We start from the raw sequence: 288358 nt of genomic DNA, 5'->3' as shown, positions 1-288358 counted from the left end.
CCTGTACTTCCCGGTAATCAACTTATTGATTTTCAGGAAAAACAACAACAAAATCTGATGCACATTTGGAACTATACTGTACAGCAAAAGGCGAGGGAAGGTGTTATCGGGACATCACACTTTGACAAGATGTAAACGTCTGTGGGCTTCAGGGAGGCGCAAAATTGTGAGATGTTTACAGGTGATATCTCATAGCAGCTTCGCCCCGTTTTTGCCCAGCCACCGAGGCAATCCAGCTTTACAAATAACTATAAATGTTGTACACAAGACAGTCTCCTGTGCCAGAGTTAGAAGGAATCAGTAAAGAGGGTTTTGTCTTGTACAAGGCCCTGACACAGACCTCCAGCTGAGTGAGTTGTGATTGTAATCTGTTCATTTGTTTTCTCACCCGCCCAACGAGGCACTTGCCAAATATGTTAATCTGCCCACATATGCCAACTTATTCTACAGAGCTTGGGTGTGATTTTCTCTCGTTAAGACCCCCAACTTAGTCCTAGATACTTGTGGTATGAAAAGAAAAGCACCTTCCTATACAAACATAGATACATATCACTGTCATGCATGCACAAACATACATGCCTAATCCTCGTGCACACATGTAAAGTCCCACATACGTCAAGGCATATACAGTACATGCGTGCACACATGGAGTGAAACCTTTCCGCAGGGGCGAGCTATGGGAGCAGCTGTTTTTGTGCATCTCCGGGTTGCCTGTGTGAATTAGAGAGAAGGCTGCTCTGCCTCCTTTAAATGTTTCATGATGTTTACCAGGCTGTTTGTTCTGAGAGCAGATCAAGGACGGACCACTCCCACTGGCACCCACCAAAGGGGAGGGAAGGGTGAGGGGCGGGGGTTGGGGGGTGGCGGGGGCAAAGGAGGCAAGGGAAGGAAACCGAGGTGGATGAATGAGTTTCTATAAAGCTGGCCTGATGTTGGAATAGATGGATGGATTCAGTGATGGATGCTCAGAGGGATGGATACAGACATGCATTACCCCAGGATCACACCTAATCTGTAATGCATATGTGTTTGCTGCCTTTTAGAGTATGGCAGGAAAGCTACTCTGAGATCTTGTGGCTTGAGCAAAATGAAATAGCATTCATTAGATTTGGTTATCGATCGCATGTTTTAGACTATGAAAAACATCACTGACAGGTGGCTTCATACAGGGCCAAACAATATTGAGGATGTGCATGCATTATCGGTGCATACGCTAAGAATTATCAGACTGCACAGCGGTGAATTCAAACAGTGCATCAGACATCACGGCTGACAGGCACTGCTGGTGAAAGTGCTCTGTCAGAGGCCATGAATAGTAATCCCTGATGGATAGTTTATAGATGAAAGATGAATGGATGGTTGGTAGGATTCAGGAGTACATACAACATCTGCCTACTGCTAAGGAGGGTAAACCTACCCAAGAGCTAAATAAATCTGACTATATGGGGAAGTAGATTTTAACCATGTAGTTTTTGTCTTAACAAAACCAACTGTTACTGTCTGACAATGTTAGTAGCAGTACAAAGGTCATAATACTGTGTCATAATATGTTAACTCTTTGAGAGTTAGTTTTATTTTGAAAGTTCGATGAAGAATGTAACCTACACTGTAATATTCTTAACCTAACCTTGCTGTGAAAGGTGGCTGTGAACTCGAATTATCAGTCTCAATCCTCATTTCCACTGTTAAACAGATGTGCTGCAAGCGAGTTTGAGACATTGTCCAACCACTGGACAAAGAGTCTGGTAGCATATTGACATGGTTAGTTGCTAAAACCAAAGTAAAACATACATTAATGCTATTTCCTGATCATCCAGTCTATATTGAACCAATCAAGTCCCAGACTGAAGTTTGAAACACTGTGAACACTGTGCGTTTAAATGCATGACTGTGATGAGACCCATACTCCATGTGGAATCTGATGCACAGCATGTCTACTGACCACCCTGACCTTCACACTCTTAGCTTCACTCCTGCTACATAAAGTACCAGTACAACACTTCCAGCATCGGCACTTAATGCAGGCATAGGATTAGACTCGCATTGTGGCGAATCGTCCAGATTGGATATAATTCCTACTGGGTTGCGAGCAGACCACATGTTACACCCCTCCACCTCGGCCTCATTTCACCTCCACTGTGCCATGAATTGTGCAAAGGGAACAAGATGATGGGACATTAAGTGAAGTGGCACAGGGAATACAGCAAGCCTTCCTCTCTGGCCTTCTATCTCATATCAAACAATGAAGAGGAACCCATTAGTATTCTAGCCTGCAGCCTTATCTTTTGTACACTTCCTCCCCTTTTTCTTAAGCTGTGACGTTGGGCAAATATTTCCACCCTAACTCGCCATTCTCCATCGTTCCAACCACCCGAAACCCCCCCTCCTCTTGCTCCTCAGATGGCGTTTAAGACGATAATTGACATTCTCAGACAAGATCAGTGCTGACCTGGAAGCGAGCAGGGAGGCGTTTAGGCGATGGCGAAGCCCACAATGCCTCCGCTGTTCTGCCGGTAATTACACCCGGGGCACGGAGATGGGCTGCTGCTTATTGAATTCATATCAAATGAAACTTCGGAGAGAGCGCTGGCTGACGGCAGCGTGTGGCAATCCCTCCATCCAACCACCCTCCACACCATAACCCGTCTGTCCTTCCTCCCTCCCTTCCTCCCTCGTCCACAGCCTGGTTTCTGCTAATTCACTTATTTTGTCATATCTGCTCCCTTTCTCTTACTTGCCAACTCTTTTCTACCACCCTCACTTTGTGCTCATTGGAAGTCTGGCTGCTCTCTCTCTCTCTCTCTCTCTCTCTCTCTCTCATACACACACACACACGCATACACACACACACACACACACACACACGCATACACACACACACACACACAGTTTCCCCTCATCCTTTTCTTTTCACTTGGTCAAACCTCTGGAGTTCTGTTTCAATGTCTTTATCGGATTCTCTGGCTGCTTTACTTTCTTGAGAGCTGTGGTCCACGTTTCCAACACCGCTCTGCTTTTGTCCTCACCTGGCCTCTCGCTCTGCCACTGGCTGTTTTGCTCACATGACTTTTCTCTACCTCCTTCTGTAATCGTCTGTCTGCATGCAACAGCTTTTATCAACTCTTCGCAGGTATTTGTATTCCTTTCAAAAGGTCATGATCGATGCCAGGGAGGATACAGATTACACCGTAGTGCTCTGCCAACATAATAGGATGTTATTTCAGGCATGCTTGCATTTTTGCTCACTCTATCTCCAGCACCTCAAGACTACATGCTGTTATTTTGTCTGTTGCACTGCCGCAGTTTGTCCCTGCTCCAAGAGTTCTGCTACCTGCCACTTGGGGGCGACATGGCCATATGCTTCCATTTATGAACTGATCTGCTACTGCAGGTCCACAGCTCCTGCTGCGCCTTATACACAGTCCTCAGTCTCTGGGTAGATGCACCATCCCATGGGCTCCCTCCTCCTCCTCCTTCTCCTTCTCTCCATCCCTCCTTTCATCCCTCCATTACCCCCTCACACTCCCTCGCACTTCTTAAATCAGCTGCGATAAAAACAGATGCCGGATTGAAATGTCACAAGTGTATCTCAAACTGCCAGAACATTAACCTGTTCACCCTTAGGTGCCTTGCTTTGCTCAGAGCGGGGTGGAGGGTAGTGGGGTTAGAATGGGAGGGGGACATGGCGAAAAGGAGGTAGGATGAGAGAGGGAGGCAGACTGAACTGCCTTTTTATTAAGAACCCTCATGGATTACGAAAAGCAGGCAGATATACAGGCAGGCTGTAGGGGGAAAACAGACGGCGTAAGCAAAGTAGACAGAAAATACTCCAGTGGCTTGGGGGACAGGAGGGATGGAGTGGAGGAGAAGAGAGGTGGGGGGGTGAGAGCAATAAAGCAGAGAAACAAGAATGAGCTGGAGAAAAAGAGAGGCAAGAGGGGTCGACTGAGCAAGAGACACAAAGTCAAAGAGACGAGGAGGAAGACGAGGGGAACGATGGGAGGCGGGTAAATACTAAAGCAGAGGTAAAAGGTAAGGTTGGGGAAGTCAGGTTATGTATGGTGATGGCAGCAGGGCTGAGCATTGATCTGGAAAGAGAGTGAGTGAGGATGCAGAACAGAGAGAGCACAGAACAGAGTAGATGCGTGCTACATCTCAGTGGGGGCGATTTGGTTGATAATAGGCTGATAAAAGCACCGCCTGCTCTCAATGCCTGTCATAAATCTTTCATTGTTACGCTCGTATCCTCCATCTCCCCTCTTTTTTCATTTCACTCGTATTGCCACCTCATCGGCCCTCAGCCGTACAATACAACTGCCACGGTTGAAACAGGCCAGTGATGCATTTTAAAATAAGCACCCTGGGGGGCAACTGTGAAAACAATGGGTGAACCTTCGTCTTCCTGGCGGCGATGGCGGAGCCCCACTTGTCTCCGAGAGTCAAAGTGGATACGACTCTGAAATGAGAAATGTGAAGCCTTGAGGATTCTTCACAAATAGTTTGAGAGGGATAAAAATGAAAAAAGGAAGTGAGGAGAAATCCTTGACTTTGACATGCAGAGCTAGTATTAATATTGTCTAACCCGAGGATTTGTTGAGCCACGTCCCGACTTGGATGTCTCATACTTCTCTGTGCCCCTTGTGCTTCACCTGTCCTCTTAGAAAATCCTCTTCTTCATTTCCACCTATTGCACAAGGCTCACCTCTATTCCCCCCCTCCTTTCTAACTCTCTTATCCCCCGCCTCATGCCTATCCCTTCCTTGTTTCCATGTCTCCTCTCCCTTGACACGACTATAAATCACACGGACTGAGAGGGTCTTGTTTGCGTTGGGGGGTAATTATATGTACCGTATGTAAGCTCTCAGGCCATGATGAATTAGCTGCCTTAAATAGGCCAGTCCTGACTGACACAGATGTTGGCACCAGCACCAGCCACCACTAGACTGGCTGCAACATATCGGGACAGGTAAATAGGTAAGAGGGAGATGAGAAAATAAATTGAAAATGGGAATGCAGCGAGTAGAGAGGCAGATGTGGTTGAAATGTGGCTAGTACCCACGCAGTCCTGGAGTTGCAGCCTGAAATCCTCTTCACATGGGATAAATTTAAAGTCCTACAGAACATTTCAGAGATTTGGGTTTGAGTCTGAGTACGTGCCTAGAGAACCAAACAGGCAAGTTGGTGGCTAGTTGGCTAACGTTTAGCAGCTGAAAACTTGGATATTTTTGTGAGGCTCAGTGAAGACAACAGCAGAGATGAAGGACTGTGAATGTTGGACTTACATTAGTCAGGTTGCCACATGACTACAACATGCCACATGTCCCATTTTCAGCTTGGGACACTGGGTGTATCTTTGCTGCACATGCGTTTGGTTTTATAACACCAACTTGTTTAACTGCTTGATACACAGTGCCGCGACGTGACAGCTTAGCCCACCAGAGAACTTAAATGAATGAGAGTTCAGTGTCTAATCTTTAAATAACCTCACCTTTCTTGGTAATCCTGTGTGTTCCGGTGATATCCTCCTCTTCCACGCTCATTAGAAGTCCGTCTGCAGCCGCACCGAATTGGTGGGAACTGCTGTGAATCCAAACTGCGTGCTCCCATCTATGGCTGTGATAAAGGACCGGATTGGCTTCTGGGGGTCTCGTCTATAATGTCTTTGGAAAAACACAGGTGTAAGTCTCACAATCAACGGTTATAATATATAATTTTGCTGTTACTGTTTCAAGATCCTGATAATGTCGTATTGTTATAGATTACATGCAAATTTGACCACAATAGAACCACCATGTTACTAGAAGTCTGTTAAGCAACTTTAAATACGGGGGAAAGGCAAAAATGGACCATGCAACAAGGGCATTCTGTTCTAGAAGTGGGTTAATGTTACATAATTAAGACACTTTCTAAAGCAGCAAATCTATGAAGTTAGCAAATGATGCAAATATGATTAAAGATGATGTTTTTATTGAGCAACCTTCAGTCGTGGACTGCACATTCAAGTGAGAAAAAGAGAAAAAAGCCTTGTCTGAAAAAATAGAAGCCTCGTCATTTCTTTTAGTCATGAAAAAATGATCAGAACATCTGAAATTGTTCTTTTAATAACCAATTTACTCGCTGGTAATTGAGGATCAGAACCCTCATTGAAACCATTCTTACAGAGATGAAAATAAAGTTGAATATGCCTGAATAGATTGGACATATCCAAGGAACACATGGACACATCACAGTGCAAGTGCAAACCTTGGGTCAATTTCTGTCTCTAAACCTACAGTCTACATGCTTGTACTATCTAGGGCTAAACATTGGACCTCAGGGTAACTATCTGTACCTTTTGAGTACCAAAAAGGTACAAATTATTTTCAAGCAGCAAAAGTTACACATATGTACCAATATTTCTAAATGTAACCCTTTTTAATTGACAGAGGTCAGACAAGGGTAAAAATAAGTACCCAAGATTCTGGGTACAACAGATGTGCCTTTGAGGGTACTGCCCTGGTAACAAGCCGATGTACCTCAAAGGTGCTAATCTAAATCTTCTTTTCTGACAATGTAGGAACCATATAAGCTGTCAAACTGATGCATGGCCATCTTTAGGAACATTGGGAATAATCTTGCAAAATTCCGAGAAATGTATTACGCACCATGTTAAAGAGTTCATACGAGGGAGGCATTCAGGATCAGTTTATGCTTCATTATTATTCTTAGAACTGCTACTACTTCTTCTTTCCCTGCAAAAGAAAATTCACAAGTTGCTGTTTTCCTTGCACGTACAAGTAATTGATGTAAGTAGCTTTTCTAAGAGGCTTTGGAAGTTTTTATTGCCAAACAATATTGGATGCATTTGATGCTTTTTAATAGCAGAGACTTTAGTGAAATTAGCATCTCTGGCCTCTTGCACAAAAACATTTTGAACACAGAGTGAGGCACTCATTGACTTCCAGCCAAGAAAAGAAGACTCCAGTCTGCCTATAATGGGATTTAAACAAAGACGGAAGTGGGTTGAGGAGAGAACGTCTAGCATTGCCGGCGTACACTCCGCTGCTTGCCAGCCATTGTCGTCCCTCAGCTGACAAGTGATGTTCAGTGTGTTCCAAACACCATGACAGAATGCTCTATCGTTTCGTGTCAGCCGGCCAGACAGCGGCGAGGAGGAGAGAGGGAGCAGGAATAATGTGGCTGGACTGAGGAATACGAAATGAGGTAAGAGGGAGAGATGGAAGAGGGGCTGAAAGTGAGGGCAGGGAATGAGGCAAGTAGAGAAAATACATTTATCTTCTGGCATATGAATAATCTTTTTTACCATCCCTTTACCTCCAATACCCCCCCCCAAAAAAAATCCAACCATGCATAATGTTTTTTCTTCATGACTTGCAAAGGTGCCTGTGAAAATCTGTGCAAGATGCAAAGAAATGGACGAGAGAAAACGCCTTTCGGATGTAGATGGCAGCCTCAATATGTCTAGGAGATACAGCACACACACACACACACGCACACACACATACATCTGGACATCCCCTAATGCGGCAGATCAAGATCAGAGTTGTATTTATGGCTCTTCTGATGGTCACCATGACAATATGACACATGGTGAAGATTTCTCTCCCTCGACGCTGGCCACCTACACACACATACACACAAATCCACACAATTTGTCACACATGCATGCACACACACAAACCATCTGACATTGAGGTCAGGATAATATATTTGTGAGTGCAATTACATGTGTGTTCCCTTGCAAAGTGTGTTGGGTTGGGGGGGGCTCGCTGGCGTTGGTGACTTTGTCTGTGTCATTCTCACGGTGTTAAATCCGTTTCATCTTACCTTGAGGATGGATCTCTCCTCACCCCCTCGTGTCTCCTTGGCTGTGGCACCTTGGTCTCTCATTGTCTTTTGCCTTCCTCCCCCCTTGTCTCACTTTCTCTCTCCCCCCCTTGTCTCATTGGCACAGGCCTCGTCTCTCAGTGGAGGTGTGTGCACATCCAGCTGGTGTGTGTCATGCTCTGCTGCTTGGTGCTGCTCAGTAATGGCCGCAGTGGCCAAGAGAGCAGCTGGACACACACACATGCTCAGACATACACACACACAGAGACAAGAGGAAAGTCTTCCCAGAGACTCACTATTCATTCTGCTTATTACCATATTGCTAGTCTCTCAGAGAAAACAGTGCCGGCTGAGGGCTGGGGGGGGGTATGTGCTGTTGTTCCACCCTGGAGTGCCATCCAAGCGCCTTGGAATAGCTTTCACTGTGATGACCAGTGGCACGTTTCCATTTCCATCAAACCAGAAAATGCCACGGGACTTCAGGTTTAAGCCTGAACTTACAATTGCTGGATTGACGCCTAAACTGACAATTTTAACAAAGCAGTGCCAATCACAAGCGCTCTGTAAACAAATCCATCTCAGTTACATGTCTCCCGGTTTTTTTTCTTTCCGCAAGCTGATAACCAGTCCATACAAGATATCTCATGTCAGTCAGGTCGAGGGGTGCTAAAAGGAAAGCAGTTCAGCGAAGCCATATACATTTCAGCGTGTAGGCCAGTGGATAAACATAGAAATTCCAGCTCCTCTGTGGTGTTTACACAGTTTCATATTTTAAGATTTCTTACATCTAAATTGCATCATAAATCTGACTCCAGTGATTCTGAAACCCTACAGTATTTCTCCTCTGGCTCCATTTCCTCCCTTTCCACAGTCGTGGGTGTTCTGGTATGGCAGTGCAGTAATGGTACCTTTTAGCTAATGTTGTGGAAGGCAGCATTTTAAGAGCCATTTCATTGGGGTTTCACACACTGTGTAGGCACTGATGCCTACACAGATTGAGATTTCATGCAGCAACAGCTGGGTCCATCTCGGCCTCCTGTTGAATCTGTGGGTCAGACTGGGAGAAAAAAAGTGACAATTTGGGGTAATCCAACATCACCGATTACACCATTACCTCTATCTCTATCTGTTCAACCAAGCACAAAGTGATATTGGGGTGCTGGTGTTAGAACATCATATGTAATGCTCATGGACCATAGTTAAAAGTGACAACATTTTGTAAAGTTTTTATCTTAAAACAACAGATTCAAATTAATTTTCATGGTAGCATCTTGCAATAGGGCGACTGGTGTCTGAATTTGCATAAAATACCAATTTCTACATAGAGTTGCTTTAGTAAAAAGAGAAAAACTGTAAAGACACGGAAGAACTTGCTACTTATCTGCTACTTGTCTGCTAGATCCAGATTTTTGTTTGGATCGGCATCATATTGTTCTCATTTTGCCACCAAAAAATATGCCAGACTTTTTTCATCAACCAAAAAAAGATCCATGCATTATTCCCTAAGAAATTAATCTAAATGTTGAAAAACACCCACAATGTTAAAGACAGTGAGACCAAACTGCCCCCCATGTTTTGTAGATATTCATTCAGTAGTTTTTCATGTAATTCGGCTGACGAACCAACAAACCAACCAACCAACTGACAGTTATATCCGCACTGTTTCTTAGGTTCAAATGAAGTTCTAGAAGCAGCACTAACACGGCGGTATCAGGTACATTGTTCAGCCAACTAAATGATCTGTAACTGTACCTGGAATGGGCTGGGTGAGAACCAGAAGCCTCTGAATTGAGCTTCAGGTCAATGTTTTTGATCACATGAATAAGAGAACTATGAACTAACCCTAACCCGTGAACTTAAATGATTAAACTTCAGTCAGCTACCCAATGAGGCTTTTCCTTCAGGTAATACTTGCACTTGTACGAAGTAAATTACCTCAACACAGTTTTCATATGCAGAAAATTGTGCTCATACAAGTAACTGGATAAGGAGAACGACACATGCTGGGTATGTAGAAATCCACCACTCTCTACAGTAGGAGCCTAATTAAATTCAGTAATGTGTTAAGGATGTTGTTTGGGTTTAATTGGTCCTCTTGAATTCAATCAAACTTTGCCACACACCAAGAATTTTGATAAAGTGCATGTGGACTGTAACGTTTGCTGCAGGTTCATGTCGGGTAAAGTCCTTTGTTTTTCAAGTGCTCCCGTCCGCACCGACACAGACTTTGTTCCACATCAAAGCAGCCACAGATTTGTCAAGGATCATTTCATATTCTAGTCTGTGTACCGGTTGTGCCTAGACGGCTTGTATCCATCAATGTCAGTCCTCCTCTATCTTTCTGTTACTTCAGTATTTCCCAACCATGCGATCTTGCTTATTTGAGTGATAATTCGAAGCCCAGTGAAATATATTTAACCTTCTTTTCCTTAAAGGGAGAGGCAGGTGCAGTCAGAGGAAAGGCTTTTCATTCAGAGGACAGACTAGATTTCACTTGGGGGGGTTGGGGGGATTACAGGTAGGCATTATTTTAAAATGAAAACCTGTGGCTGCGCTGCTAGCTTAACAGAACAGCTCCACACAGCTTACCATAAGAGCTTTTCCCATTTTTCTATCACTTGACTTCATCCTTCACAATCTCAATCTGATTTTTTTAATACAATGTAGTAGTGCGAGTCCCCCGTCATTTAGAATTCTGTTACGGAAACTTCAGCCTGGTGATTATTAGCACTAAGCTGCTTGGCCCTGACACTCACCTCTGTGGTGCTGGCCTGCGTGGCTTCTACTGATGGATCCACATGTTTTTTTTTGGTTCTCCCACTTGTCTGATTAACTGCACCACCAGCACAGCTAACACCAACTTCCCTCATGTAATCCAACGCGAAAAAGAAGTCTCATTAGAAAAAAAAATACAGTAATTTACTTGATTGACAGGTGTCAGCACCTAATCCACTGAGATTTCCGCTTGCTCGTCAGACACCAGCGAGCAAAGATACAGATTCTTTTTTTCTACCATCAATGTCTGCCCTGTATGGGAAATGATCATATACTAGGCTTTAGTGTCTCATACGTCCCTAGCATAGCATCCTTGTGTTTTGCACATATCTGTGATTAATTATTGATAATGACAGACTTTATAAAATGGATTTTATCTATCTTCAGTCTTTAACGATGGCCCTTTCAGTGTCTGTTTCAACATTAAATAGAAGGAGAGAACACTAAACAAAATCATGGAGAGAAAAAGGCATGAAACAACTTCGGTGTAACAAACATCAAAAACATCTGACTTGGTGAATGATTTATGAACCCCGGATCAAGACCAGATTTTATAGGGAAAGGTTCATAGACACACACGCACACACCCATGCATCAATATGAGCATTTGAAAAGCCTCAATTACAGCCATAGCTACAAGGTTCAGCCGGGTTTGAAAAGAACAGTAAAAATCAAACGAGAAACAAAGGGAAAAGGAAAAGGAATTAACTTTTAAAAAACGGTAAAGAAGACAAGAAATATATACAGTAAAACAACTCAAAAGTAAGGTGATGCATGGTGATGCATTAATAGAGCTCATTTTCAGGTATATTATTTCATTTTTGGTTATTACAAGAATATTTTGTAGTACATGGTTTCAGTTTCAGTTTCCTCAGACCAGGACCGGTGTGGGACTCATTTTCAGCCCTGGAGTTTCATGCCTCAGACCGGCCCACTTTAGATCACAACTTTTTATATCAGAATAATGTAATTAAAACTTTACATGTTAAGCCTACAATAGCGCACTGTTCTCTAAAGGTCTATTCAGACCAGCCCACTGGGAATTGTCCCGGTCCTCTCGATTAGCCACTCCAGGCCTACCCCAGACTGTCCACTTCTGCAGCTCTGTATGTTTTAACCCCCTTTCTCCTCACAAATACACAGTCTTCTCTGATTGGTCAGCTCACACATGCCTGACCCAGCACTGTTAACGACAACACAGCAGCTGTGCTAAATCAATTCTTATAGCCACTAGGCACAAATTATGCAAATGTGTGAAATGGTGAGATAGTGCGATGTTCCAAAGTCCAGGAATTACGTCGGGACGACTGACGAGGCGTTTCAGAAGCAGTGTTGTCTGTGGGAGAGAGGAGCTTCTGTTGGTGGCGGAAAGAATGGAGTTGGGGAAGACGCAGTGGATTAATTGAGTATTAACAGATTATAAAAAAAAAAAAAAAAGATTTATGTTATTTATTTCTCTCTCTGTAACACTCTTACTCAGAGAGCAACTGTCACTCACACTGACTCTGAGTGAGGGATGATTCCACTTTTCCCTTTCACTGTAAAACTCACTTTGCAGACACTGCCTCTGTCTTCCAAAATCCAATTTCTTCAGTCTATCTTATTACAATACTCACATGCCACATGTGCGGTGGCAGGTCGCTGTAATCACTCTTCCTCTCTGTACTGGCAATGAAGCGATTCCTGCATACAGTACGATGACGAAGCAAAGTTTGCTCCTATTCATCTTCTATTCAGGCATTGTGAGATTCCAAGAGTTGTGGAAATGATGAAGTGAGGGGGTAGAAGTTAAAACAGCAAAAACATTAAACTATGCAAATGAAGGCAGACTTCACAAGCAGCAGTTTGTCGTGAAAGACAACAAAAAGGTGATGCAGTGCTGGCTAATTCATAACCTTTAGATACAAATCTGAAGATTTATGTTCATTTCTGGAATCCAGTTTTTATACATCCAGTACCTCCCAGAAAACAGATTCAAACAGAAATGTTACAGGAGTGGCACAAAGACGTGCACATTTCTGCCAAAGGTCACGGGTTGGTTATCTAGTCAGTATACACAAATCAGCAGGCTTTTCTAGGATACATTGTTGACACTTAACAGTTGTGTAAACCACTGATATGTTCATATTTGCATGTGTAAGATAATAAAACCTGTCACATGAAATTCACTTTTTGCGTTTATGACCTGACTTTCATTTCTGGAGATGGAGGGGACAGTGGCGGAGTTACAGACGACAAGCCAGTGACCAAAGTTCAACCTCAGCGTTTTAGCTTTTGTGTCACACTGTGTTTAGGGTTAAAAAAAAAGGATGTTTCTCTGACCAAGAGTGAGGTCTTTTTTGTTCTTTTAATGAGACCTCCAGATATCACCAGCCTGTTTGTGGCGACCAAAACTGCGTATCAAAAATATGAGTTCCTTACAAACTGTTTTTTTTTTGTGTCTGAACCTAACCAGAGCAGAAGTGCAGCCTTGTCACAACATAGGGCTGAAAATAGAATCTGAAGAAACTTTACATTAACAGTACATACATTCATAGCTTAGGCTCGAAAGGCTCTATAAGCAAGGAAACAGACATAGACCACTTTCACACGATACCTCTATTTATCGAGAGAGTTTTGTCTCTCACTGTGATATACCTATTTCATCTGGACAAGTTTTAACAGGCATAATTCAAAGTTGCTTGCAGTGATGACTGCATGGCTACATTGCTGGATCCAGTCAATGGGTATTTCTTCCACAACTGCATCCAGTGATACATGAGGTCGCTCCCTTTCAGCTGATTAAATCTCTGTAGACATTATACGGCAGCAGCCCTGATGTGTGTGTTCCATCTGCAGACTGTGATTTGAGGGATGTACTGCACATTCCTAAAATGCTGCTCAATCAGGCAAACTTTAAAACAAGTGTGTATAATTGTATTACACTACATCATTTAAATAGCATTGAACTCAGGAAAAAGCTGTCGTGGCCTTCTGTGCTCTCAGACTGGTAGGCTGTTGGCAGCAGATTCTTGTGTGGGGGATGTCTAATAGATGCATATGGAGCTCCGAGACTTCACCAGAGACAACACGCTGTCACACACAAGATCATTACCTCTTCTTCTTAATTTGTTTTTCCTGTCCTGTGATCAAACTTGTTTTTTTGAACAAATCAAGTTTGTCGAGATATCTTGCCAGCTTGCAAACAAACAAACTGGAGAATAAAAACACAAAAAAACATGACCTCACCAACTCTGGAGGGGAAGGCAGAATTACCCTTTAACTGAATGTTAACCCTTAGAAAATCCCTCTTTTAGTCTGATGCTTGTGCCCCCATGGCCATGTGCACTAAACGTGAATAGAAATGAATGGATGTATTGAACCATCACCTTAGCACTAGCGCTGGTAGCTGCATGCACTTGACAGTGACATCAAACAACCTTGAAAAAGAGCTGCTAACTCTAAATCATCATTAACACTGATGGAATCAGGAGCTTTTAGTAGTGGAGCTCCCCTGAGTGATAACTGAGAGTGCCATCGTCAGCAGTGGAAAATGTATGCCGCAGTGCATCACTTACAACAAGTTCATTACAAGTTTCACTAAAGCCACATAAACAGTCATGGTTTGGTAACTGTTGTTAAACATATAGGCTGCCAAGATGCTAACACCCAGTGCTCTTATAGTGTACCTCTGTACTGAAGTGAGGGTGTCACCTGTGACCATGAAACAACTCAACAGCCTGGTGCTATGAAAGGTGGCGCTCTGTGTTGCTTTGCACTTAAGTGCCTTTGAAGGATGTGGTACTCCTTAGCTTGGGGACTAAAGTGAATGGACAACATAGTTACTGTGACTCTCTTAAACTTCACACACCCTCCAACTCTGGAGGAGATTCCTAATATAGACCTACCGGAGGGTAATGCTAGCAAACAGGCTAACAAAACACACACAACATAATACGAGTGAAAATTCCAGGAGCAGCAGTAGTTTTTTATTAGTTAGGAGCTCAGTGTTGCCAGATGTATTATAATTTGTCCATTTATGTTATAATTTTGCACCCACAATGTATGATTTAAGGCTAAAAGTGCCATAATGTATGATATTCTGACCATTTTGTGACACTTGATCAGGACTTCTCGCAAATGATTGGATAAGGAGGCCTGCAAAAGGTAATATAATCAATTGTGATGCTAACTCTTGATTCCATTTCTGTGCAGGCATGGCCAGATTTGTGGCTATTGGCAACTTCAATGCCATTACTGTAAGTTCCTGCTATGGCACAAGGCAGTTGAGGTTTGTATATGATAGCCTTTCCTTTACCATATAGTATTTCTTTCTAAATGAGATTATTGTTTTCTGGCTTAAGTCAGCCTGTAAATCAATGAACCTGTTTGGAAGTGTTTATATTTCTTTCACCTGCTTTTTCCACTAGCACTGTGTGTGTGTGTGTGCTTGGCTGTTGCTGTGCTTGTAGATCTTTTTCTTAGGAGCCTCTTTGCGTCAGGACCACTAACTTCACCATCGATCCAGGTGTCTACCCAGCCCCTTTTCAGAGAGCAGCAATGCCTTTGCTTTCCTACTCACTAAATACCATAACTTTAAAGTCTTAAAATCAAGCCAGATATTGTGATCTTTCCATTTGCCCACGTGCTTCATTGTTAAACCAACAGGCAGGTTGCTCATGCTGCTGTCAACACATAACCTCCATCTCCCCAAAAGGAGTGACTTGGTGGGAGAGTAGCCTCCAAGTTGCCTGCACATGTGGTAGTAGCTGTAGAGGCACCAGCATTAGTGCTCGGTGTCTGCACTAAATTTTACTTATGTATGTTATGTTACTTATGTTTATGGTTTTTGCTAATCCAGTGAACTTTGCTTTGTCTTTGACATGTATTCCTAAATTATCATCTGGAGTCTGGCGTGATGACGCAACAGTGCAGCCAATGGAAGAAAGCCTTCCCAGAAACAAACACTGCAAACTACAAACTCAGCATTGCACCTATGTATGCATCTATGGAGATATAGACAGAGCGCTGAGGCTGATGCTCTGCTAATGTGCTGCTCATGACATGCCTCAAGTGCAAGACTGCTGACTCAGAAATGATCAAAGTAACAGAGCAGTAGCAGCATTAATGACTGTGATTCAATAACTGCATTTCAAATTCCACTCCCTTGCAATATTTGTCGCTGAAAAAAGTAATCACATTACTGTCCGTTGTTACAAGTTACACCTCCCTGCCCGACACTGCAGATTTGCATATTTATGGCGTGCCATGATGCAACTCTGTGAAGTACATGCAGTACATCAGGGATGACAGGATAATTACAACAGTCCAGGTCAGACCATCCACACTGAGGGTCCTCTTCTGGACCTGCGCTCGGTGAGGCCCTATTTAATTCACCATTACCATAGTCACAGCACAGCTCACCTCGCATGTCACACTCCCATTGTTGTCGCAAGACCTTATCTGGATGCCAATACCTCATCAAAGAGCTCGATGCTGACGAACAATAGCTGAATAACCCCTCCATTTCCAAGTCAATCAGTGAAATACCTCTTGTAATACAGTGCTAAGGATGGAGGGGACTTAAAATAAGCAAGTAAGATAGATTGAGGTTCTTAATATATTGTTGGGCAATATAAGAGGCCATTAACTTTGAAGGCTCAACTGAATAGATTGAAGAGGGTGCAATTCATTTTAACCCCCAATTATTTCTTGCGTTTCTGCTCTCCATCTCAACAGCTCTGTATTTACTAAGTCACAACTGCTCTCTGTCTGCTTTTACTCCACCTCCAATTCGCTACCAAAAAGGTCTCTCTGCTTCTTAGTAATCCTCGGCCATGCATAGGAAATAAATTGACTTGTCAGTGGACCATTGCTTACGTCTGGTTTGCCATCCCCTTCCTTCCCTCTCGTCTTTCCACTGTCTACCACCCTTCTTCCTTTCCCACAGAAAGAACGTTCTTTTCTCATTGCTCCTCTCTACTTATTTATTTCCCCCCCCCTATCATTTTGGTTATCATTTTCTTTCCCGAACGTGTTCTTTGCTTCTCTATTACCTCCCCTCCCTCGGCTTCTTTCTCTCTTTAGCCTCTCCTCCTCTCTCCCTGGCTGTAGGGTGATGTATGGTCCCTGTCAGCGCTGGAATCAATGGGACGCCGGTTGTTTTAATTTAGCCTGGGAGCCCAGCGGATCCAGATCCTCAGCGTCATGGAAGAGCGATGGCAGTGGCCTTTCTCTCCTCTGTTTGTACTCCCCTCCCTCTGTCCTCCCTCGCTCGCTCGCTGCATTGATCAACACTTACCTCCCGTTGGACAAAGCTCTGTGGAGGCCCTCACCATCTTAGAGGGCCTTAGAGAACAAGTGAGCTCACCTCTTGTCTGTTAACACCCTCTGGATTCACATCAGCAGCAATCGATCAGGTGCCTCCCAGTCTGAGATGCCCACAGCTAAAGCATGTTAGCGTTCGAGTGTGGTGAAATGCAAGTGGATGGATGGGTGAGAGCTGCTCCAGCACAGACACGCTGTAGGCCAACAAATTCAAAGTCAAACAGCACGCATATTTTAGCCATCTCTCGAAAAAACACAAATTATTCTCCACTCAATATTTCAGGTTAACCCCCAGCATATGCACAAAGACACGGCAGAGCAGCTTCGAAGATGTGGCTCAAGCATGCAAAACTCATCCTGATGGACAGATAAACAATTGATAATAGGCTGCGAGGTAAAAGGTTGGACGAGCTTCATTTGAGCCATGATCTGGGGCTCATCAGCCACATTTCTCCTGACAGCTCCTCCTCTCCTTCTGTCTCATATCATTTTCCTCCCTTTCGTCATCTCCACTCCGTCGCCACCCATCATTAATACAAATCATCTCTCCCCATATTCCCCAATGGCAGGCTTGAGCGAAAGCCGTCACGCAAAGCTCACATCACGGGGCTAAAGTAATTAAAGTGGCTGCTTTGAAACAAAGCTGAATAGGGGAGAGCTTTGGAGAAAAAGAGAGAAATGTGCACAGAAAGAAGGGGAAGCAATCAGAGAGGTGGGTTCCACCACAATGGCTCTGTTGATGAGAAATGTGGCGTACACACGGGTCATGTATTATTGGGTTTTTACAGATGTATGCATGACGTGACACAAAAGGTTGGAGGGGTTTATTTTTTGTTTGAGCAGCACATTTGTATTCAGGAAATCCAGGAAAATTAGAACAGTTTATTTAATAGAGAAGACTATTGTGACCGATTCAGTTTATTTCTCTGGATCTTTTATTCTCCAGCCAAACTCACATAATTTACTGAAAAACTTTTGTTACTATTTTCATTAGTTAAAGCAAAACAAATTATACATAAACAAGGGTACAAAAGACATCCTTTTGGAAACTGTAGCTGTATAAGTTCGGGACAGACTGTTATGGTTTGTAGCACCTAATTTTTAGGACCCAAAAGCTGATGCCAAGACAGGGAGATAGTGTCAGGGAAATGTATTATAAATGCTCAGGCAGCTGGTAGCGGAAGGAGGCTCAGGCTCCGGCAGAGTTGGAGACTCGCAATGGCGCAATGGATCCACAGCAGTGAACGCTGGTGGCAGAGGTGCATTAGACTGTGTCATAGTGTGAATAAGGAGATAAGGAGCAAGGTTAAACACAATGCTATTTCAATAACACAAGCTCTAGTTGAGAAGTGTGCAATCTTGAGACCATGTACCGCATTTAGACAAAAGAATCTGGCAGCGAGCAGAGTGAAGACCAGAGTATTTTAACTGGCGCATATGATCGAACACGCTGTAGGTGAGTTAAAGGCAGCAGCTCCGGCGACACTGAAGCCACGCCCAGCCTCTCCAGAGCACCTCTGCAGAACACACATGCACAACATGAGCGCACAAATCGCACAAAGGCCAGAAGTCCAAAACATGATTGTTATGAGACATTCTACAGGTAAACATGGGGCGGATGGGCTCAGGAGGCAGAGTGGTCGTCCACCAATCAGATGGTCATGGTTCATAGTTCTGCAGTCTATATATTGAAGTGTCATTTGACAAAATACTGAACCCCAAATTAATTCTGGTGGATGTATGTGTGCATATGAATGGTTATTCGTGACGAGGCAATATAATTTTGAATGATGAAAGTCCAGTAGTCATTTATCTTAAGGGATATAATAAGGAAGTCTTAGACCACTACAGACCAGGGTTCAAGCCACGAGTCCCACATGTGGTTAGATTTTTTTCTAACAAAAAATAAATCAAACCTTTGTTTGTATGAATATGTCAACAGATCATGTTTGTCTCCCAGGTTACATTAGTTTTTTCAATAATTTAACATAACCCTAAGAAAGTTGAATCATGCCTCATTTCCTACAAGCCTATACAGTTCCGGTAGAGGGACACTGAAAAGAGATCACAGTAATTACATTATACTTCTTTTTTGCAGCTTTGCAAGTATAAGGCAAAACAAACAAAAAACTAAACTTGTAATTTAACATTAGTTAACTGAAGATGTTCATCATCACAAACGTGGACACAGAACTCATCCTGGCAAACCCTTTCACCCACCACCAGAAGGCTTCTGAGAGATACCAATCAGGAAACATGAGAAAAAAAAAAAAACACAAGTCATCCACGTCAGTGCAGAGAGGTGACAGTGAAGAAGGCGACAGGTGCCATCGGCTGGAAATTAACATGGTGGAACCTGACGGAGTGAAAAGAGGAGGGTTGGTGCGACGTACTGCAGCCTTCATAGCTGTAGGATAGGGGCTTTGAGGTGAAGTCAGTGTGGTGTCAAAGAGCACCTGTGCTGCTCCCTGGTCTGCGGTACACTCCATTTAACATTACAGCACTGTGAATTTGTCAGAGGGAACCAGGCAGAAGAGCTGTTAACTGTTATTTCAAGCTGTCAGCTTGGATCTGTGTCACACAATGCCTCATAGGGCTCCTCCATTTATGACAGAAGAATAGAAGAGTGTAGGCGGCATATAAGGAGGTAGAGACATACAGGCAGACATATCCAGCATTGTTATGACTCAGAAAGATGCTTTACACTTGTCAGCTTTGGCAAAAACAATAGATGATAATGTTCATGAGAGAATTAAACAGTTTACAGAGTTTAAAAGTACGCAATCATCACAGCATGTAAACGCAAATAAAACAAAGTGCATACCGGTGGTATCGCGAGCTAGAGTACCTGATCTTAATTGTAACTGTCTTTTGAAATTCTTAAATAAAATGTCTGAGAAGAACTGAAAAGAAAAAGCAGACTTTGAAAGATGCCGGTTCTTCCTTGTTCTGTTGCAGAAGTGCAAAGACACTCTGCCTCCTCCCTGCAGCCACCATATGCGACACAAATGGCACAATCTTTAAAGTACAAGGAGACAGTTAGCAAAATGTCAGGAGCTATGGTGCCAGACAGTGTGCCCTTAAAATATGCTACGATATGAAAAAAACAAACAAAAAAAAACAAAAAAACAAAACAACAACAACCCCCCCAAAAAAAATGATATGCTAAAATCCTCCAAAAGATCTGTAGTCTAAAAATGTTACTGAATTCTCATTTAGATGTCACTGCCTTTAACTGATGTCAGTGACATCAATTAAAGAAAGTTTGATTAGTAGAAAAATAATGAATTGCAAATCGTTAATTTTAATGAAAACATATACATATTACTAAAAGATAAAGAATAAAGGGCTTCATACTCTTCAAATCATCTAGTTTGTATGGAGTCTCAGCTGAACATTTGTAAAGGCAGATTGTCTGAATATTGACATCTTGATTTTTTTCAGACTTGTGTTTCTCTTAGTTGCTGTTCACAGTTTTGTGAGGAATAGCACGCAGCTTTTAGCCAGATTGTCATTCTGTGCTGCGTCTTCGGCTGCAGTCTCTGATGGTTTGAGTCATCATCTATGATTTGTGATGCGTACGTCTGCGTCATTCCCCCAGTTGTAATATTCAGAGTTCTTGTCCTGGCTTGAATGTCCAGACGTCTTGTCAGCTGAAGTGGCAACATTAGGGCTAAGACGAATGTCTTACTTCTCTTTTGGATAACGTAATTCAATTAATGTTCAACTCTGTTGAAGGAGACCTAGTAGGCTTTTTAGACAGATGGGAATGCAGTGCTGCTGCATTCTTTTGAACAATTCAGCATGTGAACCTGAAAATGAGCATAATATGTCTCCTTTAATTAAAATTAGCCTCTTCACTGGGATTAGACTGATGAAAACATTTGATTCTGTGGGAGAGGCAGGTGGGAGTGATAATGCAAGATCACCTAAAGTCCACTGTGATGGTCAGTTTGCTTCACAATACCAAACAGTCCAAGCAAATCAAAATCAGTTTCATGGCTAAGACGTTGGCATGGGATTTTGTGGCTGATTGCATTAGACGAATACGTGCCACACACAGTTGCTCACATGTTTATGGGTGTACTTCCATTTCACATGTTTAGCTGGGGAGCCAAATGTTCTGGTTGAGCGATTGATTTTTTTCCTTTAAATTGAAGACGGCCCCGCTGCAAGCATGATGTGGAGAATCAGTCTTAAAGAACAAAGTCAAGCCTGCACTGTATGCAGAGCGAGAACGTCACAGCTGAGAGCACAGATCAGTACTGCAGCCAGTACAGCAAAGAACACATGTCGATACAAATAAGCCAAGGAAATCTGATGAAGGACAATTGTAAAGAAATTCAAAATCAACACCAAACTGAGGCAGGCTAACTTTTAGCATAGCAACTGCAAATGAGACTGTAAATGTCTCTAGGTTAGCTGAAATATTTTACTCAAAAATAAATCTCCAGCAAACTCTCAAATGAGAAACTTTGTTGTTAAATGCTTTCTTGCATTAAACCTGGGTTGATGGACACTGGCAACACCTAAACTGATGCTATACACTGTGTTGAAAAGACATATCAAACACAGGCTTTGACAAGCTGTCATGAAGTGATGAAAAAAAAAAAAAAACACAGCAAGAAAAGGGACAAAACCAAAAGAGAGCAGAGCCAAGAGAAAATACTGGATCTCTACAACGGTGGTACCTGACTTTCCACTCTGCCGTTACCTTGGAGACAGGACATAAGATCGCACAGACACACAGATGTGTGCTAACATACATGCTCGCTCAGTGGCATAAGAGAAAGTGCACCAGCAGTAGAAAGGGAAGGCTTAGGAGGGGGGTAGATCTGGCAGTCTGACATTTCAAGTTGAGTTCATGCTACAGTTCGGAAATGTCAAATTATTCGGCCAGACACATCTATCAAAGTCAGGAAGAGTTTCCTAACAGCGGACAGTAAAAGAATTATCACCTCATTACATCACCCTTTGAGTCTGGCTCACTCCACAGCTACCATTTCCTTTCCTCTCACTCTTAAGACACCTTCACATACGTAAATTGATATACACTGTGTTTGCACGCCATTTTGAGTTTTTGAATCATTTGACCAATGAAAGTCAGCTTTACTAAGGTGGGTCGTCATGGCAAGCACTTTGTTATCTCCCTCTTTGCCAGTGCATTTGGTGGATGGAGTTCCCTTGTGAAACATATAAAACCCATTTAAGAGCCCTTAAAGAGTCCCTAGTACTTCTGTAAAAACATTGCTGTCTGGGGAGAAGAAGAAGTGGAACAAGATGGAAAAGCAGTGGGTGCTAGATAGCAGTCAGATGCACACAAACTCACAGTACGGCAGACACACGCGCACACACACACACACACACACACACACACACACACACACACACACACACACACAAACACATATATTTGCCCTCTAGCTAGTCAGAAATGTCAAGAAACACATCACACTGTCCGTCAGCGTCTCAAAATGGGAACGGTATGGTGTGGAACGAGAGCTGTTTCCCAGCAAGATGTACCACCACAGGACACAGCATCCAGAGCACAGCGGTGCCCCTACGGCTAGCAAACAGTTGTCACAAATGGGGGCTGCAAGATGCGAGCACTCCTCCTACAGCCACCACCACCCATCCCCGAGCCACATCCCCCCCTCCCAGCCGTCATTATGTACGGGTTAGTTGCTGAAAGGCCACACGCTCCATTTGGAAGGGACAAAAGTGCTTGTTTGGACGCAATGCAGAAATATTGCAGATGAAATGTTGCGCTTGCTGCTTCAACCATAGGCACGGATGTGTTTGTCTGCAGTGTAGCGGACCACCTAGAGCAGTGCAGAGGAGAGGGAGAGGAAAAGAAGACAAAGAATCTGCTGAAAGTATATAGCAGTGTATAATGACTCAGTTCAAGGAAATACTATGTAGACGAGTCATTTGCTCGAGTGTGTGCAGAGGCAGCACCTTTTCAAATAGTGCCCATTTTGTCTTTTTTGTCATTCTTCTGATAATACGTGGTGCAATTTGACAAAAAAACAACATCAAAATTAAACATCTCAGAGTACAAAATGTGTCCTTCCCAGGCCAACATAATCAGAGTGACGCACACATTGTCCTTCCTCAGGCATAAGAGTAAAAGTATTTTATCGCTGTGTTGTCGAAGTTTTGCCAACCATCTTACTACAAGTTTAATGTAGCGCATTCCTGTTTGGACCAAATTTGACCCGCTGTGTCCATTAGAAGAAACTGCTGGAAAAAAAAAGTGACAACAGGGAAATGCAGCTATACAAGGTGTGATTTCAATTATGATCTGTACTCTCATTGGACTTAATATCACACTTTTTTATTAGCCTCGACAAGAACGGTATAGGTAGTACTTAAATATGGTGGAAGTCTTGTCAGCAGAAGAAACCAAATGACTTTAGTTATCTGAAGACATTTCCCTTTTTTTGTTTAACAGTGAAATGTCTTGAGAACCTGTGAATGGAGTGCCTTGAAACTAGGTACAGATCTCTTCTATCCTGCCCAGAAATGAATCCTAATGAGCTCTGTCACACTGCCTCGTTTCCTCTTGGGCCACCATGTCAAGCTTTTCACTTCTTTTTGCAAAAATTTCTTCAGACAAGGTTCCCAGATGATAAAGCCAATTGACCTTGGTCATGGGCGTAACCACGCATTCTTTCGGGGGGAGGAGTCATGTCCCCCCCAATATCAAGAAAATATGTTAAATATGTACTCTGTCAACAGATCTGTCTTGTTATTTCTCATTCATTTATTTCCGTTTTTAAAGAAAACATAAGTGTTTTAACCACCCCTCCCAATTGTACACTTGGTTGCGCCCATCCTGAGGCATTAAACCGTTTGCCCGCCCTCGCGGTGTGCCAGCATACTGAAATGGAGCGCTGAGTAACTCCTCTTTACGTGAAAACCCATTGGTCAAGTTAGAGTGATTGACAGCCATCAAGCCAATCACAACCGTTTGACCAAACCCAGTAGTCCCGGCCGCCCGAGAAAGTAAACAATCACATGCTAACACGGAGCTGCGCCAGACAGGAACAGACGCTGCATGAAAAGTGGGATTTTCATCTCCTTAAACACCCGTAAATCTCCCTAATTTTCGGCAGTTAACGACAATTTACAGCCTATGAACGTCACGTTCGACTGTGCCATATATGACGTATGTGGAGCTCCCGGAGGTGCTAATTGCTCTAATTTGCTTATGAATAGCACCGAAAACATGCCTAGCAAGACAACGTGTGGCCTGGCTTGAATGTCCTCACTCAGTATTGGACCAAAACACTACTTTTAAACAAGCAAAATCACTCATCAGTGATGATCATCTAGATTTTTAACCCTTAGCCTATGGTTTTTACCACAGTTTAGTTTTCTGGTGTAACCCTGTTAAAAAGTTAAGCGAATAAATAATGGATTTAAAAAAGTATTTCATTTTATTTTTATTTTTTTGTTTTTGTCTTCTCTATAATAAGTGTGTAAGAGTGTAATATTTAAAAGTGAAAATATACAGTAGTTTGTTTTACTTACTTGAGAGAGCAAGGTGAGAGGTCGGCGGATGCAGGGAGGAGAGAAACAAGCGAGGAGCAGCATGGCGGAGCGGAGCTACAGCCGGTTAAGGACGGTGCATGAGATAATGGGACAGAGAGTCTCCTTGTGACTGCTCAATGAAGTTAACCTCTTGTCGAGTTGAAATGAGGCGGACCCTGGAGAAAAATGCTCCACCAGGATTACAGTTAAAGTTAGCATAGCTCATGTTAGCTTGCCTGAAGTCCTTCATGAAGGAGCGGCTACCTCAGCACTCCCATAGGTGAAGCCAATGTACGCCTGCTGTGTGAAATACCTGCTGGAGAGAGGGGCGCGGACTGTCCCGCTCCCTCAGTCAAAATGTAGTGTTTTCATTTTTTTCACATTGTTTTCAGTCTGTGTTCAAAACAGCCCAAACTCGGAAGAAACTCCAATGAATTGTTAAAACCACAATGAACAGTTTTGGAAATTTAAATTCCGAGTTTCCAGTGGTCCTTGAATCCATCACGCACCTTAACGTTATCCCGTAAGCCCAAAAACTACACCGTCTGCGTCCCTGCAGCCTGGCAGCAGCAACAGGAGTACCGGAGGAGCCCAGGAGCACCTTCCGAGGCCACATTAGGAGAAGGAGCAGCGCAGCAGGGAGGAGAGCGAACTGCCCGCCGGCCCGCCGGCGCCCACAGCCTCTGAGTCGGGCTCACCGGGAGCGGAGAGCCCATAATCGCACTCGCAGCAGCAGGTGGTTTACCGGAGGACCTCGGAGTTGATAAGCCAGTTCAAGTTCGTCTCAAAGCAGTGCACAGGCCAGGGCGAAGAGAAAGTGACTTGGAGTCAACTTGGTGCAAAGGAGTAAGTGGTGTTCATTGCCATGCCAGCGGTAATGGCTGCGTTCAAACACGCACTGACATTCGGGGCATCAACTGCTGTGTGCGAAAACTCATTCTCCACGTTGAAGAAGTTATTTACCGAGCACAGACGAAGCGTGTTGCATAGACAGAAAGCCCATCTCATCCAGCTGGCACCTGAGACCTCAGTCGGAAATTTAAAGACGAATGGAAGGAGATGCTGTTAAGAAGGTTCCACTCGTCAGGAAAGAGGAGACTGCACCTCTACTCAAGAGCTGGTTATATTATTATCTGTATTGTTGCTGCGGTTTGTGTTTGTTACTAATGTGGTTATTGATCACACGCTGTTTGGACATCACATGTTAGATCAGCGCCGTCTGGTCTGTGCAGTCTGTTTTTATGTTGCTCTGGGTCACCTGGTTTGTTTCTTGCTTCTGATTGGCTAGTGCGGTTGATCAGGGTTTCACCTGTATCTTAATGGTCGGGTTAGAATGAACATTGTGTCAGTAAAGCAGGTGTATTTACTTGTGGCAGTGTGTTGTTGTAACTTGTGTCTTATCACGTTTCTATGTGGCATCCTCACCTTCCACTTGATGTACTTGATGTTGAGCTAATCAGAAAAAATTCAGCACGCTATCATTTTATACTTAAATGTTGAGTGTGGTAAACATGCTAGCATTGCTATTATGAATGTGACAAACTGTTGCCTGTCTCATCATTTCCTGGCTCCCGTCAAGGGTCAAAAACATTTTGGTAAAGTAACAAAGTCAGGATGCCACTGCCACCACGGCATTTGCGAGCTTAGCCTTATGTGGATGTTGTAGGTTTTTTTTTTTTAATATGTTGTTAGCATGATGCTAGTGTCATACAGGCTGGTTTATCTGCAAACCTATCTGCAACTGCTGGTGCAGATATCATTACTGTGTGGGCGGCTGTGGCTCAGGGGTAGAGCCAGCATCTTATTATCGGAAAGTCGCTGGTTCGATTCCCCTGGTCTGCATGTCCAAGTGTCCTTGGGCAAGATACTGAAGCCCAAGTTGCTCCTGGTGTGCTGTTCAGAACCTTTCATGGCAGCCTGCATGAATTAATGAATTACTGTAAATTGTTCTGGACAAAAGCATCTGCTAAATGTGAATTATGTGACCTGACTCTGTGAAGAGAACTCTTTTATGGACAGTGTAACACATGTGCTGTAGTCTGTTGCCTGTTTTATCATTTACATGTTCTTTACAGAACAGAGTTGGAGTTATGCTACAAGGCTCTTGCCAGGGGTTGGTTACATGAGAATGTTAGCATGTTGATGAAAGCTGCGCCTCAGTGCACCCTCACAGAGCTGCTAACGTGGCTGGAGACGCCTACTTTTTTTAATAAAACAGATTTTTTGCTCTCTACTTACAGTGTTTCGTGCTTCCTCTGGCTCTGTCAGTGGCTCCTCATTATGCAGTCATTCCTTCCTTCCTTGCTGAAAGTGTTGTGAATAACTAAAACATTTTCACAGTTTTACAGGAGTTCTGAGTTGCATGATGAAAAAGTTCCAAGGGTTTTTGTATCAGCTGCAGAAAATCAAAGAATATCTGGAGAGAAAAAGGTACAATATGGATAATGCAGTGCGACAGAGAGAATCTTAAGTGTTCATGCTGTTAGTATGCACACACAAGGACGTAACAAGTTTCAATATGTTCACTTGAGTTTGCTGAAAGTGAGAAATACTCAAAAACCATTATTTGAAGAACAACTGGATTTCACAGGATTACAGAAAGTGGGTACAAAAGGAGATCTGACAGTACTCACAATGACCCTTGGCATGCAGTGTGAGAGCATCTGAAGGTGGATCTTGCCTGGAAGGGGTTTGGTGAAGGACAGTTGCACAGCCACCTGCCTGTACAGCAGGTCGGGAGTCTAAATCCCAGATAAATTCATAACTTGTCTGGAGATGGCCTTGGCAGTGTAATCCCTATCGCCGGCAGCTTGGCGCTGTGGCTTAAACATGGTTGAGAAGACTCTCCCCAGCTGGCCATAAATCTATGACTTCAGCCTTCGGAGAGAGCCAACAGCAGCCTCTCTCTGCCTTGTTATCTTTATGTCCCCCATTGTGAAAGCGCTGATTAAAAAGGTGCTTGATTTAAAGTGGCTCTCCCTCTCCTCATTTTGCATTTTTCTGCCGCTCGTTCTCATTCAGTTTTCTTTTTTTTCCCCCCGTATAATTCTCTTCACTCTCTGTGTAACGCTTCGTTTCCTTAAGAGCATCCAATCATGGCCTTGCACGGTCATGCACAACTGAGCCATACACACACAGACACACTCACAACGTATAGGCGAGGGAGAAGAGTGAGCTGCCTGCTATTCATATGGGACCACTCTAATTATAGAGGCAGTTTTGGGGGAATTCATCTGCCTGTTGCTGCTTGAAAAAAGGACGACAGGACTTTCATGTGAGAAAAATTGCATTCATTTAATTCCCTTTCATTCTATTTCTTTTTTAAATCATGATTATGGAACCGTATGGTTATTGTCATCATTATTATTATTTAGATAGCTGGACATATAGAGAGGCAGAATGGGGGTTGGGTAAAGAAAATAAATATTACATCAGTCATGGCACAATATGAGCACCAAGCAATAAGTGTGTGATATTGATTCTACCTCATGCGTATTAATAACATCAAGACACTGTTTAATTTCAGGAGAAACGCTTGAGAATCACATTACCCGGCCCCAATAATCCATTTCAGGCCCTACAGAACCGGGGTCATGATTCCAAATTAGTTTGGACTTTCGGCCATGACAGGCTGGGCTCAGCGGCAGTCACAGCAGCACCTTTGCTGTCGAGTTGACACCGTGGCATCTATGGAGAGTCGGAAGGAGGAGGACGGACGAACAGCGAGGGAGTCATGATACTTCATTAAAGTGATACACTCGACTGATTTCTCTCTCCCCTCCCCGGACCTCTCCCCCATTCCTTCACCTCCGTTACCCTTTGCTTCTCATCTTGATGTGTCCTCCCTCACTTAATCCTTCCTTTAATCCCCCTCCTGTCCCCTTTTCTTCTCTCCATCTACTCTGTCCACTTTGTTATATCATACAGTATATGAAGTGAAACATCTTTACTTAGAATATGTCAGAATGTATGGAGCCCTGGAGGTGACATGAATGTTTTTTTTTTGGTATTATCGTACTATCTCTCGAAATAGTAATTCATGTGGCTTTTGACGTAATTAAACAGTGCAGTCGGTTAAATGCAGGCTTATTATCATGGCTCCAGACCATCTCATAATTTTAATTGATGAATTAATTAATAAAAGTTAAGTGCCTTATTATTGTTATTGTGTAACATAAGAGGTACATGTAATAGGTATTTTGATGCTCCACAATGAGTGTCCAAGTGTGGGTTTTATTAGCTGTTATGCTAGCCATGATGATGGAGGAGTTGTCAAGGTAATAGTAGTATGGTTATAATTAATTTATGAAATGACGTTGCAGCAGTAATTGTCAATTAGGACAAACGATTAACAATGACAAGATGCAGGTGCATATAAAATCATATTCACATGACAGAAAAACTAAATTTACTAAAATACCATTTTACAAAACATTCGCACACAGACCACATTCTCTCGGCTTTCACAGTGACACTAAACACTTTGTTGTGTTCTGTTCTTATATACAACGGATATACTATTGCTCTTTATACCACAAGGGGGCACTGTTGTATAAGAAAGGTTGCAGTTAAAGGCAGGAACACACTGGCCCAACCGTTGGACGTTTCGCGGACGTTGTCTGAGCCGACTGAACATGTGAAGTCTGAGGAGGTTGGCTGTCGGACGTCTGAGCCATTGGATACTCTGATTGGTGGTGTGCTAGCAAATCAACGCGGTCTGTGGGAGGGGCAGAATACTGTGTGCACTTTGTTTTTCTCTGTACTCCGTCATTTACTGTTTTCATGTTTTGGAGTACTGGCATGAGACTAGCCGTTATGTCTGTTCAGGACGAATTAATCTGTGTTCGTTTGGTAATGCCTCGCTGCATGTTTAGTATGCAGCTGTTTTTGTCTGAAATAGTTCAGTTTTGTTTTGATTGAAAGTAAATAGAGTTGCATACATAAACCTCTCGTCCAGTGTCTTTTTTATACACTAGCGCCACCCGCTTACTGCATCTCGAGCAAGCGCAGAATGTACACGCTACTGTGGAGCTGGCAGCATGTCGAAGCGGTGTGTTCAATGCAACTTTTCTGCCAAACGGATCAGACAAGAAAAAAAGGCAATTGGCTGTTGGTTTGAGTCTGGGCGGTGTGTGGGGGCCTTAACACGCTGTAGATGGCAACTATGTACGATACGACGCTGCTACTGAGAACTATGTTACAATAAGTGTTGAAGTAAACGGAACTTGTTCATGATTCCAGCGTCCCATCATTGTTGAGTGAACACCACAACGTTCACTTCATTCAATAATCTGAGCCAGAGTACCACTGCACGTCTCGTGAGCGTGAGTTATTATTTTGCACGTGCGACTCATTTGCGAGTGTGACTTAAGTCGCACATGCGTGATAGTAAGTTGCGCTTGCGAGATGAAAAAAACATGTATAAATACTTCATTTCAAGCAGTAACAGATTACTAGACATAGTCACTGTGATAATATTACCCCAGATCCTGTTAGAAGGAAACATGTTACATTACTCTGTTACTGCTTCAGGTAACATATTACTGTAATGCAGTACCTCTTTTGCAAGCAAAGATGTTTATTGCTGCTGAATGCAAGAATTTAATTCATGATGGCACATTCCAGCAAACATGGCACAAATTAACATATGTGTACATACAATGATTGTGAGCATGCTGCTTTTCTCCATGGTGGACTCTACAAATGAGTGTATAGAGAGATAACTTAGTGTAAACACATACACTAAATAAATAAATAATAATAAATAAATGTCATACATAACATTAAAGTCAGGTGACTATGATAAAACAAGGATTGCAATTTTAACTATATAGTTTTGTTCTCAAACATAATCAAAGCTGAACCATAGCGGAAATAGATAATTTAAAAAATGTCCAGTGGTTTTGAATATCACATAAACATATCGTGCATCATATAATTATATATTTCTATGCAATGCGTAACGTTCCTGAAAAGCCTCAACAGTGCACAGAGTCAGTATGAATGACACCCAGTACATAAGCACCTGAGTGTCAAATGTAATTTTGAAGCCTGAAATGGGCTTTTGTGCAGGACCCATCTGGCTTCCTACAGTCCATTGTGTACAGCTTCTCTCCCTCTCGTTTTTTTTTCTTTTTTTCCTTTTTAATATTTGTTTGCCATCAACTCTGCCACCGTTTCTGCCCTCTATCCATCTCTTTGTCTTGGTTCCGTCCCTTCCGTGACTCCAGCTTGGCCCAGGGAGTGGGGCTGCCTCGCCTGGCCAAAGATAGTTCTCCTTTTTCTCACTGTCTGCCTGGCTTGCTCCGCTCTAGACCCCAGGGCTCTCTCCAGTGCAACTGGCTGGGCATTGCTCCACATGACATGTCCATTTGCGAGAAGTGCCCTTCCCCTACTTGTGAAAACATCAGCCCCCCAACCACAGAGCGCATTGGCAGATACCACAAAGACAAGGAGGGGGAGAGTTTTCTAGCAGGGGGAGTGGTGAGGAGAGGCATATTGTGAGATAGAATGCAGAAATGAGGAGGTTGCTGACGAGGTGATAAAAGAAAAACAGGGTTGAAAAGAGGATGCAAAAAGATATATTTGGATTGGATGGTGAATAACTTCCCCCCAAAAAAAACAAGTCTCCCCACAGATCAAATCCAAATCCATTGGCCTTTCCAGGGTTTATGGCTGAACCGCCTCATAACATGCATGAGTGTTTACAGCTCTCTGACCTGAGGGACAACTTAAGCATTAATATGCCACTGGAGAGGCGCGAGATATATCTGCAACATATTCCCTGCTCTGCTCGCAACAAGACCATCCACTAAACCACCTAGTACACCATGCCAGTGTCAGGAGAGAGCTTAATGGGGAAGGAGAGGAGAGAATGGGTTGTCAAGGTAACGAACACAAAGCTGGACCAATTAACAACCAGTGACACAGAAGCCGGAAAGACAGAGGAGTTAAATGTGATATTCAATTTCACAGCATTGTGGAGTCTGTGGTTCAGAGATGTGCCGTCATTATGTTGTCCACTAGTTTCCCACTCGGACAAATCACTGTGTCATTCACCTGTCATTGAACATGTTATAAAAAGAAGCACCATTTAACGGTGGTCTCTGAAGCGTTTCATTACTTCTTATGACCTACATCTGGCCCCACAGAGCCCTGATATATATCACACATCATGAGGGTCTGGAGGACAGCCAGGTCGCATGTGCCTGTCGCCATCGTAAACGTAACAGTAAAGGGCAAAATGAGAATTTCTATTTGCAATCCACGTGATACATTGTAACTGAGCAGAATGGAATGATTTTAGTTGTGTTATCATTTTATTCCCTATCAGTCCAGTTTTTTCCTCTTCTTCCTTTCAGACAGACACAAACTGCAATTTAGGTCACTGAAATCTGATCTATGGAAAACTCCTTCTGGGACCAAGATTCTTCAGAAGCTGCTGTTTTCAGTCTTCACCCACATTTACTTCCTTGTTGGGTCTCAGCAGAGCCAAATTTGAGTTTGAACTATAAAATTAAAACATTAACAATACAGTGTTGGAAACGAGAGACTCAATTGGCTGTTAACAATGTTTTCAACAGGAGATCCCTTTATGCTTTTTCAGGTTTTTCCTTTCCTTCAGTGTTTTTTATTGGCTCTTGAGTATTTGACATTTCTGTGAAAGTTAAAAATCCCAAAAGGAGCTCACAGAAACACTGTCCCTGAAACGCCTCAGTAGCCCCACCTTAAATTCCGTGACATCAAACTATGTCACCATGTCACACTTTTGATAATTCATGCCCATATCTACAGATAGAACTGACTGAAGATGTTGCTGGTTCGGGTGTGTGTGAGCTGACCAATCATAGTAGACTTTGACTTTGACTTTGAAGTATTCTCTATAATTAGTTAGTTAATTTATCAGCCAATCAGAGAGTAGACAAGGATATGCAGGCCCAGTGCATATAACAGTAGCATGGCCAGCAATACTAACATGAGGAGTGCAGGATTCAATGCAAAAAGTCACATGTAGATTGACCTTAACAGATTGTACTCTTTATATTAAAATTAAACTGTTACTTAGAGTATTCAGTGACTGTTTTGCCATTGTTTTACACATTGTATCAATGGCAGGCTACAGGTTTTATTAAGTGCTGCCTAACGGATTGGACTCTTCACATTACGTTGCAGAAAAATGGAATTACTTCTCGAAAGATAACATTTTTTGCGACATGTAGTTTCAAATTATAGATCTGGATTGTCAGGACAGCAGTTTTCTCTGCATGCTGTTTAAGGTGCCAATTTTAAAAACAATGGGTGCTTATGACATCAGGGAGATGGGGCAAATCTCCAGCAGGTGCAATAGCTGACAGTTGGAGCTGCACGCTGTGAAAAGTAAATAGGTGATTTCAGATATCTAGTGGGCATTATTGACGATGTAAAAGAAAAATAACTGGTGACGGGGCTTAACTTGATTCAGTGAGCGTCTTTCTGTGGTATAGTTTGTGACACCTTAATATTACATTTTTATTCTCTGGCATTGTGTGATTTGGCGTCAGTGTTGATTTGCCCTTTCATGCAAACCACATTTTGAAGAATCCTCCTTGGAAGCAATTACCTTTTTTTTTCTAATCAGGCAGTGCATCTAATATAACTTTGCTATCTGGATAATCATATTTATAGGCACCTTAATTTAAGAGGATTATGTCTTACAAATCTGCTCGTTAAAACAAATGAGAGTAAAGATTTTCACAACATGAACATGAACAGCTGAAAAAAAAAAAGCTTTAAAGAAAGCTGTTCAATAAACACACAATTGGTGTTGCTGTGTGAATTTGATGAAATTCCTCCTACCTACCAATATGTTTTTCTGCTTTGCGGCAGGTTCATTTTGATGTCATGCAGACGCAATTTGATGAATTGTAATTTGTATAAAAATACTGAAGACAAAGCGGTGGTGCGATATTACTTTGGCCTTTTTGGTTTGGAAATGCACAAGCCCAAGTGAGTTGATTCAAGAGGAGGAAAAAAAACAGTGGAATGTGCTGTCCATTTGAATAAACTTTAATACACCTCATAATGACTGCCTTGAGAAACACATCCAGTTATTCTCCACATAGCACAGCATAAGAAACACACACCACTTAGTTTTTTCAGCCTGAACAAATGTGTGTAGGAGTGTCCTTCGTATTTGGAGGGAAGCGAAAGGATGTTAAGCAGTTTTAAAAGATGTTCTATTTGGTCTTATATAAAACAGCACATGGGTATAATTCGAACAGTTGTTTGAAAAATTGTTACAGCAATGGGCCTGTCTCAGAGTTACATCACCAGATCAGGATGTTGAGTGCTGTTGAATTTCTAGTCCACGAGGCACCAATTATGCTGACTAAGAGTTCCACATAAAAATTTAAGTAGACAGTGTTATTTTGGAACTTCCTGCTGAACATGAGCACTAAAATAATGGTTTTCATCAAATATGGCTCAAGGACAATGGCAGAATCAGATATGGAACAGGGCGGCTTCTCTTTTATATATCTTTTCATTTGTAGCAATTCATTTCCTGACACGACATCAGGGGTTTTGGCGAGCTAAAGCAAACTGTGGCGTTATAAGTGGTCGGCTAAATGAGCTAATCTGAGTCGCAGGAGTTCTGTAACAGTCTATTGTACATGAAAACTCTACAGACCTGCTGGGAGCCCAAATGTTACATCACCCCGCTGGGCTCGATCTCATAGAGAAGTGCTTAATTGGTACCTCTAGTGCAATTTCTGTGCATGAAGAGCGGGACACTCCTCTCTGGTTTTGTCTTTCAAAAGAACCTAATGATCACCCTTGTGTTGCAGAGGAAGGATGACGTCCCTGCTGACTTTGGCAGGGAAAGCATGAACAGCTGGCTGGTGTGCAGTGCTAGGCTGGATAAAATATTATTAAGTGCCTGAATACTGAATGTGTCATCGTAATGGTGCAATCCTCAAAAAAAAGTAATGTATTAATGTCACATTTGTTGGCCACTCCATGCTCCTTACTGCTTGCCATTCTTCTTTAATTAGTTATATACTGGCTAGTTGCCATAATGTTGTAACTGCTATGTCCATGCACAAACACTCATCACATGGGAATGGCAATGTATTTGAAGGAACTCATCAGGGCAAATCTCAGCTCAGTCACCAGAATAACATTGGCATTATATGTTTCAGCCATCCACAGATATGTTAAAACCATATATTCCAATTCCATGTCGTGACAACGCTGTGCTTATGGTCTCATTTAGCTTTAGGCACCAGTCCACTCTGTTAAGATTGGGAAAGATGATGACCTGGTTCTGTCAGCACTAACACAGCTGGAAAATGTCCTGGTGTCGTGTTAAATATGACCAGTGGTTTCACACTTACAAATCTGAAAATGCTGTCTTGAACAGTGGTCTCCGGCTTCACAGCTGTGTCCCCTAGCTGTATTGCAGGACTTAGTCCCAAACTGTTCTAACTCCAACATGCCAACTTTCAGACTGATCAATTCATGACTGGTGTGTACGGTATAGTGTAGTCGGTGGCGGTGATGATGAAGTCATGCGACTTCATCTTGCATTAACTCTTGCCCTACGGCAACTCTGAGGGGACAGGCCACTTAATTGTGCTCTCTGGTGGGCCTTTTAAATCACGATGTTGCTCAGGGATTAGAAGTCCATGGGTGTCAGCAATCGGCGATGGATGATGGTATTGTTCATTGGCCTAACCCTGTGGGCATTTTGACGCACAAAAAGAAATTTGAATAAAATAATGCATCCACTGCTTCTTTCATGATGTAAGCTTATGGGAGAGTGTTTTCGGGCCCAAGTGCATCATGTGAGGTTGTTATTACATATTTTGGTTACTACGAACAAGGCTGGCCCTGTTCCTAGGAACTCTGTAGCCTACATGTACTGTGAACATGATGTGACACGAATTATTGACATAAAATAAAAAGTACTGATGAATAATATCTTACACACAGGTGTCCAACTGAGTAGATAAATAAAGAATAACATGTGAAACATGTGTATGGTACTCCATCCCATTGGAGGACAGTATTCGAATGCCCCTTTCAGTAAGGTTGACATCCACCAGTAATGTCTGTGAACTCTAGACCACACATTGGCAGCACCAACCAAAGCCCTTCAGCAAAATAATACTGACAATAGATGGCTGTGGTGCGCATGATAACCCTGAGGCTCAGGCAGACTCAGAGGCAGGTGCAGCAGCAGCAGCAGCAGCAGCATTAAGCCTACAGAGGAGAACACATTAATTGAAATTGATCAAGGTTGATATTGTCTCTTTGCTATAGCAGGGGAACAGACTGCAGGCCCCTGAGCGTACACAGTTCGACAGGCACTGGATTACATTTCAAGGTGTAAGTTTAGTATAGTGTAGTAAGTAAACCTCCTCTTTTTGAATTTTTCATTAATGCCACTTTATACTCAAGATATTGGAAGAAAAACAAACTCTTGACTCTTAAACCTGCATTCTTTTCATACTCAACACAACCTAAATGCATTATAGACTTTCAGCCTTGCACGTATAGCTGTGCACATTCCAGTGTGACAAGTATTGCTGTTCTGATACGGCATGAAAGAATATGGTTGCTGTCTCCAACGGGGTTCACATTAATCCTTCGCCCTTTTACAGAATGACTTCACCAACGCACACTATTTCATCTAAATGGAACTTGACCCTGCAAGCAATAAGTTTAGCCATAGCAAGCACAGGCTGTATTAGAATTATTTTACTATCTTCTATTCTAGTTGTAGAATAGAGGGATGTTTTTATTGAAGGTTGAGCAGTCTGTTGTGTTCCCTTAATAAACTAATTTTAAGCACCAATTTCTGTTTCAGCAGAGGTGCTGATGAAGCAGGACCACCACCAGCTGCTGCAGGACAGAGCCAAGTGCAGGGGTGGGACATTGGCTGATCGACATTTTAGCTATTGTGGCCATTAAAGAGGCAGACTGACCGATGAATGTATTGAGCTCGAAAATCTGTGAATGTTAAAAAAAAAAATACTTTAAAGTTGTCCAGAAATTGCAGTGCAAGGTTAGCGCTCCCCTTCTCCAAACTCTGATGATGAATGAATGAGTGAGTGAGTGAGTGAATGAGTCCAAAAACCTGGACGTAAGTTATCATGTTCCCAGTTCCCTCATCTTGAAGTCAGTGGGTTTTTTGAATAGCTTCATGGTACAGTGGCAGGAAGCCTCTGTAGTTAATACGAGCTTAAAACATTTATTCAGGATTTGTTGTACGACATACAATTACCACTATTTTACACTATTCTGTATTCACAGCCAGACTTTGGTGGGTTTATAATGAAGTGTGTATTATATGGTTTAGTAAGATGCTAAATGTTGGTGACGTTGAAGTCGTGTAGCATCTTTAGTTAGTAGCATTAACTCATGTGCGAAAGAGCCAAAAATCTAATTTAAAAAAATCTTGTTGAATTTTTTATTACGCGGGAGACCCGGGGCAGTGCTAACTTTAGGGTTAGCCGCTCTATCTGAGGCCAAAAATCAGAGGCACTGGATGAAAGCCAGGAAGTGGTTGAGTGCTTATATTATCCCAGCAGTCGAGCTTCCCATCCTGAGCATGGAGTCAGATGAAAATGTCACACCAGAACCACTTCAGCATTACAGGCTTGTCACTGGGCCTCTCCCTGATAAATCTAATGAATATTTCAAATGAAAATGTGTTTACTTTGTGTTATTTGCAACATGTATGGCAAGGTGAACGCAGAGTACATGAATGTATTCCACAATATTAAAACCCCCTTGTTGCTTGGTTGATAATATATCCTCACTTCAGATCCATTAAGTAGCTGCTGTGGAGCTTTCATCTGTCTCACTTTAACCTTGAAGTAAATGTACATGAGGGGTCCTTCTGTAGAGTATGTATGCACAAGTTCCATGGCAACTGAGCAAACCCAGTCTGAGGAAGAGGACTGTGTGATGTGGTTCAAAGCTCAAGAACAGGTTACTTAACGGACCTTGAAGTCGAGGATCAATTACGAGCTACAGAAAGTGGGTCTGATATATTTGGTAGATGTCTGTGGGTCAAACTTTGCTGTCTACGTATTCCCTTATAGGGTTTAGACTTCAGCTGGGGAGATGCATTGATGCAGCAGCGTATCTGGTATGTACTCACATCTTTTAGCTTGCTCATTGATCCAGTGACAGCGTTTCCATTAAAATATCGCTGTCTTCATTAACACATCGGGGCAAGAAGTGAAAGCTGCTTCCACTTTCCATAGCATCTGGTGGTCAGTGAAGAAAAAACAGAAAAAGAGGTTTTGACAGGTTATTGTAGGAAACTAATTAAAAGGCAGTTTAAATGCATCAGCTAATTGCTTTATGAGGTGCCACATACATGAAATGCTGACATTTAGAGTAATGCATAGTTGAGAAGTCTTGTGTGTTAATTTAAGGGCTCCTGTATAATACAGGAGACATGTTAGAAATGTGTGAAAATGACTGGTAACACCTGCTATTTTAGTTTTTTTATTATGATTTGATGACAAACTAGGAACTTCCCAACCTTTCTGTCAGTGTAAGCGTGGCAACCGTGCATAAAAACAAATCAGCCGTAGCATCATGGGATGATAACATTGCTGTGTGACTGCTTGATGTGTAAGTGGGCAATTATTTGCTAATTGTTCACCAAATCAACTATCTGTTGTTGTCTGTTTTTGGAGGCTTTTGCCCCCTCATGACCAAAAATCCATTAACACAGCTTTAAGATTTCCCCTCAATCCCTGGTAGACGATGCTGTCAGCAGCATCCGTTTACTATTTAAAAGGAAATCTAGCTTCTTTTTTTTCCAGTGCATTTTAGCACAGTCTGAGAGGACAATGCAAAATCTGCTTTTATTGGACTGTAGTGAAATGTTCACATTGCTCAATTATAGTCTTAACTAGGAGAACGCTTCTCGATTTATGTGTTTTGAAAAAGGCTGCGTTACATTAATGAACTCGACACATTACAGAAAATTCTAAACCTGCAAAATTGATCAATGCAACCGCTTGAACAAATGAATGATGTTGGAGGTAATTTGGCTGTGATGTTTGTTAATTATTGGTACACCAGACTCTGTGAGGGAAAGCTTCCTTTCTCCTCTTTTCAGCGCAATTATTAAAACTTCAACAGGCTGCGCTTTTCTCAACTCTTTAAAGATTAATGAGGTCCTTGGTACAAGTTTCTTTTGGTGAGGGAGCAGAATCTAATAAGAACAGATCCTGTGCATTAATCACAGCATTAATCACTTCTGTACAAATGAATGTCAGCACAGGTGCTGTTTTACATTTGCTGAAATTACCACATCTCTCTGAGTTGGAATAAAAAGATATGTTTCCTTTTCATGTCATGAAAACGTGTCACGAAACTACTAGACTAAAACTGGCAGACTGCATCTGTTTTAACATGATGTTCAGGGTCACTTTTAAAAGAAGAGACTTTTTAGACACCGCTAATGCATCTTTTTCTTCGGCAGCTTGCAGTGACTCATCTGTTGTACTACACAAAGGGTGAGGAAAGAGTGTATTTTGAATCTTAATAGCGCGGCGGAACATGGAACTGCTCTTCTGTGAGGGCAAATGGGAATACTGAGATGCTGCTGAAAATGGCAGACACCTCACTCAGTCACCTCACTGTTAGAGAAGTGTTGGGGGAGAAACTGGCAACCAATTTGCTGATGGCTCAGGCGGCTGGGGTAAAATAACCTGTATCAGCTGATATTGTCATATAGCACTCAGCATTCACAGTGAAGACACATTTGGATGTAAAGCCAACCATTTGTTGGGGCAAAATAAAGAATGGAGGCACTGGGCCTGATGTTGTGCTCTTAATAGAATAATGTCAAACGTAACTGTTGTGTAGATATAATGTAGATGTAGTGAATGTATCTAATTAAATGCACTCACTTCACTTCAATATTACCATCTTATGCTGATTTATGCTTCTACTTAGTTATATCTCAGAGGCATATATTTCACTTTTTATTCCACTTCTACCACCACTATTTGTCTTACAGCTTTAGTTACTAGTTACTTTGCAGGTTACGTTTTCCTGTGCAGTCAGATCCTGAGAAACCACACAAAATCAATGTTTCCCACATGTTGACAATTTACTTGTTGTAGGTGGTGTGGCTTGTGATGGGTGGGTTTAGTAATAAACTGACCAAAAAAAAAAAACTACATGTCAACACAACGAACCTTGAAAAGGGCAATATGTAAGACTTTTAATTGAAACAGAGTCAAAACTTGTTGAGAGTCAAGTAAAATGATATAAATAATGTGCATCGATAACAGACTTCGTGTTATGACGTTTGTGCAGCAGATATATCTAGTTACAGTTAGCAGTCTCCCGGGTGATGTGTTGCACCCTGTTTGTTTCAGTATGCATTTGACAGATGCCATTTCTCACATATTGCCCCTTATGAGAAATATGAGACAAAATATATTTTCCATTTTCAAAATATATTAAGCAACAACAAAGGTTTGACTGACTTTATGAACAGTTTCTTCATGTTGGGAATAATACATGGAATGGAAATAAAAGACTGTATCACTAAATATGCCATAGTTGACCATTTGGCTGCCTGATTTTATTGCTTGTCATACCTATCTGATGTGTCTCACACTGACCAAAAAGTAATGAAATTTTCTTTGACTGTGTTTGTTTTTTATAGGGTTTTATACTTTCATTTGGAGTATGTATATACATTTAAAATGTTTTAAATATTTTTTTAAAAGTGCAGAAAGACTGATAACAGACCTTTTACAGAAAGAAAGGCTCAAGTCTCAGGCGCTGTACGCTGAGATTGTTGGGCTTAGCCAACAGCTGAAGGAAACGCAAAGTCATTTGGATGAACAGATGAAGAAGGCGTGGGACACAGAGAGAATGATTAACAATCTCACTGCTTCATACAAAAAAATCATACAATCAGCTTAACACGGCATACAATGAGATCTGTGAGTCACACAAGATCCAGGAACAACAGTTGGCTGCACAGAAGAAACTGGATGAGTCGTTGGTACTTAAGCTGAAGGAAAGTGAGAGAGAGCTCCAGGAGCTCACTGCTTCACACAGCAATCTCCAGCAAAGGTATGACACCGACATCAAGGCAGAAAAACAGATGAATGCAACCCTTCAGAAGAAGGTCGAGATGCATCTAGAAACTTGAGGACTACACATTCTTGAAATAATCTCTTTACATCAACCTGTAGTATGATTACAGTGACCTGAAATCAAACTCCGTGAGCAAACCATAAACATTCTGAGCTTGGCATGGAGCTCAAGGCTGAGGAAGAGGCAGCACATGTCTGACTCATCCAAGAGCTGAAGGACCAAGTGTGCCAGCAGGAGGAGGTGTCCTCTGCTGTTTCACAGGATCCAGAACTTGTGGAAGAGGAGTTCCTCTGTGTCTTACAGGACCAGAACCTATGGCAGTGGTCTTCCTCTATGCTGTGCATAATCCAGAACTTTTGGAGAGGACCTCTGTGCTGCCCATGATCCCGAACATACAGAATAGAATAGAATAGACTTTTATTTATCCCACTTATCGGGTAAATTCACTTGTGACTGTAGCAGGTACGGAGGAGATCTTCTATGTTGTACAGGAGCCACAATGTGTGAAAGAGGCTGAAGTCTCTTAGGAGAAGGCTGTGGAGAAAAAAAGAAAGAAGCAAACAGGAGTCAAAGTCCATCGGTGACACCTGGATAGACTTCATTCTGATCGGCTGTAACAGGCCACGGGACCCTTTTTTTCAGCAATACTTTTAGCACCCAGTTAGCACCCTTTCCTAAACCTGACCAGGGGGCAGCTGAAAACTGAAAACACCATCTTACTCTACACCTGCTGTGTGACACCATTTAGCTCAGACAGACAGACAAACCAAACTTTACTTTCTAGCCACGTCTGCAGCTTGACTCTTTACTCGAAGAGATGATTTCTTATTATCAACAGAAAACAGGAGGTGGAAGATGCATATATGAATACTGTATATATGAGCATCATGTATGAATATCTCACTGAAGCATGCATATTGTTTTCTTGGGCATTTTCAACAAGCTACTTGTGGTGCAGTGCCTTCACATGATTTTCCAAGAATCCATTATCAAGTTTGATTTGGAATAAGAAAATAACAGTTTTAGTGGTCATTCTTGTCAAAAATGTATCAGAGAAGTTTCTTTCAGTCTGTAAACTATACTGTATGTGAGATCCAGTAGTAAACATAACAATAGGACTGTGAAAATCCTACAAAAAGAGAACATTCTTTTCATGAAGTCTGATAAGATTCCTTATTTTTTTAATCTAAACAATTTTATTGGAAGAATATATTTATATTCAGTAGAACTTTGAAAATCTATCTACCTTAGCAACGTTGGCTAGCTTGCTGCAGATTTTGTTACTTCACTCATTGTTTTGATTGCAAATGTCCATCTAAATACAAATACAATAAATGTAAAAAAATGTGTGTTCATTAAAACAATTGTCCAGTTATGGCTGCATAGCGAAGCATCTGTAACCGCCCTGTGAATAAAAAAAAAAGACACATTTACACATAATGCCAAAGATTAAGATCTAACCACAAAGAAATTCTCAGGTACTCAGGTGTTGTTTTTGAAAGAATGCTACATATAGGCCTCAATAGAAATAATGACATCATACCCCACACAGATACACAAACACATCAATGTATTCAGACGTGTTCATGTCCGTGGCATGTCGACTGTGAGAGATGTCATACTGACACTGTGGTTAATCAAAACCAATTTTCCCAGTTGGGATGGTTCACTGAGGGAAATGACAGATAGGCAGGCAGGGAAAGAGATGGAGGAATCTATTCCTGTGTTGTCGTGGGTAGGCTTGACTTGGCACAGACAGGCTCTTTGAGTGGGATCAAATAATATTTCCACTCCCTCGGGGGTGAGACCGGGTCTCTGAACGCATCCGGCTTTTATCTCAGGCCACTCTCCGCCTTATCTGAGAGAATGGAGGGATGAAACGAAGGTGAGGTGAGATTGAAGCAGCCGACGTATGTTGTCTGTATGTTGTTGAAAGTGGGGAATGTGCTTCCCAACAGTTTTGTTCACAGGTTATGAAGAGGGCCATATGTGCTCAGTTATGTAAACATGAATGCACAGAGAGGAGAGAGAAACCTAATAGGATATGCTGGTAGATATCTTGAGCGTGCATGATTGTGGTGTGAAATTACATGCAGTACCTCACCACATACACACACTGTAATATAAAAAGAAGCTATTCACTTGCTGCATACAAATCCTTCTCAGAAACACCTTTCCAAGTCCCGGAGGGAGTGCTTCCCAAAAAAACAGTAAGCCTGTCTTTTACAGTCCCATAATAACCAGGTATTTACCTGGTAAATTCATGGTAACACAGAAGTGTTACTAGGTAATTACCAATGGTAATAAGAAAGTAAATACAATACCAAGTGACACCTTCTTATTACTAGAGCAGTAATTACCCAATAACACACTATAATTTACCATATCGTTACCAGGTAAATACCCAGTATTTTGGCCTTAGTTTCATTGTATTTACTGTCTTATTACCATTGGTAGTTACTTAGTAACACCTCTATGTTACCATGAATTTACCAGGTAAATACCTGGTTATTAGGGGACTGTAAAAGAAGGGCTTACCAAAAAAAACAACAAAACAAAAAAACAACACACATATTTTGTTTTCAGTTTCTTTCATATGAAAGCCCCCGGCACGTCAACTTGTTGAAAGGCTTAATCTCCAGCATTAGTGCTCTTGCTCAATATCCCGTGCTGTTTTTGACCTCTAACAGCAGTATGGTGCAAATTATTAATGAGTGATACCACATTTTGTTTGTACACATGCAAGTAAGTACACAGATTATGCATGAAATCTCCCCAAAACGGGGATGGATGCTCACACAGCAGAAATAGTTCAAGTAGTTTAACTTTTCTGCGCAACAGAAACGTTGTTGTGTTACCTGACGCCTGAAGATAAACTGTGAAGCCACAGGGAATGTGCAGTTATTGTTGGTGTGTGTGTGTGTGTGTGTGCGTGTGCGTGTGCCTATGTTTTTTTTGTAAAATCAGTAACATTTTGAAAAAATCGGTGAGTGATGTCATCATTGCAGCACACATATCAAGTAGTCCAAATTCAACTAATTAAAATGATGAAGGGGCACTATGTAGTTCTGGGAAAGAAAATTCAAACTCAGAATTTTAATATTCACAGTATTAATGAGGTGATTATACACATAGAAATATTCATTTTTTTTCTATAAGTGAATAAACAAGCTGTTGTCAGAGGAAAATAAGGTCCCCAGAACATTGTTTGAAGCTAGACAGGTGGCAGGGTCCGCCACATATAAGCAGAGTAAAACAGTATGACACTGTGTCGTCATTTAAGATCAGTTTGTTATTTATTTTATTCAGTTATGAAAGAAATAGTGTGTTTGTTAGTTAGTTGTTAAGTTAAAATAATCAGGCAATAAAGTTCTTTCTTTTCTGAGAAAGAAACTTTTTGTGTTTCACACACTTAAAGGAGACAACATGACACAGTTTGACACTGTGATGCAGTGTGATGTCACAAAGTCATGCAATTAAAAGCGGGCCTACTGACGCGGCCTGTCAGGAGCAGGGTTTTCTGTAGGAGCTTCTGTTGGTTCGGACTTTGATCTTTTTGACATTCAAGATCTTTTACTTGGACAATAACATACCTAAAACACTGAAGAACAGGGGGAAAAAATAGAGCGTAATACAGTACTGATTTTGTCAAGCAGGGACACCAGTTACAGAAAAAAAAAAAAAAAAAAGACAACATGGCTAGGATCCTCAAATGTGGTGCATGTCTGCAAGAAAACAGCAGCAAAAGTAACTCCACACCGTCTAAATGAGACAGCTCAAGTTGTGAGTCGACAATTTGCAACTTTAGATGTTGTTAACGCGTCCTTGCTGTATCTTTGTTTTTGAAATGAAAATCGGTAAATCAATTCCTCTGTTTTCCTCTGAGGTAGAATCTTAAGCTAAAATGTTCTCCTTCAAGAAACTCCCACTTGGCTCTCTCAATCCAGCTAAAATAGATGTCAGGATATGTAGCCAGCAGAGCATCGACCTCACACACACACACACACACACACACACACACACACTGCTATCGGACACTTGGAGTTGGCTGTCTCATTACCCTGCAACCAGACACGTGTGGAGGCACATGGCGACTCCTCACCTCCCCGTCCCTGTCAGCATCATCTCCTCCACCCTGTCCTGTGACGAACAGCCTGGAGGTAGAAAGCCGCCTGCGCCGCTTCATCTTGTGTTCTTCTCTTGGTTTTCTCGCTTTCCCGTAGGATACGACGAGGCTAAATAGCTGTTAAACATCTAGCAAGTCCCAGGCGCTGCATTTCTCTGCACGCCAGAGAGGCTGTGGTAGACTGCATTAGCCTAAGCCTACCTCTAAATTATGCCAGTGTTTCAAGAAGCCCTTGGCAGTGTGGAGAGGCAATTCATTCTTACTAAATGTAGGTTGCCATGATATGTGTAGAGTGCTCTGTGGAGAGAGCTCGGTGGAGCCAAAAGAAGCTTCAATGAGTCCTTTACCTCAGCGCTGAATAAATCACCCTCAACGTGTCAAAGACCACTTGTGTTTCATCCCGGTCTGTATGATGGGGACTTAGACACTCAATGGATAAGCAGGGACTGAATTTGGATGAGGAACAGCAAGGGCATTTCATATGGACAGCCTTCTAATGCCATTGTGGAAAGGCATTCTCAAAGGAGCAGTCTGGCTGTGCCATCAGCACCAAAGAACTGGGCCAAATTTGGATGTTGGCATTGCAGAGCATTCAGGGATCTGATCCATAACAGCACAGATGACAGGAAGCTTTGTGAAAACATCAGAAAAATGAGATGTCCATGACACTGTCCAAGAGACTAATTAGAGAAAAGAAGTCTTAGATTGAATGTTGATCGTCCACCCTGCATTACATCCTTAAGCAAAACTTCTCAGAACCAGTCTAGGCATGTAGTGTTTGCTTTTCCTTAGCTCTGCCATCCACTATGGCCTCGTCCTCTCCATCCTCCTTTCTAAATCCTTCAGTCTGCTCCATTCTCAGTGTCTTCTCCGAGCAGCATGGCACCGGAGCCTATGGGACAGAACCATCTGCCAACCACCGAGGGAGGGACCGCTAGACATGCTCCAACCGAGAAATAGTTTTTTTTTTTTTTTACATTTCCCCGTCTCAGGACTAAAACCCTCCTCCTTGCATGTCCTGAACGCTTCCACTTTATTGTGGTGTCAAAGTGAAACATGTCATTCCACTCACAAGTTGTCTTATATTCCCTGTGGTGCGACACACTGTCACTTTGCCAAGATTCCTCAATGTTCCTGATTTTGTTTATCCTCCCTCTAGTATTTGTTTTGCTTGTTTTTTGACTTTTCTTGTCAATCTCGGTACTTCTCACTCCGTCTCCCCAAGCTCTCACCTGATATGTGCTCTTTTTTGTTTTTTTCCAGATTTCTTACATGTAAACAGCGATATTAAAATAAAGAACAAATAGTAGCTAATGGTTCTGTACCAGAACAGAGCAGAAACCATATATTACTAAATCTATACCTTAGCTATATTTAGTTAAAGGTCTAATAGCTAATAGCTAGCAAACATTGATGTAAAAAAAAAAAAATCAGATGTTCAGTCAACTTGGCTAATTTCTTCATGATGTCTGGTTAGCACAACAACTTCAATATGAACAAAAATGTGCGTGTGTATAATCAAACTTTACAGGGCACCTTTACTTATAATTAGTTAAAAGGTGCCCTGTAAAGTTTGATTATGCACACGCAAATTCTTGTTTAAACATTATTTTTTTTACGTTAATGTTTGGTAGCTATCAGGGAGCTCGTCCTCTTCGACAAAGCAACCAGATATTCAACTATGAAGGCATCTTAATACAAGTCATTCTTACGTTTCTGGTCAGGTGGCAACCTCGAGTGGCTGTGGTTGTTACGGAGTCGTTTTCTTGCCTAACTCTAACCAGCCTTGGAGCGCAATACAACGGTTCCTAGGTCATGTTGTTTTCAGAAACACTGGCAATTGACATTTTTAGTCGTTTAGGTATGACGACGTGTTGCTATTAGTTCTCATCACCCACTTTGTTTTATTTAACCTATTGTTCACTCCTTTGCACACCACCACCCCATAGCCCCATACATGCACCAGGTTGCATCATTTTGAATAAGGCCAATCATGTTACGATCTTTTATGTAATCTGACGTTCATCCCTGACTCTAGCCTTTAAAGCAGTGACTCATCCCTGCAACATATGTACGCTGGTAAAATGCCACCATGCCCAGAGAAGCTCTGTCTTAGAGACAAACTTGGAGAACAAGTTGAATTTTTCTTACTGTTGTTCCATACTCTTTGAGCTTTGTGGGGGATATGAAAAACTAGTCGCTAGCTAATTAGCTAAATTGGGCAACACAACTACAAATATAAATGCAAATGCACAAATGCATTATATGCTAAATTTCTGTATTAAAATCTTTTAAAATGACTGGACCTTTGTTGAGTTGTGTACTTACTTCATCCCAAATGTTTCCAACAATCGTCAATCAATATGCGTGATTCATTTGGTCACCTGTCGCTGAAACTTTGGGGTGAAGGCAATATTGTATCAACACATTTGTGTTTTGAACTCTCTTTTCTCTGCAGCACAGACATGTTTGCAAGCTTCTTGTGCAGAGATCCCTGTGAATATCAAGACAAAACTCCACAGTAAGAACAGCTTGTGACAAAAGGTTTATCCAAAACACACACTGAAGAACAAAAAAAAGGGTCTTCTGGATTAAGGATTTGACTGTGCATGAAAAACACAGATGCTTCCTGTTGCTGCCGTGTGCTGCTGAAGAGCCGTGGTGGAACTCCTCGCTCTGCTCTTTTGTTTAACTCAGCTGTATTAAACTTTTAGGACTCGCTGTTCTGAGCACTAAAAACACGCTCATCTCCCAGTGCTGTCAGGATCACCCAATAGCATGTCCCCTTTTGTCCTCTTTATTGTAAATATCACACAAAAGGCAGCAGCGACAAGAGGTTCCTGGTGGACACAGCCTCCGTCAAGATGAAATTTGTTCTCTCTTCCTCCAGCTCATGTCCGCCCGCTCTTCACTTTGTTTCACTGTATTATTCGTCAGCAGGGTCTCTCCTCAGGTCACACATGACACATCAGCACCGCAACTTAATTACTCAGAAACCTCTGGGAAAAATAACCAAGAGGCACTCCAACCACTGTGACTCCACTGCCGGTGGTAATGTTAAAACGTCTTCCTTGCTTTCGCTGTGTCACCATGCATCTCATCCTTGGGGCTGGATTCTCTATTTTCTCCCCCTCTGACCTCTCTTGGCCCCTCTCACTCCCTTGAGAAAGCCTCCAGTTGGTGGCCTTTCTCCAGGGCGAGTGATGGCAGCTCCATGGACAGACTCATCCACACTTAATTACCCACAAGCCCCTTGGAAGGCAAGCGTAGAGCAACTGAGGCACACGCACTGTCATCCCCTGTGCGTTCCTTCATTCCAGCGCTGCTGACTGGACTTTTAAAGCTCGTCCACAGAGACTATTTTCATCATGTTACATAACAAAACCATTTTTGGCGAAATTCCACTTTAGAAGAGGATCATTATTAGCATAAATATCGCTCAAAGTTGATACATTTTTAATGAAATAATCACTTTGAGTTGACATTTACCCCTTTGGTTATTCCAATGCAACAACTTCAAACCCACAGAACTATTCCTGTTACATTTTCAGACAGACCAGCAGCGCCTCTGATTGGTCACAGTTAAGCTTCAATGCTTCTGGGTGACAGTTTGTCATGCCCCACACTCCGAGTGATGTTATGAAAATATGGGATTGGAGAGTTGGGTGTAAGCTGCAAATCAAGACCGAGCCCAGTTGTTTCTCATCCACAGATGCCCTTGAAGTGGCGCGTATACACATATGAGACAGGGAGATCAATTTGAAAATTTATTTTCATATAAAAAAGACACTATGAAAACATTAGAGGACTACTTTGTACAATCTTATGTATAAAAAGAACAAAAATGAGGGACTAAAGGAAAGGGAGGGGTTTTTCAGTAATAAATCAACTGGAATGTTGGATGGTTATAGCAGTCGGTTAACACCCAAGCATCGAAAAGCTGAAGGTGGAGGGTGGAGGTGACCACAGTAGGTTATGGGTGTTAAGTTGCAGATTGGCTTGCCTGTGTTTCATATCTCTTTATGGGCTGTTGAGTTTGGCAGGCTTTCAACACACAAAGCAAAACAAGATGACACACTGACATATTCTGACCGCCATCTTCACGCGTCAGCATTTGCATCATACCAGAAAAGAAAAGTGTAAACGTTTGCAAGAGGATCCTTTGTTGTGGTGGCACATTCAAGTGACCGGTCAAAACGGCTCAATCTCAATCAGCTCAAGCAGGATCTCACTTACCGTTCCATGTTGGTGAAAACTTAAAAGAATCCAGAAACCTGTCATACTGTTCATGTGCAATGAGCGAAGGACTCAGGAAAAAAGAACAAAACATCAAACATTTACAATTCTTTCTCTCAGAGTCCATCTATAGGTTACCATGGGAACAAGGCTTTTTTTAGGGAATCCATTTTGAACTTTCTCTCTAAAATAACCTGTACAAAAAAAGAAACTAATTTGTCTGCGTAAAGGTCAAATCTGTGTCCCCTGAGACCGATGTTTTCTTCTGCTACACAGCAACACCCACTGTCTGAGACTGTGGGGGCGACGGTATGCTGCTTTTCTTCTGTTCGGACTCGCCGTGGAGCAGATCTGGATCCTGAGCCCGGCAGAAGGTCAGGTGAATGTGACCTTAGGCGGGCAACGAGGGGCTCGACGTTCACCTCTCCTCTGAGGCGGAGTGGGCTGTAGGTTTTCTTATCAGCTGATTAGCTTGAAAGGTTATAGGGCCCTCACTCTTGTCTCACCATCTGCGCTGCGCTGCACTACTACCGCATTAGGGATCTTTAAACAGATGGTTTGAGGGCTCCATTGGAAAATGTCAGGACAAATCGCCTTCCCCGGATAATTACTGTTTTGAGCGCTCCCCCCACTTCTTCATCTGCGTCTCTGCCTGCCTCTAGCTTCCTTGCTATATATTTTTGGTTCTTCTTCCTTGGTTACCATTTCTTCTCCGACAAATTTTCACTCATCTCTTTCTCAGACTGTTAGATTAATGGGAGCTGCTTTGGACATCGACATGTAAGTTATCAAGCCATCTGTTGAATTCATCCTGCACTCTGACACTCTGTCTCTTTATGTCTATGCGCAGAGGACTGATGTGCTAATGTAGCAACAGCAAGAAACTGGTTTTCCTCTTGTAGCCACTGAAGAACAGATGTAGAATGTCAAATAGGGATCCCCACTGGCGTTTTTTTTTTTTTTTTTTTTTTGCCGTCTCCTCTTCAGTCGGCTAACTTGTAGCATTTTAACCTCTATGGTGCCATCCCCGCCTTTGTATTTTACTCTCTTTCTGAGGCTACTGTGCTCGCAAGTGCAGAATACAATCACACGGATGGGGATCCATGAGGATTTATACATCTGGCTTCTCTGCGAACACGAGGATGTCATGCCTCCTGGCAGCATGACACTGGGTGGGCAGAAACAGAGAAGGAGGAAGGTGGCAGACAAAAGCAAAGGGAGGCATGTTTATCTTAAAGTCTATTATGGGGTTATTGGAAAAATAAGAAAATCTGGCTCAGGTGGTGTTTAGTTTCACATATTATCAGCTTGGAAAACCTCTTCAGGTCACATGTAGCTTCTAATAATTCCACGTTGACTAAACTGATCGATACTTCAATCAAAGTGGCATAATGTGAGATGCTAAACAGAGCTGGCGTGGATTCCATTTGGGCTGAAAATGACTTGAGATACTCTCTTTTCCTGGCATTAGTGTGATTGGTGATGGCTGAAATGGATTCAGATGCTGCAATCTTTAGAGGCTTTTATCTCCAAGCAGCGGGAGGAGGGGAGAAGGAGAAATGTGAGAATCTGCATGTGATTGCTATCCTTCTTTTGCCTCATGGGTGGATAACATGCGGGGCACATTACCTCAGAAGGCAAAGCTCTCATTTATGTGCCGTGTGTGTGTCCTAAATTGTCTTGTTTTTTTGTTTTTTTTTAAGTTCCACATGGGTTAATTCTTACAAGAAAGAAAAAAAGAAAAAAAAAGAAAAAGAGAAGAAGGAAAAAGGCAGCACAAGCACAAACCAAACCAGTCTTAAAATAAATCAGTTCTTCTTGAACAGTTAGACCATAGAACACAACTCAGTTATTTGTTTCAATCGTATTATTTTTTCATTAAAAGTTTCAAACCATATGGGAGGACATTTTTTTTTTTTTAACTAAACCATAGAAAATACAGAAAAGAGGGGATACGATGTTGACACAGGATGCGAGAGGAATGGATGGATGGGACTGCTGAACTGGAACCTGAAAAAAGCAGACAGGATGGCACATATCAATGAGCAGTGTCTTCCCCTGTCCCTCATCCCCTCTCCATCCAAAAAGAAACAGATGAAATAAAAAAAAGTAAAGACTGAGACAGAATGCTGTCGTCATCCGTTAGAAGGGAAAAGGAAATGAATGAAATCAGGGGGCCTAAGGGGGCTACCAGTGTGAGAAACCTCGGTGAGATTTTACTTCCCCTTGCTATAAAAAAAATGGAACGGTGCAGAAATATTCTTCTTTTTACTCTTTTCCCCCCCAAATCATCAAACATTTGAAAGAGATTTTCTTTTTTTTTCTCCAGAATAAAATCAAGACATTTTTTCTCAGAAATAAGTTTCTCATAGTGTTTTTAAGTTCATTTAAAAAATGTTGTCAGTCCCAGACGTGTCAAGCCCCTGTTCTTTTTCAGTAGTCTTTGTGAAAAATATAGAGTAGAACAGTCTTCTTTTCATGTCTGTCCTCTTCAGCAGTAAACAAATACAATATGGGATCCAACAGAGCACATTGCAGGAGACGGGGAGCAGTGTGTGTGAGATCTTTGCGGAAAATCACTTATGTATAACTTTGCAGAGGTTCAGTATCTCTGTGTGCCTCTGTGTCTCGACATGAGCATGTTTGTATTTGAGTGAGTGACGTCTGCGTCTTCACACTTCAGTCTGGAAGTCTCCCTCAGACGAGTCAGGTGTGTTAGCGGAGGACGAGTCCCAGTTCTTATTGTGCAGCTCCATCCGGTCCTTCTGCTCCCCAGGTACAATAGACAGCTCCGGGGTCATGGTCTTGAAGCTGTCCCAGGAGCTCTGGTCCTCTGGAGTGGACTTGTCCTGATGGAGAAGGAGGACAAGGAAAAGGCAATCTAAGGACAAATACACTGCAAAGAAGGCACTTCGTAGGTGTAAAAAAAAAAAAAAAAAAAAAGATACAAGGGGAAATGAGTCTTATTATTACGATTTCAACACCATTTTTAATATGCACCATGTAAACCCAAGGGTGAGGGAATTCTGCTGGAATTTGTACCTTTACCATACTATATTTAGCATCTTAAGAGTGCGCTCCCCCGATTTAGCATTATATTCTTACGTAAGACTGTCAGGCTCGCAACAGTGTGAATAAAAGGGATCCGAACGATGCAGCACAACCAGAGGTACTGTATTATTTACTCTACACAATCTTTTTTCCTTGTACAACCCCCCCCCCCCCCCCGCCTCGATTACCCACAATGCAACTTGGCGGCCTTTGGTTCAGTCCAAGTGTAAACCTACCATGATGTCACCCACTGGTTTGTGGACTAAGCCTCGAGGTTGACATTACAGCCACTGCCGTCTTGACTGTTTTGGAGCCAGAAGTGACTTTATTTTGGACGAGATAGTGGAGCTGCGGAGGACACTGATTGGATCTGACTCAGAACCTGAGGACATGTCGTGGTAGCAACGTGTCAATCGCAACGTAGCCACGCCCCACTCGGATTTACTCTTCATGACTATAATTTACATAACGAACATCTCGCTCTATAGAAAAAAAGACATGAAGCTAAAGATTGGGAGGTGCTGAGGTAATGCTTCAAGTGAGAAGTTGGGTCATTTTCTCAGAAGCTTACATACAATCAGACTTTTTGAAACCAGTGGAATTTCCCCCTGCAGGCCACGAGAAAACAATTTTACCTCCAGTTCATGCTCGCCCCGGGGCTCACTGTTGAGTTTATAAGGCCCCGTTTTCCTGCCTTAATTCTGACCTGCTGTACCTCCTGAAGAATTGGATGCACTCATTTCTGGTTTTGTCTCATAATAAAGTGGATTATATAATCTCTAAAACGTCACGCTTGTTTCAAAGAATGCTGATCATCTGCCTGTATGCACTTCTAACAGTGTCGGACAAAAGCTAGCGTGTATCGTGTTATCATGATAGATAGGTCAACGCTATATTTAATAAAATACTTGGAAATCATAGCCATTTGACCACACGTTTACAGTTGGATACACTTAAATTTGCACTCACAGTAGTTTAAATTTGTCTTTAACCTTTAGAAATATCCACATACACTCAGAGGCCAACAACTCTGGTCCATTTCTGAGACTTCACAAATACTCAAAAGCAGGCCTATACATACCTGTAGTTCAAAGCGCCCTTCTGTCTTTCTATCATAAAAGTTACCACTGTTCTCTTATTTACACATCTGAAACCTGTCCTTCATCTCCCACCTCTCCCATTCAGTAATTTTTCAGAAGCATGAAACCTTCTAGGCTCAGGTTCTGTGATCACTGCATGAGGTCCGCAGACGTTCCCACAAAGCATGTAAAATACATGTTGGGGGATTAGCTGAAAAAACGGCATTAGAGGTAGCATTATGCATAAGATAAGGGCCGTTATTCACATCACACTCAGTATCTCAGAGATAAAGAAAGGAGCTGGGACAGACATAAGGGATCTCTATCCCAGATGACTCCTGGTGGAGCCAAACACACATAGACAAAAAAATATGAATAGATAAATAACAAGACGGACTGCTTGTGGGGTTCTTCAGAGACACAGTTGACTCAGCTGCAGCAGAGCTCTTTGGACTGCATGGAGCTGAATATGATCACTCACAAAACAGGTCTTGCTGGATAACGTATGCTTCCCCCTTGTAGTCCTGTAAGAATCTACATCTACATCAAATCCATTGGAGCACCAGTGTGTCTGCAACTCAGCTACCATTCAGTTCTCTGGATTCTTGTGCCACAATCCCACCTCCCTTCACTGCACCAACACTTACAGAGTGGAATTCACATGGAATTCACTTTGAGCTATTCACGCCCTCATTCCCTGTCTATCTCTTCATCCGACACACATGCACGCACTCACACATACACACACACACACAACTCATTGATCTGCAGTAGCACAGCACTCCCTTCCCCCTCTTGCAGTGTGATGATCGTCAGCGGAGCGCTAGGGGGCAATATCTGCCTGATTATCATTCTCCCTGCGTCACAGCCTGACAGTTGGTAAAATGAATACAAAAGGCATAATCTGGGAGCCAATTTGCATGCTAAATGCTGGCGAAGGAACATTTTGTAATGCAGGAGTGTGGGTAATGCTGCAGTTAAGCCCAACTTTATCCCTGGGAGACTAGGCTAACGCGATTGTGCTGCCACTGCGTGTCTATCCGTTCCCTTTTCGCCATCTCTGCCTGCCTCCGTCCCCCCATCCTTGCCCCAGAGCCCCCCATCTCATCCCTCTCTCTTTCTCTCTATCTGCCAGAAAGCCCCTCTACTTACACTCGACGAGTTCTTTTCACCTCCGGCAGACGAAATGCTCCATCGCTTTTCCCTCTGTGGTGATGAAATGGGAGGGAGCAGACAAGGAGGGAGTGACGAGAGGGAGACAGAGAGGTGGGTGGGGGGGTCGGGGGGGATAGAAGAGGGGGAGGGGGGTGAAGGGGGGTCACAGTCACTGACAACTCTGCCCTGAAACAATAGCATTGTTCCCACACCTTCAGCAGGTGAGTGGGGCAGTTGTTGCTTGGTGCTTACACCCCCCCCCCCCCCGCCCCCCCCTCTCTCTCTCTCTCACCCTGAACTCCAACAGGCTCACGACATTCACACATGAACAGAAACAATGATCGCAATAACACGACTTCTGCATGGGTGTACAGGCATAATCATAGTGTGCTGGAACAGACAGTATTTTTAACATCCTGTGCTGTCGGAGATAAGAGGAAAAAACTGGCAAAACAAGGACGGAGTGACTGAGAGATTCTACATGCTACGCACCACTAATAGCAACTACGACTACTACAAAGAAGATGAGAGAAAAGGCGGCATGTGGGCGTAAAGGAATCTGATTCTAAAAGCCGTAACACTGAGTCTGCCGTGCAGCGCTAGAGGCTCTGGAGCTCATGTATTCTAAATAATGTTGAAAGGGGATAGCTAATCTGGTTATTAGTGCATGGAATTGCTATCTACACTATCTGCATTATTGATTTGATGCTGTATGTGTTAACACAAGACATAAAATAGTTAAAGCCAGCCTATAAAATGGACATTGCTGACTGTGTATGTTCCGCCTCTGGCTTAAACACATAAACTTCCACTGCTGTACCTCTGCAGTGTTATCTATTGTTTTTTTTTATGGCTTTTTTTTTTTTTTTTTTTTGGTAAGCAAACTGCTGCTTGCGGCGGCGTGCCTCTGTTTGGGTGGGCTGTTGTTGTTTTGTCCAACATGCACAGGTGTTCTGAAGTTACGAGAGTTTTCCGAGTTGGCCGGACAGATTGTGAGCCGGTGATGAGTCCAGCACGCTTTGTGAAATCCCAGTGTGCCTCGAGTCTGGGCCCAAATTGATTCCCCACAGCGGCTCTAACAACTTGGCTAATATCGACTGGAGATTGTTTCTGGATAGAAGCATTTCAGGATATAGTGAAAAAGTTTCCACAACACACAAGGGTAAGTTTGTGTTTTTTATATAATTTTGTTTTTTAATCGGTAAAAAAGCAGCAGATGGAGGAAATCACTGTGTCTGGGAGAGATGTTTATGTAAGTGTTCTGGGGTGTGTCTTAATGAGTGAGTGTGTTTTTAGATAAACTTCTTGGTCCTTGTATGTGAAAATGGCTCGAATTATGTCAGACTTATAAATCTATTGTTACTTTACATTTCCAGTGAATACATAACAGTTTGATGCTTCAAGATGATATATTGTCAGTGGCATCAGTGGTTGAACGGTACAGCACAGTACTTGGGTTAGAACATTATCCATTATCTCTAACCACTTCTCCGTCACCATGGGTGGCTGGAGCTGATCCCAGCTAACGTTGGGCAAGTGGCCATGTACGCCACAGCCACCACTTCATCTAAGCGGTAATTCCCTGGTTGTCAGCATTTGACACCCTGGGAATGAGACTAGACCAGGCATGTCCAAACTATTCCACAAAGGGCCGTGTGGCTGCAGGTTTTTGTTCCAACCAGTCAAGAGCACACGGTTTGACCAATGAGCTTTCTGAAGACTGAGACCAGTTGATTAAATGAGTCAGGTCTGGTGTGCTCTTGACTGGTTGGAACAAAAACCTGCAGCCACACGGCCCTTTGTGGAATAGTTTGGACATGCCTGGACTAGACAATAAACTCCCTTCCTCCAGAATCACTATGAAGTTACAAAGTGTTGCTTTAAGGGACTTTGTCTTTACTTGAGTATTGAGTACCTTGTTACATTGATAAGCATTTTTCATTATCATATGCTCAGTTTATACAATATGATGCATTATTATAGCTTGAACTACCCATCATTATATAAAGTAGTAGCAGCTCCACTCATCTGCTACTTGCATATTAATGCAAAATTACCCTCTTTTAGTTGCTTTTGACCACCATGTGCAAATATGCAGTATTTGCTTATAAGCCTATGATGTCATGGGTAATAGGATGAACACGATCTGTGCTAAGCTGCATTTATGACTGGCAAACCTTTTTTTCTGGTCTTTTTTTTTTTTTTTTTCACCACAGTAGCTGCCTTTACATTTCTGACTCAAAGCATCAATCGTGATTCAGTGATTAACATCTAGAAACACAGTGTGCGCACCAGCAGTCTTTGCAAAGGACCTTGCGATATGAGTTTTCACTCAATAATTGTGTACCTTAACAAGGTCAAGTGTTTTATTGACTCACCTACAGACTGGCTTTCAATGGGTCATCACGGAGGTACAGTAAAGTAGTTTCCATTATGTTTTTGCATGGCACAGCAGGGCTAAGTGCCGCTAATGTGGCTACAAGGGCAGAGTGTCTATGAACAATCTAAAAGTGTTTGTCTAATCGCTCAATTCTAGATGTTTCAGGCAAACTACGCAATTTTCTGAGAGAAAATGCTGCAGTCTGCAAGCATGACTAAGTGAAGAAAATGTTTGTAGGGATGGCACATACTAGAAAAAAGATGCTACAGCAAAAACATCTAAAGCCATCTTGAGAAGCCTCGGTGTTGGTGGATGAGGCCCACTCTCTGCCACTCAGTCCCCCTCATTTGGACCGTGGAATGGAAAATCGTGTCTAGATGTGGGTGAGCAATGTAGCGGGTTGTCTTTGGGAGATGATGGGGGAGGACATGTGGTCGTGCGTAAGCGGGTTAACTTTACCTTTGTTGACTTGGATGCCCATGGTTCTGCTGACTGTCTGGCTACATTCAAACTGGGACATGATAACAAGCATGCAACACAAGGCCCAGTCAGCCAACAAAGGACATAAAACAGGAAAACAAAAAAGCAGAAATCAATAAAATGTGACAGTAAGGTGAAGAAAAGACACTGAGAGTGAGAGCTCACATGAACACAACTCAAATCACATTTATACATGATACAAATGAGAGTAACATCAAGAGCAGACTGAGAAGATACCAGAACATGACTGCTGTCTCATAGCTGTCAGTGGGCTTTGGGTCATGGAGCCAGAACGGTAATATTTCAAGGTTTCTATGTGTGTTGATTTCATTATATCAAGACAGAATTCAGACTGCCTGTTCAGCAACAGCATAATTTATTAGAGGGCACTAAAATAGACTAACTGGGCATAACACTCTTTAGCACCATTTACCCCTTAGCTGGGAAGGAATCTGTGTCACAAGTAATAAGGCCCTTCAAAGGAGCCAAATCTGGAGAATGTAGGGCAAATAAATTCTATTAGTACAACACATTGGGAACAAACGAGCAATCAGACACACAGGCTTGGTTCCCCACCACCGGTGCAATGCAGCGCAATTCAATCCAAGGCCAGTACTCCTATAGGGGAAAAAAAAAAAAAAATAGTTCCAGCTTGAGATTCGGCCCCTTTCACCTCCCTTTAATTGGCCCAAGGACACTAAATGAGCTAAATTAGTATTGTGCCTGTTGGTGCACGAAGCCAGTGTTAGGCTTGTTCCGCCTGGGCTAACCGTCCCCTCATTAGGAGCCACTGATAGAGCCAGTGTGCTAAAGCTACACTCCACCAGTCCTCAGTTTTCATGGGCAATTTGTGTGGAAGGTTGAAAACAGCTGATGAGTTTATACTCGGCACAGAGAAGGGGGCAAGGAAATAATTAAAAACAAGCTAATGAGAGGAATTAATTATTCAATTAATGCCTCAAACGTGCCACCAAGGGCAGAGTTTAGAGGGAGAAATGGGAAAATGAGGGCAGCGGCGAGAGAGAAAATGTCAAGCCGTGAGGATGAATAGAGGGGGAGAATGAGATATGAAGAGGAAGAAGAGGGGAGGACTTGGTTTATTGCTGGAATGTGAAATTGAAGCCCCTTAGCCTAATGCCAGCAAATTGACTATCGAGACCAGCGGGGGTGTGCAAGCGCAGGCAAAGTGCCCCCCACTGAATCAACAAAAATGGAGTCTTTTGTCATTTAGAATTATACATCTTCATTTTACAAGAGACATCCTCAAAGCATTCGTATTACCTTGGCCAAACTTGCCTTTAGTGGACTAAAAAAAACAGCTGGAATATCAGTAAAAGCCACTAATGTTAACTGTGGATGCATAAAGAGAGCACCCCAGGTCTCACCTCTCCTTAATGGGGCAGGATAAAACCTTCTTACAATATATTCCCATATGTAGCCTAACAGATGAAAAGATTTCATCATAGAATTCAAATGCACGCCTACAGCCACTTGCACTGAATTGCCAAATACATCTTTCGCTATTGGAAATTTGCTCGCTGTCCCGCTCTCATCTGGTGTGAGTGAAATCACAACAACGTAAGAGCACTTGTTCCCTTTGTCTTTCTCTCCATCCCACTGTGTTCTGCACAACTCCTCACTGTCGATCTGGAGAGGGAAGCCAAGCACGCTTCATTTCATCAAGAACGCAGCAGACGACGGGATGGAAATATATCCCATTTGAGAGCTAAAAAATGTATCAGCCGGGCCATTACGCAGTGCGAACTCTCTCTCTCTGTCTCTCTCTTTCTCTCTCTCTCTCTCTCTCTCTCTCTCTCTCTCTCTCACACACATACACACTGTTCATCCTGCAAACACACACTAGAGAGGCAGAACACTGCATCATTGGGCACCGCATGCAAATGCATGTTACGACCTTCTGAACCCCGCAGAGAGGATAGAAAACGACAAGCTAACTCCGCAGTGACGGAGGCCAAGGAGCACTTCTATATCTAAACATTAGCGCAGGCAGTAATGCTGATACATACTGTGTTATGTCCACACAACAATCCACTCTGTCTTTCTGTAACCCCACTGACTCCATTTGTACCCTGACTCCATTAGGGGAGACACGCTGAAAATGGACTCAATCCGCCTGCTGGCCATATGGCCCCTGCCAGAGCATCCACTGTACTTAAAACAGATTTGAATTTGTTTAGTATCATTAGCATTAATGTGAAGCCCACTTTCTGTCCACTTCAGCAGAGTATGATACAAGTGCAACAGATATTATTCTCTTATGGGGCCAGACGACGGTGTAGTTAACCAAAAAACTTGATTCCAGGTCAGGTGCTGCTGTTGTGATGACAACAAAGGAAAATAAAAGCTAACAATCAATCCACACAAACTGGCAGCAACCCCTGTGACTCTTGAAGCCACTTTTCCAGGATGCTAAAAATTGCTACGTATCTTCATACATTAAGAATGCAGATAGATGTCCAAAACCAGCGGGAGAATTATACATCTGTGTCACAGCCTGCAACTGACCTTTGTTAGCCACAGTTTAGCAGTAAGCCGTTTTGCCGAGCAGCATTTAAAAGGTCATGTATAACTACAGGATAAGTAACAGAGGACGACATGAGCATCTAAATTTAGCTAACGGCAAAATAGAAGAAGACAGACAAGGTGATTATGGGAAGCCTTGTGATATAATGTCTGCCACCCCTTTCATCCAGTCAGGTTTTTCTCCTTTGATAACTTCTATTGAGTGTAACACTGAGTCACCACTTGACAGCCAGCAGCTAAATGTCTGTTAAGTATAGGAATCAGCAGTTACTGGACAGCAACAAGTTAACAACAGTATGAGCAGGTGGTATGGAGAGACCAGGAAAGACAAGAAAAGCAGGAATCAAGTGACTGGAGCGTGTGTATTCTATCTGTGAAAGCACACGTAATGCCCAAGACCACTTTAAGCCTACTGCTCTTACACAGAAAATTGGATAAGATGTGAATGTAGTGTGTGAAGGTGTCTGTGTGTGCGTGCCAGCTTCTGATATCCACTCATCTCCTCAACACAGCCAACACAAAGACCTTACCTTTCCAGAGACGTAAAATGGATCAGGTCTCCTCTGACCCCATAATCCTTTGTGTTTTTTTTGACTAGCACCCATACAAAGTGCATCGTGTTTGGCCCGTTTTAGTGCCAATGAGCTAGTTTATGAGCAGAATATCGTGGTTTATGAGGTGATTATAAATCGGTTTGGATGGGTCATTGTCTTTATGAACTGATTTATCACTTGGTTATGGTGTTTAGATCGTATTGTTTATTTCAGGCACTGAAATGGGCACAATGACTTTATGGATTGTAACACCACACACTATGGTCCCACAGCAAATGAGAACACAACAAACAAAACAGCAAAACAACAACAAAAAAAGCCCTTCTATGTTGTGTTTTATCATGGGAGATAAATCCAGTCCTGCATCAGACCACCTTACAAATCCATCTCAGGTTGCAGTGAGTCCAGGTTGTGTATTTCAATGTGGATTTGTATCGGACTTGATGGAGGAAAGGGAATCAGCATTCATTATATGAATGCAAAATCACAGGGGGGTAAAAGCTGTGATGCAATGAACTATTACACCACCACACCACTTGCGGACCATCTAATATTAAGGCATATCAAATACGTTCACCTCACGAAGAGACAGGTAGTAGATGAGCAGCTACATGGAGTGAGTTCATAGTTTGATGCTGTCTGTGTGACTGTTGCTGCAAATAATTACAGTCTTGAAATAGTAGGCTCCTCAGTGTCACGTGTAGTCGAGCACGTAATGCTGTAAGAGCCGTACTTGAAATGACAGTTCCCTAAACCCCAACCCCTTAATTAATACTGTTGCTCCTGTCAAGCTTTAAATACACATATGCAGCTTATGATTATAATGATGGAAGATTTACCATCAAAATGCCTAGTAGTTTTTGAACAAGTTGCTCCTTGATTTTGGACAGAGGTAGATACAAGTCTCTCCTTTTTTAGCTGGCAACTGTTGATTTTGCTGTCCAAAATGATCTGCCTTAGCTAGCTAACTAATTAAACTAGTGTTAAACTTTAGCAGTACAGAACTGCTAAAGTTAGCCTAAACTCCGATGTTGCATCCAGGACCACCTTCCACGGTGGGAAAATGCAGCACAGTGGATGAACAGGGCATATAATACAACTTGTAGCCACACAAACTGAGGATATGCTCCTTTGCCTTAAGTAATGCTTAGTTACTTAATGTAGTAAGCAAGTTAGCGAGATATGCTCCCAATTGCAGCTTACATGGGAGCAGATGAACACATTGTTTGATCACTTCCTGACACTTACGAAAAGGCTAGAAACCAACCTCATGAATGCTGATTCTCTCGTAGTACAGCCACATGCCCGCAGCTTCAGCATGTGGAGAAATCCAAATCTTGACAGGCCTGCCATGCCTACTTATAATGCTAAGCTATGATCAGACAATCACTTATTGAGGGGGAGGCTTAGCCAACAGTCAATTTCTGCAGCACAGAAACACAGACATGGCAAACTTTGAGATACAGTAGCATGTAGTGCATCAACTCATTGGGCTTAGAGTGAGTTAGAGGGGCTCTACTGCACGAGGTTTATGAGGGGTTTAGTATGTCTTACGTTGGCTTTCTTTGTAAACGAGGGACGCTCTGCGCACTAGTAACGGCTCGGTGTTGTGCCTCGGAGGTGGGCGAGGGGGGACCTGTGTTGGGTGAACACCGGCCGTATTGGTTAGTGGGGGGGTTACAGGTTGTTTAGGGTATGGGTTAAAACACTGTTTAGGCACTTTAAAGGAGAGAGAGGCCTGTGGAAGTCAAGGTGGTTAATGAGTTTTAGAGGTAATGTTGCTTGAGGTAGAGGCCTTGTTGTTAGACTAAGGGGGAGTGAGGGGTTTCCTTCTACTAGTTTTATTTTACCTGGACCTGGTTTGCCTCTCTCATCATTAAAAGGTAAAATGGTCAACAGGGCCAGTCCTTAAGCTACAAAATCACGTGGCTGATGATCAACCTTCACAGTCCTCTTGGTGTCCATCTGTGAGGACATATCCTGGTGAAATGCAGTAATGTTTGCTATTAAATTATAGCGCTCATGTAGCATATATGAATATCTCTGTCAGTGTTTGTCATATGGCCTAGAAAGGAGGTTATCAAAGTTATTATAAAACGATTATATCATTACTCATGCAGTAATTGTTTCCTAAACACAGTTTATGTGCTTCAAACACGGGCAGTGCAACACACTCATCTCAAACATGAAACAGACAAAGGAACAGGAGGACACAGGCACACGCATACACAATCATGCCACACACATAGGCACTCTGATAATGCAAGTGTGTGGACATGCACACACACACACACACACACACACACCCCTCTCATCTCCATAATTACTGTATAGTCAGCATGTCCATGTCTGGGGGTGACTCTCAAAGTGAGATGTTGACAACAGCAGAGCTGAACTCAAGCTGGGTCCTGTCAAAGGCCTGACACTGATAGCATTATCTGTGTAATTATTCACAGTTAAGTGAACTGCCTACTTACTTTTAACATAATGGACTTGGATGATTAAGCCATATCTGTGCTGCCTTTTCATTTTGTAACTTCAGTGACGTCACTAACTCAGAGGAAATAAATAATAATACAGTTCATTTTTAGATAGAGAACAATTTGTCTTAATAAGTTTAAATACAGCCTGTCATTATTTGTGGCCAGGCTTTCATTTCTGTTACATTTGGGCATAATCTCAAGGCGCACCTGAGCTCCCTCTGAGGCACATTAGCATGCTACAGCGCAACTGTTAAGAGCCACAGACTTCTAATATATGGCTCACGCCTCTGCAAGCAGCCTGCCATTTTTCTTCTCTTCCATGAAATATTTGCTCGGCATTAATGAATGGGGAGCTGGCCAGCGCTTCTGAAAATCTTGATCAAGACATTGAGCAAATGAGGAGTGAAGGGAAAGGCCGCCAGTCTGGCACTGGGAAATGGCGGTGCTTGCATGTGTGTGTGTGTGTGTGTGTGTGTGTGTATGTGCAAGTGTGTGTGTGTGTGTGTGTGTGTGTGTGTGTGTGTGTGTGTGTGTGTGTGTGTGTGGCTTCATGGCATGGGGAATGTGAGAGATGTCAGGCTGGCCTCTGTTCCTCTGCAGACGGTGTAAATTAGATGTGAACCAGAATGCTGCCGATGCCAAGGGAAAGTACACCTATCAAGGTTGACTAACTCATCATGGCTCTACGCTCCAAAGCGCTGCCGATGAGAGGCGTGCGAGCACGTGCGTGCGCGTGTAAATCTTAATGAAACCAGCCTCTGAAGGTCAGCACAGAGCGAGCAGGGATTCTTTCCTCTGTTGCTAATGGTGTATTAATGATTCAAAAAAGTCTCATGCTCACAGGTGCCCACCCAAGCACCCTGCTGACACACACCCACCTCACCACCCGCACAGACACATGAAAAAACACTGTACAGTACATTGACAGATAATCTTATTAAAAAGTGGGACACAGGCATAGACAAAGCACTTGTGTGTGTGGAGGCACATGTGATTGAGGTGGTTTTGGAAAGAGCGAAAATTGTTTCACAGGTCCAAAACTGCAGAATTTGGATTTCGTTAACCAGCTGTGATTGATTGTTTCCTGGCTAATGGCTCATGTGATCAGCTGTTTTGACAAGTATTTAATAAGGCACCAACTGCAGGTGAACTAAGTTCAGGCCAATTAAAGCAGGTACAAAAAGATATTTCTTGAAAAAAAAGCTGGAATAAATTGTGCTTCCAAAGTTTTATTCATGAGGTAGTTATTGTTTGATTCTCCACAGATGTGTCACTAGTAGTGATTGGATCAATTGGGCATTTCTTCACATTACGTTAGTAGATCTCTTGTTCGAGCAAACAATTCTGTCACATTTGTAAGACAGCAATTTGGTTGGAAAAACAACATAATTAATATACATTTTTCAAAAGTACCTTCTGTTGGTATATGACTGGATTTTTACTGGACTATAATCACCTGCTAGCTGCATTTACAAATAAATGTAATGTCACTCGGTGCACTTTTAATTTGTGCCGGGGTCAGCGTTTTGCTTTCTGGTGTCAGTTCCTTAGTGTTAAAGGGGGGGGTGGGGTCTTAGGGTTGTGACAAAGTGTGGGAGGGGGTGGAGATGCATGGGTAGAGCGGGTTCCCATCCCGCCCTTGAGGGCAATGGTCTTACCTTGAATGTGGACATGGCTGGGTCCCTGCTATACCTGTCTATGGTGTGGAACTTGGACGAGTGGTTGAGCTCATGGTACAGCTCAGAATGTCTTTTGCGAGTGTGCATCACTTTCTGGAAGGGAAGAAAGGAAGGGACAGCAAAAATGAACCAAAGAGAAACAAAAAAAAGCAAAAAGGAAGAGGGGCCAGTATATGGGCAGGCAGGGGAACAGGAATGGGTAAAAGGCTGAGGGACTGCAGTGATACCAGCCATGAAAGGGGGGTTAGAGAGGGACGCCGACAGATCGATCGATTGCTGGCTCATGCTCATACATCATCCACTTCCTTTAGTCTTTCAGAATTTGGCAACTGGGAGTGCTGCAGAGGAGTTCCTTCATGTGAAAATTTGGTGAAAATGACTGACAGAAATGCCATTGTCGCAGACTGCTGCCTGCGCTGGCCATTTAACTCAGGATTTTATCTAACTCATTAAATGTCTAACAGACGGACTGAAATTTAACCCGTGCCCTGGCAAATGGATACTGACACAAACCGCCTCCCCTGTTCTGAATATGCCTTTCTTGAAGGCAGCTACATGTGAGTCTTTAATTTTCTGACAGCAAACTGCATTTGTCAGTGCCACTGCTGTTGTCTCTCTGTGCTAATGGGCAGTGCTGGAGCTGCTCGGCAGTAGCTAATCGTCAAAGCAGCTTGCGAGGTTGAAAGTGACACAGGGGCAAGATGCCAGCACTCACACCCGCACACTTACCGGCCAGGACTGGCGCTTAGCAATGGCACCAATTACTTCAGAGTGGGCAATCTCATTTCTGCTCGGTTCACAAAGTGCTGCTTGTTCCTTGCTTTCTATCTTTTTGCTGCTATGTATTTAGTTATCTTTTTTGACACATCCTTGTCTGACTCATATTATTTTAAAGTTCAGTGAAATCTGTATCAGTTATGATCTACTGTAAGTAAAGATCATAACCTTTAAATTAAAAGAAAAAAAACAAAGAAACACTAATTTAAAGGGAAACTCCAATGATTTAACACTTTAAGTTCAGTTTACTTGTCACAAGGAGCACTACCCACTACAAAAAGACTAGTACAATGTCTGGATGAGATTCCCCATCTTTGGAAAAAAAAGAACTCTGATGATGTCATCAGGTTGGGCTAGGGACACGCACAACAGAAACTTTGTGTGCTTAAGGTGTGTCGTTGAAAATAAATGGGACTTTAGGAGGTGTGGGGTCATAATTAAAGACACTTTTGAGTTTCTTTAAGGGAAACATAGGATTCATCATTGTGGCATCTTCACCTATACCACAAACATGTTCTCAGTACCCACTCGTCAGATAGGGAGGCTTTTTCTAGTGGCCCTAAGCTTCAAACTGTGATGCTGCAGGTAGCCCTCTAGCATTACTTTTGCAAGTCAGCAATAATGAATATGCAACGTCCAGTTAGACTTCTAAAAAAAAAGGTTGTGGTTGTGACAAATGTTGCACATATTAAACTTATAACATAAAGTTGCAGAACGGTCAGTTTGATTAGTCTGAGGCATTAAAACTACTGGTTTGAGTTGAAATACTACTCATGTTACTCACGTAACTCATCATCTTAGTGAGAAACAAGTCAGTTTTCGCTTTTGCTTACACATGGGACTCAAACTCCTGTGTGAAATTCTTGTGCTTAACCCCCCACCAGCCCAACCCTCTTCTGGAGGGGACTTTCATCACTCTTAATATAGTTACACGAGGGGGCTGGCTCCAGAAATTACACTACGGGGACACCTTCAGTGTAACGGATTTAAGGTGGGCCACTGACCAAGCTGCCATTTTTGACTTGATGTGAGTGACAATGACAAAATTGTACCAGATACCCTTAATAAACCTTGAACAAACAAGAACTGGCCCAAATCTGGGGCACAGTTCATTATTTTTTTGTGGGCTGGCACAAGGTCTGTGTCTCTTAGTTTTCCAAGTTTTCCAACTTTAAGTGCAACACTAAATCACTGGAGTACTACATCTGATGGGCAAACTCAAAAATAAAAACATGGATAACAATAGGTTTACCTTCCATTAAATCATGGAAGTGTACACTTCCTTATCCTAGAGGTTCTTCTGTGTCAAGCACTTTCTCACAGGTCAATCGTTGAGAAAAGACTTGATTTCCATGACAGCCAATCTCCTTGCACTAAATTCATGCAGGTGGCCACAAATGACTTCAGTAAATTTGCCAGATAATTGAAACAATCAGCCATATTGTCACTGTTAGTCACCACACATACCCTCAATATATCTCCGTGGTGGAGGGTGAATGTCCAGTCTTTACAACAGTCTAAATGAGACAGAATTCTCACCCATAGTGTGAGGGAGCTACTGTATTTTATTTTCAAAGGAATACTCTCTAGAGACTGGAGATTCACAGGACACCCAGGTCACTCTGACACAAACATACTTACACACTGCCAAACCATGTCGTTCCAACAGATATAACCAGCCAATCAACTACAACGACATACGTTTTGACCCAGAACTGAGTTACTTCTATTCATTCAGACACAAGAAGCACTCTACTTTGCTGTTTCTTCAACCAGGACCCCCACAGCAACATGACAACATTGTTTGATAGACTTGTACATGACAATGGAACATTTTGGTTTCCATGATGCTATGATTAATTGACACATAAGTTCATTAATTTAAACAGGAAGTAGGTAGGGATAGGTTTAAGGTCTTTGTTGGAGAAACAGCACATTATGTACGGTAGGTCTGAAACAGTTCATAATTCTAAATGCAAGGGAGAAACAGGTGCGGAGGGAGGGGTTTAGCAATGCTTTTTGCTCCTCTATGCGTTACTCAAGTCCTGGCAGAAGCACAAGAAAGCAGAGACAGGCTGATGACAGGGGTGACAGGTCCGAGATCTTACCTCGAAGTCCAGCTCAGAGTACCGTACTCTTTTCCTCTGGAAGAGGAGGGGGCAGGGGGAGAGAAGAAAGCATCAATGACCAGCCCTCGACCATTACAGAACTTAAGACCTCTCTATCTCAGACGTATCTGTGGATCTCTCGGCGCCATTGTTCAGTGACAAGAGGAGGGCTAATAATGCACTGGCTGCCCAACATGATACAGACATTCTTACAAATGTCAAGGCAAAAAGCAAATTATTCAGTCTATTTCAACGTAATGAGATTAGTGCAGTGGAACAGCCCAGAATTAGAATGAAATAATAATTTCTCGGCTCACATACTCTCAAATACATTCATTACAACCCTGGCATAAATCACCCTCTCTGCTATTTTTGGAGAATTTGTTGGAGACATTCCAATTAAAAAAGAGCTGCAACAAACATATGAGAGATGCTTTTCATCCTCTAATCTTGTTTGGACCCCACCACTCTCTTCTTAAGTGCCTCCATCGCTGCAGCAAGTGCCTCCGTAGCTGTAGCGAGTGGCACACAAGCTGCCAATTTAACAGCTGCAGACATTTCCAACTCATCTGGCCCTGACACTGCGTTGCATTACATTCCATCTCCGACTTCCTATCTGGCGCTCAGTGTCTGCCAGATTTGCATTTGGCAGCGAGAAGGAGCCTCTCTCCACAGTTATTTAAAAGCTGCATTCATTCCTTGAAAGGGCAGAGTTGCTGATCTGATGCTACGGCAGCCAAGGTTTTTAAAAGGTAAAGAAATGCAAACAGATAGAGAGGCAAGAGAACCTCACTCCCTCTGAAAGACAGTCCAATTACCATCCTCCTATAGAGAAATCCTTACCTTCAACAGAGAAATTCCGTGATAGTTTGCTTTGTAACATGGCAGACATGCAACATGCATATACATGTTGAGTATATTGCATGTTTTGGTGGGAACGCACATAAAGCAGTCATTAACTCACTCATACAAAATTCATAAGGAATACGTTGCCCCTGTCATGATGGCATGATGGTCCAGCCAGAGTCTCACACTAGCTTCTCATTTGTCTGCATGTATTCAGTGTTGTAAATCTTACGATAATCTGACCTTTATAGCCAGCAGTTTTTTGTAAAGAGATGCTCATTTATATTCCAATACTTCTCCCCATTGCTTTTCTATTGTACATTGTTATAGTATTACACCTTTGGAACCTTTCTTACACCTCGATTAGATCATTTAGAGTATTAATTTACAAGCTTCTAACTAAAAATCAACAGCAAAATGAACACGGAGTACATTTGCGTGATCCCTCCATTAAGCATCACCATGTTTAAACTGGGGAGTAAAACACTGCTGTGATTTAATCTTAAGAAGTTCGCGCTGATATCCATCTTCAAATCAAGCATATTCAACCAGGGTGAAATGATAGCTGTAAATTACATCCCGCAGGTTTCTCTGCTCATTTTTTAATTTTTTTTTTTTTTTGTCGGTATTCATGAGTGCACTCGCGGCTCTTCTGATAGTGATTTTTAATGACTCGTCCTTAACGTCCTCAGCCCTAAATGAAGCATCTGCACTTTTCGTCGAAAGTGTCGTTTCCATCTCTTTAATCAACCTTGTGAATCAGCGAGACGCCATTGGGGGGAAAATTCAAAGTGCGTGTATATGTGCACGTGTTTATGTGTCCATGTTATCTGGTTCTTGTTTTTGTGTGTATGTTGATCAGTGTGTGTGTGTAAATATGTGTAGAATTATGGTGGGCTGATAGACATTCGCCAGGGGTATTTCCTCTGATCCTGTCTGTCTCAGTCCATCTGCTACACCACCTTGTACGGTTCGGAGGGGGTATCACACACGCATTACACACACACACACACACACACACACACACACACACACACACACACACACACACACACACATAGTTAACGAAGAAAAAGCTGTCTGTCATTAGTAGGGTAACTCATTTCAATGCTCATTGTCTCAGTCAGCAGCAGTAAATACTACTCAGCTGAAAATAATAGCTGTTGTTATAGAACGCTTCTACTGAGGCACAGCACTGTGTGCAGGACTCAGTGAGACTGTGTATCACAGTCAATATATGTTATTGCCTAAACTTGTGCAGTTGTATGAATATCAGCTACACAGACCGACTTCTCTTTTCCACATTCTGGACTAGCCGACTTTTGTGCCCTTCTCCATGTAGATGCATGAAAATACTGGGTTTAGAGAGTGGAGGAGAGGAGGAATGAGGGAGAAAGGAGAGGAGTGTCTGCTCTCATAGGCTACAGCTCGGTTCCTGGCTCCCTGACCCGTCTGCAAACTGTCGGCGAGCTCGTGGATTGTATCTTTGAATAGTTCACACATGACAAGGGAGTGAGCAATAATTTGCCTCGGATCTGGGAATTGTTCCATTCGATCTCCGTCAGACGCCTCAAAATCGGAGCTAAAACCTTGTGCTTAAAATAGCTGTTTAAATTCCTTGCATACCCACTCACCTTAAATGAATAGATTTTCATAATTCCTGCTTTGTTTGTCACTCCACCTCTACAACTTCACTTCTATAGCCACCCGACTGGCACATCAACAACTCTAAACCAGTGTTAAAAGTGTGTACTTGAGTAAAATATGGACATAGTGGAGAGGATGAACCACCACTGGGAACCCCTCCTTCATCCCTCATCCCTCAACCTCTTACCCACCTCTAGGGATCCTGCTGAGAGGCTGGTGTTGGCATTGGTGCTGCCAAGGTTGCGTGGCAGGGTCCTGGTTCTCTCCACTGTGGTTCCCCCGGTCAGAATCTGTCTGACCGACGGCCTCTGGCCTGGCTTCAGCTGGAGTGAATGCCCATGGGCGTGCAGGTGTCCTCCGTGGGAGTGTACAAGACCACCCTGAGCCATCATGTGGCTGTGCCCGTGGGGCATGGTTTTGATCGTCCCATAGGAGCGGTTGAGGTTCATGGTGATGTTCATGTCGCCCACACTGGACGGCACAAAATCCGCCGGGTAGGCCTCACTCTCAGCCGGGTGGAGGGTCAGGGGAGAGGGAGGCGGGGGGAATGGGGGATCATCCACCGCGATGTTGAGAGGCTTATCCTCACCCCCTAGTCCCAGGCCTCCTCCTTGGGAGGAGGGCCCTGGAGGTTTGAGACTGACCGTCCTACGAGGTAAAACCATGTAGTCTCCCTCCCCACCTCCACTACTTCCTCCTCCCCCTCCTCCTCCACTTCCACCACTTCCGGCACTTCCGTCCTGGGAGGTGTTGGAGGAAGTGGGCGGTCGAGCCCATCCCAGGCCACTATCGGTGCACAGGTAGATTGGAGCGCCACTGCGTTGCTGCCCCTGCTGCCTCTGCTGGTCCACATTCACCTCCTTCTTCAGGGGCGTCTCGCTCAGCTCATTGAGGCCGCCGAGGGGTGGAACCTTGTGGAAATAACAGGAACGTGTTAGTTATATCAGTGTTCCCTTGAAACAAGATAATCTTATATTACTTTATCTTCACTCACATCCTGTGGCTGGAAATAATTTGTTTGCGAGGCTGCTAAGCTTTGTAAGATATCCTTCTGATTTAACTATTTTTTAAACTTTACAGCCACTTTGTGTACAATTTTATATTCCTACTGATGGTAACTAAGTTCTATCTGGTTCTTTTTCTTCAGTTTATGGTCAGAGAAGTTGGTAGTCATCCAGTCTCTCAGTATACTTCAAGCCCATACCTGTACAATGAGGTTTGGCGGTGGGATGTTCCCTGGGAGGGAGCTGAAGTTGACCCCAACTCCTCCCTCCTGATGGGCTGCAAGCTTGGGATCATCCTCGTCATCCAGGGAGATGCGGGATAGGGTCCCAGTTATGGTGGCCGGGTTACAAGTGTTTACTTCCTTGAATATGACTGGAAACAGATGCGGGGAAGCAAAGGAAGCAGCGGAGACAGCAAGAAAGTGGAAGACGGGCAAGAGTTGGGGTAGTTGGTGAGAGCAAGAAATAGAAGAAGAGGTAGAGGAACATTTAGAGGGAGAAAGATTAATGGATACTGAATTGAAATGAATTCATACAATTTATTGCAAAAATAAGAGAGAGGCAGGCAAAACAAAAAAGAGAAAAACATAAATGAAATAGTGTTGAAAGTTTGCTTGCAGCATTCAAGTTTCACTTTTCATCTTGCACCTATATGGTTTACAGCATGATGTTTTGTTTTGTCTCTGACACTGTGACCTTAAGTCTCGCTCCATCTAAAGATTTGCCAGTGAGCCAAGGTTTTTATTAGCGTGGAGAAACAGCCACAGTGCAAAATCCTGTATGCTCCAAATGAAATGGACCCAAATTCCCTCCTGTGCAATAGTTTGCTCCCCAGCTTATGTTATTTCATGAAAAAAAAAACAAAAAAAAACAGAACATGAAACTACTACTAGACGCTCTGGGTTAGCTTCCATGCATGTTGTTGAGGGAAAAAAACGAGTACTAGACATTTCTAGAATAGCTACTCCCAAACTGACTACGACATGCTGATGAGGGACAATGTTTAATCACAACCGACATCAATCTATCATCACAGTCAAACACAACTCAAACCATCTGGAAGTGCATGCTAGATATCATGCTCATCATTCTGTCATCATCAGAGGAAAGGCCATTTACTCTGTGGCTCAAAAATCCAAATCAAAACCAAAGCATGAAGTTTCATGTTAACTGCATTGAATGTGAGAAAATGTCAAGCTCCACATTTGATCAACAACTGGGGCTGGATCCTGCTGATTCTGAGCAGATTAGCAAAGAAATGAGGCTGAGAACAGAATCTAGCATTTTCTCTGCTTCAGTGTCCTGTTGGTGCTGATGTGATGTGACAGGACAGATTTTTGGGACGTCTGCCCAATCTGATCCCTTCACATCTGCAACCAACAGCGAAGACCGAGAGAATGATCTAAGGATGAATCCGGTGCTCTCAAGCAATACCGCCATTACTGGAGTGGCACATTTACACTGCCAGCGAAAATTAGAGATGATTGTGTTAGTCACTGTTGGCAATCACCGCTTTAAATAGATGAAGGTACTCTGTGAGAATGTGAACGTTATTCAGTCTGAAACACAAGTCTGAAATTAATTATTACACAGCCTTTGAGGGAAAAAAAACTAACAAACTGCTCCCATCCGTCTTCTGGAGTGTGGATGTCAAAGTGCTGTGTGGGATAACCCAGGAGGAATTATTTGCCAGCTTTCAATTTGAATCATCAAACTTGATGATGATTTCTTGTATTTCAGTCAGTGGATATTATTTATTTCATAAAAGACTTAGAATCACTGGATCCTGTACAAGCAGAACACTTGTGAGAGTTCTAGTTAGCAAGAGATATGGAGGTGTGGCGGGCTCATCGTCGGCCTATGTAGGCAGATCTCTTGGTCTTAAGCGGTCCCTAGTCACTCAAGTTGTGATGAAAAGACTTATAAAAGCAAAATTTATCAGACTGAGTTTTTGCTTTAGGCTTTTGTTTTTCAAGAGCGCTTACAAGATATTATACCACCACTTGTTAAAACTGGACTTAATTTTACTTACAAGTACAATTTTGTTGTGAAATCCTTTATGTACGTTACAGTTTGGTGCCACTGCAGTAATGGCAGCTCGTTTACTTCCAGCTACAACCCGGATTCATCTGTAGGAATTACTCAAGTTCAGGGATCGACCAGGCAGTGTTAAGAAGGTCACTTGGGTGCAAAACTTACATGGGTGTCCTCTCTCTGCAAGGGGTGGAGGGGGAAAGTGACTATGTTAATATTTCAGAGCATGACACAAAAAACAGATTGTGGTACATCTGCAGCACACCCAGACACGCACAAGACCACTGTCACCAGCGAGTGAAACAGGTCTGAGCACACTGAGGAGTGTTATCATCATGCACAATTAAACACAGTCTCATCAAACATATGCTTGCTGAACACTTATTGGGCAGTGTGATTGATAAGGCATAATAATTTGCGCACAACGGCGTCGGGATGTAGCACATCATCTCCCGTTGTTTCGTCGATATGCACGGCAGGGGAGCTGAGAGAGCTACAGCTCTCCGCTGCCTCGCCACAGAACTAATCCTGTGTTGGACAAAGGAGGAGACAAAGGCAGAAAGAGGAAGAGAAATCAGGTGGAAGGGAGCACTCACCTGTTTGACATGCCAAGTCCACATCCTTCTCAAAATCCGTCTGAGAGAGGGAGGCAGGGTGGGAAGAGAGGAAAGACAGTGAGTCCGTACAAGTCACTACAGTTACCACATGTGTAAAGTCCTGATGAGTGACTGGATCTGAATGGTTATGCTGGACTCAATGACTCTCATGCTAATTTAAATCTACAGAAAAGGATATGATCTGTTGCCACACACGACAGCCTAGTTGTTTAATAAAGCCCTCTATGAGCAAAAAACAAAACACGAAGCATCAAGTCATACCCAAAATACTCAGTTTGATTTCTTTATGGTGAATTTGTCCAAAACCTTTTCAAACCAAAACCAACAAAACGAAAACAAATGAGCAAATTCCTTGTATGTAAAAAAACCTGTTTCTGATTCTGAACAGAGAAAATAGAGAAAAGTCTGTGTGATGGGAAGCACAGTTGCTACTTTGTTCATAATGTGGATCGGTTCACAGCAGCATATCCAAATACAGTCTTTGAGCACTACGGGGAGAACACTGTGGAGTTTTGCCAGGTATGTAATGCTAATGTGTGCCTCATCAGTCACCTCAGCTGTCGAGTGAGTGGAAAACCAGGACAGAAATTTACACAGAAGTAAAACTATTATCTGCTGCGCCAGCCGAGGCAAAACGTTACCACCGTCTCGCTGAGGCGGAAACACTGACGAGACTGAAAAAAGTGGAATGCAGGAATACAAATGCTTTTCACGCTGGTGACCAAAACACAAACATCTACTTCAGCCTGCACCCACCATTCAGATTTGTTTTGGGAAGGACATTTGCTTTGATCCAGATTTCACTTGAGGAATTTAGGGTGGCACGACTCCCTGCGGTAAAGAAACACTCACAGACCCAAACGGCGGTGGGTTGAATGAGGAAAAGTGTTTTCAAAATGGCCACCGCTCAAGTTTCCTAAACTTTTTGCGAAAGTGAAGCTCATTGCTATGCAGTCGTGGTCCTCCCTTCTCCCACGATCGAGCCTCCTCCTGTCCTCGGTGGGATTCACTTACAAAAGCCTTTGTTTGGATAATAAACTACACATTTTAGACAGTTTGAGCACGCCACACAGGCAAAAAAGAAGAGGAAGGAGGGGGGTATGATAAACTGAAAGAGACAAGGAGAGAATGTGTAAAGGTCTCAGAGGAGCAGGAAAGCTCTTAGTACGCAAATCACCCGCAGCACCATAAATGGGTCTCTACTTAATGGACGCGTGCTGATATGAAAGAAATCTCTCTCTCTCTCTCTCTCTCTCTGGTCTCTCTCTCTTCTCAGTCGATATGGAGGAAAACAAAACATCTTTATTTTAACTATAACACTCTCTCTCTGCAACAGCCTCACAGGTTAAGTACAGTGAGTCATCAACGTCAACTGTTGGTGGAGAAAAAAAAAAAAAAAAAAAACATCACGAGGAAGCACGGTCCTATTCATGAGGAAACATCCTGCAGCATTGTGGGTGAAGATACTGCTGGAAAATAAATACATCTCAATCAATGAAAAATGACCACAGTCATAAATAAAAACATTGTTTTTCTCCCCTACCTTGCTACGGTAAAAGTCCTAGTTAGTATTCATAAATCACAGCTATTTGCACTTGGATTAAAAAGGTGCAACATGTAATCAAAACAAACTTAACTTTGATGATTATTCATTCTGTTGAATATTTACTGATTTGACAGTCTGAGAAAGATTTGGTTTCTTAGATGTGAAGATTGATGCAGCACTCATGGTTGTATGGTAAGTAGGAAGATACCACCAGCAGAGGGTTAGCTTGGTGTAGCTCATCATGAAGACTAGAAACAGTGGAAAACAGCTAGCCTGGCTCTGTCCAGTGCTCCTCTAACCTCAGTGAGAATATCTTTTGTTTAATCCACATAAAACCCAAAGCGAATGCATAACATATTGTGCTTTTACAGGGGATTATGCAGACCACTTGTCAGAATTAAATGTTGACATTGTATGTTTCTGCAAAACACTGATGTTCATATTTGCATGTGTCATACATAATGACATTTCTACAATATCATATCAAGCTCAGATTACATGTCTATGACATAAAGTTTCATATCAGTGGTTTGCAGAAACATATTTATTCTGGTGCGAGTATTTCTTGGCAGAGTGAAGTGACCCTACTCTAAGATTTCAAAAAGTCACTACAGCCGGCTAAGAAATAGTCCACAGTCCTCTGTATAAACACAATGTGACACAGTTCAACCCTGTTTTTTTTGTACACATTAAACAAACTAACAAGCGAGCTGTATGCAGCCTCGTCCTGCATAATGACAAGTAAATATTGAATAACATGTTAATCACAGAGCGTAAGAGCTGTTCTTAATCTTTAAGCTACACTGCTGAAGCTAACAAGCTGCTGGCTGTAGCTTCACATTTAGTGTACAGATATGAGAGTGGTATCAATCTCAACCAAGCAAAAAAGTAGATCTCTCAAATTGTCCAACCACTCTTTTAATATCTGTTATTTTACACATCGCACCTTTTCTGCATCTACGGACCTGACTATTCACACTGACTACCGGCTGTGTCTCGTCTACAGGGGACATACTGGTAGGCTGCCGATGTGGTTGTGGACGTGGTTATGGTTATGAGCATGGTTGTGGGCGTTGCTGAGGATGTGGTTATGCTCATGCATGTGGCTGAGGGCATGGCTGTGCTCAAGCCCGGGGTTGTGGTTGCTGCGGGGCAGACTGTGGTAATGGCCCTGCTGGCATGCCTGGAGGCACGTCCGTGGGAACGTCTGCGGGTGGCCGCCAGTCAGGCACGGGGACGTGCCATAATGCAGGGAGCCAGGCTGCTGCCCGCACTGGCTCACATCTGGACAATTCTGATGGTATAAAAGAGTAATGGAAAAGGAAATGTTGTAGTGGAAATAAATAAAGAGGGAGGGAAAGAAAGTATATGTGTATATGTATTTTTTAGAAGAAGAGAGCACTGAGTTCCAATCAAATGATTTTTTCTAAAGGTGGGTTTTATCCAACGTGTCATTATAGGTCTCCATCTTTATGACATCTCTAACATTCTAATTAGACTTCCTGCATGATATAGCAAGCACACCTGAGAGGTTGAAGTCACTGTAATTATGATGCTGATATAACTGGTGGCTGCTTCACCAAATTATCCATCACAATTAGTGCTCCCAAGGGTATCTGTTCTTCCGTACAGCCACTCTCCACGCATATGTGCTGTCTGAGAAGATCTCTTCAAAGTCATGCACACTAAGTCTGAAAAACTGGAGAAAACTTCAAGGTTCACCAGCTGTCATCTTTAATAGAGCAATAGTTGGCATAGCAACCCGCCCGACTGCCAGCTGTGTGTATGATAACAATACATTTAAAGAAAAATTTAAGAAGCACAGTTAGACTGTGAATGGTCCTCTCGGTTATGAAAAGAGAGACGCAGAATGTGTCATAATGGTTTCCCTGAGCAGAATGATGGCTCCGAAGTTTAATCATGATAACCTCAGAGGGGCGTTCAGAAGCCCATAATCGTTACCGCAAACAGGTCTGAGGGAGAAATAAAGAGAACGGAGCTGCGAGAGTCACTTGTGCTCCTGTCGTAGCGGTGTGACCGTGCTGACATTGGCAAGGCAGTTCAAGTCTGTATGATTTATCACACTATTAGCCACATTTGGAACACATACAATAACCTTTATTGGAGCTCTGCGCTCCTCAAATAAAGATGAAGAAGTTTAGGTCAAAAGTAAATAAAAGTGCTGAATTGTCTGTTTTGGTTATACATGCAATGCTGTAGGCAACATACATCATTTGGGCTTAAATAAGTACTGACAAGGACAATGTCAAAAGTGCACTGATGTTAGCTTCAGCAGGATTTCAGAAATGAGTTTTTGCCTTTTATGTCAATGTAGGAAGTTAGTTTGAAGGCTGGGAGTGGAATTAAATTTCTTGGAATGAAATCAAACATTTTATGGGAAATAAAATATGAAAATGCCTGATGTAAGAATAATAATGAATTACTGTCCAGGAAAACAAAAAATGGCTAATGCTTCTCACTATTGCTGAAAGTTGAAGTCTGGTTAATGTTGCAATGTGGGATGAAATGGAATGCTATTCACCATGATCTGCACCTGTCCATTCTTGCAGGAGTCTGGTGAGTTCTCGCTGTCGTCTTTACATCCCCCCATCCGACAGCGCACCGCATCCTGCACCTGAAGACGGGGAATAAGGGACGGGGGGCAGGAGGTGTAGAGGAGGGAACATGGGAAGGGAAGAGGAGGAACAATGCAGAGGAAATAAGTTAGTGGAGGAACTTTTTTACTTGAGTTAGTTTGGCAAATGTTGGAGCATGGGGAACTCACTCCTCAGACATTTTATATTCTTCATCTTTGTCACTGCAATGACAGATGTTCAGTGAATACTAAATTACATGGCAAACGGAAACAGCTATATTCCTCAGAAAGTAGCTCAGCTCATGGCTTACGTAACAGTCAGCCGAGCGGCACTGAAAATGCACAGCAGTTCTTCAAAGTGGCCTATTTGAGCCTAATTAACAACCAACAGCAGCGACGTATAGATACTCTAACACCTCGGCCTCCTCCAGTGTCATACTGTTTTTCTTTATCCTCCCACATCCTCAGCAAACACACCATGAGCTCGCTGTCAAAGAACTGGTACTTGGAACACGGCACAAATCAGATGGATCCCTGTGTATTATGTTTCACAGTCAACCCCCGAGACCCCCCCCCACATAAGGCTCTGTATTGTAGATAGCCTGGTTCCCGGCTGAGGAGCAACATCATTTCTCAATGTTGCTGCTGTCAAATCCCATAAGAATCTCATGGGTGGATACAAGAATGCTTTTGTATGAAGCGGTGCAGGAGCGAACGGGAGCATCTTCACTCTTGCCGGGTGGTCTTATCTGTGTGTGTGTGTGTGTGTGTGTGTGTGTGTGTGTGTGTGTGTGTGTGTGTGTGTGTGTGTGTGTGAGAGAGAGTGCAGCTACAAATGGAGTGAATTGGAGTAGCATCCATGTCTGATTAATACTGCATGGGTCAGGGTATTGCCTACATTGTTTCCTTCCTTCCGTCCGTCTCTTCCTTTTATGTCCATACTCATCTTCACTGGCATTTGTTCCAGATTTGCTGTTAGTGTGAGTTTGTGTGTGTGTGAGTGTGTGTGTGTGTGTCAGCACCCAATGCTGCTCGTGCTGACTTCAAAGTGAAGAGCCCCTCTATGGGTCCATACCTACCTCTCCACCTTCCTCTCTACTTCCTCCTCCCCTACTATCATCCCCTGCTTCGCTCTTGAATCATGTCCCCCCCAACTGATCTCTGCATGCATTTTTTTTTTCTTCCTCCTTCTCTACTCGCATAACTAAGTCCCTTCCGTCACCCCTTTTCTTGCAATACACCTTTCCCTCGCGTCTCTCCCTTGCTTTCCTCTGCAGCAGCCTCCTAATCACGCCACCTCTAACATTGTTCATCTGCTCTCCTCTGAGCGACTGATCTCAGCAGGTCGCTCGCGCCGCCAGCGTCCTTTCATTCTCTGCCGCACGGCTCAGGCTGCTGGCGCTGTCTCTGAGCGCTACACCGGGCTGGGCTTGCCGGTGCGTTTTGTGTCTGCAGTTTACCTCACTTAATATCACACTTTGTACTGCCTTCTCTCTTGTTTTGCACTGTAATGCTTTTTCTATTGTTGCTCTCTTCTCTCCCTCCCTCCCCCCTCCTTTTGGTGTGACACTCCCCTCTCCCTATTGTTCTGCAGCTACGAAGGGATTTATACTCGCGGGGGATTTTCATACATTTAAAATAAATAATTCCTGGATTTACTGTACCCTGATCCCTGCAGCTTTTGTGATATTGATTTAAAAGAGCTCAGCATTCCAAGCATTTACAAATTCACTTACACCACGCAGTTCATTCAATATCATAATGATCTGTTGGATATGGACAAAGCTGTGTGTGGAGACATTTACAGTCATGGAAAACTGATGACATTGTACATCCATTAATTGAGAGCTGGCTGACACCAAACTGAATGTGTGTGTTGGTGTGCGCGTAAATGTCTGTCTCAAGGGCATGAATACATGTGTGTACACAATGAGTTTAAATTCAGCCTCCCTGGGGGGACACAGCAAAGCCTGTGGCAAATAAGCACTAGGGGGTATTAGTTGGGGACTTATCATCTAATTCCACACAGAATCTTGGTAAGCTCCTTAAAGCAGCCTTGGATCAGACGGACAATACCGCACTATCATACTGCATTATGAAGAAGCAGCGCTGCAACATAGAACATAAATACCATGCTAATCCTCCTCACGTCTGATCCGCTTGTGTTCCAGCCATGACTTCTAACTGACCCGGAAACTAACGTGACATTTGCGAACACGAATCCCACCTGTCGCAGGGAGTGACTGTCGCTGAGGTCACCGCGTGGTGCTGAATTAGAAATGCATCTACTCAAAGTGTTCAGCAAGAGAAGACTCACCTCTCGGCGCATCGCACAGTGGACGGTGATGATGACAAAACCTTGGACGGAGTCAAAGACGGCAAAGAGGACCTGTAGGAGACAGGAAACGTGTTTGTTAATCACTGAACAGGTTCACAAACCTTGAATTCAAAGGCACCCCTTCGTTTACGCAACACACCCCTGCAGACGCACAAAAATACAAGTCAGCTCTTTAATGTTGTTGTGGAGATTTGAGGAATACTGAACTGGAACCTCAGAACAGATAATAAGTGGCTTTAAATGTTTTTTTCTTCTGTTCTCTTTGAAAGTGAAATTAAATTACACTTTAAAGGACAAGTTCTCCCAAAAATGAAAGTTCTGAGATTACAGAAAATGTTATTCACACATCCACCATCCTGGTTGTGCACTACTACTTTAAGTCTAGCAGCTACAATGAAGATTTCATCTTAAGGAAAGATGAAAATATATATTTTTTTCAAATCAATTTGGGATCTCTAGGCTTTTTGGAGACTTGGATTGCACCAGACGTCTCCATGGACTTCAGTTGTTTAGGAGAACGATGCAACACTGTTTTTTTTTTTTTTTTGTCCACTACAAAAGCTCGACATCTGCATGAGGAGTAGCTGATGACTGAATTTTTCAGTTTTGATTGAACTCATCCTTTAAGTTTCCAAGGACAAAAATATGCACATATGGATGATTGGGTTCATTCTGTTTGTTTATTTCGCCTGCTCCTTTCTAAACTATGCAAGTTCATCTCAAGATCCTCTTAAGATCTTTATGGAGCTTACTTGGCACAATTTGACAGTTTTTCCCAGCATCAGAGGCAGATTGGTGTGGCACAGCTAACCTCTTCTTGCAACAGAAAAAAAAAAAAAAAAAAGCTGTAAGCTTACGGCTTCTGACATCACTACACACTGATTCTAGTTCTTTTGGCCGGAAGGTTCAGTTGTCTAAAACTGTGTCGAGGGTTGAGATGTGTCAACATCTCTTTGAGCTCTGTTTACAGTGTCACATCTTTCTGTCACTGCTCTGGCAGTCGCTATTTCTGACTTCTGTGCACCTTGAAACACTCAGGAGCCAGAAAACATCTTATGCTACCATGACAACCAGTGACAGTGAGCTGTAATCACCATTCTTAGCTGCGGTATAAAGGTAATTGTAAGCATTAAGCATTTAACTTGATATGATGATGTTGGTGTTCATAGGTTTGATTGTTTTGACACATTCGAAAACTTTCAAATAAAAATGCAGCTAATATGAAAGTTTCCTTGTTTTCATGGATAAAAAAGGTTAGTAAAAAATAACATATCACAAAATTATAATTATAATTATAATAAAATCTTGCGACACACACAGCTGTCTGTAAGGCATCCCATGAAGAGACATCCCACCCACTTTGGAAGCCTCAGTGTTATAATGTGGTGTATTACAGTAATACTCTGGTGAAATGACTCAGTGATCATTAGAGAAACTGATATGGGAATGAAATGAGTCAGCCAAGTCATGTTTATTCATAATAAATCATCGCAGTCGCTCATAATTTCCCTCAGACAGCGTTTCCACTCATGATCCTGACACAGTGGGAATTGTGTAATGTTCTTATTTGAATACTTTTTAATGTTCATTCTACTTACTTTGGCCGATTCCCTATTTAAACATGCTACAGCCTGACTTAATCTTTTCTCTTATAGCCAAATACGTTAAATGTCTAGAGACTCCCTGAGAAGTCAGACCTAACCTCAGAGGTCACAGGTTTGAGACTGAGTGACTGAAACTTTAACATATAAAAGACAAAATACCCAAACCAACTGGTTGCATTTTGCTTCAGGATGTGTTGTGATATTTTCCCAACAGCAACAAGCATTCTATCTGCCATGCATCATTTTAAAACTGCTTTTCCACAGCCATCGCAGGTGCATGTGTTTGAGTTACACTATGTGAGCATGTGCTGGCGTTGTGATATACATCACCTGGAAGAGTGTGGAGCGGCGGTCAGTGATGGCCAGCACTGCTGACATCCAGGTCAGTGCTAACAGAGGAAGAACCACGCAGGAACTCCACAGAGAGGCCCTGTCAGACAGAGAGAGAGGGAGGCAGGGAGGCAGGGAGGGGAGGAGAGGAGAAGGAACAAGGGGTTCAGTCTCAAACCAGACCAGCCAGCTCTGGTGAGTCACATAACTCCACTTCTCTCTCTCAGACACACACACACACAGATCTGTCATAGGTTCGGTGGTGGGTAATCTGAAGCTGATTGGCACACTGAGGTTGCTATCAGACTTAATATTCTCACTGGAAGATGAGGTGTAATCATGTAGATAGTTATGAGACTGACGATTGCTCGCAATTACATGGTTGATGCACACTAAGTGTTACGCTGGTGGACTGCGAGACAATATAGGCAGAGGGTGGACGACAGGCCATTGACAGGTCCTGACAAGGGGGCCTCCGAGGAGTAAGTGTGTGTGTGTGTGTGTGTGTGTGTGTGTGTGTGTGTGTGTATGTGTGTGTGTGCAACTCAATGGAATCAGACACCAATTTAAAATGTTCATGCTGTTTGAGTTCATATCCATGGTTTTATGAACGTCAGCCTTGCAGGTGGACAGCTCTGTCTAGCTACACAGAGAAAAATGCACGTCCCTTCCAAGCTGCATGGCCAAAGGCGAGGAATAAAAGAGAATATAGAGCAATAAAGGCCAAAGCTATGCTCTGCTTGTCAAGGTGTGAAGTTTTTCAGCTGTACTGGACTGTGGTTTTAATCTCACAATATGTGTCAGTGCAGTGACAACCTACAATCTGTGTGAAAAGACACACTCTAACACTGCAAGTGTACCTCGTCATTACATAATAAGTGTTTTTTAATAAGCTGTTATATTTCAAAGTGCTGCAGAGTCATTTGGGAGAAAAGAAATGCGTGGAAAGCTTGGAACTGCTTTGTGACAATTTTTAAATGTCTCATTATCATTGGGAAATAAATTCCCAAGTCTCTAAAGCTTTATCAGGACACAAATAGACCAGGCTCACTATATCATACTGCTACAGAGAATGGAGTAATACTAGCAACATGTTCTACCTCAGTAAATATATAGAAATTATACAGCACAGACTGTTTGATTATGGCTTTCCACTAAGGATTTCTAAGAAGATAAGAAGATTATTTGAAGGACCTTCCCAGAAAATAGTATTCTGCGCACAGCAAGAAAGAGAGCAGTAATGTAATATAAATGGCCACATCTAATAATAGAGTCTATATGAGTTCAGCAGAGTTGGAGATCAGCAAAGCTGTGTGAAAAGAAGTCAATAATGACCCCGTGTGTTCCCAGTGACAACAAGAAAACTGATACAAACTTGTTACTGCAAACAGGCAATCTCATTCCATTAGCATCCAATCATGGCATCCAATCATGCGACGACACAACTAAGAGCAGAGCCGCCGCTTTAAACAGAGTGCTCTTTCTAAAATAAACACAGAGCCATGATGGATGATTTGCACAAGGATGCTGTTAAATATACACAGGGTTGTTTGGAACAGTAAGATGGGAGGAGGGTCTTTCATTAACAGACCGGCTGCACTGAACGTGAAACCATGACAACGCACCTCTCACTCCGAGAGCAAACATCCACTCTTAAAAAAGAAACTGGTCTTTGGTCTCGTTCTTGCTACACTCTCTAAAATGTCAGCACTCAGTGGGAGACACAGGTGGGGAGTATGTCAGATGCTAAGATCAGAGACTAACGTGTGACATACAGAAAATGGTGGTGGAAATACACAGAACTGCCATACATCTAATGCTTCCTAGTTGTAGGGACACCTACCGTGATCCTAAATTAAATCTAACGAGGCTTTTGTTGCATGATTTGACTATTGTTTGCTGAAAAGAAAGAAATGTGGAAGATATAAGTAAATTTGTTTTGTGTATGCATACAGTTGAGAAATTTGCAAGAAGCAGAATAAAAACAAGAATGACACAAATGGGCCAAGCTTTTTTCCTGACTTTTAGTCCGTACTGCGTGACTAAAAGTTCCAAAAACACTGAATGAATTGCATTTCCCAGAATGCAACTCATTGAATTTGTATCCGCCAAGCTTGAGTCGAGATACAATGTCACCGTAATCATTTTCTCACACTTGATCCAGAGCTGCAAAGGACATTATAAAACTATTTTCACAGAATGTTGAGCAATAAGGAAATGCATTTCTTCGTTGGAACTCATACTAAAAATGTTTGAAACAGAGAAAATTTATATATCTGCAGTTTCAGGTGGTGGAACCAAGATGATAGCTCACCTTGTAAGATGAAATAATGAGAGTGAGAACGTTTAGGCAATTACAGTAAGGTATTCCTGACACTACACTGCTCTGATGTGTTAAGCCTCCGCAATACTGCACTACAAACAAGGTAAAAACAAACTCAACAAAATGATGCACAAATACTGTTTGACACAGGTCAGGTTTGTTCTGTGTGACCGGAGGAAAATACGCTTTGGATCAAAACATGTTCTCATTAAATAGTGGCGGCTTGCAGTGTAGGTGTTTTTTTTTTTTTTTCCTTTCATTAGTTTGTTTTTGTATCCAGACGAGTCAGAGTGTCGTCCTGCATCATTACCGACAGCCAGAGATTAAAAGGATGGAGGAGTGAGAGAGAGAGAGAGAGAGACAGAAAGGACGATGGAGAGAGGATGCTGGAGAGTAAAAGACAGAAAGAGAGAGACAGAAAGATGAAGATGGACTAACATGGCGCTGCTGGCAGTTGCGCTGGACATAGCGGTGCTCGAGATCACGCCACACTTGGAGCATTTCAGGAGCAGTCGGCTACGCGCCTCCGCTGGGACACTTTAGGACACGTGAACACACACACACAGACACAGATATACACACAACCATGTGGGGAGGAGGACGGGGGAGTGGGGTGGAGGGGTGGAAACACATGTTCCAGTGATGGCGACAGGTGAGTGTGCAGGTGTCACAGTTGCAAAAAAAAGAACCAAAGGAAAAGAAAAAAGAAAAGAAAAAAGTGGACACAACAAAGAGAGGGAGGGGAAAAGAAAAAAAGGGGTGGGGGAGGGGGGAGAAAAGAAAGAAAGGCAAATTAAAACCAGATCTTAAAAAGTAGCAGCAATGAATAACAGTCAGAATACAAAGATTGATCCAGAGCAAGTAGAGAGAACGTGAGAGACGGACATTGTAATGTTACAGCAGAGTCATGTGGATTAACAGATCACAGGGACACACACAGAAAATACAAAAAACAACTTAATGCACTGCAAGTGTAGTGGAGGTGTGTGTGTGTGTGTGTGTGTGTGTGTGTGTGTGTGTGTGTTATTTCTGTGTCCATGTGACTGTGCACAATGAAGCTTTATGGGAGTGTAAAGGAAAAAAAAGACTCCTTCGGTTGTTCACTTACAGTTGACTACTCACATGGAGAGAAACAGCGTGCAAGTGTGTGTGTGCATATATATATATATATATATATATATATATATATATATATATATATATATATATATATATATATATATATATATATATATATATATTTATATATTTATTTTTATATATATTTGTGTGTGTGTGTGTATATGATGGGGCCATGCGCGGGATATGCTACATTAGCGTCCCATCACAGCTCATTGCCAGCCACATCCCCACGGCTTCATAAGGAAATACTTTATGCTAATGACAGCCTGTCCTGTTAGCAACACTACCGACTGCTGTGTGCAGGAGTGCTCGGATGCATGTGTGTGCTTTCGAAACACTTCTGAGAATCTGGCTGGAAATGTGCTTAATTCTCAGAGAAGACTAAGAGCTTTGGCCGTAACAAAGAAGGGTAAATCTGTTTGCGTGTATGTGTGGGAGTGTTTGCACACATCAGCTGATTTAATCTCAGTTGCATCACCAGGTAACAAAAGCTAATCGCCCCCCCGGAGAGACAATCTCTGCCTGTGTTAACCCTTGCAGCGATACACAAGTGATCAATTTCTATTCGCGCGGGAGGTAGATGTCTGAGGAAATGAAATGAGCGTGAGACAGAAGAGTGTCAGAGAGGAAGAGAGAGAAAACAGTGGAATCAATAGGTATGGAAATGGAAAACATGGATTTGGCTTCAAGAGCTGAGGAAACCTCCACGCGCAGGATTAGTAAAGATGATGAACAACCGCCAATAACTGTGTTAACAGAAGTAATGGTGTCGGCGGATACATATGCATGCACGTCTGTTATGTATGCATACTATATATCGTGTGTGCATGTTTGTCTGAGGGAACAAGGGATAAAAATCTAATAGGATTTCGATAGTGCATAAGATTCCATCCTCATAATCCTGGTGTACACAGTATGTAATTACGATTCCATCTGCCATTGATTTTCACATCTACCGTATCCATCTATGTCACATAAAACTGAGGTAAATAGACGGAAATTGGAACTGAAGTGCGGATAGATTTCACAAAGCAACGTAACAGATGTCTTGTCATTTTGTTGCTAAAATTGAATTGTATTTTTTGGATCATTGTTTTCCGGAGGCGCAGGTGCACAAGTAGGTGTGTGTTCAGAGACCCCTGAAAGCGGCTCGAGTTAGTTGCCGTGAGAATGTTGTCTCCCCGAGTTTGTGTCTGACAGAGGGTAAAATGTATCTAATGCAGCAAATTTGTCATCGGTTTCCACCAAGAATAGAGTGGATGGTTGAGTAAGGTGTGTGTGTTCTGTGGGAGTGTGTGTGTGTGTGTGTGTTAATGTATTTTTGTGTGAGTTTTAACTTACCCCGCTCGCTGCTTTTTAGACTTGTCTGAGATGCCGTCTCGAGACATGAGCTTGTTAAACACGACGATTCCAATGAGCATATTCACCTGAGAGAGACGGAGAGGAGAGTTTGATCAGGATTGTCACAGCTGATAGGTTGCCTGCAGGGATTTAATTCATGCATTTTGTAACAGTTTTTCTATATTTCAGTTTCTTAATGCTTCGGTTGATTGAGGATGACTCTTTAATTGTCTCGGAGACTCACGACTGAAAGTGACAGTGATTTTGCTTCCAGGGCTCCCAGGCAGAGGAGTTTTCAGCTTATCTCAATCACATTATACACAAAGTACACACAGATTTCCTGGCAGGCAGTTATTACTTGCAGTTTTTAAAAATGTTCAAAATGACACTCACGATAATGTGGAGGAGGAAGTGAAACATACTTTTGAAACCTTTTACACGACAGCATTCCAGCTTTGCACACATATTTGCGATGCCATAATCTTTGGTTGTGATTACAATTGGTGACAATAGAGGCACTTTGAAAATGTGTTTTTTTTAATACATATAAATACAGCTTCTGTTATTCAAGTGATACACATGTAACTTTACATTTCACCAGTTCATCCAAGGTTTCAGGATTGAGAAGTGTTTTTTTCTTCTCAGATTCCTCTGATTGTGGCAGAATTGCCTCCGGCCACTAGCGGCAGTTCTGAGCGCAGTGACGTGGAGAGAAACTGGGCCAATTATAAAAATGCTCTGTGAAGTTTGCTTATAAACAAACAAAGTCACTTTTACATCCGCACCAATTCATACTGTGTGTATCCTTGAGGTCTAACAAACATGTTGAATGCATTGCTTTCCTCATAAAACACTTAGAAACATTGTAGTTATACATCCATTATCAGTCTTCTTCTTCACTGCTACTGCTGAAACAATGCTGTTTGTAGCCAACTGTCCATCAAAGTTTCTGGATCCGGCAGCTGAGGCTGTAGTAACATCCAGTTAAATTTACATATATTGACATTGTCACCAATTGTACCAAATCTATGACCAGTTCTTAAAAATCTTAAGATCATTGATATGAAAGTCACCATACAGTTCTCATTGTTTTACTATGTATGGTCACTGCCTTAAAAATAAGAAAAAAAAAACACCAGTTGCTTTTTATCTTGGCTTCTCTTACTAATGAGAAGCCCATAGCTAAGCCTGCCAAACATCTGGCTATAGTGTTCCAGTGACACACACACACACACACACACACACACATGCACACACAGATCTGAGCCAAGGCTTGCCACATGACGACCTTCCATTCTGAATTCCTGCCCATATGGGAGATTTTCTATTCTGGCGACAGGTTCCTTCTAATCCTGCTTTCCGACATTCATCCGTACTCTTTCTTCCAACCTCTGTGGGCTTCTCTGCACAGCCTCTGTGTTTTTAATCATCTTCCTGCGTTCTGATGTCAGCGAAGAAGTGCAACAAACAACATTCATGCTCTAATACATACCTACATTATCTACCTTATCACCTGCACTGAATGTCTGCCAGGACCCTTTCCTTTTTTCTGTCACCAAGAGCTGCTTATTTTTAGGCAGAAGAATGTGATAAATTCAATGCACGGATACTAAAAAATCTCAAGGAAAGGGCTGAGTGGTTGTGGAGTTTAAGTCTGACTTTCATGGGGTCAGTTGAATTCCCTGATTTTGCAAAAGTCAGATTTGTACCTTTGCTCCACCTACGGTGCATTTGGCAGCTTTTGCAATTTACTCTCCCTCTCTGATCTCCTTTGCCCTCAATAGTGTGTTGCTGCTGACAACTGCCCAGGATGTGCCAGACTGTGAAAGCACCATTGTCATGCCAGTCATGCCTGGCCCCAGCTCTGTGAGTCAGCATCATCCTGTTCTGCTATTTGCCCAAGGCCAGGTTCATTAATTAGAGAAGAGTCCTGTGGGAAGGTCTCTGTTTCTCTGCCCGACGTCCCACTCTCATTACAGCTGTTTGTTAGAGTGGGGCCTCGGCAACAACACCAGGGGGCCGGGGACCATTACACAGCAGCTGGGGTGTGGAGTCTACATCGACATTGTGGGGGCAGAAAGGGTGGAGATTTGGAAACTGTCCAAGAAACACCAGGCAGACACTGACACACATCCTTTGAGGATAACTGTCCTTTGATTTCACATGATGGATCTGATCTCCGAGACCCAAAACGCCTCACCTCTCTTTTCTCCTAACGTATGAATCGTATCATTATGCATTTATGGAGATGAAGCGACAACCTCAGTGTTTTCTAAGTAAGTACCGGAAGCAACCACATTATCACAGTAATGAATATTCAGCACTCTGTAACCCCGTGTTGACTCGCATCCCAAACCGCAGCTTGAAGAAACTGTCAAACTGCCACTCTGTTGCCATGAATTAACTTAAAAAACATGCCTATCACTCCACACACCTGTGACGCTGTCTGATCCATGCCTCCGTTCTGACACTTAATACAAGGTAAGTGTGCAAAGCAACAGGACGAGCAAATATCCCAGACAAATACAACAACAGCAGCCGCAGCCACAGCAATTACCGAACCGAAGTTAAGTCCCCCATCCAGACTTATTAAGCTTAGTGGTGGAAATATCCACCCAGGGATTCATTTAGGAGGGAATAAACCAACTCTAGAAACAGCCACATTCAGCCAGCGCCAAACAACAGATGATTAAAACACCACTGAGATGAAATCAATGCACTCAATTTGCAGAGATGCGGTGCGACGATCTAAAGCTGTATCTGTTGTTGTTTTGTAGCAATTTGCAAACAAAAACAAAGGAAGTGTCATTACGGCGGGTTGCGCAGCGTTACACACATTTATATCTGAAAGGAAGCCCTTCCTAAAAAAGAAAAGCATAATTCAGTGACTCATACTGTGAAAGTAAACATAAGAGTGAGATTTTTAGCTGCATGGCTAAAATTCAATCCAGACATTTGTTTGTTCTTGTCTGCTGGAATATATTTGAGTTTTTTTTCTGGGCTGACATTTTAAACTCAAGGATCAACGTGCTCGTCTCATCATTTTGACACGGACACCCCGGATGTGAATGCTCACAAGTGCATGAAGGGAGTGAAAGGAAGAGGGAAATCCTCAGAGAGCAGCTGCTTTAAAGCCCTTAGCTCAGAGGCCAATGTAGCAAAATATTTGTAGAGTGATGCAATGTGACCGGTGAGGGAGGGGGACCTCGACGAGGGAGAGAGTGTGTTGGACGGACTCACCAATACGATGACAGCGGCGGGCCCAACGAAGGCGTAAAGCAGACCGCCCTCCAAGGACAACCAGCAACTGCAGGAAAATAAGAAGAGAGAAGTGTTTTCAGCTCAAAATCACAGAGCTACGGGTGTTGTAAAATATCACCTCATCACATTCAGGTCTCACATTTCCCTCACTGTGAGGGCAAAGTACTTATCCACACCAAGTACACAACCAATTAAGGATCACATTTACTTGCATTTGTGAGGATGCAGCAGTAATTTCGTTGGGTGTTTAAGTGCCCATTTTTTTGTATATTGCCCTCAGTGTTGAGGCAGTTTATTGTGTACATTACCTAAAAAACATATCCTCAAACTGTAAATGGTCTTGTGAAATTTCATTTGGCGTGAAAGCTATTGAGCCTTAATGACATTAAATGTGTCCTCCGGTGATGTCATCAGTGCGCACTCCAACCCGTCTGTCGTCTTAATTGCAGCTCAATAAAAAGGAAGCTGAGGAACACACGGCCTGAAAAGCTCACATGCAGTCCTCCTATTAATGAGAGGGTAATTAAAGTAAGAGGGAACACATTTGTAAATATGGTTTAAAATGTGTTTTCATTGAATCAATTAAACCATTGACCGGGTAACGGAGCCCAACAGTAATTGTCAATAGTGCTGTTTAAATGTTGTGCTCAGTGCAAACATAACAAGCTTTACACATCCCACACGGCTGTTGAAATGTCCTGATGTGATGTCGGACTCAACATAAATATTACTCACAACATTTGATTGCCCACAAACCTGTTGCTTCTCATCTGTGTAGATACACACTTGCTCATGATGCCTTTAAAAAAAACATGTGAGGACTCAAAAAATGTTGTTTTAAAGGGTCCTAAAAACTCAACCCCGTACCAGCTCCTCACTTCATCCTTAAACTAAGTCCAACATAAATGAGACATTTTCTGTTCAAAACAGAAAAGTTAATCTCACATGAGAGATGCAAGATTTTGTCTTTGTTGCTCATTTAGTGATGAATATTTAAAGTTAGAGAGAAATACTTTTTGAAACTCAACATCAACAACATCAACAACAATGTCTTGTGCCAATTAAACAAACCATCCAGATGTGAATGTAACTGAGTACATCTACCAAAGTAATGTACTTGAGTATAAATTCTATAAAATTGTGCTTTAGTTTTTTGTTTGAAGTTTATACTTCTCCCTCGCTTACTTAGTAGTCATTATGTTGTCCAGTGAGAAGCATTTATCTCCAAGTTTGGCATCTTTTTGAGATTCTTTTGAGTTTCTGATAAATTAAAAGGATGAAGTCCTTCTGTTATGGTGGGGAAAATGTTCCTATTCTTCAAAAACCCTTTTGTAAATATCTTACTTTTTCTATTTAACTTTGTGCGTATTTGCCTCACTCTCTCCTGTTGTTGTTGCATCTTGAGCTGTTGTAACAAGTGAATTTCCCCGTTGTGGGATAAATAAAGTCTATCTAATCTAATCAGATCTAATTAGCTCACAAAAATCATCCCTTAGTGCCCCTTCAAGTTCATGAAAAGTTAACTTAGTGTAGAGATACATGGTTCTGATACAACATCTCACTGCTGAGAGACAACTTGACTTTTAATCATTTGAGTAAATTCTGCTAAATTCAAAGCAGAACTTGGGAGTATGTTCACAGTGTTTTAATTTAATTTCAGTAAATAATCTGAACACTTCCTCCACCTCTGCTGAGGTGTATTCTGCATTTCATTAAATGCATGCTGGGACAGCCTCCAGTGCCCCTGTGACACTGAATATGGATGAATATTTTTAGATATTGGCTGGATAGGTGGGCGTGTGGGAAACGGACTGTTTCGTTCAGACAAATAATGTGAAAAATAGATTCAGAGCTTATTCGGCTGTTTATAGCAGAGCCTCCTCTGGATGAATCGATGGGCACCACTGGCAACTTATAAAATAAAGTTGTATAAAAATACACTTTTGTGAAATAGACGTAAGCTTAGAAACCTTCGGGACAAAAGGGAAGATAGACTATTTGAAAAGGTGAAGGGAAAACTTGCTTTGAATGGTAAGCAGCAAGGGCAATAGATGACGCTGTGCCTCAAGCCCGTCCAAACACAAAACAGACGGGAAAAAAAAAAAAAAAAGGTTATATGCAAAGGGAGACATGATTTGTGCAAGGGACAGTTTGGAAAGTGTTACTCACTAGCTGGCTGTGCCGTAACCTCTGGCTCTTGTGAAACCCACTGACACCGCTACAACTAGGGCTGGAAGACCTGCGGACAAGCACAGAGAGAAGGATCAAAAGGGTGAGACACAGGATAAAAGGAAGTCGTGGTGGTGATGATGAAGCATGTCGGCCCAGCAGGATCCTCCAGTGTGAACAACTCCATATGTCTCTTCCCATTTAAATGCAAAACAGCTATGCAATATCATGTAACATATGCATGTGTGATTGAAACTGACTGTCGTGCTCTGTAGGTAAACCCCAGTGTTCCCCGACACAAAGCCTAGCTTCAGGCATTAACACTGGGCTTCGATTCCAGTGGAAGCTCTGATTTAGCATTTAAGGACATTTTTTTCACCCTCTGCGCATTATGTGATCCACCCATGCAGCATGCCTTCACGTGTGGGTGTGGGTGAGTTTATAGAAATGTGAAGTATGGCACGAGGCGGTCACTAAGTCATGCATTAATTAGCTAAATCGACTGTTTTGCGTGTGTCTGCGTGCGCGTGTGTGTAAGCGAGAAGGAAAGAGACTGAGAGCAAGTGTCGCAGAGCGCGTGCCAGAAAAAGAAGGAAATATGCTGCCCCGTAATGAGCTTGGCGCTGAAATATTCATGTAATTAACAAAGCTGTGATTATGGCTGCAAATGAAAAGCAATTAGAAAAAGTCACATTAACATTAACAAATAAGATGGTGGGAAGCCAGGCCCGTCCACTAACCAGCAGACTTTCAATTAGACAATGACAACATCAATCTGACATCTACCCATATAGGGTACAGTAAACGGGAACCTTTACATTAAGCGTGGACACTTGTGCTGCTATTCTAACACGGATCCAGTCGCACCCCCAATCTCTTGTTTCCATGGCAACTGATTTCAATCACATAATTTGGGGAGAAAATTGTGAAATGGACCCGGGGAGGAAAAGCTGTTTGATCCCCTCCACTCTGCTTCACTGTTTTCATGCATTACATGTGCAGTGGGAAGTGTATCAGATAATTCTATACTGTCCAGTATGTACCGACCACACACACACACACACACACACACACACACACACACACACACACAGAGTCGGTATCTCTCTCTCAATCCGTGTGACTATACTACAATCTTTACATTCTCCCTGCTCTGTATCAGGTAAGGGCATCAGTGACTTTGCAGATTAGACTGGTGGGATCAATACCAAGTGAAACGAACAGATGGGGTGTGTGTGTGTGTGTGTGTGTGTGTGTGTGTGTGTGTGTGTGTGTGTGTGTGTGTGTGTGTGGTCGGGGGGTGTGATGGTGGTGGGGGCTGTGGCTGTAATTTCTAGGGCTATCTACAAGCATCTTGCCAGTGTTATGTTGATGTAATCGCATGTTTTGATGATGCTCAAACACCTCTGGTGCCTGTTGCATCTGGTTCACATTGAGAGAGACAGAGTGACACAGAAGATGGATGCCGTACAGCTGGATGGCACAAAGGAGTGATATCACCTTTACTCTTGTCGTACACTGTGACACCCTTTGTGAGTGTAATGCATGTCTTTCCAGACCTTGAAGCAGCAAATAATAGCACACCACAAAGAAAAACAGGGCACAAATGATAGGGGAGCAAATGGTTATTAGGATATTAGACGTTATGTAGCCTACAATTTCAGCACTGTGACATAATAATCTGTTACATTCGCATGTAAAAAAAAAAAAAAAAAAAAATCACCAATTTGTGTCGCAGCTGATGCACACGCCTGTATTTGCTAGGCTGAAAATCCTCTGGCACAAAGAGACAGTTTATATTTCAGGTAGCAGCCACAGAAGACATGCACATTAGCAGCTAAGCGTTATAGTGAATGCTGCTACGATACTGAATTGTCTCTTCCAACATGTAGTAAGTACGGAAATAAAAAGCCCTTAACACACAATGTGCTGGCATAAATTATTTACCGACATATAATCTTTGGGAAATAACCTCAGCAATGTCCCCTTCCAAGCACTGAGCAGTAGATGATGCTTATGAAGGCTGTTGCCAGACAGTAATAAATGAAGTCACTGTGTGTGTGTGTGTGTGTGTGCGCAGGAAGACATGTGGTGTGAATCTTTGGTGTGAAGCTACTGTGCCAGAAATTGTGTAGATATTTATATTTTTTTATGATTGAAACGGGACTGAGACTACATACAAGAAAAATATGACTCCATTCAATAATGTGAAAGATTGAAAAAAGGGACAACTAATGTAATCAGTGTTGCTGTTGCTATCATGACTTGGTGAAGCAGTATCATCCCCCACTCAAAATGATCTTTTCTGTAATGTAATGCCTCTGCTAGCATTTTTGGCTAACACTGAAGCTAACAAGTAATGAAGGGAACATTACTTCATGGACTAAATGTATCCACAGTCCCACAAAATTTGACAAGAAGCAGCAAAAAAACAGCTGGATATGAACCATTTTTAAAAAAGATAAGCTGTTTAAGCATATCATTTGTGTGTTCTGGGTGTAATGCTGACCTCACTTTCAGTTAGCATCTTCTTCTGTCAACCGTCTAAATCTTCTCCTACATGTTAGCTAAAATCATTTTGTGTTAATGCTATCATGTTTTGGCTGCTCATCTCCAGCTAAATTCAGATAGCATTTTAGTGAGCGAGAGAGTGCAGCTTCAGCTCCGCAGCAGAGAGCACGGGCGGTTGCAATAATGTCGAGCGAGCGAAAACACTGCAGAGTGACCAGCTCTGCTCAAACGGCCCAAATTGTAGAAGGACAACTGTAATTGTGGAGAAGAGTGGGTCATTTTTATCTCCACTGATGGGCTCTGTGTGGACCTGGTCACAGCATAAACGCAGCTCAAAGTTAAAGCTGCTGTAATTCATATATATATATATATATATATATTATAGTGTATAGAGTGTTTGGTCAGTAACCCATGCCTCTGCAAAAGACAGTGAGCACGTCTACATGACCACAATATTCCCATAACTAGGAATAATCAGATTATGATGATAATATGATCTAACGTGTTTACATGCACTTTAGTGCCAGTAATACTAAACATGGTTTACATGTTTCAGTCAATTGGTTGGATTTCTTTCCAAGTACATGACATAAAACTGTGTTTTCTTTTTTCTTTTTTGTTAAACATCCTGTCAACATGAATTGGCTCATCATGGTGTCAGCGCTGGTCGGGTCTGTCCTTACGTGGGTTTTCTATAAAACCCACATAAAATAAATGAATAAATAAATAATGCTTTATGCATATGAGCTGATAACGCATCCGCTTGTGTTTTAACAACATCCAGTTTCTTTTCCTGTTTTACACATGTACAGATGTAAAAGAACAAAATTAATGGATTAACAGTATAAAAGCACTGAACAAATAGGAATGTTGGGAAAACTAAGTGTGTTTATAGGATTTCTCAATATGGCCTATCATGTCCCTGCAGACTAGTGTGTTAGCAGTATAGCAGCAAGCTATCTAGTTACAGTATGCTAGGTCAACAACTAGCCATGTGAGAAGTCTAACTCGAGCCTCCAGAACCAACTCTTTCACAATGACACTCAGAATTTTGTTTTCAGGTGCGACCAGCTTTTTTTAAAACCTAAACTACATGAAAAAACCAGATGCAAAATCACACGGCAGCCCTGTGTGTGGTCATGTGTGTTGTTATAGACGCTCACCCCAGCCGAGGCACAGAAAACGCTTGCGGATGAGTCGTGACCTCATTTTGCCAATGACGGCCAGGTAGGACTGCCACGCCTCTGTCAGCACCCAGCAGAAGGACGCCAAGAAGAAGAAATGCAGGAAGGCAGCAGTCACAGTGCAGAGGCCCTACAGAGGGAAGAAAAACACGGAGATGGAGAGAGATAAAACCATTGGAGATGATTTACAAGGAGGTTGTTTTGTGCGGTGTCATAATGAATCATCTCTTAGGACGATGCTCCAGAGGATAATGAAACCTCTGCAAAATAGAGAGGACAAAAGAGGTAAAAGGGAGTCCGATGAAGCACGCGGAGTTTAGAAGAGAGAGTGCTCAACCTGTATCTGATGTATTTCTCATTTTGATCGATTCTGACCATCACACACTGCAGTCTTGCTTAGTACACAGAGTGCTTTGTGCCAAAGATGTCTGCCTGCCACTTTCAGAACTCCACTGCGTGAGCCTTGCCTACCATTGACCTCTGAGCTTACTTCTTATGGTTTTGTTTCTAGGCATCATAAAAGGCTTGGTCAAGAGCACTATTACTAGGATCATAAATGTATCGACTGGGTTTACTTTGGAAATCCAGGTGCTGTGTGTGTGTGGATAGAAAATGTTGCTGTGTTTCTCTGTGCACAGCGGCTCACCTTGCTAAGCGTTTGAGATTGTCCCACCAAAATCAATAAATTGGAGGCCAAGATGGAGAGGCAAAAATTCACCAAGATGATGGATCGCTCCGAGCGTATATACCTGCAGAGCAGAGAAAGAGAGAGTGACAAACTTGTGAGATAAATATAAATGACGGATTGATGGACCGAACAGAATCTTTTTGGACACTGCACAATCATTAGGCTGATTTTGCCATCTGTCATGTGTGTTACCAGAATCTAACCACCACCCCCTGCTGTACTGGAACCATTTGTTCCTTATCAGGCCTCGGTGTAGTTTTGGCACAGCACATGGCAAACACAAAAATGCACTTAATGTGTTGGTAGGGAACCTGAGCAGTGATACAGATCACCACTGCACAGCTGAAGTGTGAGTGTAGAGTCAGGCACGTACCTCCAGAAGGCAGCATAGATTAGCAGCAGGATGAGCAGAGCGGTGCAGGAGACCCCGCAGCCCACCATGAGGGGCACAGAGGGCATGCTGGCAGGACCCATGTCCTGAAAGAGAGTGGAACAGAAGGAAGGGAGGAAGAAGAAGGGCAGAGAGGAGAATATGAGGGTTAATAATTACAGCAAGGAATCATCCTGCAGTTGCGTGACAGAATCTAATGTTTCAATAATGCTAAAAGGTTTCCTATTATATTATGACCAGAAGACTGCATAGAGTATCTAACGTCACTGTGAAATCAGCTTCTGTCATGTGATTTTTAGATCCCACCATCAGAGAAACCTCCCCTTTCACACTATATTGTCCATACTGCTCACCATATTAAACTCTCTAAGGATAACACCTAATAATCTATTTGTAACAAACATATTTGAAGCTATATGTCGGCCAAAAACATGTAAAAAGCATTAAACAGTAGTCATTTTGATCATTTTGATCCTCATATGGTTCAGACAATCCTTGCCTTTGCCATGAGAAGGAGGAAAGCACGCTTTTATACAGCAACTATAATGCTGTTATATAACTACCAATTACGGACCTCTGACACTCCTCTTTTTCTTCGCTTGATTGGCAAAATTGCTTGGTAACCATGGAAATGAAAAATTCCTAAAGCATGACTCGACTAAGCGACTACACCGTTAAACTTCCCAAACAAAACAAAACAAAAAAATACCACTGCTATCAAACTGTGAGTAATGGGTTCGAAGCGAGTTCCAGACAGGTTTCAAACAAGCAAGCTCAGAGCTACATACTTAAAATGAAAATAGAGAGAATGACAGCTGACTGGAATACATCCTGTTAGATTTGTTGCCTGTGCAGATCAAAGTCATTGTTGGCACATTTCCTGCTCTGCACTTACAGTATCTATTAACTCTTGCACTTCCTCAGTCGTAATCCCTGCGGTAGCTCCTTTTAATTACAGCTTGCTAATTACATATAATTACCTTTAATTAAAATTACAAAAGTCTGCTAGATGGAGCTGGATAATAACACATAATTGCACTGTTCGGAACGTTGTAGTGCTCCAAGTGTGTTGACCGCTGTGACGTCACTCCTCCAGCATCACCTGCAGTCTTTGAATTTTAGTTTGAAAATACTGTTATGTACAAAGTCTTATCCAGGCAACCAACCGTCAAGGTAGTGCATGCACACTGGGGGAGCACATGTGCACCCATTTACCCTCATAATATAATTTCACATGTACAAGGGTAAAAGCACTAGACCGTAGCACATAATTAAACGATTTAGGGCAGGATGTACAGCCCACTGTTGCTTTGCCTCTCTCTCGAGGTGAAGGATGAAGAACAGACAAATGAAGCTGCATGGAGAGCGTGCACCCCGCCGTGTCCCAAATGGGCTTAATGTTTGGCCTGCTTTTAAGTCCTCAATCACACAATTTACCTCAATTTACCTCCTAGAGTGGTCGGCCTTTTCCCTTTCATCCCAAAGATTCATCGCGCGCTGCACATGCTGTCTTTTTTTTAACTGCGAGTAAAGTACATGCTGGCACACTGAGGCACGTCCGGGCAGATGTGCCAAGTGATTGAAAGTCAGCACTTTAAGCCGCGTGAATGTGCGTGTTGTCTATTCAAGATGATCTGAGAGGCAGAGGAGGAAAGCAAGAGAGAAGACTTCAGAAAGTGAGAGAGAATGCAAACTGAAAAGGAAGGAGTAGGACAGCAAGTCAGAGAGAGAGAGAGATGCAGTGGGAAGAGTTAAGGAAGAAAAAGCAAAGAGTAGGAGGAAGGAGAAAGACAGGCAGAGAAGAAAACGAGTGAGAGTCAAAGCTTCCCTTTTAGTGGTTTTCCCTAGCCCATCAAAGGATGCCAATTTCTTCAGAGGAAAGCGGAATAGGCTGGAATACCAATACGAGCGAACACACACACACACACACACACACACACACACACACACACACACACACACACACACTGAGAGGAGAGCGGAGGTGAAACATAATCAAAACCGCCTCATAAGAAAAGAGAGACCCAAAGAGAAAGAGGTGATATGGCAAGCATCTGCTTCAGAAAAGAAAAAAAAAAACAAAAAAAAACATAGGGCCCAGGAGGAGCGTGAGAGATGTGACAGACTCTGTGTGTTTGATAATGTATAGAGAGGAAGGTCAAAGGATACAGAGGCATTTGTGTCTTTGCGAGATCCGACAGATCAAACATGGAGGTCGCACTGGGAACGACAAGCGCACCCTCCCGCACACAAACTCACACGAGCTGATTGAATTTCCTCCCGTCTCTTTTACTTTGTCTTAAATTAGTCCCCACCAGACAAGTGATGGAATAAATTACACTCTTACTTGTAATTTACTCAATATACATCCACAAATTGTCCCTCAGCTCTTCATTGTGTCAATTTGTCTAACAGTGTTTTCTTAATTGCCACGTTTAGGTTATGCGCTCATGATGAGATTAAGCGTCTAATTTCATAACGTGGAAGGATGCTACGGAGGAGGAAATGAAAAAAAAAAAAAAAAAAAAAAGGAAACGCCCACACAAACACTGGCACACACACACACACACACGCAACACATTAGGCCTGAGGCCACAGTGTCACATATATGCCCTGCTCTAAATAGATAGAGTGATATTATGATCCAGTTGGAGGGGGTGTGTGCTCGTGTTCAGTATGTGTGTGAGGAGAGAGAAAAGCACAGATTAGAAAGAGTGTGCCGAGGCTCTGCTGTATACGGCCGGGCTCCCCTGGGCAGCTTGGCTACCATGTGATGGAGAAGATAGCTATTTTCAGCTCAGGAAGTTTAACCTACTTATCTACTCTCACCGACACTCCTCCTCCTTCCACTCCCACCTATCCGGCTACCTCCCTCCTTTTTCCTCCCACTCTGTGTCTCCCGTTCCTTTCCCCGCTTCCTCCCTACCTTTACTGCTTACTCATCCCTCAGCAGTGGGTCTCTCTCATCCTCCTCTTTCACCCCCTTTCCCTTTCCATTCCCCCACATATTCTAGGGCTTTCCATCCAGTGTGATTTAATGTGCGTCCATTGATTGATGAGGACTCCACTCGTGTATTGTGGTGTATTTTCAGCGTGGTCGCCAGATGTAGACCAATTATCGTATTTGCACAACAATTTTGTGTTCTGTACAGTGTACAAACATAATGACAAAATTGCCTTAATTTAGTATAATTTGACCATTTTATGATGCTAACATTAGTTGTTGTTTTTAGTCCACATTTCAGTTCATTTCCTGGCAAGATCAGGATAGCAAAATCCTGTGTCTCAAGCAAACTCTTTCTTTTTTCTGATCTATCGACGGTGTGTGAGAAATACCGTTTTTCAGCAAAATAACACACACATTATATGCTATAACAATGCTATGTCTCCTGTGACATCCTGCAAAGAAGTACTGTGTATACCATTTACAGCAAAAGAACTGATTTGTATTGTCAGAAGGTTTGATTGATCAACTTGGGCCACTTTGTTATAAGGGAAAGGATTGTGGCCATTGTTATAACGGTGTACCTCCATGCTAGCAGCACCGTGAGGCTGAGGTTAAGCATATCGGTGGTTTAAGCTAAATCCTAATATATGCATGGCAGCATGGTCACAGTGACATTGTCAGAACATTCAGATGTTGAACAGGTCTAATGCATCTTAGTTTGGCATGTCTGCCTGCTAACATTAATGCTAATCAATATTGTATACTAACGTTTGGTCATTTGACCACATGCATGTCAAAGGATTTCCTGGACAAACACTACACTGGGCAGCCTAATTATCAGTCCTCTCAGACGGTTCGTTGCACCCAATTATTGCATTTTTGTGACCCACAGCTTTACTGTTTTGGTTCGCTCTCACTGCTCTCAGCTCTGCTGTTTATGGACACAGCAAGCAGCTCTGAAAAGAACTCAGTATGACACCTGTGCAGCACTGAATAGCAGACAGAGTAGGTTAACAAGTAGCTACTGGAGATAGATTTGGTTGGTGTAGACCAAAGCTAAAAGAAAGGTGACAATTAGACCTACACACATCAGCTGTAAGGTGAATAAAAACTAATGTCGCTCTATATCCACTAAAAGCGTAAATTATCAAATGTAAACTGACACATCTGCTGCGTCAAGTGTTGTGTTTGCAGCTGGAACGCGAAAAAGCCTGTCAAAGTTGCATGATTGTGATGCATCCATCCATATCAACCTCTTCCCTTAGACGTTTTGTGCAAAGTGTGTGTCTAATAACGTCAGGTTACTTCTGCTTTTGCTATCGAAAGAGAACACTCACAAACTGCACAGCTGTGTGTATTTTGTCCTTGTATTTACAGTAATTAATCATCACTCATGTAGTATGGCATTATTTTCCAGTGTGAATCTCATCGTCAGATGTAGGCTGTAAAGATGCCATGCACCTAATGAAATGCTGGATAATTCTTGTGCACACCGGTACACACAAGCCGACTATGCCAGTGCACAGATGTAAAACTCTGTATCTTGCTAATCCAGCATTCCTGCTATTCAGTTGCCTGTTTTGCTGTCACGGCACTAGGTAAATATTGCCTACAATGTGTTTCAACTGAATCAATCCAGCAGAGCCCTGAGGGTTCAACTTGACAGACTCCAATGTCACCACAAACCATAAGTCTCCTGTCGGTGTGTTGCAACCTAGGAGGGCTGACACAGTGACTTAAAATGTAAAGCCATCATATCAAGTGCTCGCCTTGTAGCCTGTTATTTTTTTTTTTACTTACTATATATATACAAGAAAGCTACTACAACTACAATGGATCAAGGTGCATCAAGGTACACTACAGTTTTATAGCTAATTAGTCAGTAACGCTGTCCTCACTACACCCACTCTCAGTCATTATGCATCTTGAGGCATAGAAGCTAAATCACGACACCTGTTTACTCTCTCATCATCTCCCTTGTCACTAACTCACCTTCAATTAATGCGACAACGGGCTCAAGGATTCTAATGCAATTCCATGCAGAGTCCATCATAAATTATAGCAAGGCCCATCTTTTAATTACGGTTGACAAGTGCACGATATTTGCATACTGTAACCTTGTAGTCCCGCTTCATCTCGGGCTGGCCTTGTTTGCTTTCTCAACATCGTCTCCGGTTGAGTTGCAATAAGTTAAAATGCGAGCTGCCTTCGTCTCCACCGTCCTTCCATGGGCATTTTAGCCATTAACAGTCTAAATAATAGACTCGGCTGTGAAATGTTTCCGTTCTGATTAGATACCTGTGAGTCATTAATGATTGCAAAGGGAACACTCAGTTCTTCTCAATTAGATCCAGTCATATCATGAGAACAATCAGGCCACAAGCAGGTAAAAGAGACATCCTTCACAGAAGAAGTGAGATCACTTTGCATATTTTTCTTCTGAGAAAATTGCGCTGATACAATAATTGGCTTATAAATGAGTTACAGGAACACAGAATGCAATCCCCCTCTCCTCCGTGCCGGCTAGCGGTTGTGTGTGTGCTGTTTGTGTACTCATCCACACTGACTGGATCAAGGTCTCAGGTGTTGCTTGAACCACTGACCTTTTCGCCCTCGCGCTCCTGGTTACCTGCTTAGGCGAGCGCGAGCTGTGAATCCAATTGTAGCAATGAAAAACAAGTTTGGGAGAGGAACTTAAACTGCAATCAATTTCCGTGTCAACTCGGAGAGCAACCTTATGTGCTGACAAAACTGCAGCAGAGAGGTATAACTCACTTGATTAACTTGAGGCGCAAAATGTTAAACTGACTTTTATAAAGCCAATACCTCCTTCAGCTCCAAATCCCATGATCCCACTGTGAAGGCAATGAGTCCAGACATATCTGAAGGGGGTTGGTATTCCCACTGCAGTCATTCTGGGAATTAAGTGGCTTGGTTTATTGTATGGCTTCATGACCTCACTCAATCAACTCCCTCTCTCTCCTCTGTTTCTCCAAAGCGGCAACCTCTGTCTTGTGTCTGATAGGGAAGGGCTCTCTGTAGATACAAAGACACTCACTCACACACACACACACACACACACACAAACACACACACACACACACACCCACACACACCCACACACACACACACACACACGCATGCACACACACAGCGGTATACTCACCCATACACACACGGAAATCTCAGAGGCTATAGAAAGTAAACAGGATTAACTGGCTATCCCTCGCTCCACTGTAAACGGCCTGTAATGGCAGCACTGCTTCTAAATCCCTCCATCTATTCCCCCCCTTCCCTCCCTCCCTCCCTTTTCTATTAAACATGGAGGTTAATCCTCAACCCCCCCTTGTCCCTAGCGCCGTGGCCCAGGATAAGCTGTCAGAGCTGGGCTGCTGATACTCAGCTCTGCTCCAACAGCCACACAGCCTGGACACAGTGTATGAATGTGTGTACGCGTGTCTACGTGTGCATTTTTGTGTGCGCTTACTTGTGTGTGTGAGGGCACATAAAAGCGTGATACCTAGCTGTCTGTGTTTGCATGTCTGGGTTTGTGTGAGTTAGTTTTTTTCACGTGTTGCCAAATTCAATTTGCGCCCCCCCCCGCGCCTCCTTCTATACAATCCAATCTCCACTGGAATAAAAAGCTAACTCTGGAGGGCCCTGAAGCGACAAAGTGCACTCAGCACCAGCCACAACAGCTCCTGACTGAGAGCACATGGACACAAATACACTGACCCATACCTTCCGGTCCTAAGCACCAGGTTTAATGGTGGTACCAGGGGCTGAGTGATGAATCACTAATGACTAACACACCCTTCACAGATATAACAAACGTCACTAAAGTCAATGCCTTTTCCCTCCTAGTCCTCTTTCACTCAACTCGGCCGACCTGCCTGCCGTGGCGAGGGAAAAGTCGATAGTGTTCAGTTGGGAGAGGAGTCACAGGAAGCAGAAACACTGCAGCGGCTGGAATGACCCATTGAGCTTCCAGGTCACAGCCACAGTGATTTTCCATATAATGGGAATTAATGTTTGCCCGGATCCTGTAATAGGTTTCAGACCTCTGTGAAGTAATTCAAAATGTGGGGGGACAAAATAATGAAGAACTGCAGTTACTCACCTGAAGGCCATTGCTTCATTTTGACCCTCTTTACACAGAAAGAAGGAGAGGGGGGTGTAACTCATACCATGCAAGCACACTGAATATTTGAGGTTTCAGAAGCAAAGTGCGACATTTCCAAGTTTGGATTGCTTAAATAACTGGATGGATCCAAGTGTAGGATCAAGGCAGTTACTTGGCTGATGACCTGATGTGATTCCATTTTTTTTTTCATTCAGTTTAATTCAGTACAGCACATCTTTGCTCTGTGTTCAGTGCCATCAGGTTCAAGTCCTTTCTTTTTCACAAGGACTCAGACACTGTAAAATGTTCCCCTTTAAAAACGTGATTCTTCAAAGGTTTTTTTTTTCAGCATTTTAAGCTCAATTTTTGAGACCTGAGCTGTCCTCTAATTTTCATCCAAGCATGCCTTTGAAAAAATTATCTGCATAAAATCCTGAAGGATGTCTCTAGGATGTTGTAAGGGAAACACCTTAAAAGTCTTAGCTACTTAGAGGTCCTTAATAACCATTTTCCTCTGAAAACATCAGAGGACCCAAACAGGTGTCTTGAAAGTGAAATAATCTGTGGAGCAGAGGCCAATGACTAAATGTACGGTGATGGAGGAGGAGCAGGAGAAACCAAGACCCATTTTTAAAGGCAGGGGCATCCCACAGAAGGCTAAACGCGATGTGATGTGAAACTTGTTGGAGAGCAGACAAGCCAAACGTCAATGTAACTCTGAATGTTAGCCACGTTGTTTTATTGAACAGCTTCTGTCAACTCCTGTCGACATCTTCATCACATCAGATATGATTTGGTTCACGGAAAAATGTCTCTGCATTGATTTTGCAAGCCAGCCCTCATCACATCTTCTGTTTGTGTGTATTGTTCATGGCTGGGATTAAATTTACTTTGGATACTTCGACCATCTTAGAGGAGAAGCAACATTCTTGTCTTCTGTCCTTTTTTGTCTTCCCCCTTTCTGTTTTATTCTCTTTGTTGAAACTGAGGCTGTTAGTAACTTTAAAGAATGATCATGTGAATGAAGCATAACCTTTGTTACCTGAAGTGTAAATGTACTGTATCATGACAGTTCAAACACTTAGGAGACAACCTAACAGGTACTATCCAAATCTTCGCTGAGCTCAGGCAAATTTTGCAAAAGGGACAAACTTAAGTTTGAAACTTAAGGTTGTTTATGTAAAGGACATGCAGGATTTACATGTGGATACTCATGCGCTGTGCACACTGACTGTTCAAGTACTTCCAAACCAATCAAAAGGAAATGATACTAAGAGAGAACAAGCCCATGAAGAAAGACTGGCTCGTGTGAAGTTAGTGGAGCTATTTCTGGTGCCCTTGTTTTTAAAACTGGAACTCATTCATTCTCTAATCTGGATTTTGTGTGCGATGGGAATGTGTAAGCTCTGCATTTACACCGGGTCAGCCGACCTTGCAGTAGACCTGGGATTTTTTCACCTCGGCTCTGCTTAGATTTTTCGCAGGCTGACCTGTTTTTAACAAAGCGGTGTAGACCCGCTAATTTTGGTGGAAAAAGCGGTATCAGTTGGTGCATCTCCATGGATGGATCAGAATGAAAGTCTTCCAGAAAGAGAACTAACTTTGTTAAAAATGGTTGGTACTTCGTTGAAAGGTACAAGCCGATATACGTACAAACATAAATATGACTCCTAAACTGAAAAACATAATTGTTGAAGGAAACTGATAAAACCATCTGCATCTTCAGCAGGTTCACTTTGGAAATCTGAACAAAATTGTGATGCCATGATTTGTTACTAGTTGCCAAATGGAAACATTTTTAATTTGTTATAGCTCTAGTTTATCATGACTGACTTGTTCTCCATAGCAATGGCAGCTGAGGCTCGTGGTTATTGTAGTTGGTTTTAGAAAAGGACACCCACATATGATTTGCACTACCTGTTCCACAAGTAAGGAGGCTTTATACGTTTTAACACAAGACATCTTATTCAACCTATGGAATATTTAATTGTATTTGCTCACTAGTGCAGGGAGTGAGGACCATTCGTCAACAGTAATGTGTTCTGAAACAGCAACGTGTAAAATGCTCAGTAGCAGTGAGTGCTATATGGAGGGAATATCTCACAATGAAAAGGTTACACAGGGATAGATGTCCAAATAAGACCTGGAGCTCTTTATCTCAGCAACACTGGTTACTAATGCATTATTACTTAGAGCAGACAACATCTCCTCTCCATCGCTCTGTCTCTCTTACTCTCCCTCTCTGTTAGTTATGCCTGCCAGCTGAGACCAGACTGCCTTTTTCTGTTTCGTTGAACATTTCCTTCCCAAAGTCCTCCATTCGTCACAATCACTTTCCATTTCTGAAACACCTGGACATCCCCCCTAAGTGCTTACTAAGGATCTGCTTTGTTGCCTCAATGTTCTAACCCTCGCCACTAAAAGAGAGAAAAGTCTCTGTGTTAGAGCAAATGTAACTGAACTCAGTCTCATTTTCACTCCCTGATTATCTAATGTAGCCCCTATCCTTGTGGGCATTAGGGGCAAGCAAGCATGGAGCCAAAGCTAAAGGGAACATTTTGTGACAAAGAGCTGTTGCATAAAGTGAGAACAGCAAGTGACAGTGTCAACAAGGTAAAAAGGAGGGTGACTAAAGTCAGGTAGGGTCAGAGGGAAGGTGGGACATAAATGGGGTGGCGATGTGGGATAAGTTGCAATTAAAAAAATGGATGAAGAGGAGGCTGAACTAACAGCTGTCTGGTCTTTGGATTGTCCGTTAGCACAGTACAGTATGGGAGTATGGGTCAATGCACCGGAAGAGACGTTACCCTGAACCGCGCCAAAGCCTTTGTTAATCATGTCAAACACACACTTGAAGCCATATGTACTATTTATAGAAGCGCAGGTTACATGCTGCAGGCAAAATCACACACAGACACAACAAAAATCTTCCTCTCGACGGCTCCTCTCTCTCCCAGTAGCTCGCTGAACAACATGACCTTTTTGCCAGGTTTTAGCCAAACTCAAGCAGGCAGTGACAGCCAGGGAACATATAATTAAACATATAACTGATCATGACATGGTAGAAAATTGCTCATTCTGCACCCCCTCTCGTCTTAACAATAGCTTCATCTATCCACATATTTATATAAAGACAAGTCATTACAGCTTTAACAGCCCAAAGTCTTTTCCAGTAACATCCAACTGAACAGGGACGCCATCAGAATTCATACTACGGTTGCTCATCACTGACCTGGCCCCTGGTAGTAGTTTCCTCGTTAGCCCCCCCAAAGTCCCACAGAGTGCATTAGTGACTCACCGGGTCTTTAGCTTGCTGCGCTAACACGGCGTAGGTGGATATCCTGCTGCACAGGCATTTGGTGTGGACAGTGGTTGACGCGAGCGTTTGGCAGCCTTCTGTGCCCCAGTTTTCGGCGCCAGCTTCCCTGGAGGTGGGGAGAAGCACAGGGGACACAAGCAGTGACTGTGAGACAAACAGACACCAGAAAACCAGTCACATGACTAAACATGCCTATAGGAAGTTCCAACTCAAAGAGGAGGGGAGTTTAGGGAGGGACAGAAAGTTTCAAAGGGGAGACTTTCTCCACTGAAGGGTTCACCAAGTTCAACCATTCACTCCATAGGTTTAATATGCAGTGATCACCACTCACACACACTGACAGGCTCTTTTACCCCGCTGGCATTAGAAGCCAATGTCACCCCACTTATTCTGGAGTCCGTGTTTAGCAACCCTAAACACTTTCTTTCTAATCTTTGTTCTTTCTTTTCTTCTTTGTGTTCCATCACTCTTTTCTTGGAAGAATACCCTAAGAGACCTGAGGCCTCGAGGACAAACGAAAAGGGTTGCATCAGCTAACAGTTCACAAAGACCAGTGCGGCTTAAACGGTGGATGGGGATTATTCAGCACTAAATGGTCATTGGCTTTGATGCTCCACACGTTACTAGAGATGGGAGTGCCCAGAATCTCATACAATAGAGATTACACACTTTATTGCCCTACATCTTTCTCTGCTCCCCCTCTGCACTTTCCTTTAAATGCCCTCAATAGAAGGTTGAGCGTGGCCGTCGATCAATGAGACTCTAACTGAGCTAATTACCCTGGCAGCTCACACTACACATTAACCTCATGTTTAACCCTGAATATACCTCAATTCTAGCCACCACAGACAAGGGGAAACATTATAGATGACATGAGAGCGGCCGCAGAGATCTCCTGATGGGGTCCAGAAGGTCAACTTCATGAGTGATGGGTACAGAGGCAGCAGGAAAACATAAAAATATGATTCTCAAAAAGCTTTACAATTAAAAATGAAGGTTTTCAGTTTGAGATATTTCAATTTTTTATTTATTTTTTTATTTCTCAACTTAAAGACATGACATTCAGGAAAAGCTGTTGTCACATACTACTATGAGCAAATCAGGAATTTAGCAACATTTAAATGGAAACAAGATGATATTTATAGGTTGTTTTGTAACAGTTTAAATCGGACCAAACCAAACCCACACTGCCCCGATAAAGCAGAGTAAGTGGAAACTCTTCAGCTCTATTGTTCAATACCTGATGTGTTTTTTATGAAATACTTGATACATGAAGTGATGTTTTCAGGTCTCTTTTTTGCAATAAAAACATGGTTTAGAAGGTCTGAATAGAGCTCATATGACAAATATATAACCTTTTCAGTCCGAAAAAATGTGACTTTTGACAGGAATGAGGCATTTCAACGTGACCATCAGAGGCCTCTGGTTTGATTTCAGTCCAGTGCCCTTAGTCCAAATGAATGGAAGAGGAACGATTCACGGCACTATTGCTGCATAACTGCATTAGCTGCTGCCGTTTGTACATGTCGAAATGGGAATCTCCAGGTAAAAAAACTTTGCTTTAAGGTGATGAAAACCTGAGGTGACTGTGGTGTGTGCAGAAGGAGAACCACGGTAGACTAGAACCTTCTTGTGTCATAAAATGAGTGGCAATAATCAAGAATACACCATCATCATTAGTTTATCTTGTTCTTTCCTAAAAAAAAAAAAAAAAAACTGAAGCAGAAAGATGAAATGTAATCACTGGACAGGACAGTGTGCCATTACTGCTTTAGTAGAGAACGTAATTACCTCCTCTCCAGCTAACAGCAATGACTACTGTCAATAGAGGATGGAGAGAAAGTTTAATAAAGAGTCAGTTATATACAGGATTCACCATATGAGGATTTGCATAAGACTTGCAATAAATCACTCAATAAACTTAAAATATATGGACTTTGACTGGCAATATTGTAAATCTGAACATCCTGTACATCTCGAGGGAAGGCTTTGGTGGCAGTTTCACTTTATGAGAAGAGATAAGCTTGCTTGTTGCTTGTTGTATTTATCTTAAGGGACATTTTGGATGTTACCTTTTCCTAAGAGAAATAACAGACGGTTTAACGTCTAAAAGGATGAATTCCGAGATACCCGTCTTCTATGTATAACCTAAATGTAATAAAAAACTTCTTGAGATGATCGATGTTAGGGGCACTCAGTCGTCTCACTATTATGTGCACCTGTAATATGGGGAGACCATACAGCTAAAAAATATCATTATCATAATTATCATGCATATGCTCAACAAGTAAAAAAATACAGTAGAGACCTTTCTTTCCTTTTTTTTCAGAGTGTAATTCATGATTGGTACTGTGCAAATATATCATGCTCATCTAATGTTGGGTCAATATAGCACAGATTCAACACGTTCAACTGAATGAACATCATATATGTTGAAGCATATTGGCATCTTAACTGAACATTTAGATACATAAAAAAGCTGCTGCATTGTCTTGTCCGCTGTCAATTCAATTAAGCACAGAAAAGCTTAATAATGCACAAACCACCCATCAATGACAACATGTAAACCACGGCACAGCACAACACATCACTCAAGACTAAATATACTTCTGCTGTGACAGGCCCCTCAAACATGATCACCGTGACACTAAATGACAACAAAATATCACCGTCAGCCCTGAAACGTATGTATCTGAAAGTATGCACATATTTACACACACACACACACACACACAAATTCCACTTAATTCATAATGTCAGTAATGAGATGTGAGTACAATTCCCCGATGATCATCATCTGCACAGTGACAAAGACTTCAAAGACTGAAGATCGGAAAACGAGTCACAGCGGTGAAGCCGAGAGACAGCTTGACAGGTAGCAACATGGTGCGCAGCTTTGTGTGTTCCTGTGTGTGTGTGTGTGTCAGAGGGGGAACAACTGTGAGAAAGAAAAAAGTAAATGAGTATATGTGCACTTGTTAGCTTTCATGAGGAAAGTATCACAAGCGTGCACGCTGTGTGATGTGGTGTATGGGTTCCATTTACATTTTTTATCTCTAAAAATAAAGAACATGTACGTGTGGAATCCGCCAAGTTCACAGTGATTTATCTGGTGCTTTATGCATCCATGAATAGAAACCATCTGAGTTTTTTTTTTTTTTTTTCTGTGTGAATCCCCAAGAGATGTTAAGTAAAGTATTAACAAATGGTTTCATTCACACAAGGAAAACACAGCCATATGGACTTTGACCACACATGCATTAATTATTGTGTGTTAAGGAGGGAAATGTTGCGTACTGATTTATGCATTAATTATAATATGGTAGATGCACGTTAAAGCATGCATGTCATGTATTTACTGACACATTGGTCTAGCCACATACAACACGCGGACACACACACATACACACACCATGCACACACACACGCAAACTCTCTGTATTAAGTATTCTGGCAGGAAAAGAGGAAGTTGAGGTAATGAGGAACTGTCTGACAGCTCACAGCGGGGGGTCACTAAACAGCACACCAACACACAGGAACGATGCACATCATCAGTGACCTCTTTGTTTTGGCTGCTGAGTTTCGATCCGAATTGACTGCTGACCCTCATCTACTTTGGCTCGATTTGATTGCTGGTATTGATGCCTTTCAGCAAAAAAAGCCAGCTTAGACTTCCGATTGGTTTTATTTTATTTTTTTTCACCCACAAACTTGCAACCAAGCCCGATTTTTGTTAATGCAGATCCACTAAAGTTGTGGATACACACTGCTGCTGCGGGCCCCACTGAAGTGTTTTTGTGATTATCAGCTGGCTAGATAAAATTGAAAGGACATGGCTTTTGTTTCACTTTTGTTAGAGCACTCAAATTTGCTGTCGCCTCTTATCATGGAAAACAGGTACCAGATGCACAAACAGCTGTGCATATCAGCATAGTTGGTTTATAGGCTATGGATCCCAAATGTATACAATGAAGATATCAACCTGGCAGAATGCAAACAAATGCTAAGATGTGTAAATATACAGATCACCATCCAGTTTTCTAGCAGTGGCATAATCAATACATCTGTTGTTTGGTTTTGACTTTAACAAAGAATCAAGTTCTATTTAATGGATGTTAGAGTTGGCTTGATTCTGACAGGTAGATATCTCTTTGTGTACACAGGGACTGCACAGTTCCCTGTGATGGACTTCAGCCAAAACCATATATTCAGTACACTCAAGCTCACCAAGAGTCTGCAGAGGCACCAGTGGCTCTGTGAGTTCTGCACTGCTAGGTACTTACTTAGGTACTTTGAGCTAAATGCCATCATGCTAACATGCTCACAATGCTAACACACTGATGTTTAGCAGGTGTTATGTTTACCATGTCCGTGTTTGTCATGTTAGCGTGTCAAAATTAGCTACTGAGTACAAACACACAAAGTACAGCTAGGGCTGATGGGAACTTTTGGCAGCAGTTTGGTCAAAAAAACAACAGTTGTTGTGGAGATTTATTGCTTGCAAATGTCAACACCATCTGGAAACCATGAACGCCTCTGCCAAATTTCTGTGCCAGTCCGCAATGTACAGTAGATTTTGAAAAACTGCTAGTGAGCCTTCATATAAAAAAGTCAGGGGATCACACAAGACAGTGAGATAAATCCTCTGGGGACCATGAAAAGATTAAAATCACACTAAATCTGCTCTTATTGACATCTGCAGTTATCTGAAAGGGTAGTGTGAAAGTTTTGTGAACAAGTTAATACACAGGAACAGCTTGACAATGTGGCTGTTCAACGAGACAGTGTCACTAACAACTGTTGGTTGTGTAGTCTTTATAATTATGTATTTCCAGTTTTAGATATCGTTACTCACTTTATGATAAACTGTGACTTTATTGATTTGAAAAAAAAAAAAACTTTCAAAAGCACAAACATATGTGTGATCCATGAAACAATTCAAATTGGTCTGCAAAATGATTTGTTTTTCTCCATTCACCACTATACAAACCACTTTTTAAATAAGGTCCCATCTGACAAACTGGGAGAGGCATGACTTTGGTTCCATTCAGCACTTTGGTTCCACAGCATTGTCTCTCAACACTCAGTTACCACTGCATAACAGCAGTATTTCAATATTTTCCAATTTGTCCCCTAATTGATTGCAGAATAATGTTGCAGCTGTTGGAAAAAAAAGAAAAAAACTTCCTGAACAACAGCATGACCTTTTACGTCTACTGGGAATAAATTGGCACCAACCCTTGACTGAAAGGGCAGTGCTATGAAAGCCAATTGCACCCTGTTAAGAAACAAAAAAGGTTAAACATGCTTTGAATTCTCAAAACTGAAGGGGTTTGATGCAGCTGATGCGAGCAAAGTCACTGCAAAAGCAACCCCTCCCTCTGCTTAGCACTTTGAATAGTGACAGGTTGCAAATTTCTTTCATCCATAGCAACCTCTCATCTTCAGCAAGGGAAATATGACATAATGATGGTACAGGCGCAGCTAATACAGACTGAGACGCACATTAAGCCCTACTGTATGATACTGAAGCGCTAACGTACTGTCTGCAGGCAACATTTGATATCGAGTCACTGCTGAGCATTTAAACCAGTTTTACATGGGAAAATATTGTCCTACATAGCTGTCATTGATGTAATGAGGATTAACTTTATCAGCTAATTTTAGCTGCTGGCGAAACATTGTCAAAACTGATTTATGAGATGACTGGAGCCCCCAAAAAATATAGTATAGCAGTAAAAAAAGATCACACGCCCTGTGTCCATTGCTTTTGTTCGCATCGCTCACTTCGGGCAAAAATGTGCCACCAAATGTGTGTCATCCATGGTCAGAGGCACAGACAAGCAAGGCAATTACACAGAAGAGGGGATGAGAGCAAATAGCGATAAATGCAAAGAGATGAAGGAAGCATTGAGGAATGACAAAAGAATTTCACACACAGATGGAAATCAAAAGCATGCAAATCCCCAAAAGTTGTATTCTCATTACAAAGAGAAGACTTTCAAGTCAGATTGCTCATATGACTTGATAGTGGGGGAGAGGTTTAATAATCTGCACATGGTATTGCAGCTGCATTGGAATAAATCACCACAGGTAACTGTACAACCTGAGATTTTAACAGAGTGAGGGTTGGTGATACACATTGCAACCAGAGAGCTAATGAGTCATGCACAGGAGGACTAGTGGAAACGAGAGTGCTTGATGTAGTGGAGAGGGATTTTAAGGCTGGTGGAGGTTAAGTGGTCTCAAGTGGACGCTGATACCAGTGGGTTAAAAGTGGCTGCTATTCATCCGCATGAATGACGCTGAAAGGACAGAATCACAACCAGCATGTTCGATCAAGCATGTGTATTTTCATTTTCACATCTTTACGTTGATTCTTCTCTCCATGTTTTATTCAGTGCACCATGTTCGATCTCTACCTAAGGCATTTCTGTCATAGCTGCAGCCTCGAAGTTTATGCATCATTTCATGCCTTTCCCTTCTTGTTGGTACGCGGGGTCTGGGGACTGCAGGGGCTGCCTTTTTCACGGCATACATTTTGACATGTCACCTTAAAAGCCCAGGTGTGAATAATCAAATTAATGATGGCTGAATTCCATCGAGCTGCTTCAGTTGAAAGGTTCCTGGTGTCATGCAAACTATCAGTGTCACGCTGTCATTACTTCATAGAAAACTTGAATGGAGTGGAGCCATTGTTAAAGCTCTCTGTGCTTTTCCTACTGTGGCAAGACAAAACGTGTGTTGCAGGGAGAAATCTGGTAAAATAACCGTAAAATCCTGACAAGGGACAAATCATCTGTTTCATTTCTCCCCCAATATGGTGAAACATCTAGAAGGTGCCCGAATCACTGCAACAAGCTTCTCTGCTGACTGTACAGGAGACTCAACGAGGTCTGGACTGGTGGACACAAATCCATAAAAGATCATGGACAGTATTGTCTTCAATATTTCTTGCTATTTGTGATTATTTTCATGTTATTTACAGGATAACACAGGTTAAGCCCAGGCTGCACAGCTGTAACAAGTAAAATGCTCTTTTTTTATTCATTTATTTATTTTTTTTAACATTTCCTTCTCATTTTAGTGGCAGCTAGAAAGCGCAACAAAGAGGAGGGTCAGAGAGAGGACATGACATGCATTGAACCCTTGTGCGTGCAGTAAAGACTTGCATGGCACGCACTCTACCTGGTGAGCTAACATCATGGGTTTTAAGCCTCATGTGTTTCTCCCTATAACAACTTAAGCTTTATGTTATAGATGTGTAATTAATAAAATACATAATTCTGAATGACATGTTATCAGTCCTTAGCTAATTGCTGGACAGTTTCTAGACATTTATTTCCCATATATGTGTGAAAATGCTCTGTACAATAATCTCTTTGTGATGCCCAGAGTTCAGCTTCATGATTGAAGCCACAGACAAAAACAGGGAACCAAAGTGCAAAAAAGGACATATATTCTGGCTGATGGCATTCCTTCTGGTAAACATTACCTCCCTGACCTCCAGGGAGCCAAAACACACATTCACCAGAGGCAGCGCATATTGGCCTTTCACTCTCAATACAGCTGGAAATCACTGAAGCAAATCTTCACATGACACAAATCATCTGCACTTACTCGACCCTTCACAGCACCTATTATGCTGACCTGCACAAAGTCACATCACAGTGTTCGTTTCTGCATTTCAGTGCATTTGTGTGTATGTGTATGTGTGTGAATGTCTGAGTGCATGAATGTATTTGACCCAGATATTAACTCTGTAGCAACTAAGCTTTCCTCTCTTCCACGGACGGATGTAAAGACGGCTCTTAGAAGCGCAAGAACATGCTGCAAGATTATCTGAGGCGTGCTGTCATGTTCGTGTGCGAGACCGCACAGCTCGCGTTTCTAAATGTTAGCACGGTTGTGGTTACTTAAACATGACATTATCAGGGATGTGAATCCCATGTGTTACACATTTAAACAATTGGATGCAAAGAAATATTTGCATAGGATAGTACACAGGTTATTCCTCCAGTACAAATGAGATTCATTGTCTAATAATTGACATCCATTTATAAAAAACCTTAATGGATCTCTAATAAAGACAAATGCACAACTTGTTTAATCCTGCCTGTCCTCCATGAGTCTTGTTATCATGTGAGTTTGTCACACAAAATCCAACATCCCCACTTCGCTGCTGACTCTCGTGTGAGGTGGATGCTATGTCACTGACCTCCACTGCCCCAATCTGCTCTCTGGCATGGACACGGGCTAATTTATAAGCCTCTTTCCGCGGGATTATCTTTCTTCCTGGTGTGCGAGCTAGTCGGTGAACAGCAAAAGCAGAGATACAGGTTTCGGCTACAGCCATTAGTGGCTTGCTGCCCCGACTGTGTTAACACTGCTCCGAAGAAAGTGGCTTCAGCAGAAATTGGATTATTATTACTGATTCTGAAATATGTATGAAAGAGAGGGTTTTTTTTTTCTTTTAGGAGAGAGTATTTTTGCAACCCATTTTCAGATGTTATATTTCATTGAAAATGTAGAGGGATTCTTTGAAAACTGGACACTTTCTGAGTGTGTTGCCAAGGGTTGTCAAAGAGGACTATTCAAGCCCAAGGGACAACTAATAGAGAGTCTCATAAAGCACTAACTCAGTGTCCTCTCAGCCTACTGCCAGCAGCACAAGAGTAGAGAGGATAATATGCGAGTCAACAAGATAAGCATAAGGCAAATACTGCTACTGACCTGAGGTTACATATTAGAACCAAGCACAACAGCAACAAAATAACCTAGAATAGATGTTAAGGGCATATAAATGTTACTTACCCAGTGCCTCCAAACTCTACAACTCCAGCAGGGAGGAAGCAATGTATTCCAAGTGACAGCAGAGAGCAGGTCCCTCTTTTTTTCTTGGCCTGGCAATCTAAACTTTGAACACTAATCACTACAAATGTCTAACATCCTCTTTTGCTCTCCCCGAGGGAAACAACATCAGTTCCAAAAGCGATCCCTGCCAGTTTGGTAAGAAACAGAGCTCCATTCCACACCCACTGATCACATGATGGCGCAATCAATAAGAATAATGCACAGAGTAAAAAAAAAAAAAAAAGAAAAAGATGAAAAGATCAACGGCACAATAAACAGTCCTAAGCTGATTTACATAACGTCATCACTAAAAATAAAAAAGCAGCACACATGTATCCATTAGGTCCAGTAGCCAAGTCTAAAGTTCAGAATTTTCCGTACGGACACTCAGAAGTGATCTCAACATGTGACAGCTACTCAAATCCATCAAACGTACCCTGAAGCTGACTGTCCCCAACAAGAACCAAGCCATTATGCCCCGAGAGTCAAAGCTATCGTGTTGACGCGCTCTCTAAGGACTGTTGTGATGGCAGGGGGAAATGAGCTAAGAGCCTGTCCGTGTCCATAACGCCCAATGGAGGCATAGCCCATATAAGCCCTACTGGCCGACTCCCTCTTGCCACGCTGACTCGCTGTTTGACACAGTCTAGTCTTGATCCCTTCTGCCCTGTCAGATGGAAAAGTGGAGCAAGCCCTATCAGCTCTCCATCCCCTCCTCCTCCTGGTGGCTACACTGTTAAGTGTCTTAGCGTGAGTGTGTGTATGTGTGTGTGTGTGTGTGCGTCGAGCGTTTCCGACAAGGGGGAGAGATAAGCGTGTGTGCACAAGTGGAAATGTTGTAAAGTGGTATATGAATGGAGGGCTTTTCAATCTCAGATGGGGAGAAAAAAATGCCATTCAATTATCTTTTTGCAACTTCACAAACACATCCGTTGTGTTTCTCACTGAGGTTCAGGAGTTTCCCTAAAACAGGCCTTAAAAGAAGCAGAATACGACAGATCACCTGTATAATGTACCTGTGACAGACACTGAATTATCTGCTACATACTGCAATCTATTCAGTTATCACCTTGCACAGATGTTAGCAAATGGAGGACTATTCTAAGACTGAGCTTAATGCAGTCTCGAGGGATAACACTGTCTGCACTGAATTAATTGAAACCTTTTTGTATACCCACTTAACCTGTTCAGGGACAAAGTGAGCTAATGCATACATCAAGGTGCATTTGACCCATGAGAGGTGGATATCGTCTGTCACAGAGCTAAAATGCATGTAGAAAAACACACATCATGTTAATTAGATTATCAATGCGCACTTGCTGAGTACCATAATGTAATGCAATGTAATGCTGTAACATACAGTATTAACTGATGAATACAATTATCAAGAGATAGCCGCATCTGATAGACTGATGGCACTGCAGTCCCATGAGCTGGCATCATTTGACCACAAGTTTGAGAATGAAACATATAGGTTAGTGTCTCAACCCGTCTACATCTAACTCACACTGAAGTGTGGCTGGTCAAGTTGCATTATTGTACATGCAAGTGTTCGACAGAGAAGAAGAATGCATGTATTAGTTACAGTGTTATCCAAGTGAATTGCTCGGTCAAGTGCAGTGATCTTTTAATGTAATTTGGACGCGTTGTCTCCAAGAGACAAACAGCTTTTATGTGCTTGTTTCCTTGTACAGCAGTGTGGAAGATGGTGTATAGAGGGCAATAAGACTGCCAGTATCACAATCAAAAAAAGTGTCATGCACTTGGCTGAGGTCAGACATTGCCACTATGCCTTTTTGTAAAAATAAATGTCATTACATTTTGGCCACATTTGTGTCCAGCTAGGTTTTGGCAGAGTGGCAGAATCTGCCTTTGACTTTCTCACTTCATTTAAGGTTGAAACCTGCCGGTGCCAAAAGCTGATAGCGGTGCCAGATCAGTCTGAGCCCAAAGCAAGCCTCAATCTACCGTGTCAGATTGAGGATGTTAGAGCGACTTGTGCTGCACACCAGGCCATTATTACACTATGACATTGATGTGCAGTGGGGGTGGGATTGGGGGTGCCTGGGTCTTTAACCACTGATCCCTGATCAAACTGAAGACCACTGAGGATTAGAAATGGGATTAAGTGACCCTCAACCCTTCACAAGCTTACGACCATCCATCCATCTAAAGTGTATATTACATTTATCTCTAACTACTGGATCATATTTTCTAAGCACGCTTTAAAATGAGATTGCTCAGTTGCCGGCTTCTAATGCAAAGCTATATGAGCTTTTTTCCACTTGTTTGACAGTGTGTTCCATCTCTGCTTGCTGGAAATGAAATATGAAACGTACGATTGATGCATGAATTTATTTTTTTAGTAGTGCAATGTATATTCCATAGTTGCCAGCAAAGAGGTGGTTTGTTTTGATTGAATAATCAGTGTATTACATCTGGGAGTGGCACATGTACAATCTAACACAGCCATGGTAATTTATTACACACCAGACCCAAGACACGTGCTCAAATGTAGAGCGAGTTCATGTATGTCAGTGGGGGCTCAGCCAGATATCCCATACTGGGGCAGAGTGAGGGTCAAAGCACAGAGATGCCAGAGGGAAGGTCAGCAACCGCATAGTGAAGAGAAGCTGAGCAGCCATCAGCATTCCTCACAGAGGGGAGATTTAGTGAGAGAACAGAAAAATGGAACATAGTGAAGAATCAAGGTAGACGGAAATGTAAACCTGAAGACCTCACTTTCAGACAAACACGGTCAAATAAGTGTACATTTTTCACTCTTCTTCTTCTTCTGTTTTTGAACCTCATAAACTTTTCTGTGAGCTAAAGATGACTGTATCTAGCCGAGCCAGCGTGGCGAATGAACGCGAGTAGGTTGAGGAGACGGGCACATGGGGGAAGACAGGGAGGGATGGTGAGCGCCGGCGATTTGGGTTGGCAGATGGTGCCGACATATGGGCCTGTTAGGGGCAAAATAAATAAATAAACACTCACACATAAATACTGAGATGAACTGTGAGTGCCACAAACTGTTGGCCAACTCAGCCAGCTGAGAGAGAGAGTGTAAATGGGCGAAAGCTACGGCTGAAATTGCCTGCAGATTTCTAACTAGACCACCACCGCTGAAAATCATGTGCGCAGACATTTGTGACGGGGATGACAGTAGGCTTTAGGGATTTGATCTGTAATCTCCAAGTAAGTTTGCATCACCCATGTGCATATTATAACAATTAACTGGGAGAGAGCCACATACCGTACATGATTTGTCTTTTGAATGTGGGTGCATCTGTGGGCACTAAATATAGTCTCCATATAAAGGTCATACATAGACCGGAAAAGTTGTGTTTTCCTCCGTCTCTGAGCTGAACTTCTTTTCTCCCGCTGTCTGCTTCAGCTGCTGCCGTGTTTGCCTTCCCTCCACGTCGCTATCTATACATTCTCCACCTCTTGTCTCCCTCCCGCTCAGCCTCAAAGCTCGTGGCTCAGTCGGAAAGACAGCCAGGTTGAGAGAGGTGATATCTGCCAGCAAACAACAACTGCTTTGTACAACATGTTCTCTGCCCATATCAACTGCACGCCGCCCGCCCAGCTCCAGTCAAGATCTACTGCCCGGAACAGACGAGTGAAGGGAGCAGGAGTGAAATACCAAATCTGTACAGTCAGTGTGTATATAGACACTTCTTTGTACCATGTACAGGTATCCTTATGTATGTGTCATGTATTTAACACATAGATCAGAACTAATTATAAAACTGAATCAAAACACACCAGTTGGCTGGGCTTCACAGCCTCGCACCATCTCCCAACAGCATCTGTGCACCCAAATAGCATGTTGTGATGACTTCAGGCTGTTTACACAAAAAATGGTCAAGTCTGTGCATTAGCTCAAGATGTGAACAACCCACGGAGATCATGAATAGCTTCTTCCTGTGTAATTTAAGAGAGCAGAAAATAGCTGAGCATCACAAATAGTCAAATCGTTCACTCAGTTATGCTCCCTGCTGCTTCAGTTATTAGAACTGGAACAATCGGGTTTTGTCGCTCATGTTCTCTCAAAGGATATATGATTTAACACCCAGTCCTGCATTTCAGTGTACATCACATCAAGTCCTGGTTCACTCCCATCTGTGTGTGTGTGTGTGCAAACATATTACTGAAATCCCTGGTAAACATGTTCAGATGTTTTCCACATCCTTTCCAGTTTGATTTTGTTTGGCTGATAGACATTTCTGCCACCTTGCCACTTTATATTCTGTTTGGCTCTGTGCCCTCGTAACGTCTGCAAATTTAATTTGATTGCAGCTGTAATCTGCCGGCTAGTTAATTGACTTTGCCAAGCTCTGTTCCTTCGTACCTTGATGAGAGGGCCAGTTTGATAAGTTACAATCTTATCCTCTCCATGTGAACCTGCACTCCCATTGTGCTCTTCGGTCACTGGAGAGTACTCCTTTAGGACTGGATAGACTAATGCGATCTCGTGGGGGGAAGCTGAGCTGGCCAGATTTTTTCTGTCATCCATCTTTTTGCCATAGTAGACAGTGAGGGCCAGCAGTGATTGCCCCATGACAAATTTGAGGCTTCTGAAAGCCATTTGCTTTGTCGAAGATTCATCTGTCAAACATGTCTCTTGAAATGTATGTTTATATATGACTAATCTGTATTCGTGGACACAATTTGTAGGAAATAAATGCATGCTCGCCGAGCAATCTTCATCTGCTAATGATGTTCATGCGATATGCGCAAAAGCTCCAGAACTAGTGAGTAAGTAGATCCTGTAAGGGGATTGTGTCATCAACTGCTGTTTTCATGGTGTAATATGTACGAATCGACAGGAGCTGCAATCTCTGACTCTCACCCCTGCAATTATAACAACGGGCGACAAAATGAAACACATCTGACCAAAATGATGTATTTCACTTGGTTTGAACACTGCTGGAACTATTTGTGATAATGTAAGCACACAGCCCAATGAAACTTGTTGTATATAGACAGTATAATGAGTCAATATTTGTAATATGTAATTGAGCTATTGCCACAAATAAATAAAAACCTGTACATGTACAAAGCTACCTCCAGTGAACCACATTCAGGCAGAAATAAGAGTCACTCTGAATGTATCTGTATGTTACTGTATTCTGTAGATGTGGTCACACAGGCACCAGTAGAGGATGTGGGCCATTCAATGATAGTGGCTGTTGACAAAGAGCCTGGAACCAGATCCTGGTTTAATGGTTCTGAACAAATTTGATTCTGTTATTGACAAATAGAGTAATCACTATGTGGGTTAATGGTTAAAACAGCATGATCAATTGTGCTGGTTTACATTATGTGGTTCACTTGATGGTCCACTTTACACAGACAACAGTGTCAGAGAGTCAGTGGCCTACATAGACAAATGAGAGAGAGCCCATTAGGTAGACATTAAGGCTCCAGGTCACTCAGGGTATTACATTGGATTCTTCAAGTTGAACTAAACATCCACAGTAAGTGGAACACAGAACTGCAAATTAAAAGGCTAGCGTGGTGTGAATGCAGGTAAACGGGTGAAAAGATGACCGTAACCAAGGAGAAGTTGCTCCGCCGAGGCGTTCTGAGTGATGTTGCTTTTGAATTCTTAGCAACACAGAGAGAATGGTGTTTGTTCTCAATGACTAATTTAATTAACGCCAACACGGGGAACTTCATTAGGTTCTTTTCAGTTCATTAATGAAATTAATCTGACTGGGCATGGGCACACACACGATAAACATCAACACACGCACGCACGCACACACACACTCACAGATGTGCACTGTACACACTTTTATGATGCTCATGCTCACTTGAGTGTCAGAATCATTTAGAGTAACTTACGGGTTGCCATAGTCCCAGACAACGCACTGAGGATCCGATGTACCCTGCAAGATACAGGGGAGGGGGAGAGGAGGGGGGAGAAGATAAGCTGTTATTGCCAGTCGAGAGGATGAGTGAGAGAAGACAGAATAGCTCGTTGCCAGAGGAGAAAGAGCGATGCCGCATGGGCGATGGAGGGAGGTAAACAGACAATGAAAGAGAGGGATTGAGACAGACGTCGGGAGGGAGAGATGGAGAAAGAGTCATTGTCAGAGGACGGAGCAGCAAATAGATGCTGCAGCTGCAAAAAAAAAAAAAAAAAAAAAGACGTGTGTGTGAGAGAGAGAGCAATGAATTGAGAGAGTTAAGACACAAAGAAAAGGAAAGCCATTTCATGGACAATAATACACAGCAAGTTGGGATCATAAACACCCAGTAGTGGAAAAGCATTCAAATTCTTTACTTAAATACAAACACAGTGTGATGTAATAAAGTAAAAGTAAATAACTAAGAAGCAGTAAAATGTAAAGCAAGGATTGCTCCTTTCACAGTGTGTAAAGGCTCACTGAAGTCAAATAATTTATAGATTCTGTTCCCTTACCTCTAATCATCCTCATATGTTTTATAGGAACTGATTGAAAACTGCAAAAAACTAAGCCACACAACCCCTCAGGACAGTCTAAACGCTGGAGATTTGCTATCAGCTCACTCTTAATCCATTGACTCACTGGAGCCAAAAGCCAATCGTTGGGGGGCGAAAGGCAGGTGAATCATCTGGTAATCAAAGCTCAGTCACGCGCAGCGGCGAAGGAAGAGTCCCTATGACTCAATCAGTGAATCAATCGGGGGATCAACATCTTTAACTGACTCATCACAACTTGTTCCACCCGTGATCTTCAGCGATCTGTGCATTGATTACTTTTTAGAGAATCGGCCGTGCCCTTTCAACCTGCGTGCCTCATTTGCTAAGGATTGGATTGTGATTGTTTTTTTGTTTTTTTTTCTGTGAACTTTTTGCGGCTGTCTGGTTTGCATTCATTCCCACATCAAAAACATTAGGAAGTCTGCTGTTCTCTGAGCTCAAAGTACAACCCGAGTCTGAGAGAAACAACCGGCCAATACACCTCGGAGGAGACTGATCAGGTCTGTTGTGTGAGGTACCCAGAGCGGAAAAGTCATTGTCCCTTCGGGCTGATGCAGAGGAACACGGATCTCTCTCTGTACCAGTCTATTGGTTCTTCCTGAGTCCTGCAATGAGCACTTTGCCTTTGAGCTCCCCCTCATGGTGAAGGGGATTATAGCAGTAATTCAACAGCCTTCCACAGACTGTTACAAAAAACAAGATGATGTCCACTGTAGGTAGACTCACTACATCCTGAGAAAAAAAAAATACTGAAGAATTCTCCTTGAGTAAAGAGCAAACTGAATGTTTTCTGAATATCAACAGTTTTCAAGGACCAGGAAGGGAGAGAAGGTGATTCACATTTAAGTTTGCACTATGAGGAGGCACTTCTCTGAAGACAAGGTCGTGCCTCTTTCTCTGAACAGCTCGTAACTGATCTCCAATCCTGGGGGTCTCCGCATGGCTGGTTTTTGGGAGGGCTGGATGATGCAACGTTCATGAACACAGAATCAGAAGCGAGGTGACACATATTGATGGATGACGCCGCTTTGCTCTGCCTCACACGCAGGCTGCTGCCGTCACCAGCATTAGATGTCCCTTGGTGTGCATTAGCGTGGTGGGCTCTCTTATCATCCAACTATCAATCAGCCGGCATCGTGTCTGACTGTGCGCTACAGCGGGAGTGACATCCGCGTACTCCCACAATGTCTGCCTCCTCTTTAGCGCGGATACATGGCATAATGACAGCGTCTGCTCAACTGATGCCTCTCAAAGGGAGAGCAACGTGTCTCTGGTTCTAACAGATGCATTCATGGGGAGTTATAATGGCGTCCACCTCAACAGCTCTGTCTTCTTTTCTTTTTTTTTTTTTCTCTCAAAAGGAATAGCCATTTTCCTCAAGGTATTCACAAAAACACACATGGCCGCCATTTGGTGGTGAATTGCTTAAGCTAATCAGATGAAATGAGCCTCTGTAACAGAACAAGAGCTCACTGGTTCAGGGACTCTTAAAAGCTTTCCACTTGTATCAAAGATTATAGATTTAGAAAATGAAATGGAGCAACCTGGATGAGGCTTTTTGACTGATGAAAGTAAACTAGATTAGAGAGAAATTACCAGAAAGGCCTATGGCTGATGTTCGTAAAGCTAACCAGTGCTGCCTTTCTTATAATTGAAAGCTGAAGGATGGCTGGATGGGGGCAGTAACACTTGGCTTCTGGTCTACTGTATGGATACACAGTTTCTGGCTTCCCACTGCTCCCTCACCATTAAAGACACGCACACACTTTGACACCAAGGAAAAATATAGAGAGTCAGACAAGAGCAGATGTCTGCTCAGTGAAGTCACGACCCTGCACGGAGACCCCTACAGTATGCTTCCCTTCGAGAGTGCAGCCAGAGGCAGCTGCCAGGGCGCCGCGTCCGCAGCTCAGTGTTTCTATACTTGCCGAGGTCGACGCTAATGCAGCCGAAGACCGTAGCCCCTTGACAGAGACTGTTCGAGACGGGAATATCGGCTGGTATTCAGCATAAAATGTATGCAGGATAGCACACAGAGCTGTTACTTGAAAATCTCACACCTAGACAGAGAAATAAGTTCAATTGGATCTTGTCATTGCACTGTGTAATCATGTAATCCCACTCTTGTTTTCCTGTAGTGTGTGATCGTATTTTTCGTTTGGTGTAACCATTCTGCTGTTGTGCTGCCGTCTTGGCCAGGTCACTCTTGGAAAAGAGGTTTTAAATCTAAAATTTAAGAGTTGTTTTCATCTGGTTAAATAAAGGAGATTGATTGATTGATTGATTGATTGATTGATTGATCAAAGCCAGAATAATGAAAGGTCTTCTTTAAGGCAGTGCTGCAGGGTCTCTGTTTCAGAAGGGACAGGAGACTCTGCTCTTCCTTTTCTTTCCCAGTAGGTCAGCATTTTCTGACAAGTTAAATATTCACCAGTGCCTTCTGTAATCAGATGACAAAGAATTATCTGTCTCTCTACAGTACAGTAGTTTGGTTATGTCTCAGCAAAATGAAAAACTTCAATAGTGTTTAAAAGCAATCACTTTACACTTTCAAGAAATAAGCTTATTTATTTTCTCCCCTAGAGTTAGAAAAAAAAGATCAATAACTCTCAGATCTGTAAATAACAAACTGCAGTACAGCAAGCAGCCGCTTAGCAATAAGAATTTTTTACAAAAATATTGTAATCAACTTTAATATTATTGGTCTTTCAGTGCAGTGCTACAAATACAATTGTTTGGTATAACATTATTATTTTTGCCTTTGGCATAAACACAAGTTTTTCCGTCTCTGATTTTGCTTTTAGTTGTTTAAAATCCCCAAATTAATCTCAAGCAACAATTCTGGATATGTGTGGCCATGACTAAGACCATGAGCACTGTTTGCATTTCAATGATATGAATGATTCAACAAGGAATTTTATGTTAAACGCTTGTATCATCTACATTAGCTGTATTTGTTGTTAAATGGCAGAGATATATTATCTAATTCAGATTTAATTCATTTTAACATCATTTTCGTCACATTAGCAATTCTCTTGAGGGTAATTATACTGTAAGTGAACTTCTTCCTTGGACATACACACTGGGAGCTTGATTTTAAAAGTCATGGGCAGGGAAGGTCTACTGAAAGACACTAATTAGTTCCTTTATGGAAAATACAGGATTTCGTGTCTCTGGTTCTATACACAGGGAGTAAAGTCAGGATATCTCATCCTATGCTGTATCAATTTTAACAATCCTTTTTTTTTTATATTTTTATTTTCTGTGAATCTCCAAAATGTTGCCACATTTAAAACTAATTAGCAGGAGGACCCCTTCAGACAAGATAAAAATGGCCTCACAAACACTGGCCTGAGGTATGCATACTTGAATCTGCCCCCACAAATGTGGTCAGGTAAGAAGTGCCTGTCCTCAGCAGGAGCCTGAGCAGCATGCTGCGATCAGCATTAACACGTCATCCTCTAGACAGAGATTGTGCAACCTGTAATACCTCTGCTCTGCCAAAAGTGGTAAAAAGCAGAATAATAGGAAGATAAAAGATACAGGCACATAAAGGAAATGCCAAACCTAAGTAATGAATCAGTGGTTTAAAGCAGGGAGATGGAGTGGCGGGGGTTAGAGAATGAATACAAGATCTCTATGAAGACACACACTGTGTAATAATTTTGAACCTCAGGTCCTGGGTGACACAGCAAGGGACTGATTTCATTGAAGACTATAGTTAGTGCACACATATACTGTACGTGTGTGTGTGTGTGTGTGTATGTGTGTGTGTGTGTTTGTTTGTGCTGTCTAGAGAGAACCATTAAATATTCAACATTATTTTCAAATCTGTGCCCACCTTTACACAGAAGAATGGCTAATGAAGCCCACATCTTATTGAGGTCGTGAAGAGTGCCTCTCATTAAGCTTGCACTTAGGCCTTTCCACCGAAAGACACCCCACGAGTCATTTATAATAACACACTCCACTGTAATATAAACCAAATAGGTACCAGGAGACGCTTCGATATAAGGAAGTCAAAAAGGTTCCGCATTTATTCAGGCAATTCGCCGGCCACTGCGGCGCTTTATAGCATGCAGCACTTTCTCTTTCATCTGAACTCAGGAATCATGGGTCAGCTGGGAGGAAAGAAATCCTTTAAAGCCGTAAACAAATGTATTTTCTTGGATGAAACTCGCTCAAACGTATGTAATAAAAAAATGCATACCCTCGCATTTGAAAGTGTCTCACATGGAATAATTTAGCTTGTTGTTGCATAACACACTTTGATATTACTAATAACATAAGTGGTTTTCTGGTAGTTTTAAGTTACACACCCATATTGACAAAACCCAAGAATGGGAAAGTTTAGATGATGAAAATGATCCATAAGACAGTGTTCTGTATTGGATGAAAACAGATTAAAAAACAAACAAACAAACAAACAAACAAACAAAAAACAGTGCGGGTACAATTTCTTTTTCAAACTTACATTGATAAACGGTGACAGCTCCACCACCACCATGGGCTCACTGGGTTGCGGTTCCGGCCGTACTGTCACTGTCAGGATCTTAGAGTTAATCACCGCAGGGGGACTGCAGAGACACGCACAATCACACAAAAAGAGTGTTATTTTCTACGAACTGGAATGCACACTCGAGTTAGGCTTGATTTTTTTCTCTGGGATTTTGTGAAATGATGAGGAAAAATAAGAGGAATATGCCGCAAAGCTGCTGTCTTTTGATATTCGTCACACACATCTACACTTGGGATGTATGATAATATCAGCACACCAGTGATATTAGCCTGAAATAAACCTTTCTGGCCAACAGATGACTCTTTAATTATTTCCATGCAACCAGACAAGTTTTCTCTAATTATGCCCAGTGAATCTGTGCATATGAGCAGGCATAATCATATCTTAATTCCACCATCGGAGGGACTTTATTTCTCTGCAATTACATGAATAAAATATCTACATACTGCACATCATCAGTGTTGGAATTGGCAATCAGCCAAAATGAGCTGAAAACTATTGGCATATTTGGTATGGGGCAAAAGAATTCAATACCCTGTGTGCCGAAAGCAAACACACTCGGTAACAGAAACCCACAGCCAGCACCTCGCCATGCTTTTGATGGTTTCTTGAGTGTGTTTGCAAAAAAACCCCACAAATAAATAAACATAAAAATAAAAACCTAATGAGAATGGAGAGAGCCGGAGCCAGCGCCTAAGTTAAAACAGAACACGGCACCCATTAGCATTCAGCAGAGCTACAGGGAGAAAAGGGGCTTCAACAGATCCAGCTCATCCACAACCAAGAGCACTGACCTGAATAAAAGGGCCCAGGGCCAGCACAAACACCATATCACAGTGGCCTTTTGACAACCTCCTGATTTTTGCTAACTTCTATTTCTGCAAGTTCTGTATACAAGTTTCAGGACCCATTAGGCCTGCACCCAATCGAAGCCCACTGCACAATTACAAACATACATGACAATGCAAAAGAAAGAGAGAAACATCTAGGGAAATGTACTTTTTTGGGAGATCCAAGACATTTGTCTGATAACTAGGTAGACACAAAGAGTGTGTGGGGGGGTAGTAATAGAGACACTATAAGAGAGAAGACAGATTGAGAATTGCAGGTTGGAATTAGAAAGAGAAGGGGAGCAAAAGAAGAAAGAGCACAGAAATAGAAAGGTAGTGAGTCAAAGAAATGAAGCAAATAAATAAAAGAAAATGTAAGAGAAATGGAAACTTGTCAGAGAAAGTACTGAAAGATGCAGAAAGAAGATAAAGAAAAAAAAGACATGGGAAGGAATAGAAGGTGAAATATAGTTTGAAACCTTAGTAACTGGAGAGTAGATATCACCAGGTGTACTCACATTGGCGCAGGTAAGATGACGCCCAGTGTCCTGTACAAGATGGCTCCGATCACATAATACATGGTGGCCTCCGAGTCCAACTCCGTCTCTGTAACACAGACAATTTTGCAACTGATCAACCCAGACAGACACCTTCAAAAATCAAATAACAATCCATCTATCATCAAGTGATTAATTTTGAATACCTCTTGTTATCCTTTGTGATTGTTTGGACTAATATCTGCCAGACTCCATACAGTCATACGCATGTAAAAAATGTGTCAAATTCATATTTAAGATATCAACAAGAATTTAGCACATTAATCTAAATGTTGGTTGGGAAGATAGAGAAAAGCCAAAACAAACATATATATATATATATATATATATATATATATATATAAGCTGGTGAAGCAAACAAGCCCAGACTTCAGCTGTCTCATCAACTTACACTCCCAGCTTTATTTACATTGACTCTTAAGCTGTTGCTAGCAAATTATGTGACTACATCAAAATAAGAAATGTTGGTTAATTGCAGCGCCTTCCAGCAGCCTGACATGACAGCTGCGTATCCCATAATCAGGCCTATTATGCCTTTGACTTGACAACTTATCACTAATTCAGTCCGAAGATGCTGGTTTCACACTGCTTTTACCAATGTGTGCGACCTTATGCTGCTGGACGCTCAGCTTCTGCACAGCTAGAGGACGTATTAATAAAACAAAGTCCAATGCTCTAACATGCAGTGGACTTGATTAAAATGTTGTCAGTAAAGTCCAAGCGTCCACACTCTCTTTACTCAATGTCCTTATCGTCAGCATTCTTTCTTTTACCTTTGTTTAAGCCCCCCTTCCTCCCTTCTCTTCCTCCCCTATTGTGGCTGTCATTCTCAAGCCCACTTTTCAACTTTGTCATCCTTTTCAACAGTTCCCCTTTACAACCCTTTGCCTTTCCACCACTCCCTTCAGTGCTCTTTCACCAAAAAGAGCACGGGCTCCCACGGAGACGTACTGTCCCTTTGTAAATGTCACTTTGTCTCAAGTGAGGGAGGCGGAAGGAAGCAGAGAGAGGAAGAGTAAGAGGCGAAGAGTTCATGTTGAGAGATGCCACTCCCTCCTTTGCCCTTTTAGGCAGAGAGAAGCGACGAAAAAGCATCGGAACAGAGAGGGGGAGAGGAGGAGACAGAGGGAGTTGATGGTATCAGACATACTGGGTGACTCATCCAGAATCTGTCTGCCTGCTGCCTAAGAGGTAATACTCAGGAAGAGAGATAGCTATGCAAGACAGAAGAGGAGGGAAAGAAGAAGAGACAAAAACTCGACAGCGGGGGGAACAAGCAATTCTGAGACTGTGAGGAGGCAAAAAACCAGATCAAAGTCTGTATGAGAAAGCTTGTGAGTGTGATGGATCCTAATTGGACAGTGTCTGCAAAGGCATGCAAATGAGAAAGTCAGAGTATTGTGGGTAAATGGTGAATCAGTGTGTGAGGGGGTGGCTCTCCTACACTCTAGGATGATTAATACCACAAAAGCACTCAATCACAAAACTCTAATTTCCCATTAACAGACTTTTTGTCACTCTTTCGCCTGCTGAACATCTGAATGATTGGTGGTCAGCTGCAATCCAACAAAATGGCAAACCACCAGTCACCAGCTGTGAACTTTAATACGCCATTTGTCAGGAAAAGATATGCTTGGAGTTGATGCGGGGCCATAACTTATGGTTTTAATCAGAGATCGAAAGCTCCATCGAGACTGTGTGAGTTACTCTTTTCATTCCTCCCTGGTTTCTTTCCTCAGCACGCTTGCTTTTTTTTTTTTTGTACACGGCACAAGACATTTTGGGGAATCAAAGGACTGTGGAATAGCATTCCTTTTGTCCAGTACAGGACAACAGGGTAATGAAAATTTAATTCATTGCAGAGCCACCTTTTTTAGGGGATTTACACGCAACACGTTCTTGGTGAATAAAAGCAGGGAGCAGTGGATTTCTAAAGACTTGTCTTGTTACCATTGTGTGGTAATTCAGTCTGTGTATGGAAAAAAGAAAATGGAAATTATGTTAATGCGTAATTAGCCAGATGTACGCTGAACTTTAGAGAGAGCCAGACTAGCTGTTGCATTAGCTCACCCTGCCTGAAAATGTTTTAAGCCTCTTGGTTGCAACTCTGTTCTTCATGTGGAAACAGACTTCCAGGAGATTTCGTGCCCAGTTGCAAACAAAAATAGCGGAGTCAAAGCGAGGTTTATAGGTGACCAATCTCAGCACCAGTGGTGTCATTAAACTGGAGCTATTACACTGTGCAATCAGCACCGACTTCATAATGATACGTTCAAGCAAAAACCCGTCTATTGCCAGTTTAATATAGACTTGTGCTATCATTCTTCTCAGTTGGGCTTTATACTGAAATGTTGGACTATTCCTGCTAAGCATGCACAACTTTTATTTCAGCACCAACTACCTACTCCAAATCATCAAATTTCCCCATTTGAAACTAAACATAGTGACGATTAAAACTGCAAATAAGGAAGTCAGACTTTAACACATAATTTGAGAGTAGAGCTTCTTGAGTGTTTGTGCTCTTGCTTGAGTAATACTTCAAAGTTAATGGTGCATAAGTGTATGCATGTACCAGCGATGGCGTATTTGAAATATGAAGTCATTGCTGGCGTGCATGTTTGGATGTATGTGTGTGTGCAGCATGAGTGCTTGTGTGTGTGTTTGTGAGCGAGAGAGAGACACAGCGGAGGGAGCGAGGGAGTTTGTCACCTCGAAAATCAGTGAAGAACAGTCCAGGCCTCTGCCCAGTGGAGCGATTCATGAACCTATCAATCGGCGGCGTGTGTGCGCACGTGCACGCACAAAGGTGCCGACGGGCCTTTATGAGCATGTTTAAGCTGTCCATCTGAGATTGGCTTTCATTATGGGGTAAATGAACCAATCAAACTGATAGCAATCAACTGAATTCGTCAACTCGCGGACTTCCAGTGGGAAGAGGCAGAGTTCTAACACGGGGCAAGGAGTACTTGCTACTCATAAGGCTATATACAGTTTGGATGGAACGATTTACCAAAGAGCAGATGCTTAATGACAGTAACATGTGAGTAAATGTAATGCAGCAGTTTACTTTTTATCACACCAAAAGCACAAAACATTCTGTTATGAACTATAAGGATAAAACCGAAAGGCAGGGTGGATGGAGGATAAGACAGAAAACAACATCACAATGCTGCAGCATTAAACAAGGTCTAGCTAACGACTCCAGCTGCAGCCTAACGTTCATCCTTTGAGATATCCGAGTTTGCTTGTTTCATAATATCTGGAAAAACAACTCGAACAAAACAACTCACGGGCAAATACTAAAAAGGTTCCTTTTACATGAGAGCAGCGTGGATGGTTCAGAACAAGCACATTACACCATGTCTAATAAAGAGAGAGAAGGTGAGCTGAGGTGAAGAGCCCTGAGGTCAGCATACAGGATGTCTTGAGCGCCAATCAAAGAGGGTTTGTGTCATCAGAGGTCAGAGACAGCTCTGCTCTTTCGACTTGGAGCCTCTCTGAACTTTAATTTGGTCGTGGGGACGGAGTGCCAGACAGGAAGTTTGCCAGTGTAATTTCCTGTGGGAGGTGACCTTTGCCTTCGTTGGTAGAGGATTGCATCTGCCACAGTAATTCTTTAATCCAATTTAAACCCTTTTCTTCTCCACTTTTAAGTCCCCTTCTTTCCCCTTTACGGCTCTACCTCCTATGCCTCCTTGTGTCTTGTTTCTCTTCCACCCTCCATATTAATTTCTTAGTGTGTTTTTGGACCATCACTTTGCATATTTCTTGGCTTTACTTGAAACCTTGCGGAAAATAAAGATTTGCAGCCGTCGCAACAAATGGCAGTCAACTTTCTTGTGCTGCTGAAAGCAAACAAACGTCTTTTAAAACCGCACGAGGACTTGGTGCTCTCGAGGGGATGCAGCGCACTTCTTCATCGATGAAAGACCTGCATCTTCTAGAAAAGCCCTCCAGGGCCTCTTTACAGTCCAAAGCCTTCTCAACATTGCAGTACCCACCACTGTCCTTAAAAAATCCTTGCATCTCCTCTCCCTGAGACACATCTGCAAGCTGTGTGAATCCACACAGGGATAACTTCTTGGATTGACCTTGGCTGAAGCCTCATACGTCTAGGATTCAACACTGAGATTGAAGATGACAGCTAAAAGAGATCCAAATCTTGGTTTTGAGTCGAGCGCTCAAACCTGATGCAAGACAGACCTCTGGAAGCGCTGTCAGCTCTAAAAATAACATCATCAGCCTCATTTTGATGCCGAGGGTGAGATCTGTTTGTTGCATCTCGATTTTTCCATTCAAAGGAAAAGAAACCTTGAAAGAAGCACCAAGGCGGGTTCAGACCTTTGCAGTGTGTAGCAATAGCCTCAGAACTTGAACCGCAGTATACCTGCTTGCAGGTTAATTGATAGTTGCTTGTAGAAAAATCCCTTAATAAATACAACTACAACTGCAAATTCAATGTGCGTTTATGTACAGTACATATGATGACCTTCAGACTGACTTATGGAATAGCTTGGTACCACAAATCCCTGAGTCTGGACAAACCCATGAAAGTTAGGACCTGTCTTCACTGTCAGCTCGCAACTTACCCTCAGTCGGGTTGGTGAAGACCTCTTTAGGGATGTAGAGCTTATCCTCTGCAGTTCTGGCCCAGTCCTTCATCCCTCGCCGGCCCTTCATGGGGAAGTTGATATCGCTGGAAACTGCAGATACAGGCTCTCGCTGGATGGTTATCACTGGACAAATATGATACAAAAAACATTTTTTTTCAAAATATACTGCAGTCAATTGTGGGTTGGGGTTACAATGCTCATCTTGAAAACCCAAAAAGTTCATGTTAAAATGTATAAATGAGGTAAGGCATTTTTGCAGTGGATTTGATATGGATTAGCTCAACTGAAGATAAAGAATGCTACAAATTCCCACCTGAATTCCTTAATTTTGTGCAATATCTACACAAAGGAATGTCTTTAGGATGGAGATTGATGTGAAATAGCCTGTTACTGCATGTGTGCCACACGTACTCAGGTTGTTGGTCACCACGAGGAAGCTCTGGAAAGGCTTCTGGGCTTCGCCGATCAGGTGAATGAAATCCTCTAATATCCTCATCAGCAAAGCGGCGCCAGGAGCGACCTGTCGATGGAGGGACAAAGAAGAGAGGTGAGTGGCATCGTAATTATTATCCATGACTAAACCAAAATGAGACATGTCTCACCCGTTCACACATTTTTATTCTTTGCATTATCCAGACCACTGAATGTGCTCCACAGCAGTAAAATGTAACTACGTGGGATATGATATCACATTTGGTTGATTGTTTATTGTGTCCAGATGGAAAGCAAACACACCTCCACTCAAGGGCATCAAGCTGGCACACACACACACACACACACACACACACACACACACACACACACACACACACACACACACAGCTAGTGTAATTATTTGGTGGCCATTGTCTTCAGCAGACAGGTGTGTTTGTTTTATGAGTCGAATGAAAAGTTAATGGGGGATGTGGTCACACCCACCTTTACACACAAATTTACATATGAACATTAACACATTAAGGTCCTAAATGTGGAATTGAGCCCCACTAGCAGTTGCAGTTTAGCACCAACGTTACAAAGCGGTACGTCGTTCCCCTTTCCTCCCCTTTCCCCTCCTAAGTCAGCGGTTTTCCTGGTACTTTTGATTTGTTGAAGGTTAGCTAGACCTGTTTTCCCCAAAATCGGTATAGGTCAGAGCACACACATGCACACAACCCTGCTCGCGTTCCAACGGTTCAAAAGGAAGAGGTCACACATGCAACGTGATCGGGCAGCCAGACCGGCTATCCAAAACAAAAGCCAGCGAGGCTCAATACTGATAATGATATCAACACAAAGAGAGAGAGTGAGACGTCACTCTCTACTCAAGATGTCTTTACTCCATTATATCTTTACATAGAAAACACTTGTTTCCTGACATCTAGTGAGGCTGAATGTTGAATATTTGACCTTTAAAGGTGCACTTTGTATTTTTGGCGAAGACATTTTAATGATTGATTTTTCATGCTTATACAAACTACACAATCAACTTCTCTTCATTTGAACAAAATGAACTAACAAACTGATCCAAACTGACTGTGTCCACACAATTTCACAGTGTTTTACTTTGTTTATATGTGGCGGACCCTGCCACCTTTTTAGCCCCAAACAGCATTCTTGGGACTTTATTTTCCTCTGAGAACAGCTTGTTTATTCAGTTATGGAGAAAAAAAAAATAAAAAGATAAATAGCTTGCATGATTAGATGGTTAATATGTTTAGTATATATAAAATTCAAATACACAGTGCCCTTTTAAGAAACTTTGTGCAGCAGTTGTTATAGAGGCACACATACAGCAACAGGCATGCATACAGAGAGAGAGATAAGTCTTTACCTGATGAGCGTCCTCCCATTTCTCTAAATTCTCCATGTCCAACATGAGGCTGACTATCTGGAAGAATTTCTAGACACAAGATGAAGACAAACTCAGTTGTTAATGCAGAACGGCCATTAGATTTTTTCACTTGTATGTAAGTGTTGTCAGTTGTCTCCTGTTAGGTAGCTAGGATGCACCCACCGACCATCAGCACTGCAGCAGTACTGCAGTTTATTCTCTGCCAAGTCTAGTTCAGTAGTCATCTGTACGCAGGCTTATTGTAGAACATAAAGTAATGTCAGTCAAATGACTGACTGAGACAGGTGCATTTTGCTCTCTTACAGGAGGTGAAAAGGGAAAAACTCTGCTGAGGATAAATCCCCTTTGAGGCCATAGCAACTGTGTCGCTGTAGTTCATTGCTATTCACACCCCGTGCAGTAGAAAGTAGAGCTTCTACACTGAATACATTTACAGGCATTACAAGTGTGTGAAAGAGTGTGTCTATGACCACATGTTTCGTATGGTGCGTGGCGTAAGAGGGCTTTAACAGAAGGCCCTGCTCACCTGCACGTCGTCGGGAGCTGGGATGTAGGTTGCTCTTTTGAAGGTGTCCGTCACATTTCGCAGAATCTCCGTGGAAAAGAGAAGGTCGCCACTGTAGTAGCTCCTCCTCTGCAAGAGCTCCAGGAGACTTCTTACGATCTGAGACATGCCCTCCCCAGCCAGGGTCCTCTGACCCTTCGCGAGATGCTCTCGTAACTGCAGTGTAGAAAAGAGACAGAAATTAAGAACATTCGATGGTTGTACATCTGCTGGTTACAGTTAAGATTATGAAATGCAGGCCTATTGGCACTTACTGTTGCTTTTATTCAAAATATGAAGGTGGTAAAAATGTTACAAACAGCGTGACCAAAGGAACCAAAGATCATGTTTTTTTTGTTTGTTTGTTTTTTTCCCTTCAGAAATCACAGGAATGTTTTGGATTTGAGTTGAGGGGGATGTTCACGATGGAAGTATACACAAGAGGCCTAGCAGCATTCTCAGGGAGAATTTGGGTCTCATCACTTCAGAGGCACAGAGCAAGTGTCTGTCTACATAAAATGCAAAGAGAGAGGCAGAGCGGTAGTGGGAGAGGCTGGGAGAACAGAAGATAATAGCAATCACAGAAAATTAATTATTGACTCCTGGTGTTAATGAAAGGTTGCAACAGAAGCTAACAGTGCAATCAGCTTTGTCACGCACAATCCCCGACCCCCATCTCCTCCTGCCATCATCGAGGAGATGGAAAAGGTTGAAGTTCACAGAGCAGGAAAACAGCCTGGCTGATGAACACATTCATTAGCTATGTTCATTAATTGATAAGTGTGAGCACAAAGCTCTGGAAAAGCTAATTAGAGATACCAGCGAGCCTGGAGTAAAGACACTCCTGTATTTTGTAAACTTTTTGAAGAATAAAGTTGAACAAAGGTACATGACGGGTGAAAAGAGGGAAAGAAAAGCAGAGAGAAACTTTGAAAAAAAAAACAGATGGAGCCTTCACTCTCTCAAAAGTTCACTAATGAGACAAACAAGTTAGATGAAGGCGAGCTGTTAGCTGAAATGAAACAATTTGGAACACAATACACATCTTTTATATTCTTGCCAAAGATTATAAAAAAAAGAAATGTAGAAATAGTTCCCGAGTTTGGGGGGGTGACTGATCTATTGTAAGGGAACTTACAGATAAATGTAAATATCTATATTCAAGTGAGATGCATCTGGCGAAGCTCGGAGGACCCCAGAAAGCAACTCCATTATTGTCCAGCATGCAACGACGACTAGCAGATCCTAGAAAGAGGGAGACAAGAGAGAGACACTTTATGGGAAATTGGTCAGAATTGGAAATGAAACCTGCCCAAAGAGCACATAATCAATGACCGTTAATATGGTGTCAGGTCATGGTGAAAACAATCTGATGTTGCCAAAGTATCACATAGTTTATAACAAAAAATGGAGTAAGATAAATATATACATATGAAAACACATACATATGTTGCTTCTTGGTATTTATCACAGCATTCAAAACAAAGTTAATACATTGTTTGTCAGCTTGATGATGATTTTAATACACAGAGGAAAAACACAGCAAATTTATTGCCACCTTTGGAAAAAATAAGGACATAGATAACGTTTTTGAATTTATTGGCCTTTTCTCGCAGTAAAATACATTACTGAGAATAGTTAGAACTACCGAGTATTTTATTTGTAGCAGTTCTACAGTGTTTGGCAGCTCGTACCTGCTGGCTGTTCAAACCTGGCAGCCGGCAGATAAACCGGCGAAGGCTGCCAAAATACTTTATGAAGACAAAGCCATTTCCCTAGCCAAATAAATATGCACTTACTGAACCCTAGCTCCGCCTTTTTTATGAGCAATTGATGGACATGAGTAAACTGTAAAGGTTTTTGGTTAATCTAATTTAACACATTGATTTATCTTTCAATGTAATGTTTTGTAAGTTATTACATTTTACTAGCTGGCAACCTGATCCAGGCATGTTTTGATGTGGGAGCCGGTGCCATAGCTTGAAAGATGTCAAAACATGCTTATATTAGAGGGATTCTGAACCACATCTGCTCTTGGCTTCAATTCTGAAGAAGAAAAGTGTCTGAAAAAAAAAAAAAAAAATCCCCATTTTGCTCTTGTTTTCTGCTCGCGGGAGTTGAAAGAAAAGGTCTGGCAGTTGGCCATTTAAGAACTCTGCAGTTTATTACTGTGATAAGTAAAACATAAAGGTTGAGCTGCATTCAAGCAGAGCATGGCTGCTGTTCTAATTAAAGATAGATGTCGGATAACGCAAGCCAAAACCATGACATAGCAACGGTATTTAGGGACAGCAATTTTGACGAGCCAGGGATTTGAGCACTTACATCAATCCGAAAGCTTATTTGTTCCAAATGCAAGCAGTGAATCATTTAGAATATCTTCGTTATAATTTGACCTGCTGTACAGTGATTTCTTTGGCTCCACTTATTCCACTGCCGTGCTATTGTTGCACTCAATTACTTAGAGGTCACTTGAATGTCAAACATAAATACGAGTAAATCGATACTAGAGTGCCGGAATTTTACAAATATGTAAACGATGATGATATTCAAGCTCTTGCCAGGCGAGTTCGATTAATACTGCTTGAGACTGGAAGGAAAAGCACAGGTGGAATGTGTGACATTAATGATGGCTGCATTCCATTTAGGTGAGCCAGTTAAAAGCCTTTGGTTATTTATGCATGCTCAGTCACTGCCATAGCTTACAGGGACAAATGATTGAACTGCTACTTTTGCCCTCTATAGCTGTTGGTTTTACCAACTACCTTGTGCTAACTTTCATCAGACCTGTTGGAATTTATTTTACCTGTTGGACACTTTCTAATTTTATATTGTTAGGTCTTCTGTTGATTGAGTATATGTTTTATGAGCTTATTCCTTCTCATAGCTAGCACTGCACATGATAACCACTGGGTGCTAACCTAGGCTACATTCGTGGGGTTAACAATCTAACCCTGGCCTTGTTGACATTCCTTTTTTTTTTTTTTTTTTCTTACTAATAAGTATGAGTTTCTGTGGGTCCTGTGTTTTCTCTCTGCAGGTGCTGGTTTTTATAACTACTATAACTTTGCCCTACATTTGCAGGGCAAATAAACTAATATCCTATAGGCCATGTTCAAAATCTTCTTCCTTTGGATTACCTGTTATTCTCTTTAGCTTCTGCTCATGATAGTAACAGGGTGCTAACGTACGTCCCTGGGGGCTAACACACTATTGGAAATTGTCTTTTGGCTGTTGACGCATCTTGTGCAAGTTTCTTGTATGAACTCACTACAATTTGAGTCACCAGTTTAATGGGTATTGATTAACTAAATCATTCTTAAATAAATAAATAAATAAATAAAGAACTCCCGTCCGAACTGAATCACAAAGAAAATACTCACACGAGCTGTGTGACAGCTGTATTGACAGTGAACAGATATTGGCTAAAGCATCATGCGACTGACCAGTGGCGTTAGTCGGACACTTGTTGTAGACAGTTTCTCCAGCTGAGGCTCTCTTCCACGCCATAGAGAGAAGGTGCTCGTCTTTACATATCTCGTGAGGAGCTGTGGATGTAGGTGAGAAATACACAGAAAAAAGTGAAATGAAGTGCAGTCTAGCAGGCACAGAGAAAAAGAAAAATCACCACGCACACACTCCCACAGACACATACATAGCCAGCGAAAAAAGGGAGCAGAAAAGCACAAAAAACAAGATACAAATCAATGTTCTCCTGCAGCAGCAGCTCCCAATCTTATTCCCTTGTACATTGCTCAGTGCTCTCTGTCAGTGTCACTGCCTCAGTACAGTATCTCATTCCCTCTTCATCTTACTCCCTCTCTTTATTCATCTGTTTCCCCCCCTCCCTCTCTTTCATAACCCTGATGAAAAAACGGGGGAGAGTGCTCTGAAGATATTCCGAGGGGGCAGCTGAGTGCTGGCAGAGGCGACGCAGAGAGATGAAGAGGGACGGAGAGCGAGGAGAGAGCGGGACTCAGAAAGACAGAAAATATGATCTGATGTTCCCCTGCAATGCCAACAGACAAGATCCTCGCCTTGTGTAAAAAAAAGAGGCTTGAGAGCTACTCAAAACAAAGGGGTCACGGTGAAGGCTGCACTCTAAAGTTCATCATTTGTAGCCTGTCAAAGCTGGATGCAAGCCCTGTGCACATGTGGCATTCAGGCTTGTGTGGAAGAAACACAAGACGCGCTCATTAAACCTCTCTGTATCGTTCGATGGCCGATATTCTGACACTGAACATGGCGGAGAGACACAGAGAGAGTCGTAGCAAGCAAGTGAGATTAGCATGATAAAAACAATGCTAAAGAGGAGCGCAACATTGAGTAACTTTCAGGTAAGTAGAGGATGAAGAGACAGCGCAAGGCAGGGACGTGAAAAATCAATGCAGAGGTGAAGATGGATGGGTATGTGAATCGACAGGAGGACCAACAAGAGACAGATAAAGATGAGACGGGTGCAGTTCTAAAATTGCAATAGAAGCCTTTGGCTCTGGTGCGAACCACTGGGAATCATTTCCAATCTGCCTGACAAATACTGTGCATATGCAGATTGGTCGCACACACAGATACACACACTCTTTTGTCTCTGTCAGGGATCCACGCGGAGAGGCGTGCAGAGATATGCAGCCACACAGAAGAAAAAAAAAAAAAAAACGTCCAAGGCAGAAAGTGTTTATACAGTCTTTTCAAGCATGAATAATACATTAAAAAAAGCACAGTTTCTGTCTTTTCTACCGTTTCTCCTTTTTCTCAGCTCACACACATCCCCAGAGTGACTGACCTGGGCATTTCTTCTCGTTACAGGACCGGACTTCCTCTCCAGAGCCATCGCAGGGATAGCCCGTTACTCCGGTGCCCTCGCACATCCTGAAGCGACGCTGCCAACCGGAGTCACATGTCTTACTGCAGAGACTCCAGTGGTTCCAGCTGCCCCAGTTACCTCCACCTAGAACAGGAGCAAAGCACCACCGGTGAAGATTAGGGAGCTGGGAGGCAAGTGTGGGAGGGAACGAAAACAGCATGTAAGGTGAAGAGAAAGGAAAATTGATAAGCTCTTTCTATTTTTTAGTGTGGTACGCACAACCAGCCAATAGGAGCCCGTTCTGGGGCCCAGGTTCATTAAAACGCTAGTATGTTCGTCCTGCGGGGCCCAAAACAAACTGACACGCCAAACCATGTCCCAACCCACAAACTGCGGTGATGTGAAGCGAAGACTTTCAAGTAATGCATGTTTCCATGTTTGCATGATGGCCTTTGAGAGCATGTGTGTGAATACTAAGCATTCATTTGTGCGCCGTACCGCTGCAGGAAGGGTTGGCGCAATCCCTGCTCTCCTGATGGGGGCCTTTACATTCAGCCCAGCCGTGCACCGAAGAACTGCAGCGCCTCTGTCTCTGCTGGGTCCCTGTGTTGCACGTCACGCTGCATCTCGACCACGGCCCCCACTCCAACCACTGGCCCTCCACTGGAGAGACGGCGGCAGATATGAATAGACAGGGAAATGGATGGAGGTGGAGGGAGGAGGGTTTAGAGAGACACGGGCAAATTCAGATGAATTGATCCCGATTTTGGAAGGACACGATAAGGAGATGTAAGGGGAATAGAGAAATGCAGAAGGAGTGAAGACACCAGAGTACAGAGCGTAAGTAAGCTACAAGTAAACAGGATACAGGCCGAGTTAAGACGGTGAACAAATAAACTGCACAGGGCTGTTTGGTTTTCCATAAATCCATAAATAGCAACAAACAAACATAAAACACTGCATGTGTCTGTGGACATTTTAAATATTTCAATCTGTTATGGAATAACTGATTACAATTCCTTTCTTGCTTTGTTTTAAAGAGTTCACACAGAGTACAGTCAGTTGAATTTTCACTCAGTGTTATTAGAAAGGCCACACATCTCAACTCTTGACTGTTGTTTGTGCAGAAATAGATAGAAAAAATAAATAAATCTGTACAGTCTCGTACTGCTTGTCAGATGATGCATGAATATCAAATAGCTTATTTTGAATTGCACAGGTGTAGTCAAAGCCCCCGCCAGTCCCCTCCAATACAGGAGTGTTGCTGGATTAATTGAGCTGTCAAATAACATAACCCAAAATGCAAAATGCAAAAAATACAAAAAAAAAAAAAAATACAAAAAAAATCTAAATGATGATGATGATCACAAACAGGCAGATTAAACATTTATAGCGTTTTGTTCAAAGAGTTTTGGTATGTCATCAACTTCAAAGGCAGTATTTGTTAAGTCAGTTTTGACGATGTGTGTTTTACTGTGGAAACACTGAATAAAGATGTGTGACAAATGAACTGTCAGTGAATACTCATTGCTTCTCTGTTTTTCAATACACATTTTTGATTAGAATTCTTTGTAAACAAATCTTGGCAGAGGAACCAATTACAGACCTGCGACCCCGTCCACTTATATTTCAAAATACGGCTGAATGAAGTGCCTCTCTTGTTGCATTTGTTTTTGCTTTGTTTCCAACAGCCGCCAACATCTCGTCGACACAAATGCTACCCTTTGACAGCTCGCACAACATACCAACAAAAAGCACACAAAGGTCAACAATCCCTTTCTTAATGCTTCTGTATCGTTGGACTGGACCATTGCCCATGATGTCTAAATATTTTACTTTAACTATTAAAAAGCCATTCTGCGCCTGTGGTTTTCATTTAATGACCAATTACATGAGTGCTCACTTGTTATTCTCAAATAAATAGTTTGTTCTTTCTCCACTGCTGTTGCACAAAAACACATTGCTAAAAGTAGTGATTTAAATTGAGTAAACAAAACAGTTGTGTTGGCTGCAATGTCACTTTTGTTTAAAAGAACAAATACAGGACACAGCGTCTCGGTACCTCCAGTTATGTCGCTGATGTGAACTCGATCCTGTTTGTTTTTGAAGAGTAACTGTTCTGTAACAATCAATAAATCTTCCAGCAAAGTGTACTTCAATGTTCAAGCAGCCCTTTAAAAACATGTCCGCAAGCAGTGGATGTTAACCCATCCAGCAGATAACATTAGGATCTATTTGGAGTTGTGGTTTTAGCAATCTAATGAAAGACCCTCTATTATTCACTTTGCTCCAAAGTGTTCACTAGCTACTTGCTAATTTGTCTTGCTGCTGTTATGGTCTGGACAAAAACAGGTGCCTGCTGCTTCAGGTAAGAGACTTGATGAAAACAGTAAAGATGCAGGTTGTGGAACCAAAAGAAAGAGCTAAAGGACAGTCACTCCATAGAGCTGAAGAGAGCGCACGACACTTCACTACGTGCAACGTCTTCACATTACAAAATAACCTGTAGTGCAGATTTAAACTTTGATTACAAGTAATAGAGTTTAAAACTGATTATTATTCAGTCACTTCAGTGTAACCTTAGTGAAGCTGAGCGCATGTACGAGTCAAATTTTCCTGTGTAGTGATTAATCTGTGCCGAAAAGAAATGCATTATGTATGCTTTCATAGTTGCAGCGACAAAGTATTTATGAATTTGATTAATTAAGTTAGGGCAATGCTAACATTTAATCACATAAATTATAATGGGATACAGCTATACATTAAAGAGAGGAGACCTGCCTGTACAGTGGATTGTGTATGTTGTGCACAGTGGACTGTACAGCAGCCTGTATATTTGCCTCTTTATTAACAATAGCAATTCAAAGCATGAACCCTTCTTGTTCTGGCTCAGAATGATATATTGAGGCACATATACTGTACACAGGGGCTTTAAGAGAAAGTGAAGTCCAGTGCAGTAAATGTATTTGTCTGCTTCTCCCAAGTGGGAAAGCATTGCCAACTCTCTTTGGTAATGTGGTCAATCACGCTGTGTGCGACTCGGACAGTGTTCCAGCTAGCTGCTGTAGGGCTGACAAACGCAGAACGAGCCGTGGACTGGAATTTAAGTGTGGACGTGACATTACTCCGGTCTAATGCCGAGTCATTAAACTGACAAGTCTAAAACAGTTTCCAAAGGAAGAACAAACCAGAAAAACACTCTTGACTCTTGACACTTTCCTCATCACTGTGAAAACCAAGGACACACATACTATTGCACCAAAGTTGCTAAAGGACGGAGTGGGCAGCGGGGAGCTTGTGTCAAATTAGAAAGATTTTATAGCAAAGTTTGCACAAGAGGAACAAAATCACATGGACGAAGTATCACTCATCAGCAGGGGGAACTGTATCATATAAGGTGAGCTCGACATATGCGCAGACTTTATGCAGCAGAAAAAAAAAAAAAGCACCATGCCAACAAACAAACACGATAAAAGCATATTTACGTAGGGACACAGCGTTGCAGCTCTGTGCTGGTAAGCTGTTTACTTGCCAAAGCCACAAACTTTTAATTTGCCTGTAATTAAGACCATTAATCCCTGTGTATGCTTGGCTCGCAACTGACTGTTTATGTTGCGAGGAAAAAAAAAAAAAAGTGGGCGAACGTAAAAGGCATTTTCCAGCCGGCTCTCTGCCTACACGCGAGTGCCATTTAGCTCTTGACATAAGCTCTGGATGCGATAAAATTATTATTATTATTTTTTTATGTATTACTGTAGATTGTCTTTTTTTATGCGATCGTATTAACATGTTGCGGCTCTGCCCACACATGCGTGCGTTCGTCTTATATGTTCTGGCAAGCACGTGTCTACAAAGAGATGTATGAGATACGCTACGGCAAAGAGAGGTCGTTAAATAATAGCACAAGGGTTCAATTTGATTAACTTCAAAACTACATTGATTCAACACACGGTGGTATACACAGGATAGGGTATGCAGTACAGCATAGTATATGGTGAGTTTATGGCTTGAACTGAGGCATGCGTCTGTATCACACACACACACACACACACACACACACACACACACACACACACACACACACACACAAGAGATCCATTAAAAGCTCTATTCTCTGTGCAGGGACGTTTGTGCCAAAAGGCCTTTGCTGGTATTCAACATTTCAAAGCACCGTTGCCTTTGAACTCCCAAAAGCACGCTGAATCTGTTGTGATAGATTCACAGATGCATATATAAACACATAAAGCAAATGAAGACACGCATACACGTATTTCCTCAAGGCCCTTGAAAGGACGAGCGCACCCATTCTCCCAAACCCTCTTCTTTCCTTTGCCCGTTCCCCAAACAGCATGGCAAAACATCCCGGAGGCCATACTTTAGATTACGACGTCTCCCTATTCCTCCTTCAACTTTTTCGCAGCCTCTTCGTCTGGCAATGGGGACAGTTTTGTTTTATTTAAATATTAACCTCACACAACCCGACTTTGAAAGAGATGAAAACAAAAAAAAGCAAACAAACAAATGAATAAATAAATAGAAGAATATCAGGCAGTAGGGAGGGTGAGGACGCATGAAGGCTCCAGACCAGACCAGCTCCAGCAGCAGCCACATAATAATGTATCATTTAATATGGACAATGATACAGGATTCTTTGCCTTAGTGATAATAAAAGAAAATCACTTACCCCCTGTGATAATTGTTGAGCCTGTGAGTGATTACATATCATCCAAGCATACACACTTTCACTTGGACTGAAATCAATCCAGGGATAAAAAATGTTATTATTCAGAAAGCAGCCACCAATGTTGCTTCAAACCATCTTTTGTTTTAGTGTCTCTATTTATATTCTGCCAACGTGGTAAGCACAGATGGAATTAAAACACTGATGAATATTGAATATTAACAATGAATATTCCTTTTTTAATGTCAATGCTTTCGAAGTTTTATAGAGACGAGCTAAGTACACAATCAAAATTGCTCATGCCTTGAAGTAGGCTTTAAGTTTTGAAATGTCGAAAGCTTTTCCTCTCTCAGCAGAGTCTGCTCCATTGAGATGTTATTTCAATTGGTCGCTCTTTTTCCACTCCAGTGGCAGTCTGACGAAGATGTTTCAGCTGGACAGTCTGAGCAAGAATGGAATAAAGTCCTGAGGTACCTTCAACACCAGAACTAGATGGGGCTGCACCACTGACTTATTGCTATCCTTGACAAGGTAAAAGCCAACAGGTAATCTCAGAGACAATAGCAGAAGAGCTCCACTGAAGGACTTCTCAGTAATCTAAACCAAGCCAACCATGGAAGAGGCATAGAGGTCCCAACTAAAGGCTTTGCTCGGCTGTGAGCCTTCAGGATGTCTGAGGGAGAGTTTGAAAAGTGGGCATGTGTTCTACGGCTGATCACGGACGAATATGGAGCTGAAAACTCTGTTGAGGAGTTGAAGTAGTGAGCATGAGCAGACAGGAAAGACAGGAGCTATGCTGCATTCACGCCATGTCAGCAGAACAGGAAGACCGCTATACAGTACCAGTAGTCCGAACTGTAAGTGTTCATGGATCATTATTAAAGATTCTTAAATGAACATTAGGCCTAAGTTAGAGAGTTGCATTGTGCTACATTTGTTTGAGTAATGGAAATATATATTTTTTGTTTAATATCAGTCAAGAGGAAGCCAGTCAACTACTTTACTCTTAGTGTGATGAACACAAAGTTAATTTCAGCAGTAAGTCACCAAATACAGAGGCTGTTCAGAGACCTGGAAGATGCTTGAGAAACTGTTTTTACTTTACTCAACCTGGATACCTGGACTAAAATGTAGAAATTCAAAAAGAGGATTAATAACAAACGATCGAGGGCAGCAATAAGTTTATGCAGCTTGTAGAATGCCTGATCCAAATAAGAACTTTTCTCAGTTCACTTTTCAAAAAATTAATGTTGACACAGCTTTTAAATTCATTGCACCTTGCACAATCCTCTAGCCATACTCCAAATACTTGGATTGGATAAAAGTCCTTTTAAGTTTGGCCCCTCAGAGCAACATCTTTTGATGATTCTTTGTATGTGTATTCTGAACTTCGCCAATCGCTTATTTTTTAAACCAGATTTGGTTGGAATCTGTCCTGAATAACCGAGAGACTTTAAGGAAGCGAGGTAACAAATCTTCATTCAAATAGTTGTTGCTGAATGGTTACAGTAATCAAACCAATAACTGGAAGTCATTTTTTACTAAGGTAATATAACATTTTTAAATGTTCAGCTCTGAAGTTATATTTAATAAGTAGTCTGTAGTTGTCACCAAATAACATCTATATGTGTACTTTTACACTACACAGAACCAAAACATGGTTGCAATAAAGTGAAAAGGAATTTTTGACAATGACAAATTCTTTGTTCAGGTAAATTACAGTAATGATTCAGCAACAAACACTAAAATGAATACATGTTGCCAAAGTGCCTCGGGATCTCTTGGATGTTCAGGGGAAATAAATAATAAAACAAATAATCTTAAAAGCTATTTGGAGTATAGCTAGAAATGGGATTTTGCAAGGTGCCATGGTTTTAAAGGAAGCCCTTGGTGAGTTGACATGGAATGACCCTTTAACGTAACTCTAAAGACGCTATCACAGTGACAATGCTAATATGCTGACCATCAGCAGGCCAGTGTTTACTATATTTATCATCCAAGTTTAGCTTGTCAGCATGGTAATATTTGCTAAATAACCACACTTAACAGAAATAACATCTGATGTTGACGGCAACAAAATGTATTTGGTGGTAAAAGAAAGGACTTGAACATCTGGCAACCGCATGGTGTCGCCTGAGGAAAAGCTACAGGAACATTTCAATCTTTAGGCTCCATCCTTGGGCATCATGAATTGTAAATGTTGTTGAGGTGTTTCAGACTGGACTGCTACTCTAACTCTTCCTGGAGAAAGAACGATGGCTGTTGAGTCTTGTAACTGGTTGGTCAAATATTGATGCTTTGGTTTCAACCAGAGCTGCCGTTGTTGTCAATAATGAATTTTGTTTCAGCAAAGTACGTTGACACATTGTTGTTCCTACCGAGTGGAAGATAACATGCCTATAAGAATTTACCAATATCCTATACTAGAATTTTAGAAGGCTGACATTCTGCTTTTTTTCCCTGTCAGTCCGAGTGATTTGACATGAATGCAGCCTCAGTCCACATTTCTTTTGCCAGAGGACAGACACGTTTGGTTTGTAGAAGAGCTATAATGGAAGAACACAGAATACGAATGCTTATGTATGTAAATTTGAGAGCTGTGAAAGTAAGTTTTGTGATTAGGGGGAAGAAGAAAAAGAAAGTCATGCTTGAATAGGCAGAGAGGCAAAGAGAGAGAGAGAGAGAGATCGGGTGTATCATGTAAATGGGGATGGTACTAACCAGGGCACACTGCTATGTTGCAGAGTTTGGTCTGAATCTCGGGCTGTCCGCAAGCCATGACCCCGGCTCCGTTCACACAGCTCCTGGTTCTGGTTCTGGAGCCCCGCCCACAGGTCACAGAGCACAGACTCCATGATGACCACTCCTCCCACAGCCCATGCACTGCAAACACCCACAAACACACGCACAAACACAACATGGGGATGAGGAATGAGGGAGGGAGGGAGAGAGGGAGGGGAGGGGAGGGGAGCATCCCATCGCAGGCAGGAGGGTTAGAGAATGAGAGAAACATGACATTAAATGAGTCTGAGCACATTCCTTAAAAAAAACACGAGGGAGGTTCTGACCTCCACAGAAACATTCCAGTAACAAAGGAAAATAAATGGCAATAATGAATCTGTACCCACGTTATGAAATAGAAATGGAGGTCAGGAATGGACACAGTGACATCTGAAGTCATGCGGTTATGCAGTTTGACTCATGACAAGGAAGTTAATATGGTAGGTCTGCCTCTGAAAGAGCTTTCAGTTACTATAAACAGTGAACTAAAGGATCCGAAGGCTTCAAACACTTCAAACACTTCACACACTAATTAAAGTATTAAAAATGTTTCTCCTCTCTCTTTTTTCCTCTTTATTGCACGTCTCATCCCATTTTTAGCAACAGATGGAAGCTGAACTAATTCAAAATAGAATAAATGAGCAGCAGAGTTGCACAAAAACTTTGCAGATAATGAACTTGACTTCCAGACTGCATCTCTCAGCGCTACTTCTGTCAGGGACACGTCGACTTCATCCGTGTTTTAACTCTGTGACACTGGCAGACTGTGCAATGTGGGATGCACACACATGCACAAAAATAATTGCTGAAATCATTTGGAGATGTCTGACCTGTGACTAGAGGGAATAATGATGGTAGACGGATATTAGTATGTTAAAGACATGTTCAATAGGAGACTCCAAAGGAGGAGAAAATGAGTGACAGGTTTGGTTAATGAGTGTCAAGACGGGAGAGAATAGAAACCGAACATGACAAAAAGAGGAGATTATGAGCAAATTCTGGAAAAAAAAAAAAAAAAAATACAAAAAGATTTGATCACGAAAAGTTTGAAGGACTGACGCTGAGAAAGGCGAGGAGGTTATTTTCAAAACACAGAAATGTTCGCCGAGAGACCAGCGAAGATTAGGCCACATTAAAGGAGATGGAAGAAAGAGAGAGGAGCGGATTTTGGAGAGACGCTGGAAGAAAGATAGAAGGCAAGATATACTGAGGGGGAGGACGGAGGGGGGGAGGGAGGGAGAGAAAGTTAGAGACTGCAGGATGGAGATTGCTGGTCTTGTGTTGAGCAAAGCTAAATAAATCATGGCGATAAATAATTAAGTCTACTCTGTGAAGGAAGGCTCAGAGGAGCAGGAGTAGAAGGCTGAAAGAGAGCGAGAAGACGGTGGTAATAAGAAGTACCCAGACATGTACAGCTGGTAAATAGATAGATCAGCAACACATGGTATCAATGAGTCTTTGAGCTGCTGCACAAAGCGGCTATACTGTATGTTGTCAGAGAGGCAAGGAGGGAAAAAAAGCATGAAGACTGTATACACTGATATTCATTTGAGATGCTTTTTCATAGACTACTATGCTGTTTAATGAAATGCCTTTTCAAGCAAGCTCATTTGTGGGCCTCACTGAACTGGAGGCAGATGGCAGCTGTTCTTATGTAAAAACGTAGCCTGGTTATAACATACGTGTTTACTCAGTAGAGACATATACACAACTCATTATAAAGCGTTCAACCATGTTAAAAAGTTTTTACGTTAGGTTTAGAATAACTGACCCACCTAACCCACCTGACAAAGCTAACATTATCTCGCTGGTATTAATTTTGGTCCAGATATCTGGGTGGATATTTGATAAATTGACTAATTGATCTTGAATTACACTCCCAAAAATGATCTAGTTGATCACAAGTTATATCAATAATGAAGATGAAAAAAGCACTGGCTAGTTTAGCAAAATCACATTTTGAGTCTGCCGTTTGTTCTTAATGGCTTCAACGCTGCCAAAACACAGATGATGTCTTTTGGTTGGATGCACTATCAACGGCCTGTTTGCGTGCCACCTTGTCCCACATTATTAAAGTCATAACTAGAAAAGAGCTTTCTGAAGTTTTAATAGTGCAACCAAATCTGAGTCGGTAATAAGGCCGAAAAAAGAAGTTGTCGTTACTGATTTGACAGGCAGTATTTTCATGCAGCTGGTGGCTGATGTGTTGGGCTGAAGTATGTCAGCCGAAATATTTCATCAAACGTGAAACAAGATTTCAGATATTCAATTGAATAAATCATGACGATGATAATAAAATATATCTGGCGTAGATACATAGATCATGGTAGATAAGCCAATTTCTTGGGGGTATCTAATTTAAAAACTGCAAATCCTTCTCAGGAAGCAATTACAAGCAGAGAAAAGCTAAACAAATGCAATTCAGCAAGGGTTTCTGTTATTTTGCATCTTTTTTTTTTTTCACTACAACGCTATAGGCCTGTGAGACATTACTTATTCATCCAAATCGAATATCCATCTCTCAAACCCAGTACAAGTGTATCTGCAGTCTGACTGCTGAAAGCCAATCAATTTGTCCATAAAATCTAGCTAGAAGCAGCTTTTGGCCTAAGACTCATCAAAAGCAGAAAATATCAGCTGGAGACGGAAACAGGAGACGGAAGAATGTGGAGGCAGATAAGCAAATTAAAGATGAAACAAATTACAAACATGTCCTGATACTGGGATTAGGATTGTATTACACCACTTAAAACCAAAATAATCCCCATCAAGTGATAGTTCCTGCCTTAATAAAGCAGGATGGTAACTATCTCAATTATGCTATTTTTCCTGATTCCATAAAGCGCATTACATAAAACGGCTCATCTTGTAGTTCAGTTGTGCACATTAAAAGGGATTTTTATTGCCATCAGGGTTGCAGTCACAGAGGGAGTTGGAGAAGAGCGTGTTTACAGCAGCAAGTGCAGATAAAAAAGAATGATATAACAAACTGATCAGCGCTGATCAAACCACAAAGCGACAGATCTGTATAACACCCGGTCACAGAATCAAGTTCATGAACTCCAGAAAATTCCACTTTGTGAGGGGTAGATGAAAAATATGTGCAAATGATGAAGTGCATAGACTCACTTACACTGGCCCGGGTTTCTGATGCAAATACAAGCAAGTCAGGAGAAGAGATATAAAAAAAAAAAAAGTCCCCCCCTGTTTTATTCAAACACATGCATGCACACGCACACTCATCAGAGCACGGATCCCAAGCACCATGGAGAATAGGGTTGTGTGTAATGAGGATGCATGACTTCTAAACATGCCTTTAAAATCTAATAAATATACGACCATATAATGATGCATGCTGTATGAAGATATCAGTTTTACATTTATTTGTAGTTGTCGAAGCAGACAGTAATAAGACTTGCACAACATATTGATCCCCGGGATTAACATCATTACCCGTGGTTTTATCCGGGGTCACAGCACGGCACGTTGCGTTATTTAAAGCTCCGTCTGAGGATGTGCGCGTGTGCAACTTTGTGTGTCTCCCCATCTGCATGAGTCTGCCCTGACTTCATGACTGCAGCCTTGCATGCACCCTCAGTCTCTCTGCTTGAATGATTACTGGAAGTGTGATGTTGCAGCGTTTGACAACGCATTGACCCAGACATACTGTATTCATAATGCACCATTGTTCCGCTCTGTGTTTTAAATGTCACTGAATCTCTGGCAAATGAGCAGTGGCTAAATAGAAGAGAAGCAGGGGTACTACTTCATTTTGCACGCTCTGGGGCATGAAAGCCATATACTTGAGCGCATATTCAAAAAAAAAAAAAAAAATTAAAAAAGTTAATTTGCCGGACCAATTACTGCCTAGTTTGCTTTGTCAAGAGCCAGACCATTACTTAAAATTGATTATCTGTATCACCTTAATTTAGGAGCTCTGCCCATGAAAAAAAAACGAGGAGAGAAAAAATGTCTATTTTCACTTCATTGGCTTTCTGTCCAAGCTACTTTTCTTTGATGTCCTCTAACCCGTGCAGACACACATACAGTACAAGCCTGCACAGCCCTGCGCCCAGGGACATATCCACTCACACTCATAGCACACCCGACCTAAGTCCTAACTTGTGCAAAAGCACAAATGAATGGTAAAAAGTCGAATAGAAAATTCTGGCAAATCCACGTAATGGATTAAGTATGCAGACTGCACTGTCCACACCTCAGGATACTTAAGGAGAAACTGTGCGAGAGTGTGTTCACTTATGCCTGCGTGCCGTGAATATTTGTGGTTGTGAGTAAATGCATACGAATCGGGATACAGGACGTTGGCTGAAACCATTTCCCTTGCAGATCCTTTGTACAAATCAAGATATTGGCACAATTGGCCGTCGTGTTCTGAACAGCAGGTTTGAAAGGCATAGCTCACACATTCAAGCATGAGCTAAACGTAGATGTACACACAATGTTCTCTCAAAACTGAAAGAGGAGCTGTTCAATTCTTGAAACGTTTAATTTCACAGCAAGCCTCACATGTTAAGTGCAGTGTTTATACTATTTGAAGTATAAAACTGTGGTTCAGTTGAAAGCCCAAACTGCTGCAGTCTTAATGAGTTTGTATGCACTTGTGTTTGCCTCTATCTACTTTGCTAAATGTTTGTTTAAGAGTCCCTATTGGAAGATAGACAGGGCTTGATCCAGCAGCAAAGAGATTAACAAATCAAGCAAGCATGTAGACTGTGCCCCAATTAGATGCAAAGCTCAAAAATTACCCCCCAAAAATTCTCAAAAAAAATTATGTAAAAAATTCAGTCACATCAAGTTAAACATTAAACACTTTCATGTCACTTCGCTACCACTCTCACATTCCCAGTCTACTTGAATTTGGTGTGATCCCATCCGGGCGATCCCTGGAGTGCCCCTGCACCCCTCCAGGACCACGTCAGGAAACATCAGAGGAGTGGGGAAGAAAATTAAATAATAAACGGAACATAACACAGCAACCGATATTCCATCAAAGGAACGGCTGAGGATATTAATATCGACACTGAATGGAAAATGAGGCACTTAGACATACAAATCGCATTGGCACATTTGCATAAAAACAAGATTAGCATATGCACCGACAGGGAAGGAAAATGTTCCCTCTCGCTTCTCTCGTTTTTTTTCCCTTGCATCAGTAAACACCGAGTGACTCACATGTGAAAGCATGCGAGTGCTCGAAATCAAAGACCTTGTCTTAAAAACTGTGCTCTACAGACTTAGCAGCTAGTCCAATGGCTACACCCCATGCTGTGACAATGACATTTAGACAGTAGTGGCCTCACTTTTGCTCTGTGTTATCTGTCCGCACAGAAGTTATGGGCAACGATCTTTCATTTAATACATCCTCAAACACATCACTGTGATTTTTAGAATTCCTGTGTGTGAGGGTGCCATGTTTCTGTCTGTCTGTTTTCTCTCTCCTAGGTAGCATTGATTCAGAGAAGTTATAAACTAGAGACTATCTCACTGTCCTTCAACATGAATAGAGGGCCATGTTTTGTTCTGCCCTGGCAGTGAAGAAAATACAGGCTTTTTTGATATTTCCTGAGAGAGGACACAGTCTGCTGCGTAGTCTGGGCATCAGTGATCACTGCCTTTGTCATATTCTGGATTGATATTCCAAATAGATTCTCTCGTTACAGTGGAGCACCAAAAAAGATCGATTTTGTCTCGACAGTGATCAAACGAAACATTTCGGATTTCGCTTGGCCCATGTTGGTAAAAACATCGGTGATGAGGATGATGTTAGAAGTCCTGCTGCTAGAAAGACTGCACCAGGAAGAATATCCAGGGCAAGATTTTAAACAAATTCAATGTTGTCATCCATCTGGACAAGCAGAAGTGAAGCTGGCGGATCCCTCGGCTGTATCCCTTCAGGCCAAGAATAATGCTACAGCCTTAACTTTGAAGGAATACCGCGTCGATCTAGCTTGCACTCCAATGACACTGGGACTCATTACCCATAATGCAACTAAAGTGACAAAGGGCCGATGCATATACCAACACTAGGAAGTCAAAAAAAAAAAAAAAAAAAAAAAAAGCATATATTTCTCAGTATCCATATTTTTGCAATGTAATCCCTTAAATGTGGTTATCAAACACTTACGACAAGGATGTGTAATTGAGGTCGAACATTTTACAAATGAACTAAAATTTAAAGCAGTGCACTTAAACAGTAAACCTCACTGGAAATTAAAAATTTTTAAATCACTCCAAGCATCTTTTTTCTGCATTGTGTTTTTTTTTAAACCCAAACATTTCCACATCAGCGCAACCAGTTTACCAGTCTGCTCTACAGAGCAGGACTACATTCTTTGTGGACAGAGCATTAGAAGTGGATTAGGGAAGGGACAAATACCAGGTAGGAGTGAGCCAATGCCATACAGCATTTCACTTCAATTGCAATCAGGGCAATCAAACCGGTGCAGGATAGGCGGTGCTTCACAATTTCATCAGTCTCTTGTAACGACCTACAGCGGCAATCAAACCGGAGCAGCACTCACGTTGTTCAGGATGAGTCGTACACAAGATCCATCAGTGACTTGATCTGGCTTGATTGGTTTGTGTGTTGCCGAGGAAAAAATGGATGAGGAGCTCCTCATTGTCGCTCCTGCCATTTTTGTAGCAAGCAGGCAGGCTTGAATACACTCCCCCTGTTTGGCAGAGCGTAACATTTTTTTTTTTTAGCTGATTGGTTAAATATATTTTGGAGCTGCCATGGCGTCTAAAATGAAAAACCAATTTGCTGGAAGCCAAGCCAAAAGAGCAACTGCAGTTATCATTCTGAATGTTTTCTGTGACTGTAACTGTCATGTGAGAAGACACTGAATTTACATTTAACAATTTTTGTCTTCATGAATGCGACATCTTAGTCTTCATTGTGCATCGTATTGTACCGTTGATGTTCTTCCATACTGCAGTATATCTACAGACGTGAGTCGATGTTGATATAGATATAGACGAGACGAGAGGAATGAGAACGGAGCTGGATTAAAAAGTGGAAGAGCAGAGGAGAGCTAAAGATAGAGATGCCAGGAAGTATGAATTTCTGAGCTGTGGCAGCTCTAATAGACTTGCTGACATGGAGCTCAGGTGTCATGTCTGTCTCTCTGTCTGTCTCTCTCTCTCTCTCTCTCACTCTCAGCCGGCCAGTAGTGTGAATTGAAGTGACAAAATGACATTCTCATTCTCTAGCTTTTTTTTTTTTTTTTTTTTTTCTCCTACACCATGGCTAGATAATGTTTTGGCTGAGCAGAGCCCATGTGGTGTGTTTGATTGTGCGTGTGTGTGTGTGTGTGTACCGCCTACCTTCCTCAAAAGTGACAGAGTCTCACACTGTCATTATTTTCTTCAGCTTTCTTAACACGTTGTAGAATGACAAATAAATGCTGCACGCTCGAGTGAGGTGCTAAACAGAAAGCCTATTGTTTAAAGCTGCATTTTGTCATATTTTACATTTACGAAACAAAACAGTAAAAGAAGAAAGAGGCTCACATTCGAACTGCAATGCACTGTGTGTTTGGTCATCATTTTGCAACACTGCTGAAGCTTGCATGTTTATTTTCATGACCTTTTAATGCCTATTTAGGGTCACAATGGCTGGGGGCATATCCCAGCATGCACTGTGGGGAGGCAGACACCCTGGAAAGTGTCAGTCATCAGTCAGCTATGCAAACTACAGTGAATTCAGGTAGTGCTGATAGATCAGTCCATAGAGGGTGTAATACAGATAGATACCTGAGCCTGTGATCCCAGGGTCACCTGGGCAGGAAGCGGTGTTGTTGCACATGCGTGTTTCCCGCAGGGCGCCGCTGCACAGCGTCCCGTAGGGAGAAGAAACGCATGATCGCGTCCTCACTTGCCAGCCTTGCCCACAGGTAAGAGAACACACACTCCACTGCGACCACTCCTCGGCAGCGGGGTCACCTGGAGAGAGACACAGGAGTGTGCAGAGAAAGGTTAAGTCACAAAACAGTAAAGATTATTATTATTATTAATAATAATAATAAACTTTATCTTTATCAGAACCCGACCAATACATTGGCTGTTATATCCATATTGGCGTACATGTTGTCTAATATGCACAAATGTGAAAATCCCTTTTTTTTTTTTTTGTTTTCGTTATGATGCAGAAACATATACTTGGGTGATTTTTCTATTAAAATTCATTATCAAATTCCCAGTAAAGTTTATTGTTTCAGTGAAAAATCCACAAGAAGTTGCACTTTTACAGTAAAGGTAACATATGTGTGAGAAACCAGTATAATGATGAGGTACTATAGTGCCACAGAGACGCCATGGTCTACAGATCTGCTCTCCAGGTGTATGATTCATGTTTTTAATACCTTGTTTCATTGAAAATAAAAACTATGACACAAAAATGATTATTCCCACTGAACGGGAATCATATCACAACCTCAAAATCTGCTAAAATGACCACAATATTGTTTTTGACCATATCCTGCAGCCTGATATGTATCTCTGATACATATCTGTGCAAGTGTTTGATAACCGCATTTGAGTAATCATTTCAAAATAAAATGTGTTTATATCAGCCGCTACCAGAATTTTTAAATCCTTAATATCGGTAACCAGCCCAAAATTTGAGTGTCAGCCTCCACAGCCTGGAGGGAGATGCGACAGGAGACACAACACATCTTGTTTCTGTGCGCTCATAGGCAAAGCAGACAACCACAGGGCTCATTTGCAATTGTTATGTTATCACAAAACACACATCGCTATATCATAGCAGGCACTCAGTGAAAAGTCATTGCAAAGAAGGTACAGGTGCTGTTGTTAGTGGAGACGCATGTCAAGGAACATATTGGCTTCATTGATTCCTGTAAGCACTTTTTAGTTTCACTTTCTGTTGACTGAAATAAAATGAATATTCCCCTGGAGGACTGTGACACCGATGCTGTGTTATCACAACGCAAAAAGAAAAACAACATCACAATCTATACATTTGTCAGAAAAAAAAACAAAAAACCTGCAACTCTGTTGCTCTGAAAGAGAAATGACAGCTCTAGTTCATCGTTTGTTATACAGTAGAGCTTTGCTTCTATTGTTTTATGACAGATTTGCATAATATCCACATGGCCTCACCTGTGATGCTTTATTATTAACAGATATATGATATTCCAGCACACTAAGTATGGGCAGTAAATGATTTGTAGATATTATTAATTGACTTAAGCCCTTAATAAGAATGAACCTTTGTTGAATAAACATAAGGATGTGTTAAGAGATGTGTTTTAAGGCAATATTATTAGAAATGGAATTATGGTAAAACATACACAGCTTTAAGCTAAAAAGAACAGCTTCATATGTTAATAAATTCCGCAGACTGGGTGTTTTGGCAGATGATCTTGAGTTCTCCAGGCAGCTGTGGAGACCGTCCCATTGTTCCCCCTGAGTTACGCCCTTGAAAACAGAAACTACGAGTCAAGTCATCCCTCTTTTCTCCCCCCCTGCTCTCTATAAATTGTTTATGAGCGCCGTGTCCTTTGATGGAGGCGTCATCACATGGCAAAGAAGGAAATCAAATTAATTGCATGTCCGTTAATCGCATTACATCTTCATTAACATGCCGTGAGTCAGAGCTTAAGCTCATCACACATGCCTGGAGGAATGGAAGAACGGGGAGAAGCGAGGAGGGGGAAGAACAGAGGAGAAGGACAAGACAGAGCCAGGGGTTTCCCTCGTGGCAGGGACTCCCTCCTGTGTGTGTGTGTGTGTGTGTGTGTGTGTGTGTGTGTGTGTGTGTTTGTGTGTGTGTGCATGCTCAAATTAGCGTACAACCTGTTCTTGGGTGGGTAAAGCAGCCAACATGTAATGTCATGTATAAGGCAGATTCGTCACACATACATGACATTCGTTTCTTAATATGTTTAATGCATCGTGACATGAATAATTCATCAATCTTTCCTTCCAGTCCTGTTAATTATGTACGATTTTGAAGACACACATAAATTCTCATTTTGAAATACTCACATGTGAATGGTCAACCCCAGCAGCTGCCCTGGGGTTTGGCCACGCTTTAAATGTATATATTCATATGGTACTCTTTATCTTCAGTTACACAAACAGTATGTAAAGGTCAAGCTGGCTGCTTTCGCTCCAAGCTGTAAACACACATACACACCCACTACTAACTCACCTGTTTGTGCCTGAAACACACCTGGCTGGTCAGCTGATCGTGGTCTTTGGGTCTTCACCTTCAGGTCATCGTCATACGTGTCTGGAAAAGACAAGGATTTGCATTAGGATTAAACAAATACAGGCGAATGGATGCCGGGTCTGTGTCGAGGCACACTGAGGGCAGAATTTAAAGGTAATAGGTGCCCATCAGCACCCACTGCTATTTTGTTCATCCAGAGAAGTCATAAAAGGCAAGTTTTTTAGTACATCCAAAACACGACTTTGGCTAAATAAAAATATAAACGCCTACATTTGCTTGGCTCGCTCCTCATAGCTGAATATTTAAAGAACACGCTGAGACACTTCAGCTCACATCGTGCTGAAGACGATGAGGCCAATCTATCCACAGAAAATCAGGAGGAAGTCAATTCTGACCAGCTTGTTGGCTCAGAGGGAAAACATGGGATGTCAATGAAATAAACATACATTGAACACAACATGATGATATTCACAATTTAGCGTGTATATATGAGAGATGATTTTAACTGGAACACCTCATTCAAAGAGCATTTGTGGAAGGACTGCCTAGAAAGAGAGTTTGGAGAAAGCGAAATCATGCAACATATCTAAGTCAGTTTTATCTCAAGTGATACAAACATACGGAGGCTTGAGTGCAGACTGTTCCGATCTGTGCAAATGGATTTGTAGGCTTAGTTTCAGCAACACAAGACTTAATCAACTCCCTCGGCTGAGGGAACAATCTTTGATTTAGCAGATCTTTTTCAGTTCTTGTCCATGGGATCCTTTGTAGCAGCTGCATTTACGCAAAGAAACTGAGACACATGGTTTGTCTGCGACGCATCATCCACAGGCAACGTGACTGTGTGTGTATATACAAGTTCACGGAGTGCAACAATGGTTGACGCTGAAATGTTCCACACCTTAGCCTCTATCAAAGGAGATGACCCGAGAAAGAATAAAAAACACCTGCATGCTCAGCACATCCTCCCCTGCCTCGGAATACACATACGTGCGTACGAATACCTGGAAAGTTTGCTGTGGGTCTGTCATGATTTGTAAATTGCCCATCGGTAGCGATGTTCTGATTTGTTTTTTTTATGTATTTATTTATTTATTTTAATCCTCTAGCTCTTGCTCTCACTCATACTGTCTTCATCCTATTCCCTTGTTTTGTACGTTGTTCTCAGCAGGACCACTTGTGCTCCAAGGCCAGAGTATAATATTTTTAACCACAGGAGCAATATCATAATTGTTTCGGTGTGCTGTCGAAAAGATATCAGCAGCTGGCTACATCCCTGGGTGAAAGGAATAGCTACCGTGTGCTTGTGTGTGGGGTGCTAATTTCACTTTGTTTTCCTCGCAAACAGAAATTAGCAAGTGCAGCAACGGCGCTGTGAAAATATTTTTGAAAGCAATACAAAGATTCTAATTTCGCCTCATCTCATTGCCGAAAAAAAGATTCAATATTGTTGCAGCTAATGTGACAATCAAACCAAGAGCTGAGCTGAACACGCCAACAGCCTTAGGACCTACAAGTCTTCATTAGCCACAGTCAGGGCAGCGCACGTACTAACGCCCACTTGCTTAGCTGCAGGTTTCACAGTAACAGTTTACATGAAAAACAGGATATATGTGCCCCTAGATTTTACAATGCTACTCATCCTTCTAACAGATCAATATTCATCTGCTGAAGATGCAACTGGAAATAAAAAACTTGGGTTTAACTTATGCAAAAAGTGAACTTTTCACCTACCAGAATACTTTTCCTCTCTAGCTCCTTTATAATTCTCTCTCTCCAGATGATTGTATGTGAAACACTTCCCAGAACAGCAATTGCCCAGCCATAGCTTAGCAACAGTTACTAGGCTCAGAGGCCCAGTCAAGCTTTAATGGCTACAGTTTATTAAGGGTGAGTTCTGGTACCTTAAAAGCCAAAGATACAGCAGCAGAACTGTATGGAGCATGTATTGAATGATGTTTTCTTTTCACATGAGGTGCCAACAATGGCATGTCCAGCTAACAAACTTACCCAAACAGCAACGCTGCATTATTTCCAAAGCCAAGGTGTACACCACTCAAAATTATTCAGGGACATTGGGATGTTCTGAAGTTTCATGTGATTGTTTATTGTAACATATCTGATTTATTATTATCTTATTTTTTGTGAAATAGTGCCACACATTTCATTTCAATTTTATTGCATATGCATGCACACGCACACATATATGCACCCATTTCCCAATATCCCTAACTAATTTTGCTCAGCCATTACACAATTCTTTTCACATCTATTCTATTTTTTTTTTTACCACCTCTAAACTCTTAGCTGAGTGTGTGGTTGAGTTAGAAAAAGAGATGGGGGAGAAAAGAGATGGCGAATGTGAGCAGAGTAGGCGACAAACAGATTAACAGTTAGGGCAGTAATGTACAGTATAGGTCACAGTGTGCCAGTTAATAAATGCATCAGCAAAAATAAGTTTCCTGTGTTTCCTGATTGCTGGAAAAGAGAATGGGTTCCCCTCTGCACTGTCCTGCCACGGGTTATGTACAGGTTAAAAGTGTATTACACTGAAAGTGCTTTGGTGGGAAGATAGGTTAAATGTGACAGTTTGTTTTCAAACCAAATGTTTAATGAAAGTAATTGGGCACATATTCATTGCATTCATATGTAATCATTTCTAAAGGTGCCACATTAACTAGTACAGCTTATAAAATCTGGTTGTAAGAGTAATCGTTTCAGCCAGCGAATGCCACAGTCGCTGGCTGAAATAAGAAGCCCGCTTTTGTCTAATTCTGTGTGAAATCTAAGACCCTCCCCATCCTCATCCTTTTCAAATACCTCCTGCTGTTCATGTCTGCAAACAGGTGGCGCAAAGCTAGTGATGCAGACCATGTGATCCCAGGAAAATATGTGCTGCTAATATTACCTCCCCACTGATCCACTTAAGTTAGTTTGGTAGGCTTAAGGTCTGACTGCCGGCCGAGAGGATTCACGAGTTGCATAATTAATCGAATGAAACAATGAGATACCACCAGCCAACAGTGACTTTTAAACTTTTCAGACAATGTATTGACTCATTTCTAGAGGGCACAGGGGAAGTGCCGGTCCCAATCTGTGGGTTTGAGAATCATTTTCTGGCAGAATCCAGCCCAAATAAAGCCCTCTGTGTGGGTGTATGGTCTACACATCTGTGCTGCAGAGACACAGAGGTCAGTGAAGCAGGACAGAGGAGTAATGTCTCACATAAAATGGCCAGTGAGGACCTGCTATCTCTTCATTTCTCTCTATCGCTGCCTCTTTTTGTCTCTGTCTCTCTCTTTGTTTAGTCTCAGGCACGTATGGTTTAGACGGACACTGGCGTCGAGTCCGGCACAATTCAAAGGAAAGATCAATATGGATAAACCCCCTTGAGAGTACTGACCTTTACAAACCTCAACTATATTGTTTAATGTTCTGGACTGCACTTTAATGGATACACCATCACACACTTCATCAAATCATCTTGCCCTCTCTCATCCTCACTTCTTTTTTCCACCCTTTTCAGCTGTTTTTCATCTCCAGGGGAATCTACTTTCCATCTATAGCTGGCAGTATCACTTCCAATCATGAGAAGGGTCGATAATCCAGTGATTGGCCGGGAGCAGAGGTGGAGATTTGAAATTTCAGAAACCGGTTTTGTGTCATCTGATAGAAGTGTCAGTGGAGTGAAAATGCATCTGAGGGACGCCCCTTGACAAATGAAGAGATCGCCAGTGTGACAGGTGCATCAAGAGTAAAGAATATATAGGTCGGCCTCAGTATATAATCAGGACGTGAGAGCACTTGAGTCACAAGTCAAGGTGTGCTCAAAGTGAACTTCATACAGCTGATGTGGAAGGAAGAGAAATAAATGTTGGAGGCAGATTGATCGTCCTTGTATGTGTCAACCTGTTTCAGCGGACTCACGTGAATAATTACCTGCGTGAAGGTGATGAACGTTTCACCCAGGTCCATATTTGTTTAGTCGGATTGTCAGCAGGGTTACACAAAACATACTGGACAGATTTCTGGATGGAGGACTGGTCACGGCCCAGAATAGACCTCATTAACTAAACTGGTGTGGATCTAGATACAGGGACATATCAAGGATTTTTTCTCACTAATCTGTGACATTGCGAGATGGGGTGTTTTTGATATTTTCAGTAATTTCGTAATGTATGGATCTTGATGAAGAAAACCAGTCATACTTAGCTGGCTGCCATCTATGTTTGAGTATATGTTTGATATTGGTAGGCTGTTGGGAACATCTGTGCATTCTCCTGAGTGAGGTTCCAGTTTAGTAATTTTGCAGTCCCGGAATTTTTTCCTGAGACAAATTTTTGCATCTGAGGCTTTTGCCAAGGTTGCAGGTCCCCCGATGTAGCAAGCGGATATTCAGATATCCGATATCCGGAGCCAAGACTTCCTCTCCCGTGTGCCAGCTGTTTACATTCCTTGATAGTCCAATTAGTAACTTCAGATCTATAATTTATCTGTATATGAAAATGCAAAATTGCCATCAGATGATCGATGGTGGATTCTGAGGTGTTGGTCAATGTGTGCTACATCTTTAGCTCTCCACACGCACTGCTTAGCCAAGACTGTAGGTCGTGATTGGTCCTTACCACTCAGACTGCAAATAGAAACCATAGAGATGTGGTTGGCTGTGTGTGAACTTTGATATTCTACATATAGGTGAACAATAACTAGTTAAACAAATGGAAGAGCTACCACTTCACTAGCTATTTTTTTGGAAAGTGCAGTGCAGAAACAGCTTATTCAAAAAAAAAGGTCAGGGTTTGCTTGTTATTTGTGGATAACCACTTGTTGATAAGACTTTCTTTGCTTAGTCAGAACCCAACTGCGGAGAATAAAGCAACCAGTCCCCCCCCCCCTTTTGCTAGGGGCTATTTTCTCTCCTTCTTCCCGACAAACAAACAGTTGATAAAGTAGCATGTAGAAGGACAAAGTCCCATTCACAGCCTGCTGAGCGCTATCACTCAGCAGGCAGGGGCTTCTGTCAGACTCCTCTACTCGATGCAATGAGCAGTGTGATACCCTCAATGAACACACACTAGCTCGAGAACATGAACACAGCTTATTCAACAAACAAATACACACATTAGCAAGGACACCAAAGCTCAAATATACCTTGATGTGGCACTAGCACACACACCCTGAGACCCTTACACACCTCCACACAATAGGAAGTAAATATAGCTGATAAATAAACGTCATGCAGTAAAGCGGTTTTGAGCCCGTACAAAGCAGCAGGCTGGGGAAGGGGATTGGGGCAGAGCCAGTTAGAGCCACAGGCTCCTTTGTCAGACTGAGCCGGGATTTAAGCTGGGAAGATTGTATGTGTGTGTGTGTGTGTTTGTGTGTATGTGTTTGTGTGTGCGTGGCAGGAGAGCACATATGGTAATATGGTAAAACAACTGTGCTAAGTAAACGGTACGTAGGAAAACAGTGGCACTGAAAAAATTGCGGTGACTACTGTCAGCTCTTTCAGTGCCGCACATATGACTGAATGCACTTTTCTGAACAGGCACTTGCAAACACACACACACACAAACACTCTCTCTCACACACACAAACACTCTCACGCACATACACAGAGCTATTTCTCAGCCGTATATCAAATCTGAGCTTATAGCTCTCTGGTGATGTCCATTTACTCCAGGGTCCATCTGGGAGAGCCCAAACTGATAGAGGCACACTATAATGGACTTTTTATAAGCTACTGGACAGACAGACGCACTCCATCTCTCTCTCTCTCCCGCTTTCTCCCTCTCTCTGACTTGTCTCTCACCCCCTTCTCACTCAGCAGCAGATAATAATCAGGTTGGTACAGGACACTGTCTGACTGTGGGGGCCTGAAGGTCATTTGTGTGCCTTCAAAATGGATTCAAAATCTCGTTTTCTCAGCCCCACAGACTGGCTGTTGTTTTGCCTTGCACACACACACTCATCTAAACACACAGATCAACATGAGCCTCGCTGTACATCCAAACTGCCAAATTGCCTTTGTTTCGTTTCACTTTCATTCTCAAGCTCAAATTGCCCTTTTTCCCCCGTTTTTCTTTCTCTGATTAGATATTTTCAAATCTTCCAACTCCCACAACGCAGTCATTTGGTGTACCGTTCTGCCCTCCACCCCCTCACCCTCTGTCTTCTACCGCAGCCTTTCTTTCACTCCGTTCCATAACAAGATGAGAATTTAGATGGATTTACAGTCCGGTGGACTCGCAAAGCGTAGAAATACGGAGCTACAATCAAAGAGCAATCAATGCAGGAATGGCCAGAACAATTAATTCAAAGTAGGGTAAGCAAGATCACTGCACTGCACTGGCCGGATCAATTACAGACAATTACACCCATGGTTTAGCATGTTTGTGTAGGAACCTCTGTATAGTGCACTTACAAAGGCAAGTGTAGCAGTGTTTACAATCATGGCTAGAAGTATGTTAAATGGATCGATGTGAGTTAAGCTTGAGCCCCCAGTGAACTTGTTGCAAAGACAGTGACGGTGCACTTTGTATCTCTGCCTCAGTCTGATGCTCAGTGTTAAAAGACATCACAGTTTTCTGGGTGAAGACCTTGTGTCCAGATTTAGACATCATAATGTCTGAACTGACGTCAGTGTCATTTATGGAACTACAGCAGATAAGAAAGCAGATGCTGTTAAAGAAGCTCAAGAGTTTTACTAGCAACTCTGAGATGCTGTACTTCCTGGTGCTGTGAGGTAAATGCTAATGTATAAAGCATGATAACACGATCACAGTGACAATGCCAGCATGCTGGTATAATTAGTACCATCTGAACCATCTTAGTTGTTTGCTTAGGTATTTGTTCATAAACCAAAGTATTAGACAAATTAAACATTTGACACAATGAAGGAACTGGATGGAAAGGTAAGGGATCACAAGTTTGTTACAGTTTATCCGGAGGGTGATATGAATGCCTGTGCAGAAATCTCCCTAATTTTCGGCAGTTAACAACAATTTACAGCCTGCAAACGCCACATTCGTCTGTGCCACATACTGACGGAAACGAACCATGACGTATGTGGAGCTCCTGAAGCTTGTCAATTACTGCAGTCCATATGAAACATCTTTTGGGCCCCATGGATATTTGAACCAATGTTTATAGCAACGCATTCAACTGTTGTTCAGACACCTTTGTGTGGTGGAGTGTTGCAAGACTGAGACAAATCCAATACTTTGAAGGTTTGAGACCAAGTCAAGACCAAGACCAGTGTAAATCCCACAATATATGTTACACAATAAAAGGTTTTGAGACCTAGAAGATTTTATATAACGAAATAAATTTTAGAGAGAGCTTCCTCTGAAAGGTTCATTAAGCCCAGTGTTAGAATCTTGCCACCCCATGGAGAAGCTTATAGACCTTAACGTGACTGAAGACAAAAGAGCTAAATCATGAACTCTGAGCACTGACAGTGTAGCCTGTGATCTGTGGTCACATTTCTTCTTCCTCCTCCTGCTTTCATCTCTCCCCTGCTGCCTGGATCTACCAGAAACAGCACCTAAATATATCTGCTAAGCAAAACTTGGCATGTTACCGTCAGGCTTTTCGCATGACAACGGCGACATATGTGTACTTGACACAGCCACACAAAAAAAGATCGATTACTGCTCACATTTGCCTCTGCAGTGGTCATAGTTGCCATAGCAACACCGTCATGCTGATGCCGTAAAGACAGAGAGGGGATGCGGGTGGGGGGGCTTGCAGAGGGACGGACGGAGGGAGGTGGATTATAAATCAGTGTCCGCACTCGGCCACCGGTCCTGTGTCTGACGGAGAGGTGAATGGAGTCGCCATCAGCTGTGGTGGAGGGCAGCTGCCGTGCTGTTGCTATGACTCAAGTATTCTGTTTCTTTATGCTGTTTAGTCATTTTCTTTCCTCTTTTGCAGTCCATAATTTATTAGTATTTCCTGTATTTTTTCCATTAATCTCAATTATATTTCTTACATTTATCAGTTGTTTCCTGCTTTTTCTCTCATAGCACCAACCGAGTTCTGTCCACATGTATTTATTGCCTTTATGTGAGTGTCTGCAGTGTCTGCATCTCGTGTATAAGAGCACATGTTAATGCTGGCCATGTTGGTTCATTCAAGCACGGCATTGATTCCTCCCTCTGGCAATCAACGATGAAAGCAGTCGGAGCACCCTGCTAAGAAGAGATCTATGTGCAATTTATGACTGCTGAGAAAAAAATCAGCCACATCTGCCTCCACACTGAAACGCAGTCGTGCAAGTGGTGCTTCATGAACACACACACACACACAAACTGCATTTGCATCAGGCACTTAGCTCGCAGGCCAAAGCAACCCGGAGCACACTCTGGCAGGTGGTTTTCATGGATCATAACAGGGTGGCGTGAGAAGAGTTGGACCTCGGGTCCTCACTTGGTCGTGGGGGCAGAAGAAATGATACTCAGATGCTCACTTTCACCCTCAGCCTCTCTCCTGAGAACACAAACCCTCACACACCTCTTAGCTCTACTCTGCGAACCTCCCATCAGAGGGAAGGGTCAGCGCAACAGGACAGGGGAGGGCAATCTTTGGGGCCAGACACGCTCACTGCACACAGACATGCACCCCAACACTCGTTGACGTACTGAGTTTGGCGAGGCAGTGGCGCGGCGCGGCGCTGCTCTGCTCCGGTCTACGGCCACTTTTTTTTGTTTTGTTTTGTTTTTTTTGTTTTTCTTTTTTTTCTTTTAAGCTGGAAGGATGAACCCATGTGAGAAAAAGTGATAAGAGAGCAGAAAATAGAGGTGAAACCCTAAAGTTAAAAAAAAAAGAAAAAGAAAAAAAAAAACTGAGCAGCTGTACGAGTCAGTGACAGCCAGATAACTCTCCCTTGAATCATGAAAATGAGACGATGGCCTAGATTCATACTCGTCTTTTCAGCTGTTATAAGTTGAAAACTGGAAAATACAACATGCATATTGTCATGGTATCATTGCCGCAGCGCTGTTTTTTTTTTTTTTTTATGAATGATTGTTTCCTTTGAGTATTTTTTTTTTCTTTATTATGTGCTTCTCTGCGACTATGATATGCTTTGGTACAGTCTGATACAGCACTGTGTTCAGTTCAGGTTTAATATCTGCTCCATTTATTGTCCACTTTTTAGTTAAAGTACAGTGTGTTTTCCTTGAACTTCCCGATTACCGAAAATGGTCTTTCACTTGAGCTCTATTTCCATAATATTACTGTATGAGCATGTTATTTCCTAACATGACTGTAATATTGCAATTAGAACAATGCACTCTGCAAAACAATACACATCAATAAGCTTTGTGTTCCAATTCACACAACTACTCAACCATGACTTCATGCACTCGTAAGAGGCATATCATCCTTTCATCCACCCACCCGTTATCCACTGAAAACGGAGGAGAGTGGCCTTGATGGTTTGTGCATTGGAATCAAATATGGTTGGTGTATAGATGCCGACTTACGTACCAGTAGTGCATCTCCTCGGAGTGGCAGGAAGCCATGAAGCAGAAGAAAATGGCCATGTGAATAAACTCAGTAACATATTGAAAGCTCTCACAGCATCAGAGGTGCATTTAGAAGAAAGTGTTCAATGTTACAGCTTTAAAGATCAGCATTAGGACAGCAAAGAACATGATGGGCTTATTTCACATAACAATCACTGGCTCATTCAGACTCTTACTCGTAATAGCCAGGCATATTACTGAGCACTTTTCCCACCTCCACAGTACCAACCTCCTCCCTGTGTGAACAAACATTGTTGATTTATGTTCAGTTCAATGTTTGCGTAGCTGCATGTTACAGGTACAAGTTTAAGGGTAAGTAAGTTATAATTACCAAGGAAGATTTTTGAAACTTATTTGAAATTCTAACAGGCTGCTGATAAATAATGAACAATTAATAAAACAGGTAATTTCTTGAATATATTATTTTCTGGGAAACTTCCAATCGGCTCCTGCTTAAAGTATGCAGGTCATGCCATCTTAATTATACATTTTTCATTATTTACCTCTAACCAATCTTTAAATTTGTGTCAACACGGTGGATGTGTGGATGTTGATGTTCGATTACAAGTGGATTTTAGTTTGAAAGAACAGATATTGTAGGGGGGGAAACAACATTGAATATTGCTAATGACGAAATGTATGTTTTTGCACATTAGTAAGTATATAAACAACATTTCTCAGTGACAGGATTGAAAGTCTAACTGTACTGTAAATCTGTTCTAAATGGCCATTTCATTGAAAATAGTGTCTCCGAGTGACTGAACTTCCTCTAGGCAGACAGCTCGCTTGGATCAGTATTTGGAACTCCGTATCCAAGGGACTTAAATAGATCACAGTGAGGATAATTTCAAACTCAAGTTGAGAGTTCTTTTGAAAATTTCATGAAACGTTAAATCCATATCACTCGGCAGGAGTTTTGACTCATGTCGCTACATCGTTCTTCTTAAAACCATCATCTGAGTTGTTTCAGAAGAGTGATCGGGCGTTTAGTCACGGGTGATCAAGGTCACTTTCATCAGGATTTATTGACTACTTATCTACTTAGACCCAGATCTATGAAACATTGTACCATTGTAGATAAATCATCAGTATATTTCTGCATTCAGCACAAAGTCCTGCTGTTATTCCATCTACCAAAAACATTTTTTTGCTTTGGGTGCACTTTGGGCCCCTTGTGCATTATCATCTGGGATATGCCTGCTGGGTAAAGTCGAAGTTGTGCTGTGATGTGAAGCATTAATCACAGAGGTCCTCATTCTTAATAACTGTTTTTTTGGCATGGATGATTAATATTTGGCATTATCAAATGACTCTTGCCAGTTTTTTCCCCCGGGGTGACAGAAAGAAGAATTTCACAACACCTGAGCAGGATCACATTCTGTAAAACTGTGATTACACTTTATTGGTGGTAAAAAAGAGGGGATGGCTAGCGATATAGTGGTATCCCAGACACAACAACCAGAGGGAAGAGACAGTGAGAAAGACAGAAGAGAGTCATGGACTCATCCTGCTTGATAGATCCTGCATAGATCCAGGGATACACACTGAACTTCAACACTTTTTTGACACTGACCTAAATGTGTCCGTCTCAAAGAGGATTGAAAACTGTCGAACACTTAAACTTGCCATCACCCGTATCACACAGATTCTTGACCGTGTTTACTTTCACAGCCAACCCTTTTGGGTGCAGCTCAAACCAATTCGACTGCCTGTTTTGGTCTGGTTTGTTTGCAGTGGTATAAAAGCTGTCAAACTCTGTTGCAGACTCAACAAGCACTGGTAAAGGCAAAGCACCATTTTCAGGCACGAGTCTTGGCAGCTTCCTTGAGAACTCTGGCGTGGTGTGTATCCATTGGGAAAGCCACAACACATTGGTCGAGCAACAAAGTTGTTCTTTATGTGAGAAGGGTTGGTGGAGTTTTAGCTTCTTTACACTGTTTCCTTTCTACCTGCACATTAGAAATAAGCCAAGTTATGCCATGAATCCCTTCTCTGCTTCTAGAGCACTGCTGTATTAAACTGCATTTATTTGACCCAAGAATCTGGACATGGAGTATTTACAGTTGTAATAAACCGGCATAAACATCAATATTTTTTTCACTTGCCACAAAGAACTAAACTACAGATGTAAACACATCTGTATTCTTAGATTACATACTGTAGCTCCTGACTGAACGCTAACAGTTATTTGGCAGGTACCCTGTGTTAAGTAGAAGGTAGTACAAGGAAAAGGAGTGTTTTAGAATCATGAACAGAACTCATATATTGCATTTGCATTAAAAATCTTTCCTATCATCTCCATAATCCTTCTCTCCCCTTTCCTACATCCTGCAACCCAGTCTCCCGTTTTATTAACCTCTCTCTGATTTTTTTTATAGGTAAAAGCAGGTAGAAGGTAGAAGCATGGCCTTGACCTACAGCAAAATACTTTTTCACTCTGCCTTAATGTGCAGTTTTCTGCACGCACACACACACACACACACACACACACACACACACACACCTATATATATACACCATATGGCCCACGGTGAGAACAACATTCCCTTTCCGAGGGCTCAAGGACTGTCAGGTCCTCATCAGCTCTCGATATGGTGCCTCCAGACTCGTTCGCTCCTTCTCCTCTGCTACAGAATGTTCCAGGCAATTTAGTCCAAGGAGAGAAAAGGTGTTCGGGAGCTGGATAAATAACTGAGAGCAGTCACGCCACAAGGCTAATCGAGGGAGCAGTGCTGTTGCAAAGCATTGAGGGAGCTCCATGCTAAAGAGTTAATTTCAGTCATGGAGGTCAGGGCTGCTAATCAGAGTTTTTTCCCAAGGAGAAACGCTGTGTTATACACACCAGCAAGTAGGCTGCTGTGGGAATTTTAACACCCCTAATTTTGAGAACATCACGCTTTGCTAAATGATCATGCCTTGAATCATCAAAATAAGACTCTGCCCTAGATTTCTGTACGGTTACTCGAGCCGAAGCAAAGTCTGTGTGGGCATATGCGTGTATGCGTGCGCATGTGATTTGAGTCTGCGTGTGTGCGTCTTACTCTGAACAAATATCACTCAGCAGTATGTGACAAGGAGCATTTTATTCTCAGGGGAAATGTTAGGGAGCCTTAATCAAAATTAAATCAAATAAATGTTAGAACAATATTTCCTTTAAAAAGTGTGTTCCTCCATGTCCTCGTTTGCCTTCCCTGGCATCGTTTGTGCGCATTTGTTCTGACTTTAATGAAGAGAACAAACTTGTTAGAGATTATTATTATTATTTTTTTTTTTTTTATCAGATATTTGTATGATTTACCATCTGCCATTGTGAAAGCTGTGTTTTTTTTTTTTAACTTCCCTGGAAGAACAACGCTTTCCTTCCGTTCTTTTTTTTTAATATTAATGTTTTCACTTTCTCCAAAAGCGATTAACACTAAATCTTGGTTCTGTCTGATGTGAAAAGGTTGCTAAACTGCCAAATCCCGCTGAGGATCAATCTGCTAGTCTACAGCGGGTTTAGGTTAAATAGATTTCATAGGGTTCAGTGCCAACAACTTTCACCTATAGAAAACCGTGGGCAGCTGCTTAGACACGCGCTCACAGAGCTGTGCATCTTCTCAGAGCTAATTCTGTGCTATCTCCCCTTTGCAAGTAGCAGAGCGATGTGGTAAATGAGTGCTGGCTGAAGAAAGCCAAATATCCAGAAAGACACAGAGAAGATAGAAAAATCAAGCATATAAAGGCATTCTGAACCTGCATGTGGTTTAAGAAAAATACTGTCCAGGTTATTCTGTTTCTACAGTGAGACTTTGAATGTGTGAATACAAAACATATCTGTTGCTATCAGTTGATTTCAGAGTCTATCATGAAGCAGTCCAACAGATTCTTTGAAAAATCTAACCTAGCAGTCTGCAAAGATGAAAAATTTATAAAGATACTTAAAAGGTCCGGTGTGGAGAATTTTGTTGCATCTCGCAGTTTGGTTGCAGACTACAAACAACTGAATACGGCTCGGCTCCCCTTCCTGAAAACGTGGTTCTGACACTATAGCTGGTGCTTGTTTTTGTCCATTCTGGCCTGTTGTAGAAACATGGTGGTGCAACATGGCAGACTCTGGACTCATTCTAATGTAACAAAAAATTAATTATACACTGACAAAAACATCATTTTATGTTCCCATATATATTTCTGCCAATAGGTTCTGCTCAATCCTACCCACTGGACCTTTAACATGTATGATGCAGTAGGAGCCGGGGACATGATTTACCTCCTCTAGCTTTGTTACAACATTATTTAACAACAAGTATATGTGTACAGTGTATGTTTTGCAGCACAGTTTGATACAAATTGCTTTCCGATATACAGCAACAAAATAGACATTTTTAGGGTTTCACTGTTCCGGTGGGAATGAGAGTTGTAGCACACTACTATAGCATCCTACTGACATACAGCACAGGATCCAGAAATTGATAGTGTTTTTCTTTCCCTTAGTATGCCTCACGGCACCATAAGACATTTTCAGCACGTACCCGTGGGAGGCAAAGCCCTAACCTCTTCAGCATGAGAGCCAGCTCACTGAGCTGCTTGAGCATGAGCTATTTTTTCTTTTGGAACAGATTTTTTTGTTTGTTTGTTTTTTGTACATATATTTGTGTTTATTTTAGATTCTGTATTAAGCAACAGAAGAACAGTTACATTATTTTCCCTCTATCTTATTTTGAGTCTGCATTAACTTAAGATTTCCTTTATCAGATAAACTGTACATGGATATTGAATAAATGAAAACAAAGAATTCTTCAGTAAATCAGCCACAGCATTTTGTTGACATGGTTATTATTATTGTGTAGTTTATTTTTGTGTGCCATTAACCACAAGATGGGTAGAGATTTTACATGCTGTTAACAAGCCCCTGGTACTTCTGTTTCCATAGCAGATAAATCCATCTGTTTTAACAGGAAGGTCTACCTTCCTTCCTTCTCCTTCATGGCTTCTCTTAAAAAAGTAGAACAAAAAATAAACCATCAGCCATCACACTCATGTCCCCTCTAGACGTGATGGTGCCACCGCAACCACAGTATCTATCTGGCACTATCAGTCACACTTGCACCTGCTCACTGCACATCCAGCGCTTCCTGTTGCCATCATGGCTTTCTCACTTTTATGACTAGAACTGGCTCCTGGCCCCCATCAGCCCCCTTGACCCTCTCCTCGTCATCTTCACCCCGTCCACTCTCAATCAGTCTCCTCTTCTCCTGCCACCTCTTCGGCAGTCATACCTCGGGATGAAAGTGAGAATGCTAGGTGCCACCGAGTGAAATTATCACTCCCTCACCTCCTTCATCTCTGCCTCCACTTGCAGCCTCCTTGCTGTGTCCCACTTCCAAAACTTGGTACAATGAACTTCACAGACATTGTCATGAGCCTGTAGATTAGACATGTTTGGTACATAGCACAAATAAAGGCACAGCCTTACATGTCTTTATTCGTTTGGCTCAATCTAAGTGGAAACTGCAACGAATGGTATCACAGTGAATCACAAAAAAAACTATCCAATTTAAACAAGAGGTTTTTTTTTTTTTTTTTTTAAGTTTTATTTTAGACAATACAAAGAGCATGGCAAGCTGCCTGAGACCCTTTCAAGTCTGAACAGAAAAACCTGGATGGCTTCTGTGAAATGTGTGATTGTGTAGAAAGGCTTGCCTCTTTCTGCAGGACAAATAAGTGAGATACCAGGGAATATATAAACCAAGAAATGAGAGGGAGAACCATACAGCAGGCAACTCTGACACAATGCTGTGAGTCTACAGTCTGTCACAAGATTGAGCTCTGCCTCGCAGTCCTCATTTGACAGATTTCATCATTCCTAATGTAAACATAGTAAGGTCAAATTATGAGGTGAAAAATCTGAGTTTGGAGCAGTATTTTCATGCGTTACATATTACACCGCTCCAGGAAGAGATTTCTTTAAAAACAACATTTCAGAAAGATGGTGCGGAATGAAGGAGAGATACATCCCATTGAACCTGCCGTCAACACGTTGCATCATCTCATGGAAATTCACACGAGTAGCACAAGAAAATAAGACTCTGACTCTGACCTGTCGCACCGCATTTCACTCTGCGGCCTATTCTCTCTCCTGCTTCCACATCCATCTTTTACTCGTGATTGATGGATGAGTGTCGGGAGCCTTGGTAGACTGAGAATGAGGACCAAGAAAACGGAATCTCACATGGAAATCTCTGCTGAGGGGTCGTTCTAAATGTCATATTGATTAGACCTCCTCGTTTTCTCCTCGTTCATGTATTTGTTCTCTCATTTCTTTTTTTTTTTTTTTTTTTTTTTTTTTGCTCTGGGCGATGCAATTATTTCCTTGTTTGAGAACAATCATCCATACATTCTCACCTTTATGCAACAGAACTATATTTTCCAAGCATGTAGATCTAATAGATTTGCATTCTGTTAAAAAAAAAAAAATATATATATATATATATATATATATATATATATATATATATATATATATATATATATATATATATATATATATATATATATATATATATATATATATATATATAATTTCAGTTAATTTAACAGGGTTATGATAATCACTGTGTAATAACTGCCAAAGGCTTGTGCTTGAAATTAGTTTGAGCTCCATCATTTGTATCAAATTATTTAATAATATTTAATAACATATTACTGGATGTAAAATATATATAGGTATCAATGGATCATCACTCATAGTTTTTGTTGTATTGTAAAAATATTTATGTCTTTTTTCGAAATATATATATTTATAATCTATCTGAGAAACAAATGCAAATATATGTTTCAAGTAATATATATATTAGGATATAAAACCAATGTATTATCAAAGTGTACATTCATTGTATTTTATAAAATGTCCATGAAGCAAAACGATAATATACTGGCATGCATTTTCACTACTTTAATTCATGAAAATCTGTAAATTGCATTACATTTTTCAGTATGTGTCGATACATGCTTGTTCGGTTGGGGAAATTACGTTTATAGTGGATTTATTTGTGGGTTCTGGTTTTCTCCCAAGTCCATGGTTTTTCTCGTTATACCCCCCTCCCTCTCTATTTTCCCTCTCTTTCAGTATCCATAAGTCTTCCTCCAGAATTCCCTGCATCAGCTGGATGTCATGCTGATTAATCACTTGATTACTTCTAGCCAATAGTCACATTGATTAACTTTGCCACATGATGGCTTTCTGGTCGACTCCCCGGAGAGCAAGGACTCTCTTTTTTGCAGACTTCTGATGGGAAGCAAGTCATGGCCAGAGGACATCTGTGCAGGGCTCTGCAGCGGAAGGTCGTCCATGTCCGTGATATCTTGGAGAGATCACACATCACTGAACGACAAAGAACATTGAGCTCTCTTTGCCACAAAGAAAGAGAGAAATCCTTCTGTTCAGACAGCTACAGAATCCCTTTAGGGGGGTTGCAGAGACGTTAGAGAGGAATGAAACATCTTAAAGCCATACACATCTTGAAAGTGACTAGGGTTTTTTTTCCCATATTTGCCCTCTTTGAACCTGAGCTGTTTCAAGCTATCGTTACAAGAAAAAAGAGAATGTGATGCAACATTTATACTATCATGCTTGTGTTCGTGGGCATCAAAAAGAAACAGTTCAACTTACCTTGAAAAGCTCTTAGGCTGCAGCGTGCTGCCACATCCACACAAACAATCGTGGGCCACTGTTGCCTTGTATCATTGTCTCACTCAACCCCAGCAGCCACAACCTCACTTGAATGCTTCAAACAGAACTCATATCACAAACACAGACAGGCACACACGAGTCAACACAGGCAATATAATGGCAGGTCTATCTCTGGCTCCATAGGTGGCACCTGGAGCAGGAGCTCATAAGTGAAATGAAAACACAGAGACAAATGGAGAGGAAGATGAGCTGGAAGATGAGACAAGCCATGCTTTTAACGCCTCCTCTTTTTTCCCCTCAGGCGAACTGCCTCGGTGTGTGTGTGTTTGTGGCTGCGTGTGTGTAGATGGCTAATATGACTTCAGTGAGGACCAACAGATTCCCAGGAGTGCATGATGGAAAACACTGAGAGAACGACAGAAGAAACGGGAGGGAAAGAGAGGGGATGGAGGGAAGTGCACTCTTAGCTGAGCTCACCTAAAGCAGTGATTAAATGCTGGAGGTGGAGGGTGTAGAGAGCTCAAATGGTTGCACTTGAAACAGTGAATGTGATGTAATGACACTTGCATGATAAAAAAACAAAAAAAAAAACCCAAAAACACAAGCAGAGTCTGAAATCATCAAGCGCAATTAACATGGCCGTCTCAGTGCACCTGAGAGTTTTTCATTTGTGCTATTATCAATGGAAACACAATGATTATTGTGTTGACATCAACTTCAAAAGGCTTCACTTTCTGCAGTGTTGGGGGTGGTCCAAGCACCATTACCGTGGTAACGACCCCTTAAGCCACGAGGTTGATAAGGGACGGGACAGCTGTCCGAGCAAACCATCGCAAAGTACCATCCAGCTCTGTTACACTCCATCAAAGCCAACAGCTGCGTGCGTGCGACTGCTTCCTCTAGTCTGTACGCGTTCAAAAAAACGTGTGTGCTTGCATCTGTGTGCGCGGGTGTGCCCAGGGAAAGGGTAATGAGGACCGCTGGGGCTCGTTTAAACAACCAGGGTTCAGTAGCAGAGAAGCGAGCTAGAGCTTCAACCCTCCACAGAGCGGGGAGGGGAGGCAGGGGAAGCAGAGCAGCTCATAATCTCCAGCTCACATCATCGCATCAGGACTCAGCTGCACGACTCGGGGAAAACCTGGCAACCCCACCATTCACAGCAGTCCAAGGAATGAAGGGTATGGAGGCGGGAAAAGTCTAAGGTCCTCAGACTTAAGGTCCATGCTGTTACGACGTCTGGATTCACGTTTTTCTCTGCTGCATCTACAGTAGGCTTCAGTAAGGTGAAGGTACAACAAAGCTATAACAGCTGAATGGATTCAATTCATCAATGACTCCTCAGTGCTAAGTCTTCTCTATTTGAGTATTTTCCTCAGTCTAAATGAAGGTTATGCACAATGACACACAGGAGTGCAGGTACACATAGCAACACACTGACAAACAGACACACACACACACACACACACACACAGTAGCCTCATCACCTTACATTGATTTCCCGCTGGCCAACCAACTGCTTAGCCATCTTTGTGGTGACAGGTTGACCCATGAGGCCTGTTAGATGCCCGCACATACACTCACACACTCACACACACACACACACACACACACACACATGCACAGAGGGAGCTATCCTGCAGCCTTTAGGGAACTCCCTGAAGCATTTATTGACCACAGAGAGAAAGTGGCTATTAATCTGACAAAGGCTTAAAAGCCTGTCACCGTCTGTTTGTGTGCGCACGTGTGTGTGTGTGTGCGCCTGTATGACATATGAGTACATGCGTCTGGGCAAGTGTCCCTCGCCTGTGATTCTCTGCACTCAAGGATGCAATGCCTGCCTGTGCTCAAACATGCATTAATTCGTATATTTCAGTTTATTTGCATTCATAAATGAGAGTAATATTCCCATGTAACATCTAATTAAGACATCCAGTGAGGAAAAAAGAAAAAGAAAATCTCCTCTACGTGTGTTAGATAATTAATCGTGGTGTCAAAGGTCTGCGGTTTGGCCCCCCATGACACCTTTTAAAAAGGCAAGGTGAGCCTGTCTAAACTTCCATTCCAGCAAATTACCATCATACTGTTACTACTGCCAGATCGACACCCCAAAGGCAAACCTACAGGCCTGGCAGAGCAACAAGATAATGAGAGGACTGAGAGGGAAAGAGAGACGGAGAGGAGGGGAACGAGAGAATGAAGGACATACAATGACTTGTAGCATGGCTCTGTGACGGCATGCACTTTTTGCCTCCATTTATCAATTAAAGTCTTATGAGCCTTCACTTTTCATCTTGGCAACAAAGAAACAACTTATTTGTTGAGCATTAAAAAATCCATGCTGTGGTAACAAAGGGGTGCTGCGAGGTCAGAGATGGCGAGGGAGAGGAATGATCTGTCTTGTGTCGCTGTGTTTCTCTGCCAAGAACATCAACTTAGAGGAATGTTGTCTCCGGAGCCTTGTTATTGTCGACTCAATGTTCGAGGCCACTGTGCTCTGATGTGTCACTAACAGAGACGCACAAACACATGGACTCATGTGCATGGATTCAATCTGCTCAAATACGCATGAGCTGCTTCCAGCATAAAAAAAAGTGGCCTGACATGTTGCACAAGTCCTTTTTCTGTGTATGCGTGCGCGCCTGTTCCCGCAGTGTGCGTGCCTTTGCCGTGTCCTTTGTGAATGATGGCTTTGCTAAAGTGCTGTGAAGAGAAACATTGGTTTGCTACGCCTTTGATTCATTGCTGGTGTGAGAGAAATTTGCATAGCAGGCAGACTCGGGGCAGATCTGGGCTCTCGTTAGACGGGTGGCTAGATACTTCATCATTATCATCAGGGCCTGCGCTTTGGTTCCAGCCACTCTGCCCCTGCTCATAATCTTCAAGCAGGCTTTGCAGGGGAGACAAAAGAAAAAAAGAAGAAGAAGAAAAAACAGTAGATTCTTGAACAAATTAGGATGCTTTGCCTTGTGGAGATGCAGCATGGGTAAAGACACTTGCGGCTACCTCTGAATGATATTCCCCACGCGTCACTGTTTGCTGGCTGATCGCTGGTCACTCGGCTTCACCTGTCAGACTGTTTTTCTGTTTACACAGGTATACACCACAGTTTCCCTGTCTCTCTCTCCTGCTATTTTCCTGTTGTCTCCCTCCCCAACGGGCTTGCTGCGGCGCTTTCGGGGACAGTGCTTGTTATAGAGGACATGCTGACGAGTGTCGATCGATACTGACTCCCAAACCGCAGCATCCGTCTGGGAGCTGTGTGTATGTGTGGGTGTGTACACGTTGTGTGTATAGGCATCTGTGTGTGCATATCTGTTAGTGTATGAGCAAGATGTTTGGCACTCAGGACAGACACAAGCGGGTGCTGCTGTCATTCAATTCATTGTGCCCTTGAGGGTGTCACCTCTCATTGCACGGGTATGCGGGTGCGTTTGTGAGTGCACGTGTATGTGTGCGCATGATGGATTTAGCTATCAGTTTATGGGGGATTATATGGACAGCTTCCGCAGCTATTTTTCTCTATGAATATTTTACCATCATATAAACAAAACGCAATTTCAAGGCAGCTGTGTGCACGGGACAGACAGCGGGCCAGAGAGGAGCTGTGGCTCCATGCCAACTGTGTTGCCATCAACCAAAATTATAGGTCGGGATTAGAGAGGCCGGCACAGATGTAGATGCGCCTATTGAAGATGTTTAATGAAATTTGTGTCGCAAAATGCCCATCCAGTTCCACTTGACCACATTTGAGTGAGCATCGGCTGCAGTGGCATGAAACTACTTGCAGCAGGGGGCAAAGAAAAGGAAAACGAGACTGAGATGGAGACTAAGAGTGTTTCTACTTCCCCGAGTCTTAAATCCGCCATGGGTAACTGCTGTAGTGTGACAGTAGGCTTATAACAGCCAGTGTGTCGATAAATCCCAAGTGCATTTATTTCCTGCAAGACCAAGGAAGCATACCTCGCTTTATGTCCCCTGCAGAACAGAAAGGCAAGGTGATTTCTTTTCCTATTCACTTATTTGTCCCGTTATTTATATATTAATGGCTTCACATGCATCACAAACCTTTACAGTATTCATAGTCAGCGCCCGGGCAGAGCGTGTGCATTATATATGAATTGTTTGCAGCCTCTTAACTTTCAATCCCCTTTCTGAATATTTCTCCCTTTGTTGTGTATTTATGAGATGAAAGTTCTCCTCATTTGCATGATGGGATGCAGACTGGCTCACCGAAAACATTAGGTCGAATTGTTAGTGATTAAGTTCGCTCCTCCGAACATCACATTAGATATGCAGATTACTGTATTGTCCCAAAAAAAGATCGAAAAAAAAAAAAAAAAAGAGGGGGCAATGCAGCGCTAATGGTCGGCTCGTGATAATTAAAAAAAAGCCTAATGGGATCATTATTCAGTGTTGCTCTGACAATTAAGCATAACATGTTTATCTGAAGTGCAAAACGAGTCACAGAAACCTCTGAATCAACTCCCTAATGGAAAATTCCTTGATGGGACCGTGCAGACCCCTCACGGTTCTTGCTTTTGTTCTATTGTTCTTTGTTTTCAGATTACAGCAAAATATGTTGAATGAATATATAAATGTAATTATACATAATATATAGTGCTTCATGCTAGATTCCGATACTGTGACAAGTCACTAATCCCACTAATCCTAAACACACACATAGACATATAAAACCTTGCCAAACACATGCACACACACACACACACACACCGCCCAGTCAAGGACACTAGTTAAAAAAAAAAAAATTATGCAAACCCATTCAAGTTCTTCTTGAACCCCCCTCTTACATCCACTTTTGAGCTCTGTCACACACACCAAATTTATAGTTGACCATGGCGTCTCCCCACTGCTCCATTAGACTCCCATGCAGATGATATCATCTCTAGTCAGCATGCTGGGTAGGAGGCTGAGATGGAGGGAGGGAGGGGAGGATTCAAGGCGCTGTTGGAGACTGTCGGAGGAGGACAGTTATCTTGGAAGCAAGGAGCCATGGATGAGTGGAACAGAATGACGAATAGTGCAGGTAAGGAGCACAGAAAAAGCACCTACCAAAACACACACACAGACATGCACGCACGCACACGCACTCACGTACACACAGAAAGCTTCCCATGTGTTTTTGCTAAACTCGTGGGACAAGATTTCCTTGTCTTGTAATGATTTCTAAATAGGGCCTCATTGCCCAGGGATATATTTAATTGCCACACACCGGCTGGTGATGCTAATGCGCGCTGACAAAAAGAGAGCGAGAGGCAGAGGGGGAGGAGAGGGAGCGAGAGAGAGAGAGAGAGAGAGAGAGAGAGAGAGAGAGAGAGAGAGGCTCGTCACACTTGTTTTGAGGTAACTTTGACTTAGCAAGGGCGCGAGTGACGGTCGCTCAGTGGTCAGGGCTACGCGTCCCTTTGCTTATGACGTTTTATCCTCGCTACTGGAAGCGTCCACAGTCACGTGGCTGCTTCTTCACCCTCAACATTCTCCCCCTCTCTCTCTCTATCTCTTCTCTCTCATTTATTTACACACACACACACACACACACACACACACACACACACAAACTCGTGTCCACCTCCATGCCAAGCTATTGTGTTCTTCCTGCACTGTGTTGCCAGATTCCCTTGCAGTAAACATTATGTCTCCCTCTCTGGTGCGAGCTTGTGTGTGGTGTTTTTGTCTACTTGGGGGTGTGTATTCATTACTATGTGTGTGTGTGTGTGTGTGTGTGTGTGTGTGTGTGTGTGTGTGTGTGTGTGTGTGTGTGTGTGTTTGCGTGTGTAAGAGTGTGTGTGTGAGAGTGTGTGCATGCCCAGTGTGTGTTTGTTTGTATGTTAATGTAGTATTTCACTGGGTGTCATCACTACCCAGTGAGACCCAGGCTCGGGAGGAGGACCACAGTGCTTTCTCTCCCTCTTACTGTCACCTCACACAATGGATGATGCATTGTTAACAAACACACACATACAGGGCACAGAGGGGCACAAACTGGCACACACGGTCTTGGTTGTGTGTTTGCGTGGGCGTTTGTATTACGCACAAGCTGTTTTAAAATGAATGCGCGAGAGCTGCAGTGAACACACAGGGAGAAACAGCAGGGAACAAAACATCTTCATACTTTGTGACCGGAGGTGATTTCATAATAAAAGTAAAAATAGCGTATTGTGGTGGCTTGCATGAGTGAGCAAATCTCTGAATGTGTGTGTGTGCATACGTTGAAATGTTTGCTCATGTGTGTTTGCATTTGGGAAGCCTCCCTTCCTGTATTAGGATAAATAGCCTTGTCGATCATGTAGGCTGTGTCTGGCAAACAGATTCCCCTCACGTCAAGCCAGATGAACACAAATGAGTTCCCCAGAGGAGACATTTCAGGAGGGAAGAGTGTCCCTGTGACACTTATCGTGAAGGACATCTTACGGCTAAAGAGGAGGTGTGGGTGACAGCCAGGAAGTAAGCATGGCTAAGCCATGCATCAACCTCATATTCAAACATGTAGCCCGCTCAGGACGACAAAGACACACAAGCCTGTATGTTTAACTCTGACGCGCGCTGCAGCAACAGCATGGAGATGAATCTTGATAGTGTGATGTGAAAAAAAATACATTTACATAATGGCAGGCTATCTGTCATACCCCTCGCTGCGCAGTATCAATAACCCTTGTCTGTCTCAGTATGTCTCTCCTGGTGACAATACCATCAGCTCACTCCTGGAAATGGATGGTAGCTGCACCTATAGCGCTTTCAGAATAGCATTAGATAACCACCGCTATGGTGCTCTCAGTATCATTCCACCTCACAGGTGACAGGTCCCACACACGCTAAATCACTATACTGTACCAAGAGGTAATTATACTGCTGCTGTAAATCTTCTCAATGGCGCGGCAAGTTAGATCATCTTCTCAGATGCCTGCGTGCGCACATACGGTCAGGGATGCACACATGCTTTATGATGTGCATGCTCACACGGAGGCTTGTGCACACGGCGCGGAGGGCTCAGGTGGCCAGTTGTTTGCCACGTGGGTCTTACTGCTGCACTTTCCATGCACAATTGCACCATAAGTGGAGCACATGCACTCAGAACCATCGTAGATAGCATGCTACTCGCCATGTTTACAAGTTTTTAGAACATGTATTATCGCTGTCTTTCTATCTGAGAGGACGAGCTCACACACTTTCTCCACATCATTTAGACGATCACAGTGCACCAAAGCTCTAATACCTCAAAGATTAGCAGCTCTTCAAAGGGGGCCAGAAGCCATTTACACAAGGAGCCATTTACTTCGGAGTGACTCAGTGGACGTTTGTAACAAGATGTAACAAACCGATCGATAGATATAGCGGTAAATTAAAAGCTGGGTGCATTATGGGCTCAGCTAAGTGACTTCAATGAAACAGAATGGAACTGGCATAATTAAACATTATTTAAGCTTCTTTCCAGCTTCGGATCCCTTCCATCAGTCCACAGACAATTTTGGCTAGCTGCATATGACAAGAAAACCATAAACCAGGAATAAAAATCAACTGAGATGAAGTCAGATAAATTAAATGCATTAAATTACTGGATTTTTAAAAGGTATTCTTTAGACTTCACGACCACAAATTTAGTTTGTATCTTCACAGAACTTGGACAGATTTGCAGAAATGTTCTTGCTGGCAACAAAAATCAAACTGGAGCTGGAACACAACCAAGATGAGTTGGTCTTACAAGAGCTTTAGACCTCAGGGATACACACGGCTCTCCATAAGTGAGTGGGAGCATCACTGTGTGTTCACAACAATGTCCTTGGTAGCTTTTACAAGGAGTCTGCAGAGCTAGTGTGCAACCTACAACTGATTTCAAAGGCCTTCAGATGTGTGATGTCTCTTCAAAAGCCACATTTGTTGATGCCATGAATGATAATGAAGCAGAAATATGATACGGGCACCTGTTTTGGTAAGTCCATTGTCCACGATGCCTGTTGTTGCCGCCTACAGACTGTTCAGCCTCCACAAAGCAGTGGAATAAAAAGATCTTGTCATGCAGGTGAACCATCACTCACTTCTCACAAATAGTTAGAAATTCAAATGCTTTGCTCCAAGCTTGATGTCAACGAGTTGTTCATTGTCACCAAAACAACAACAGCACAGAGGTTTGTGTTTTAAAATCAGGGTCACGCAAACATATTGTATCATAAAAGCACAATGACTCTTCGTCACACGAGTGTCAAACCTGACACAGAGTGGCTGAAGTTGGAAATTGGAATACTTAAATTATAAATTATCATGCAACTGGAACTTTACCAAGCAGATGTATGCTCACATGCTGACACAGGAACGCGCACAGACACACATGAAAACGCAGGCCTGCAGGGATTCTATCACATGACTGTGGGGCACAGCTGCACTATGGATGCCCATGTATTTTCTGCAGTTAATCGATCACATTTGGCCACTGGAGCTTGACTAGGAGTCACTGGGCCAGAGAGTGATATAGACTGAATGAGTGTGTATCCGTGTGTGTGTGTGTGTGTGTGTGTGTGTGTGTGTGTGTGTGTGTGTGTGTGTGTGGTGCGGTAATACATCTCTGTACTCCATTATCATCGAATTGCTCTACGACCACTCTAGAGCTGCCTGAGCCTTCTGAGACAGTCTGTAGCTCTGAGGCTTTTTGTCATCCATTCATTCGCACACACACACACACACACACACACACACACACACACACACACACACACACTTGTCATGTGCACGCACACTCTCTCTGCTGCACACACACAAACGCACACCATCTCCCACGGCGGGTAGTCAACGGGGGTTCTCTAGAGGTTAGCTAATTTGGCCCACTGGTGCCTTAACCACATCTCCCTCGCTTCACTTCTTCTCCTCCCGCTCTCATGTCTCTCCAAACTCGCTCTCTCCTTCTAAAATATCCCGCTCACAAATCTACTCTGCCTCTGCGGCCGCTCTCCTCTTTATATCATACAACTTTTATTAGGTGCAGACAGAGTGATGGGCCTAATTCAAAGGCAACCTTTGGCCCTCATCCTCTCCCCTGTGCCAGTTAAATCCCCTAAGATCTGAGAAGAGCAGGGAATGGATACTACACTCTGCTCTACATGGTACTATATAGAGTATATTATAGTATTCTCCTCAACTACTGAACATGGAGGACTGGTTTGAAAACAAAACAATATCAGAATTGATTTGAAAGGACTTCTGCATGAGCCTGTGCACCAGATTCAGGCAGGGGTCACGCTCACACTTTTAGCTTAGTGGCTACAGTGAATATTTTGGCTTGAAGAAAGAGAGTGATTAAAGGTGCAATATGTTAGGACTGGCCACCTGTTGTATTTCATAATCAACAAATAGTGAGCAGCATGTGATCAGAGTAAGGTCTGGGATGGAGCTAGCTGGGTAGCATGCTAAATGCACTTTGACACCAAATACATATACTTTGTGATGTCAAAACTGCTCCTTCACTTTCATTAATGATGTTAGTTGTTTGGTTTTTAATGTTTTCAACCACAACTATAACATGTTGCACCTATAACTTTGTGGATTACGCCAGACGAGCTGTATGGAGTCATTTAATGTTTATTTGGGCTGTTTAAAGCAAGACCTCATCCACATTAGTTGTTGACAATGCTGCAGTGCTGTTTGGCTGAGAAGCTCTAGAAAAACAACAACAACAAAAAAGTCACCATCACTTTTGGTGAACTTATCTTTTAAATGTATTCTTATATTCTTCTTATATTGACAAGATAAATGTTGCTTTTATTCTCTTATAAAGTCACACAACAGATTTAAGACACCTCTCTGATGAAGGAGAGATACCTGAAAAACATATTTTTTAGTGTTGTTGTGGATATTTAATTCCTGTATAATACAAAGATAATATAGTCCAAGACTTATATAATCAATAAAACTTCAATTTAAGCGAATGCCATAAATATCTTAAGTTATTTTGTTTAATCTAAAATATTACACCTTTAATTGAAACACACTCAGACTGAATCTTGTATTTGTTTGCAGTTTTGTCCTAGAAGCTGAAGGTATGCAGGATGATCCTCTGCTGCTTGTGCAGATGGTTTCCTGTGGGAGTAGTTGGGGACACAGTCACACTAATACATGTGGTGCAGTTGTACGTTCAAGTGTGAGCTGCAAACGTAACATCAGTTTCCTTGTGAGGTGTTGCCAGTGCGCCATGCAACAGGACAAAGAGGTCTGTTAACTGGAAGGTACACACTATCATTTCTCCTATAGATTTGATTTATGACAGTTTTAATAGCAGTAACAGGAAGTTGGCCCGTGTTGTGTTGCTGCTGAAATACGGCCAAGGCCAGACAGCGTACTGTGTCCATACTGATCCTGCAGAGATCTGTTGAGAAAACGGGAACGGATATAAATGACAAGGTGTGTATGTCTGTGAATGTGTGTGTGTGTGTGTGTGTGTGTGTGTGTGTGTGTGTGTGTGTGTGTGTGTAGGGGCCTTTGCGAGAGCATAAAGGGGCTCAGTGCTCCGAGAGAGAGAGCCATGGCTCACGAGCACAGAATACTAATCCTGTTGCCACAGTCACCCCGAGCAGACAGTCCTTCACACACACGCAGTTTTGCTTCATTCATTTCAGGGAGAAAAAAAAATCTAGCAATTATTCTTTGTCATCTACAGTGACATGCTTCCCCTTCTTCACTGTGTGTGCATGTGTTGGTGGAGCTGAGGGTTATTAAAACACCTGTATGTACTGTGAGCCAGCACAGTGTGAAAATAAACACCTCTTTCACCCATGCTGCTAGAGACCCACACAAGCAAACACACACATTTCTCTCTGCTCTAATTACCAGGAAGCAGATAGTATTCCATGAGGAAGGGATGAGCTGTCTCTGCGTATGTGTGTGTGTGTGTGTGTGTGTGTGTGTGTGTGTGCGTGCAAGTGATGGACCACTGGCTCCTGCTCAATGCGAGGGTGATCTGGTCCCGAGAGTCCAAGCCAAATCCCAGTCCTCTCCCCAGGCTTCTCTATCCCCCCTCTCCATCTTTGTCGCGCTTTATGCCTTCCTCCTTTCACACATAAAATACAATCTTCATCTGTGCTCAGGAGACTTACCAGTGACTGCTGTGTGCATGTGTGTGTGTGTGTGTGTGTGTGTGTGTGTGTGTGTGTGCATGGAGCATGCCACAGGGAGGTGTAAGTGTCTAGGGACTGGGGCAGGTGTCTGGCTACAAGACCTACTTGTGGGGTGATTTCGTTATTGACCGTATATCTAAATCAAGACAAGGCCAGGAACAGAAAATCACATTCATGTTGATTTAGATGGCAATATTTTACTTAAGCTGACTTGAAGTGAGTTATTTATAGCTGCAGTAAGACATATAGGTGGGGATGTAATCCAGCGTAGACTGAGTAAACTTAATTCAATAAAAATTGTATTTTTGTTCCCACATTTTATAGAAGTTAATTATTTTATTGTGTTTTTTTGGAATTAAGATTTATTCCCAAAACCTGGAGTTGGGCTGTTATGAAAATTAAAACAATTTGAGCCCTTTCTAGGTGATGAATGGCCTCCTGTCACTTACTGTAAGTCAGTAAACAGAATTTAAAGAACAAGAAAGAAAAACACTGCAGTAACGAGTTTGGCGGCCCGTGCACCACTGCATCACAAACACTGCTGGTGGACATTACAACCGTGACCTGAATGAGTCGTGACAGCGCCGAGCCAGACTGCAAATGTGTTGAGGCGGTGGACGTGGCTTTCAGCCGCTCGACCACAAACTCTTTAGGATGCACCTTGCATGGCTGGTTTGTTGTTTTTCTAAAAACAGGTCACCTCACAGTATTAGCATGCTTATATCCTTCTTGCAGCTTGTTCACCTGTGAGTTTAAACTAAAATAGTTGCTTGTGTTGTTTAAGTGCACAGAATAATAATAGAGCTAGTGCAGCGATTTAACGGTCGACTACATCTTCTAATCGTTTGGATGTGATTGTAAAAGACACCTACCACTTAATAATCTGTATTTCCTGAAGACGCAGGGGAGAGATTGTGTTCAGAATCTGTCCAAAAGCACAGCAAAACTGTCTGAAGCTAGCTTGTGTTTAAGCTTAACGTGCTTCCTCATAATTTAAAGGTGAAGTGTGTAGGAGTTGGGAGGAATTACTGGCAAGACGGAATATAATATTCAGTAGGTGATTATTCGTTTTTAACAGTGGCGATGGACCTGGTTTGTTTCATTAACTGGTGGTTGGGGTCATAGGTTCTCATTTGCACAAACCTCAGTCTGATAAAAGATTAATGAATCAGGCAGACTAGACTAACTCCTCCATCTCTGCACTCTGTGCTGCCAGGCAGTCGGGGGGGGGCAGGTTAACAAGAGGGTTGCATTTTTGTCATTTTGTTGACAAGAGGGATGGCATCCCCCTCTAATTTGTCCTATGTTTTTTTTTTTGTTAGTGTATCATCCATAAGAATCGCTCTGATGTTTCTTTACTTTACAGGGCCTTTGAGATCTACGGAGGGAGCGGGTCCTCTTCCACACAGTCCGCCATGTTGTACTGCCATGTTCTATCATAATTTGTGACATTTGGTCCAATGAAAATTGGAAAGAGCACACACGTGTCCATGACTGTGTAAGAACACACAGAGTTTGAAAGCCAACCAACTCCTCTCCAGTTAGAAATGAAGAGGCCTCCTAGATGAGAGGTGACATCTTCAAGAAAGTTAAACAAGACTAGTTGACGATGACATTTTTTTTTAGTGGCTATCATAGGGCACAGTGTAATATAAAGTAGTTAACTATTCGTGATATGCAACCTTACCAAAATGCATATAACCATATACCATGAGTCTTGTACTGGTCAGATGTTCACTTTTTTATTAAAAACTACAGATTACATTATTATGGGCAAAAGCTCTGGATGTGAAAATAGTACAGTTCCTCTGACAAACTGAAAAAGAAGCTTCCACTCTCAGACACAAGTTAATGTGTGCAAGCCAACTAATTAAAGTAAAGGACAGCAATGGTGGCTACTGCAGCATGATGGATGAGCCAACACAGAGAGGATGGTGTAATTTCCCCATGAATGATTGAGAACAATGGTGTTACCTCAGCGCTCTATGTAAAGATATTCCTTGCACAAATGAGACGTCTATATGTCTTCATAAGAACAGCTGTTGGCATTAAGAGGCCTATATTAGCACAATAAGAAAAAAAAAAAAAAAAAAAAAAAACGTGATCTGAGTGGAATTTGTTCACATTAGTTAAGGAGCTGTTGGTGAACAGGCTCAGGTGACATAACAGGGAGCTCCATACATTCCTCCAGATCACAGCTCCAATCCCTCATGCCCTGTAGCTCTCAATCATTGGGAGAAAGAGGGCTGGGAGATCATCCATCATGCTGGAGTATAAACTATGATGCTAACGGTAGTAGTGGCACACATTCACATGAGCACGAATGCTTGAACCTTCTTATAACATTCATGATGTAAAACTGCATGCCAGTATATGACTCACTTATATCACAAAGATCAAACTAAGTAAAGATAAAGAAAAAAAATCAGATGATGACATATTGGAGTCACATTTGATAAAAGATCAAACCTGGTTTCTTCAGCGTCGCATTGTGCACTCCTTCTGATGTTTTAATGTATGTATAAAGAAAAGAGAGCAGTCTTTGACAGCGCTGACAACACTGTCATACTGTCCTACTTACTTCTCGCTGGAAATTGTCCAATTAGAAGTGATCATCCGTCTCTCTGATCTGGTCATATCCTTCTGAAATTGGCAGTTTGACTCAGCGAGCATTTGTCATTCAGTACCTGTAGCCCTACTATATATATATATATATATATATATATATACTGTACTCCTATCACTGTGCCATTGCTCCAGTATGTAGTGATGAGATGACTCATAATTTAGAATTGGCTCAGATCACATAGTCAGCTCTGCTTTGATCGTCTGTGTCGTAACATAACAACATGCACTCGACAGAATCATTATCTCGTGCTTTTCACGACATAAAGGGAACACTCTACAGTCATGCTAGTGACTTGGTGACGCTGTGGGCCAAAGTGGTGGATAGATACCAACATTATCACCCCTGGAGCCATGAAAGGGTTAAAACTGTGGCTCCAATACGCTACACTGAAATCCTAATTGCAGCAAGAGTACTTTCCACCTTACCGTCACTTTAGTTGAACCTTTTAAACGGCATCTTGAAACCCTTTTTTTAATCTTGTTCTTCTGTGGCATTGTACCTTTTTTTTTTTTTTTTTAAGTATTTTTTTGGCCTTTTTCGGCTTTATTGACAGTACAGCTGAAGAGTTTGGACAGGGTAAGAGACGGGGAGTGACACGCAGCAAAGGGACCCGGGCCGGGAGTCGAACCCGGGTCCGCTGCAGAGCCTCGGCACATGGGTCGCGCGCGCTACCGACTGAGCTATGCGGCGCCCCGGCATTGTACCTTTTGGGTGTTTAAGGAGGTTGTCTATGTTTTTTTATATTTCACAACTTCCTTTTACCTGTCCTGTATATAGCACCCTGGTTTTTCTGCACTCACAAATAGAGAGACACTTTCAGACATAAATACACAGCAAATGCGCCTCCGATTTGTCTTTTCACAGACGGAAGGGATTCACCGCTGTGCATCTAATCTGAGACCGTACACCGTTTAGCTGCAAGTGCATTTCTGTCCTCATTTACAACACGAATATCTTTTTGGCCATGTACCTTCTGTGTTGTTTCTGAAACTGGCAACATAAAGCTGATCAGCACGGATAAGTCGTGAGCACCCACAGCAACAGAAGTACGAATGCGAGCAATGTGGACAAAATAATCTGCGTAGTGCTTGGAGCTCAGCCCAAACTTTGATGTCCATCTGCCAATGTGCAAAGCGGACTTGACTGCCAGAATTTCAGGAAAGTTATAGAATTTCTGAAGAAGCTGCTTATCCAGCTGTCTGAAAGGGGTCAGAGATGGCTTTAAGACCGACTATGATGTCTGGTGGCACTTATTTGAATAAACTCGGTAAAACACTCTCACACATTTTCAATTCTAAACACCAGCTGCATGCGTTAAAACAGCACGGCAGAAGAAAGAGTTGGTAGAAAATCTACAAGCAGCTGAATCTCCTGTTGCTGGATTCTTTTGTTGACCAAAAGAAAAGCAAGGTTTTGTTCTTTTTTTTTTGTTTTTTTTTAAGCAGTCGGGAAGGAAAGGTAACGCAGAGATCAATACAATGAAAATGTTACCACGATGAGGGGAAGAAAAATTAGAGACAATGAAAAGGTGTTACACAGGTGTCTGTTTCATTCAGTGCTGGTTATGAAGTGCATCCGTTTCATAAGGCTGTTCACCTGGGAGTGTTTGATTGACAGGATAGCCAGGGGATCAGAGTTTTTTCTGTCTTTTTTTTTCTTTTAGAAGACCCTGACATTCAATCCCACAATGCACAACAGGAGCTCAAATACTGTGTATGTGAGAGTGTGTGATTATGTTTGGTTTCTAAGACTTGCATCATGAGCAGGGAAGTTAGAAAAATGTGAAGAATTTGATCTTGTGCAGGAGTGTGCTGCATGTTGTTGAGCAATATATTTATGGCTAAACATTCATGTGAAAGCGCTACGCTTCAAATTAATAAGACTCTTCTCGGACACAGTTGTACCTGAGTTAAAGCCTAAAATTAAATGTGGAAAGAAAACTGCAGCGAGGCATCATTTTCTGGTACCTCTTAATGTTATTTAGAATCTTGGATAAGCAGCTTCTTCTCAATTTTTGTAACTTTTCCTGAACTGAAAATCTGGCAGTTAAGACTACTTCGCTAATTGACCAGATGCTCAACATAACAAACTGACAGTATGTAGCATGAGATAAGCAGCTTGTCCGATACAAAAAGAGTTAGACCATCTTTGGTGCTTTCAAGTGGTGTTGTAAAGATGATTCATGTGTACAAACATGAGGATGTGATGCCTTATCATGCTAAATAAAGGGATGGATACCTGCACTACGTGAAAAAGTAGGAAAGATATAACAAACTTATTTTATATAGCATAATTCAGCTTGTACTGCCCCATAATACCCAATTTATATGGAAATGAGATAGTATTTAACTGTTTTACATAGATATGTGGTTCAAATCGCCCCTGTGTCCTGAAGTTATACATCCCCAGACTCTTAGAAAATACATATTGATTGAAACTATAATGTCACACTACCAACTCAACAGAGTAAATCTTCATTATGATACATACTTGTTTTTTTTTTTGTTTTTTTTTTAAAAACTTCTTCTGCACCTAATAACCTTAATTATTGACGGACTCCACTGGCACAGAGAAGTGAATCCTTTCATGTCACCTCATGCCACGTAAGTTATAATTTGGGCATTGTACCTGTCAAATCCATAATAAAGATACAGTATCTGCTGAAAAACCCATCCTCAGCTTCAGGCAGGCAGACCTGCTGAGGGTTTTGTAGATACAGAAGTAATAAAATCAGCTTAGTGAAGGTCAGCTGCTATGAAAAACCTTTATCCATCAGAGGCACAATCACAAACGGAGGATAAAAACTGCGAGAGTGATATCTGATTTCACATTTCATCCAGTTTTCGGGCAAAACACATTCCAGATAAAATCAAAGTTAATTATTTGCTAATCACTATTTGAACAAAGTAATTATGAATAATGAAAATCTTCAGAAAACAAAAGAATACTTTGCAATGAGGGTTATTGGCAGAGAATAAAGGAATAGGATGATAGACACCCATGACGCTCAGGCTGTTAGTGACGCTGAGTCATCAATAATCCTCTCCACACAGTACAGGCACTGTAATTTAAAGGCTCAAAACATTATTGTGATTGGTATCTTTACCATTTCTTTTGAGGTTTTGGTATATTTCCAACTTATTTGCAGGATCAAATGTAAAAAAAAAGAAAAAAAATAGTTTAATATTTGTATTGAGCAAAATGTTGTGTTTCCACTCAAGGAAAAAGAGTGAAGTGCTGTGAATCTGTGAATCAATGCATGAAAAAAGATGATAATCATGAGGAAAAAAAAAAGATAGAAAGGGAGAAGGGGGGACAGAACGACGAGAGAGGAGAAAGCAAGCAGATCAGCTTCATCTCTGTCACTGACTCAGCAAAGGCGTTGGTGTTTGTCTTCCATTGGATGGAGAGAGAGGACAGGAGAGAAACAGGATGGAGGCAAGATTCTGGCGCTCGCTCTGATAGAGTGTTGTTGGGTTTACAGTAATTCTGATATTTTAGGGTAATTAGGACATAGGGGAATTGTTTGGACGAAAACAGTCTTCCACACACAAAGCCTCGCTTACACTTCTTTAGGCCATCTTCTCTTCAAGGGCTCTACGCAGTTCACAGTAGTCTTTATGAGTGATGTGAGATCCCCCATACAGCGGCAAGCCACTACCCAACAAGTATGCAATGGCAGTGTCTTTGAGGCGAGATGCAGAAAAGCTAACAGAGCTTCCAGGCAACTGGCATAAGTTTAGTATCACCCTGACACTTGGCATCAATTTACAGAGCATTTGGCTTATGTTTGAAAGAAACAGCGCATCAGTCTAAGTCAAACTGGTAAAAGACTCTCCGTTCCTCCTACGCCATGCTTCTTCCTCTGTCACTCACTTTTCCCTCTCTGACTATATTAGATGATAAAATCCCCCCATGCTGATTGAATCCAGAGAACGATAACCTTCCCGTCAGCAAGGTATGGCTCTCCCTAGAGCTCCCAGTATGTGTGTTAGTGTGTTGTTGAAGGCAGGCCAAGAATAACTGAGTTCTAATTAGTGCTGCTCACTCTGCAAACATGTCTATAATCCACCCAAAGGAAAATTATTGTGCAATTCAGTGAACTATAGGCTTTTTATCCAATTTATATCCAATTTATCCAATCCAATTTATATTGAACATGAATGGTCCACAAAGCCTTAGCACAAGCACATGTCCATCTCTTATTGCATTACACATGTATTTATGTCTCTTACAGGCACATGCACACACACACACACAAACACACACACACACACACACACACACACACACACACAGATTCATGGAAATGCACACATGCATTCATATCCCCATGTGTAACTGTGCAAAGGGATGTCTGCTTCATGCTAAATTCATCGGTGTATAAATGACCATATGCACATACGAGGGCATCGGTGTCAGATCTGATCTTGTCCTGACATCGTCACCAGATGGTTTTGCACACACACATATACGCACACACACACACACACACACACACACACACACACACACACACACACACACACACACACACACACACACACACACAATAACGTGCAGCATGGAAACTGAAGTCCTAGGAGCCACACCTCGTGGCCACATGGGGGAATCTCTAAAATATAGATCAGAAGGCTGAATTTCTGACAGCCATTTACAAATCTTTTGATGGAAGGTTTAAAGGGCCCCCTTTGATGTGCTTCGTTTTTTAATTAAAGGCCAACAAACCAAATTCAAATAATAAATTCTCTATCAAGCAGAGGCATGCGACCTCCCTGAGGTGGTATCAAAAGCCTGGATAACAAGACAAACTTGTTGTTTCTGGTCTACTTGTTATTGCAAGCTTGGTACACAAGTAAACAATGCTTTGAATGTGCTTGGATTCTACAATGGTTTATATAATGTATGGGCAACCACCCAAAAATAACACGTGCCTTGGCAATTTGTCTTATGGCCTGCAGTGTTTCAGCACATGAATAATTAACTTGATGCAGAGAAGTGTGTAACATAGTCCTACCTTGTCGGACATCTCGGGGTGCTATGGCGATTGCGTCATTGGAATGCAGCTCGGTGACGCAGCAGTCATCAGGAACCTGCGAGCCATTGCTGAAACTGTGGGGTGTCTCCGGGAGCAGCGGAATAGGCGGTGCCATGATGTTGTGGTTCGGACAGATACATCCTGTCTGAGTCATCCCGCAACCATCTCCGTCAGAAACCTCCTGGCCTCCATTGTGACCTGTGCGTAAACACTCCTCGAACCATCTGCATAGCACGCCACAGGTAAACTGACTGGAGTTCTCGTTGTTAATGAGTAACACCTCCACCAGTCTCAGTTCCAGCAATTCCTTAGTTACCTGAGGCTCATCTGCAGGTGGGTGTCTCGTGAGACATAGTTGGACAAAGTTCTTATCAAACTGTAGGAAGGAGTATGGTCCATCTGAGTTGGATTGGCTGCCACAAAGATCGATGACTTCCTGATCCCTGGCAGCGACTGTCTGTAATTGAAGGGGACAGCTTTGATTGGCCAGGTGGTGGTCAAGGGAAAGGAGCATGGGGGAGTGTGTCCGGCAGATGATAGGGTGGCGGGTGAAGCGGAGGTAGAGGGAGTACTTGGTGGGATCGGGGTTTTCCAGGGACCATGAACAGCCCGGCGCCCTGGAGGGAAACAGCTCCCTTAGGGAGAAAGAGCCATAGAGCACCCCAGCTACAAGGCTGGAGCATGATGAGGAGATGGGCGAGGGGGCCCCTTCTGCCCCGGTGCTGGGGACGCCATCGGCAGCCCCATAGGCAGCCTCAGCCAGGGCAGAGAGAGGAGCTAGAGCGAGGGCAGACACAGCAGCCAGGGCCCCAGCCACAGCCAGGAGAGAGGACAGCACAGACAGACACACCCCACCAGCAGTGTTCATCCTATGACATTCGTCCTGCAGGGGAAGACAGAAGAGAGGAGGGTGGGGGGGAGAGGAGAGGAGGTACATTAGACTCATCAGGAGATATCTTCAGAGACAACCTGACAAAAAGCAACATGACACGGACGAAAAAAGAACTCATTAAGATTCCTGTCAAGACCGAAGAATTGTGCCTCGTTGGACAGATTTCTGGACGGATTTCTGCTGTGCCCATAACAAAACACAACCAAGTTTATGGCAGCAGTACTCATGAAGTTCTTCTTCAAACATGCAAACACACACATTGCACTGTCAAAAACACAAACACGTCCCTGCTGGGCTGGATTAAAAGGGTTGATGACTTGGCTGTTGAGACATACACTGTGGGGTCTGCTCTACCCTTTCCTGCTGATATATGCACACAAACACACAGGGGCACACACAGTAACGCACACACCATCGCCTGCTGAGCAGCTCCCCCAAGGCTCTGGCAAACTATTACCATCACCGACACAGTGAGGGTCCGCCAACAGCTTGATTTTGAGTCACACAATACACACACGCTGCTGAAAAAAAAAAAAAAAAAAAACGTACAGCCCATAGTGTTTTAGAAACTACTTCAATACCGACTGTATTTTTGTGTGTCTGCTCCATCACCTGAGAATTTCAAGTGGTTCGGCATAAATGCAGTTTGAGGAGGATGAGTGGGAGACGGGAAATGTTCACACCACTCTACCAGTAGCCATGCAGCATGATACCCAGACAGTTATGTCTAAAATATCCATACGCCGCGGTTATTCAAGCCTCCCTTCAACGCATAATTTCAACAAGGGGGTACAACTTCATACTGTAATTACTTTAAGTGGCAGAACTTTGCACAGCTAGTGTATGCTACCACAGAAGAATAAGTCGGTCGGAATAACAAATGCAATTTGCACTTCCTTTTTTGAATAAACTGACTAAAGTGGATATATAGCTATGATGAATTTGTGTTTTTGACTGGCAGGGGCCACTCACTATAAAGGCCGCTCAATCATCTTCGGTGAGTTTTCACGGTACTCTTAAATACAGCCTATGTATTAAGTCTAATCAAGTTATTGCAACTATCAGTGTAATACTAACATATCCTGGTATGACCTGATTAATGTCATAGAGACAGAAATGCATAAAGGTCTTTGCGATATGCTGTGCATCAAGGGTTTCATTCATTTCATCCAATTTGTGCCACATGTTAAAACAAGACTGCAAAGTGACCCTATGCAAGAACAACGGCACTCATATAGTTGTTTTTTGCTCATTATATCTGAGCTAATTGGCTTACAGGTTTTTTTGTTTGTTTGTTTTGTTTTTAAATGTGGTTTAACTTTTGTTGTGAAAAGGCTAGAAATAGGTTACACACACAAAAAAAAATCTTTTTTTTAGTGTAGCTTATCATTAGCATTGTGCGCATACCAGGCTAATGATGCAGGCGTCTTAACTTTTGTAGAATAATGTGTGAGTGCTCAGTTAGCGCTTTCATAGTCTTCCCATTGTACTGGCAATTAGGAGATAATATACACATTATTGTGGAACTAACTGTAGAGAAACAATGATAGAAGTGACCAGTATTTTACAGTTACTTACCTCGCTATATTAGGTCGGCAGCGCCTTAGCTAAAAATGCTACAAAAAAAAAAAAAAAAAAAAGGTAACTCCTCTTCTTACACCAGCAAGCTTCTTTTGAGTATACTACGAGACTCAGGTTTAAAACATTTAGCTTCCATCATTTCTCTTATTAATATATGGCTCAACGTTTGCATGAGAAGGCTAGAAACAGTTTGCAAAGTAAAACTTAAGCTATTTGGGCAAGTTGTTCATTGGCACTGTGCGACTGACGGGCTAGCGATGTTGGTAACCACCAACTGCTCGGTTAGCGCTTCCGGTTCTTCCTGCTTCCTCTGCTGGTAGTGGATGGATGTGAATGTGGCAAACATTTCATGTGTAATGAAACTAACTGCAGAGAAACTAACAGCAGAGCTGACTCTTTTTTTTTTTTTTTTTTTTTTTTTTTACAGTTACCTTGCTAAATTAGAATGCCAGCTAATTAGCTTAAATGTTACAAAAACGTCAGCTAGCTACTCTTCCGACACTAATGCTTCCGAGTAGAATAAAAGGCTGAGGTTTTTAGACAAGACATGCAGTTGTTTACTCCATTAACCACGACCAGGCAGCGGATGTAACAAGCAGTCCATTTTTCCTCATAATAATTACCTCCACTTCACCAGACCACACCATGTTGTCCTTTTCTTGCCTTTCTGTCTATAATGGAACTGAAAAAAAAAATCCTCTGTATGAAGCACCTGTGTGTGGGGAAGTACTCCACTTCCCTAAGACCCAGGTTAATAAAACACAGCAACAGCCAGCAATTCACAGGATTTATGTAAGTCCACCAGGGCTCTTCAACATTGGCCACATGGTCCGCAGGGCTTGGCTAAGAGGCAAGAAACTGTCCTTACTTCGCCATGTCAAGAGGTGACCCACACAGTGGCATGACATTAAGAGGCACTTGGGTTTACAGGAGGCAGCTGTTAATGAGAACCTGACACATGTTAGGGCAGACTGATGATTATGTCGGGGGTACACAACAGGAGAGATGGAGGAAGGGGTGTCGGAAGGTGCATGGCTTCAGAATGACTCTAATTAACGGCAGCGAGAAATTATGTTCAAAATTTGAACTGAAATTAGTTTTCTTTCTCTAGATGTATAATTTTTTTCACTCAGATTTACATATGAATCTTTTGTCTCACTCAGTGTCACACATCATTATTTATTTTCTCCTGGATAAGAAAGAAGAATGAAAAGCTATAACATGTTTTCACAGATGGAAAAAATAAATACAAAATACTTGGATTATCTTGGAAAAAAACATTTTAAAATCAGACTTATTTATTATTACAACTAAATTTTTCACTTGCCCTTCAGGGCTTCCACACTTTTTTAACTTTTTTTTTTTTTTTTCCTGAATGGGAGGAGAGTGATTTTCACAGACATAAGATCACAGAAAGATCTCCGTTACCACTAGATCCCCCTGCTGTGCAGAGTAAATACTAGAGTAGATTTCAAAGGAGTGGAATATTTTACAGAAGCAGCGGCTGGAAAACTGAGCAAAAAGTTGCTCAAAGCGGGATATGTTTCACTAGTGTCTATATGTTTCACAATAGACACTAGATGTATGCATATCATTCACACAGAAGATACTCTGTACTACTGTACATTATCCCCCGGCAGAACACAGTTTATTAGCAAGTGTTCTTTGAGACTGGCAGTAGTGTCAAGACAAGTTACCATAGCAACAATGTCCCGACCTGAAATGTGTTTTTTCTTTTTTTTTTTCCTTCCTCTGGTTACTGATATTTCCACCTGCTTTCTGTTATCTCCCTCCTCTGTCAACATTCTGTTCCGATGGGGTTTTCCTACGCTGGATTGTCTGCAATTTTTCACACGGAACATGTGACGTGAAGGGTTTTTTAAACATCGCCGGCTCCGGCTACGCTGACACTTTGACAAATGTGTCGCACAGTTGGGCTGGAGGAAGGCTAATGTAGCATGTTGTGAAATATGCTCAAGGACATCATGCCGTCTGGCATATATGATGGGGTTATAGACTCTGTCGCTTGAACACGCTCTCATACTTTCAAACAAATATGCTGTGATATAACATCTACAGACCGCACCACTTCCTGTGACACATGTCCCGCTGAAAATGTGTCACTGAATCATTGAGTCCAGAGGCAGGAAGTGGAACATTCAGTCAAATAGAATATGACAAATAGCATGTATGGTTTTCCAGTCTATATTAGTTGTAAACAAATATGACACTTTTTAATCTTATGAATAAACATTCATCCTGTCACTGGCCGATCAAATGTGAAGACAGATTGCATTATAGGCCAAACCATGCATAGGTAAAACCTTTGCGCGCATTTTGCGGATGAAGAGAAGTCAAAAGCGTTAAGCAAATTGTTTTTGGGACAATGAACAATGAATATTCATACGCTCACAGCCTGTGCAGGAGTAGACCCTAAAGTGCCATCTTCATGAGGCCATTCTGTCCCACTTCAGTCTAAAACAGCACTTTACTGTGGGCGCCCATAAATATTCATTATCTTTGATGTCTTCCTTCCCTCTTCCACCTTGACATTAATGTTATCACCAAGGATGGCAAAATATGTATATCCCTCACTGCTTGTCTCTCTCGCCCTCTCCCTCTCCTCACGGCTCCCTCTTCATTATTTAATGCAGCGAAGTGAAAATATGACTCATCCGCGTTTTGTCTTCACCGTAAAACTGTGCAGAAGATAGACGGGCTGGGACACTCTGGTTTTAAGTTAATATCACAGCTCTGAGGGTATCAGAGATAAGAGATTATTTCACCAAATATTAATGGTAGGATACTGTTGCATCAAGTTTAAACGCCTGCTTATGTTGTATGTGTTATAGTTCCACAGGTACAGAGGAAACACTGCAAAACTTTGCTGAAAGACAAAACACAAACACAGATTTTGCACAACAGAAATGTGACCTCACTCTGCTCTACATTTATTCCACATTTCAAATAGACTGGGACACAGAGAAATGTTTGTTACTCCCACACAGTGGGACACTGTCTCCTCTCCTTAGTGGAGAAAACAAATGGGAACCATCACCAATTATATTATTCTCCATATGCCTGTCTGCGGAAGCCCCACAGTCTCGGTACAGATGCTGAAACAGCTTCAGTTCGCGCTGCACAGAAAAACGCCACTGTAACGTGCCAGGAAACCACAAAGAGACACACTCGGAATAACAAAACACCCGCAGACGTTGTTTAAGGATCTCATCTGTCGGAGGAAATAAATGCACTGCTGAACTTGTGGTGTTGGTATTCGAAGCGTGAGTCCACATTAGCCACCAGTACCTGTGTGTGGCTTGTAATGTACAATCATAATTTATCCCCAGTGGATGATTCTTGTTTTGCGATACTTCATCCGTTTTGTTTGTGCCGACAATTATAGAGGTATTACTGCTTCAGTCATTAAAAGGTTGGACAAAAAAACTGGTGCAGGAGAGTCTTTTAAAATAACATTAGACATGTTTAAAAATGGAAAAGAAAAGTGTCATATTAACACAAACTATACCACTGAGAGTTTACTTTGAACATCTTTAGAAATCAGACTTGTCCTTCTTAGACCTGCCTTGTTTCATTGTAGAAGCGCCATGTGACAGCCATTATCACATCCCTCAGTATAAAGCAGCCATTTCTGCTGGCCAATTATACATAATAAAACCAGATGCACAATAAACAAGATAATCATTGCAGGTTGTAAACTGTTTATCTAGTCTAAGGCTTTGTCCAGACCGACATTAGCAGCCGCCACGGTCACATTGATGAGACCAGTGCAGTGGAACAGTCACAATCCTGATTCTGGTGAGAGCTCCCACAAAAACCGAGGGTTTTAAGGAGCTAACCACAAACCACAAATTCATTCTCTCCCCTCTTTTTCTGGTTGCCTTCTAATCAGGCAATTGTGGCTCGGGCGGGCAATGTGGGTTTTCCATTCATCACAAGGTGTCAGTTCGATCCCCAGCTCCTCTTGGCCGCATGTAAAAGTGTCCTTGAGCAACACACTGACCTGCAATTGCTCCTTATATGACATCTTTTACCATCAATTGTGAACATTTCTTTTTAAGAATGAGTTCACTCAAAAATGTAAATTCAATCATTATCAACTCACCTTCATGCCGATGGAAAAGTTTTTGAAGCTTCACTGCCCAACATTGTTGCTACATTGTCCGAACAACTGAAGTAGATTTGGACTTATTTTGAAAGATAAAGAAAAGGAATCATAAGAAATAAAATGTAAAATTGCACCATACAGCTTATCTGGTGCAACCAAAGTCTTTGGATGGTTTCAGTTTAGCACATGGAGACACTGGAGATTTTTGGCTTGTAAATGTAAATAATGTCTTTTTCAATCAGTTTGGGGTCTCTGGGCTTCTGGAGACATGAATTATGCAAGTCAAGCCTTAGCTTTGGCTTTTTAGGCAAAAAAAAAGAAATAAAACAAGTCCCTATCTACCTGGTTTGTTTAGATGACACTACTGCAACATGCTTTGAGGCTCCAGAAATGTTTTGTGGAGACAAAATTCCAGCTGACTTTGCATTGGCAAGCAGACTTTGTCTCTGGGTGAACTTTTTAAGACAAGAATAAAATGTGTCTGACACCGACGTTGTAATGCAACTAATGCATGTCGACTTTGGCGGGGAGTCTTGCTACAGATTCCATTGCTGCAGCGATCACTTTCTAGAGCTACTGAATGCCATAACATAGTAATCTGCTGGTCAATATGTTGGTGTCTGATAGCACTCAGATTCATGGATCTGTTACTTAAGCCGGCCTTCCTGATTGCATAAACAACCAGTTGGAACTGAACAGATGCACATTTTTCGCTGGCTATCTTGTAGACTAATGCAGGCCCGCTGGTCTTTTTGGCTGAATGAAATGCAGGTATCATTGAACATCGGCAAACATCATGTATTTCATTCAGAGTAACAATCACATTTCAAATGTGTAAGCTGAACAGCCATTCATGCACTCTTCCAGAAAACCTTCTTGTTCTGGTGGAATAGCTTCTGGGCACCAGACTTAATAATATCCCTCAGCAGGGTGCTTCTGTTTTGGGAAATACATTTCGGGAGGGTCTGCACCAGAGAATCATATCACCCCTTCTCATCTTCTTCTCTCTCCTCCTCCTGCATCCACAATAATCTCCCATTTGTAGTGCAGACTTGTAAGTGCGCTGTGGTAGAGAATGCTATTGTCTGATTTATTGATGGGAAGTATTTCTCTCATTTGCTGCCCTCACTGGAGATCAACATGTGGTCTTTGTGAAAGCTCACGCATACCAATGACCGAACAATGCACACTAACTCATCCATGTGCCTGCCACACACAGGCACACATGCCACACCCGCTCCATGTTATCAAAAATTCAAGACTCGATCGTGAGGCAAAGCGTTTGGACTCTCTCTCCGCTGCTGATTAACAAGTCATGAAACGTTCCTCTTTCTCTCTCTCTCTCTCTCTCTCCTTTCCTGTATCAAATCCTCAACCCTGAACCTTTCTCATCTTTCGCTTCGTAGCCTGGGAAATGTCAGCCTTCCTCAAAGTCAAACAAACATCTACACACGTCCATGTCGGCTTCTTTTTAAGTCGTTTATCTCAATCAAATCTATTGGCTGTAAACCAAAATGAAAAACCAATGTTGTTTGAGTGATTTAGCCCGGCTGACATTTTAGAAGTCAGTATTCTGTTTGTCCTTTTATCAAGCTCACTCCAGCACACCATTAAGTCAGTGCTTTTCACTTTGCCTTATCAGTTATTAACAAATGGCAGGCAAGCTGAGAGGATCTCATGCTGTGAAAAGAGACAGCGCTACTAAACCCCTCAATCACAGCAAAGGGCATTTTGTCTTCCAGCTATAGCATGCTCCACACACACCACAAACACACACTCATGAATATTCATGCATCCATGTCAGCTTGACATGTCACTGCTGATGGGAGATCAAGGCATACATCATAAGTGTGTGGTAAAGCTGAGAAGGGTGTAATTATGCCTTATTAAATGAGGAAGAGGAGTCATGATGACATCGATGATGAAATGGAAGACACAGTGTGACTCAGTTGTTTGACAGTTTGTGACAACAGGTTGCGACATTGGTGCACTGTTGTGGAGTGGAGTAAGTATCACACTGCTTCATTATACAAAACACTATAATGTCTTTCAACCTGACTGACTGTTTAAATTACAGACAGAGTTTCCAAGTCTGAAAACTGAAGCCAATGTGAAAGTGTCTTGAACCTGCATTCTTTCGAGTGGCCAGCAAGTGGGCGATTGCACTGGTTTCAGAAAATAACTACTTTTCAATTGATTTATTACCTCAGTAAAAAGGTTTTGTAGTGAGTTTATGGGTGTTTTCACACCTGCCTCGGTTGAATCGAACCCTGGAGTGTTTACCCCCTTGGTGCAGTTCATTTGGGAAGGTGTGAATACATCAATCGCACTCGGGCGCGTCCAAAACAACCAGACCAAGACGTTGATGAAGAGGTGGACTCAGTCAGGTGCCAAACAAACTCTGGCACGGTTTGTTTGTTGTGAGAACATGATCCAACCTTGTTCCGACCCAACTAAAGCATCAGCGTTTAACCCGCCGTTTTGCTCCGTCAACCGTTAACCCCCGCCAGTTGTGTTTTGAGTCCGACATGGCGCAGTACGGTAGACAGCTTGTGTCACGAGGCCGATGAGTTCCCGCGATAATCACATGATCATGCTCAACCGCAGTTATAGGTATGTGTTCATTTTGTATTGAATAGTCTCATTTGGAGTAAAATAGATCAGTATAGTATTTTGCCAATAGGTCATGTGCCATCATGCAGGAACAAATGTTAACGAAGTGGCGCACCAAACTCCATCACAGGAAAAGTGCAAAACAAGCTTGCAAATCAACAAGGTTTCATCTCAATATCCATGTGCCTGAATTGAGTGGCCAGCGGTGCGAATGACATTTCCCCACTGATAAACCGTGTAAATTACACATTAATTTCATTATTATCGGGTAGAGGACCAAATGTGTTTTAAAATTAACACTGCTGCATTCTGCTTTTGTGTCTGGCAGACAGTGACCTTCAACCAGACAATTTTAAGTAAGTTCAACTGCCACTTATTTGGTACATTGCAATTCAGTGGACTGCAGACACAAGTGAATGGTTTGGCACACGATGCACTGGAGTAAAAAACCTGAAACTACTGCCCCTTCTGAATGGAATCTTGAATCAGTGATTGATCCAATTATGATAGTCAAAGATCAACAACCCTACTTTCCCTACAGCTACACAAACACAGCTGATCCTTGTAAAAATATAACAGAGGAAAGATGAGAGAGAAGAAAAAGGGTAGTCAGGTGATCTGACCCAAGTGAGGTAAATTACCACACTCCATCTCAAAAATGACACTTGAAATTAAAACTTGATGTTGCTTTATTAATTCCTTTAATAGCCTGGGTTCTTTAATGCACTTAATTGAAAAACAAGTTGTTGAGAAAGGGTCAAGTAAGTGAATAGGAAAGACAGAAAGTGATGCAAGAACAAGCCGTAGACTCGAGCCAAGGAATGCAATGAAAGAGCCCTCGAGAAAGTGGCCTTCAAAGAAGTGTGACATGACTGACACACACAAAGATAAAATACACTTACTCCGGCAGTGACAGAAAGTGATTTTCAAGTCTAATTACTGACTTGATAACTGCAATTTTCTGCCATATGAAATCCATAACATCTGTAATCAGCAGCAAAACAGAAGCAGACAGTGGAAGCTATGAATATGCGCACTGATTAAACAGAGCAGAAATGACCACCACCGCTGCCAACGCTATCAGGAGGCTATTTTCCTGGAGATTATAAAACCCAGAAGCAACTGGTGCGTATCATTTTCCTTATCAGTTGTGTACTGTGCTCTGCGGTTTTTGTGACATTATCCATACACACTAAACAAACAGAAGAAATGACAATGCCATTAGTCATGTGATACTGTGGGAAAAAAAAAACACTGACATGTCATCTCACAAAGCTCTGAGATTAATCACACCTCGTTTGTCATATTCAACACTAATATATTTACACTTAGAGCATTAACACACTGTCCAATACGCTCAATGGGAAAACATTTAAGCTAATCATCAGATGGTCTTACAGCCCTTTAAAAAACAATTTGCTCCCGTGCAACATTTATTCAATATGTTCCAAACCTGAATTTCAATATTGATCGGTGTTGCATTCTCAGGGAGATATTGATAATGACGGCCATTAATTTTGCATGAGTGGATAAACGATTGCTGGAGATGAGGATAAGCAAATGGATGACTTGGGCTTACAGGGCATGACTGTGTTAAGCAGGGTTTCTACACTTGTGGGTAACTGGCTATTGTCATAACAACTGGAACTAGCTAGAATAGTGTTTTGCACATTAAAATGTTATTTTAAGAACACTATATCAATAAATCAATGTCACTTAACAACTTCATATACTAACATTTATTTAAAGTTTGAAACCTGGCTACATCTCACTGTATATATTTATCACAGCCTGTTTATATGGATTAATATGCATTAGGACTTAGCTATACACCTCACAGTAAAAACATTAGACCTGCTTAGAAATACTAATTTAAAAAAAACAAAAAAAAAAAAAAGATTCAGTGTTAGACCTGTACCGCCAAAAATCTTAATCCAGGTAAAACCTGTGAACAGGCTAATGTCAGTGTTATACTGAGCAACTCTGTTCAACTTACACATACTGTTCAACTCACTTTCATAAAGACAAAAGGTACATTTATAACTGATTTAAATAGACCCTGAGGTCATGTGGAAAGTTACAAAGGTAATATGAGATTCATAGACAGCTGATGTGGCTAAGTGCTGCAGTCTCATGCCGCCTATCACTACAGTCTGAACATGAACTGGTTCACATATACACATATTTGTTATAGCAGACTAAAGACAGGCAGTCACGTTCTTCTTGCAGCTCATCTCTTTTGATTTACAGAAATACAAAACTAAATACAATTGTGTCTATGTTGTGCCAGTTAACTGATGGAGAGACACTGTGGTACAGATGCAGAAGCATGTGTCAGGCTCGACCCCGTTAACCCCCGACACACTCGCTCAGGCATCTTCACACCCTTAACCTTGTTGTCATGGTGGTGGAAAAAAAACTAAATGTCACCATCTGTTGAGTGTTTGGACAGAATCTGATGTGACACACATGCGCACACAGTCTTATTCCCTTGATCTGCAAGTGAAGCAGGCCATCTCTTTGTGTGCAGAATACACTGGCATGTGTATGCATGTATATATCTGCATAAATATGTGTGCATTTGTACATATGTGTGTGTGTGTGTGTGTGTGTGTGTGTGTGTGTGTGTGTGTGTGTGTGTGTGAGTGAGAGGTGTTGGCAGGATGTCCAATAGGAAGCTGGAAAAGGGCCTTGTAGTATTGTGGTGGGCCTGGGGGAATTTGGGATTCATTGTGAAACAGAGAATCATGGGCTGAGGCAGAGGGGTGATCGGCTTTCCTCTGCAGCATATCCCTGCCAACAGATCAGCTTACACCAGCTTTTTCGTTTCGTTTTTTTCGCCTCAAGACAACATAGATATACGGTATGCTATGGAGGGTAGATAGAGACACAGACAGGAAACTTGGTTCTCAGCTAAGTGCTCTTCTATGTATTGTGTTACATAATGTTTGGGAAGCTTAATGTAGAAGGGGAAAAAACTAAGTACTCGAAATTACAGCTCAGTTGAAGTGGAATTATCAGCCATATTAAATATCAAATCTTTTTCAATGGGGTAATTTGCCAGAAAGAGGAGCTACAAATCCTGTTTTGATTGGAAATATTGGCCCAGAAAACAGTTTTACCTTGTTGGTCTGAAATGCATGTATAATTGCGATCCTGCTCATTGTTCTTGGAGATTCTAACGGAGTAAACTCATGATCTACAAAAGCAAACCAAGTGTACCAGAGGAGATAAAAACACACTGGGCATTTGCGTCTTGTAACACGGTGTTACAGGACGCCTGTCACTGTCCAATGTGCAGCTTTGAGACTCTTTGAGTCTCTTTGTCTTCTGCACCGGACTGTCAAACAAAAATTTGCTAAGCTTGTGGTCAAGACTGTGACGGGGCAGACCAGCGAGACAAAACTGGAGTAAGTGCCCTTTCATACGACCATCAGCCAGCGCTTTTGCTGTTGGTAGGCGAGAGAGACAGAAGATCAGTGAGGCACCAGGCCGTGTTGGAGTCTCACCCTTCTGTCTGAAAGTCTGTGCTGACCAGCTGCTCCTCCACTAGGATTAAATGACTACAGGCCCTTGGTCCTGACATCCGTGGTCATGAAATTTCTTCAAGAGACTGGTCTTGACCTACCTGAAGGACACATTCGCCCCCTGCAGTTTGCCTGCTGGGCACATAGGTCAGTGAATGATGCAGGCAACATGGTAGTGCAACAGTCCCCAAGCACACACAAAATCTTTCACTTTTCACTCAGCCAGTTCTCTTTTGCCAGCCTTCACCTGTCAGAGGATTACAAACTTCCTGACAGACCGGAGACAGCAGTTGAGGTTGGGTAAAAGCAGATCAAGCAACTGGGCAATCACCCCTGGCACCCTGCATGGATGTTGGCTCTGCATATTTCCCTCTACACTGATGACAGCAGCTCAACAGAACAGTCTGATACACTCCTGAAGTGTTGAAGATGGCACAGCAGTCATCTGCCTCACATGGGATGGTGAGAAGTCTGCATACAGATGGTCGACGGGACAATGCTGACCCTCTGGTGTGGTCAGAACAACCTAAACCTGAACATCAAAAGCTCAAAAGTCTGGAGATGACAAAAAAGCCCCGGAATCACCATACTGACAGCACCTCTGCCTCTGCTTTGGAAAAATACAGGGGTCTGGGATCCCAAGTCTCCCGTGACCCAACCCCTTCATCAGAAAGGCGCAGCAGGGGGTGTACTTCCTGTACAAGCCCAGGAAAAGGAAGCACATCTTTCAGGAGCTGCTGATTGAGTTCTACTTTGCAATCATCCAGTCTGTTCTCAGACGCACTACAACGAACAGTCAGGACTGCAGAGAAAATGAACAGTACCATCCTACCCCTCATTGAGGACTTCTGTATCTCCAGAGTCAGGAAATAATAGAGAACAACACTGCACAACCACCACTGCCTTGACACAGCCTGTTCCAGCTTCTCCCTACAGAGCACACCAAAACAGCCACAGAAAAGAAGAGTTTCTACCTCTGATGAATGGTTACATCAGTGTCAGTAACCCTGCCGCACCACAACATCCATTTTTGCACAAATACATTTGAGATATTTTTTAAGATATATTCATGCAGTGCTCTAAGATGTCCGTATCATCTATCTGTAAGTCCTCCAACCACTGAGGTGCTGAAATAGAATAAGGAAGAGGAAGAACACTGTTTCCATCAACTTCCAAGAAAATATTTGATAGAATATCAGTCTCTATCCATAAACTTTTTAAGTTACAAAGTTTCACACAATCATTATTTTATAGATTTACCTTTTTTATTGTATTCTATGAATATATCGAATGAAGAATATTTTAGCACCTCCCTGGTCAGGCTCCTTTTTCCGGTTGTGCCACCTCCCTATGAGTCTGTTCACACCTTGACATCCTCTGGTGTAGTCTGAGTACAGCTTCCGCTATCTGGACAAAAAACGATGTCAAGGTGTCTGCAGCGGCCCCAGCCTGAGGATTTCAGTGTTCTCTATTAAATCTCTTCATTAACACTCACTTTTATCTAAAAATGTTTTTTCTTAATTGACGGTATCTAATCGTGTGAATCATTATCTAGTCTTGTTTTATGTCTTTTGGATTTTATCAAATTTTGCTATTTTGTTGCGTATAATTGAAAAGCTATTATGACTATTATTATGATCGTTGGATGAGGACGCAGCTAAGAAAAACAAGAAACACCCAGAGAGAGTTAAAATAAAAATTAGTAATGAAACTCACAGTGATGCTCTTTATTTCAGATGCAGTAAAGAGGCATCTATTTTGTGTCATCGGAATAAATAATAAGAAAGGAATTGATCGCAGAGCACGTACATGCAACAAAGCCACCAGAATTGCATTTTCATTTCCTCTGCGACAGCCTTGGAGGGAAATCTTGCGAGCAAATGATTAGTTTTCAGAGTAAAATATGTGCGGCAATTGATTCCCGCCAATGTAAATAGGGACAGCTGCGCACCACTGCTCTGATTTCCCTGCTGCAGACCTGATCCTGAATTTGATTAGGGCCTTAAATATTGAAGTAGCCGTACACCACTTTAGATGAAAAGCCAAGTCATCTGAATGGGATATGGAGGGCATTAAAGAAGCTTTTAAGTTTCAAAAGTCATTGATTGAGCAGCAAGTGGGCTGTGTGTAGAGACATTCATTAAAAAAGACAATGTGTCACACAAAGCAATAGTGTACTTAATGTAATTGTGGTCTCAGGAAAAGGGATGAAAACCAGCCAAAGCGAAATGCATGTCAGTGTCAATAGAAATGTGTTACGGTTAAAGGGAAAAACAGAGTGAAAGTGGAGGGATGAAGCAGGCGTGTGTGTCTTTGAGGTTATGAATACTGCTCACAACCACATGAATTTGTCGGTGTGTATTCCCGACTGTGTGCATGTATTATGATGTGTGATCTGATGGAAAAACCATCCATCAGGCGGACATTTTCCCTTCAAAATATCTCTGAATAAAGGACACCTGTTTATTCCAACATATACTGTGCGTTTGCATGTTGTGTATGTGTTTGTAGGATTGTGTATTATATGTAATGCTTATGTGGGCAGAGTGAGGACAGTGTTTCAGACAACTATATTCACACGCCACCACACACACACACACACACACACACACACACAATGGCACACATCATGGTCCCGTGGACATTGGGGAATATTTTAAAACGGGCATATCTTCTGTCCGCCTGCATGCACATATTACATGAATACATGAATAATAAATGCAATGACATGAGAGCATAATGCGAGAGAGAGCCTAGGCTTGTTCAACAGCAGAAATAAACGTGAATCACGGTTTGCTCAGCTTTGACAGCTTTTTCATTCACAGTGCAGGGCTAAAGTGGTGGAATAACTTGTTTATGTTCAGGCTAATGAGATAAAACGCACCATATATAATAAATCTAACTAAGGTTGATCAGCGCCTCAAAGCAGAGCATAACACGATATGATTCTTAACTAACCAGCTAAGAAGCAGTCAAACTTTATTAACGTGTCTCTCTGTGTGAATGTGATTGTGGAGGTGGTGGCGGCTGGTGCTGCTATCTCCCAATCGTTTTCTCTTTATGTAACATCTCTTCCTCTCTAGCTGCAGTAGAGCACATCAGGCTCTCCCTCTCTCTTTGAAGCGTTGCCAGGCAGGGTATTTATTTCATTATCTCCTCTCCCTCTCTATTTCCTCTCCTTGTTTTTTAGGGCTTGGTATCAAGGGGAAGACAGGGGTTGAGGCAGGGAGAGCTGACGCTGCAGGTACACGCCTGCGACTCTTGACTGTGTGTTTGTGTTGGTGTGTTGCTCACAACTTTATGTGAAACAAATGCTCTCACAAGGATGGAAAGATGGGGAAATCCTGCAAAATGAGGATATACTGAGTAGTCCCTTCCCCTACTATAGGCTGTTTTTTATTGTGGGCATTCAGGATCATTTTCACAGATATTAAACTGTGTGGATGTGTGTTTTTGCATGCGTGTGTGTATTTGTTCCTTGCTCACACACACACTCAGATGCACCTGTGAGGCTCAGAATGTAATGAGTGTAAAGTAGGCAGGGACATATTGATTTGACAAACAGAAGTGCATCTATTGAGCATGCTCCATACCTGCGAGTATCCGTCCGTGTGTGTGACCTTTTCTTTTTCCTGTGTCTGTTTCACACGTGCCACACCTCAGCTGGGAGTTCAGGGTTTAAAGTTGACCACAGTGAAGCTCCAGCTCCCACAGGGTCACAGAGGAGAGCTGACCTTTCACACAGGGCTATTGACCAGGTGAAAGATGCATCCGGGTGCAGTGATGCAGTGTTGCTGCAGTGTCTGCTTTGCAACTTCAAAGCACACACCAATGCGTTCTTACTCCCCACACGTCAAATACAGCAGCCTGGTTCGGTGGCGCAAAGCTTTTAAGTTTGACGCTATCATCACCCCTCGAGCGCCACTTCTTGGAAGCGCCTTTCTAATGAAGTAACATAAAAAGCAAGATTGGAGTTGGTTGGATCAGCCATAGACCGGCACGTTCTTACCGAAGCTCGAGTCCCATTTGTGATGAAGAACATAAAGTGCATTATTTTTGTAGTGAGTGATGTAGTGATGTCATATGTTACATGAGTTATAGCACTTACAAAACTTCACTTACTTATTTTGAAGACTCAACATAACCCTAACCCTGACCGAACTGCAACCATAATACTAATAATCGACTGTTATCAATGTCTGTCAGTAAGCTTTCTTCTGAAATTCCAACCGAATGTTACATTTTATATGTCAGTTAACCACAGAGCCCTTAATGTGCAAAACTGATGCTGGAGGGGTGGGTAGAGTGTCATTAAAGCTTAAGGGGCCACCGACAACGCTGTCGTATTTCATGAACTGGGAGCGAGAATGTGTAATACAAAAATAGTCATATAGTATTAAGATGGAATATATGATTGCTTGATTATAATCGATTTTGGTTTGTCTGCCTTATGTCATTCACTGACTGGAAACATACAGTGCACACTATACAGTAAATCCAACTATGTAATAACCTTGCAATTATGTAACAATATCTTTACATATTTATGTTAATTTACAAAGCTTAAAGCTACGGTATAATCGCAGGCATGGAAGCTTGAATACATGATGTGCATTCCAATGTGGACTGCAGAGATTTGACCATGAAGTGAGTGGGTGATCACGCGCTGCACACTGAACACTAACTGGGCCTCAAAAGCTCTGTCTGGATGGCATCACACACTGTTCTGATGAAGAAAAAAAAAGTGAAATTATGAGAAAACAGCTTGTGCACTCCAATTTAATTTGATGTGGAAGCCAAAAGTAAGAATTTGGATCTCCTGCTGACTGAAATTTCAAAGTGGAGATTGTTCTTCCACTTCCTCCCAGATGACATGGAGAGCAGAAAAGAGTGGCCAGCAAAGCAAACAAGGATGTTTTGTACAAAACTGGCTGTTATGAACAAAATGTCAAGTCAACTGTTCAATCACAGCTGTAATTTACTGGCTACTTAAAAAGATGTGCTTTCAGACTCAAGTGTGTTGTGGAGAGTTGTGTGGCTGCTCTGCTTGAAAAAAAAAAAAAAACTCATCAAAGCTCTGCTGTATTGCTTTGCCTTCGTTACTGCCATTTTACCCAACAAACAATGGCACTATTGATCACTGCCCACAAAAGAGTCCAAACATTCACCCATGCTGTAAGTTAGCAAATGTTTTGAAGTCATTAGATGAGTAGATAATGACTTTTTGGGGTGAAATTGTCCTTTAAAGCCACAGTAATTGCGAACGAACATTGCGGTAGACCCTCATTATGATAGCCACGTCATAAATGATTAGTCCCACATATTGGTAAACTACTAAATGCTGTACTTTACTATACTTCCTATGTTTCAGGAGGGACTAGCGATGTGGCATTTTACATCTTTCGATTTTATTCACACCTTTTTCAGAACATCTTTCACATTTGTAATTAGAACACATCCAACATCCTCAGCGGGGGATGCCTACATGCTGCATTGCTGCAGAATCCAAACAATGTCTACAAATGGATGCCGTCATAAGAGCAAAACACAGTGCAAATGCAAATAAGAGACCACATGTATGTGCAGCACGCAGAGGTGCTGTATGAATGCCACAGAAGAAGAACTCAGGAGGAAATCCTGGAATAAACCAGAGGCTGCACCGTATTTGTTGGAAAAGTAATCCCATACTAGGGGGAAGCTGGATTTGCCAGACTGAAGTCTAAATCACTGAGGTTTGCCAAGTACATTCTCATTCACAGACAATTATGCACAAATAAGGATGACAGCCAACACTCTTGTTAAAAACACAAATGGCCGAGTTGAAAGCTTAAAGTGTTTTCTTAATTCCTCATACTATTCCAGCATTGTCAGACGTGCTGTTATGTTCAAAAGAAATAAGATGATAGACAATAGTTCCACTGCAAGTGAGTCTTAAGAACACATTATGGTTTGGATGCTGTCACAATAGCAGGCTGTAATCATTGTTACAGCTTCATTCTGAGCTCTACTTTATAGTAGAGGTGGTAAAACAGATGCCAACACACTCTACATACAATTCTCCAAAAGGCTGTGATGCTGTGTGGAAGATAAATGATGACAGAATTTGACCACTGACACTGGTTTCATCTAATTTGGTTGGAAAACGTGTTCTTGAGCCCATTCAGTAATATCCTTCTTTCACACCTAACATAAACACAACATAAACGTTAACATATATTTAGGAAAAAAAAGAAAATCTAATCTAATCAACTGCAACTACATCAAATATATTGTCAATGTACTGTTTAAAATGAGTACATGTATTTACCAAATGATCACATTCTTTTGCAGTTATGTTTTCTACAGTGCCTCGACTTCTTTGCAATCAGGGTTACACCTTTGACCAGTGAGGAATAATAATGAACTATCTAGTACACACTTACTTAATAACAGACACATGCATTTTCATAGTAAAGGAACGTGATCTTAGCTTTCCTCCTAATCCTGTAATGTCTGGATTTCAGACGATTCAGCTACTTGTAAAAAGAATGAAAAAAGTTTTATTTTCAGTTTTGGAAGTAAGTCACAAAAAAAAGCTTTAATTTTAGTCAGAGCTGTCATGCTCGTCTGAATGAGTTACTCCAGTGAAGCCAGATCAAGACCAAGCACCTATAGGTGCACCTTTACGCTTAAATTTAATACCCCACTTCAAGGTTGCAATTCTGACCGCAGCCGGGACTGAAGTAGATCCACTTAGGAGTCCTGACAGTGGGATTTAAATGACAGCCCATTAAAATATTACAAATCTGACATGTCATGGCTGTCAGGTAAAAAAAAAAGACAAAAACTTGTTATTGCAATTTTAGTTTTCACTTTTCACTGAAGGATCCTGTGCTCCTCTGTGGGCTGAGAAAATAGCCGTTGGGTCTGAGACACCTTTTCGAAACTAATTAATTAAATTGAAAAGGCTTTACGTCGCTCTCGAAAAGCTGACATTTTGGGGTTATGTGGTTTCTTCCTGAACAAGCCAAAATCTGGCGTTAATGTGTATGTCTAGAGCCATTCGTAGAATAAGGGTTACATTCATATTTTGACAATTACGCCACGTTTTACAGTCGTTGCTAACAAATCTCAGTCAATGCAACAATTGTGCTCTGACAGTCTCTGTCCACACCATGTTTTATCCATCCACGTCTCCTTTACCAACACTGACTGTGTCCGTATCTCTTATTATCACCCATCCAGCCCACATCTCACCTTCCTGAACACCACTCACCTGGTCTTTTCCCCTCTTTTACCTCCTTCCCCCCCTGTTCTTTGCACTCTCAAAATCTGACAGCTGCCTTACGGAAAAATAGAAAAAAGAAAAAAAAAAAAGAAAAAAAAAACACGAACCCTCCCTCGTCTCCCTGCAGCCATGCCTCTCAGGTAAGGTTGAGTATACCTCTTCTTTATTTACCCAGACCTGTCTTTCACCGGAATGTATCTCTTGTCGGCCTCACTTCTTCTCCCTGCCTCATGCGCTGACACATATACAGCGACAGGAGAAGGGAGTTGAGGCTAAAATGAAAAGTAAGTGTTGAAAAAGGAGAAAGAAAGAGTACAGTAAGCTGAAGGATGGAAGAGAAGACGTTCCCTTGCATGAAAAGATGAACTCGAGACCAAAGGCACTGACACTGGAGAAAAACTACGGTCAGTTTTGATAAAGTGACACCTGAATGACACACAGCGGTCATAGCACTGCATAATGGGTCGGACAACAAGGAAAGGGCAGCCAGGCTGATGTCAAACCCTCCTCCATTCTCACACATATACACTCACCCCTCCATGAAAACCCCTGAGCATGAAATATGCCCCGGTCCTCGGCTGGATTCTGGCACAGTTCCCTCACTATGGCTGCGGTGTGCATACAGACAGATTGTGAGGTCTGTCTGCAACACGATCTCTATCAGTTGACATACATTTATGCATGCGTATGCTCGCGGAGGACGGAAAGATGAAACGTGTCACCTTTTGTGAAAGCCGAGACGATTTTTCTGTGAAGTACAAGTGTGTGAGTGCTGTCACAGTCATTTCAAACAGCCTCAACCGCATCACACGTCCAAAAGAAACAGGTGTAAAGGAGGTAAAGGGAGGAAAAGCGAACGCTGTGGTAAACAAGACGGGGAAAATACTCAGGGCTTTGAGCTACATGCTCGATGTTGTAACGTGTTTAAGATGATGATGGTCGGGTGTGTCTCAATGCTAATATTTGCTGGTTAACGCGACACACAAAGTGGGTGATGGGAATGTCATTAGGATACCAGGTATTTGGTCCAGTCTCAATTGCAATCCAATCTGATGCAACCCACTCACCAAAATGCCAGTGTTTTTCCCATTTTGAAGCTCTACATCACATCAGGTTTGATTTTCTCTTTTATGTGGTGACAATGAGATCCTTCTCTGATCTTTACGCACAAAACAACACTTGGTTAAGGTTAACGACTGTGTTTTAAAATGACTGTTCTGGTCAACACGGCTGGCGATGTCCCGAGGTCTTCTAAAAATCATCCTGAAAAAAATACTCAGTGGTGATAATGTTAAAACAAAGTCTCAAACTTGTGTCATTGGCATAGTAGCCATCATGCCTGTACCTCCATCACCATCTCCTCCAACTCCAAACATGACGGGGTGGTCATAAACATATATTGGGAATAATATGTGAATTGTTTTGTAGAAATGTCAACATGATACCTAGGCCTGCCAACATGTTGTCCTGGTTACTGGACTGTCTGACTACAAGACCTCAGGCGGCAGCGATCAATGCTCCAGGACTCTGACGTAGAAAGGGGATATGAACCAAACTTCCTCTTCTGTGCCTCGGCCACTGTTTTGAGTTGGAGCTGAAAGAAGCCTCCATCAGGGTATTCCACTGGATAACTGATGGGGATCACCAAAGTCAGTAGAATTCCCTATGGGGACCATGAATATTTGAACAAAAGGTCATGGTAATGCATGAAGAAGGTTTTTTTCAGATATTTCAGACAGACATGGACATTGCAACCCCTGGAGCTGCACCACCAGCATTTTATAAATCCTGATACCATGATTAGAAAGAAAAAAAAAAAAAATTACATGCTAAAAAGACAACATAATGAAAAGATTTAGCATCAAAGACACAACATGTAATGAAAGAGCAAACATAAAGGAGAGATAAGTTATGGTGAATTAAATATAGATGTATTTTTTTTTTCCAGGAGACAAAATGAAAGCAACACATGACGTTTGAGTCGTGCATCTGATGAAGTGACACATCAATAAGTGAGGATGTTTGTTTTGAAGCAAAGGGGAAATTGCTCTGCCAATCCACTTATGCTGCTGCTGGTGTTCAATCAAGCAAGGACTATTGAAATGCAAATGTTAATGACAGTGGCAGAGGACAATCATTCTCGCACAAACACAAAGAGACCGTAAATTTGGCTCACGATTGAAACTAAACAAACCTGCAAGATCTGACGTTGTATCTCAGTCTGGATGCATTAATCTTGAATACCTTCCAGATTAGCCTAAACAGTCCAGACTGAGCACGATTTGCTCTGGAACAAAGGGATGAACGCGTACGGGGGAGCGAAAAATCTTGGGAAGCCTACATATTTTAAGCAGGGCCAGAGGTGTGTTGGCGTCTGAGATTCATTCTAACTCGAGAGAAAGCCATTAGCCAGAGAGCTGAGTTCACCGAGAAGTCAGAGAGAAGTGTTAATGTCAGTTAAGTCAATAATAAAAGATGTGTGGCCGGAGTAGCTGCAGATCTAAAGTCCTTGAGGTTAAATCGCTGCCTTGCAACAAATTAAAGCACCACTGTGACTGCATAACAAAGTCTACCCACGAAGCACCTTTACATGCTATTTTTATCTCTTAAATGACGGACATATTCTTCAGATTCCTGTCAATCAATTGAAAGGCAGAAAGCATCTTTTTTTTTTTACTTTAGGTTTGACTCTAACAATGGCACTTGATTGTTAAATGATCATAGAATTCTCCAGCTGCAATGAAGTTGTGAACAAATTCCTCTTCTGAGATGCAATTAACTCAGCCTTGACATCTGATATTTGAGTGACGGCTGCCGACAAGCTTTGAATTCAAAAGACATGTTGTCGAGCAGTCAAAAAAGAGCAACTGTGGATACTGGGAAAAGGATAAAAAGAGTTCACGTCTTGCATTGCATTAATACAGATGTTTGACACCTGCGTCTTACATCTCAGATTTCAAAGTTGTCCCTGCACCCCTCAGACAGAAAATACAGCAAACCTGTTGTGTACCTCAAATTTCCACACGTTGATTTTCATACTGGTGGTTAAATAAGAGGTAATAACAGTCTGAAAGGCAGAAAATCAATCCAAACACTAAAAGCATGCTTCACAAAATGGGGTACTTTCCTTAACAGGCCGGCGCAGTGCCCATTTTTCTAATCATCAATGCAATAAATGCGTTTCTAAACATCTATGATAGTTGAAATGTTCCTCTGTGGCCTTCAGAGCCCTCCAGTGCTTTCAGCTCAGGGAAATTACAACGGTGTCACATCCCTACAGGTTTTAACACCACGTGCTTACTTCTTCCTCAAGGGTCCATATGTCTAGAAGTGTATGTGGCGGGGTCAGCTCTACTTCTTAAAGGTGCCCTGAGGAGTTTTTGACGACTGGTGGTGACTTTTCTTTCATGAGTGGTTCCCTTTATAGTGGCGTCGGCACACAGGCGACGACAGATATGCCCTTCACACACAGTTTCAGACAGTTAGGAAGATCACTGTAAGCTAACAGACATGCATGTAAACACATGTTTTATAGAGAAGAAGAATAATTTCATAATTGAGTTCGGGTGAGAAACAACTGATAGGAAAAACTGCACAGAGCACCTTTAATGCAATGAGCCGTCCATGTTCTGCCTGTCACATAGTCATTCTGTGCACTCTCTTTGTCATCCTGCACATCACATCCATTCTAATACCAACGTGAACATGATGTCACAGCAACGCTTTTGAAACTGTTTCAGTTCCAGAATAACAATAAAAAGATAAGCAGACTTTAATATGAACATCTGCTCTGTGCTATTTATGGCTAAATCAAACAACTCTGCCATGGGTACAAAGGATGTAGTCTCTTAGAAGTGAACAATCATCTTTATTTTTATACTTTTTTTTTGTTGGGTTTTGTCGAACATCATTCCTTTTATTTCCTTTAGTTTACAAGAGTGTGACTAGTCATTTGCAGCCTTTTCTTGTTGAAGTTTCAGTTCTTCTGTAGACATTTAACAACAAAAAGATCCAAAATATGATGATATAAAACGCAAGCAGAGGTAAATTAGAAAAGAGTACAAAAACATCAGTTACAACTGTGAGCCAGCAGAACAGAAAGAGAGAGAGAGAGAGAGAGAGAGAGAGAGAGAGAGAGAGAGAGAGATGGGCTAATGGGCTTACCATCTACTAAATCCACACCATTTTTTTTTTTTTTTAAAGCAATTGGTCGAGGAAAAGGTGATCCACTGGAACCAGGCAGAAGACGATGGGATACAGTAGGGAGGGAAAAAGAAGAGCTGATACAGAATCGGTTCGGCAGGGCAGTTGGAAAAATACGGACAAAATAAAATGAAGGAGGACAGGGCAGAAGGAGGCAGCAGCAGGAGGAGCGTTTCAAAAAAGCGAGGCAGGGGAGAAACGATGACAGGGAGTGGTGTGGCGTATTGAAGGACACAGGTCTGAGAGGTGGTAAGCGGGGGGAGAGATAGCGAGATGGAGAGAGGGAACAAGGGAGGGGATGAGAGGGAGAGAGGGTGGATTAAGCAGAGAGAGGGTGGATGTGGTCTGCCTTCCCTCCTTTAGGCCAGAACTTTATCTCGAGCTGCAGACGGGCAGCAGAGCGCCAGAGAGGCCCGGCGACCCAGGGAGCGTGATTCAGGAGCCAGGCAGCACGTAAACACACACACACACACACACACACACACACACACACACACACACCGCAGATCGCAAGAGACTGATAGCACACACAAGCGCACGAGGGAGCATGCACATAAGGTATTAATGTGTTGTACAGACACACTCCACTCCTGCTCTCTTGAATGTAAATGAGCTGGAAATATTAAAAGAAATGCAAGAAAAACATACTAAATATTAACACACCGTGATGCACACACATTCTTACAAGCAAGGAGGTGTTTCATATTCATCATGGTGCTACATGCATGGCAGAAATGCTGTTTTTTTTTTTTTTTTTAAGATTTGTGTATGTATCAGACAACATAAAAATCTAGCAATCCAGAAATAAATACAGTGATATTTAAAACACTGACATCAGCTGTTGAGTTTGGTTTTATGGCTACCATTTAACAACTATCCCCACTTACATATACACTATGTAAACATGTAAAACGTGCAAGTTTATGTAAACGGTTTTACTTTTTGACAGAAGTCCATGATATCATGTGCACTACCATGTGTTAAAAAAAATGATTAAAGAAATACTGCAGTTGTTCAAGAAAACGTATCAAAACTTTTAATAGACAACTTGAAATATTCCCACCTGATAATGCTGGTTTTAGGAGATGGAAAAGTCCAACATTACTAAAAAAAACACTAATCATATTGGGACTGTACAAGGAATCAACAATATTATCAGAATCGCATTATGGTCGAGTACCACACACCAACTGTGAATCAAATCGCACTCATAATACCTCTATATATCTGAGCCTTGGGTTCTACTTCACGTTTTACATGCGGAACATCTGTGTTCTGGAGCCCAGATATAACACTTGTAATTAATTGTCTTTATTGTTTTACTTCATGTGTTACATTTTTGTACCGTTTCACCTGTGTATGCACCACTGACCAAATTAATTTCCTCTTTTGGATAATACAGTTCAGTTTGAATTAATCTGATTCCAGAGTGTGGCACCATAGCACTGCAGGCTCCTCCTCAGAGCAACATCAACAGGTGCAGAGTTTTTCTGGAGATGTGGGAGTTGCCTTTCAGAAACCTTTGCTGACCTTGTACAACCATTAGTCAAGCCCACACAAACTGCTTGTTAATTCCATTCACTGTTCCTCTGCTCCATGAAGGCATCTCTTCCGCTGTTTCAGTTTTGTAAGTTTCCGATTGTGATTAAATGCTGTTTTCCCTCTGATTACAGGGCAGGAAATCATGATTTGCAATTTGTTGATTTACAATCATAGACTGGAAAATTCCGATGAGTAATAGCTGTTACAGATTAATTTCATTTAGGCCCCTAAAGTTAATTGATTATTTTGTCCCAAAGCGAATGTCATAACCAATTTTAGACTAGTGCTCCGAGGCTAAACAACAACCACTTTCACATGGGCTGCCCATCCATCAACTCCCAACTGTGATCCGTCCAAACATCGATGCTTTAACAGTGAAACTGCATTCACTTCCACTATGGTATAGTATGCTGGAGAGTGCGACACATACAGTAAATCAGCTGGAACATTAGTCATTTGGACATTAACGCTGTTTGGATTCCCTGAACATTCACACGCAGGTGAGGCAATTGAGTTATCCTCATTTCTGAAGGTCACACAGGATGCAATTGCCAATTTTGAGACTGTAACACGGAGCCAATATAAAGAGCAGTGTGATGAATGCACTCCTCCCGGGAAGTAGTCATTTAAATTGAATTAATTTTAAAATGAGTAATGAGCTATGTGTCAGAGATTTAAAGCAATAAGCCCAACACAGTAAACCAGACAGACACGAGCCTGAGAGTGACGCCTCTGAATGAAGCCCACATAAGACCTGTCTGAGGTTTGGGGGTAGCCGGGTCAACATCAATACCCCCAAGCCTTCAACCATTGAGTTCTATTCATTGGCTTGGAGGGCTCTCTTGGTGTTGACAGGCAGCCCATCGATACCACACACTGGTCAAAGCGGGTGGCTAATCCAGCAGCCAATCAATGATAAGATAAGGAGACACTGACTGGTAGTTGAGGGGGGACAGTCAGATAAAGTAAATGGTTCTTTCTTCCATTTTATTCAATCCTGCCCCAGATCAACTACACAGCCGAGACAGGCTAAAGACCAAAGTACAGGAAGGTGCCTTTTGTTGTTGATGAATACAGAAGGCGGAAACACTATAATGAAAACACTTTACCACATGAGCTGTTCAGAATCGCAACAACCAGCGAGCTGTACATTTTGTCAACCGATGCTGCCCTTTCGCCGCCAGCCAAGCGACCTGGTGTTGTCAGCTCTTTGTCTGTTCTTTTGGTCGCCGTATATCCTGAGTCAGCATTGGCCAGAGGAACAGAATAGAAAGAATAAGCGTGTGTGTGTGTGTGTGTGTGTGCGCAGAAATGTGTGTGTGCAATGCCCTTGTGTGTAAGGATCGGAAGAGAATGAGTGGATATTACGGTAGTGCTGAGGGGAGCAGTCTATGACAGGCCGGCAACAGATGAGTTCAGCGCCAAGTCTAGACACACAAGAAGCACACACACACACACACACACACACACACACACACACACACACACACACACACACACACACACACACATTTTCAAGCAATGCAGCAACACCACCATTCTTCCAGGTGTTGAAAATCAAGGGTAAAAGGAGGATTTGCACCAGGTTGGCGCGTCTCGCTCTGTCTCACTGGAAAGAAACTCATTACTTTTACCAAAAAACATTTCATCTACATGTTTTTTTTTATCTGAAAAATGGGCGGCTTTGACAGAAGAAAATAAATAAACGAAAAGCTTTCACTCCTCTTTCATGTCAGCATCCTGTTGAGCTGAAAACTGATTGTAATCGACAGCACAATGTTGATTATTCTTGCAACCCTGAAATCTATATCTAATATATTTTTGGACAGTGTTTTTTTTACCAAGGTCATCCTGACTGAAAATACACACCATTTTGTGCAGCAGTCCATCCCTGTTTCTGAACAAATTCTCCTCGCCCCAATAACCTGTAAATGCACTGTGTTTTTCTCTGTCACTTAAATTGCACAATCATCACTCCATTTCTTGAACAGCCCTTTACTTGACTCCGTGGCAATTTAGTCCCTGTGAGTTCGAGACAGCCACTCAGTTTTATTCATTATTTCATTTCTTCTCAGACAACATAACCTTTCAGGATTGCGATGAAAATGACTATGTTTATGCTTGAATCTCAAATTGCAGCCTGAGGACAAAAATCAATCACGCCTCTGTCACTGATAATTGAGAGAGGGCTTGAGGATGACTTCGTCACTTTGGCCTTGTGTCTGCAGCCCAAGTGGAACAGTAAGAACAGAAATGGGAAAGGCAAGGACATGACAGTTGTTGTTGTGGCTAGAAACATGTTTTTCTTCCCTCTCTGTTGTCTGAGAGACGCTGATGACTATTTTTTGTGTGTGTGCAAATGTGAAAACATGGAGACAGCTGCACAGCACAACTGGACACGGGACTGAGCTCTAACAGCATCCATCTCTGCTGCTTATACATATGCACCATGAGGCTTTGCCGCCTGAGGTATGAATAACTATGAACACCAAAACAAAATCAAGATGTGGAATAAAAATCCCATGCCTCAAGCTGCTGGAGCACGCTTTATGCTACCAAAATATACAACAAAGCCTCATAAGTCTTCAATTGCCAAAAAGGGTACAATTGAATGCTTTGTTTAATGCCAACACTGATAGATGCCTGGCTTGCATAATCATCCAGTTCTGATGGTCATTCAGTGCCAGACTTAAATTGCAGTGTAATGCTGAGGGCGATCCACTGCCACTCAAGTTGTGTGGGTAGCAGCGAGGAGGGCAAGTGGGATGTCAGAATGACAGCAGGGGAGAAAAGCAATATAGTTTTAAGACTCTGCATTATATTCTTTATATTCAAGGAAAGAAAACGAGGAGTGGTGCTGCTAACTCGAGCTCTGCTCGGGGCTATGTGCGTGGGCTTGGACAGTCATATGGGGAAATTTAAATAAGTTGGAATCAGTACCTAAATTTGATCTATAGCAGTGGAGGCAGTGAGCAAATGTTGCCTTAGCTTGAGGCTGAAGCTGCACAGTCAGGAGGGAAGCCGCTTAGTAATGTTTGTGAGCGAAGGAGCTTGACTGATGCTTGAAATGCTGCAGGCGATGATCTGCACAATTGACCCATAAATAATTGTTTGCTGCTCTTCATTGTCAGTTGATGCAATTCAACCTGTAGCCAGTTAATGAAGCTTTAATGTATGGTGTGCTAAACTCCCACTGTCAGGTAATGCTGTCCTGGAGAAAAAAAAAAAAAAAACCTCTTGTGCAAAGTATGTAAGACATCATGGGGAACAGATGTACATTCCCTCTGATGATTCATGTCTTACTTTGTCCACATCATTTTTTCCCCCTTTGTGGCCTCCTGATTGAATTACATTTTCCTGAGCCATTATGATTGGATCTTATACTTGAATATTAAGTAATTCTGTTTTTAAATTATGTTGTCATTATCTCTTGACATAACTACCTAGACTACAGTGTTTAAAAGTTTTATAAAACGTGTAACATTGTCTCTTTTTTCATTATTTTTTTCATTAAGTTGCGCTGATGACATCAACCTTAACATCTAAAATGTTTTGCATCTGTATGGGTATCTATGTCCGCATGGAGGAATAAGATTAGCATCCCGTTACTAGGTGAGCCAGAAGTTGTGCACATGTTTGACCAAACTAGCACTGGGGCTAGGAATAAGATGCCTTGTGGTCCTGTTGAGGGCTTCTTTTGAAATATTACAAGTTCACCAACGAAGAACCCTTTCATTTTTGCAAGTGGTGTTTAGTAGGACTGTGTGGAAACCAAATGTACTGTGACTAGGCTAATGTCCATCTTCATTCAAATCAAGTATATTGCTAAGAGCTAAGATCGAAAACTTAAAATGTGCTTAAAATATAAATCCCTGATGGACGTTTGTGGTTGACTTATTAAATCACCCTCCTTTCTTTTTCTGTCAACATCAAAGTAGGGTGTTTAGCATGGATAAAGATAACCTTAGATAACATTAGCTTAGCCACCATGGCTAGACAACAAAAGAAAGTGCTCCACCTGCAAAAGCTTTTCAGCCCTCTACTAGACAGGTTGTTAGAGATACTCCTCAGAACATCCATCTGTTTGAGTATTTGATGGTTAGAACATATTCTGTCAAACATTCCTTTAACTGGCGACTGTCATTACAAGAGGAAAATGTCCTAGAGAGCGATATTATTTTCAAAATGTGAACTGGAATGTAGTGATTTGGATTTTTAAGTTCAAATAGAACACTGCCTGGTAATACATGAAGACAAAACTATGTGACACCTAACCAAGTAATTTCTATTTCCTGTCAGTAACAAAAGGTGAAGGTGAAAACTATTATTGTGACCCCGTCACCCATCGTTTTTCTCTCACACACACTCTATCCCCTCACCTCGTTCACATAAAATGTGGCGGCGTACAAAGAACTTGACCTTCAAAGTACCCGTGGGGTTTGGGAGCGTCGTTAGCCTCATCTCCCACTATCTTTCTTCCCCCATTTCTCTCTGCTTCATCCACCAGCAGGGGTGGGTGAGGGGGTGGGGGACGAAGGGTTTGTCCCGGAGGGCTCGGCCCTTGCCACTGCAGCTGCCTGTCATCAGTCCATGAAGGCACCGTGCTAATAGACTTCCCCAGCTCTTTTCCTGTCAAACAAATGGCCCGACCATGGCTCCCCCTGAGAGGAAGGCCATGTCATAATCGATGCGGCTTCTCGCGTATTTCACCCCTTCCCCTCCTTCAGCTTTCGCCTCGCTGTTGACCTGTTATGCTCAAATGCACGCATGGAGAAAACACTGGTCCTGAATGCAATAACTGAAAGCCTGTATACAAATGCTGCCATCCCCTTGAGTCTGACTCCAACTAATTGTAAACTGACAAATACCCTTATTACTAATTAACTTTGCCCACTTTTCCCAATTCACTAATCACCATGCTCCTTCACTTTGGGCTCCATGTCAGTATTTCCTTCTTTCAGGCATATCTTGCTTCCCTTTGCACTCGCACTAGTCTTTAGTGGCACAGTCCCCTAATTAAACATAGGGAAAAAGCGGAGAACGCAAAATCCAATCCAATTACAGGCGTGATGAACCACATGTGTCCCCCTGGCGACAAGCCTGGCCAGGTCCCCCGAAAGACAACAGCAGCTGAACAACAACCCTGATTGAAATGGCAAGCCTTCAAACAACATCCACTCCCATTGGAGCAGAGCTAAACAAACCTCCCTCCCAGTGGGCTCCCAGTAATGGGCAGAGCAGAGTGTAATTTAGAAAGTTGAGGAGAGGGGCTGTTTCACATATTAATGCAGCATCCCTGCTCCACTGCTGTTCATCAGTGTGTACCCCATTATATTTACTTTTTACATACGATTGCACATTTAAAAAAAAAAAAAAAAAAAACGAGTGATGAGATTATAATGTCAAAAAATTTAGAACGTAAAGATTAAACCAGTTTCCCAACATTTATGCCTTGTGACACCTTATCATGTTTGCAGTGTCAGTTGTTAGTTGTTGTTAGTTGTTAGTTGTTTCCCCCATATAACCTTGGATACTGTCTTCCAAATAACAATTTGAGGACAAATTAAATAAGTTAACCATTTATTTATTAAAGAAAAAGAAGAAAAACTTATTATGACCAGTGTTGATGTATATTGTTGGGCGGTGACCTCTTGGTGGACTAAAGAAGCAAAGGTGCAAGTCAGATGAAGTAGCATAAAGGGGCAAAAACAGAGAAGCGGTCAGGGTGGACAGTTGGGAGGATCAAGCATTGGACTTTCATGGTGAGCTACTTCAACTTGGCCACTAACATAGATAAATTACAACATGTACGAAATGTAAAATCAGTTAAGTTGATTCTGAATTAACATACATTACATAGCTATTTAAATCCAAACCATAATATTTTCTTTAACCTTCCAGAACTGTATTTTCCCTCTCTCTGAAACCTTTTGTTTTAGCTACTGTCTCCATAAGCCACCCATCCTGAACACCCAGTCTGCCCTGATTGGTCAGCTCACACACGCCTGAGCCAGCACCACTCACTGAGTCTCTGGTTGCCTGTGTTGTGTTTTTAACTTGTAGTTCGCTTCACCTGCACGTCAGGAGGAGTGTTTTCTGTAGGAGAGAGGAGATTCCGTCGGTGCTGACTTTGGGCTTTTTAACTTTAAAGACCCTACATAAAGAAGAACCCAGATAAAACACTGAAGGAAAGAAACAATGAAACAGCACAACAGGTCTCCCTTAAAGGGACAGTTCACTTCAACAAGGTGGACATCTCAACTGCCAATATCTCTGTAACTCAGAATTTTGGATTTTTAGGTGAATTGTCCCTTTAAAACTATCTCCAGCTCAACAGTAAAATGCTACTTATTAACAATCTAATAATGTCATAGATAATATCATATCACACAAATGGGCCATTTTCTTGTGCAACAAGCACTTTTGATGCTTTAAGCACATTTTGCTGGCAGTACCATGATTTTCAATGCTGAACTATGACTTATAGCGGTGTATTTATAGATAATGTTCGAGGAACATTGTGTCTCTGTGCTTCGGCCGTCACTGGAATTATTACAGCAGCAATTCTTTATGCATTTCCTCAAATCTACGGCACACAATGAACTGAGTGGGATGTTTTTTAAACCATCGAGCCATCAAAAGACTTTAACACATCGCTTTCAATCACCGGGAAAAATAAGCTTTGGCTCTTGATCAAGTGTTGATTATGAAAAATGTGCTTCCTGCAGTAAAGGCCTGACCGTGACAGAGAAAAATCTGCTCATTCCACATTCAGCTTATCTTATAACAATTTTGGAAACCTTATTACTTCGGGGAGCCTGTTCGTCGGAGTATCGAGTGCGTGTGTGTTGAGCACTTCGGGAGACACTGTGCAAACTCACCGGGGGGTGTGTGGAAAGCTTGCTTCCTTAATTTAATTGCCAATTATATTAGTGCCTCGGCTCTTCTGAGTACAACGCAGCTACCAAGTCAAAACAATCACAGGCTCAAAGTTAATGTGTAAATACTCCCAGAGGGACAGGACACACTCACATAGACTCTGAGGCTGAATGCAAACACACACACATGTAAACAACAGAGCTGGAGATCACGGCACTTTCTGGATGATTTACCCAGGGCAAAATGAAAAAAAAAAAGGAAAAACAGTGCCGGTAACAGCAGATCATATATATTTTATAAAAGAGTTGGTGCAGCAAGTCCAAAAGTTTTCGCCTGTGTCACTGTTGGTGTGATGCCAAAGAAAAAGGCGAAAACAGCAAGAGCCTGACAAGAGAGAGGACTATAGGAGGGAAACAGAGGAGGAGAGAACAAAGGAAAATGCAAATAAGCTGTGGATCAAGTGCTGCTATGTACACTATATGAATAACCCAAAAGGGATCCAGAGCCTGCATGTGTGTGTGTGTGTGTGTGTGTGTACCTATGCATATAACTCCCTCCATGCCCAGGGAAGGATAAAAAGAGTGAAACGCTGTATTTATAATTCATAGCCAAAGTTGTGAAAAGAGAGGACAAGCGAATGACGGGTGCGCTCAACTCTCACCTGCCCTTTGGGGATTCATAAACAGCCCCCCTGCAAGTTTGGGGACTGAAGAAGTTTCTTTTCACAAAGCGAGGAGAAGCGACAGGGAGTCAAAATAACAAAAGAAAAGGGAGGGAAAGTGCCCCTCAAGGTCAAGGAAGAGGAAGAGATGAGAGAAGGAGCGCGATTGTTAAATCTAAACTCTGCCAGATTCTTTCCAACCTCCGGGTCGCCGTGCACCAACTCCTTTAAAAATGGGACAGTCGCAGAGGCAGGCAGGTATGGCTTAAAGGCAGACTTATTAAATACAGCAAGAGAGTAAGACATTTAAAAAAGAAAAAAAAAAAAGAATGTTCAAACCCACTTTCCCCTCAGGGATGGAAAAAAAAGAAACAGAATAAAAGGAAGAAAGAAAACACAAGGTCCTTTGTGAGAGAGGGCAGGCACGCAAGAGTGGCACCCGAAGCAAACAGATTAGACGTACGGCTGCATAAAAGGGAGTTAAAGAAAAAGGTAAAAATGAAAGGGGGCCTGTTGTGGCACAGATATATTTTTGCATGGAAAGTGACATCAGCCCTGTTTTGTCACTGTCGCTTCCTCCCCCCGACATGGTTCTTTAAGCAGAGAAAAGAGAGAAGGCGAGGGGAGAGGTCACTAGTTTTCATGCCAATTTGGCTTTATTAGTAGGGGAAGAGAGGAGAGCAAGAGAGGAAAGGGGGATGGGGTGGTGGTGGGGTGGATAGAGAGAGAGAAAGAGATAGAGAGAGAGAAAAGAGGAAGGGGGGAGTGAGGGAGTTCTCAGAATTAAAAGGAAGCTATTGATGTCTCTTGCTCCGAGGGCCTTTTTTTTTCTCTCTCTTTTTTTACCCGACTTCTAATTTAGCATTTCACACACAGCACACAGAGGAAATAAATTAGAGGGGCAGGGAGAGGAGAGCTGGAGAGAGAGAAAGACAGAATGCACTGTATACACAGAGAAGAGGGTAAAAGGTGAAGGTGGGGAACAGTGAGGGAAATAAAAGAAAAAAAAAAGAAATTAAGAGATGTGGCAGGTATAGAACGAAATACCACGCACGAGATGTGCGAAGATGAAGCAACGAGAAAAGAGGGGAATAATCTGTTATCAAGGCGTCCTTATCGGTGAAAGGATTGGGGAGCAACCCAATTAAATCAGCTTTTTCACTAAAGAGAATTCATCAACCGGAGGGCTCTTTTAACTAGAGTCTCAGCGCGGGCTAATCCGCAAATGAGAGAGCGCGCACACACACAGACACACACACACACACGTGCAGAAACGCTCTGGCAAAAAAAGATACAACAAGAGCGAAGGCACCCACACATAATTGTCACTAATGTTGTTTTACTATTAGTGAGAAGCTTCTGAGGCCTGGCTTCGGTTGTAGCTGTCGGACACACACGCACACACACACGCCAACAGTGGACTATATATATATATATAATAGAAAATCTTGCTTTAAGGTCTTTTACCATCATATTACATGTGTTTTCTTTTTAAATGTGTAAGAAATTGACAAGAGGGGAGTTTCATCCTTGAGCAACATCAGCCTGTCAAAGAGGAAGCTTTCATGTACTGCACTGGAACTGTCTGTACCAATTCTTTCACCTAATGATACTAATGTTCTTTAATATTACTGAGCTGTGGAGAGAGGAGCTTTTCAGGTCTGGCTTTGGTTTAAACTGTCTCAGTCTCACACACAGACACATACACAAAAACCTCTCACACACACACGCACACACATGATTTATGAGAGCTCATTCCTCACGCCGCGGATTCATTTCCGCAGATTTTTATTCCGTCCACAAAGTCCTTTCATCTTAACAACAGGGCATCTAAACACAAACATCCACCTGCGCCTGCACACCCGCGCTTTCACATGTCTCACACACACACACACACACACACACACACACACACACACACACACACACACACAGATTTATGACCACTGCAAATCCCCAGCCCGGGCTGATAGCAGTGACCGCAGACATAGCGAGACAGAGAAGGGTAATTTCATCCGCTGTAGTATATGAGTGAATGCTGATAAGGCCTCCTCCGACCCCTTTAATGTCCTTCTCTTCCCTCCCTCACGAGAAAAGACCCGAGAAGGCCCTATCCATCCATCTCTTCTGCTCCCTTCCCTGGGACTCACTCTGTGTCACTTATATAAGATTTCACAGCGCAACAGGTGAGATAACCAGTAAAAGTCAAACAAAAAGGAAGTATGTGAAAGATGAAGATATCCCAGGAAGGAGAAAGAGACAAAATAAGAAGCTTGTAAGAGCAAAAATGTCAGCTGATCCACTGGCTGTGGATTGAATAAAAGTATTATTGTAAGAGAGGATTACACTTCAGTGCTGCAGCAACCCCCACCCCCTCCCTCCACCACCACCAGCACCACCAAATAGAAAATACATTGTGACAGGGATGCGTGATATCAGTCGGTACATAATGAAAAACCCAACAGCTTAGAGTGATAAGATCAAGCAGAGTTATTATTATTTCAGTTTGTACCAGTTTTTTTTTTTTTTTTTGTGCTGGTTCTTAAGTAAAATGCAGACTTGATTTCACAATGAGAGATAAAGGTGGAGCCCGCAGCCTCTCGCCACAGCTTTTATGTCCTCTTTCACCGTTTTAGTCATTGCTTTCCAATCCCCGATATCCAGTCTTTTTCCTCTCCTCTGTTTCATCCCAGTCCCTGCCTTTGACCCGGGCTAGGTGGGACCTGTCAGCAGAAAATGCTCTCTGAACGCCAACTGTCAGGTCCACTCTCCCCTCGCCTCTCTTCTTCTTCTCTCTCGCTCGGAGTCTTTCCCCGTGCTAGGATCACCTCTGAGAGGCAGCAGAAGGTTTCTGTACTTCACCTTCATGTCGGCACAGCTTTTAATAAGCAGAGCGGTCGCCTGACTGGCCACTGGGAGAAGGCCTCTGCCAGCGTAATTTGGTCTAATGCTCCTCACTTCAAGCAAGCTTTTATGTTGTTCCAAGTCAGCTTTGCCAATTTAGTGGGTTGGCCAAAAGCAGATTCACACAAATAACCCAAAACATATATTTTTCTCACTTATAGAGCTGCATGTTTGTGGGGCTAGGTTTTATGTTAAGTTTCTCCAGCCATCGCAGTGCAAGTAACAAGCAACTGTAAACAGCAGCAGTTTGCGTTATTCAGGAAAATACATTAAAGTCTGCAGGTGAAATATATTTGTGTGTTTTTTATCTGTGTTTCAGCCAGTGTGGTCAGCTTTATGCAGCCAGCTCCTGGATTCTGTCTCTCAGCTACATAGTGGATACACAAGATGTTTTTTTTTCTCAGAAGACAGAAACGTGGAGCTGTTAATGTCACTATGACCTGAGTTATTGATGCAAACAGATCTGCTGTAGTGACCTGAATCAGCGGATCAATGCCAAACTTAATAGGGCTTTAACTAACACTGTGAAATGTGAAATGTTAGAAAATGGTTTAAAAGATGACTCAAAATGATGCAGTGTTGCATCTCTAAAACCTTGAAGTAACGTTTTGTTAGGTTAATATGTTGTTCCAATGTAAATAAATAAAAACAAAAACTGACAAAAAAAATATATAGATGGCTCAATAGAGCTTCAGATGAGGTGCATGCATGTTTTTTGCTTAGCGGCTAACGTCTTTTTGGATCTTGGACTACACTGGATGAGCTATATGGAGCCATTTTATTTTCCTTTTTTCTGTTTTTTAAAAAGTTGTTTAGGAGAATGCTGCAACGCTGTTTTGTCACTTTGTTAAAATTCACATTCTTAACATATGAAATAATGTCTATGGATTGAGCATGACAGACCATGTAGGCAGGGTGAAGTAAGCTCCTGTTTAGCCCTATTGTGTCAAATAATGTAACATGTACAATATTGATTGGTTGAGACACTTTGGCTTCAAAACAACACCTGACGGGTCCGATTATACTCAGAGATAGACCCAGCACAGCAACATTTTAGCATTTTATCACCCTCATCCTTCAGTGACACCAGGCTCTCATAAATCTTAAACTGTCTTGAACTTGAGATGAACTGTAATATCTGGCGGCCACAGACGTCTGGCTGAGCTTCAAGCTGAAGAACAAATGAACGCACAGGCTCACAGCACACACCAATGAATGACCAGATTAAAGAGAAGACACATTAGTTGTTATTTCCGGTCAGATGAGAGGCAGAGGAGAAGACGTCTGCTGAGGAAACACAACAGCTGGGCTGTGTGTTTATGTGTGAACATGTTAGCTCGCCTGTCTGTGGGCAATCTCTCTTATCACTGTTTCCTTCACAGTCTGACTGACCTATTTTCTATTTATTGTGCATTTTCCTCTGACTTGTTGCCTTGTAAACTGAGCCTATCATCACAATCGTGTTGTTATCTATCACGAGATAGAAGCTGTGGTTTAGATCCTGCTATCTTTATCAGATATTTCAAGTACCTGTTGTAGGGTGGACAAGCATAGGACCTCGATGTCCTCTGTTGGAGAAGACAAGCTCCTTCCAGCCATATTTCCCATCAGCCTTCACTTCCATGCGCCACCCACTCAGAGCTGATTGGATTCCCAGGAGATATTTGTGGGCTTAAAATGGAAAAGGGTGCACGTGCCACATCAAAACCTCCTGCATCCCATGAGGTGTGACATTTCACATCGCACCGACTCATACCTACACACACAAACACACACACAGAGACACACACACACGATGCAAATGCATACATGCACGTAAAAGTGTACAAATTCCATTTACCACGCTGATGCTTCCCCCCAGCTGTGACATTAATAGCTATGTTAACGCCCCATTAATGCGCCTGTTCGCATGCACGCATGCACGCATACACACCCTTGCATGTGCATACACACAAACATACACATATACTAATCCAACCTCCATGCCCCCCTGAAGTCAATTAAAATCTCTCACAGCTGTGGTCTACCCCCAGGATTAGTTGAAACATGGACACACTGTAATACCCACACATACACAAGCACAACAAACCCTATGTAATTCAGCGGTGGCAGGCACGCTGCTGGTGATGGGGGAAAAAAAAAAAAAAAAAAAAAGAAATCGCACTGGTTATCAGATTGACTGTTGCTGATTCTTGGGGGTTAGTCCCACTAAGCGTCGCAAAGTGGAAAACTTTATTTGTCACATTTTTGCAGTTGCTTCATTGAGCTTCGCACTGACTCGGGGTTCTGAGTTCTTAAAAGGTCACAGTGAGTCACAGTCACGGACGCTCTACTGGACAGATTGTGGGTAACCTGCCTCCCTGCCAAGTTAGAATCTCTGGAAGCAAGAGGCAGTCACGACAAATGTGAACTGAATCTGTGGAACTGCACCTCTTTGCTGTACTTTCATTTAAGGGTAACTCCACCTGTGCTTACAGATCTTAGGGAATTCTACCTCTTATGTGAAAAAAAAAAAAAGTATTATTAAGTCTCTTGTGGCTGCATGGAAACAAAGATAAATTCCTCCCAGCAATGCAACCAAGTGCATAAGTTGCATTGTGGGTAATGTCACACCAGGTGAAAAGCAGTCCAGCAACGCTGTCAGACTCAGGAACTGTTTAAAAACAAAGCAGCTCAATTCTTCCTCGTGTAAAATTGGTGTAGTTACCCCTGTAAGAATTGAAACTCAGTATGACTCGTCACTTCACTCAGTCATCAGATAAGCTATCAGGTGCTATTGAGACAGTTAATGATCTCAAGCAAGAGGAGCCATTTTTACCTAGAGGACATGTTCAGTGTACTTTCTTCCATTTTGTTCGGATTGCATTCATTTTTAAAGTGACAGTGTGTAACTTTTGAAAGAAGAACTAAAAGTCTCCCTGTTACAGCAGAGATGCAGGAGTCTTCAGCATGAGCATTTACATCTAGCGGAATGCATACCTGCCAAAATTTGGTTGTGTCAGATCGAGCTATCTGGAAATGGCCTTCCCTCAGCACACCCAACCCCTCAATAATCCTGCACCATGGATTAATAGAATAAATACCAGGCTATGAATGTAACTTTTATTTAGTTCTGTTCCACTTTTGGCGCTGCACTGGGTTGCCAGGGACCAAGACAAATATGCTACTCAGAAACTAACGCTGTGTTCCAGACAACTCAGACAAAGTGCAATGGAACGCCAGTAGAAAGTCGGAATTCGGCAAATCCACTCTCCCTTCATGAGGGAGCAGTTGTCTAATGTCACGCAACAGTGGCAGCACCCGTTAGGAGGGGATAAGATGAATAAGGCTTGTGATAGAAATATTTAGACGCATTTCTGAGTATTAAAGTGTTGTAAAATAAAATGTATAATGGCAACTGTTACCCAATGTGTTGTTGCACTTCCTTCAATTCATTCATATATTCAAGTTGGCCACAGTGAGGGTTCTGTTGTGTGTACACTTCCCTACGAGACATCATTTTGCACAGTCAGACAAGTTATTTGTTAAGTTTTGGCGTCATGCACCTGGAATGCTTGGAGGTTGGAGGTCAGAAATTGAAACCAGGAACTTTTGAACTCTGTTTAGCATTTAACACAATGTTGTTAATTATGACAGTGTAGAGGCAGCATTGGCTGGTGGTCAGCAAACTTTACAGCAACATCACTTTTTTTTTTTTCTTGAAAACAGACAAGAAAACCAATTCCCTTTACACTGTGAAGCTGCCGCATTGGCCCAAAATAATGTTTTGATAAACTTCATTATGGATTTTTTCAAGGAGCGCAGTAAACAGTCAAATGTTACATGTAAGGTCTTCAAAGACAGAAATACAGAAATGATGTTCATATATATCAGTTTCACAGATGAAATATCATGAACCGTATTCATTCCTGAATAGAAGCTGTGTCATGAAAAACCGATATACCAAACAGACCAGCCTGCTTTTGCTGTCTGCTGCAGTCAAATGTGGGTAAACAAACCGCATATGAGTCAATTCAATTGGAGCCCGGGGCACTGAGAGCTGAGCCATATACATTGCACTGTGGCATGGTTTTCTATGGCAGACAGCCGCCTTTCTACTCAGACAGCAACAGTCTTCCAGCACACAGAGGCAATGAGCCTACACACTAGAAAAATGCATTCAAAACACCACAGCAGATTTATTATGTCCTTCAGCATGCATGTGTGTGTGTCCTCAAATGAACACATATAGACGCAGACGCACACGTCCCGTGTTAAGCCGCAATAAACCATTGAAGCGGTTGAAAGGCACTTTGGCAAGGCTTCTATACTATAGCTGAAAAGAGTAGTAAAGGAAATGCCCTGCCAACCACTTCCACCATCCATCAATCCACTGAGCCCTGTCCCAGCCCAGACTAATGGAGGACGGATGGGACAGGAAAGACAGACATGCTGTGATTCATACAGCTTCAATGAATTCCCAGAGCTCTCTATAGTGAATGATATTGCAGATCAGGGATGCGCAGCCACAGCGACAGCAAGTGGTAAGAATATTCGACCTTAGGAGGGAAGGTATGGAGAAGTAGCACAGCATAATGAGGAGCTGAGGTCTATGCATCTTTTTTAAAGATGTTATTTGACTCAAGGCCTTCAAGTCAAAGTGGGCTGCGACTGGCTGCTCTGCTAAGTCCACCGTCAGAGCACAATATGCCGCTGATGATTATTCATTGAACAGATGGGGGGAATTATAAATATTCATCTGTGATTTTACATAGCGAGGACCCGGTGTGTGTTGTCACGCATTTCTGAACTACAAGGCTTGTAATTCCTGTGGACTCGCTAATGTAAGCAAATAGAGACTAAATATTCTAAAGTGTTATGCAAATAGTAAAATTAATGACCTGATTTTTAAAAATAAAGGAGAAGGAGGGAAAGGTTACATGAGGAAAAAAGAAGACACAAGTTTTGCACGATCCCCCTCAACATGCTTGGACCGAGCTTCTTTCTGGCTCCGTGCTGTGGGTCTGGCTGCAAATGGCCCAAATGCTTTCTAGGAGGATATGAAAACCTGAGAGAATGTGATAAAGGAAAAGAGGGGATGTTGAATAAATGAAAGGCCGGGAACTGATGAATAGGATGTGACAGGGCCGATTTGTAAACGCAGAGTCAGGGATAAATGGGAAAAATTAGCCGAGCTATTCACAGGATCTGACTCAGAACAAAATAATGCAGTCATAGCATGCGTACCAAAGTGTGTATACACACACACATAGCCTTCATACTTTTAAGGAGACAGATTATGTTGACTTTAAAGTTCATTATTTTATTTTAGAATACTACTAGAATAGGTTTACATGCTGTAATGCTCAGAAACACATCTGTTTTCTCATATTGCCTGGTGTTACAGCAACAAAAAAATAAAAGCATTTTATTGAGAAAAAACAACCACTTAAATAATTAACTGGACCGGAGACTGGAGAACATCATTAGTTAGCTCATTGGCAGCACTAACAAAAGGCTGAAATGCAACACCATCAGGTTCATTCTCTAATAGGCAACCTTTACCAGTCTACAATAATGATAACAAGTCAATTACATTGATTTTAAGTCAATTATTCCTGTGAGCAATCCACATCATTGATCATGAGTCAATGCAGCCAGCGTGAGCCATTGATCTAAAGAGCAGCTTAATAAAATGACTGGGATAATGAAATATGAATCAATATACAATTTCAGCACAGCAGATAATGAAAGGTGAACATGAAAGAAAAGTGCATGTACCCCCATGAACGTGTGAGACCTCCGGCACGTCTCCAGCTACTAATCAATCAGCTGTGTTTCCATGAAACTTCAGCAAGTTAGCACGGGTCTGCCTCGTGCCTCATCTTCAAAGTCCAGGAGTCCTGTAGAGGAATTAGGCTGTGTTCAGATAAAAGTCAGAGCCGGGCCGGATCAATACTTTTATCCCGTCAGTATCTCTTACAGCTCAGTGTAACCTGTGGTCATACAGGCCAATGTGCAGAGAGATACCAAGGCTATCAGGGTTATTCTCCTCAGCACTTCCCTTTGTTGACAAAAGTTTTAATGCCAAACTAAACTAAGTCTTTTCGTTTTAATGACTGAATAAACAAAGCAACCTTTTACTGAAGTTGGTTTCTGGCTGACCCCATATATATATATATATATATATATATATATATATATATATATATATATATATATATATATATATATATATATATATATATATATATATATATATAACACAAATATCACTGTGTTTGTATTATTACCTGATTAATGTAGCACATATCACAATTCTTAATCTGATTTTCTTCTCCAAAACTACACAGTGCCCCTTTGAAATGAGAAAGTACATGTCAAAAATTTGCAGAGTGTGAGGAAACTTTCCAAGCGGTTACATCTCATCATATAGATCGAGCTGTTGCTCTACCATCCGTGTGTTTGTGTCCTTTACCAGCAAAGGGGAATGCAGACACAGATTACCCCACGCTGAAACTCACTCCACATTTTGTGTCCTCCCGCAAGATTAAATGGCTCTAGCATCTGTGGCAAAAAAAAAAAAAAAAAAAAAAAAAACTGTAAAGAAAAAAATAAATAAATAAAACATCCAATGACATCCCGCTGGGCTATGTAGCTCGCACATTTGCTGTGGAACATATGGTTAGATTACACGTCCCAGTCACGTCTTTGTCTCAGTGCCTTCAAACCAGGTAAATAAAGACTCCATCTGAAATAAACAGTCAGATGATTGATCCACCAGATGCTGGAATCACTGAGAGAGGGAGCGATGGATTTGGAGCAATGATGGTTGGAAAAGATGTGAGCAGAATGGAGAACAGTGTGTGTGTGTTTTTTTTATTCTATTTTTTTTTTATGTTAATTCCCTTTCAGGTGAATAGAAAGCCACGCAGACTACCAAATCTCATTATGCCGGGCTGTCATAGACTCTTTCTGTCTCATCTCTTCCAGATGGGTTGGTTTCATCCTCCCCTTTTCTCTTTCCATCTCTGCGTCTGTATCTTTCTCTCCTCGCTCTCCCTTCTCCTCCCTCCCCTCCATATCCAATTTCTGGCTTTAAATAACTTGTTTCTGCATGGATGGACTGAAATCATATCCAGGGTGACACATCGCAGATTTGTCTTCCGGAATTAATTTCCATGACAGAACATAGAATGCTTTAATGAGCTTTTATTGCATATTGATCACACATTGATACCACCGGCAAAATGTTTGGGATACATTATGCAGCGACTGGTCCTTCATGACAGCTGCTGTCTGCGTGGAGGTTTGCTATAGCTACTAGAGCATGCAATCTGGAGCCCGGATATTCATTTGGCTAAATTGAATTGCACAGCACAAGATAGGCTCTGGCATGTTAGCGTATAATGGGTACAGGCAGCTGAACCGCTGTATTCGGGATAAAGCTACAAGCTGAGGTTTCAAGTTCCACTGGCGCTTGGGGAATTACAATTAGCTGCCAGTTTATTCTTTTTTCTTTCCATTTGCTTCACAGTATAGGCTCAAGTGGGAGTTAATCGTCCAATACTGTTTTGACCTTGTTCTGTAATTGCTGCTTGAAAAGCTTTTGATAGGAAAAAAATGAATAATCCTAGTGTGAGAATGAGACACGTGCTGGAGAGCAAATTGCTGAAGTGACCTAAAATGACAATCTATTGGTGGAAACATTCATCGTGCAAAATATTGTGCCTTTTTTTAGGTGCCATCAAAAATACCCTAAACAAGATCAAGAGGTAGCGATGTGACACGACATCATCACGACTACTGTATGCCACTGAAATCTGTTTCAACAGACAGCTCTCTCTCTGACATTCACACAGCCTAATGTTTGGCTTCATCAGATCTATTTTGGTGCATATTTCAGCACCATGAGAGCAGAGAACTGTTTATCATAAGCCACTATTGTCATGTGTTTAAATACTACATACACACAAATCAGGCGGAATGAGGCAATTTTATTGTAGTCCATCTGGGTCACGCAGGCTGATTTCCGTTTCTAGCCTGGATGAAATTCATGAAAGTGTGTACCAACATCACAGCCAGCAAGTCTTCCTTTGTCTGATTATATATCATTGATACAGTCCATTTCATACACCTGATTTTTTTTTTGTTTTGTTTTGTTTTTACATCAAAATCCATGCATAATCCTTGACAAACTGACAAACTGGCAAACATGTTGAAAAACATCTTCATCCAATCTTGCTCTGTTAAGAAATTCAGGCAACATTTCCTGAATTGCCCCTTTATCCAGATCCAACCCACTGGTTAATAAGGGTCTAGTTTGAGACCCAGCCACCGTCCAAGTTTCGTGGAAATCCGTTCAATAGATTTTTGTGCAGTCCTTCTGACAAACCAACCAACGAATGGACACAGGTGAAAACAAAACTTTTTGAATGAATGCGTTACAGCAGCCAACAGCTACAACTGTGGACATCATCTTCTTCTCCTGCATGTTTGCCTATTGTGTACAAAGTGGAATGTAATAAAATGTGCAATGAATGACTGTACAGTGCACTACTTTCAGTTTCAGTAAGGGCACCTCAAGTAGTTATTGGTCGTAATGAATTATGCTGTATCTCAGGAGGTAATGGCCAATGCTTGGGATACCCGTAGAAAGCCTTTATATGTCCCTGACCCTGAGTGCTGTTGCTATTGTTCAGCTAGTATAGCTGCAGATGTAGGCTTGGTTGTATTCTTAGCCATCTGACTGAACAGGGGATTATGGAAGCTGAGCTTTGCCTTCAGTGAAAAATGCGTACATTTATGTTTTTAACACATATACTGACAGATGTTTGTATCATCTCTTGTTTAATGCTCAGGAAATGCAAACTAGCTAGTCTTTGATTTTTCTTCATTAGTGGGAAGTCTACATGAGTTTGATGCCTCTGCCCGTGTTAGCAGCCTGTGAGTCCAGTGTAATTTATTCAAAGCTAGTTTGGACAAACGGACAGTTCAGAGTAAGGATGGTGCAGCCTTGAACTTTGATTTGCTCTCAGCCACGCAGGTAGACTTATTAGGATTCATTAAATATCCGTGCTATCGTTCATGGCAGTTCCCTCAGTGGCTGTCAAGATATGTCACTTAATAACAAATGCATCTCATAATGGTGCTCAAGGAGAGGTTAGTCAAGTCAGAAGACTTTAAATTGCTTCAGTCTGAACCAAAATAATGAGCTGACTAAGACATGTCGCCATCATTAGAGCCATGCCACCATCATAGGACTCAGTAACTGGCCATGATAACAGAGCTGTGGTCATGGGAAATCTTCTTTTGGTTCATTCTAATGCAACATGATCGGTAACCATGTCCACTTCGTGCTCAATATGAAACATTCTGGAAGAAGAAGAGTCAGTGTCAGTGTTCTGACTGTGAGGAACAGACGGATATACAAACGCCCTACACTATGACCGCTGGCTCCACACACAGGACTTACAACACTTTTGCCCCCAGGCAGTGAGGACCCTCCAAGAGGAGAGGGGATTAGTTAGAGGGGGGATTAAAGGCACATCCCTCACTTCAGAGGCTAATCAAACATGTACCCTCTCATCTCTCTCATCCCTCCATCCTCTCTCTTACTTTGTTTATTCAATCAGGACAAGCCGATAACTGGCATCGACTGACGCTGGTCGAGAGCGCCTCATTGGTTTATGTCCACTTGCATACTAACCAGTTTGCTGCCACCAAGTTTCTCACTGGCATCATGTCCCAGCATTAAAGATACACAGACATGGGTGGTGCAAGCAAGGACACTGGATTAATAGAGCAAAGCATTTTAATGCCATTAACTATAGGAATCTGCTTATCTGTGAGCGCATTAATCTGTGTACTGTGCGCTCAAACTGCACAGTATTTTGCACAGAGCATTTTCTCTGCAAACCCACTGTAAACCTTTAACACATGGGTGTTGACAGAAAGCAAACACAGAGGTTCAAATGTGATACAAAGGATGGGGACATAATATATTGCAGAAAGCCTCCGCAGCTCAACGCTCATTTCAATTCTCTGCTGTGTGTGTAATGGCTTTCCCTTGCTAAGCAGGATCTGCCTTACTGTACATTAGTTATGTATGTTTAAAGACTAAACGAGAACAATTCATTTGTTCACAATTAGCAATAAACAGGAGCGGAAATTAGATGGAACGTACCCCAGTGGAGTCTTGAGAGAACAATTTGAGGCGGAACTGTGTTTGTTGAGAAGAGTGTCTTGTCCTGAATCAGGAAATAAATCATTGTTTGCACTCTACTAAATATTCTTCCAACAGCAAAAAGCCCTAACACACACACACACACACACACACACACACACACACAGCGCTCTTTTAAGTACTCCAGAGCAAATTTGGGTTACTTGGCAAGGAGAATTTTCTTCCTTCAACTGGTAGTTCACGAGAACTGACCAAGATTTACCTGTTGAATGCATCTATCAGCCAACACAGAGTAGTTACTGAAATGCTGATGCAGAAATGGCAGATTAACATTGCACACAGTTAAAGTTGAATTCATGCAAATTTGGCATGTTATTTGTTTTTTTAGGCTTTCCAATCTGCTTCTTCTTCAAACAGCATTCTGATGTTGCTGTTGTTACTTTCAAGGTGTGTTAAGATCTGAGTGGCGGGCAGTGGATATGGCATAAGAGTTCATATGTATGGGTGCAAACAACCCAATTCTTGGCATCACACTTGAATAAATGATGTGATGGGTTCTCTCTAATTCATTTTTGGAAAAGACGGCCTCTTTAGCATGAGGTAATTTTTTTGTTGGCCTCTGAATATTTAATGTCCTTTTTGCTCCAATTTCCTCTCAACCATCTAAAATATCTGCATCTTTAACTTGCTGAACACTCATCTGTGTTCACTAGCTAGTCACTGACTTCGTCTGTCATGTAGTACTTGTTGGGCAGCGCTGGCCTATCAGAGCTTTTTTTTTTTTTTTTTTTTTTTTTTGCTAAAAACTGCTGGAGTAAGCGAAAAAAGGCTGAAAAGATGTGCAGAGCTGCAGAGCTGGATATTAATACTCTGCTACTGCTAATACTGTGATTTGCTGTAGGCTCTACAAGTCACCCCTTCCCCATTACCCCGAGCCTTTTGACTCAGTTTGATCAAAGATACTCATTAATGCAGGTTTAACACCCTGACAATGAGCCATCATTAAAAAAAACAAAAAAAAAACAGACTTTCTCAAACACGGCAGTGCAGTCCAAAGATTACAATGGCTGCTTTGCTCATTGAATCTCCAGTGGATTCATCGATGTAATGGGGGCCCTAAATGGTCCATACATCCTGGTGATAAGCCAGCCCTCATCAGTGAGCTCTTACACACTCATTCTACACGCAGCACAGGAGACTGTATACTAGTATCTGGGTTCATGCATGCGTGTCACGAGGCTGAGCACATAAGAATTGCAGTGAGAATCGCTGACATTCAACTCCTGTCTGATGAACAAAGGTAATTGGATCACAAAAAAAAAAAAAAAAAAAAATCCCCTGATAGTCTGGCCTTAAAGAGGGGCTGAAATATTGTTTGAGTACGAAGCCTAATGGATCTGAATGAGGAGATGGTGATATGTTCTGCATGGTAAATATCCATCTCTCCATAACCATTTTCTCGTCTCATTCGCATGTGGCTGGTCAATGCAATTCCACAGGGCAATGAAGATGGAGAGCGAGTCTTCAGCGCAGCTCTGAAGGCAGGACGATATATCAGTGGGAGGTGCTGCAGAGTTTCCATGTGTAACTGTAGACAAATGTTCTGCATTATATTCAGTGCAGAGACCTCTTACAGACTGATGCATACCCTGAAGAGCTATTGAGAGCTACTTATTTAAAGGAGACATATTACACTCTTTTTCAGGTGCATAGTTTTTATTTTGGGTCACTGCTATAATATGTTTACATACATCAGTTTTTTCATGCTGTCCATTACTGCAGCACTGTATACCTCATCTGTCTAAATGACTGTGTTTTGGCTGCTGTCTCTCTTTGAGCCCCCCCCACCAAATGCAAGGTCTGCCCTGATTGGTCAGCTCTCACATGCCTGAGCCAGCACCACTAACAGCAACAGAGCAGCTGTGCTACATTAATTCTTACGTGCCAAACTAGCTGCCAGGCACGAATGATGCACATGTTTTATATGGTGACGTCCAGTGATGTCGAGGTGTTTCAGGAGCAGCATTCATAGATTTAGAGACTGGACCTTCTGATAGTGCAGACTTTAATCTTTCTGACTTTCAAGACACTTTACAAGCACGAGAACATATATAATACAGTGAAGGAAAGGATGAAGGCAACAGAGTTTAATGTGTCTTCTTTAAAATAAAAGCCCTGCTGAAACGTCTGCTGTCAAATTCAACAAAGAGCTGAATCATCTTGCTGGCCACTGATGTTTCTGATCATCATCCCAAAACAGGCGTGACCAGAGGGGGATCCATTTATATTCAGGCCAGCACGGTAATCAAGGGACAACTGTGCTAATCAAATATGAACCAGACATAAATAGAAGTAGCTTTAGCCTCCTATGAATACCGCCAGAGTGCAGCATGACAAAATCGTGCCTTCTTTCCCCCCCACATTTCAACCCCCCTTCCACTCAACCCATGACTGTGATCTGCTATTTTGGCACTGTGATGAGGTAGTATTATTAGTGCCATGATATTAAGTCGTCTCATTTTAGAGAGGCGGGCACGAGTGACAGCTCTGAAACAAGCGTTTGACACTAAAACCGTCACTAATGCTAATTCCTCCGGTGCTTGTGAAAACATTAATCTTTAATAATGACACAAAGGCCCGCTGTCGAGGGGAGGGGGTTACTTTCTGTCCCCTCAAAACCCTTGACAGCTTCTCAGTCATAAAACTCACTGTTCTCAAAAAATAAATGTTAATTTTAGACTGAATAGGATAACAAGACAAGGAACAGACACATGCGTGAAGGACTATCTGTCTGTGTGTGTGTGTGCGTGTGTGTGTGTGTGTGTGTGTGTGTGTGTGTGTGTGTGTGTGTGTGTGTGTGTGTGTGTGTGTGTGTGTGTGTGTGTGTGTGTGTGCGCCCTTTGTGGATATCCGTCGAGGCTGTCCTTCTTCCTCTCCTCATCAAGAGTATTATGCCAAGAAACAAGAAAACAGTTAACAAAAGCTGAAAGAAAACAAAAAAAAAACCTATCAGTAATGGAGGTCACGGGTGGCTGGCACCCACGCACTTATAATTAAACACCAAATCACAAAATGGATTTGCTGTGTCTACTCGTGTCTCTGCTTGTGCCTGTGTGCGAGCATTTGGCTAAAGATATTTCTCACAGTGCAATTTACCGGTCCAGCGAGACATTTCCATTTCAACTGAAGGGTTTTGTTATTCAGAGACTGTGGCATATGTGTGTGTGTGTGTGTGTGTGTGTGTGTGTGTGTGTGTGCAAGTGCACGGCAGGATGCGAACAAGAGATTTAAAGAGAGAGCTTCAAACTGCAGTGAAATGAGTCAGAAGGGGGGATTAGCGAGGGGTTATAAGCCTGTTGTAGGAGTTAGGGCCTTTTTAGCTGAAGATCAGACGGAAGGCAGCACTACAGCCACAGCAGACGCTGTGTTCTTCCCACACTCTGCTTCTCCTTATCATTGTTGCAGTACAATGACTGCGGCACATGCCCTTGGTTATATTGCCAGAATGTCAGCGTGGAGAAAAAAAATGTGCCTTTAATTGTTGAGCAGCAACACGCCTGTAGATGCACAACCAAACCACATGCAAAGGGATAAGAATAATGGCACGGCTGGACATTGAAAATCATACGGTGACAAAGTGAAAGGTATAATTTTCACTTAACAGAACACTAATTACAGGAACAAAACCCTGTGGACTGTGCCTGTATGTTGTATGTGCACATGAAAGACGATCAGTGACCCAGTGGAGACGTGCGTCTAGCAGATAACTGACAGGATAAATGACACTGTCGTCAGTGTTTATTCATGTTTAAAACCCTGCATTATAATGAATCTGTCTTGTACCCCCATTAGCTCACATGAGTCAGATCCAGTTGGTTGAGTTTCCTACACAAACACATGCGCACACATGCTCATATGCACGCGTTCATGCGAGCTTTCCCACATGAAAACATGCATAAATGCACACCGCATCTCACACCTCCTGTTGGAGGGGGCACATGAGACGATGCGAGTGTGACAGATGAAAGCAGGGCGCATTATAGCCGCTCTCTGGCCAAAACGCTCTGCATGTCTTCAGGTCTAGAGCTGAATAACTTAAGTACCCACTGTGGGATTGGCCTTTTCCCTCCAATTAGGCTTAGTTTTTTTAGACATCTGCCAAAAAGAGCAGCAGACCAGCACATATTTCACACTGTATAAGAGCCTGCCTGGTTGCAAGATGATTTGCTTGCGGAGTGTCTGGGTTTATGATGGTTATAAAGAATTAAAGCCAGCTAAAAGAGTCAGGGCCTCGTCACAAAGTGGACCCTTAGATTGGCTGAGACACTCTGACGAGTATAAATGTGGTCCTAGATTCCAATCTGAGCCGATTCTATTCCCGGTGATTACAAGATGAACCTAGTCAGGTGCGAGAACCAAACTTACAGTAGCACAGTGTCATCTGTCACTTTAACTCAAACATCGGGGCGGCTTAAAGATATTCCCTTCTTTGCCCTCTGCGATGGATGAGATCACAGTTTGGGAAGGGTCATAATCATGGCTGTGCAAATGACAGGAACACGACGGTGCATTTTCTATAGAAATGTGCATGTGTATGATGGACCATCGTGCCGGGAAGGAGACGGGGGGGATGACAGATCATTCCACTTAAACAGCTAATGCACACGCACACATAAACACACAGTCATCCCGACAGCGACAAGCACACAGATAAACACACACACACACACCTTTAAAAAACGTAGGGAGATGAGATTTGGCAGTCAGCCAGAGGAAGATATTAAAGCCATAATTCATCACTCGCTGGCCTGGACTGATCCCAGATTTTACTGGCAGGACTGAATAGTAAAAATTGCAAAAAAAATAGATTGTGACTTTCAAATGGAAAAGGGACTATAGTAAAAAGACGGTGGAAATGTATTGGTAAAAGTAAACAGAAGTCATGAGAAACTGATTGGAAACTGAAACACAAGATGATGGAAACAAACACGCAAACCAAAGACTCAGTAGGAGAACACTCGAGAATAAAAGAGATGTAGCTTCATGAAGAGAATAAAAAGAGAAAACTGAGACTTATAGTTGTAGAAAAAAAAACAAAACAAAACATAATTTGCCAAAAAACATCTTCAAAATCTTTCTCATTTTTCTTTGCCCCCCACACCACGTGTATCCTCTGTTTTCAGGGCGAGTGCTGGGAAAGTTCTTTTTAAATGAGCTCAGGAAGAGATTTTAAGACTTGTTGTTTTTTTTTTCTCAGTAAGCGGATGAATCTAGCCAACAGCAAACAGTGGAGAGGCTCCCACTGCATGACCGACGAGCACACGCACATACCCAACTACAGAAAAGGAAAAAATATATTCAGAAACATTTCTGTTCTTGGGTGCTCGGAAAGCAAATTAGTTAGGATTGTTAACTGCTTTTTTTTTTCTTCTTTTTTTTCACACTTTAACCTTCAATAAAAAGGATTATTCTCATTTATTCTCTCATTGAACACAGTTCGAGTCAAACGGTTTACAGTTTTGTTTTTAATGATTCTGATGTTGGAGCTTATTCCTACTCACAGTCTCAGGATAACAGCTACTAATGCGAAAAGCACATTCGCCTAACTCTAATCCATACCCCATTTACTTGTAAGCAGGGCTCACAGACGCCGTGTGCACGCCAGCAGCTGCAAATTATACATTGTTCACACATGATTGTCTTTTACAGCCAAAGTGTTATTACTATATGCTTTTTGACAGACACGGATCTTTAAGAGTTAGTGGCCATATGTATATAGGCTATGTGTCTCATTAAATTGACATTTTCTGCTTTCAGAGGGCCCATTACCCTGATGAATTGGATCTCCATCACCCAAGCGTGCCAAGGGGAACCAAAAAAGGATGTCATTTACTGACAACAGACAAAAAGGAGCCATCACAACAATTTTGATCATAACCATAACTGACATTTATGAGTCATTACGTAGTGAAAGAGAGCTACAATCTGTTCCTGCAAACGAGGGCTACAAATCCTTCTAATTTGGGCCCCGTTTTAAACTCACGCAAGGGTGCCAATCACTCCTCTGATCAAGCAAACGGGATGCATTTGTCAGCCTATCATAGCCTTGATTGGGTTCATGCTTCAGTCGTGTCATTAGTTCCCTTAGAGGAATATAAGTCGGAGGGAAATGAGCCGGGGAAGATGAGTGCCAACAAAGATAAAAACCGTAGAAAGGATGAGTGGGATAGAAAAAAAATAATCTCTTTCACCACCACGCCTCCAGAATTGAAGTGCATTTGAGGGCTCCTCATAAATATGTGATGATTGAATCCACAAAGCCACCACTGAGTCACCAGGCAAAATAAAAAATGTAAAGTTAGGGAACGGAGGAGGGGGAGGAAGGAGGGAGGAGGGAGGAGGGAGAAGCTTCGTGACAGAGCTGGAGGAGGACAGGGGGAGAACAAGTGACAGGCATTAGTACATTTATCTGGACAATAGCTGTTGTCAGCTGAATGATTCTAATTTAGACTTCTCTGTTTGATGAACCCAACAGCACAATCAGCAGAGCTCAAGCACCCCTTTATCGACCCCACCTGCCATGTTCCAAATATATTCTTCACAGTAAGTCACCAACTGGATGTTATTTAGGCTAATATTATGTAAAAAAAAAAAAAAAAAAAAAAATCATTAATCATTTACATCTAGCAAACTATTTGATTCTACATCCTTTAGTTTGAGCTTACTAATGCTGGTGTTTGTTACATTTAGCTAGTTCACATTTTCAACTGCTTATACTAACTGTTTCTTCTGTTATCCCAATTACTGCGCATTGTTAGCCTACCGCTAGCTAAATATTTAAGTTATCTGTCCATACTGTAAGGCTAGCAAACTATTTCAAGTTTGAATCCAATAGGCTTACTTATAGCTAGTTATTTGCCTATTAAAACTACTTAGCATACTTTTAACCTCTAACTGGTCCACACATTTAACTATATGTCTTATACTTGGCAAACTATTTCATCGTTTAGTCCAACAAGCCTATGTTTAGTTAGTTAACAGTTCCAACTGCCTTTTACAACCTTTATCTAACTATTTAAATTGTTCATCCATTATTTTAACTATAGGCCTAGCAAACTGCTTTAGTCCAATACTTGTAGTTAGTTAATAGCCAATTTCACCTGCTAAAGATTTAAGATATTCATTAATTTATCTTAATCATAGTCAACTATTTCAACTGTTAGTTCAACTACTCGTAAGCTAGTTAACAGCCAATTCCAACTGTTTATTGTTATCCTTATTGTTATTTAAGCTGTTATTACCCATATTTTAACTACAGCAAACTACTTCAATTGTAAATCCAGCACTATTAATGAGCTAACTAAGTATAATTCAATTGGTCACTGTTACCATTGGCTAACAATTCCAGATATCCAGTAACTGTTTCAACGGCTAGTCCAACAGCTGTTTAGCTAGTTAATGATTTAAACTGCGCGTTGCTTTCTTTAGCTAACTATTTAATACTTTTCTTTTACTACTTTGTATCTATTTAAACTGTTACTTTCTTAGCTCTAGCTAGTTAAATTGGCCAAATCCTGATTAATTTTAGCTTTTAGAAATGTTTAACCAACATATTTAGCTAAGTATTTGATCTTGTCTTCTTGCTTGCTAAGTCGGCTAGTTTGCACACTGTTGATTGCAACAACCAAGTTAATTAGTTGGTCTTTCTACATACAGTACCTACTTACTGCAGAGGTCGCCCTCCCCCTGAGGAACAAGGTTCCTGGCCAGGTAACACTTATCTCATCACTGGATGTGTATGCCTAAGGAGGCTGTTAACAATGTGTGTGTCTAAAAATCAAGACACCTTATTTTTCTCCGATCGGAAATTTGTTTTCACAGCTTTCACGGGGAGAAGCGGTTCAAAGACGCTTGAGGACAGAGCAAGAAAAAAGGTGTGTGTGTTTTGCACGCTCACAAGAGAGTTTCACAAAAAAACATGCTGCTCGTAACCATAGCAGCGGATTTGCAAAGGAAAAAATATGAAAGATGAAAAAGAAAGAAAGAAAGAAAAAGATATGCCAAGTTAGACAAAGACAAAAAACAGGGAAAAACAAACCTCTAATACCGGCAAGCTTCAGAAAGGAAACAGAGCTTTTAAGTGAGTGCACAGCGTAGGATGAGATCCAGGGGACTGACAGTGGTAAGAGTGATAGGAATGGACAGCTGTACACAGAGGTGTGTGTGTGCGTGTGTGTGAAGACGGAGTCTTTAGATGTTGATAAAAGAGCCAAAACAAAGGCAGCAAACATCCCCATATACGCTCACATCATGTTGGCCTGCTGGCTGAGTCATGGATAAACGGCTGAGTTGTGTGTGTGTGTGTGTGTGTGTGTGTGTGTGTGTGTGTGTGTGTGTGTGTGTGTGTGCGCGCGCTTGTGTTCCGGCTACTGTGATAGGTACCATGGTACTAATGAAACACTGTGGATCCTCACATTTTCCCTAAACTAACAGGACCTGAGCCAGCACAAAACATCAAAACACATCCGAAGAAAGCAGAGCGAGACGGAGAAAAGAAAAGGAGGGGGAAAACAAAGAAACCTGAGCAGAGATGCAGCAGACTGACCCCCATTGTTCACCGAAAAAACTAACAGAATCATCCTGTATCTTCACCCAGATAATAATAAACCTTCCTCCGCACCGAGACAGGAAGATATAATCATCTGGGGAGAGAGGAAAGGCTCAATGAACAGAACAAAAGAGATTAGATGCAAATACATTTTGCACACTGCAGCTCCAAGTGTGACAGAGGAAAGAGGAGACACCGAAGAGACAACACAGATCGCAAAGAACAGAAGTGAGAATAGACACTTTGGAGAAATGTGGGCATCTGACGGGCCGAACTGGTGGAGGAAAAATTGGAAAATGGCTGACATGTTGTTGATAGTTTGTGGGTGTTACAAGACATCTCAATCTGTTCCCTTATTGGCCTCATGAGGTGTTAATAGGGGACGTGAAGGGAAGGCGAGATGGAGGAGTGACATCACGAGCGACTCCAGTAAGCTCGGGGTTGGCTTCCACCAAGCGTGCTACACTGATGGATCCTCTAACACCTTATTGCGGTGCGGCACGGCAAAGCTCCCTCACCGATCTGACCCCCCTTCCCTGATCTGTCTATCTCAGAAGGACAAGACGGACCAGCTGGATTTATCGCCTTCCAATCTTCCTATCATGGCTGACCGCCGACAGAAACGAGGGGAAAGAATAGAAAAGTGTGCGAGAGAGAAATAGGTATCGATTTGATCACATATAGTGCTGTGAGCCGGTTCGGCTGTGCACAGCAGCTTAACACCCTTAAATACAATGTGAGAAGGAGAGCGCTGGTGTGGGTGGAGTGTTTATGAAACAAAAACATCAATGAAGAGGGGAAGCAGCATGCGAGGCTGCTGCAAACAGATGGTATGTAAAGGAAACACCTTTTGAAATGTGATTGTGTATGCAGTGGTGGGATGTGACAAAAGGACTAAAGAAATGTTCTGCTGCTTAATACCTCATCGTGACAGAATTTCTGGTCCTGTACTCATCTAAACTGAGGATAGACTAAGGATAGACGGTGTGCAGAAGGTACAGAAGCTTTGAGGCAATTTTTACCCGTCATTTCTGATGGTCACAATGATTTCATCATGTAACAACACTGTCCTTATGCTCTGGTTAGGTCTAGGCACAAAAAACACTTGGTTAGGGTTAGGAAAAGATCGCGCTTTGGCTTAAAATGCTCATTTTTAAAATGCTCTAGACGTGGCTGGAAAAGGTCTAAAAACACCCGGGGCAGGTTGTAAGTAGGACAGGTTGTCAACCCGCCAACCGTTTGGCCATAATACTTAATCTAAAGATAAAACCAAAAGTAAGTGCATCTGAAATGACTTACTGTTACTGTTTGCTTTCTGCTTTCAAGTTTGGCTCGCCTGGATATATCTATAAAATCTGTTCAATTAATGAAGTTATTCTTCCCCATCTGACTTTTAAGCAACGTTACCGAGTTGCTGGACTTCAGCAATTTAATCAGTAAATATAATGTGCCACTAGGAATAACGTGTTATTATCCTTTAACTATTTAACTATCCCTTGACTCAAGGATCCGAAACATCTTGTCGTGTGTGTGCTGCTTTGTGGGTGTCTGCATGCAAGTGTGTGTGTGTGTGTGTCAGAGCTGTCTCCCTCTGGCAATCTGACAGCCATATGACTTATTGTAATTACCTGCTGCACTCAAACCAGTGAGGGGTTAATAATGCCAGTAGCCTCGTATTGCTTGCCTTCACCTTCTGCTGTCCGACTCTGACAGTGGCCCTTACTACGGATGCCCTGTATAGTACACCCACCCACACACACACACACACACACACGTTGTTAAATTTAATCCTGTAACTGTGGCAGCAGTGTAGATACGGGATACGGAGGAGAAAGAGGCAGCCCTATCACTTCACCGCCAGACTATTGCATACATGCTCACGGAGGCAAATCCACAGTGAAAACCACACACTGAGGCACACACACGCACACACACACGTGCGCTTACACAAAGACTCTTGCGGTCCGACCTGCGCTCTCATTCGCTCAATAGGTATTTACAGCCATTTAACCTTGCCTTGAGGGAGAACAAAGACAAAATACTAAGTACAGGGCCGGCATAGTGTAGCAGGTTCATAAGCAGGTTGGGTCTTAACATCCGGTGTCTCCCATGTCTTTAGAATGAGCTTTAGAATATCCAATAGGTTTAGTGCTTTGCGGGTTAAACCTCTGGAAGCGGGTCGTTAATAGAGAGTCATATTTAGTATATTTGCCATATCATAAATACCCTGGAAAGCCTTAATGGCAGCTCTAAGCATGGGAATGACTTCTGAAATAAATTTATCGGAGGCAAGACTCCCGTAAGCTATAGTCTCGTCATAGCTTAAGCTCTGTAGGATTTAAAGCACATTTACATCAGGGTTTAAAACACTATCAGCCACTATAATTCACTGATCATAGTGGCCATCAAACCTGTCGAGAAAGTACAACGTTGCAGCTGAGACCCTGCAGAGAATATACAGTATACCACTGTGCCATAGTCATTCACAAACCCCCCATTTGTCAGTATTCCCAACAGATGAACTCATTTCTTGAGAAATCAAGCATCATCATAACCCCTGCTCTCCTAATTATAGAAGGTCTGGCTGTGATGCGAACGTTCTAAATTTGTTCTGCAAGATGTGCAAGTTTAACAAAGCATCATTTAGTAAATGAGATCAGATCCAATGGGGGACACTCATAACAATGGGCATTTTAACAAGATACTTTGATGTTTAACGCGCTGGTTGGAGAGTGAGTTCTGCTCTACTTGCGAAGGATACGTGCATGCAAAAACCATCTCCATTAAGAGACCCACTGGCCTCACTCCCAAGTGATCGGCAGAGATTGGCAGCATCTAATTACATTCTGAGGCAGTCTATTCCTTTAAGGTACTTGGGTGCTATTCCATGAAGAGCACTCTACTGAATCTCGCGGGTCTCCAGCGTGCCAGTTTTAGGATCACGGGCCAAATTGGGTCCGGGAGAAAAAGTGCTGATGGTGTGGCGCGAGGAGATTGGGCTGCTATGATACTGGAACCGCAGGGGGAATTAAAATGCTGTCAGGCTGCAAGCAGCCAAACCTATGTGAGCATCACCAGGGATTTTCTTCTTCACTAGAGCACATATAGAGAAAATCATATGGTATTAATAGCTGATTTTAATGTGCATGTGTAGTGACCGGCAGCAAGTGTACTAAAAAGCTTCACATGTATTTAAGAGGAGATTATGCTTGAGATCAGTCAGCTATATCCATGTACAAAAATAAGGTTAAAACGCCTTACTGTCAGCTTGAAAGTGGATAATATTTAGAATATGAAAATACCAAGTACTCAACAACTTGGATGGTTCAACCCTGTTGAACCCGTACTCTGGATTTTTGTGCATTTGGCATTTCTATCCATTCCTTGTAAAGCAACATCTCATAACTGTTCTACCTTAAAATAACTGCTTCAGATTATTTTTTTTGAGGGTACAGTGTCTGGTAATAGGGCGAATGGTGTCTCTGTGTCAGCCACGACCCCCCCCATCACTGTGTTACCTAGGTGAGAGGGTCGGGTCACAGTGTTACATACGTTTACTTCAACATACAAGTTTTCAACATGTAACATTGTCACGGTGTAATGAGTTTGGTTGGTAGTTGGCACCTATAGTACCTCTGACAAACAGACCTGGGATCTGTATTTGCGACACCAAAAAAAATGTGCCGGGGTGCCAAATCACACAAAATGCTGCTTTCTCCATAATATTGCTTTAAGTATTGTGATTCCCCCCTCACTACTTTGTAGCCTGTCTTGGCCAACCTCAGTAGAAACTTGGTCAGTGATGAAAGATCCTTTAGTCTGGTAAACATTCTTCAGCTCCAAGTGTAGCTCCAACATAGAGATACTATGGTCTCAGCATACTTAATTCTTCTTAAAGTTATGAAATGTTAAATGTTAGAGGTACTGTAGTATCATCAGCTACATCACTGTATATAAGAACATATAGTTGAGTTTGTGAGTGTAAAAAGAATTTTAAATACTTGGAATACTTTGCAGCTTTAAAGTGTCAGTGACGATTACCAGCGAATATGCAAAGGGTTGGATTTGTACAGCTCGCGCTCGTCGCAGAAATGCGAGGACACTTTCCGGCTCCCAGACACTGTTCTGTGTTCTCCAGTCACGCGCACTGACTTGGCATTAATGCTTCAGGGGTTTGAGACAACTTAAATGCCATAGAAGAGCTCCCATTCTCGCTCTTTAAAACTCTATTTTCCTCTTTTCAGTGCAGTTGACAATTTGTCTCCATGGCACATCAAGCACACATTTATGCACTCATTTAGAGGCAGGGATGGCACGAGAGATAGTTGATTATTTAGTCTCACTCCCAGGTCATCAAATATGGATGCTTTGGGCTGAAATCTAACCCAAAGTGTCTGTATACGAGAACCTGGGAACAAGACTCAACAAATACTCAACCTTAGTATTAACACATTTGACCTGTTTAATGTCGATCCTTTGCATCGACACGTTCCCTGAGCTAATTTGGGACACAATCGTGTTAAGACATCAAGTTCACACGACGGATTGTTCGACACAGTTATCATATTCAGTTATCGTATTCATTGTCGACCTCAGGGGGTAACACTATATGCGAGTCTCAACCAGCAGGAAGAAAGACACAGAAACAGCAACACAGCCCCTCTGGAGAAAAGTATAGCTCGGGAAATGTTGGTGGATATGGGCATCTGCTGAGCCGTAATTGTAATATAATAAGATTTCATGTGTCACAGTGTGACAGTGTGACAGTGTGGATGTAGTGTATGGCCGCTGCAGCTGAGTGGGGATGCATGTCAATGGTGTGTGTGTGTGTGTGTGTGTGTGTGTGTGTGTGTGACTGTGCACACAGCGCGGGGCTCTGGAGAGAAGTTGTAATTCGACAGACAAAGAATAGAAACGATGCAGGGAACATGCACGCTGTTATGTTCCTGCAGTCCCGCTGTGGAGGAGAATCAGTGAGAGGATGTGATGCTAAATAAGATGAGCCGCCACACCTGCAGCGATACGCATTCAACCATGTGTAAAGTGCACAGGCATTATGGTGTGTGCGCTAAGATTATCATAAAAATAAAGTCACACATTCGCAGTCAGGATCACACGCAAGCGTTAAAGAAAAACCTCAAGGTACCTTAAAAAAAGAAAAAGACAAAGCACACTCTTGATATGAAATTTACATAAAGGAATGAATATATTACTGATTAAATTATAGTCAGTTGATAAGACAACCATTACCATGAGCCATGTTTCTGTGCCGGGTTCTTAAATGGATCAAACGGTCTTCCAATCCTCCACACACACAAACCTTTTAACTCTAATTGTGCCATCTGCTGTTTGAGAAGATGCTTTATAATCCTGCATTGGAGCCACGGATAATGCATTCAAAAAGATCAGGGCTCGGGACAATCACTCTGTGCTTATTCTGAATCCCACAAAACCCTCCGGACATGTGAGGTTTCTGCGAGACCCCGAGGCAGCTCATTATAACGTGAGCGACCGATTAACGACTCAAATTGCGTCTAAGTGTCTAGTGTTGGTGTCCAGTGAGGACTAGCAAAGGATCGGCTGAGCAGTATGTAACAAAGTTTGAATTTTCCACTCGGCCAACAAACAATTCAATTTGGTCTTTTACAGCTTCTATTTACTGCAAACCAAACAGCTCTGTGTCAGCAGAGCGCACCCGTGGGAGACGTTTGAGCACAGAGCAGATATGATGAAACAAATCAGAGCAAAAGCTATCATTTTCACTGCTCTTACTGACCCAGCAGTAGGAATGTTGTCATGGCTTAATTTAACTGTAGTGCAACAGCTACACATTTCTTCCTCATTTCAAATGTTTTTTTCAATTTGCACTACACCTTCACATATTGACTTTGTAAACATTTGCACTGTAGCAGTGCTTGTCGATCCCGGTCCTGGTGGATCCCTGCCCTGCATGTTTTAGATCAGCACGCCTCAGTCAACTGATTGGCTTGTCATCAACCTCTGGTTAAGCCAGATAACGACCCATTTACTTGAATCAGGTCCACGTCCAGGTTGGATCTAAAACATTGCGGCATACTATACACTACGTATCTGGCTGGTAATCTGTACTCCTGAAATGGGAAACAACCTTAACAGTGCACCTGTTACGCATCAGTTTATATATAAAGGTTGGAAAACAAGATGACTCCCAAATATCTTTCTAAATCCATAAATTGGCATTTTGAAATTTCTGTTCAAATGTAAATAAGTCCTCGAGGTGTTGGTAGCTGGTGGCATTAATTAGCCTCGAGTAGTGCCATGCTGTCCACTATCTTCTCCCACTGATCAGAAGTTAACCAGCGTAAGGTCAGCCGAGCTTAGAATGCAAAACTTTCTGTAGGCAAAAGACAAGATTTTTGTTACGGGAAGCGTTCTAGTTTCTTTTTGTAGTCCAAGTTGTACTGAGCAATCATGTTTTAGCCAGATGCAGTTGCAAGCAGCTAAACATTCAATGTGGAGACTAGAATAGATGGAACACAGTGGCCGAAATGCGATCTGGGAACTCATCGGCTATCGTCTGATGACAATAACGCTTTCTATTTGCTTTTGTTTAATTAATCTGTGTTCATATGCACATTTCTGTCTATAGAGATTAGTCACCACTCAATTCCAACTCCATTTCCACATCTCAAGTTGCTAATCAGACGGTAAACAATGACCCGGCTCATGGAAGAGAACATCTTGGCCCTGGACTCTATTATCCGGATATCCACAAGCTACATCAGATGCCCAGAAAAATGTGCCATCTCATCCTCCCTTTCAGAGAGAACGGCTCATTAGTATGTTTCCAATAATGTTAATCTACTTGTCAAGCATTCTGTTGCACTATTTCAGTGTCAAATAATTCCTGCAAATCATTACAAGGACAATTTCCCACCTTCACACCCCAAGACAATAATGCCTGTATATCTAATATAGGCTACTTGATCTATAGTTATTTTTTTTCTGGGGGCAGCTGTTAACAGTACACATAATGTAAAAAGTAAATGTTTACTTCCACCCTTGAACATCTGTATGTGTGTCGACTTACCGTGATGTGCACACAGCAGGTTGAATGAACAGATACGCCAACCTGATGAAGAGCGCACACTTGGGACAATGTTCCCAGTGTGTGGGCGAGCGAGGTATTGCTTCATAGGAGCCCAGTGGCCTCTCACTTCCAGTTTAATTACATGGCTGGCCTGTGCAACACTCTCATTTCATCTACCTGTCTAATTGCTGCAAAGGTGGCAGGAGGGCCACATGATGATACAGCTTCTGGGCATGATGTTTACGGGGAGACGGTAAATTACACAACGCATCTGTGATGTCTGGCTCCAGAAGACCTGTATTTCTCTGTGGGACTCCATGAGACTCATCTTATTAACTGCAGTAACTCACTTTATGATGCGTGAAGCTGTGAGGCATAACCTGGTTGTTTGTCGGTTGTTTTCAACCTTATTGTTTCTCTTGTCCATACATTTGTTCAGCTTCCCTTGAGAAGGTGTTTGTGATCAGTGGTGTCGTGTGATGTCAACTGGCCACACGGGGGCGCTATTAATTACAGCTGTACTTCCCATGGCCGTACTTCAGGTTTGGGCAATGGCTACCGATCTGGCATATGACGATCTTCTTAGCAAAACATTTCGATAGGTTATGATACCGATTTTCCATTGACTCATAGAACTGGAGTTACATCAGCAACCACTGTTTGCAGTTTTACTCACCAAACAGAAAGGTGTGCTGTTTGGCATTTAGAAGGTGTTAAATTCACTGTTAACCAATTGTGTTAGACTGAGCACTGACCCTAACCCTAAGGCCTTATACTGTTATTGAATGGACACCAGGACAACACTGATAAGGACACCATAATGCCTAAATAAATGAATTCTCCAAATGCCATTCTATGCAGCAAATAATCCCATGGTTCATGATCAGACTGGAATAGAAGCTGTTTCTCCGCGCTCAGAACATTCTTTATTCACTCCCTTCCCAGCTGCTGTTGGTTTAATATTTACGGCTCCCTGCTCGCTCTCTGGTCATGCTGGGAGAAAACCTGCTCCAGTCCCATAGCAAATGCTGTGAATGCTGCCCCTCAGTCGTATTACACAGCGCAAAGCGAAATTTGGAGGTGGCATTAAAGCATATAAAATGCACAAGGATGCAAACAGAGGCACACAGATCCAGATTGGCAGCAGATGGCGAAAACTCAGACAAAGATTCGTCAACTCAGGGTTGACTTGAGCACAATTTTGTCGGACTGTAATAGTCCACGTAATGAATGTGCAGAGACTGCAACGATCCAAGGGGGAATAACAGAAAACAACTGTCCCTCTTTGTAAGTCCTGAAATCAGTCAGTCTGAACCGCCACACAAAGACACACCCCTGACAAACACAGACACTTTGTGCTGTTAAAGCAAACATTTGTCCTGCCATGTAGGGACACATGGGCTTGATGTTAGTGGCCAAGAGACATGGACTGGAAAAGCACAAGAGCAATCAAGTGCGCTTAGTGCGAGCATAAGAGAGAACCAACGCCATGATTTAAAAAAAAAAGAAAGCCACTCCACACAAAATCACATCACTCCACTTGGTGCCACTCTGCCATACTTACATACCCTGCAAGGGCCAGGCCCCCATATGAGCTGAAAATTTAAGTTCTGGTGAAGTAGATAAAAGTTGGCATGTACTATTACACATAATTTGAGTATTACTTTGCCCCCCACATCACCTTTTAAGTACTTCTCTGAGACTGTGCGTTGGACTAGTTTAGATGGAATAGTGCTCGACCACAAAGATGTGGTGCAGCCTTGGGGGCATTTTAGGGACACATTTTGAAGGGTTCTCTTTGTATAACACTCAAATGTGTCAGAAAGTCCACTCTAGAATAGCACTCACGCTACCTCTGACAAGGCCTGATTTTCTTCAATGACATCGAGGCTTCAGTACATGAGAAATGACCAAAACTACTGGAAAACGCCATTTGTTGCAATACTAAAAAGAGGGGGACACATTTCCTGGATCCGTCCTTTTATCTGTATTCACACCAAAAATGAATGAGGTCTATTATGAGCCAATACCCATACTTTATCCTAGTTTCATGGAAACCTGTTTAGTATTTTTTGTGTAATCCTGTTGACGAACCAACCAACATAACCTTGGTGAATGTAGTAAAACCAAACTGCCAAGCTTGTCTAACTATATAAGCTTATAAAGATTGCTAAAAGAGATATATGATGATCTTGACTGCAAAGTTATATGCATGTATTATAAGCCTGTCATGTTCCACTGGCCACAGACAGCGGTCTCCTGAATTAAAGTCCTCTTTCCTATCTATATGGACTTTTGGCTCAATATATTACTCCAATTACATCAAATTTTAGAATGGATCATTCATCTTTTGTTGCTCTACATGGAGCTGCATGAAAATCAGATAAATTGCTGGTGAAATCTCTTCAGGGGAGGGCACAGTTCGTAAAAGTCATTTGTCAGATGCACTAACCAGCAGGACGCGCCAAAGCACTCTAATGGTGCATCACAACAGTCTATTTAAATAAATTACAATAAAAAAATTCTCTGCTTGGAACAGAACTATTTGTCTGATTTTTTTTCCCACAAAAAAGTATTACCAGAATTAAAAATGACCCTCACTGAAAATTTGCAATTTGAATCAGTCCAAAACCTAAAGTCTCTTAATTTACTGTCATCAATGACAAGCAGAACAGAAGCAAAAACTTACATTCCAGAAGCTGGAAACAGCAAAGGTTTGACATTTTAGAAAAATGACTAAAATGACTTGAAACAAAGTCAGCACTCCTGATTTCTTCAATGATGTGCTTTCACAATACAGAGCATGCAGTCAAAGAGCCCATTCTGTACCATGTTACTGTAGATGTTCTTTTAAAAACAGCAGTGCTCTGCAGATGTCGTTGTGCTGCTGCGTCTAGTAATGATCAGTAAAATCCACCAGTCCTTCACACAGTCTATTAGTTCCTACTCTAAAACACTGTTGTTTTCACCGACTTATCAAAACTTTCTTTCTCCATTTCAATCTCCTACGTCAACTCCCTCTCGTCTCTGGTTGAGACTAGCGTCTCGAGGCTGCATTAGCTGCTACTAGCCAGACCGCACACAAATCTCCAACTGACCTGTCAGGACTGAGTTGCATTACCCAGTTTTGAGGGTTTTGACAGGACGGAGAATGCATGGAATTTCCTGCTGCATTGATTTTGCTACATTTTTTAAAGCTGGCCATTCTGCGTCTGACAGTGGTATAGCAGTAGAATGCAACATTGGTGGAGTTCTCTTAAAACAGGATGCTGCCACTTGCAACAGCATTGTTTTTCCATTACTGGCCTCCAACCTCAAGTCTCGCCCCCTCTCTCCAAATGAGCCTGTTAAACAGTTTCTGCAATTACCGCATTAACGTATGTGGACCACTGTGGAGAGCCACATTTGCATACAACTATCTATTACAGTGGAATCTCTGAACATCTGTCTCACTTATTTGTTGACTTTCTGTCTTCCCTGGCTCCCTCACTCTCTGTAACACTGACACAGTTCAAATGAAATCAGGAAGTAGACGGTGAAGGATGCATGGACTCACACGAGACACACAGTCAGTCTTCACTCTGACACTTCGAAACGTACAGAAAGCGTGACAATACAGCGCACACCACTGGGAATCGACCAACCGTCTCCATGGCAACTCTTCACTGGCAAATGCACACACCTGCCACACTGCGAGTCCACCCAGAATGCCTCAGGGCTGGTATTTCACCTGTCCCCTATGCTTCCTTCAGAAAACACACAGGCTGAAGCTTTGATGGGCCACTGGACCTGGGGAGGTTCTCCACAAACACACACACATGCATTAACTTACACACATGTTGCACACACTCAGACAGAACTAATGAAACATGAAAACCTAAAATCGCAGCATGCTAACCCGGTATGCCTTTGGGATTTTTTTTTTATGTCTTAACCTTTATTCAAACGGGCAAGCTGAGCATATTCCAAGAAGAAATGTTATCCACAGCGACAGCCTGGGGAGTCGGAGAAGCTCTTATTCAAGATAATGTCGTACATTTTCATCAATGTTTTCACCAAAGGCAAGCGTAAAGATGTCAGGAGTTGTCAGGACTCGGGGGCCTCAGCAAAGTATTAGACAAGATAAAGATGGCTACAACAGTAAGGGACCGAAAAACTGAAAACTAAAATCAGTACATTACTTACACACTAGCAATGTGTATGCACAATGTTGACCAAATAAGTAAACCCTCTTTCATATGTCTTATTCATGTTAACCTCCTCTGAACTTTGTTGCTCACACGATTTCTTTTTTTCCCAGCTACCTCCCAAAATAAAGCCTGCAGCAGGGTCCACTTTTCTGATGTTTCATTGTTTCCCGCTAAAAGCACTTGGATGCACAAGACATCGCATTTACCGAGCCAACACTGGACACACGCACATGCACACATCACATCCCATTAGATCACACCACAAAGGAGTCCAGGCTCCCTCCATCTGCTTGCAGAGCAGAGCATTCCACTTGTTGGCCTGCAAACACAAAGTGTCCTCCTCTGTGAGGAGCTATAATGGAGGCCGATGGGTGTCACGGCGGGGCACTCCGCTGATGACGAGGCCAATGCGCTAAGGCAGATGAGTCTGCACCCTCTGAACGCTGAGTTAAGCAGTGGAACTGGCCAGAACTGCTTGTGCGCGAGCTGCAAACACTAGCAACTGCAAGTGTGTGTGTGTTTCTGCAGATGTGGGGATTCTGGACATCTTTCATTACATAAGAGGAGTAAGCAAAAATTGAGAAGGGAATGTTTTGGAATGTGTGCATGCAATGTTGAGGAAAAAGATTAGATTAGAAGTAAACAAAAGCTGTAAAAGGAGAGAGGGATACAGATATGGGAACTGAAAGTAAAATCTAAGACCTGAAGTTGCAACCCAACAAAAAGCAATCACAAAAACACGCTAGCTTAGGCGATCCTTGCAGGCCCTCCTGTACTACACTATAAAATGGCAGCTTTAGATGCTCTGAATCAATACAATCTGCCAGCTCCTGCTCTTTCTCCATCCCTGAGGGCCATACATTATGAAAAACATTACATAAAAGGCAAATATTACTGCTGGGACGCAGTCACCAAACGAGTGCACACACACAAAACACACGGATGGTTGCACACAAAGCAACAACCTCAAATTGCACAGTCACTGCCGAGCAAAAACTCCCTGCACATCTCCGCACATGGAGAGTTATTAACACGAAAACTCGTCGAATTAACCGTTCTCTATGGTTGCATTGTGGCAGTTTCTTATCCCCGGTGCGATCAATATTAATTAGAGATGTGAATTATCCCTGCAATTCAAGGCAATTAATTTGTTTTGTTTTCTCCCCCCCCTCCCCTCACATCCCTCATCCTCCTGCAACCCCAACCTATCTATTCCCAAGGAGGCCCATCCTTTCACTTTTCTTGCCAAAAGGCTTAATTAATTGCTGGGATCAAGTCTATAGGGCCGGGCTTTTTTTTGTTTCCTGTTGATTTTTCCTTTAGCCTTAGCCTCACACGAGCCCAGTCATGCTTATAGAGCGCCCAAAACCAAAATGGCACTGACTGCAAATATTGACACAGTCACCCGGGGCCGAGCCAAATGAATGCCGCCCCGGCGACAGAGGCATCTGTGGCTCCAAATGGAGCATGGCGGAGCATTCCAAGTAGGAGGGCACGATGTATGATGCCGAGGTGAGGTTGCGGCGAACAGTAGATGATCGCCCATTACCTTTGGTCCATTGAACCTCTGTCTCTATTTTCTTTGCAATAGGACAGTCGTGTTGGTGTATTCCTGTCTCTGATAGTGGAGCTCCCAGATGTGACGATGGAAGTATCGCAAATGGGGGGCAGCATATCACCAGAGTGATCACCAACTGCTGCGCACCCAGCAGTTTGGACAGGAACCAGGAGAGTGTTAGTGTTTACACCGCTTGCATGGGAGCTTTGGATGGGGATGGGCCAGGTCTAGCTGGTTAGCATGCTAATATTAGTGGATATCTCTGCAACACAAAGCATAGACATCATAATGTCAGACCTGCCATTGCTATGCATTCTGTTGGTAGCTTTAACATTTCCATCTTACATTCTTACATATGGCCCCTCTGAGCCTGGTTGTCAGTAGTCCATATTCTACATAAAATAATACCACATCAATTAATACTACATCCACCCAGGCCTGACCGGTGCCCAGTGCTCATGTATGATCTTGAAGGTAGATCGCCAAAATTGGGAATCAAAATAATTCCAGTCTGAATACAGTAGGCAGCAGAACAGAAGGAGGGGAGATTGGGGGAGGAGAAGAGATCAGGAAGCTTGTTAGGGAAAGGCCAGCAAAGGGAGGAAGTGTGTGTATGTGTGTGGAAAAGGGGGGGAGTGTCAGAGGAACAATGGCCCAGCCAGGGTGCAGTGATCCAGGCAAGCCCAAGCTGTCGCCTGGCCCCTGCTCCATATGCACTATTTAAACAGCATGTATATTTATGCACACTCGCACACACAGACACACACAGTTTGACGTGCCTCCATCACTTTGCATACTGTATTTTTACTCTCCCGTGGTGTGTGTGTGTGTGTTAATGTATGCTCTTGCACATTTGCCCACCAGAGTAGCTTGAGTGAAATAGAGATAGGTGAGAGGGAGGTTTGTGAGTAAGACATGAGTGTGTGTGTGTGTGTGTGAGAGAGAGAGAGAGAGAGAAAGATTTAGCGTTGCCAGCATTAGTGCATGACACGTGGGCGGATATTGAAGATGTTATTAGTATCACATTTACAGGCCTTATAAAACTGCCACAGAGCTGGGTGCTTTTCATACATCTTCAGCCGATACGTGTCACGCTGTCATTTGTGTTGCATTCCCAGCAGCTGCTCAGATGATCCTTCAATGATAACGCAGTCATTACGCGCCATCTCATTTCTCTGTCCCGCTTAACCTTCCCGCTGTGCCTTGGTCAAAAAACTGGCCAATTTTGTCTCTTAATTTGGTAATAAATGTCTTGTTTTTGTTGCCGTCTGATTGCCATGATGTTTCCAGACACCCTTTACATCCAGTGTTCAAAGATGTAAAAATGAATGATCGCCACAATTATAAAAAGATTTTATGTAATGTTTATAATATATTTCAAGCCAGGAGTTTCACAACCAGTTACAGCCACTCGTCAAACAGTTCCTTCTTCACCAGATACCCCGCTTCTACACCGTTCATTCGCCTGTGATTGATGCTGACCTCTAGCTCCTCCACCTCTCCAGCAGTGTGTGGTGGCACCACATTAAGCGTGTAACTGACTGTAGCTGTGAACATGGCACCTGATTTCATTGGAGACGTAAATGAGAAAGATCCACTCTGGCACCCCAAGGAGCTGCAGATGTCTCCGGAGATGTCCGCAGACGCCAGCCTCAGCCAGGTTGGCGAGCAGCACGGTGAGGAGTTTTTGTCTGGGAACAACTCCACCCAAAGGGACAAAAGCATGAAGACGTCAGTCCTGCATCCTGAGAGACGTCTAAACCAGCATCATAATAACAATCAATCACAAATGGTAAGTTTGGAGTTACTTGAGTCCGATTTCATCAAATTAACAGTTGAGGAGCGCAGTCAGAGTGCAGTGTGATTTTCCTCCGGAGTTACCTTCCAGTGTAACCTGTTTCAAGTGGTCTGGGCAGAGTAACAGACGCGCTGGCTCAGTTGAAACATGGCCGCTGTCCATGGTGCTGAGTCTGGGGCCGTGCTACCTTGGCTGTATCGAACATACATTAGACTCTGTTGTTCCAGGTCTTTGTCACTTAGTCTTGGAGGCACCAACTGCCAAGTTCCCTCCACTCCAGTCGGCCTTCGTTAAACAAGTTGTTCAGCCGGCCTTTACCTTCCCCTCTCTGGCAGCACATGTTCTGGATTTGCATGATTTGAGCCAAGAAGTAACATATTTTAAGCCAGAAATCACATGTGAGGTGTGCACTATATGTCCGGTGACGCAGCACAACTTATCATGACATAAATGAAGCAGGTTTCTGATTACATTTAAAGTGACAAAAGTGAAAAAAATAAGTCACAAGTATCCAACACCACAGGGAGTTTTATCACAGGTAAGACTGTCATGGCCGCTTTGTTATATGATCCTCACTGTGAATGAGCCATTCACTACAACCTCTACACAAAGAAGAAGAGAAACCCTCAGAACTTCATCTGAAAGCTGATTTTAAAAAAGAAAAAAACAAACAAACAAAAAAAACATTAAAAAAGAGAATCAGATGAGTGCCGCATTGAGAACAACTCTTTTCTAAACCCATTAGCTTCATGTGTATAGCCAGGCTTGGAAGATTTGGCTGGTATTGATACTGTATCTCTGAGCCTGTGACTCTGACCCTGTATCACTGAGGTTAAAGAAGAGGAGGTGGTGATGCTTCTGTCACCACCGATCAATGGAATATAATCTGTCTTTTCACATGGTTAAACAAACTAAATAATCAAACTCTATTTTCATGACTGAATAAACAAACTGACCTTAAAGGACAACACACATTAATACCGTTTTATGTTGTTCATATGTGGCGGACCCTGCCACTTCTCTAGTTTCAAACGATGTTCTTGGGACCTTATGTTCCTCCTTATTACCTCAGTTTGAGTTTCCACATAGTGCACCTTTAATATGAGCAGTTTCCTTTAGACAAAAATTGGTTGATCCACCACTTGATCATTAAACTTGCTTTCCAGGATGTCCGACCCTTTAAATAACATGCCAACTGAAGAGACAGTCGCTGTTCGTGAGTCCGTGTCCGGAGTTCGGGCTGGAAAAAGAAGAATACTGAAGGAAATTGCTCAACATGCCACAGATGGCTGCTTGGGGAATAAAAATAATCGAGGTCGCTGCTGCCGTGTGTGTGTGTGTGTGTGTGTGTGTTAGCAGCGGCGGGAGTTTGTTTTAGAGGTGCGTGCGCGCTCTCTCTTTCTCTCTCCGCACGCACGCACGCACGCACGCACGCACACAATGCATGCTCAACAGATGGGTAAAAGAGAGAGAAAGAGGGAGAGAGAGAGGAGAGCAGAGGAGAGAGAGAGAGAGGGGAGGAGAGCAGAGGAGAGAAAGAGAGAGAGGAGGAGAGCAGAGGAGAGAGAGAGAGAGAGAGGAGGAGAGCAGAGGAGAGAGAGAGAGAGAGAGGAGGATGCTCGGAGGCTCCTTTGCACTCCCGTGGTCGCGTCCCCGCTTGTCATTCCCGTTCAGCGTCACCGGAGCCACCTGCTCGCTACCAAAGGAGGAGGACACGAGGCCAGAACCGTTCACCGAGACTCGATAACACACACACACACACTTATCATTTCATCCTACTGGGAGGAGGTTTGGTAACAAGTAGCGGCACTGCGGCAGACGGAGGCGCCCGAAAATAAATCGGACCTCAGTGCGTGATCAGGTAGCTTTCAAAGGGCTTTCTGTTGCGTGCCGAGATGCCAGCGAGTCAAGCACCCACCCACCTCTCTCTCTCTCTCTTTCAATCCCTGTCGTCTTTGGCACATCCTGGCATCTCTTTAGCATTCAACGGGGAGAAAGGCACCCACTCACACACACACACACACACACACACACACACACACACACACACACACACACACACACACACACACACACAGAGGAGAACATCAGACCTCTAACCTACAACTGGCTGTGCGTGAAGCCGGCCCTCCTCCCGCCAAGAATCATCTCCAGCCGTTAGGGGCACCGCTAAAGGAGCTCCGGGGAGCTCTGCCTCACTAATGCCATCCTTAAACCCAACATGGCATCAGTGGAAAACCCCCATCAGAGGAGAGAGAGAGAGAGAGATCACCATCATAGTGTGTGTGTGTGTGTGTGTGTGTGTGTGTGTGTGTGTGTGTGTGTGTGTGTGTGTGTTGGGGGGGGGGGGGGGGGGGGTGAGAGTGTGAATGCATTGAGAGAAGGTGAATATAAAAAAGAAAAAAAAAAAAAAGCGTCCGTGCGCACAATTTGCCGTGTCTGCGTGAGTGAGTGTGTGTGCGCGCGCGCGTGTGTGTGTTTCTCTTGGCCACTGCGCAAAGTTAGAGATCTGCCAGCGGCTCCAGAGGCTCCCATACAGCCCCTCTGTGTCCCCTCACGGAGGGATTCAGCATTCAGGAGGCTGCCGCCGTCCACCTGTGATCAACTGCCGGGCTGTAATTCAGCTGCTCGGGCTGGAATTGGGCTACTTCCGCTCAGGTTCACGGATCCCACAGATCACACTCATGCACACGCCACTTCGGTCTTGAGTTAAAGTGTCGAAAACGAGGGGTCCAGTCCCTACCCCGAGCCCACCCACCCCCACCTCCCCTCTATGCGTCATTAAGACTATTTAAATGCTCTGATCTTTCTACAAGGGTTTCCAGAATGAAATAAATAAATAAGCCGGCAGACTACATGGCGCAAAGAAACCATTCCAACGCGCCTTCACAGAGCTGTTGAGTTAAATGGATTAATACAAAAAATGCGTTACCTGATCGTTGTCAGCAGTAGTTATTTGATGCGGCGGATATTCCCCGATCGGTTCCGTGGATACAAATTAAGTTTCCCATCCATGGCACGTCTCAGATGGAGAGGGGAGACTATCATTCATTCACCCTCCTCGCTGCTGCTGCTGCTGCTGCTGCTGGTGCTGCTGGTACGCGGAATCTTCTTCCCACCAAATGTTTCTCTGCGAGGCATTCCACTTCTGCGCCTCCGAAACGGACCCCGACAAACAAGAAGCGTGGTGCACAAATAAATAAATAAATTAATAAATAAATTAATAAATAAATAAATAAACACAAGGAAGGATCGCTAAGGACGCGAAATCATAGAGTGGCCATAGATGGAGCGGGAGGAAAGAAGAGAAGAGCGTGGAAAAAAAGGCAATTGGGGATAAAATTAAAGAATGAAGAGAAAAAGGAGGAGGAGGAGGAGGAGGGACGTCGCTTTTTGTAGATGTCCAGTTTTGTAGCAAAAAAAAGGGAGAAAAATAAATCCACGTCATATAATCTCCATGGTTTTGCGCATATGGGCACGCTGTATATTCCAGTGCAACGAGGAGGACGCGCTCACAGGCAGCAGCGCCGCAGCAGCAGGGGCAGAGTGGGAGAACGGGCTCTTCTTCTGCTGATGCGCGGTACTCCAAGTCCAAGGAAGCTCTTCATCTGAAGCAGATTCAAACACACACACACAGAGAGAGAGAGAGAGAGAGAGAGAGAGAGAGAGAGAGAGAGAGAGAGAGAGAGAGAGAGACAGAACGTGCGAGGGGGGCGAGAAGAAGAAGAAGGAGAAGAAGAAAAAAAATCTTACTCCGTTCACTGCCCCTGTTCTCTCCTCGTTCCTGTCAGAGGCTGAACTGTGTCTGCGGCTCTCGCCTGCTCTGGCATTCGGGACAGGTATCCACAGGCAGCGGCTCACAGTCGGGCATCTGGCTCCGCTGCAGTCGCTTCACAAGCGGAGGACGGAGATGCGCGCCCTCGCTGCCCTCCGCCGGGGATCCGTCAGGCGCGTTCACGACTTCCTCCCCTCCCCTCCCCTCCTCTGCCCTCCCTAGCCCGTTACCATCGCCTGTCGTGACGTCAGCACGCGCAGTTTCCAAACACAGAAAGTGCACATGAACAGAAATGACAATACATTCCCATAGTGTTTATTGATTAAAGGAGGATTCCACTTTTCTTGAATGTGGGCCCGTTACTGTATCTCTCAGTTATACAGCTGTTATTACAACTACATACTAAAACAGTTATTATTAAATTTAATTAAATCAAATTAAATTAAATTATTGTTATCTGACATCTGACATTTATTTATTTATTTTTTGGCTCAATGAATTCCTTGTTAGCTGTTTGGCCACATTTCACAGAAGAGTTCAACTATCAAACTTTATAGGTGCGATATATAAGAACTGGCCACCTGTCAAAGAAAAAAAAATGTCACCAGATAACTGATTATTGCTGCTGACTGTGACTGCTTTAGCTTGTTAGCTCAGATGGCAGTGCAGTTAGCGGTTCACAGCTTTGGACCAGGGCAGGGTGAGCACGTTAGCATGCTGACTTCAGTAGAAACCTTTGCATCACAATACCTAGACAACTGACTATGTTTAGCACAATTTCAGCAACATATTCAACAATTCCAACATTTTTTTTTTTTTACACATTGCCCCTTTGAAGATCCAGTATGTGGGAATTAGCCACCTGTCGAGGTCATAGGAAAAGCAGGGGCAGCTTATCACCAGAGTGACCGCAAACTGTTGCTGAATGTAGCTGCTGTTAGCTTTCCTTCACATTCTCTGGAAAACGTTTGAAACTAAAATTTTAAAATATTGCACCTTTAATGTTTCCACGGCTTCAGTATCAGATGTCATAGAGGTTTGCTATACAGTAGATAATGTGATTAGGCTTTGGAGCACCTTACTGCATATATTTGCATATGTATGAGTCAAAGTGGTGGGACATTATTCACCTCAAGTGCTTCTTTTGAAGGCTCGGAGGTGGAGGAGGAGCTGTTCTTCTAGTGCAGACAGATTACTAGCCACCCATATAATCATCCATCATCCAGTTTGCAGTCTTCTTACAGTCCCGTAACCAGTCATCCATTTCCAGGCAGAATTAGACTTATTAAATTACTCTTATTTTGTGATTGCTATACTCTGAATTTAAGACTTCAGCCCCATCTCTTGGCAGAAAGCTTGAGGAAAAACAGTCAACAACTGAGTTCTACATTTGCAGCCAAACACAGAGAACAGTGAGGAAATGAAGTCCGTATCTCTGAAGACAAAAGTGGATGGTATTACTTTTCCAATCCAGAAATTGCTCACCAATGGGCTCGGTGAACACAGCTGCTGATAGAGGAAATAGAGGCTATCACAGGACTGTGTCTGCCAGATTACAGCATGTCAGAGTCTATGTGTTAACTGAACCGGCAGGTACTGCAAGTCCATAAATTATCCTTAAAAGTGAAGCAACATTTGTCTTTATTACAGCACTTTATCGACTCAAACATTGTTAAATTCCCTTTGTCGCTACTTATTTACATGTAAATAGACTTTCTTTCTAGACTTTTTTATTGGCAATAATCATTGTGTTCTAACTTGCTGTAAGACTTCCAAGAGATCACATTTTTATTTGCCTAGTGATGATTTTTGTGTGTCTGGTTAATGGGGATATTAACACTGTTGTATGAAAATTGAATGTTCCTGCACCATCTGTCAGTAACAGGATAGAATGCATGTGTTCCAGCGTCTTTACTCGGCTCGAGTCTATGAAAAAAAACAAAAAACAAAGTTCTTTCCCGGATGTACAATTTGTCAAAAGATCTGCCAATGATAATTTTTCCTCTCCTCCACAGCTCTCGCAAATGACTTTCTATGAACACTTTGCTATCCGCCTGAGAGGATTCTGCCGAGAATCAAATTTGTGGCCTCCCAAATTGGACCAAATGAAAGCACAAAGCAGATCAAAAGGGAGACTGTCTGTGGCGGTGATAATCATGCTCATTTGTTAGCATTAGAACATGCCATCGCAACTAATTCTGCAGCTACATTTATTGATGGAAAATTCTCCACTCGCCACCTCCAATTCACTTACTGACTGATAGCAATCTCTCCTCACAATTTATCATTTCCCATGACTAATTGGAAAAGGGATAAGGTGAACGGCTCTAATAGGAGGCGCGCTGCAGACGATGCAGAGACGTTCGCCTTCCCTCCGTCGCAAACGTTCAGCACTGTTGGTAAACATCGCTCAAACATGACACTGTCACATCAAGACGGTACGATATCAGCATCTCTGTCCTGTATGTACTGGAGGAGACGCTGGACTATTTCCAGCTGCATTCACAGCAACAAAAACGGGACACTGCTGACCGAAAGTTGGGACAATCTTCTGTCATGTTTGTGGCATAATATGCTCTTTTATGTTGAAAGTCTCGTGTTGTGTGACTTTCTACTTCCTGTCTTTGTCTTCTTCCCATCCATATTCGGTGAACCCATGTGTTCCTGTTCCTAATCAGTCCCTGTGTGTCTCTTCAGCCTGGTTTTGTTCCCTGCCCTTTTGGTTGCCTGTATCTCTTGTTTTTTTTGTTTTTTTTTTTGTTTTGGATTCCAGGTCATGTTGATATAAAGCTCATCTTTTGCTAAAGATATAATAACTTTAGGTCAAAACCTTGCCTTGTCTTTTAACCCTAAACAAGTGTTTTTTTTTTTGTTTTTTTTTGTGTAAGACCTAATTAATCAGACCTGAAGAAGATTATTTTCGTAATATAAAACATGTCATGATTCTGTTTGTGTTCCTGTTATATTTACCGTTTTATTTGGAAGTTTCACACTCATGTCTTGTTTTGCTTTTCATTTCCTCTTATTGTATTCTCTATCCCGCCTCCTCCTCAGTGTCTAGCATTTGGGTTCTCCAGCTTATATCCAAAACGTAAGAACATAGAAAAAAACGTAAAGTTGCAATATGTCTGTGGTCAGTAGGATTGTACATCGCCAACATTTATTCTAACGACTAGGTTGAGTGCAAAACTGTAAATGATTTTTAATGGCATACATTCATTGATATGGCATTCCCTTTTAATATAAGGCATTTTAAGAGTGCTCCTCATGGGCTTATTTCATCATGCTCACTGCCTGAGCCTGGTGAATGGGACTCCTGCTATTGAATTTACAAGTATAGCTTTGGGCCTATACAGTATGAACCCATATTATTGAAAGGTGACTTCACTGTCACTGACACAAATAAGACCACATCACATGATTTGGTCCAGGGATGCCCCATCTAATCAGATTTTTGCATTTAGATGTTTACAGAAAGCGTAAACCTGTGACAAAAATAGTCATGGACAGATGAAATTACAGTGAAATGAAATGTCAAGGTCCCCCCGTCTGAGAACCACTGTGTGTTGTTGGCCTGGAATCTGAAGAAAAGTCACTTAGTGAGCTGAATGATGGACAATGATGCAGAGTATGGAAAGTTGCAATTCAAGCAACATGGAGAGCTCATTGAAGCTAAGTGATCACTTAGCCTTTAGTGTGACACAGACAAACACACACACACACGCACACACACACACACACAGACAGACAAAGTAGCGCTCACATCATTCTCCAAACCACTGGAGAAATTCAGCACCATGGAGAGCTCTGTCAGTTGCCCTCTGGAGCCTTCTTACAAGTGTATGAGCGTCGATAGACAGACATACACACACATTCACATACACACCCATGCACACACACACATGCATACACATGGTACACTGTAACTGGTTCAACCAGTTTCAGGACAGATATTTAAGTGATTCCGTTTCTCAAAACATCAATTCTGCACGTTTCCCCTTGAAAATAAAGTAGACAAAAAAACAAAACAAAAACAAAAACAAAGAAAGACAACTGTTTTTTTTTTTTTCTTTTTGTTTTTTTTTGTAATATCTGCAATGGATATGAGATTATTACTCATGTTTTAATAATGTAAGCCCTTTTGCATGCACAACCACAGCACTGTGTTTCTCAGCTTTGAGCAACAGATGACCTTGTCTCACATACAGAGAAGATTTTTTTTTATGACTTTTTATGCCAAAACTTGAATAATGTCAAGCGTATCTAAGTAATTGTGAGAAATTGATCTTTTCTGAGGTTTGCACTTTGATTGTAAGGACAGAACCTCTGTCTTTCCCCACAGGATTTGCTGATTACATAAAACTACTTAAATGAATGACTGCCATTTTATTCATCATCTGTGCAGTTATCTACGTTAGTCTCTGCAGTATTAACTGTTTCACGGCACTGACGCTGACCTGCACCTCTGGTGGCCATGCTTCAGGAAGCAGCTAGGTCAAGCATTTTTCTTTATTGTCCATGCAACTGCATAACATACATGCACCATGCCATGTATGTGTATGTAGGTACCATGTATGGGACCCCTTGACCTGATTAGGAGACATCTGCTGTGGCCAGAGGGAGTGTTCCTGTACATACACTGTAAAGGACAGGAGAAGAAAATCTTCAAAGCAGGATTATAACATCAGGGAGGATGGAGTGAGAGGATCTGTGTGTTTATGGATTCTGGATGACTACCTGCGCAAATAAACACATTTTATTGCCCATTTCCTCATTCGCTGCTGCAGAAAATAACACATTGCTTTGATTTTGCAGTTATCGTTTCAGAAATTGCATGTTAGCAAGAACAATACTGTAAGCACTCTCCTTGGTGACAGCTATTAAGACTTAATGTGTGCTAATGTATAGTTTTCAGTTTTCGCATGCAACCTTAATACTCACATTAAATGTAAAAAGCCGAAAGGCATGCAGATACCCACAACTCCACTGCTGGGCCCCCTAATCAAAACAACTCATTTTCCATTCTCTCTCTCTGTAATTTTAAAATGCCTGGCTTGTCGGAAAATTGTATTTCCCCTCGTTTGATTAATTTGGTTGAGGCTAAATGGCCTCTGAACAATGGTGTGTTTGATTTGCTTCCCTTGAATCGCGGGAAGCAAGGACAAGCTAGAGCTTCGGGGTTCGGCTCGCATTGTCACCGCTGTTTTTCAAGTCCCCGTTTTTGGCTCGGCTGGCGTCAGGGAAAAGAGCAAGCCCACTTCAATCGCGGCCACTTTGACAGCTTGCTAAACATCCATGGACAGATGTATTTTTCATCAAACTGGTCTTTCACTCGAGTTGTACAATCTCCCTGCAGGACCTCCGAGTCATCTGTGAACCATCAAATGTTTGAATGTCCATACTTATTACTTGCCTTTAGCATTTATTCTCTCCTTTTCTGATTTCTGTTTGCAGGATAATCGCTTTGAAGTTTGCCAGTGCAACTTCAATCACAACTAGCGCATGCACCATGATGTTTTCCACTGCACGACTTTTGCCGTTCACACTTCCCAGAGATGCACTCCAGTAATCCTCCCTTCTCTGTGGTAATGCATCTCTTCCCTGCTTACATTTCAAATCAAGTCGGAGCCCAGCGTTGTGCTTGGGGGATGTCATGTTGAAGTAAATACAAACACGGAAACACCTGAATAAAACATCTCGTAACGTTCTTTTATTGGCTTTCTTCTTTTTTTTCTCGCTACAATGCACACATGTGCTTGTATGAGCGTAGAAGAATTTATGCTTGCACATGTGTGCGTTTGTGCGCATCTGTAAACATGAACACCAACATAAAATGAGATGTGTACGTGCCTGTGTGAGTGTGTGTGTGTGTGTGTGTCTGTGTGTGTGTGTGTGTCTGTGTGTGTGTGTGTGTGTCTCATGCTCAGCCTACTGAATCCCTGGTGGGGTCGGAGCTCGGAAAAAAGCAGTGGTCCATGAAGCTAACTAGAGTTCCTCCCTGATCAAATGTGACAATTATGATAGTGCTCCTTGGTACAGAACTCCCTCCTGGCTCCCTCCCCATCCATTCCATCCTCCTCTCTCCTAATGCCACCTCCTCTTTCCATCTTTTAGTTTACTACCCTTTTTCTCTAACATGCAACCCGTATACTCTGTATTTATCAAATTTTTGTTTTTACCCCGGCCACTCAAAACTGATATTTCAGTACCTCTTACTTCCCCCTTTGCTAATTCATGCTCAAACCTTTCCTGACCAGCATTTATATTCAGCTAAGTCTGAAACCTTTTTGCCTCTCAAGGGCCAATTTGTGGCAAGCAAATATTTTTAAATATAGATGTACTCAAACGATTCATTCGCACACATAAGTACTGATAATACTGGAGGTAGATGTAGATCTGTAGTCTGCGGATCTTCATCCAACATCTTAGTGAGGCTGTCTCTACTGCTACTTTTCCTCACTAAAAAAGCTCTGATAATTCAGTGGTGAACACATTTCATGTCTTCTTAAAGTCTTACTATACATACTATAAAAATCACCCGTTATTTAGTTAGTCAAGGTTTTTTTATTCTGAAGCAGCAAAAATGTTGGAAATGTTGGGTTTTCATCAGCAGTTTCTAAATGTTACTCCCAAAACAGAGAGCGAACATGATGAAACAGTAAGATAAAGCAGATGTTTGAAAGTACAAACAGGGACCAAACCAGAGATTCAGTTAGAAAGTTACCAAATTACTAAGAGGCGAATACACAGAGACTTTTAAAACATGTCTCTCTCCTGCACAGAGGTGAGTCTCTCAGCATAACACTGCGTGGTCGGCAGAGACCGGCCATCTCAGGTGTGGCTTGGCAAAACTTGGCACACTTGAGCTGGTGACGGAAATGCAGATTAGCCAGTTATGGTCTGAAAATGGAAAAGCCCCAAATGACAATCCCTCTGTGCTGGAGAAAAGCAGGTACAGTGTGAGGTATGTGTCGTGTCTACCTTTTTCACAATCTTGGTTTTGCGTGTTGGCATGCTAACATTTACTGATTAGCACTTTACACAAGGCTGATGGGACTCTCAGTAGATTTGCAAGTATATAGTTTCTAGTCAGTGCTTTTCCTTTACCATCATTTCAACTTGTACAACAACAGCCAAACCCCAGCTACAGCAGGCCACTGTGGTTGAATGGGTTACACATAGGACTCTAACTCAGTGGATTTGGGAGCAAGTCTTATTTGGGACATATAATTATACCATTCACCATTTTTTTAAGTTCACTCATTATTTATTTGTCTTTACAGTTTTCTGTCCATATGAGCATAGGAAAACATGATTTAGGTTAAAATAGATTCCTTCACAACCTTGATAACCTTCATATTTTCCTGTATTCATTTCTGGTATTGAATCGTTGAGCCATGACATAACAAAAACATGACTGGTCAGTATCAGTGACATCATGATGTCACACGGACACCAAGATGATGACTTCCGAACGTGTATATTGTCGCCTATCAGCATCCCACAATTTTGACCTGTGGCGCGAGAAAAAAGAGGTTCAGAGGATTACAGTTCATCCTGAGCATGACATGAATGTGTCTCGTGGAATTCACTGTGTTGACATTTGAGTCAAAACCACAAATGTCAATATCACGGTGGCCCGAGAGGGCAAAAAAAGAGATCATCAAAAGCATTAGGATGTTGTCTGTTCACCTGGGATATGTGTACAAAATATTTCTGGAGCTATTAACCAGACTCACCTGACGTCATGCTCAGGGTGAGAAGCTCAGATGCTTTGGTGATGCTCGGTATTGTGTTGAGCGCGACAACACAGGAAAATGGCTGTTGGGTGGGTATGGTCTATGGCACTAGCATGGTCAAAATGTTGAAAATGTTTCTTACTTTCATCTTACTTTTCAAATCCAAAGCAAATTAGTTTATACAGGCGGGAAGTCTCAGAGGACTCATCAAGCACTACCACCACCAGTGTCTGGACTCCACGGGGGGATTCTTCTTGCTGGTGCTGCTCAGGGCAGACGCCCTTCAATCACAAAATCTCCCTGTATAGAGTCTAAACGGCAAAGACTTTCTGACAAGACTCATCATCACCTCATCATCTGCTGCATGACGTCACAAATGATCTGCTGTGACAAACATCTTCCTTCCTCCTCATTCGCTAGTCTCTCCTGACTGAACTGTATTGTCTTTTAACATGGATCCCTCCTCAAACGCAGCTCCCAAATATCTGTAGGCCTGGATGATGTGAACACGTGGCTGACTGTTGGAAGACTGACTTCGCTCTTAATCGAAGAAAGATCTGTCTCAACAGTCCACAATTTTTTTTTTATAATGGGCCCATTTAATTGATCTAACTGACTGAGAAGAGACACCATAATGCCGTAGTCAGCTAGTTTTACAATATGGTGATTTTTATATTGAATGTAAGGAGGGAAGACATAACTGTGCAGTGAGCCAGTACAAGTACAAGTACAGAGGGATTCATGTGCTTAAATCTAAAAATGTATCAACAAACTTTATTCTTTTGGTCCTAATCTGTAACTTTTTGCCTTACGGTGCCCTTTAATCTCTGTCTCATGAGAACAGTCAGGGTTGACTGCAGTCCTGATGGTGAATCAACAAACTCAGCCTCATCAAAAAGCACCCAGGTTTCATTTCCTCCATGCTATAAATCACACTCACACAAGGTAACATGTAGTGAGCCGTGCATTCCCACGTACCAACACACAGCCGTCCTCACCTTCAGCTCTGGTGTTAAATTTCAGGATTATCTGCAGGAGAAAATCCTTTCCATCATCTGACAGTGACTGATCACAGGCTGACCATGACCCCCTCCTCGGCCCACCCACACTATAACTTCCCTCCGTGGTCATCTCGGTCCGTCTATCCCTTTCCCCCTCGCTCCTCCTCACAGGCATCTATCACCTCTCCCCGGCCTTCTTCTCATATATCTCCCCTGGTCTCTCCATCTCATCTCTCTGTCTGTTCCATTCATCCCATCTCTCCAGCCCCCTGCCCATACATTTAAGAGCAGCTGAAGCCCACAGCAGACCATACTTTGTTGGCCCATCCATCATGACTGACTGTAGGCCAAACAGGTCCGGGAAAAAAAAAAAAAAGAAACTATGATTTAAATCTACCTTGCTCTTGGCTAGGCGGACTGCTCTGTCGTGCCCCGGCTTATTCTTAGATCTAAAAAACTATGAAGGAAGTAATTTAGTTGGAAGTTTCAAGTTCAGCAATTAAGGCGAACTTCTGCTTCTTCAGGTGCGCTTGTAACTGTTTGCATAATTTGTATTTTCTCCATTGATTGGGAAGAACAATCAATCAAGACAAACACTCTCACTCCCCCTCTTGAAAATGTTAATTAGAATCATGAACTGAGGTGAGTTTGTTTGTTTAATGTCTCCTTGATCAAACAGCTGAATGCATGTTCTGTATGATATGTGAAGAGGAGCGACAAAATAAACAGCCGTGCAGCAGCGACTACAGTAGCTGACTCGACTGTGTTGGATTGAAGGACATCCTCTGTGCATGATTTATGTCTGGTAGAGGAATAAGTGTGATTAATCATTAAAACATCTCTCTGCCACGGAATCTAAGAATCAATTCTGACTGGCTGGAAGGCAGAATCAATGGTATGAATACATGAAAATTCTTGGCATGTGGCCTTCAAGATGGCCCAACCTCGTGGAGCATAAAAATCTGTGAGTCCTTGAATAAGCAGCTAACTAATGAAAAACCCTTTAAGATCATCTCAACAACCCATTTTTGAAGGTTGGAAAATGTCAGAGATATGCAAACATGCAATGACTTGCAAGAGTTGACATGGCCACAGTATCCTTCCAACGACCTCAAGCCAGATGTTGTTAAGATGTTTTCTGCTATTTTATGCGTCGATATTGCATCTGATGATCACACAGAATTCATAGAACAGTAGTTATGCACATAACTATCATATTAACAGCCATTACAACTGGCATACAATATTTGTTTCTTTATTATGAATGGAAACTAAAAGCAGTGGGTCTCCTCCCTCACTGAGGGCCACATTTTTGCTCAGAGCCGGTCCAACTGTTAGCATAACACGGTTCAATGTGATTTATTTGTCATTATACAACACAGGGTGGCATTACAAAAAAGTTTTTTATCTGCATCTGTGTGCATGTACACAGTGGCAACAGGATGTGGATGATGATAAGTTTGGCAGCTTCACCTTAAAAGTTCAACATCAGGTTAACACTGTCTATCGACTGACTCTGAGCACCAAGCATCAGTAACACATACACAGAGTCCACCTCTCCCTGTCCTGCTGCAGCCCTCTGAACATTGTCTGCCAATCGAGTGCAACAACTTGATCTGGGATCTTGTGTTGGAGACAGGTCTCTGTAAAGATGCTGAAACAACAGTCTCTTATCTCCTGTTACTTCATTTCATTTCGCTACGGCTGGACATCAGTAGCAGCCTTAAATCCAGTCCATCAAAAAAATGTTGTGCCAAAGATGGGAATAAGTGGCAGGAACCACCAAACGACATAACAACAATAAACACTGTAAAGTGCTAGTTACCAAGAAATAGTAATGCTGCGGCTACTCTTTACTCTATAATATACTTCACAATGTCCACATTGCTAATAGTTGACTGCCTAAATGTACATGTTGGGTGTGTGGGACTGTGAATGGGGGATGAAATGGGAGATGACGTGATGGTGGTTGACTGTCCAAGGGAACAAAGATTTTTCATGATTTTATGGGGTCTAGAAGTCAAAAGTGCTTATTTTTTTCAATAAATAACTTGTTGTAATGAATAGTATACAGCCCAGAGTCCAGGATCATTTGACAGCAAAATAAAATGACTGTGCACGTAATTTACCAACCTGGAAACAGTGGCCTTGTTTGCCTTTTAAACATTAATTATTCACCATGGAAGTGAAAACCTCACCAAAGTTCATCCAACTTCCTCTGCATCATAATAGTGGCATTTACCTGTGACCGCTCTCCTCGCCAGACGTGATCCTAATTGAGCATTTACGGTATATGAAATACGAGGCTGTGTTGCACTCCATCTCCACAAGGTGGGCAGAGTGCAGCAATGAATAAGAGCTGGCGTGACAGTAGTGATGACGGTTGATCCTGCCCTCCAGGAGATGAGTTAGCAATTTCATGCCTGCAGAAAACACCCATCACCATTAGAGAGCTACACTCACTGAAGAATTGCTGCCATTTCCATCATTTTGACAATACCAAAAGGGGATCAAGATGAGAGTGAGATTGCTTGGTCTGCTTGGATGGAGAGAGTTGGACTTTCATGGCGGTAGATGACAAATGCTGGATTCATGGTGCTAAGTGACTAATACAGGTTATGAGCGAGGCACTCTCCTTTTGTTAAACTTTAATTTACAAGAGAATGAGGGCCGAAGTAGAGATGACCGGACAACAAAGACTGGTGTAGCTCTCACCATCCAATTAACCAATAAGCACCAACCACTACCACCTGCTACTCTCCTGTCTTATCCTCACTCCCCTCCTGTCTTATCCTCACTCCGTCTACTTCGCTCCTCCTTCACTCTGCACCACTCTGTGTTTAGCCCCAAGACAGGTCTTCTATGGGCTCTTAACTAAATGGGATCTTTGCTGAGGCCATTGTTGAGAGCTGGGCCATGGCATAGACAGCACGCTCCAATAAGCACCGCAAACACTAAAAGGTAAAGGCCGTGGCCCAAAGTCCCAAGGCTGTTTGTGATTGTGTGCGAGGGGGGAAGAAGGCAAGAGCGGCGAGGAAGACGAGCAGAAGCAATTATCAATGATGATACACATGTTGTGCACTTCAATGTATTTTGCCGCACAGGTAAAACAAACCCAATCAGCAGAATATGTATCTGTACAAACCTTGTGTTAAATCTTCAAATTTCTTTATGTTGCGACTTTGCATTTATATCCGTAAGACCCAAATCACTCCAGGAACTGTTTTGTTATGTGTTGTAATGTCTGATAAAGAGCAGAGACCGCCGCATCACTTTTTCTTCAATCAGAGCCTGAAATTGGCGGAAATTGCTTCATATCTTGCTGTTGTAGATTGTATACACATTAATGTTCATCATCTAGGAAGACATTCAGTAAGCTTGCCAAAGACGCTGGTAAAGTGATCTGGATTCTGTCAAAAATGATATCATTATTCCAGGTGTTGTCTCGTGATAATGACATGAATAACTTGTCATCACACAAAAATGGAGGAAATACGTTTGACCCGTGGACATGTTGTACAAATACCAGTATAATGCGCTTATTTGTATGTGCTGTGTCAATGTGAACGCATCAGTTGTTTGCAGAAACATTAACCGCTAACATCTTATTCTGGCATTTGGGTTGAGTGTATGGCAGTAATGAGCACAGGCTGCGCCAACTGGCACTTTGTCCATAGAAAGAACACAACTTAAACACTCCAGCTGCACGCACTGTTCTTAAAAGAAACTTCCATTTTAGCTCAGATTTAGCCTCTAACAGTCCATCCATAATTCATACATGTGGTATCTTTTAATAGCCGGGCTCAGAAAGAGTTGCAGCGTGTGCTCCGTGACACAGAAAAGAAAAAAAAAACACATACTGCTCGCACTGAATTCATACGCAATGTTCAGTCGGTCATAGAATATTTAAAAGAGTATGTTGCATGTTCTTTGTTGGTCAGACGGATGAATGCGATGAGGAATAGCGTACTATCTTAACAGAACTGGGACTTTCGTGACCTCACGAGCACCAGGAAAACTGAAGAAGAAAACCTGTCCAAACAGCACTGTCACATGGTGGTTGACTGCAGTAAAAATTAAATATTTACCATTCACTTTTTTTTTTCTTCTATTTTTTTTCGTCTGGAAAGCAGTTTTAAGGCTGAAAGGTTTTGAAGGCCACTTGCTGCCTCTTTGTGTTTTCTCTTGCTTTAAGATACAGATTTTATGACACTACGCTAAAAAATCTCTGTTGGCCCTGACCACACCAGACAGTGGCATATGTTGCAGTAGGGGAAGTACATTTAACTCGTCAGACAGTGTGGGTATCATTAGTGCATGTGGCACACACTTCTGCAAAAGAAAATGCTAATTAATGCGCGTTTCCATCCACTAACATTATGCAAAAATGAAGAGTTCAGCCCATTGAGATGAAAGGTTGATAAGCAATAACTCTCCAGTAGGCTTTACATTAAATCATTGCAGAAGAAGATGCCACATCGGGTTGGTATAATTAAAAACAGCGCCAGTGAAACCTCACATGGAGAATTTAATTAATAATTTAATGCCATACTGTGGGATGGCAGCGGTCCCAACCTACGATCCCAAAGCATCAGGATTGGTATTGCCCTTTAATGTGGTTTTATTGACACATCAACTTTTCCACCTCAGCCAAGAGTCAAGTAGTTAGTTACACCAAGCTGTACCTGTACTCAAGTGAGCTCTATAGTATGTAATATGCAATGTCAGGTTAGACTTACGATATAAAGCTTGCTGGCAAACAATTCACAGTTTCAGCCACAGAAATGATTAGTTGGGTTTAGGAAAAAGATAAAGCTTGGGCAGAAAAAAACTACATTCGGTGTCACGACTTGTAAGATGCACTGGTGACATAACACATCATGTCACACGAGTGGTGTAAGTTGTCTTGTCATTTATGCAACACAATTTATAGACAAGTCCCTCTTGACACTCACCTCTAAAGGTGGCTTCCATGTGTTTTGTCCTTTTGAGATTCAATCATGTTTTTGAGCTCAGTTTTTGCTTTTTCTGACATTTCATTTCATTCCCCGGGTTGGTACGAAAAAAAAAGGAGCAAGATTCAAGCATCAAGGTTCACAATCCGGAACAGGCCTCACAGTAATTCACTGCCTCACAGGTCAGAGACACGTCGACACACTGGCTGCCACTAATTCCCAGTCAAAAACCCTCCGTCTGCTGTCGTTATTGCACGGATAGAAATAATGCATCCCTAAAATGAAAGTCACAGATCGCAACGTGGCACATATTGTGCATCACTACCTCATTTATGATATGCAGATGGGATTCCATTATTTTACATCTTTACACATATTAGATCAGTCAGCCATGTCATGAGTTCCCAAGACCCATTTAGTCAGGCTTGGATGTTTTGTAACTAACTTATACATTCGCTGTATCTTGAACTTGATGAACTCGTTACTGTATTTAAACAGCTTTTTTATATGCTCCAGTATTCCATAAGTGTAGCAATCTCTGTGATTTCTCTTTCTCAATGAGCAGCGCTCCACCTGTTTCCCTCAGCCGCACACATTTTGTTTACTTGTTGGTGTGATAAAAGCATCTGTTTTGTGACATTAAGTGGAGTTTTATGCCTCGGTGCCGTGTATTGATCAGCCTTGTGGGAGGCCGCTGATGCAGCAGTGGAAACTTTTTTTTTTTTTTTTTTTATTCACCGGGAAAAAAAAAAAAAGAGATTCATGTTTTTTTAATCCATACAAATGTCAGAAAACAGAAAAGCAAAAATGAATCCCCTTTGCTGTGGCATGTGTTGCTGTCTGCTGTGCTGACTGCAGCATTTCTACTGATATGTACACAAGGGCAAAATGAAAGAAACAGCTGAGCAAACTAAAGATATGAAATAGGGAGAAATGGGAACGCAGTCTGGGTTTCCTGCAGTGGTCTCCTGTAGGTCCACTCAGCCTCTTAAAAGCTAAATTTAATGTCAGTAAATACACACTGTTCTGGATATTATCACTGCAGAGGATGTGGTTTTATCCTCCCAGTAGGACTCCAGCAACTTAAAGAGTCTGTTACAGGCCACACTGGCTGTTGTAGCACTTTGTTGTTTCCCAATGCACTAATTAAAGACTTAATTATATTATGCTTCCTTTAATTTTTAGCTCAAGTCCCTCTACTTTTCCTCGTTTCAAGAATTATACAAACATCTTGTATTTGTGTCCCTAATGATCTTTGTGATGTCAAAGCCAATGTCTAAACTAAATATGATGTTTGTCTCCACTCTTCTGTTTACTCAGATCAGCATTAGTATCTTCACATCATACAACAAAGCTGATCTGAGGCTCATTTGTCTTTTTCATCATTGTAAAATGACACAAATCAGGTGGGCGCTGTTAACTTGGGTTGTGTTTGTTTTGCTATTACCAGCTTGAGCATTCTTATAAAACAAAATACAACTGATAGGTGTCGTGACATAACATCTCTTACCTGCCCTGTGAAGTCACACCTGAAGACATCTCTCGTACACTCCCAGCCTTTAGACTTCAGCACGCTGGAGAAAACGCAGGGATGGTGGCAGCGTGACAGCGTTTCGAGACAACGTTCAAGCACAAAGCACAGCTGAGGCTAATGGTAACGTCATTGGTTTTGCAGGTGCTTCGTCAAAAGTCAAAGTATTGAACAAATTGACATTTCGACCTGCAAAAAGGTCAGAGGATCAACAAAACGTATTAGAATTCATCCTGAGGGAGACATGAATGTGTGTACCGAATTCCATGGCAATCCATTCAATAAGTGTTGAGTCATTTTTACTAAATTCCACAAATGTCAACCTGCTGGTGGCTCTGGATGAAAAGTCAGGGGATCACTGAAGACATTAGATTCGTCATCTGGATATTTGCACAAAGATTTCATGGTAATAAATCCAATACTCGCTGAGACATTTTACTAAAAGCCAAAAATATCAATCTGCTGCTGAAAGCAGGACACAATACCACCAAAGTCAGTAAGCGCCGTCATTCAGGGACCATAAATGTCTTAAATGTCTGTACCAAATTGCATGGCAATCTATATAATAGCTGTTGAGGTGTTTCAGTCTAGACTGAAGTTGTGGGCCTGATCGGCCACCATCTGCAGAGCCATGCTGTGAAAAACCCAGACAGCAGCAAAACAAACTCACCTAAAAGAAACTCCTCTGCTCTTCTTGTTTTCTGCTTGCAGTCAATATGGAAAAAAAAAAAAAACAGCAGGAGACATTATTTGACGTTACGCCGGCGGAGAAGCTGTACCGCCAGATGATCTTGGAAGAAAAGGTCAAAAAGTACACAGACCATTTTTAAAGGGAAACAACACGTGCTACCTGCATGTCATGAGGAGTGGAGAGAAAATAGGTATTTCATGAACAGCACGTATTCAAACAAACTTAGCTTCATCTAAATGGATACCTCTGATAAACATCTACGTGCGGTCAGCATGGATTCAGCGTTTTGATTTAGCAATGCTCCTCTATTGACACAAGACTGCAGAGGACAAGTAAGAATAAAGAGTAGACAGAGATAGCCGCGGGGCTGAAGGGTCATTATTGGATGAGGTTCACTGGGTGGGAAAAACGCAACATGAATAAGTTACCAGGTTTGTTAATGAAAATCAACCTGGGCACTTCTGCCTGCCAGTGCAGCAGAGGCTACACTGTACTCATTAGTGTCCACACTGATTAATGATGAGTGCACACACCAAATGACATTAAAGCATCCATTCTTTTACACCCTCACCGTAGTAACTTGCAATATCACCAGAAAGAACTGGTGGGAAAGTGAAACAGGGTTGAATAAACAAGTTGATGCACCTGTATTTTGTTGAAATGTTGTAGCAGTTTAAGATAACAATTTCTTTAATATGAAGACATTTAGTAGAAGTACCTGTGTTTGTGTCTTATATCTTGTGGCACTATACATTCTGACTTTTGTATCATAGTTAAATGTATTTCTTCTTCTAACATACTGCACACTTTATTCTCCTTGTTTAATATGAATGTAATGCGGAAATTCTTGTACCTTGTATGCTGTTAAACATTTCCACGATATCCAGTGGAACTGTATGCATACTGTGTGTACTCTTCCTCTGCAGAATAGCCGATGGATCTGCCAGAGGCTGTAATATCAGGCCAATGCGTGCTGGACGTTTGGTTCAGCTGAATTGTGGCTGCAATCGCCTTCTGTTGTTGACTTTTGCAGAGTGTTTTTTTGATACCAGGGAAAAGTGACCTTGCTGCGCTCTCCACTAATCAGCATGTGATTATTTAAAGAAACACCTTTTGGCAAGCGAGCGCAGAGTGAATGCGAAGCAAAACGAGTCGCTCACTCCTCCTCGTCAATCTCATGCTGGTGAGTGCTGGAAGATTGTTTTTCTAAATGGATGTTCATGCCTGTTGTCATTATGTGTCATTCCATCAGTTTTAACACTTATCATGCAAAGTGGACATTACTGAGATGTGTCTGTTATGACAGCTTGACATTAAACAAGTGTATGTTATGACACTGACATGAACCAAGACACCATTGTGTTAACAGTGACATAACACACCCAGTGAAACTTAATGAAAACAGTCATTAACATCATAAGATTTACTCTTATAGTTTGGTCATGTTTTTTGCACTCGTCTTCACACACAGACCGAATCATGATCCACCCCTCACCTCTAACACTTACCCCAACCCTTTTTTGTCTGGGACAAGTTGCCCCCGTTCTTGTTGAGACGGAGTAATACAGCAAAGTATTAGGGTATATGGCCATCTGAAAAGAAGTTTCTCAGGACACTCTTCAGAGAGTCGTGACTCTGGTGTCTCAGTGTATCATGATCTTTTTCATTATAACAAGCAGTTGATACTAGTTTCCTGTTGTCTCAGTACTTAAATAGCTGGCAAGCTAACGCCACATTGACACTTCTGCATACCGACGCACTTCATCAGTGCAAACCAAGGGCAGATGTTTTAAAGGACAACCCGGGAAATTTTCCTGCCCTGTTTGTCGCAACAAAACCGGGTGTTTTCACCGATCTACAGTGGTGTTTGAGGCGGCTGCACCAGGGAGATCTATTCAGCTAAAACACTGTGTTTTTCAAATCCAAACCAAGAGAAGAACCACTTTTATTTCAAGTTAACTATTGCAAACTATATACTTACCATGGTCCGCCAGCACCACCAGCACCATGCTGAGAGACGCTCCACAGAGACTGGTGTGTGAGGTGTAAATTGATTGGCAAAACCACTGTGAGGCATATAGAGGGGGGACCAATCTTTAGAAACTTTAAAACACATTGTTCCACACCTTGTTTTCATTGCACAATATTATATACTGTCAAATGATATATTCCACTGATACAGGTTAAAGAAGGGTCGTCCCACTCCATAGAGGGAGACTTCAACCCCTACCTCCTGTAACTCAAAGGGGCAGCAGGGGTAGAAATTGGAAATGGAATTGAGCCAAAGTGTTGTCCGGGACAGACACTTCTCAACAGTCATGCTCCATTTGATGTTTTCAATTTAATCTTTATTTCTACATATCAGTGTTCTCATAACCTCATCACTGTTGCTTTAAACAAATCATTATTGATCACTTTTCTGATATCTGATGATGCTTCACAGGTGTTTGTGATCGATAGATGACAGTACAGGTGCTATAAATAGACACAGTGGCTCTGGTGCTGCTGAAGGCGTTGACAGTGTCTTTGTTTTCATCGACAGGCTCAAAGACTCATGGCTCAGGGTCAAAGGATTTCGCAAAACAGATGTGTGCATGTACACACAGCTTCACAAATGTGAACTGCATATTTCTCCAGTTGTTTGCACACAGATTATTGGTGTTGAAGCTACACAGATTTTATTCCTTCGGCCCCTGGTGTTAGGCAGTGATTTCCTCCTCTCTGTCTCCCTGTCTGGCTGGCAGCTTGCTCAGTTGGATATGCTATCTGGCTAATGTATGATTGATTGTTGGAATAAGAGACACTTCACTGCCCCCGACTTTCCTCCCCCTCAACATGGTTAATGGGCCAGTCAGAGGCAGGTGCAGCTCTGTGTCTGCACGCATGTGTTTGTGGGTGTCACACATGGAAATCAGTGCAGGCATTTTAGGGCTATTGCATTATATTGATGGATATTTATGCCATTGGCGCATACGAGTGCATTCATGTGAACACATGTGAGCGGGTGCTCCCCGGTCCACAATGTATCAGTGTGTTTCAGTGGAAGTGGGAGTCACAGAGTCTGGCCTCGGCTGAGCTAAATGAAGCAGAATGAAACATGTGTTTTGCGCGGAATGGGATTGAATCAAACGGCCCACTTATCGCATTACCTCCCCCCAGCCCCTACATATAACCTCTCCCATGCATACAATTCCTTACGCCCCCCCCCCCCCACCCACCTCGACTTCAACCTGTCCTTGGAGCTCTGGACGTGCAGTCAATCAAAGGTCTTTCCCTCAATCAGTCTGCCTTCACAAATAACTAAAGTATCCGCCCTCCTTCATCCATCTGCGCCCCGCACCCTCTTTCCCCTTCATCGGCACGCCTGTTATATGTTTTCTATAATCCTCCCGTCCATCCTAACAATAAACACTGGGGTCAGTGCGACGCTAAGTGCTTCCTGGCAGTCATCATCGGTTTAGTGGTGGAATGAATGTGCGTGATTTGTGTGTGAATGAAGGGGGGACCTCAGAATCATTTTATCCCTATTTTATAAAGATGCATAGTAAGTGATTTACAGAGGGATTATCTATGTCATATATACATGAGTTCGCTTATTTATTTTTTATTTTTTCTCGATCTTTCCTCCCTTCTGTCTTTGCATTTGTGCCCTCCGCCTCCATCTCGCTCTCTCTGTTGCTCCTCTTCATGCACTTATGTAATGCTGTTAACGAAGGCAGGCCCCTTCACCCTGACCAGAGAAGTGGGGAGAAGGTTGGAAGGAAAGAGGCAAAGCGAGGGAGAAAGGGAAGGGATGAGCAGAATTTCAACGAGCTGTCCTTGATGATTCCCCGCAGCAGCGTCATGGTAACACAACACTGCCGTTCTGTCGCAGGCTGGTCCAGGACTCCGCGTATACGAGTGCTGCACGTTGGACGTGTGAGGGGGAAGAGCGTGGGAATGAGAAATACGTTGGTGTGATGGGAACAAATTTTTCATTTAATTCAAGTTTGAATCTGCAAAGACAGGCCAGCCTCCCACATCATCAGATGATAGAGATCTTTTTGCCGCGCCGCCCTCCCCCTGCTCCCCACTTTTCATTACTGACATTGCACATGAAAGGGCGTTCCCCTGACATGTGCTAATCACATGTTTCTACAACATCAGCACTCGGTTGGAATATGAAAGCGCAGGCCCTGCTGCAGATATTTCTATGGTCCACCCTTCATCATATGCCATGATCTGATTTCCACACCCCCGTTCATCTATTCAGAGTCATTCAAAGTGCCCAATCAGAGCCTGGCATGCATGCATTTTAGCTCTATTGATAACCTCAAATGACTTAGCTTCCCTTAAATGGACAACACAAATTGCAGGAAAGATTTATAATCAGCGTTATTTACTAAAACAATAATGCAATTCATTTTTTATGCAACACTCATTGAAGCAGGTCACATGTTTGACATTGGTGTTGGCTGTCCTCTTCACCCAGTCTCGCCCGACCACCCCTCCCCACCCCGCAAGAGGGGCCACAGCTGGCAGCACCCCTGTGGGAGAAAATGGGAGTACCAGCTCGTAGATTTATGAGGCCCCATTACCCTTTTATTACTGTAAGTAACAATGAATAATTGTTTGTAATCAGGACATTGGGTTGGTGAGAACAGTATTAGGTTCACCTCATATATCACTGGACAAATACTAGTGGTGGGGGCAGTGAGGAATGAGGACAATATTGGGGAGAGACCTCTCCTGTTTGTAATTGTTTAACCCCCAAGTGAATATGATCATGTGCGATGGAACGTGCGTGTTGCGATATACCTCCACTGCCATATGCGGAGCATGTCTGCTGAAATCGCTCCAGCAGGCGGTTGTTGCAGGAAGTACCTATTAACAAAGTGCAATTAATCACAGCCATGTAGTAGTCAGCTGGGCAAGTGAGAACCAGTGTATTGAGAGCAGTTGGGAGTGGGCTCCAGCGGGCCCTCTAAATGGCTCTAATATAACACGCCGCGCTCTAAGCGCCCGCCGCGTGGTTGTTTGTCAAAAGAGCGCCTGCTGCACGCAAACACCAGACATTAGACGAGAACTCGACTGTTTCATCATGCTGACGGGACTGGGACCACAAACAAATAACCTCCCTCTGCTCTTCATTTCTCTTCTCTCGTCTTCTATCCGCTTCCGTCCACGTCGCCGTCGCCTTTGACACACAACAAAAAGTGCTCATGCATTAATAGCATAGCTTC

General features: G+C 42.3%; 1 protein-coding gene and 1 long non-coding RNA gene across 5 annotated transcripts; one reads left to right on the top strand and one right to left on the bottom strand.

The window, feature by feature from the left end:
- Window positions 1-50780: 50780 nt before the first annotated feature.
- On the bottom strand, window positions 50781-267285 carry adgrb2 (adhesion G protein-coupled receptor B2). 4 transcript variants are annotated; one of them, XM_037091276.1, is made up of 35 exons: window positions 267198-267285; window positions 193838-194741; window positions 157852-157932; window positions 155430-155618; window positions 147594-147755; window positions 140690-140854; window positions 140171-140335; window positions 138834-138935; window positions 136526-136632; window positions 135370-135564; window positions 134823-134891; window positions 133424-133532; window positions 132989-133135; window positions 128361-128448; window positions 126968-127070; window positions 121872-121915; window positions 107142-107268; window positions 96756-96859; window positions 96341-96443; window positions 95674-95824; window positions 92000-92069; window positions 89810-89876; window positions 86570-86655; window positions 84545-84643; window positions 81784-81883; window positions 79829-79900; window positions 77458-77550; window positions 73349-73388; window positions 72918-72932; window positions 70919-71091; window positions 69906-70625; window positions 67222-67257; window positions 64316-64429; window positions 54214-54267; window positions 50781-51780 (listed from the first exon to the last, which is right to left on the bottom strand). In XM_037091276.1, the coding sequence occupies exons 2-35, from the start codon at window positions 194724-194726 to the stop codon at window positions 51604-51606; spliced, it is 5016 nt and encodes a 1671-aa protein (XP_036947171.1). In that variant the 5' UTR covers window positions 194727-194741; window positions 267198-267285; the 3' UTR covers window positions 50781-51603. The 4 variants fall into 4 exon arrangements, with proteins under 4 accessions (XP_036947171.1, XP_036947163.1, XP_036947154.1 ...); XM_037091268.1 differs by lacking the exon at window positions 267198-267285 and adding an exon at window positions 266377-267158; XM_037091259.1 differs by lacking the exon at window positions 267198-267285 and adding an exon at window positions 235817-235861.
- Window positions 246686-249079, top strand: LOC119016428. Its single transcript, XR_005074149.1, has 4 exons — window positions 246686-246824; window positions 247938-247991; window positions 248103-248155; window positions 248715-249079. It is a non-coding gene; the product is annotated as an uncharacterized LOC119016428 (long non-coding RNA).
- Window positions 267286-288358: the final 21073 nt, after the last annotated feature.

This window comes from Acanthopagrus latus, chromosome 3 (genome assembly GCF_904848185.1).
Source record: "Acanthopagrus latus isolate v.2019 chromosome 3, fAcaLat1.1, whole genome shotgun sequence".
Taxonomy (NCBI): Eukaryota; Metazoa; Chordata; class Actinopteri; order Spariformes; family Sparidae; genus Acanthopagrus; species Acanthopagrus latus.
This window is presented reverse-complemented; position numbering and strand designations above follow the sequence as displayed.

Excerpts from the sequence above, each read along its gene's own strand:
- adgrb2 (XM_037091250.1), bottom strand. The coding sequence starts at position 196,978 with ATGGTGTGGTCTGGTGAAGTGGAG. Across the intron at positions 157,933-193,837 it reads ACCCCGAGATGTCCGACAAG|ACACGTATGACGATGACCTG; the intron begins GTAGGACTATGT and ends TGTCTTTTCCAG. Across the intron at positions 86,656-89,809 it reads CCGCCGCTGTCATCGTATTG|GTGAATATGCTCATTGGAAT; the intron begins GTGAGTCCGTCC and ends CGTCTCTCTCAG.